At 47.3% G+C, this 288358-nt stretch overlaps 1 protein-coding gene and 1 long non-coding RNA gene across 2 annotated transcripts; one reads left to right on the plus strand and one right to left on the minus strand.

Annotated features, from left to right (window-relative positions):
* Nucleotides 1–18345: 18345 nt before the first annotated feature.
* On the minus strand, nucleotides 18346–163848 carry SHB (SH2 domain containing adaptor protein B). The gene is made up of 6 exons (XM_038401820.2): nucleotides 163180–163848; nucleotides 121770–121887; nucleotides 73035–73250; nucleotides 59896–60067; nucleotides 54599–54718; nucleotides 18346–22295 (listed from the first exon to the last, which is right to left on the minus strand). Exons 1-6 carry the CDS (start codon nucleotides 163708–163710, stop codon nucleotides 22112–22114), a joined length of 1341 nt encoding a protein of 446 aa, XP_038257748.1. The 5' UTR covers nucleotides 163711–163848; the 3' UTR covers nucleotides 18346–22111.
* LOC119855555 lies at nucleotides 62753–111901 on the plus strand. Its single transcript, XR_005292939.1, has 6 exons — nucleotides 62753–63184; nucleotides 103564–103646; nucleotides 104764–104922; nucleotides 107124–107241; nucleotides 108542–108578; nucleotides 110534–111901. It is a non-coding gene; the product is annotated as an uncharacterized LOC119855555 (long non-coding RNA).
* Nucleotides 163849–288358: the final 124510 nt, after the last annotated feature.

Here is a 288358-nt window from a genome sequence, read left to right on the forward strand (position 1 = left end):
GCAAGTGGCCTGCAGGCTGAGAACCACTGATCCTTCTAGGCCCATACCCTGGCATGTCCTCACCCAGACAAGGAATGTGTAACTATTGATGCAACATAGAATATTAGGGTTGGAAGGAACTTCAGGAGATCATCTAATCCAACCCCCTGCTCAAAGCAGGACTAATCCCCAATTTTTGCCCCAGATCCCTAAATGGGCCCCTCAAGGACTGAACTCACAATCCTGGGTTTAGCAGGCCAATGCTCAAACCACTGAGCTATCCCTCCCCCCATCCTGTTCTCCTCCCCTGCTGCTGCTGGAGAAGCCACAGTTGTAGCCACAACATTGGCTCTGTGGCTGAAGGAAGCTACCTTGTGCCAAGTGCTCATATAAAGTCCAGCCAGCTTCTGCGCATTCGCAGCTGCCAGCACAACGGTGCCGAGCTCTCTTACACCCTGGCTGGCTGACAGCAGCTCCAAAGAGGTGCTAGCCCACCCAGAGAGGAAGCATGGGTTGGAGAGAGCAGAATCCTAGGATTTTTGGAGTTTGACCCTGTCAAGGCTGATTCCCCACTCTGGCACTTCAAGTGCAGAAGGTGAAGCCCCGCAAGGATTCTAAAAATTAATACCGACCACTCTAGGCTTGTATTAAACTCCCAAGGTTACAGCTTCTCTCTGACCTTGGATGGGTAGATCCTGCCACCACCGAAATGCAAAAAACCCCTTTGAAACCAGAAAGGCACACTTAGGAATTCCTTTCTGTGGGTACCCTCAAGCCCTTTCACCCTCCCTCCAGGGAAGAACTGAGAAAGAAAATAAAGGAAATGAGCTGTTGCTACCAGGTAATTTAACAACATGTGCACAAACCTCTTAGGACATCAAAACTCCAATCCTGTTCTTTAAAAAGGTACATTTTCTTAAAAACAAAAAGAAAATAAATACATCTGGAACTTCAGCTTTTGCTAGATTTTAAAAACCCATTTACAAAATGTAAACATCAAGATTAACCTTCTTGAGGTCCAGCGTAAAATAAATTACAAATAAAATAAAAAGCATTTGGGGTTAGCACAGAGGAGTGCTCAAACCAATAAGAAATAAACAGAAATAAACCTAATCGCATCTTTCTAGACATTCCCTAATTTACTTACATTTCTGGGGTTTCAGATAAGCAATCTCTAGGTATGATCTGATGATTTTTCATATCTGGCTTAAGCTTCTCATAGCATAACTGTTCCCCTCTTTCCTGGAGAACCACAACACACAGAGAAAGGGAAGTTTTTTCCCAATTTTAAAAAGTTCTAGCCCTCCCATTGGCTCTTTTAGTCAAGTGCCCACTCATTTCCTTTTACCCGTTAACCCTTGTTAACCCTTTACAGGTAAAGCAAGTAGAGAACAACCACCAAGAGGGACACCATAGCCAACTGGCTGGCTGGGTGCCCCCTCTTATTTATCACCAACTCCAAATCCTAGAATTCCACTGGCTTCTGCTAGGCATCCCACAATGCACAGCAAGGGAAATCCCAGCATGCACACAGCTCAGCAGCAAAGCTAAGGACTATGGGATACCCACCCAAAATGCCATGTGTTTAGTGCACACCAAGCCCCGCCCACATGTACACAGTGCAAAAGGTTCAGGTGTCCCCCATGCATGCTATTACTGCATATTGCACGCTAGTTCGTGGGAGTGAACTCAGTGCAAGCTAACCCCTCTGTATAGACAAGCCTGAGAGCGAGAGACCTGCTTGTCCAAACTAGTTCTGCAACTAGCAGGCAGAGTCTTCAAAGCGAACAGTTCACATATTGTCTCAGAACAACCCTGCAACATTTACTGGGGTGTGGTTTAGCTTGGGCTACTATTTCACTTCCGGCTTGTTTTTCCGGACAGCTCCCCCTGTTCAACTAACCCAACATAGTCATACAGCAAACATCCCAATAACCAGGTCACTGGAGTGTTCCTCAGTTATCACAGAGCATCTCCACCTCCATCACAATGCGCTAAGATCGCTAGGAATAAAACAGCCTCCATTTGTCCCTGACACCTTTTATCCCAAAGGATCGCGAACGCTCCACACATTAATAGCAACCTAATGAATGATCATACCACCAAAGCGTGAGATGCACCAAGGGCAGCAGGACATAGCAACTGTCCCCAGTGCCCAGATGGGGAAGCTTGTGGAGAGCTGGGAAAATCCAGCTCTTGCAGAAAAGGGGAGAAAGAAAATCTCCATTCAAACAAGAACATAAGAACAGCCATACTAGGTCAGACCAAAGGTCCATCTAGCCCAATATCCTGTCTTCAACAGTGGCCAATGCCAGGTGCTCCAGAGGGAATGAACAGAACAGGGAATCATCAAGTGATCCATCCTTTGCCCATTCCCGGCTTCTGGGATAAATCTGGATGAACAAAGGTCTACAAAGAAATTCTAGCTCCCTCTGGTTTTGTCACTTTAACTCAAGCCTTTGTGAATCAGGACACTTAACTGCTGTTACTTGTGGGGCTAGATTGAGGCCATATTTCTAGCCCTCTAAGTGCACGACTGAGCTGTCCCTGGAGCAGCCAAGGGGAGAACTGTGGTCTGCCCACCCACTTGCCAGTGGACGCTGTGGATTGGTCTGCAGAATCTGCTTTGTCCCCCCCATCCCAGGAGCAGTGGGGTGGTAAGGGTCTTGCATCCTGAGAGCAGGTGTCACTGACAGCCCTGGCTGTGCTGCTCACACGCACCTGGTGTGAGGTGATGACCCTCACGTGCTCCTCCCCAGCTCACGTGGACTTTTCCTTTTCTTTGGCATGTTGCATGTTACAAATCCCTGCAGTCTCTAGGCCAGGCTGAAAGCTCAGTGCCATCAATCGATGTACTGGCCATGGGCAGATCTGCGGTGCTTCAGTGCTACACCCAATCTTCTTCCTGGCTGATTCCTTTCCAGGGCTGCTGAGGCATGTCCAGCCACTGTTAAACAGAACAGAGTTTAATTAGTGGTTTTAGATTGGATTTCAGACCCTCTCCAATGCAGATTGACAGGCAGATACCTCCACTGCACTGCTCCCCGATGCACCCTTTCCACCCTGTCTGCTCTTGCCAGGCGGCAGTTGTGGTATTTGCCCCAGTAGTCTTTCTCCCACAACACTCGAGCAATGGTGGTGGCCCTCTGGTCATGTGTGGGATATGCCTGCGCATACCATGTAAAATGGTCAGTCACGACTAAAATGTTCCCAACATTCCTCCTGTCCACTTCTAAAGTCAAGAAATCAATGCAGGTTTGCTGCTGGTGATATTCTTCAGATGTGCAGCTCTAGTGGGCAGAGTTTTCCTTTGAACACACCGAGCACATTTCTTGCGTATATCATTGGCCATCCAGGGCCAATAGAACCTACTATGAATAAGTTCCAGGATTCTCTCAATTCCCAAATGTCCAAAGCCATCCTGCAGAGCCCTCATGGCCAGGGCTCTGTACTCTTTTGGTAGCACTAGTTGTGTTCGTTGTTTTTGTAAAGGATCTAATGTGATCTGGTGCAGCACTCCCTGTATCAGTTTTAGCTTGCTTCATTCTCTCAATAGTAGTCTACCCTCAGGGGTACATGGAATAATTGCAGCAGGGTTTCGCCCCTCTCTTTTTGCAAGTCGTGTGTCACAAATGTCAGTATCTTGCAGTTGGGCTTTTTCAATCAGCAGCATTGAGCATGGACAACGGAGATTGGTCCAACACAATATAGTTCATGGAGGCAGATGACACGCTTTCAGGGGGCAGACCCAGAGTTTCTGCAACACAACCATGAAGACTCTCACTGGCCTCTGACTCTTGATCACTCCCATTGCAAATAGCTCTCACTCCATCCATAAGAATCACAGCAATTTCCGATGGCTGCAGATGCTGGGACAGTGCATCTGCATCTACGTTGCTTCTCCTTGATCAGTACTGAATGCTGAACTCGTAGCTCACCAAAGCGGCCACCCATTTCTTCCCTGTAGCATCCAGTTTAGCACTTGTCAACACATAAGTCAGCGGATTGTTGTCTGTCCACAGTTGAAACCTAGCACCATACAAGTAGTCACAAAACTTCTCAGTGATGGCTCATTTCAAGGCCAAGAAAAGACAGTTACCTTTTCCGTAACTGGTGTTCTTTGAGATGTCCATTCCACAATAGGTGTGCATGCTCGCCATGTTCACCAGTGCTGGAAGTTTTTCCCCTAGTGGTACCCATAGGAGGGAGCACCCCAGCGATCCCTGGAGTGGCGCCTGTATGGCGTCGTATAAGGGGAGCTGTGCGCTCCCCCCCCCTCAGTTCCTTCTTGCTGGACAACTCCAACAGAGGGGATGGAGGGCAGGGTGTGGAATAGACATGAGCAACACATCTCGAAGAACACCAGTTATGGAAAAGGTAACTGTCTTTTCTTCTTCGAGTGATTGCTCATGTGCATTCCACAATAGGTGATTCCAAGCTACATCTGTTGGAGGTGGGTAGGAGTCCACAGACACTCGGGACAGAGTACAGCCCTGCCAAATCCAGCATCCTCCCTGGTTTGGGAGACAATCACATAATGCGAGGTGAACATGTGAACCGATGACTATGTGGCAGCCCTACAGATGTCCTGAATAGGGACATGGGCCAGAAAGGCAGCCGACGAGGCTTGTTCCCTGGTTGAGTGTGCCATAATCGGCGGCAGGGGGACTCCCGCCAGGTCGTAACAAGTACGGATACGCGAGGTGATCCAGTTGGAGAGCTGCTGAGTGGAGATTGGCTGACCTCTCATGCGTTCGGCCGAGGACTTCCTGAATGGCTTTGTACATTTCAGGTAAACAGCCAGAGCCTGTCTCACATCCAGCATGTGGAGGCAGCGCTCCTCACTGGACTCGTGAGGCTTGGAACAGAGCAATGGCAGGAAAATGTCCTGACCCATATGGTAGGCAGAGACCACCTTGGGGAGGAATGAAGGATGTGGTCAGAGTTGGACCTTATCCTTATGGAACACCATGTACGGGGGTTTGGAGGTCAGGGCCCGGAACACCGAGACCCATCTAGCAGACGTGATCGCTACCAGGAAGGCTACCTTCCACAAGAGGTGCGACCAGGAGCATGTAGCTAGCGGTTCTAATGGAGGTCCAGTTAACCTGGCCAGCACTGAGCTCAGCTCCCACTGTGGGACCAGGGGCCTAACACACAGGAAGAGGCAATGCAAACCCTTAAGGAATCGGCCAGTCATGGCATGAGAGAATATCGTGTGACCCTGCACTGGTGGGTGGAAGGCCGACATGGCGCCAAGTGCACCTTGACGGACGAGGGAGCTAGGCCCTGGGCTCTAAGATGAAGGAGGTAGTCTAATATAAGCTGGATCAGAGCAGCCAGAGGCCAGACGCCCCGACTAGCAGCCTACCAGGAAAACCAAGACCATTTTGCCAGGTAGGCCTGATGCGTGGAGGGTCACCTGCTCTCCAGGAGGACGCGCTGAACCCCTTCCCAGGAAGTCCTCTCCTCCCGACCTAACCATTGAGCAGCCACGCTGTGAGGTGAAGTGCCGCTAGGTTGGGGTGGAGGAGACGACCTTGGTCCTGGGAGAGCAGGTCCCAGCAGGACGGCAACAGCCACGGTGGGGTGACTGCCAAGCTTGTGAGAGTCCCGTACCAATGTTGCCTGGGCCATGCTGGGGCAATCAGGAGGACCCGGGCCCTGTCCGTTTTTATCTTTTCCAAGACCTTGCCGATCAGTGGAATCGGGGGAAAGGCATAGAGAAGTTGGCCTAACCACGGCAGAGGGAAGGCGTCAGAGATCGCGCCCATGCCCAACCCTCCCCTTGAGCAGAAGCGGGGACACTGGCAGTTCTGCCGGGTCATGAACAGGTCCACTTGGGGAGTCCCCCACATTTGGAAAATCCTGTGCACCACCTCTGGGTGCAGTGACCACTCATGCTGAGAGGAGAAGTCCCAGCTCAACCGGTCCACCCAAGAGTTCTGGATGCCCAGTAAGTGGTGGGCTTCCAGGTAAATGTTGTGGGCTATGCAGGGCTTCCTGGCAGAGGGCTGAGGAATGGGCCCCACCTTGCCCGTTGATGTAGAACATCGAGGTCATGTTGTCCATGAAAACCCTGCCTGCCAGGTGCGAGCGGAAGGCCCTGTACGCCAGACGGACCTCCCTGAGCTACTTGACATTTATGTGCAGGGCAAGGTCCTGTGAAGACCACAGATCTTGGGTCTGGAGGTTTCCAACATGGCCTCCCCACCCCACATCCGACGCATTGGACACCAGTTCCACAGACAGGGGTCGGCCGCTGAATGGGACCCCTTGGAGCATGTTCCCCGGGGAGGACCACCATTGTAGGGAGGCGATCACTGGTTCGGGCACAGTGAGGACTTTGTCCATCCTGTCTCTGTACTGGGAGAACACTGAGGCCAACCAGAGCTGGAGGGACCACATCCTGAGTCTGGCATGATGAACCACGTATATGCACACCGACATATGACCCAAGAGTTGAAGACACGCTCTGTCTGTGGTCACGGGGAACCTTGTGACTGAGCTGCTGAGCTCCTTTAGGGTTTCAAATCTGGCCGGTGGGAGGGAGGCTCTGGCTGATGTCGCATCCAGAGTCGCCCCAAAGAACTCTATGCGCTGCACCGGAACTAATGTGGACTTGGTGTCGTTTACCCAACAGGCCCCGTGTGGTGCATGCGGACAGGAGGAGTGATACGTGATCCTGTATCTGTGACCTGGACCTTGACCAGCCAATCATTGAGGTAGGGAAAGATCTGGACCACCTTACGTCTGAGGTAGGCCGCTACCACAGACATACACTTTGTGAATACCCTGGGAGCCGTGGAAAGGCCAAATGGGAGGACAGTGAACTGGTAGTGCTCCTGCCCAACCGTGAAATGAAGGAAACGCCCATGTCCCTCAAATATATGAAGGTGGAAGTACAGGTCCTGCAGATCGAGGACGGTGTACCAGTCCCCGGGATCCAGGGAGGGGAGGATGGAGGCCAGAGAGACCATGCAAAACTTGAGCTTTGCCATGTACTGGTTCAGGCCTCATGGGTCCAGGATGGGCCTGAGCCCCCCTTTGGCCTTCAGGATATGGAAATAGCAGGAGTAGAACCTCTTGTATCTGAACTTGGCCAACACCTCCTCCACCGCTCCTAAGTCACCGCCTCACCTTCTGCTCGAGCAGGCTCTCGTGAGAGGGCTCCCTGAAAAGGGATGAGGATGAAGAGTAGGTGGATAGGGTAGAGGTAAACTGGCAGGTGTAGCCCGGGAGTCGGTCTAGGGTCAGCTGCGATCTCTCTGCGAGAAAAGCACACAATCAGGTTGGAGAAGGAAAGTTTTATTGTGGGTGGAACTGGTAAGTCGCCCCCAGGCGTCCCATCAAAACTGGCGCTTTCCCACCTGTTTATCCTTAGAGGACCCAGGCTGGGACGCAGGCCGGGATTACCTCTGCAAGTGCTTTTGATGGTCCCTTGACTTTTTATAAGGGGGCTCATATCTGGAGTGGGTGGCCTGACTGGGAGCCTGCTGCAGTTTGAACCTGATCCTGGCCGGGGCTGGGACATAGAGACCAAGGGTCTTTAATGTCGTGCGGGAGTCCTTCAGACAGTGTAACTTCACATCCGTTTGTTCCGCAAACAGGGCCTTGCCATCAAACGGAAGATCCTGTCAGGAGGTCTGTACCTCGCTGGACAACCCAGACAGCAGGAGCCATGACGCTCTCCTCATGGACACCATGGAGGCCATAGACCTTGTAGCCATATCCACAGCATCCGAGGCTGCCTGCAGGGCCACCCTGGTGGCAGCCATGCTCTCCTCAACCAGAGCCTTGAACCCTTTCTTATCACGCTCCTGGAGAGAGTCTGCAAATTTGGTCAGGGAGCCCCACAAATTGCAATCCTATCTGCCCAGCAGGGCTTGGTGATTCACCACCTTCAGATGGAAGCTTGAGGATGAATAAACCTTTCTACCAAATAGATCTAGTCTCCTTGAGTCCTTATTCTTAGGAGTAGGAGCTGGTTGGCCTTACCTCTCCCTGTGGTTGACTGACTCGACCACTAGGGGGTTGGGGGCAGGGGGGTGTACAGGTATTCATGCCCCTTGGCAGGCATGAAATACTTCTGTTCAGCCCTTTTAGAAATGAGGGCAGGGAAGCCGGGGTTTGCAACAAGGCGTTCGGGATCTTTTCCACCCCTTCATGGAGTGGGAGAGCCACCCAGGCTGGTGCCAAAGCTGAGAGGACATTGAAGAGGGAGTCCAAGGGTTCCTCCACCTCTTTGGCTTGTAGGTTGAGGCTTGATGCCACCCTTTTCAACAGCTCTTGGTGGACGTTCGTGTCCTCCTGCGGGAAAGAAGGAGGAGGGGCCGTGAGGATGGGGGTGGGGTACTCTGCATTCCCATCAGCGCTGCAGGCCCCACCACTTGGTCCCCTTCTGAGCACGGGAACGGAGATGAATGCTCCACTGACTCCTTTCTGGGAGGCTGAGAAAGGGAGGCCAATGGTCTTTCCAAGGCGCTGGCCACCGACTGAGCCACCACCGGGGGCTGCTTCGGGGGCCACAGGGCCCACTGGTACCATGGTGCTGGCCAAGGGGTCCAGTGCCACTGCACCTGCTGTGGCACCAGCGAAGCAGGCTGTCCAGCCTGACTTGCCTGGCCCATCGACTGGCGACTTCGAAGGGAGGCCGGGCTGGCATACAATCAGCCGCTATCCCAGGACTGGGATGAGTGGCGGTGTTGGGAGCAGTGCCGACCGCGAGTCCATGGTCCCGGGGTGGAGGAGCAGGAGTACCGCCAGTGACGGCTGCTCCGCAACCAGCTCCGACGGGCGGATCCGCGATGGTGGGGTGGTGGCGATCGACGGCTGGGGCTGCGGGAGCGGTGCCATGGCAGGGACCTTGAGCGAGACGAAGAAGAGTGGGAACGGCGTTGGTGCCCATACTGCGAGGGGCTACGGTAGCTTCTCAGAGCCAACAACCTCCGGTGCCATCTGTCCCGGTCTCAACAGGACATGTTCTCCTCGTGAGGTCTACGGTCCCTGGAGGCAGAGCGGTGCCTGTAACCCCTGCTAGTCTGTACCCAGCCAGACAACCTTGTGGGGGTCAACAGGGACTGGCATGGACTGCTCACGGGCGGTCGCTGAGTGGGGAACGGTGTTGGGAACCTTCTCTCGACCGTGAGAGGTACCGTCCAGGCGGCGACTGCAGGGGTCCAAACGGTGGCTTGCCTCTGGACCGGGAGCTGACAACGGCGGTGCTACTGGTACCGGCAGAGACATAACGTCTCAAGCCACTTGCAGGGCCTCCAGTGTGGAGGGCACCCAAATGTGGCCACTGGTGTCCGGGGAGGCGGGCTCGGAGTGGGCTGGGCTACTCCGCTCAACTTGAGTCATGGGCCGTGAGGCCGATGGGGACCGAGAGCTGCCCAACACAGGTCTAGACTCTCCCTCAGTCTTGCTCCGGTGCCTTGGCAGAGAAGACCTCTTCTTCGCCTTTCTGGAGTGTCCTGTGAACGGGGAGCGGCGCCGACTGGGGGAGGAACCGATGGGTCGCCGCACACTGATGCTGCGGTGCTTGATGCCGACTTGCAGCGGTGCAGTGGCGTCAGGGTTAGGGCCGACTCCATCAAAATGGCTTGGAGCCGAATGTCCCGCTCCTCCTTGGTCTGAGGTGTGAAGGTTCTGCAAATCTTGCAGTGATCGCTGAGATGGGTTTCCCCCAGACAGCATAAACAGTCCGGGGGATTCCCCCAGACAGCATCAACTCATGGGCATAGGCCATTTGCAAGTGTCGCACGACTTAAAGCCCGGGGCATGCCCCGACCTGGATGCACTTAACTAATTCTAACTAAAGCTACTTTTTACTTCTTCTTTCCCCGCCCCCCCCACTTTTTTTTTTAGACTACAGGCACTACTAACTGTGAGCTAACAGAGTCCAAGAGGGAAGCTACAGCAGAGCTGGAGCAGAGCAGTTCTGAAGCACCTTCCCTGGTGGCAAGAAGGAATGGGGGGGAGAGGAAGGGGGGAGCGTGCAGCGCCCCTTATACCATGCCATGGCAGTGCCACTCCAGGGGTGGCTAGTGGCACTCCCCTATGGGTACTGCTAAGGGGAAAACTTCCGGCACCGGTGCACATGGCGAGCATGCACACCCTATTGTGAAATGCACACGACCAATCACTCACAGAAGAACTCCAGCTTGTGGATGGGGTAGGGAGCTTCCCTATCAGACAGCCCTCGGCTGGCAAAGGCCACAGGTTTACATTTGCCTTCAACCTCTTGGCATAGGACTGCTCCTAAACCCTCCAAACTGGCATCTGTATGCAGTGATGAGCTGCAAAAATCTGAAGAACCGGTTCCTTCACTCGCTCCGGGTCTTCGGCGGCACTGAGGGACCCACCGCCGAAGTGCCGCCGAAGACCCAGAGCGCCCCTAGGTGCGTAAAAAGGGATTCTCAAGGGGAGCCTCCCCAGCCGGGAGCTCAACAGTCCTGTAAGCCAGATGTGGCTTGCAGGCCGGAGTTTGCCCAACCCTTTAACAACCGGTTCTAAACCGGCTTCTGAATTTAACAACCGGTTCACGCGAACCAGTGTGAACCGGCTCCAGCTCACCACTGTCTGTATGTAGGATAAATGGCACCTGGTAGCTTGAGGGTTTGGGTTTAGCACACAGCTTCAGGCCAGCGCAGAGGAAAAGCAAATAGCAGGGATTTCTGTGCACAGTTTGGCCTCAGCCTTGGGCTGCAGAGACCCTTTGCTGTGATCTGGAATTCCCCCACGTGGTGGCAGCAATAGCCCACCACTGCTCGCCTGCCACCTCCAATGGCAGCTGACCCTTGACTCTCCCTTGTGCTTCTCACCCCTCCCCAGGAGCGGTTCTGGCTGAACTCAGGGGCATTTCTGCTGCCCCTAGCCCTCCCGCTCACTGCTGACCGTTCTCTTAGGAGCCAACACTCCACAGCCACGCACAGGGCTGGGCCACGCATCAGGGCTCCTCGCCCAGATCACACAGCAGCAGGGTGAGACCTGGGGCAGAGCTGAGGGTTAAAGGCATCCCAGGGGATTTGGAAGCCCAGTTCCCATGAAACTGAAGTGGGAATTGCATGCCCAAATCACTTGGGTAGCTCTCAGGCTGGACCCCCATGGCGCTTGGGCGTCTGAGGGCAGGGAAATGGCTGGGCCTGATTGGAGGAGGTGGAGAACAGCTGCTCGGGTTGTCTAGCTTCTGATCCTGCAGCTCTGGCTGCCAGTGCAATGAGCGGCCCCCGCAGCTGCGTTGGCTGTGACTACCCGAGACTGGCCAGACCTGCCGCGGATCTCACTGACGCCGGTACAAATCTGGACCGTCTCCATTGGGCTCAAGGGGGTTAGCTGAGTGGAAATCGGTGACGGATCACCTGCCCTCACAGCGGGGAGAGGTACGGTGAGGCGGGGGGCAGAGCTTGAAATGTCTGAGACCCTGAGAGCGGCCACCATCTCCCGCTTCAGGCACGCTTCCATGAAATCAGCCAGACACAGACATCAGTGGGGGGGGGGGGGTGCCTGCAGCTCCGAGACAGTGCACAGGAACTGCAGTGCTCATTGAGACCCCTTGAGCCTACCCCAACTTGGGGTAAAAGCAGAGAGACCTTGAGGGGACAGGGAGTGCCCCCAGCTCCCTTCAGCTCTACCTGGGGAGATCAGTACCGTGGCTGCTCAGACCTGGGCCCTTTGGGAGTGTACTAGACAGCAAGTTAGCATTAGTGATGTGCCTGATCCCAAACAGGCAGCTGGGTGCTGTCCTTAAAAGAGTTGGAAAAAAACACCACAGCAAGCTGAATGGGAGGGCAGGAGATCCTGACAGAGTGGTGTGGACTTGTTCCTGGACAGAACAGCAGCAGATGCTTTAATAACTCCTATGACAATGAGTTATTGTCGGGAATGCCTTGGGCGTGGGTGTCAGCTGTTGTCCACCCAGGCGCGTGGCTTGTGATTCTGGGTGGTTATTTCCCCATGATAGGAACAGCTGACAAATTCTCCAGTCCTAGTTCCTGCCCACCTAGGAGTTCTACCCGCTAGGACTGCCCAAGCAGATCCCAGGAGAAACTTGACCCTTAATTTCTGGGTCCGTAACTAATAATGCTGGCGTTGAAAAATCGATCCTGGAGTAAAAGTCAGTATAGACAAAATCTCCGACCCACACCCTCAGCAGCAGGATTCACTTCCAACCCACGAGCCTCAAGGCACATCAGCTGTTGGACACATCAGTGCAACTTGGGAAGTTGCTGGGCTGAGCCCTGTGCCAGGGAGAGCAGCGCTGCGTTCACACCCTGTTTATAGGGTAACCTGGGGTGTGACAGCTGTTCCTGAACACAGGCCTCCAACGAGCACCCTGCAAATGTGGGCGTCACATGGGGATACAGGAGACCTGAAGGATTATGGCCCAGATCCTCAAAGGTATATAGACACCTAACTCCCAGGGGGCCTATCTGCCTCCCATTTCTTGTGTTCAGGGGAAGGTGACTGAACAGATCCCAAACCACTCGCTATCCAGGGAATTTAGATATGATCCCTTGTAACAAGGAAATAAACATTGCAGTGAGTACGTTTCATTTCCAATCTCCTCAGCTGACCGCAGATGCTGTAAGTCAGTGGTTCTCAAGGAGTGGGGGTGGCAAGCAGGTTTCAGGGTATCCGCCAAAATCTACTGGCTGTGCAGAAAAACAGTGGTTGGGGCACAGGTGGGCCGTGGAGTTTTTATAGCATGGGGTGGGGGGGAAGAGAAGGGAGGCTAAGAAAGAAAAAGGTTGAGAACCTCTGTGGTAAGAGAAACAAGTACAAATTAAACACAGGAAATTTCACATCATGAATATTACTAGTTTCAGGTAACATGCATCACAGCCCTGCACTGGGTCTCTCGGGTGTGAATCCAGGAGAACGTTCCATGTGTGAAAAACAATGTTCTCTAAATCCAGCAGAAGATAAACCAGCACATCTGATTTAACTCTGTGAGGACAGCACATGCTGGGACCCAGTCGCCAGTGGGGTAAGGCTGGCCTACTCCAGTGCAATCAATAGCATTGCGTCTACATAGGACTGCTATGAAATTGGCCCCTTCCGCCACCTGTGTATATTTCATGCAACTCTGATCCCAGTTTGTGAAGAGGCCAGAGGGCCTCCACCGATCCTGATAGGCTGAGCTAACTGAAAAGCTAGCAGTGTTTAACCCTATGTTTTGGGGCTGTATTAAAAGCTGAAGGAAGAGCCCCAGGTGTGGACACACACATGGATTGATTTGGGTATGCAGACACAGAAGCCAGCATCTGAAAAGCTGGGGTTATAGGTACAGAGACCCGGTACTTGAAATAATCTCTGTCTTTCTGTTGGTAACTAGAACTCAAAGGCTTTATCTAAACACTGGGTCCAATTAAACCCAGGCAAACAGGTGCATCTTTGATGTGTGGATCTCTGTTGGTTTAAGGCTGGTCATAGCTGTTTAGCTTGTGCCTGTGAGTTTGAAGGCAAGTTAAACCAAAATAACCTGCTTTAAACCAATCAGAGCATCCATGCCCCAAGGGGGACCGGTTTGGCTAAACCGGTACAGAATCAGACCTTCAGAAACAGGAGCACCACACCATGGGCAGACGAGGCCTTAATAAAATGTTCGTGGTTGGTCAGTTGTTTTAATAGACTTTTAAGGCCAGAAGGAACCATTGTGATCATCTGTCTGACCTCCAGTATAGCACAGGCCAGGGACCTCACCCAGGGATTCCTGCATCCGGCCCAGAACTTCTGGGTGTGCTACAGCTGATCCCTTAGAAAGAAAGAACCAATCTGGAGTTCAAATGATGATTCTTCCACTGGCCACTTCCCTTCCCTGTTACAAATCTGCCCCCATCTCCAGTCGAAATGAGAACTGTGCTCTCCTTTGCTCTTTCATCTCCCCCACCCCGCCCCGAACTCATTGCAAACATTCACTTTCAACAGACAGCAGCCCCCAGCCGAATCCTCAGGACCCACTTTCCTTCTAGCCAGTGTCCAGCCCTTCGTGCTCATGCTTCGGGAAGGCTCCCAGCTGAAAAGCAGGTGCACTAAGCAGAGGTGTTTCCCCACACTCGGGGCAGTGAGTGGGCCAGTTCTGGGTGTACCAGCCGCAGGGTTCACAGAGCGCGGGTGCTAAAGATCTCCAGCGCAGGGTAGATTTCACAGCCATTTCCAGGATGAATCAGCCTGCCAAGGGCAGTTGACACAAACGTTGCTCAGGGTCGTCACATAATACCGCCCAGACCTCTCCCCTTCTCCGAAAGAGTGGCAGGCCTGCTCCATGGCTGCTCGGGGACGTGCTCGCTCCAGATAGCAGGGCACCGCTCCACAGGGGCAGGAAAGGTCCGTGCTGGGTCAGCGTCTGAGCTGTGCTCACACCGTGCAGCATCGGAGAGTTGGGATGGTTTTCAGGCACTTTTGCCTTCCCCCAGTTCTGGGGCTCCCCCAGGTTTCCCCACAACAGCCTTAACCATTAACCCCCCATCCTTTTCCACGTCCCATGCCAGCGTCTCATGAGGGGGTTACCTCCCTGCAGGTTGGCGCAGTAGAGGCAATGCTGGTACAATGTAGGCTCCTAACGATAGGTTGTGTGCCCTTTAAAATACAAACCGTGCAGGACAACATGAGCTCAGTGGCTGTATTGCCCTGGGAGGCAGGGACAGAGCTAGGCTGGCTCCAATTCAGGCTGGAGGAAGTTGTTTCCATTAAAAGGTGGGTTTTGGGTCAAAAAAAAGTTTAATCAAAAGTGAAAGTTTGTGGGAATTTTTTTAAATAATTGGCAGCAAAAAATTTCTAATAAACTCAAAATGCTTCATTTTTTAAATAGGAGAATTGGCACTTCCTCGCCAATTTTTTTTTTTTACTGTTCTCCCTTTCATCCTTACTAGAAAAAGATTCCCCTTCCCCCTCACTGCTCCCACTTTACCAATGGAAAAAAAACAACAATGGTTTAAAAATCACACTTTTCTAGTGGAAGACAAAAAAGCAAGAGGGCAGAGGAGGGGGAGTGAACAATTTTGAATGAAAACAAAACTCTTAGTCCTTCTTCTGAAAACGTTCCCACCTACCACCACCTCCACCTCCCCAAATAACGGTCAGCCAGCCCTTGTTATGTGAGGTCTCTCGGTCAGTTACAGACAGTGCATGATGACGGTGGTCCAGGTGTGTGTGTTATACCTGCTGCCCGGAAGAGAGGGGTGATGCTCAGAATCCCCACCCCTTGAACTAGTCCTGGGCCGGGAGGAGCATCCCCCGCCGGGACGCCGGCTGGCAAACCCGCAGCGTGTCTGAGGACTGTACACTTCCTCCAGCTCCACCCCCGACAGCCATTGCTGGGCTGATCTGCAGCGCAGGGCTCACCTGTCACTGAGCAGGGGCAGCTCCGTGGCCAAAGCGGAAGGGTGCGATTGCCGTGTGGAGAAGGCAAAGACAGGCACACACTGGGGCTCCAGTAACCCATGCTGGAGCCATGGGGGTGAGGCAATGGAACCCTGCCCCTCCCCAACACAGTGGTTAGTCACATGCCAAGGGGCTGGTGGCACCGGGTAACCTCCTGCTGTCCATCACCGGCTGGCTGAGAACTGCCAGCAGCTGGGCACGTTCGGGTGAGGTACCAGAGCCCCAATCCCTGCCCTAAGAGCTCTAGGCCACCTGTGAGAAGCAAAGCGGGGATGGCCCAAGAGACAGGAGGAGGAGGAGGGTAGCGAAGATCAGGCACCCTTGTCATGTGCCCAAGGAGACTCCAATGCCCACTGTCCCCTCCTTCCCCGTCCAGTCCCAATCCGATGGACAGCAACAGCTCTTCCACTGAGCTCTGGGAGCTTGTCTGGGTCCTTCTCCTGCCGTTTGGTAGATGTCTTCTTAAACCACTAAAATCCCGTACCCACCAAACTGCCTCTGCCTGCCCCAGCCGCCAGCTTGGGGGGCACTTCACAGGCTGTTCCTTCTCTCCCTCTCATCGCAGCCAAGACCCTCCGCCTGATTTACACCCCTGTGCAAGAGAGAATGCTGGGAGTGTGAAGAACTGCCTAACCTGCACCATCATGTGCTTTAACCAGCCAATGGTGGCCTCTTTTTCTATCCTCTATCCAGAACACTCCCCTACAAGGAGCAATTCCCATCCACAGACCAGGCTCCCGACAGCGTGTTCACCTATAGGAAAAAAAAAAGTGAATTTTTAAAAGTGAAGGTGTGATATGTTAATTAGTGATAATTATGGGTGAAATCCTGGCCCCACTGAAGTCAATGGCAGAACTCCCACAGACTGTAACGCTGCCAAGAGTTTACCCCATCATCAAGCCTCATGTCTGGAATTTGATTTAGAACGTGCTAAGAAAGTTACAATCTGCTGTTCTCTAACGGGACTTGCTGCCGTCTGGCCCACTCGTTCTCCTCGCTGCATTAAGGAGAACCTCCAGTTCAGGCGGTGCAGACAGCCGGGATGGGCCGTTTCACTTCAAGCCCATTTTCATGGTGGGTTCCCGTGCGCGAAAGGAAGCTACAGTGGGGAAATGGCAGCCTGCATTAAGAACCCCTAAGATCTGCATCTAGCTTGGTGGGGCCATGTCCCTGGCAGCGACATCGGGGCCCATGAAAGGCATCACAGGCAGCACAGAAGGGGATGACCCGATTCTCCCCCACTAGAGCCATTGTTTGTGCCTGCATACAGGGACAGTCACACACCACCCACTGTGAGCTCCCCCTTTGCTCAGCAGTGGGCTTCTGCTCCAGCCCCTGGGAAGTCAATGGAGTGGCCATTGGACCAGTCTCCAAGGCATGCCCAAGGCACTGAGAATCTCTCAGTTAGCCCCCGTGGGCTTGCAGGCTCCTCACACGGCCCTGCCATAAGCCTTGCCCCTTATTCTGCTGAGAAAGAGAAGTCGAGGTGCCAAAGCCCCATTTCGGAACTGCTCTCTTATTTTGGGTGGCCCACTTTAAACCATTGCCAAGTTCCCGCAGCCCCAACCACAGTCGCTGGGAGCTGGTGTGCTCAGCACCTCTGAAAGCAGCCACCCGTGGTCTAGATTGGGCAGCCAAAGTCACAGACAATTGCTGGAAACTTGGGGCCATTCAGAACCTGCACCTTCTGGGACTGATTTCAGCAAAGGGGCCACAGTTACTGAGGTTCTTGGCATGGCTGGGCAGAGCCACAGCGAAAGCACCACCTCATGTGACACAGAAAGTCCCACTAGCCGCCAGATGGCAAGAACCTGCCTGAGTTCAGATTGAAATGAAGAACAACAACAAACAGGTTTATTTTTTGAATATTAATTGACTGAATTCAATGCAGTTTCTTTTCTTTATATTAATACCCAGCAGGGGTCTGCTTTGGCAATTGATTCTGCTTTTGGTTCCTTCCAGAAGAACAAGCCTATCCATCCTTCCGCCCCAGAGATATTTGATAATCATTTATTTTCATGTTAATAAGATGCAAACTAAGGCAAACGCTGCACAATGTGGAAAAACCCTTCAGTAGCAGCAGAGAGTGCAGGTTCTACAACCACAACCATCAAGTCCACGCTAGCTGCATCACAACGGTCCGGAGTTCAATCACTTTTAACTGACTGCTTTATACATCAGAGAGTAACAGTGCTGAAGGGCAACAACACAGGGAAGACAGTGTAACGAGAGAGAAGAGTGGGTCTCCCAACCACACACACACACTTACAGGGCATGTGTCTCCTTGCATGTACAGCATGGGGTTAAAGTGATGCCTTGAGGAATCGAAATGATGCCCTAGACCGGTGGTCCCCAAACCGTGAGGCACAACCTCCTGGGGGGGCATGAAGGAATGTTGGAGGGGTGCATGGCAGGATCTGGGCCAGCCCCCATAGGGGGCAAGGAGGGAGCCCCAACCAGCCCCGCTTAGACCCCAGCTGCAGCTCCACTCTGCCCCCTGCTCCACCCTCCTTTCCTCTAGCCCCAGCTCCTCCCCTGCCCCAATTCTGCCCCCAGCTCAAGCTCCTCTGCTGAGCCAACTGTGCAGTAATGGGGGAAAGGGGGGCACGGGCAGATTCCACTACTGATAAGGGGGTGGGGGAGCGCACCATGAAAAGTTTGGGCACCACTACCCTAGACCTTGTGCTGTACCCTCTGCAGAGGGGGGAATTTCTGGGGGCAATGAAACAACTGAAGATAGTTGGCAAGGCAGAATATTGAATAGGGCTGAGATGCCTGGCAGAATGTGGACTAAATAGAATATGAGATAATTATTTTCACTGCACACTGCTGACACGCCAGCCTTACAAAACCCAAGAAACCTGAATGCAAGTGGCTTTCCAAGAGAAGAATAGCTTCAATTGTTCGCTGTTCATGAAAATCTGAATACATGCTGACAAAGAGGAAACCTCCACAATTAGAGGAAGAAAAGGGAGAGGTTTATAATTTTTTAAAATAAACTTTTAATGGACTTTACAGGCATGATTGCTACTTGTTCTCTCAGCCATAAGCAATATCACAAACTGCAACAGACCACATTTTCACTGTACGTTACAAAGGGTTTCTTTCTTTCTTTTTTTTTTTAAACTGGAAAAATATCACACAATCACTTAAATAAACAAAGACAACATTACAGTGCAAACAAACTCCTGGTTTTATTTATGCCGCAGTTACTGAGCAATTTATTTTTTCAAAAGTCCTCCCCCCCTCCCCCGCCATTAGAAACCATTGGTTGGAGAGACTCTTTCCTTTCCCAAACTCAGGGCTTGTCTACACCTACATGCTCCAGGAGCACTTCAGTACAGCAATACCTAGGCCAAGGGGAGGGGCTCTCCCAGCCGTGTAGGTGACCCACCTCTCAGAGCTGGCAGCGAGGTCAACCTAGCACTGCCTACATGGGGACTAAGGTCAGCCTAACCATGCCGCTCTGGGGGGTGGTTTACTCACACCCCTGGCTAATGTAGTTAAACCAACCTAATTTTCTAAGGTAGCTCCGGCCTCAGGTTGTTCCTCAGAGTTGTATTACGTGCTACACACATGGCTGTAGGGGTTTGATCTGACTGCCTTAATCACATCGGCCCAGACCCACAGGTCATGGACGTCACTCCCACCGACGTCAATGGCATTTGGATCTGGCCCTTGTACAAAACCCTATTTGACAATTCCTCCCCCCCCCCCCGCCCCCCAGCTCATAAAAGCCTGGCTAGGCTCTCCGTTAACTGACTCCTGGTCTTTGCACTTCATCGTGGTGAAGACGTAGAGATCTAAAATGATTATTCCACCACAAAACCACGGAGAGACAAGTTACAGAATAAAAACAAAATGCACTTGAAGATGCGGAAAGGGCAGCTTGGAAGTTTGGATCACCAGGGAAGGCTAGGCTAAGGTTATGCCTTGGGGCTGGGGCAAGGGGGACTCGGACACACCCTTCCCAGGGTTCCTCCTTGCTCTGGAGGAACAGGGAGTGGGGGGTTAGGAATTCGCCTCTGGCCTGCTCCAGGGAGGAAGGAAGCGTCCTTATTTATATGCGCTGGGAACCATGTAGCCCAAGTCACAAGCTCTCTCCACTCCCACCTGCCCCAATGTTAAAGCAAAAGTGGCCCCCCACATCCCCATATCTGAGAATTAACATCTGGGATCTCACTGCCTGCCTATGTCCTGGGGGAGTCACTGAGGAGCAGATAAACAGGGAACCTGTAGGGTAAGTTCAGCCATTTGTAAAGACCACCACACAACCCTCACTTCAAGGTAAGGAAACCATAGCCACCCTCCTGCAATGCAGATTCAGCTGGAACATCCATGAGCTGACCACGGTATTATACAGAGCTATCCCTGGTATTAACAACTAGCTCACAGACTTGTTCTAACTAATGCTGGAATTCCCTATACCCAATTCTCATCTGGAACAGACAGGGTTAAAAAAAACCAGGCAGCGAAATGCTTACTATCAATCTGGAAACATCATTATGGAACATCCTGGAGGTTCTTTTCACATTATACAGTACAATGAAGCAGTATTTTACAGGCATTAGAGTAATGATTATCCCATTACACTTCTCAATCAGCACTTATTTCTAAGCATGTATGAGGGGGAGAGAGGTGGAGAGAAAGGTGAATTAAATAACAGACATTTTCACAGCCTTATTGCAGTCTGTAAAGTCTGTAAACTGCAAGTAACCAAATCTCTGCTCCAGTCACTGACATATAAATACACAGTGTTCTAGACGGCAAGGTGATGACAGACCAGGATCAGGACTACCTGGCTACTGGATTTCACCAGTTCCAGCATTCACGTGCAAACACAGTTTGTCAGTTATCCTATTCAGCAGGTGTACAAAGAGCGTGCCAGTTTGAGTTGGGGAGGCCGCTGCGTTTGCACTGTGGAGGTAGTACAGCTTCTGCATCTGACAGTAATGAGATACAGCTACGCACAGATGTGGTACGACAGGGTTGCTTGTGATGGCAGAGGTCAGGGCTCAACAGCCCTTGGGCTCACTTTCATCTTATATCCCTAAAGCTCATACTTCAGGGCTTCAGCTGGCCACCTGCAGCGGTCAGGAAGGGATTCCTCCCCCCACAATGTATTTGGGATTAGGGGAGGTTTTTGGATCTCCTTCCTCTGAAGCATCAGGGATGGCCATGGCTGGAGATGGGACATTAGACCAGGCTTGGAGGTGGCATCAAGCAATCTCTCTCTCAGGAGCTCAGCTGGCTGGTTCTTGCCCATGTGCTCAGGGTATAACTGATCGCCATGTGGGGGCTCGGGCAGGAATTTCCCCCAGGTCAGATTGGCAGTGACTTTGGAGGGATTTTGCCTTCCTCTGCAGCGCGTGGGTGGGGGTCACGCGCCAGGCTTGTTTGGGTATCTCTCACTTAATTTCCCTGCCAGGAAACCGGTGCCCTTTGTTCTCTCCTGCACTGTGCCTGTAGCACGTAATAGTCTCATTTCTGGGGGGCTGCAAGACCTTGGGCTCATTTCCATCTCTGGGTTTAGTGTGTAGGCGACCTGTGATGTACAGAAGCTTAGACAGAATGATCTAGTGGTCACTTCTGGCCTCAGACTCCGTGACTGGATATTCTGCTGGGGGAGGAAATATCAGTGACCATATTTTCAGATGCAGGGGCACCAGGCTCTTCGCACAAAAGTTTCGAGAATTCCCTGTAACATGCAGTGCCGCATTCTCCTACACTGTGCATCTCTCTTGGAGAGCTGGAAAACCCATTCATCACATGCTCTTCCATGCCGGAGGTGGAAAGGATGTTGGATGCCGTGGGTCAGTTGCCCCAGTGGGACTATTATTTGCCCAGATAAAATGTACACAAGAAGCGTGGCCTCTGACAGCCTTTTAAGGTCTGAGACCCAGCACATGGTCACATTCAGATGACGTACTCCCACTGCTGACACGTCAGCGCACACTGCACTGGCACAGCAGACAATGAGAATCAACTGCCTGCCTTGATCTCGGAATGACACTTGCAAAATGAACACAGTAACCCTCAGAGATTTATTAATGTACCAAAAAAGGATAAAAAATATATATTAAACCACTATTTTAATTACATACCCTATTCATAAATAATCAAGCACATTTTGCTATTGTAAAATTACTCATTAAGATCTCCTAGTCACACTGAGCGAGACAAAAGATTCCTGTGTTTGGATCACCCTGACAAACAGAGCATGAAGAGACACACTAACATGGGGTGAGTGGGCAGAGCTGTAAGGACTTGCATGTTAAGCCGGTCATGGGCAGATTTCTCCTTGAGCCCTGAAAGAATCTGCATCCATTTCAGTGTCTGTTAAGGACAGCATGTCACCGGTGGAAGATTATTTGATCATACATTGGTATTAAGTCAGAAGAGTGAAAGAACAAATATCCTTGGAGTTTCCTGACCAAAGGAAGATGTTTGCTTTATTTACCCTTGACAGCAGTTCTTTGGATTTGGAAACAATTTTTCATTCACAGAAACATCCCCCAGGAAGGCTATTTGTTCTCATCACATGGAAATAGAAACACAGTAGTGCAAAGTACCATACACATAGGACTGTCTAACAGTTTTCAGACAGCCAGCACGTATCAGAAATGAAAGGCAGGACATCTCCATTTCAACCTCGAGTTTCTGAGTTCTGGTCATCGATGCAGCAGTAATTCCTGCTTCATTGCTTGCCCGGCACCTCCCATCCACAGGAAGGAGTGAGATTGGAGTGTTATAGGGTCCGGACAGCTACAGGGTAAAGCAGGGACAAGTGTTCTGCACCCTTAATGGGCAGTTTTTTGGTGGTATAGTAGTGGATGACTTCTGGAACGCTGTCAAACGGGGGGCTGTTCTGACCCAGGATGTATTTCTCTTTGGTTTTTGTCAGTTTCATGTGCATAAAACCTTGACTGCTCCTGCGAAGGAAGCAAAGGAGAGGGTGTTAGTACCTGCACAACCCCCCCCCCGACACAATTAAAGGGTCGGCATCCAAATGCGGCTCCTCTTTGCTGGCGACGTGCCGCTGCTGCGTAAGAACAGCGAGACAAAAGTCCACCCGCACAGAACGTTCAGACCAGCCTTTTGTCTTGTGCTAGCAGCTCACAGCAGCGAGCAAGGTCTTCCCTGCACCAGCACAGACAGCCGGTCCTTGCCAGAGGGGAACCCTGGCTCTGTGCTGACGCTCGCCCACATGGAGCTATGCCCAGCAGGCCCCAGAGATAACGGGCCCTTTCAATGGCTTTGAGCCTTCATTCCCAGAAACTTCTGGGGTTTCAGCCCTTTCCTTCCCCAGGGATCCCAGCAAGGCCATGGTCTGGTCTTTGGGGGGCCGAAGCTGCACTGGGGCGGGGCAGCCTGAGAACAGCTGGTGGCCCCTTCCAAGTCAGCTAAGCATCGCCAGCTCCCTGCTGTGACTAGCTAGGGACTCGGGCCGGGAAAAGCCAAGGGCCCTGGCCTGGAGAGGTGACACATTTCAGCCTTTTAAATGAACGCCTGCTCAGTCAGCCCCTGCAAGAGGGCTGGGGAGGTTGCCGAACTCTCCCCGGGGCAGCCTGGGGGTCTCAGGTGCTGCAGAGGAGTTGGGCTGCAGCTTTCCGGCTCCCAACCCCATGCAGCGCCCACCCCCACTAGCAGGTAACAGGCACCTGTGCGAAACCCCTTCCGAGAGGGGTCCAGCAATATCCTTCGAATCAGCAGGCGGCTGGATTCCTGCTGCCGAGGGCCCCAAGCCCCGCGGAGTCCAACCCTTGGAGCACCTGCAGACAGAGCAAGGCCCTCCTCTCCCGAGCTCAGCTGGACCCTCCCAGAACAGCAGGGCCCTGCCTTTCCCTCGGCCTTGACAAAGACAGAGGTGAGTTATGGGCTGGGTCAGGGCTTTCTGGCCACAGCCTTGCACAGGGGGTAGTGTGGGGCTGCCCTGTCCCACCAGGTGACTGTGTCTCCGGTAGCTAATGTGGCAATGGGGTTAGGACAAGGAGCCAGAATTTTGCCAGTGCAGCTCCTTGGGCACGGTCGGGGGATGGGAACAGCACCCCCACTCGTGTGCCAGCCAGGATGGGGCGGTGCTGCTGTGGCCCTGCATCTCCTGGCCCTCTCTTCACGCCTGGCTCCTGGGAGGGGCAGCAGTGAGTCCTGGCAGCGGTGCATGGGCAAGCGGCTTCTTCTGTGCCCCTGCGCTCCTGCCCAAAGCCATCTCGCCACCCAGCCCTGAGCGAGCCCAAGAGTGCACGGATTTGGTTTGAAGGTGCCGTATAAAGTATTTTCTGGCCCTGGCTTTCTCCTCAGGCTCCCAGCTGTATCAATGAGCCTTAATTCCCCCTTCTTGAGGGGGAGGGGCATGGTGGCGGGGGGAGGAATCAAACTGCAACATTCCCTCTGGTGAATAGCACGGGGGGCACATCTCAGAGCTGCCCTGGCTAGTCTGCCTGGCGCATTGTCCCACAAGGGCAGGCGTTGCCTAACTGCACAGGATACAGTGGCTGTATGTAGCGAGCCGCGTCCCTCGTTTCCATGGGCATCAAACTACAGGCAAATGCAATGACCCGGAGGCTGTCCACGCAAGAGGCAAGTCAGTTCCATGGCAACTGCTCGAGCTGCTAAGCATCAAGAGCATCCTCCAACCCACACCCCATTCGCCTGGTGCAGAGCTCCTGGAGGAGCCACCCCTGGACTCCAGGCCCTGGGCACCACAGGGCTCTGTTCTGCTCTGTACAGCAGTAAGGGCAGGGCTGGGCCACAGGCCTCACCACCTGGCACACAGGGCAGCGGCTGTCATCACCACCTGTGGGCTCTAGTACTGAGAACAAAGCACTGCACATGCCCAAATCTTGGATCCCTGCAGGGTGTGGGGGTCGGGGATGACATAAAAACAGCAGGCACTGGCTGCTAGACATGGTGCAAAAGGAATCAAGTGGTAGCGTGGCTAGCATTGCTTCCTTAGGACCATCTTGCCACAGTGGCTTCCACTAGGATGCAGCATTACTTTACAAGTAAGATCAACATTTAATTTCTAGCAAAAAACAACCTGTCACCCTTCTGTGAAAACAGCATTTGGAAAAGCTCTCTTTCCATGTGCTAGAAACAACATCTCCTAGGGAAGAGACGAAAGCTCAGTTTTTCCTGATTTGTTGAGGCAATTCTCTGATTAAATGACCCTTCTCTGTTGAGCAGAAATCACTGCAGGCCTTGTAATTACAGCTTTGCAAGCTTTAAATCTTGATTTAAATTTCAATTTTTTACAGGAATGATTCTCTTTTGAAACTTAATTGCTCTCTAAATGATTTCCTGCAAGCCAAGGGTAACATCTCTAAATACGTTCTTATGAGGAGATATATTGTTCCCTTCCCTTCAGCTCATTGTGGATTTCCTTTGCTGGTAAATGGCTTATGAGTCTGCCATTAAATTAGCAGGATCAGAGAAATCGGTGCATATGAATTGAAAGAATCTGGCCTGAACTGGAGAGCAGGTTGTTAAATGTCTTCAGGTCTATTGCTCAGGCAAGAAGAGTGGAGTCATGTGCTACTTTTCATAATATTAAGGAAGAAAGAAGTGTTAACATTATTCTTCATGTTCCCAGCAGAATGCTCAATACTATGAAGTCACCCCAGAACAGTTAGTGTCCTCAAAGCAACCAGCTGCCCCTATTCACAAGACAATTTGCTTCTGCACTAGGACAACACATTACCGCATTTTCAAAATCCCAGGCTGGGACACTTCTGGGGGACATTTTTGAGGTTAGCAGGGTACTCCTAAGACAGCCAATAATTGTTCTCTTTCTCAGCGTGCTGGTGTCTGCAGCCGGCATGTGGCTCACAGGGACATGGCTGGACTGCTCGGAGCGAAGGGTTTATCCAGTTCCTTAGCACCCGCATGAGTTGATGGTGACACACTGAACAAGTGTCCTTAACATTCGCTCAGAGCAAAGGAGCGGCCCAACAGCGACACTCCTTTCCCCTCCACACCCTGCCCAGCGATCACTCCACCGGACGCTGAGCAAGTGCTACGCCACGCAGCAATGCACTGGGGATAAGGCAGATAAACAGGCAGAGAGCTCTCCACACCCATCCCACGGGAGAGGGAGCAGCGGGGAAAGCGCTATCCTCCCTCCCCATTTTCTTGACATTTCACCTTGAATGAACATTGTCATTATAAGGGACCCAATGCTGCGACTGGTGAAACAAAGCCAGGTCCTTTCAGAGAGCCCGAGAGATGGGAGACGCCGAGGCTGTATGAAACATGCTGCCTAGACAATTCACTGCCCAGCTCCAAGCACCCAGCCACGCATTTGGTGTGATGGAGCCTGCTCCACCCACACGGCACCACAGCCTGTCCTCTGGCACGCACAGACTCTTCTCCGTGCCCTGCTCCAGCAGCGCGATCCTGCCCGAGCCAGTTCAGACCAGGGGCCAGAAAGTCACAAGAGGAGTGTAATGAACCAAGTAGCTCAATGGAGCTGGCTGCCAGATTGCTAACTGGCAGCACTGGTCTCCATTAACCCGGAAGCTGCACACTACCCTCAGCTGTGCTGCACCCAGCTCTGGCACCGCACCCAGCGACGGAAGGGCAATGGCCCTGCAGAGCCATTCAGGGAGGGCGACGCTGGGCAGGGGGCAGCGCAGGGACCTCTGCAGGTGGAGGGTCTGGGACGCATGTTCTTGGCGGACTGGAGATGGGAGTTATGCCATGGGATACTGTGGCAGGAGCAGAGCTGGGAGAGCCTTAAAAGCCAGAACAAAGACTGGGTGTGAGGTACTGAGCTAATGGAGGGCTTCCAAGAGGAACTGACGTGGTCAGAGCACCCCTAAGAGCAGCATTTAAAGTGGAGCGGAGAGGGGGCCTGCCATGGCAGAGGGGGTACGAACCGGCCAGCAGTAAATACAGGCTGGAAATGAGAAGCAGGTGTCTAACCACCAGAGCGGCGAAGCTCTGGAACCATGGGGAGCAGGCAATCTGACTAGCTTTAACATGGAGCTGGATATGTTTCTTGCGGGGATTATACGAGGGGCTGCCTGTGAAAGCAGGGATTGGACCCGATGACCCAGGAGATCTTGTCCAGTCCTATGTCCCTATGGAGTCGGTGGGAGATGGGAAAACCCTGGATGCGTGTGAACTCTCGCATTGGGGGGAGGCAGCAGCAGTGGGTTTGAGTTGTGTGGGTCGAGGGAGGAGACAGGCCCCAGCCTGTGCGTGTCCGTGACAGGGTGGCTCTGGAGGAGGACAGAGAACAGAAAGGGCTGGGCCAAACACACGACAGGGTGTTGGCCAAGTGGCCATGCGATAGCCACAGGGGTCAGGAAATACAGGACTTGGATTGACAATTTCCCTTACTGCTTCCACTTCCAGCCCTCCAGGGCCTCAGCACAGCACAGTGGGGTCCAAGGCACAGGCTGGAGAGTCTGGCAATGAACTCGCTTTTCGTCCTGTGCGAAAGGAGGAAGAATGTCCACGAACTGCCGAGTGTGCATCCACTCCAAAGGAGCAGGCCCCCAAGCAGCCTCTCGCGGCGCCTGTGCTTAAGGCCCAGCCTGACCCCAAAGACCATCCTCAACAAAGGACCACATCTGCTTCGGGCTCATTGCTTCTGGCCGCCGTACACACAGGCATATACCCCCCACCCCGATCTGTCCTGCCAACATCCCCCAGCCCAGCTGGAGGGGTGAGGGCCACTCATGCCAGGAACCAGAGAACGTGACCCTAAGGCTTGGAGAATCCTGCTACAGCTGGACACCCCAGCCCTTCTGCTGATTTTTCACGGTTGTTACATTTCCTGCCAACTACAGCCCAGCCGGTCAGACCAGGCCTGGACCAGCAGGGTCTGACTGGCTGGGGATTGGGACAGAAGGGCTGGGAGAGGGCTACCAGGCAGTCAGCAGCAGAGGTGAGCTGTGCCACGGGCCATGGCGTCAGAAAGATTTACTTCTGACTGGCACCTGCTGCCAATCGTTTGTTCAGAAGGAGACCGAATGTGGTATAACCACCCTACATACCAGGGACCCTCACTTGAGGGCAAAGTCAGATATCTGCAGCTGGTTTTTCCCTTGATTACAAGCCCATGGAAATGTAGCTTCTGTTAACAGCAGTGTAATGACACCATCAGTTTACAACGATGCTAAAGAAGCCAGAAACAGCAGCCCTGTTTCTCCAAAAGAGCAGAGTGCTTAGGTCATTTTCTTCTTCTTTGATAAAACAAGCTGAAGGAGCAAGCCATAAATACACTGCCCTCCCAGCAGGTGAACTTGCCTAATTAATGCACCAAAGCTTTCAAATAATACAGAACGCCATTCATATCTATGCTAACACTGTTCATTAGCATAACAAAAAGCAATTTCAGATCTAGAGGATTATTAAATACTGTTGCCTAGACAGACCCTAATAATAGGAACGGTCCCCCTCCTAATAATCAAGGTATTTAATAATACATTACATGTCTTTGCAGCTGCTGGGACACATTGCCTGCAGCAAGTATGCCTGCCCTATCCCTCTTCCTTTCAGCTGTAATTGCTTAATGCATATTTCATGAAGAATGCAGAGTAACTTATGTTAAATAGCTCCTCTTCAGGATAAAATGACTTAAAAACACTTGCATACAGTACGTGTGTGATGTTAGGTGGAGCAGCTGCCCGCGTGTGTTGGTGATTGTGACCCTATTACAGGAATCCCGGCACTGTTAGCCTCTGCTCCTCAGACCAAGAGAACAGGGAGAATCAGCACCACCAATTTCCAAGCCAAGTGGAATAAAACAGATTTCTGCATCAAATCATGGCTCCCAGGCCTCTGCTGAACACATGCCTTTCCTCAGTTTGTACCGTAATTCTGAGGAGCCTGGTCCTGCAATCAGTGACAGACCTTACCGACGGCAGAATCGGGCTCTGAAGGCTCAATCATTGCCCTCATCACATCCTCACTGGATGGCCCCTCCTCCTTGCAACAGGTAGCATGTACAAATCCGTTCTAGTGGGAGGGAAACACAGCCCACACTCACCACTGGCTCCATCGAATTGCCCACAGATGGCTGCCTGTGTGAGATTAATGCAGAGTTTGTGAATCCTTGACTCCACCATGCCTAGCGAATTACAAACAGTCCTGAAATTGTCCACAGAGCACCCCATGTTACTAGGCAGAGAGACAGGACCAAATGATTTTCATTACCAACAGGCTACCCAGGTGAGGAATTGCTTCCGGGCCACCTTTGCTCTCACTGGTATCAGCGTGATTGTTCCGAGACACCCCATCACCAGAACATCTGGCTACCTTCACAATAGACAATAGACTTCAAAACAATAGACTTCAATCTTGGGAAAAGTGCTGGAAATCAGCAACTCTCCTAACCCATTTCCCACCTGTCTCCACTTTGACACTTCCATCTGCTCAATCCATTTACTACCCTGAATTTACATTTCTTCAGCAACGCTGTGCTTAGCATAAGGACACAGCGAAGGCCCTGAAAAGAACGGCCTTCAATTAGCTGAAAGAAGAGAGACCGTCCTGACTTAAATGTGCTATTGTTTGTTTTACTGCTGGTTTATGAAGAGTATCGGAGCAGAGTGGCGGGAGATACACTTCATCACACAGCTCTGCCAGTGACCCTCAACCCTGGTCTGCACCCCCCCCTTGCCATGTCTGTCCCCAGTTTCCTGTGAAGATCCTGACACATGTACAAAGCTGCATGGTGATATGCAACATGGAGACAGATTTACTAGGAATTCTGATGAAATCGCTGAACACCCACTCCACCCGAGAGCCCAAGTTGTAACTTAAATCCAGGACTTTGTAGCTGGAAGGCAACTACATTAACTCATTGCGCCATTGAGCAACCGCTGGGGAATATTTAAGAGTGGGCAGCACTTTGTTAGCTCCATTTCACCGACTATTTGTAGCCAACTGCAGTGACCGCACCGTTACAGCTGGGTTCAACATTCCATTCCAGCCCACTTTTTTCACTTGTTCATAATTCTCTCCAATTTTTTGGGTCTGGATGTTGTTTTGGGCTCAAATGCAGCCACAAGGCAAACGGTTTTGGAAAGCTGGAGATAAGTTGGTTTAAGCATCTTTTCCCTGTAACGTCAGCATGACAGCCTGACTCCTGCCCAGCACCTTCCCCCTCTGCCTGTGTTCCAGTCACAATAACTGTGCTCATGCTGGCTGCAACTAGAAATACTGGATGACGTTTTTCACCATCCTGCATAAGGGTGAGAAAACAATCAGTGTAGTACAGGGATTGGCAATCTTTGGCACGCGGCCCGCCAGGGTAAGCCCCCTAGCGGGCCGGGCCAGTTTGTTTACCTGCTACGTCCACAGGTTCGGCTAATCGCAGCTCCCACAGGCTGCAGTTTGCCGCTCCAGGCCAATGGGGGCTGCAGGAAGTGGCGCGGGCTGAGGGATGTGCTGGCTGCCAGGGGGCTTACCCTGGCAGGCAGCGTGCCAAAGGCTGCCAATCCCTGGTGTAGTAGTTTGAAAGCTATGGCTGTTTAAATGAAGCACCCTCAAGCACGTTTGATGGGAGTTTGTTCCCCTTCCCAGCCCCATAATGTTCAGGGCCTCTTGACACATTTGTTACCGAGGTCTCTGCTAAGTAGCTACAGATCCCGAGCCTGCTCCTGCTAGGCCGTGTGGTTTTACTGTCACTTTTTAAGTTTCTCTTCCCCATGTTGCTGTGCCCGAAAATCAAAGAGGGGCAAGTTACTAAGATCCAGATCCTCAGCAGGTTTTCATGCACTTAACTCCCAACAAAATCAGTGACAATTAGGCAGATAACAACAGAGGTGGGCAGAATGCATGTAGTCAGTTGTGCACAGTGCTGTTATCCGTTGCCAGCAGATCGAGGGACGTGATCATTCCCCTCTATTTGGCATTGGTGAGGCCTCATCTGTAGTATTGTGTTCAGTTTTGGGTCCCATACCATAAGAAGGATGTGGAAAAATTGGAGAGAGTCCAGCAGAGGGCAACAAAAATGATTAGGGGGCTGGAGCACATGACTTATGAGGAGAGGCTGAAGGAACTGGGATTATTTAGTCTGCAGAAGAGAAGAGGGAGGGGGTATTTGAAAGCAGCCTTCAACTACCTGAAAGGGGGTTCCAAAGAGGATGGATCTAGACTGTTCTCAGTGGTGGCAGATGACCGAACAAGGAGCAATAGTCTCAAGTTGCAGTAGGGGAGATCTAGGATATTAGGAAACACTATTGCATTAGGAGGGTGGTGAAGCACTGGAATGGGTTACCTCAGGAAGTGATGGAATCTCCATCCTTAGAGGTTTTTAAGGCCCGGCTTGACCAAGCCCTGGCTGGGATGATTTAGTTGGGGTTGGTCCTGCTTTGAGCAAGGGGTTGGACTGGATGACCTCCGGGGGGTGGGGTCCAACATGCCCAGAGTAGAGCACGGGGTGCAGCCCACGCAACCCCACCACGGCTGCTGCAGGAGCAGTTACAGCTCACGGCAGCACAGCTTTCAGCCAGTGGATCCACGCAGCAGCAGCTGCTGTGGAGCTGTATGTTACGGTTTACAGTGTGTGCGCATGGACTCTCTGCCCCATGCCCACCCCCCACAACAATGGTACCATTACATAGGCGTCCTCGTGCTGGTCTTGCACTCATGGAGCATTTGTAGAATACATATAGGCTATATAATGTGGCTGCAATAACCTGGGCCCCATGTCCTGCTTTGGGTTACTCAGGTGCCATTGGACCAAACAGGAATTCATAGATGCTAAGGCCAGAAGGGACTATTGTGACCATCTAGTTTGATCTCCTGCATTGCACAGGCCAGAGACCTGCCCCACAATAACTCCTAGAGCAGAGCTTTTAGAAAAACATCCCACCTTGATTTAAAAAATGGTCAGGGATGGAGAATCCGCCACAACCCTTCGTAAATTGTTCCAAGGGTTAATTACTCTCATTCTTAAAAAATGATGCCTTATTTCCATTCTGAATTTATCAAGCTTCAACTTCCAACCATTGGTTCGTGTTAGACCTTTCTCTGCCAGATTGAAGAGTCCAGCTTGATGATGATTCCACTTTTACAGTTACATTTCAAGACTTATCAGTTAGCCAGTTTTTAATCCATGTAATGTGTGCCAATTTTACATTGTTCTAGTTTTTTTTTTTAAATCAAAATATTGTGCAGTACCAAATCAAATGCCTTACGCAAGTCTAAGTATATTACAGAGGTAGCCAAACTTACTGACCCTCTGAGCCACATACAATAATCTTCAGAAGTTTGGGAGCCGCAAGACACGAACAACCTTTACACATGCATTTTTAAAAATATTAGCATCCTACTTACTGTATCATGGCTAATTACTGCTAGAGCTAGAGGCTTTGTGGGTCTCCATCCTCGTCATAAATCTTTGGAAATCTGGTTGATATGTTGTGAAGGCAGTATGAAGGAGTTCAGTCAGATATTGATTTGTAAGGACTGCACGACATTTCGATTTTACAAATTTTATCACGGACTACAGTGATTCACAGCAGTATGTTGTGCCAAAAATGGAAATAAGTCGCATGCTAGTCTTTTTGAGTTGAGGATACTTCATTCCTGGCATTTGCTTCCAGAACTTGATTATAGACTGTGATTTATGCATCATCTTTAGAGCCTGATCCTCCTAGAGTTCCAATAGTTCCATTTCTACAATAGATGTTTCTGTAACCACAGTTTTGGGAATTGGAAAGCCATCACTGGTCACATCAACTATGAATGGGTTTACAAGAAAGTGAAGGAGGATCTCAGTTTCTACAAAATCTTCAAACCTGGCCTGAAAGTCATCAATCAGTCCTTATAATTTACCTCTGTATTCTTCACGTTAGTGATCTTCTACTTAGATTTCAGGGAATGTGTTTACCCTACTCTTGAGATGAGAAAAGCGGTTGAAGTCTCTTGACACAATGCCTCTTTGCAGAAGCTTTAACTTGTTCTGGAAGCTGAAGGCTATCTAAGTAAGGACAGAAATAATCTTACTTTGGAGTGCCAAGTTGAGAGTTTGAAGATGCTGCATAATATCAGTGAAAAACATCAGATCCAGCATCCATTGCTCATCTTTAGTTGTGGATAGGACTTTTCCTTTTCTTCAAGGAAAGCATTGATAAGCTCCAACAGTTCCACAAACCTACTTAAGACATTGCTGGTTGAGAACTGCCTCACAATACAGTAGAAAGAGACGTCGTTACATTTGGCTACAAGATCCAGCTCTTCAATGAAATTTTTGAACTGTCGATGAGTCTTCCCATTCAAGCGGATGAAATTGACAATTTCCAGGACTGTTTTCATAACATTTTCCATACTTGAAGTATCTGCCTGTGAGATACTCACGATGGATGATGCAGTGAACAGCGAGAAACTCCTGAAATTTGGGATCACTTTTGAAAAGTTCGATAAGGCCTACTTCCCCCCCACCATTGCAGGTGCTCCATCCGTTGCAACACTGACAAGTTTATCCAATGATACATCGGCATTTGTCAATGCTTTGTCATGTACGTTCTTCACGTCAACACCACGGGTTTTTTTTTTAGTGCCACTAAGTCCAACATTTCTTCTTTCACAATTACATCCACGGAAACATAGCAAACAAATATTGCTAGTTGTGGCTTATCTTGTATATCTGTGGATTTGTTGACAGCTTAGGCTGAAAGCTAGAGAATTCTCTAGATCATTTTGCATCTTGCTTGCAACATCAGCATTGATCTGCGAAATCTACCTCTCTGTAGTGTGGCGTGAAATTAGAATTTTCTGTATTAGTTGTTGAAGTTTTGTGATATTTGGATCTAAAATGGCAACCACTTCCACAATAGTCTTCTTAACAAATTCACCATCACAGTATGGACATTTTGCATGAGCGATATTCCATGCCATAAAAAACGAGCTTCACTTGTTGTGTCAGCTTCCTTACTGAACACCAAAAGTAATGTCTGTTGACTGTTGAGGTGTAATTTTAATATGGTTAGCTTGTTTTTCCTTAATTCTGATGCAGGAGGGTACTGTAGCGGGACAATGCCAAATGGCTTCAATAAAGTAATGGGAGACAGATATATTAGCCACAGGCTAAACAAATCTCTGTTACCAGAATAAGCAAATGGCAGCTGCTCCAGGTCAATTAAGACACCTGGGGCCAATTAAGATCTTTCCAGAAGGCAGGGAGGATGCTCGGTTGATTGGGACACCTGAAGCCAATCAGGGGCTGGCTGAAACTAGTTAAAAGCCTCCCAGTTAGTCAGGTAGGCGTGCATGTCAGGAGCTGTACAAGGAAGTTGTGCTGTTGGAGAGACTGAGCAGTACACACCATATTAGGCACAAGGAAGGAGGCCCTGAGGTAAGGGTAAAGTGGATCTTGAGGAAGTGGGGGCTGCTGTGGGGAAGTAGCCCAGGGAATTGTACACATCCTGTTTCTAAAAAGTCAGCTACCATAGCTGATACTATTAGGATCCCTGGGCTGGAGCCCAGAGTAGAGGGCCGGCCCGGGCTCCTCCCTCCCCCCCCCCCGATTAATCACTGAGACTGGGAGACAACAGAGACTGTGCAAGGGAGGATAGCTTTTCCTCACCTCCTTCGCTGTCTTATGATGAAAATGGCTCAGTAGGTGGTGACCCTTGCCTCTAGAGAGAGAAGGGCTACGTGGAGGGTCACAGTGAGCCTCTGAGGCTAGTAAAATCCACCTGGAAATGCGGGACCCACGGAGACAAGGACAGGGCTTTGTCAGAGTATGTAGAGGAAAAGTTACTGTGATTCGTTTTGTAGTGACGTTTCAAGCTGCTCGCTTTGTAGTGAGAGTGTGATGCATTGCAGATAAGGCACAGGGGTTTGCCATCTTTACTAGTGAATGCAAAATCTTCCTCCCATTCTGGCTGAAAACTTCAGTTTTCTTCTTCATACTTGCATTTCTTACATCTTCTTGAAGATGTCACCGTCATCCACAAAATTAATGTAGGGTTAACATTTAAATCTAAAACTATTCAAATGTGACTTATGAACAGTAAACACCGCCCGTAGTGTGCAGCATGCAAGGAGATCACAGCACTAAAGTGACTCAATTTCCTATTATAATGAGGATGTGCTGCTGAAGCTCCGAGCGCCAGCTCACCCTCTCCTGTGTGGGTGAAGCAGTGAGCCACGGCGCCCCCTCTGCGGGGCTGGAGCTGTGACCACCAGCTCGCTTCCTCTCTCCCACCCCCGGGGGTGAAGCCCCAAGCTCCACAAGCAGCAGTTGACCCCTTGAAGAGACGCACGTGGCTCGCAAGCCACGGCTTGGCCCCGCCTGGTATATTACATCAATACTATTACCTTTATCAACCAACATTGCAATCACATAAAAAAAAAAAATCAAGTTAGTTTGACTTGCAAAGCAAGAGCAGAATTTATCCCCAAGTCTTAGTATGTTTTTAGTATTTTTAATATTTCTGGATTTTTCATTCCCAATATTGCTACTTGCCAAGTTGATATCCGCTATACCTAAGAAATTCAAAAACAGGGCCAGGGCTTAATCTCTTAAAACCACACTTCTGAAAATCAGACCATCTGCCTAAGTGTTGAATGCCCAGCAATGCCTACTGAACCACAGAAGTTGCTGGGACTTTGTGAAAATCTTGGCCTAGTACAATAAGCGACTTCTAAAAATACAATCACATTTTGCTGACTGTCTATTAGCACAATTATTCTTCGCCAAGGTCCTGTTTTACTGAAGCAAATCAAAAGCTTCGCTGAATACAGCATTTACCTCTTTTTCCTTTTCTTACTTCATTCATCTCCCTGGGCTTTGAATGCAGAACGTGAATATCTGTAGACACTAATCATTGCCATAAACGCCTTTTAAACACTTTCAGACCCAAACTGTTTACATTGATGTAATGGTTTTTGTGACACAGTAACTGAGGGAAATATGTTGCAACAAAACTACTGTCATGAAACTGAACCTTTGAATTAAAAGTTCCCTAGGCATTTTTCTTAGACTGAGTTAACTAATTGTGGGGAGAGGGTGGCTGTGTGTGTGGCAGTAGTTGGGGGGGAGGATTCTTTATAGGCAACTTCTCAAACTACACTTCATCTTACTTTGCTTTGGCATTGCTTAAAGTGGCAGCACGTGACAGATGCAGAGTTTTTTTTTTTCTTTCTTTCTCTCTCTCTCGCTTTTTTTTTTTAAAAGGAAAAAAATAATTTAAAAAACTCTTATTCAAGTTATGGTGACTGGTCAAAAGAGCTGGTCAAAAATTCTGTCCATTTATTTTTAAATCAGAAGATACCATTTAAACAAAATTGGAACTTTCCATGGAATGTGCTGATTTTGATGAAGTCTCATTTAAAAAATGAAGTGTTCAATTATGTCAAAACATTCCATTTCAGCATTTAAGGACTATTTCCATTTTGAAAAAACTTTCCGCATATTATACAGACAACTGAAATAAAACCTTTTTTTTTTAAAAAACAAACAAACAAACAAACACTTTGTTTCATGGGAAATTTCAAAATTGCAGAATTTCCTGAGAAACTGAAATTCCAGTCCACGGATGGTTCTAGCAACTGGTGTGCCGAATCCTCAAATAGAAGTGTATAGAAATCAACCTTCTGGTATGTGGAGTGGTTTTTTTGTTTTTGGCTCAGCTGTGTTCTCCAAGAAGACACGACACAGTGATAGATCATTCTGTACCTGACAGTGACTATCTCCACAGAGCAATTAACAACATCTCTTCTAGCACTGGCTGATAATATGTCCCTCAGCAACATTATCAAACAGGTGGGAAAGCTATAGCAGTGTCAGCCTCAGTTCTCCATAAAGGATTTCCATTAGCTGCTTTGAAAGAGGGGCCAGATTGTTAGCCTGTTGGATAACTTCAAATGACAGGGTACTCTGAGGAAAGCCAGTCTGCAAACAGCAGGGGCCCTGTCACTTCTGTTTAGATCATAAGTGGAGTAGGAATACATTAAGAAACCACTTTGGATAAAATGTTTATTTGAAGAACCATAAAAAATGCCCTAGCTCTTCCCAAAATGTACAGGGAAAAGGACCTAAGATTTTCTTTTGCTAGCCAAGTTACATTGCAAGGGCTTAGGAAATGTTTTAATGAGATTTAAGATTTCCAAAACCCAGCACTGGTCTCACTGATACACATAAGGTTTCTGGATTCCAAAAATCTGGGCTCTTCTATCCTACAAACCCAGTCCTGAAAACTCTTAAGCATGTGTGTAACTCAGTTCACATTGATCGTCTCAGCCTACTTGCGCCCAGGGAGTTACATGCATGCTTCTTTCAGAGTAGCAGCCGTGTTAGTCTGTATCGCAAAAAGAAAAGGAGTACTTGTGGCACCTTAGAGACTAACAAATTTATTAGAGCATAAGCTTTCGTGAGCTACAGCTCACTCCACCAAATGCATCCGATGAAGTGAGCTGTAGTTCACGAAAGTTTATGCTCTAATAAATTTGTTAGTCTCTAAGGTGCCACAAGTACTTCTTTTCTTTATGCATGCTTCTGAGAGTGCATGACCAGGCCCTCAGTAAATATTTTTCTACACGTTGGTAGAAGATGCCAGAGGTATCTTCTGTTCTCACCCAGGCTTACATGGATGTGACTCACGACTTCAAGTGGAATTACTCCCCGTGTACACCAGTCAGAGCAGTCTGGCCCTGGTTTGACACGTTTTTGCAATGTTTAGACAACTTGTAAAGTAATCTCCAGCTAAAATAAGCGCATTGCTATAAGCCTGAAATCCAAACGAGCCAGAAAGCTTGGGACAAAGGCTGATTTCTCTATGCTTGACCAAGGCCAGTGCAGCGTCTCGGGGAGGGTGGAAGGTGGGGAGGCCCCAACTGCAACTGCTTGAAAGGCATATCAGCCTAAACCGTGAATAGCCTGGCTTCTGACAGGTTATCAAAGCTTATACCGACTCCAGGGTGAATATGGATTTAGGGCTGGGTGTTACCAAGGGATTCCCACTCCCAAGACTGTCAGAAACAGACCACTGAGCAAGCAAGGAATATAGATACAATAGTTATGGATCTGAATATGGACTTTTAGATCAAGCTGAAGTTTGGAGAAGCAAGTGCGTGGACGAGGATAAGGCCTGGTTGGGCTGCCACTCTCTTCTGGGCGTCAGGCTGGAAAGCTGTAGAACACTAGATGAGCATGCGTTTTGGCATGATACTAATTCTGAAAATACCTCCCATCCACCCCAGGGACGTGGAGCCATCTATCAAGCAAGCATATAATTTAGGCACTTGCACAAGAGATTTTCTTTTTTACAGACTTACTGAGCATCTTGATATGCGAGTCTGAGTTCATGGATTAGCGCCCCGCTAGATGGTAATTGCTCCCGTCATGTAAACCTGATTGCTGCTCAGACACGCACTAAATTCCACAGGCTGAAGGACTTTGCATTAGAGCCTGTACATATGGACAGATAACTGTGGCTCTGACTAAAATAGAACTTGTAGGCTGGTTGTTAAGAGATCTCCTACGCACTCCGAATAGTCACTTCTCATCTATATTGTGGACTAAACCGCCTGAACCATTTCTTTGAAGTTCATACTCATTGTGGGCCAGGTCCTCTCTTGGAAATCGTACGTAAGTGTTACCACCATGCAAAACATAACAGCATTCAACAGAGTTTTAAAGGCTTATTCTCTAATTAGAAGTGTGGTATTGCTCTCCTCCTTCGGCCACGACATTACGACTTGGCTCAAATGTAAATATAGACCATTCATCGAGATGCTGTTCTGCTACTGGATTCAGGAGATGGAGCCCGGATGAGCCAGATGCATAAAGGAGTCAAACCTAAGCAACTTCATCTGGATATATTTCATGAACCTGTGTGTTAACAAATGAAAGACCCTGTCACAAGGGTCTTACAAATCGAGCTGTATGTACAGCACCTTTGCATGGTGCGGACCTGGCCTGGTAGGTGCTGTCACAGTGTAACGAACTGGAGCGCGAGTCCCCCCTGACCTCATGGAGTCTGCAATCTGTGCTTCAGGAGGGAGTGCAACAGGTGTTCTCCCTGCATTATTCCCTCCCACCACTCTACCAGGAGCTTGCTGCTGAGTGCCAAGCGCTGGAGGGGTTACCAACCGGGGAGTGGAGCCCCCTTTCACTGCTGGCCCCAGCAGCATCAGTGAGGCCAGAGCTGGATGAGTGGGCCCTGGGGCTGCTTGAGAAGCACTGATGGCTCTGACGGATCCCCTGAGATGTCTGTCCTGGGCAGTGGATCCCGTTCCTTTGAATTCCTCCCCACTTCAAACACTGGTGAGAGCTGCAAAGGGATTCCTCGTCTTTGCTACTCCCCCCGCCCCTGCGTGCCAGCAGGACTGGCCCATCTAGTCTTGTGCATTTGTCACTGACCAGACCAGTTCTTGTTTCAAATGGGTCAGTCAATAAATAGCAAAGCGCTCGATGAGAGCGGAGACCCTTACTCAAGCATTAGCCTACAGTGAACTGAAAGTGCAAATAATGCTGGAGATCAAAGGGGCTGACCTGATTATGTGAGCTGCCTTGACGTGTCCTTGCACCTGGAGAAGGCGTGTTTTATGGTGCTGCCCTGTGCAAGGGCCCTAGTCCTGTCTGTGTTTGAGTGAGTGTTCTTGGCTGCCCTGTCGAGCTTCACTTGCTGCTGTAGATGTGGAGAGAAGGAAGCCAGGACAGCGACATGATTCTGCTTTATTTCACTCTGCTGAGGAAAACCCAGAAGGGCGGGTTCTCTGCTGTATCCCCGGGGGCAAGGACAGACATTGGGGAGCTGGTGTCTAGGCAGCTCTAATGCACACCTGCTGGCTATGGCTCCCAAAGAGCCAACCGCCATTCAGGGACCTGCAATGCATTCCAGGCCCAGCCCCCACTGGGCCGGGAGCTGCTGGCAGCATGGTGAAGGAACTGGCTCGAAGCTTGCTACGGACTCCTCTCCCAAGAGGAAGGACAATAAAAAGTCCAAATCCCCCCCAACACCGGCTAAATATCCTCCCCCACAAAAGAGAGACACTGGGGGTGGAGGGCAGTTTATGGTGTCATTACTCAATGACATTTGAGTGAAGTTAGGTGACAAGACTGGTTTTCATCACATTTAATGTTCACTTGGCAACTACAGGGAGAGTAGTTTGCAAATTGTTCTTGCCAAAGATGGAAACAGTACAGTACACTCAATGCAATTTTAAAATTCAATAAAATAAAAATGAGATGTTGTGAAATAAACAAAATCACCACACACAACTAGCTTCAGAACCCCATGTCAATGTTTAATTAAAAAACCCAACCCGACATTAGCCCTTAAAAAAGCAGCCATGTGACATTAAAGAATAGACCTCTCAATCCTAGACACCTAATCTTGATGTATAATCTGGGTGTCATTTTTCCTTTTTCCTGGAATCTGAACACAGTGCACCAAACAGAGAAAATAAATGCAAACACATTGGGGAAGGTCTCAGAATGGCACAAATTAAAACCCCGCCAAGCCTCACAGACAGTGGTGCATGTTTCATTGAATAGGAAATGCTCAGGAATCTAGGCAACATTAAGATGAAAATGAACACTGTTTTTAAATGCATACGGTTGCGCAATTACTAACTGTTACTTCACCTTCAAAATTCCCCTTGCCCCTTTGAGAGTTCCAATTGCAGGATGACCTAAAGATCAGCATTTCTCTCTTCCGTAACTATGTATGAGACATTTGTGCCAAAGCAATATAAATGCTAGTCACAAACAGTGTGATGCAACAGCTGGGGACAAAAGCAACTCATTACACTTCAATCCCAATTTAAACAGACAGAAGAAGCACCATTTTAATGAACAAAAATGGAAAAGGTAGCACTCCTAAATGTATTAATATGCAAAGCACCTTCAGCTTCAGCAACACTTAAGACTTGGAAATGCAATTTAGAAAGGTCAGTTTCATCTCTTTGTAATTTGGACTTTGGATAGCAAATCCACTCCTGGCTGGTATTCTATCAATTTCTTGACAACCTATTTCCACAAGGTGAAAAATTTTCTCTAAATTAAATCTCCATCTCTGTGCCCTCTAATGCAATTGATTTATGCACTGATACACAACAAAGATTCCGTTTTATTCTTTGGCCCAGAATGTGCCTACATTAATTACAGGATTTTGCAGCATGACTGCTAGTAATACAGTTCCAAAAATTTACTTAATCTCAGAGCTGATTGCCTTTTTTTTTTTAATTCAACACACACATACATCAACACAAATCATCAACATTTATAGAGAGAGTTCATTCACTAGAGTGCATTTGTGAGGAGCTGAATTTTTTAAATTGTGCAATACCTATGAAACTGGAGGGGGGGGGATACGGTGGGGGGAAATCCATTTTTATGAAGATTATCTGCCTTTGGATGCCACGGCTTTCCCAGTATCTCCTCTACAGGTTTTGTACCACAATGCAGTCACATCCATAACTACAACAGAACCCTTCAAATAAGCCATTAGCTGACAACTGCCCCTGGAAGAGCTGAAGGGAACAGCTGCTCCTAGGAGTTCTGGGCAGGAGGCCTGCCAAGTCTGCGGGCAACAGTCTCCTGCTCTTAAGACACTCACTGGTCCACCCCCCCACCTCAGGTCCTGAAAACATTATGCTCTTTGGGGCCACTTGTATGGGTCTCAGGTGTTCCTCACTGCCCCTAAGCCCCCCTCCCACTGGCTTTAGCAGACTTCTCAGCCCCTGATCAGCCAGAACAGGCAGCTGGAGGCCAACAAGCCTTCTACGGTTCCAGGGGGTCATGGGTGGCTCTTAATGAGCCTTTCTGGCTCAGGGGCTGTCACTCTGGAGTGGCCAGAGAGTAGTCTAGCAACCAGGACACGAGATTGAAAGTCAGAACGCTTGGGTTCTATTCCTGACCCACTATGTGACCTCCAGCAGGTCACACGTGTAAAAAGCCCTCTGCTTTGTACAGAGCTCCGGGATGGCTGCAGGAAAGCACTGAGCATTACAATGGCTACCACATCGGACGGACAAAGCAAAAGGAGCCATGGGAAATCCACTACCGAGTTTGGAAAAGGGACACTTCTAAAAAATCCTCCTTCCATTAATAAATAAAAGATGAACCCTCCTAGTGAGAAGTGTGTCCATTAACGGCCTGTAAAAGTGTAAATATTAATTCCAGTCCAAACTGACTATAATTACACAAGTGAATTAAATACGTATATTATGGCAATACCCAGAGGCCTAGAGCAGGTTTTCGGACGCACCGGGTGAGCGCAAGATAACCCGCATCAGGTGTCTGACAGACTCCTCTATGTTCAACGAGATCACAGAAGGAGGAAAATGCTACTGATAAACAGCTTAGTGCTATACAGAGCATAGTAATTAAAAAATGAAAAGGAATTACAGCAATTTAAAAACCGTTTCATTAACAGCATCTCCATACAGCTGTGTTCATTATGGATATTTCTATCTGGAGAAGCAATTGCTTCTCAAATCTATTACACTTAGAAGAAATAACAGTGAAGTGTGACACGCAATTAGATAACAGAGAAAAAATTCAATAACTGCCCCCTTGAGAGCTTATTCTAACGCACTGCCAGAGAGAGCCTGTCTGGGCTGCGACTGTAGCCTGGCCTCAAGGGGCTTCAGCCCTGGGTTACTTTTAGAATCACAAGGAAACTCTGAAGTTGCATCAAAGGCATGCAGTCACTGATCATAGGGCATACAAATCTGGAAAGAGAGTGGCAGAACGCTGCTAATAACTCAGCGTTAGCATCAAGAGGATAATTAACCAAAGAGGAAATGGAATAACCACAAATGTTGGCGTGGAAGAGTCATTCTCGTTAGCTTGGCGTCAAACTAAAGCTGTGCCTTGGGGAGTGCGCAGGGGGGATGCTAGGAGCCTTTCAGAGCCTGTTGTGCGTGGGGCTGTAATCTCTTTGGGGAGTTGGCTTACTGCTTCACGCCTTCCCAAGCATGCAAGGCACCATCTAAAGAGGGGCCGAGCTACCTCCTCAGTGTGCCTGGAAATTCTGCTGCGGCACCCAGAACCAGGGCTGCACTCTCAGGGTGACGATCCTGCCTGTTGTTCATTTTAATCTCAGACTGACCTAGCAGCCTGTGTATGACCACACCGTATACATTCTTTTGGACAGATTCCATCACTTGTGCATGGGCTATTAGCAGAAACCACCACTTAGTGATGCTGCACCTGGCTGTTTATGCACATCAGTGGCCCTTGGTGCTTCCCATCTTTATAGTTTCAGTACTGACTACTAGTTGCAGACTTTGTCTAAAAATAATGGAGGAACAAGAAAGAACAAGCTATATACAGCAGCTAAAGCTGCTACCTTAGAACAAAGGCCTATGAAGATGAGATGTAAGGCCAGAAATATTTGTGGGATGTTATGTTACAAAGACTGAACGGATCTTTCCATCTCAGCTCTCACCTTGGAAAATATTCACTTGTGCATTCTCTTATTCCATTGCAGGAATGCGGTGAGGAAACGTACGCCTACTCATCGAAGGTGATTTACGAGTCATGGAGGTTTCCTTGTCTTTAGAGCCTGGATGGGCCGTCTTAACTCAAGGCTACAGTGGAACAGCAGCAGCAGCACTAAATCACAGCCATTTCCTCCTGCTTTAAATGGAAGTTGGCAAAAGACTCTGGATCTGCAGGTTTTTTTATTTTACTTTTATCTATTAAAATCTCAAGCTGTGGCTGAACATGCATGGTTCAGTATCCATTACCATCTTAGTTACCTTCACCAAGGGGCTTCCAGCACCCTGATAAATGGTCCGGAAAACTGATGGCCTAGACTGGTGTCTCTGCCAGTGCCTTTGGGGAAGTGTTGTTTTGTAACTCTGTATAGCAAACCTGGGGAGGAATAAATATAAATAAGTTACCAAAAGGGTTTCTGTTGCTGCCCAACTGGAGCATGGGAGGGAAGCACACTCCCCGCTGTGAAAGTACCCAGGAATCAGCCAGCACAGAATTACAGCCACTCTGACACTAGCTACCCTGTCTCCAGGAGAGGAGAGGAGAGGAGAGGAGAGGAGAGGAGATGTTTCTGCAGCCGACCCTGTTTTCTGACATGAACACCAGTGCCTGGCAGGGAACGTTGTGGCCCGACACAGTGCTGGAGTCTCTCACCGGTCTGTGATTGCCTATCAACTTTGCTGCCCCATATTCATGCAGCTGGGACTCACTCAGAGCGTGTTGGCACTTGAGAGCTTCCCTGGCCTCTCCCCACCAGCTGACAAACACAGGCTATTTGCATCATAGAAACAAACCCAGAGGTGTTCAACAGGGCTTGCTGCTGTGGCAGTCAGGCAGAGCAGCTCTCCCCACAGCTCCTCCTCCTTCTTCACTGTGCCCCACTGGGGACAGTGATCATAAGCCCCACTGTTTATGCTCAGGCCAGCACCTAAAGGTTGTGTCCCAACACCCCTGGACAAGTCAGCCAACAGTGATTAGCCTCAAGCCAAGCTGTCCATCACAGAAGCAGATCTGAGTGACAAATCACAGCACTAAGACAAGAACCGATGAAAAACCCATTCTCTGGGTCAAGTCTGAGAGGCAGCTTTGCTAGGGAAGCCTAAGTATTAATAATATTCCTCAGAACTCTTACATGACAGGAAAAAGCCCTTCCCTCCACCAGCCTGTCAGCCACACAGCCCTCCCAGAAGCATCCGGGTTAGGCCCTAGAGAGCACCTCCTTCCCTGGGGTGTGAAGAGAAGGCTTCGCAGCTCACTGCACCGAAGTGGGATGACACCGTAGAGTGACTAGGAACAATGATACCATGCGTTTCTTTCTGGCACACAGCTACCTGGCTGCGATTGGCTTTCCTAGCTCTATGGGAATGGATTTTCTTCCTTACCGCTTATTGGTTTAACCTCAAATTCTCATCACTCCTTGTTTTAAGTGTTAAATACCCAAAATCCCATTGGTTTCATTGCTCAGCACCTCTGACAATCAGGTCCTACCCATTTCCATGCTATTAGTGAATCCTGGATTGCATTTAAATGTATAGAAGTGTTTCCCTGACTTTCAGCATATCGTTTGAAGTGTTCATTTGCAGGATGTTTGCATTTACTCATTAGCCCTGTCGACTGTTAACAGCTTTGGAGACATTACCATGCTAACTGATTTCAGAGTGGTAGCCGTGTTAGTCTATATCAGCAAAAAGAACGAGGAGTACTTGAGGCACCTTAGAGACTAACAAATTTATTTGAGCATAATCTTTCGTAGACTAAAACCCACTTCATCAGATGCATGCAGTGGAAAATACAGTAGGAAGATGTACACACACACACACGCACATGCAGAACATGAAAAAATGGGTGTTGCCATACACAGTACAACGAGAGTGACCAATTTAAGGTGAGCTATTATCAGCAGTAGAAAAAAACCTTTTTTTCTAACTGAGAAAGTGCCTTCACGGGTAGTCTCTAGCAACATCCGTTCCACGAAGCCCAACCGGGAGGCACCACAGTGAAGGTGGCTAGTATTATCACAGGAGGTACCAACCCTGCCAGACGGGCTGGCGACACTGTCACAGATGCGATACAATACATCAGTGATGCAGTGTTAAAATCACACTAATGATGGAGCATATTTATGAATCAGCACTTGACTTAGCTGCTCTCGTGGCTCATGCTTTACTGGAAAGGGCAAACACCCAACCAACCCAGAGGCTGCAACAGGAGGATGTTCTGGAACACCCCAAGCAGTGGAACAGCCGTTGCTCCCCTCAGCACTGGGGGAAGGAAACCCCAGCACTGGGCTGCTGAGAGCAGAAAAGCTCAGGGTCTGCTCTCCTACTGCAATCACTGGCAGGTAAAAGGAGGAAACAGAGGGCAAGGAGCAGAGCACCCAGTGGCAAGGAGGCAGACAGTATGCTGTGGGAAAGGGAGCTGGGGGGGCAAGAACCTGCAGTTGAGGCATGGAGAGAGCCCCCAGGAGAACAAGGAACTGCACCAAGAAGAAGTGAAAGCTGGGAATGATCACAGGAAGTCCGTACCACGATATCCCATCTCCTTTCTTATAGCCACTGCTGTGTGCATGCGTAGGCTGAGCTACTGCGGAGCTGCCTATGAGGAAGGCAGAAAGCGTCACCCTGCTCCCACAGGAATCGGGGGTAGAATCATCTGTGCCGCCAGCTCGCTGAATGAGACATTGCAACAGGTGCAAACACCCCATCCCACCAGAGAATATAAATACAGCCACATTCCCAGCACCAGGGTAGCGGGGGCAGACATGCAGTCTGGCTGGAAACAGCTTTCCCCTAACTTTCACAACTTCAGACAATGCTCTGGAATCAGCCAGTGTGGACGTGTCACATGCTAGCTTTCTGCATATCTCAGCAAACACTTGGTAATGCCATCGAAGGACGCTGTCATCTGCACTGCTTTTTTAATGCTGTTTAGAAGAGTTAATCCTTTCAGCCTTGGAGATGTATACACATTTTCAAGCTAATCTTTGTGGTTATGTACTGAATTATGGCTTATTTCTGAATCTATTGTGAACATGTTCCCCCTCCGCACGCTGAACAAAACAACAGAGAGTCCTAACAGAGCCATCTTTGTATCAACACCCAAAGTGAACTGTTTCAGCAAGCAAGCGTGCTAGAATAAGGGAGGGCTCTTCACACGCACAGCAAAGGCACCATTTTTGTCTTTATGACTCCGTGTAAAATGGCGTTGGCCTAATACTGAATTCGGTTTCATACCCATTGCACACCTATGTCAGACTGCAAAGAGAGAAGTCCCAGTGGAAGCACTGCCTCCCACCGCGAACTCTAGAAGATGTTCGAAAACCCTGCCACTAAGCCACAGACAACAGATCCTCTGGGGGATTTCCTGCCCCTGGCATTCCAAAGACACCACCATGTGCCTGTTCCCACTAAGGGACCCCTGGAGAAAGTAATGGGGAGACAGGCCCTGGTATGCTGCCCTGGCCGAGGAGTGCACCATTCCTTCCCCACTCATGGGCCGACTACCAACAGCCCAGTGTAACTGCTAGTGAACAGCGGAGGGCAGAGAAGCCTTGGGCATGACCCCTCTCCCTTCCCGTGCCCCCTTCTGGCAGCAGAAAGAGGTGCACAAGTGGAGTTCCAAGGTACTTCCTTTGATCACTCCACATTTGGGTGACCCTCCTGCGCCTGGATACAGGGGTGCACAGCAGTGGCAAACGATACCAGCTGTAATATTAATTCTCAGGTGCTGTTCCAAGGGGGCCTCTCGCTCTGGGTGCTCCTCCTTCTGCCCGCCTGACTTTCAGAATGGCTGAGCCCGCCCCCCGCAGCTCCTCCTGAAGTAAGTGGGAGCTTTGAGACTGGGGTGCCCCAACTTATGCAACAAATAGAGCACCGAAGCCAACTGCCACTTCTGCAAACACTGACCAGAGCCCTGGGATCCAGGCGTCCCCCAATCGCTACAACAGGATATCGCATTTCTACAGGGTCACGGCGGGAAGATTTAGAAATCCCCATATGGAGACTGGGTAAATAACAGCAACCTGACATGAGTCAAGTGCTTTTCCCAAGTTGCGAGCAGTTCTGGGGGCATTTAGGGAAGGGTGCCATGCTGACTTGCTAGATAGCCTCCAGCTTCATACTTGCACTAGACTGGCTCACCCAGAGACTGTTTAAAATCACGATTTATCCCCCTCCACCATTTTATGAGACGAGACCCGTGCTAGGCTCTCTCAAAGCGTCAGATACCACTTTGTAATACCTGGTACTTGCACAGCACCTTCTGACAGACGATCTCAAAGCACTTTGCCAACATTAACGGAGTAAGCCTCTTAGGAGCTCCAGGAGATAGCGATGTATCAATGTCCCATTTTACAGATGAGGAAACTGAAGCAAGAAGAAGTTACGTGCGTTGCCCAAGGTCACACAGAAGTTTGTAGCAGAACCAGAAATAAACATTTATCACCTGATTCCCAGTCATGTAGTTTGAAATACGAGACTGTCATTGTCCTCTTAACAAAAGTGTCCATCTCTCCACAATCTCACAGAACCCTGTCAAACACTCTCCCTACTTGGGCACAGCTGCTTTCTCAAGTTGTTTTCCAACAATTTACCCTTATTCCTGACCACCACCTAGCCACTGGCTCTGACTGCACACGAGTAAGACAAGTGATGCAGACGGGCAGAGGGAAGCACTCGGAAGAGTTCGCAGCCATGGTGCAGTCTCCTGTCACATCCACTATTGGTCAATTCAGGCCCCTGGCTCAGGAGAGCTGCTCATGGATTCGTCACTGATCCTGAGCTTGGAACATGCCTACTGTACCCCTTGGAAAATTGTCTTGTCACTGCATAAATCAATGAGGAAGCCATTGCTGGACTACCTTTGAAATTCCTGTTGTTGCTCTTTTCTCCCTGAAGCCATACAGCAAATTAGTGAACAGGTGGTGGGGTGGGGATGGGTGGGAAAGGTATCCGAAGATGTCCTTCTGGCATTCCATTGCAATTAAATTGTGAGGTATCAGTAATGAAAAGCATACCTAAGACTAAGACTGACCAGTCTGAAAACCCTTGTGCCTTGAAAGAGATTTCTTTTTTTTAAATCTTATTTGAAAGGAGTCACGTCATATTCTTTGTCAAAGTGGAGTATTTCTTGGGGCCAATATTTTAAGCCGATAACACCAAAGGCAAAACTAGCTTGTTGAAATTAAAGAGACATGTCTAAATGGCAGTGAAACTATGATGGAGATGTTTGTTTACTGTCAGTTTCACAGTTTGTTACCAATTTAGTATAAAATTATGCTCACGACTGACAGACGCACACCAAGTCTGCTTTCTTTGATCCTTCCAGGCCAGTAAAATCACTCCCCCTGTAATTCCTGTTCTCTCGCAGTGAGAATCAGGCTCTTCCTAGCTATTCTGTGAACTAACAGACAAGAACTTCACCCCACCTCTGAAAGCAGATGGGTGGCCAAGTGTGAACCTGTAACTGTCTACTCTCTGAAGGCAAGACACTGTGGTTCCCAGTTTAAAAAAAACAAAAAAACAAAAAAAACACAACACGGGCTCCAGACAGCTCAAAGGAGGTCTTTGTAAAATAACGTTTAAATTCACAAACTAATACTTTGCAAGCAGAGCTATGACGTGTCTCAGGAGACCTTCCCAAGGACATCCTGATAAGAATTACATGTGCAACATGTGCCAAAGTAGTGAGCAGGGATGGGGCTCAGTTTAGCTGGAAGCCAGAATACAGTCTTAAAACAGAGACTCTGAGCACAGGTACACTCTAATTACTCTGACAGTAAGCTACTCCCTGATCAGAGTCTCTCTCTTTACCAGCTAACTATGACCTACTGCAGAGTTGGGCAAACTATGACCCAAGGGCCACATCCGGCCCACAGGACCGTCCTGCCCAGCCCTTGAACTCCCTGCCAGGGACGTTAGTCCCTGGCCCCTCCCCGATGTCCCCCTTCCCTCGCAGCCTTACCTTGCCGCTCCTGCTGGGCAACACGGCAGGCTCTCGCTGGGTGGGGGGGCTGCGAGCTCCTGCTGCTCTGAGGGGTTCTGAGGGGGCAGAGGCCAGGCTGTTTGGGGAGGCACAGCCTTCCGTACCCAGCCCTCCATACAGTTTCAAACCACGATGTAGCCCTTGGGCCAAAAAGTTTGCCCACCCCTGACCTACCGGGTCAACAAACACGGAGCAAGGGCTACACTCGGATGCAACTAATGTACAGAAGAGCTTTTTATTAATTATTATTATTATTATAAGTTAATTCAAACTATTTTGGAGGGTACATCTCAGTAATGACAGCAATAAATTAGGCATGGCTTTTGGGAACTAATAACGTGCGCTGAAGTTGTTTTTCATAAATGGAATATCATCACTAATTACTATGTTTGTTTATACTAGGCTACCAAATGCGCTAAAACAAAACACGGTAGTAGCTGACAGTTCCTAATTTAGATCTTTATAATTGCAACATTAAAATAATTTACAAAGTGGAGAGGCTCAGCATTGAATCTTATTTGTATATTGTACACATTTAACATTTATTTTACAGTAGCATTCAAGAGCCTCAAACAGTGTATTCTGTTTTATCTTATTTTACAACTCCTCACCCCCACCCCACACACCTCCGAGAATGCCTGTGTCTGTCTACCAGGGGGAAATTGAGCATCCTTCCGAATCCAGGGCTGGTTTCTGCAATGGTTGTCCTTATGCTGTAACTGTTGATTGCACTCCTGAGGGTCAGCGGGGTATTGAAGTTGTGCAGTGAAGCACCCTGAAACTTTTGGTTTGTATGTGTGGGGTGGGGTGGGGGATGGAGGGGAATGAGCAGCAGGCTGAACTTTATGAAGAAAGGTCTGGCCCAGTTGGGGTCAGGGAATGTCCATATGGAGGGTCACTGTGACCACCAGCCAGGAGCCAGATGGCTGCACTTCATTTACATGTCTTAGAAAAGGAAGGGGACAGAGAAAACTCTGATATGATCTTGGTCTTTTATGGTCTCTGACTGAGAAAACAGCTTGTTGATGGTGCTAAGGGCGGCCCCTTCTAGACCAGCTGTCAATTAATTCTGAACTCACCACAGGCCCCAGTCTACAAATATTTCTACATGTGACTAAACTTTACTCACAGGAGAAACCCTCCATAACTGTGAGTTGCGTTACTTGCGCATGTAAGGATATGCAGGATTGGGGCCCACACCGTTCAAGGGAGAAGATGGCTGGGACTGGGTTTTAGCAGCCTAGCTCCTTCACCCTTCTTTGAACACCCAGGTATAAAATGTTAGAACCTATAAAAGAGATAATGAGGCAGGAAAATCAATGGGGTCTAGTATTTCATCTTCTTTACATCAGTCTCAGGGTCCAGATAATTGCACTAAGAGCCACACAGGTGGGCCCCTGCACTCATGCAGTGCCCCACTGAAGTCAATGGGGCTCTAAGTGAGTTCATGGGTGTGATCATGTGATTCACAATACTGGATCAGGGGCTAAGAGTAACAGCAAAAGTCTATTGGCGGACACTGGACAAGGAAGGCAAGGCAGTTATGCTAGATGCATGCTACACATCAAACCCATGTGAAAAACAACAACCTATTCCAGGAACACATAGCAACAAAGTCACCAGGACTCGTACTCCCCAGGGATTGTAAACTACTCAGATATTTATCCTACTCAGAAAGTAGGAACTGGAAGGCACACAGGATAGCCACACAAAAATTACACACCCAGAACTACAACAGATGAGCGTGCAATTGCAGTGAAGCTTGGTAGGAGTAAAACTGAAAGAAAGCTGCCAAATGAAGCTAAAAATGACAAAACTAAAAGCATAGAATTAGTGTGAGGTTTTAAAATCTGCATCAGGGACAACAACAAATACTAAAGAGAAATACAGAGCTACTGCCAAATACAGAGGAAGTTCAATAATAGAGATGGAAAAGGGCGAAATACTCAGAACACATGCACTTTGTTTCATTCTCTAACAAAAAGAATGAAGGAAGCAGGCAGCACCACAAGATAAACATTAATGAGGATCTGGGAAGGAGCAGCAGTGAAGTCAATCAGGCTGGTAGGAGATTACTCACTGAATTTGAAGCTAGTGGGCTGCCTAGGTGTAAGTGATCCTGATGACCTGGTTACATCTGTTTTGGGCACACAGAATTAAACCAGAAAGCAATATATGTTTGGCACCTGAAAAGGGCCAATTTCCAAAAGCTAAAAATAATTATGGGAAAAACTCATTGGGAGGAAATAATTAAACAGAGACACGTGACTAATGCCTGGGAACGGTCCAGAAGAACATCTTACTTCAGGCCCAAAGAGAGACAGTTCCTCAGCCGCCAAAGGGCTATTTTGTTAAACAGCCCTCTTCATTAGGAGGGGATATGAAAGCAGCAATACTATACAATGAAAGAATACATTAATACATGGAAAAACAGGGAGGCAGCTGGCAGCAAATAGGAATCAGATGTTAAAGAAATGCAGGCAATTTATTTCAGAAGCTAAAAGGTATCAAACTTTTCCATGGCTAACAGGGCTAAGGACAAAAAGAAGGAATGTTTCTAAATACAGTACATCAGGAACAAAAGGAACCCATTCAAATGTATAGGTCCACTCCTAGATGGAGATGTGAAAAGTGACAACAATGAGGACAAGGCAGAAGCAGTGTTCAATAAAGATTTCTGTTCTGTATTTGGGAAGAAGCTGGATGATGCAGTCTCACCATATAATGATGATGAAATACTTTCCAGTCCAACAGTAGCCAAGGAGGATGTTAAAACCGTGTCTGCTAATGACAAACATTTTTAAAACCAGTTTTTTGCACCCAAGAATTTTAAAGGAGCATTCCAAAGCACTGATGTTAATCTTGGGGAACTAGAGATATTCCAAAGGCCTGGAAGAAGATTGGTGCTTTGCCAATATTTAGAAAGGGGAATTGGTATGAACCAGGTAACCTCCAGTATGCTTACATTGCATTTAGACACCTGTGACTGGCCCCTGGCAGCTGACTGGGGCTCACAGGGCTGTTTAATTGAGGTGTAGACATTTGGGCTTGGGGCAGCACAAGCTCTGGGACCCTCCTACCTTGCAGGATCGTAGAGCCAGGGCTCCAGCCTGAGCCTGAATGTCTATACTGCAATTAAACAGCCCCTTAGCCTGAGCCCTGCCAGCCACGGGTTTTCAATTGCTCTGTAGACATAACCTAAAGGCCTGTTTGCCCAGGATCCAATATCAGGCTAAGTCATGGAATGGAAGCTACAGGGTTGCCATGGAAGAGTTGAAAGGATGATAATATAATTAACAACCACTAACGTGGGTTCCTGGAAAAAACATAGTTCTGTTAAAAGAATGTTATTGTTCTCTGACACGAGTACAAGTGAGGCTGACAACAGGACCCGTGCTGAGGGAATATCCTGGGACAGCTGACTTAACACCATGCAACATCTCCTTGAAAAGGGAGAACTATCTAAAAATCAGTGCGACTCAGATTAAAGGGATTTACAAGGGTTAACTGATTAGCCTCATACCGCAGTTGTTAATGGGGAACTATGTCTAGAGGGGGCCAGTTCTCAGCCTAACGCTATTGTGAAGGACTAGGGAGGTGGTATTATCTTGCTAGAGTGTATATTGCACTAGTGAGACTATTGCTGTATTCCCATGTTGGGAAGGGTCTGGAGAACAGTTACAAAAATGACCCGTGGTCTGGCAAACGTACTTTATCATTACAGATTAAAGAAACTCAAGCTATTTAGTTTATCAAAGAGTAGGTTATGGGGCGATTTAAAACACAGACTAAGTACTCACAAGAGAATTACTCATAATAGACAGCTCACTAATGTAGCAAACGAAGGCATAGCAAGATCCAACGACTGGAAGTTCAGTCAGCAAAATTCGAACTGGAAATAAAAATGCAAAATTTTAACAGTGAGAGTAATTAATCTCTGGAACAGTTTCCCAGGGGACATGGTGGATTCTCCATCATCTGGAGGCTAACACGGGATTAGTTGTCTTTCTAAAAGATATGCTCTAGTTCGACCACAAATCGTTGGGCTGAAATTCTCTGTCCTGTGTCATACAGGAAAACAGACTAGATGATCCTGGTGTTCCCTTCTGGCCTTAAAATCTATTAAATGTATAATTTAAATGTACTTAAATCAGCAGAGCCAGGTGTCATTCATTCCAAGGTTCTCTGAGAACCAGAGGAATTGTTACAGCTGACAACCCACAGAAGACAAGTGAGGATTAGAGAAGGACATCATCTACACAGAAACTGCATTCCAGCTATTCTGGGTGGGTCTCTGCACACGACAGCACAAAGCCACAGTGCAAGCCTGTGTGTGACAGGAGTGTTGACACACATACAAATTGGAATTTGGATTTTAATATTCTTGTACAGCATATTTTTAACCTGTAGGGCAGACCCTCGGCCTGTACACATTTGCACACATCTGCTGAAGGCAATGAAAGTATAAAACCAAATCTAAGAACATGAAGTCAATGGACTATGCTGAGTATTTGGCCTGTAGCTTTAAGGGTAGGAGGTTTGAAATGGGGCTAACTGCTAGAGTGGTGTATAAGTGTGGAGTCCTTGTGACACTTTAGGTGCCCCTCCCCCCAATGGAGTAAGAATGGGCCTACTGCACCATCCCAGAACTTGCCCTAGGAAGCATCACAAATCGAGGTATGTCTACACTGCACTTAAACCCCTGTGGCTGGCACGGGCTTGTGGGGCTTGGGCTAAGGGACTGATTGAGGCTAGAGACAGGGTCGGGCTAAAGCCTGAGCTCTGGGACCCTGCAAGGTGGGAGGATCCCAAAGCCCAGGCTGCAGCCAGACCCTGAACACCTAGAGCACAGTCAAACAGCCCCTTGCCCGAGCGCCGTGACCCCCAGTCAGCTGGCACAGGCCAGCCGCGGGGGTCTCACTGCAGTGCTGACGTATCCTCCGACAGAGGCATAGTCATTTACAACCTGCCCGTATCACAGACCCGTTTCCCACCGCACCCGTCCCAAGGAGGGCATAAATAAGCCTCCTTACGCCTGCGTGCCCAGACCCAAGGGCTGAGTAGCCCATGCAGGGGCTTCTTCCTGCCGTACGCAGGCATGGAGGGTTTGGTTGTGACTTCGGCTAACACAGCATTTCCTTAGCTGCTGGAACAGTGACATGAACGCTCAAGCCAGGTGAGCGGATATGAGTGGATATGCACAACACGAGCATGCTCTGAGGGAGCCAAGCCAGGAAGGAAAGAATTGTTAAGTGGAAGTATGGAAGAGACCAGCACAAAAGATAATTACTTAATCTGGGAGTTCCATGGGCCTTGAGTGTGACCCTTTAGCTGTTAGGAATCTCCTCCAATCTCTCACTCAGCACTGCAATCTACACATCAGCTTCCCCCAACTGTACATTTCACAAGAACACAAGACTGGCCCTACTGGGTCAGACCAAAGGTCCATCTAGCCCAGTATCCTGTCTGCCGACTGTGGCCAGTGTCCTTCCATCCAGAAAGACAGTCTTTGTGAAAGCGGAAAACAAGCAAGAAAAGCTTTAAAAAGCTGAAACAAAACAGAAAGACCATGAACGTTTTAATCAGAAGCTGGAAAAGATCAAGTGTATTTTGTTAAGAGCACGCCAAGCAAAGACTAAAAATCCCTTAACACCCCAGAAGCGCAATGCCAAATCTAGGAACTGTCACTGACACAACACAAGCTGACAGTCAGCATTCTACGGTGTCTTTGGGTACATTATCCAGCCTTACTAGCACCACAAAAGTGACTGAATTCTATTGCACCAAAGGAAACCCTGTTTATAAGTTTGTGCCCATCACGTTTTACAGAACTGTACTTACTTTAAGGAAAGAGAATAGTCATGCTTGCTTGTTTGACTATTCCTTACAAGGTAGCTACATTCTTTACACAACCGTAACAGGTTTTCTGCATCTGTCCGACTGATTGCGCCATGATACCATCTAGGAAAAAGGAAAAGCAATTAAGACATAAGTAAACAAATATTCAACTAACAGAACATTTAGCCACATAAGTGCTTTAATTTGAATTAGTGGTTAACAGCTTGAGGATCACTCCAATAAAATACATTGGTTATGTTCTAAAAGGCTGTCATTACAATTTGAGAGAGACGGGGGAGTGAAGTCATATCTTTTATTGGACCAGCTTCTGTTGGTGAAAAGGACAGGGCTCCCTGTCAGCTTGAAAGCCGGTCTCTCACCAAAAGAAGTTGGTCCAATAAAAGATGTTAGCTCATACACCCTGTCTCTCCATTATCCTGGGATCAAGCTGGCCAAAACAACACTGCAAGTTACAATTTAAAATGATGCTTCCCGGGAGCGTCAGAGAAGGCTGAAACATATACATACGTACATACATACATACACACACACACACCCTAGTAGAGTCTATATGAACCTTTCCATGCAATGTTTGGTAACAATCTGAGGACACTGTAAGAAAATGATGGTATATCTGCCACAATCATAGGATAGGAGAGAACTGTGAAAATCTCTGATCTCCAACCCACACAAGCTTCCTGCCGCCCACAGAAGGGAGCGTATCAGCAGTTTAAATAATTGAAATTATCCAATTGTATAAATCTAACTGGGGGGTAAAAACTGAACAAAAATGGAACATCAAGATTGCTATATGTGAGAAATGCTATATATGAAATATGAGAAAGCATGAAAGAATAAGAGAAATGAGAAATAGGTGTGCCTGTTTCCTTAACAGAAGAGCTAAATCAAAGGCACTCTTTCTAAATGCACCTGTGAACAATGCAGAATGTTTTTATTTAACCCCCTGGATAAGTCTATTGGGCTAGTTCCTTTAAGGAGAGATTAAGTAGTCAGGCATTCTGAAAGCTCGTCAATTACATCACGAAGGAGGGGGAGGGAGAAATTAGCCCTTCCTCATCTGCAAGCATGTCTGCAAATTAAAGGTTGTGGAGGCATGGTTTCCCTAGGATTTGCCATACAGGATCAGGTTGTACTAGTCCCATAATTCACAAGCTAAGGTGCTAGAAGAAAGCAGACCTCCCCTCTTGCACCAGACACATGATATGCGTGGTCAGTGGTGCAATGATGTGCATGCATGGGGAGAATCTCTTCCTTATTTCTGCAGTGCGCAGCTGACACCCTGATGAAGAAAATTTGATCCCTCCCTCCATCCCCCCACCCTTATCAAGCATAACTACAAAATATTACTGGCCTTGAATGCCATGAATTGCTGCATGCTGTGTGGAAAAGAATTTCCTTTTATTTGTTTTAAATTTACTTCCCCAATAACTTCCTCGGAGAAGGGAGTAGCACTCACTACCATTGAACAAAGTCATTGCCGGAGAGATTCCCTGGAGGACAATCCATTATGCTCCTCAACATCTATGTGGTAACGTTAGCCCTATGAAAAATCCTGCTAGTGAAATCTGGTGCAAGGCACTAAACCAAGCTTGGTGCTAGTATTAAAATATTCATCACGTCACCCTCTCTTGTTACATCCAGAGTCTCCACCAGAAATGAAATATCTCAACCGATGGAGGGATTAGGACATAGAGCAGAGTAAAGACCCTGAATAGCCTATATTAACCGTGAAATGAAGTCACGAGAAGTATTGAGAAAGGAGTATGAAAATTAGCTGACAAGGCTTTTTCCATCAGATATTTACAGGTAGGGAATATTTCTCAATAAGAATTTTAGAGGTTATCCTGATAGGGTTCTTAGAACTGAATTGAAAGAAGTGTTATCAAATGGATGAGGTGATCTGAGCATGGAAGAAAACACTAACATTATTAGATTTCACAAAGCGACAGAACAATTGAATTGGGAAGGGTGATCTGAAAAAATATCATTGCCATTCATGCAAAAAAAATGAATAATCCTCAAAAACAAAACAAAACATCTAAGCCAACAACAGGACAATGCCCATTAAGATGAGATTGAAAGCAACACACTTCAGCTATACCCACAGGGCTTAATGCATGCCTCCCGGCCCAGGGCAGCTGCATTAGATGTGTGTGAATGTGCAAGCCAGAGTGTGCACGCAAGCGAGCAATGTTTGTGCTACGACTTCATGTGTGGATTGCAACAGAGAATTTGGGCTTAAAATGTGATGGGAGAAAACAGCACCCTGAGACAACATGGGGCAACTGCTGATGGTGATTATGTTTCTGTATCAGAAATAAATATTGCTAATGGGGTTTTGGGGAGTCAGTGACTCTTTACTGGTATACAGAAGTGTATTACTTTGCATAGCATAGCCATATAAACTAGACACCCAATACCGCAGAGATTTCCAAAGCCAACTACAGGCTTAGACTTTAGCATGGCAGTGTGTCCTTAGGCAGCATTAGAATCTCAATGGATAGGTTTATTTTGTTTGCACTGGGGCCGTCTATTATTCAAATGTCTAACACACCATGTCCCCCAACCGCCTCACACACGTCAAGACTCAGCTGTCAATGACATGACCAAGAAGCAGTGAAATAGCCCCAGCAAGTATGCTTGCATAAACACGTAAAACAGAAGATGCTCTGGAGTTCCAAGTCTCATAAGGATGCTAATAAGAGACCCAGCAAAAATGTATGGCAAAACACTAAAACTTGTCCGCACCATTCAAATATGATCATGTATTTCTACCCGAGGAGGGCCTGTTCCAGCTCCCAGTGAAGTCAATACAGATACTCCCGTTGATTGCAAAGTGCAGTAGATCAGGCCCTTAATGCTATGTCCTTTCACTTTGCACAATTGAATCTGCTTGTCTGCACATGGCGTGGTTCCTGATTAATGTAGCTAAACGGTTATTAGCTAATCAGGATCAAAGAACTCTAGTTCTGGAATAACAGCATCCAGTTAAATCGGGACCACCACCATATGTAAACATGCCCGTAGAGTGAGGGCCAAATTCAGCCCTCGGGTAAGCAGCTATAACACCACTGAATCCCAGGTAGTTGCATCACTTACTCATCCTGTCATGTCAATGTATTGCAGCTCACCTGCTATGCAGCATTACATTCCTCACAGTTCTGAGCTTGGCACTGGAGGACTAGAGTAGCTGCAATGGACCTTATTTACAGGGACGGTGGGAGGGGGGGAAGGAAGATCTCATCTCCAGTGAGAGGCAGGAAGTACAGAAGAAACATCATCATCTTCACTGTCTCGTTTTTTGCCTTGTATATGGGGGAAGCGGAGCAGTTCCACTCAATTTCTTCAGGTCTCTGACTTGCCAGGTACATGTGCTTAGAGGTTTGTTTTTCCCTTAACCCCAGGCATCTAAAAGTAATTTCCCGATTCTTAGCTAGATCGGACATTTGTGTCTTGCCAACCCTGCACTAATCCACTCAATTTATAATCTGCGCGCACGTGCGCACACACACCCCGTCTCTCTCCACTTCTCAGCAAAGATTTAGTAGCAGATGCTGCAGAAAGGTGTCATATTTACTAAGACTCAATTTAAACCAATCATTTATGCTTGTATTTCAAGATGTACTGCAGCATATTTTGTAAAAAATAAACTACCTGCTCACCCATTTTGTTATACGTTACTGTTGTTTTTAAAAAATGATTTGTTCATTTCAGGCTTGATCCTGGAGATGCAGTTATGGGAACTGAGGTTTCTCAGCACTTCACAGCTTCAGACCTTTACATTTGCCAATTCAGAAAATCGCAAAGGGTCTCCCAGATATTGGTGCAAATTAGCAAGGTGCTACTATATTCCCAAAGTCAGAAGCTGCTCCTTTGCAGGGATTCAATCTTGGATTTCACGTCAAGCTGATGAACCAAGAGTCTGGTGTAAATATCTGACCACCACCCAATGAACTGACTAGATGATCTCCTGAGGTCCCTTCCAACCCTGATATTCTATGATTCTATGAACTGAAGACAGAAGTACAGCCAGATCTCTGGTTTTTACTTTCTATTTTAACACAGTTGTTGCATTTCAAATTATCCACAAAATCTTGACCTCAAATCATGTCCTGTTTTACTCGCCCACCAAACGTTCTGACTTACACTACCATCCCCACCCTACTAAATTTCGTATTCTTTAAAGAGTCCAAACTACTTAACTGATTCTTATCAAACTTTGTCATATGAAATTGATGGTCGTTTCTTGGCTAAAACCATTTAAATCCCAGAGGGAATTTTTATAGCCAAAGTTATAGTCCTGGAAAAGCCAGGGGTTTATAGCAGAGGTGTTGACTGACCCTTGACGGTTGCAGTTTCCTAGATTAGAGATTTCTGCATTTTCAACGTGAAGCCACTTGAAAGCTTTGGGTGACACCAAAGGGGTAACATGACTGTGCGGATGGGAATATTGCCTATTGGAGAACTTGAGATGCAAACCCCACTTGCAGAACGTGCTGCCACATGGCTGAGCAGTATCTGCAGCAATAGGTATGGTACCAGATCACTCTACCACTCATAACCACACATGCAGCTCTGCTCAGTCATCTGCTGGGTGACATGGAAGCACAGGGAATGCAAGAGGCAGCCCCATAGTGGGGAGAGAGAGAGAGATTCTGGAGACTCTTCCCAGAGTGCCCTAGGAACAGGTGTGGAGATAATAAACCCATAGCTGATTATCACCATTGCTCTGATGACCTCTCCTTATTGTGGTATTGTAACAGGCCCAGCCAGGTTAACCCAGAGATGGCTCTCACCGACAGGTGGAAGGGGATGAATATCTGAAACAGTACGACTACTTTCTATATAAACAAGATCTTCAATTAGAGAGATTTTAAAGGCGGGCTTTTATTATTGTATTTCAAGCCTATCAATATGATCAACACAGATAAAAATTTAAATACAAAAATGAGCCACTCACAATTCACACAGGTCATGAAGATTACAGCTCTAGAGCATCATTCAGACAGACTTCTATTGTTTCCCCCCTCCCCGGCACCTATCAGCATAATATATACACATTGTGCAACAATTAGAGATAACCTGAAGTGAACCCTCAGTGGTGGTGACATTCTTGTTCCTTGTGTGCATGCTTAGGGGTTTGTAACAGCATGAAACACCGGGAAGTACAGGGGACAACAGGACCAGAATGTTAACAGGCCTCATTCCCTCCAGCCGCCTGCCACTCACTTAGGCAGATACAGAGCTGTGTACACACAGTGTTTTCCATGTTAACTCACATTTGTTTTTCCAGTGGCACAGTTGGATCTACTCTCTCTCCCAGGATCCCACAGAATTCTGGGCTGCCATGCTTGATAGGTTTGAAACCACCTCCTGGCGCTCGGAGCTGTCGACGCCTGTCGCTCAAAGGTGAAGGAGAAGATTGCCTTTTCTCATTCCCATTAAACTGGGCTGCAAGAAATTTGTAAGAGAAAACAGTTACCTCTCCAGAATCTACTGACAAAAGAATTCTAACAATGACGACCAGAACTGCAGCATTTTAGAGGGCTTTATGCTTTAGAATGAGGATAAATATGCATCTCTGACATGGGAGTTAGTGGTTTACCCAAGATGCTTAACTTAATATGGGCCTTTCTGATAGTTCACATTACGGTCCTAAAATACTGCATCAGATAACTTAGTCCAGTTGTTAGACAACCATCAACAGTGCTTGTTTTCAACATTTGACTTGCATCTCCATCACAACATTAAATTGCTCAGTGTGGAACAATTTGCATTATACTGAAGAGACTTAATTTTGCTTGTTTTAGGGATGTGATTCAAACATAAATCAGGTTAGAGAAGATGCAAGAACCCAGTTCCTCCGAACACATATGGAATTGCTTAGACAATGATCCAGGCGAAAACATGGACATTACATAGTTATATGAATATATCAAATGCATTGACTGATCAGCAATAATTTAAAAATGCAGCCAACCAGGCAATGTTTGGCAAGACTGTCTTGAAATAATGGGATAAAATGAGTGACAAAACCAAAAACGTTATCCGCCAGTCTCTCCAGCCAAAGCAGAGTGTCCGTTCTAGAAACCTGTGATTCTCACAGCACTGCAACATAAGTAACAGAAACCACACTGAAATAAGTGCTCATAAAAATCTACACTTAAGAGGCTTATTAGGGAGCACCATACCGTCGTAATTTTTATCCAACCCCACGTATTGATAGCTGTGGTCCTCCAAGGAAGAGGGCACGGATGTGGTCACAGAGGGTTTAATATCTACATTCCCTGCTCTAAGTTTCTGGGTCACCTTCCCTGGGTCATCCTCCCCATAAAAAAAAAAAAAAAAAAAAAAAAGAGCGCTGACTGCAGCTCCAGCAGCATGAAGCTGACATGTTTCGCTGCCGCCAACAGCTTTCTGAATAGCAGCTGCAAAATGGTCCCGTCTTGACAGGCTCATGCTGCTGTTGCTGGACAACAGGCTGAGCAGCAGCAGAGGCACTGGAGCTGCCTGGCTACAGATTCAGGATGACCGCACTGCACTGGTTTACAATTTAGCTCACATTTTTTGATTTTCTCCTGGCAACAAAATGGGTTAAAAAGCTTAATTAAAAAGCACACCTCAAGTGCAATACAAATTGATGTCATAGGGCTCCATGTTTGCCAGAGAGCTGCCCACTCACCTCTGGAAGAGGATTTTTCCTTCTCTACTGAAGATCATAAATTATTGATTCTCAGCAGATCTGTGGATCCAGTGCAACACAAACCAGTCTTTCCAAGGATTTGGAATAGGCAACCATTGTAAATTAAGAGGCAAGGATTGCAAATGAAGATCAATGGTTACCTGCTGAGAATTTCAACAGCAACCATAGGGAAACAGTCATATCAAGAATGTTCCTGGACATGCTTGGTCGGTGCCAGATGCTAAAACACCCATCCAGTGCTCCAGGGCAATGGTATTACCATGGCATAAGTTTGCAGTGACTAACAGAGAGTTTGGAATGGTTTGTTCACACCCTGTAGCTTTGCATCCAGGACCCTTTGTTAAAGCCAGCCTGGATGACCAGCTTAGTCACCATTTAATTGACAGGACAGGAATCAGCGTGACCCAGCACAGCCAGAATTCAGCTCACTAGGATACATAGCATGCCAGACGTATATTTGGTACAAATCACTATTGCTGATCTGATACAAACCATTTACATATTCCGGGCTTAGGGGCTCTAGTCAAAGCATCCTCGGTGTTATGCAAATCTCAAAAGATTGCACTTAATGAAACACAATGAATGTGGGAAAAGGGAAACAAACTTTTTTTTTTAATTTAATTTGCAATTTTAAAAGGTTTGTCTCGTCAGTTGTAAGATCAATTCCCAAGAGCCCCTCTACCTCAGCATTATAAATTAGAGGCAGAAGTGGGTCAAACATATCCATACATATTCCATGACCTATACAACAGGAAGATCTATTTCCTTCTCACACTGGAAAATGTACCATAGTTACTGAAGAATGAGTTACTCTCCAAACCAAAATGAAATAGCGTATGCACATATGCCACAGAGAGCCAACACATAATCAGTTATTATTTCCACTAGGAAAGAAACAAAACACACTAAGCTTCTGTAAGATGGATATTCCAGCCAACGAGAAATATCCTTAAATAAATATTTTATTTATCCTAGCCAAAAAGAGAGACAATCTACCACTAAACAGTAATATTTTATAGTAATGCGGTATTTAAAATCAGTGTCTATATACATTCCTTGTGCAAAAATCCTGTTTAAATTCCAGAGGTACTTGCATATTCTGTTTCTGGCTGGAGGCCTTAGGCATTTGATTCGGGCACCTGGCCAGCGTGCGTCTGTGTGCGTGGAGGCAGTACAAGCTTCCCAACTAGAGCGGCTTGAGAGTTTTACTTTCTGTTTCGCAGGAAATTTGGGGGGTGGAGGGGAAGGAGAGCATTAATGGATGTGTTAATACGTAAGACTATTCTAACCTATACAGTAAGTGTAGATTCATAGATATTAAGGTCAGAAGGGACCATTGTGATCATCTAATCTGACCTCCTGCACAACGCAGGCCACAGAATCTCACCCACCCGCTCCTGCGAAAAACCTCTCATCTACGTCTGAGCTACTGAAGTCCTCAAATCGTGGTTTAAAGACTTCAAGTAGCAGAGAATCCTCCAGCAAGTGAGCTGTGCCCCATGCTACAGAGGAAGGCAAAAAACCGCCAGGGCCTCTTCCAATCTGCCCTGGAGGAAAAGACTTATCAGGATGGGGAAATAAGATTTGTGCATGGAAGTTTGGGCACTGATATGAATACTCAGGATAGTGCCATGACCCTATAAGAGGGCGAACCACCATGTGGAGAGGATTCTTTTTCCTTTACCCTTAAGGCCTCTCTTGTTTTGGCGATCAGCTCAGCTTTTGCAATACAGTTTAACGACTAAACACCCGATCCTGATAGCCACCATCTCAGGAGTGGAGGAACCTGGACCATCGAATGCATTGAGCATGCCAGAGACCAGGCTGATCCTTCGTCTCCCACTACCAGGTCCCCAAGGAAGGGCGTGAGTATACTAGTTTAAGTGGCTTTGTAAAGGGATGATATCACAAGGATCTATAGTACTGTACTACTACTTTGTGGCTCTGTGGTTTGGAGTGTTGATAACTCTTTCCTTTATTTTCATAAAAATCTCTAAAGCCTGGCTTTGTCTATAGTCTGATGTCTTTGCCACATACCCCGTGGGTCCAGACACAGTATTGAACTCTTTACATTCTCTCATTCTGTAGCCTGATTTTGGGACAAGAACCTAAATATCTTCTGGTCAGGTCATTGGTGAGCCTATAATAAATCAGCCCTACAAAAATCAGCTATTTGTAACAACGAATAGCTAGGCTTCTAGGCTCCTCGCTTTCTGCTAAGGCTGATGGGGCGCAGGACCGGAGATTGAGCCGGGAGCCTCGGAGGTTGGACTTCCAGGCTCAAGTTCATTTTAAATGTTAAAAGTGAAACATTTTGATTATTTCAAACTATTTTCTCCCTCGTCTCTGCTGGGGTAGGGAACAAGAGAGGAGGCTGGATGATTTTGCTTCCTAGTAGCTCCTTCTCCCCTCTCCTTCACAAATAGAAGGGAGACAACAGAGGTCAGTTTAAAGTGAGTTGCACGGGAAGACAAGTTGAGCTTGAAATCTTTTTGCAGTTTTTTGAAGTATCAGGCTAGTAAACCAAACATTTCCTTAAAAACACATCTGCCTTCGTTTTCAAATTTCAAAATGTTGTTGATGTTTTGAAAGTTTCAGCCAGTTCTGTTGCTGACACTTTTAAGATGAAGAGAAAACTCACCTAAGCGTTCTTTGTGCAGCACAAAGCAGCAATAAAAGGGCAGAAATATATTTAAAAAAAAATAATTTGCAAGTCACTGTTCCAGGCTAGCTGCACCTGTCGCCTCTCTGGTTTGTCTGAGCACACCCTCGGGTACTGGGGCTCACGCTCCCCCCTCTCCTATAGATAGTGTGAGAGAGAGAGAGAATTCTCCACTCTTAGAGCTCTGTTTACCTCTTAGGAAACTAACCACTGCTTAAAACGAAACAAAATCCCATATACCATTCATTCAATAACTGCGCAGACTTCTGTAATTGACAAAGTGCTCTAGTTCAAACAGGAATTCATTGGGGCGAGTCCTATTGTCTGCGTTCTGCAGGAGGGCAAACTATTTGTATTATTTATACGACCATAGAGCCTAGACACCCCAAACATGGACCAGGGCCCAACAGTGTTGGGTGCTGACCCCCTGTGGAAGAAAAAGATGGGCCCCAGCCCCAAAGAGTGATAGTCTAAGCAGATGATCACAATGCCCCTCTGGGCTTACCCTCTGTGAATGACTGCTTGAAGGAGATTTTCTATCCCAATGAAGTGGACAGAACAGTTACGCTATGGGCCATCTTTACAGAGTTACAGTTGAGAGCTCCTGTTTTTAGATCACCTATATAAATATTTATTCCTCACAGAAACTAAATGTGGTACAATATAAGGAAAGCGTGTTAGACAACAGCTTGAAGCTACGCTCAATGACAATACTGACACATTCACTTGCAACAAATAATCATAACCATATATTTTAAAGACAGCAAGTGGCAGTGACTGACAAGTATAATTACAGAAATCTCATTCACCTAAATAAAAGAACTCCCATTCATAACACTATAATTCAGAAGTAAAGATGCTGATAGGAACCAACAAAAGATTCAAATGTATCATAATACTTTTTAATTAAATTTCTTTTTGTAGTATGTAATTTTAAACTGACAATATTTTTAATTTAGTGGATCTTCATAAAAGATAACTATTGTAATCCCTTAAAAGAATATTTACATTTAGACAAATCATAAAACCAAACAGTAGTGGCTGAATGTAATTAATTTACAGCCACATGCAGCAAATTAAAAATTAATCTTAATCTAACACATTACAGAACAAAGTAATAATTGGTGCAAAACAAAAGCTGTGTTTTTTTAAAAAAAAATTATTCAAGGTTCAAACAGTTAATACAATATCAGAGAGCACCAAAGAATGCATTAAAAGCATCAATATTACTCAAGAACCAGTCTTCCCATGAGTGTGCGAGGGGCCTGAGGGGAAAGAGGTAATATGTTAAAGAGACCAACTATTAGTTGTTTTTGGTCAAATACAAGTCATTCATCTTATTCTATATGCATAGAATATAAAGAGCATTGTCTAGTTTCACACACACACACACACACACACACACACACACACACACACACACACACACACACACACAAACTCAAGATTATTTTTGAATAAAGCCAGGGATATTGTATTTTCTAGGTATTTTGTAGTCCTAGTTCAAAAAGGTTTCGGTTTGTCCAAGTGTACTCAGGTGTGATCTCACTTTACATGGAAGTGGTGCAGTACTGTACACTCACACAGTATTTGATTTGCATTCTCAGTGTTGGACAAACAATGAAGCCTCCGTTTTAACATTTCACAGACTGCCTCAAAGGAAAACAGTGTTTGGGCAGCACACAAACAGCACCCTTGTGTGGGAAGCTCACAATAACTGATATTATTCTTTCTGGTTGGAAAATGATCAAAACTACTATGCGAGGAATGACAAGAACTTAACTCCCAATGAGAAACGTGTGCACTACGCTGCACAAGTACTACAGAAAAGCTGGAAAGGGATAAGTGTCCCAAAAGAATTCAGTCTTTAAATGAAAAGAAAAGGAGGACTTGTGGCAGCTTAGAGACTAACAAATTTATTTGAGCATAAGCTTTCGTGAGCGACTGCTCACGAAAGCTTATGCTCAAATAAATTTGTTCGTCTCTAAGGTGCCACAAGTCCTCCTTTTCTTTTTGCGAATACAGACTAACACGGCTGCCACTCTGAAACCAGTCTTTAAATGTTGGTTATGTAAGTGTATCTGTCATTTACTTGACACTAACACCATCTTTTCACACCATCATAGCATTTCCTTTGTTTAGAAAGGACGTTAGCACGTACAACACCTCACACAGGCAGAGGAGCATGTCCAGCCCTGCCTATGGCTTGGGTACAGCAGAAGGTCTGACCGGATGATTCCATTTGGCCTTAAAAACCTATGTCCACGGAATTTTGCGACTCAGCTCTCACCTCTGCTAAGCTCCTGTGTTGCCCTGCAGAACTTCATCCGAAGTCTCCTAGCTAAATGAACGCTAACTCACGAAAATGGGTCACCCTCGTGATCCTCGCTCAGCTGACTCCTCTGTACTCCAGTTCTTGCTCACCCCTGGATTAACTGCCACTGGCATAACCCAGGGCACAAGCGGGTCAAGTCTGCCAAGAGAGGGGCTGCAGCAGCTCCAGGCTCCTGGAGCCCTTTCTCCACCAGAGGCACACAGCAGGCCAGCACTGACCCAAGTACGAGCAAGGCTGGAATGGCTGGGCAATACGGGCTCCCTCCAGGAGCACTGAGGAGAGACTCCCAAATGAGAATTAGAACTGCCCTCTCCATCCAGCCAGACCCCTAGAGTTGGGGTCTATGGTGCGAATGCCACCAACCTTTTGTACCAGCAGGAGTGGCTCAAACCCTGCTAGTGCTAGCAGTGTTGGGTGAATTGACACACAAGCTCAGTGGGGCAATACTGCTCCAACTCCCTGCCACTCCCCCATGGAGGGGGTATGTCTGGGTAACTGGTTGGAACTAACTGAGGGCTTGTCTACACTTACATTTTATAGCGCTCTAACTTGCTGGCTCAGGGGGGGTGAAAAATCACCACCCCTGAGCACAGCAAGTCTGAGCGCTTTAAAGCGCTAGTGTGGACAGACTCAAGTCTTTGGAAGGTGGCGGATGCATTCTGCAGCCCGAAAGGAAGCACATTACATTTATACAGCCCGACATGTGTGATGAAGGCTGACCTTTCCTTGGCAGATTCATCTAGTGGTACCTGCCAGTACCCCTTGGTTAAGTCCAAGGTAGAGATGAACTGGGCCCATCCCAGTTTCTCCAATAGTTCATCTGTGAGTGGCATTGGATAGTTGTCTGGGCGAGTTACAGCATTTAGCTTATGGTAGTCCACGCAAAAACGTATCTCCCCATCTGGTTTGGGAACTAGAACCACTGGAGATGCCCAGGCACTGCCAGAGGGGCGGATTACACCCATCTGTAGCATATCCAGGATCTCCTGTTCTATAGCAGTTTTAGCTTGAGGAGACACCTGGTAAGGTTGGGCTCTAATTGGGTGAGCATTACCTGTGTCAATGGAGTGGTATGTGGAGGTGGATTACCGGGAGCGCTCTCTCCCAGCGCTCACACGTGACCACACTCACACTTCAAAGGGCTGCCGTGGGAGCGTTCACGCGGCAGCGCTTTGAAGTTTCTAGGGTAGACGAGCCTTACTGCTCACAATGTGCACACGAGTAACAGCAGAACAATGAGTCTCTAGAGCGTCAGGAAGCTGCATGACAACTCACTGATTTGCGGTCTCCTTCTTCCTAGTTAATCTTTAACACCTCTTAGGGAGTAATGCCACACCTACTATGTCTGTTATGGAAATGTGCTCACCTCGCCTACAGTGCAATAAAACCAATGAACCTGCCATTCAGTAATGCGTGGCAGAGAGTCCAGATCCCAGCAAGGATCCTGAAGCCAGCCACTCTGTTGGCATCACAAAATCCTGCAACTGTTTTATCAGGCCAAGTGAAAACAACTCTTCTGATCTTCTAGCATGAACGATAGCCTGCTTAAAACATTAGCAAAGCAAAACCAGTACCTAGGTCCCACCTAATCAAAGACCTGCTGAAGCAGACACTGTAAATTACAACCATTTGGTAGATTCTACATAAGCCTGTTTGTCGCGTTTGATATTTTAATCCATATATTATCTTAGAACGAGACTGTAAGCTCCTGGGGCAGGGACCATCTGTGTGTTCTTCGTTCGTACAGCGCCTGGCAGAAACAGGTCCATTACCGGGGCCCCTACATGCTACCGCAATAATAATAAACAACAGAAGTAGAGTTCAATGAAACCAGGGTAGGATGACCAGATGTCCCGATTTTATATGGACAGTCCTGATATTCGGGGCTTTTTCTTATATGGGCACCTATTACCCACCACACACTGTCCCGATTTTTCATACTTGCTGTCTGGTAACCCTAAACCAGGGTCTAAGCCACATCCCACTGAAGTCAATGGAAAGACTCCTCGAGATTTCAAAGGGCTTTGGATCAGGCCCTAAATAAAAAGCTTGCCCTAGTCCAGGACATTCCTTAAAGCGGAATAATGAAGAAGCCACTACAAACAACCAAGCAACTCCCTGGCTACTTATTTATTTGCTCTCAATGACTCCAATCTAATTTAGTCTATTGACACGTTAAAAAATTCCCAACCCCACCCCAGCAACGCACAATCTGGCCTGTAAAAATCAGGAGCTGTTCATGCCTCTTATCTCACCCCTGAGATAGAGCCTGCCATCAGAACTGTTCTGACAATTCTATTAATAGCATACGCACCAGACCACAACCCGGCTTGCTCTCCAACAGCCACGCTGACTCCACACTGCTAACGAGGGGGAAACAGTAGTTCCTCTCCTCCCCGCTCCGTGTGGCAGAAGAACAAATGCATTGGAGGAGCAGCTTGGTTTTTAAAGCCATCTTTGTGTTTGTGTGAGCCAGACAGACGGATGCACGCACATTTCCGAGGTTGTACACTACAACTGAGGGTACACATTACAGCCAGTCATTAGGCTTGAAAAACACAGACCAGATAGAAAATCAACTAAGTACAGAAAGGCAGCAAAGAGGCAGAAGCGTGGTGTCTGCTCACCTAACCTGGTGCTGACAATCCCAGACAGCCAAACAGCACCATGCTATGACACAGGACAGCACATGCCGTGTGCTTCTCCATGTATTCATTACAATGCAAGTGTGATGTCTGACGTACCCTTCCACCATCCTGTTACACACGGAAGAGGGGCAGTCATGATCTTTTTAGGGAAAGGTACTGAAGTAACAGCCCCTGGAGGCTGAATGTCTATTAAGCCACAGAAAAAATTCCTCAAGATTGAGACACTTGGTGGAGGTGATGTGGGGGATTGTCAGTTGCTTCTTTAAAATTCATCTAGCCTTTACTAGTGCCCAGCTGAATGGTCATGGTCCTCCTCCTACAGAGCACAGGATGGTTCTCACAGGTCGAACTGCATTCCACGCCTTGGCTGGCTCTGCAATGTGAATAGCAAGCACATTGCAGAACCCACCTGGTGATGCAAGTCTGGACAGACCGTACCGTCGACAGACCTCGACTTTGTGAGTTTTACAGTCTGGTAGGAATGGAGGTGGAAATGGCTGACATGCAAGACCCCTGCTGATTGGAGCCAAGGTGGCCCGTGAGGCTGATTAAACCCACAATATCCTTCTGTTCCTATTGAGATGCTATGTCATTTCACTTCACGAGCAATGAAGGCTGCAGCTCTGTGAAATCAGACCCTTAGGGTCTGCTCTCTGCTGCTGATACTCACCAAAAGCCAAATGCTCCTAATCTTTTATGGCATCCTGGGAATATAAACAAGTGACTGCACTCGCATAACCATCCAGGGAATTACACCGATGGTCAAGGTTACTGGAGAGACTGGAGAGCCTTTCATAAACCCAACACCCTCCTGCCCAGCCGCCAAATGAACAACATGTCAAAAGAAAAGGAGTGAGTCAACACACCAAGCGTACCACTGAGCAGCCGCACAAAGTGATATAAATAGCACAGATTGCAGGGAATGCCAATTATATGTTTAGATCCTGAAAGCACTTATTGCCACGTACTGTGCAACTGAAGCTAACGGAGCTACACCTGGTCAGAAGCATTAACCCCAAGAGTGTTGGCAGAATATTACCCTCAATTTGGACAGCTATGTCAATGTATTCTTACGAAGCAGTTCATATAAAGCGAAGATTCCCTTACAGAGGCCAGAAGGTTTATTCCAGAGCCTTAGTACAATGTTACTCTAGCAATGCATCTGATTAACAAGGAACTTTCTTGATGAACTCCTGTTGCCAGGTACTTCGAAAGCTTTCCCAAAGTAGAACTCTTTGGTCTTCCCTCTCTCAGGATTGTTCCAAGCTCAGAGGGAACTTTGATTTGGGAAGCTGAATAAAGTTCCCCTTGGTCACTGGTGTGTTACTCAAACATGAAATAAAAATGGAGACACTTGCACCATGGTAACACCAATGCTTGATCATGTGAGTTTGCATTCACACATATGCGTCAGTTTCACACAAGAGGGAAGCTGAACACAAACTTTCTTGTATGTTTAAGTGTCAACAGAGCCAAAGAGCAAGTCATCATTTCCCCACTAGCTTTTACATTTTTCAGCTCCTAGTATACAGTAGACATGGTCTAGGAAGAGCATGCGCAGAGATGAAGCGCAATCCCAGAGTGATCATCATACATGATACAGATAAAAACTACATTTTAAAGAGCTGAAACACATCGTCCGCTAGTCAATAGTGGTCTCTGGTTTGGCAGAGCCGCTGTCACTCCTACACTCCTGCCACTGCGATGCCTAGCGCAATCTGACCTGCGAGTACATAACTCACATAACTACACTTACAAAAACTGACCTGTCGGGCAGTCTCTAGGGCCCCCAACAGACTCTTTTCAGGTACGTATAAAGGGGACTCCAAGCAGCCATCCAAACACACTTCTTTGAACTTCAGACTTGTCCTGGCTTAAAACCCCAGTGGGGGCCAGCAGTGCCTTTGACAGCTTGGACAATATTGGGCTGGGAAATAACGAGGCGACGGTCCTTTGCCAATGAAGATAAGCTGCTTCTGTACTGGGCAGTGCACTCACTGCCCATCTCCTTCATGCACTGCCTACTTTGTAATGGCCTGAAAAGAAAAAGGTTATCAAGAGCTCTCTCCCAACCCTGAGGGCTGGCTAGAAGCTACACAGTGGTGATGCACTGAACCCTATGGAAGGATTCAAAGACCCTGGCTGTGGGGGACACCTCCATAGATAAACAGGTATGCCAGATGCCAATATTTCAAATGCCACATCAAGTCTCTCGTTGATGGTCCCTCAGCGCATTTTCAGTTCCATTTCAGAAAGATGGAAAACCTTTGGGACAGGTCACAACCATGGGGCTAAGTGAGTAAATTCACCACTAGAAAGGAAGAGAGGACGGAGCCGCATGTGTGTGTACTAGGTCTTGATCTGCTCACCAGCCTTTCCAAATGGCTGATGCAAGGATCATGTGACTGATTGTACAAAGTCACAGAAAGAGGGAACCAATGCTCCTCATGCCTCCTTTGTTTTAAAAAAAAAAATCATATTTGTTTACGTATAAGGTGCGTGAGAAGTAGTTCTCTCTTTTCGTACATTAAAGCAACTATTAACAAATTTAGCTCAATATCACCTCCTCCCGCCCCATATACTGCTATTAGCTTGGTCAAATAGCAGAACAATAGTTTTCTCACTGCATATTTCAACTCCTACCCTAAGCTAGAATATTGTTGCCGTTCTGCTGAGCAGAGGTTGGTGTTTTGCAGGGGCGTTTCCCATTGGAGGAAAAGTCACCGATGGGGAGGAGGGGTTTAAGTGTAACTTGTTTTATTTTCACCACTCTTCTCAAAGCGAGGTAGTCACAAACAGCAAGCAGGCAAGTCCCTCTTCTCAGAAATCTCAGCCCCAGCACCAATGGTGACTCCTCAGGAAGCTGCTCTGCCTCAAGAATGGGCACTCAGAGAGATTAAAGCAAAGAGCAAAAATTCTCCATGTTTGCAACAGCTCTCCCAAAAAGAAACAGCATCACAAAACACACAGCATTTATTCAAAGACTGTACCCTGCCTACATGAGAAAAAACATGAATGACTAAGTAGCAGAGTCACCTGATAATTCTCACTACAGTACATACAGCCGTGAATAATCACTACCTCGTCAACCCCCAATTCCTATTCTAGCTCCACTGTGTCCGTTTAACCTCAACAGAAAAAATTGGATTTTTGTGGATATATATTATTCTAGAGAATCAGCAATGCTATAGCCGGTATTACGATACTCAAAACAGGTGCTGGAAACTCACCTTACTCCAGAACAGTAAGAGCTTCCTTAAATGAGTCAGATCTTCAAACGCTAATTTCTCCCCAACTCAGAACCCTCCACCACCTTTCCGTTTGGATGTGGAGGCTCAAGAGACCTCAGCAGAAAGGATTAACGCATTATTCCATGTTAGCAGCATTGTGGCCCATCCCCGACCCTGTGAGCAGTGAGACGGTGGCAGTTTGCCTGTCTGAAGCAGAATACGCCCACTGGCTCTGGGTGGATACCAAGACTAGAGCACTGGAAATGGACATACAGGTGTGACTGTCTGGATACAGTGAGTTTTGAGGTGGGCTAATTTAATAGCGCAAGGGGGTGAATTTAAGACCAACTATGCAGGTTACTCATGTGCACATCAACAGGCTTGACTCAAATGAACACATTTATTCACTGTAACAACTACTGAAAAGTTGTTTTAATACAATGTATTAGGGAAGGCGTGAGCTTTTCCGCTTGCAATGCACATCTAAGTAGCTAGCTTTATGGACCCATCCAAAGGGTATCTTAAAGAACACTATGTCTCAGCAGTTCCCTAGTGCTGCAGGAAGTGCAATGTGTTATTCACCTCGAGCATCTGAGACGATTAGTATACCAGAGATGGACGCATCGTGGAGTTTCTTTGCAAGATCTATGCTGGAATACTGACAAATGTCTATTGTTTCTTATACTGATGGAAGGAAAAATCTCAAAATGACTTAACTTTTTCTTTAAAAAGCCCTCAAAAATGGACAAAAAACTCAGGGCACTGAGCCCTCCTCACTCTGGGCACGAGCGCTGCCCATGCAGGAGACACATTGGTGTGGACCAGATCCAGGATTCCTACCTGCCAAGGCTGGGATTGTGACTTTGTTCCACTCCCAGGGCTGATCGTATTCATCTGCGGGCCTGTCGTCATCCTGTGGCAGCTTGCTCTCTCGCAAGCGCTGGTTCACCAAGCTGTCAGTGTCTGACTCCACACCATTGCCTTCTGGTTCATAGGGCGTGTCATAGAGCTGAATGCCTTTCTGCTGGGACTTCACGCTTTCTTGCCTTTGAAATTCTGTAGCAAAGAGAGAAAATAATTGTGTTAGGCTGACCACTGACTATACCTATATATTGAACAATTATATAGCATTAAACACAGGTGAAAACGTGGTTGCAGACAGCATGCTGTTTAAAAGCTTCCAAAATTTCTCTCTCTATTAGGTAACTGATATGAAACAGACCTAAGTCTCTGTCATCAATATTTTGCATGAACTAAAGATAGCCACAACGTGAATGATTTCTCCTATTGCCCAGATGACAAAAATACTGGAGGGGAGATAAGTGGCGACTAGATCGCAGGAACTATGCAGCACTTTGATGAGCAGCACTTCAAATGGGTCTGGTTGTATCAGCACATTTGAGCTCGCCATTATTCCCAATGTCATTATGATATATGGCAGCACCCATAAGCAGTGATAGAAACAGAGAGAGGTCTTCATGATCACAGAAAGATATAGAGAGAGGCATTTGGGAGGCTACGTCAGATGGATGCCAAAGTGTCTGTTTTATTTGTTGGATCACTACCAAAAAAAGAAACATGCCAATACTACACAGAAAAATAGTCATGCTGACATAAACAGTGGGCCTGGGTCTCTATTGCACTAGTCCAGTTTCAGCAAGGTATAATCCAGGAGTTAACACCGCGATGGACCTGGAGTAACAGTGGTGAATCACACCCCTAATGTTATAATACCTCGCTTCCACATTGCACTTTCCATCAGTAGGTCTCCAAGCACTCTACAAAGGAGATCAGGTATCATTAATTCCATTTTACAGCTGAGGAAATGGAACGACAGGAAAGGAAAGTGTCTTGTCTCCAGTCCCCCCGCAGCAGCAGAGCCAGGGTCAGAACCCAGTCCAGGTTCTATCCATTGGGCCACACTGCCAAGATACAGTCTACAAGTTACATACGTTACTACTTAGCAGCAGCATTACAATAGTATTTCTTTAAACGAGGAAACATCAATTGAAGTACTCAAATACACAAAGCCCACCCCTGCCTATTACTCTTCAGAACATTCCCAGACGAAATTGATGGCTGCTGTTTTCCATCAGGGCCGCCATTATATTCAAGAGATGAAATCCGGGACAGACCAGGATGGCTACACTATTTCCTCTCTCTGAGGAAAAAGCATATCAACGCCATGCAGCAGTAGTTCAAAGGGAGAGCTTTTAAGGCTCCAATGGGAATTTGGTACCTTACTCCCCTGGAAAGCCAATGAGAGTTGGACACATGACACCCATTTCTGCCTGTCAAGGTCTCCCCCGAAGTCCTTCTGTGAGATTCATTTTAAAGGGAAAAAACCTCTCCAGAGAAGTCTGACTAGGGCAAACAGTACCGTCAATTACAGTGCATGGCTTCACAGCAGAAAGCAGCGTGGGCCAAGGGACGTGCTGGCCGCCCATCCCGCAGACCCCATTAGCCTGGAGCAGCGAACCGTGGGCAGTAAGAGCAGTGATCGGCCGCACTTGCAGACGTGGCAGGTAAACAAACCGGCCCAGCCCGCCAGGGGTTTTCCCTGAACAAGCGGCGGACCGGCTTTGAGAACCACTGGCTTACAGAACCCACTGGCTAGGCTTCTTGCAAAGGGCACCCTTCGGCCATCTGAGCATTCGCAGCATGGGCTGTGGGAGCACGCAGTGTGCCTCAGATCTTCCAAATGTAAAATAACTGACCGTCTTTACATTTGGCTTTTCCTGTAGTACATGGACATCAACAGTCAGCTCTACTGCAGTGAAAAGAAAGGGCACATTGGGAAACAGTTTTTGGAAATGGAAAAACCAATCTCACACCAAAATCCCCTCCTGCCTGAGTACAAAGACGGCTTGCAGGTGAAGTATTCTGATCTGGGTATTTTATTGCACATACCCTTTAAAATGTCCATATGGCCCCCACCACATCTGGCTCCCAGCTTGCCAAGGCTCTGATCTAAAGCTATGTGTACTGCAGGGAGAGCAGGGTCCTGCACGGAGGCGAGGAGGGGGTCTCCTCTGCCCTGCCTGGGATTCATGAGTTTAACTGCAGCTGTGGCCCCATCTCTGCTGGGCCAGACATCACTGGAAAAGGGAAAGGTCAGACTGGAGGCCCCAAGAAGCTCTGCAGAGCCAGCTCCTGTACAGCAGCAGTAGCCATCAGGTTCAAAGCCGGACATTCACTTTCCTACTAGACCACACAGATCTCAAGTACTTCATAAAGGTCACAATACCCTGAGCAGGAATCACAACAAGCAACATGGCAACAAACAGAAGAGCCCTGTAGAGTTACTCATTTGGAAAAGAGAAAAGGAGTACTTGTGGCACCTTAGAGACTAACAAATTTATTAGAGCATAAGCTTTCGTGAGCTACAGCTCACTTCATCGGATGCATTTGGTGGAAAAAACAGAGGAGAGATTTATATACACACACACAGAGAACATGAAACAATGGGTTTATCATACACACTGTAAGGAGAGTGATCACTTAAGATAAGCCATCACCCACAGCAGGGGGGGGGAAAGGAGGAAAACCTTCCATGGTGACAAGCAGGTAGGCTAATTCCAGCAGTTAACAAGAATATCAGAGGAACAGTGGGGGGTGGGGTGGATAGACCAGTCCTTGCTTACAGACAGGCCCCCAATCTGAAGCAAATACTCACCAGCAACCACACACCACACAACAGAACCACTAACCCAGGAACCTATCCTTGCAACAAAGCCCATTGCCAACTCTGTCCACATATCTATTCAGGGGATACCATCATAGGGCCTAATCACATCAGCCACACTATCAGAGGCTCCTTCACCTGCGCATCTACCAATGTGATATATGCCATCATGTGCCAGCAATGCCCCTCTGCCATGTACATTGGCCAAACTGGACAGTCTCTACGTAAAAGAATGAATGGACACAAATCAGACGTCAAGAATTATAACATTCAAAAACCAGTTGGAGAACACTTCAATCTCTCTGGTCACTCGATCACAGACCTAAGAGTGGCTATCCTTCAACAAAAAAGCTTCAAAACAGACTCCAACGAGAGACTGCTGAATTGGAATTAATTTGCAAACTGGATACAATTAACTTAGGCTTGAATAGAGACTGGGAATGGATGAGTCATTACACAAAGTAAAACTATTTCCCCATGGTATTTCTCCCTCCCACCCCACCCCCCACTGTTCCTCTGATATTCTTGTTAACTGCTGGAATTAGCCTACCTGCTTGTCACCATGGAAGGTTTTCCTCCTTTCCCCCCCCTCTGTGGGTGATGGCTTATCTTAAGTGATCACTCTCCTTACAGTGTGTATGATAAACCCATTGTTTCATGTTCTCTGTGTGTGTGTGTATATAAATCTCTCCTCTGTTTTTTCCACCAAATGCATCCGATGAAGTGAGCTGTAGCTCACGAAAGCTTATGCTCTAATAAATTTGTTAGTCTCTAAGGTGCCACAAGTACTCCTTTTCTTTTTGCGAATACAGACTAACACGGCTGCTACTCTGAAACCTGTCATTTGGAAAAGGTTAACCTGGCCTCTGCAAGACAGCCTAACAGTGAGAGGAATGAACTGCTGGAACAATTTACCCAAAGTGATGGTAGATTCTCCATGACTGGCAAGTTGTAAATCAAGGTGGGATGTTTTTCTAGAAGATCTCCTCTGGGAACGATTGTGGGGCAGGTCTCTGGCCTGTGTTATACAGGAGGTCAGACTAACTCAGGGGTTCTCAACCTTTTTCTTTGAGGGCCCCCATGCAACATGCTACAACAACTCCATGGCCCAATTGTACCACAACAACTAGTTTTCTGCATATAAAAGCCAGGACTGGCATTAGGGGGTAGCAAGCAGAGCAACGGCTTGGGGCCCCATGCTACAGGGGCCTCCACAAAGCTAAGTCGCTCAGGCTTCAACTTCAGTCCCAGGTGGCAGGTCTCGGGGCCCCAGGCTTCAGCCCCACACAGCGGGGCTTCAGCTTTCTGCCCTGGGCCCCAGTGAGTCCAACACTGGCCCTGCCTGGCGGACCCCTGAAACCTGCTTGTGGCCTCCCAGGGGCCCCGGACCCCTGGTTGAGAACCACTGGACTAACTGATCACAATGGTGCCTTCTGGCCTTGGAATCCATGGACACATAAAATACAATTATGAACCCACATTAATCACAATCCGGCGTCACAGAATTCCATTTTTATTTATTATCTGTAAAAATCTACATATAATGGATGCTTATTTCAAAGCATTTTTCTCAGTTGCAGAACATTACATGGGCAGGGCTGGTCAGACAATTATTTAATGACAGGGGATGTTGAGATTCAAAAAGTTAAAGCTTTCTAATTGTAAAACACAAGTTATTAACATTGGATCAAAATAGAGAGTATAAATATCCTTACATCAAACTCTCAAACAGCAGTTTTCTGACTTTGCCTATCTGTAAATTATAATGGTTATTCATGGAAGCGTGTGTGTGTGTGTGTGTGTGTGTGTGTGTGAACAAAGACTTGCAAACATAAACACCACAACTGCATAATCCAACTTTCCTCCATACAAAAAGAAAACTGATTAAGAGTTTATTGTTAAAAACAATACTTCAAAATAAATAATCAGAACTACCTATGGAAGAACAACTTCACTGCTGGGCAGAAGCATTTCCAATGTTAACTCATACGTTCAAGATGCAAATAAACGCGAAGAAAATCATACTGAAACCCAGTGATGCATCTAAACTACACAGTTCCAGATAATGCACAGCTGTGGATTTCAGACTATACTCCCACCTTTGTAACAGTAACAAAGCCGAGAAAACAGTTATCTGACTAGTTCTTCTACAGCATCTTAAGCGTATGAGAAAAGTGTTGTTCCACATCATTAGCACTTTCACATAGTGAAATATAGAGAGACTCTTCAGTGCCTATATTGAAAAAGTCTTTGTAAAAGACTTTTGCTCAAGGGCAGAATTCTACATTAAGAAAACTCTCCCTGTCAAAGATCATATAGGCTGCACTCAACTATACACTATTAATACACTCCTGACCCTTGCTGGATCAGAACCACAAGCGTTTCATCCCCTTTAAAATCACAGCCATATTTAGCGTCTCTGGCAGGGAGGGATAGCTCAGTGGTTTGAGCATTGGCCTGATAAACCCAGGGTTGTGAGTTCAATCCTTGAGGGGGCCATTTAGGGATCTGGGGCAAAAATTGGGGATTGGTCCTACTTTGAGCAGGGGGTTGGACTAGATGACCTCCTGAGGTCCCTTCCAACCATGGTATTCTATGAAATACAAAAGACAAATCTTCCTAAAACCAAAAGTCCAGAGCTAACAATGATCTGTACCTGCATTTGCGCTGCAGACACCATTAACCCCATAGGAACCCATGAAAGGCAGCAGCCAGCAATCATATGTTTTAAGTCACAAGTTATTTTTACAAAGCATCAGCAAATTCATAGAAAAATGACCTTATTAAAGGATTTGGCAGGTTGCTATTTCATGCCTTCTAGCCAGAGAACATGAGCATTAAACAGACATGTGTCTGAACCCTGAAGTAGAAAGGTTTTCCATGTGAAGCCAGGCACTAACGCAAGCAGAGAAATATTAAGATCCCTTTGATTTGTTTGAATTTCAGTCTTAATTAACATGTCAAATGACTATTTACACAAGAATGTAATTTGTCTCAAAGTTAAATCACACGCACTTTCCCCGTTGGAGAAGCTGCTGCACAAGCAGTGACAGTGTGATGCATGCTGACAGCACAGCCAGGACCAGAATACTTAAGTATTAGCTATTTGTAGGAGACAGAACATTTGTGCTGGGGCACTTTTTATGGATTTTCATGAAAGCTGTAATCACTACAGCTCTAAGCGCTAAAATAATTCTTGGAATGACCAAGGAATCTGAAAGTGTGTTAACTCTGCTTTCTTGAAGTCTGGCTTTGAGGATTACAAGGCCATGGGTCTTTTCATTCAAATAGAAGCAAGAGCAATCAAGAATGCATTGAACAAAAGGCTGCTAAAGCTTTATATGGACTATTTTCTGCTTTCTTTGAAGACCAAATTTTAATGCCCTGATTTTCTCATTTATTAATTTTATCCTTTGATCTCAATACTGAAGTGCATTTTTCTAGAATTATGCTTATTAAGCTAATAAAATTCAACAGCAGTACAGGGAATTGAAGTTTCAATGGAAGAAATTTACTGTCACTTTTGTTGCTAGCAGGTTGAAAGTCACCACAATGGGAAGAATAAACTTACCTGCAATTCTTATTCTCTGCTGTTAGTGGTTCTAACAGAGCCGTGTTCCAGGTTTTCAGGCTCCTGTGTGAAATTCAGAGGCTGACTAGCAAGCTAAAAGAATTCAGAACTTTCAGGAGTGTCAGATTATGTGACCTAAAGGCTGAGCTAAAATGGTTATGGCTTCCAACTGCCAAACTCCTCTTTGACAAAGAAACATGCATACAATACAGAGAGCTACGACTATCAACAGGATGCAGATAACTGCTGTAACAGTTACATTAGCACTAAGTTGCTCTTAAACTTTTCAAAAAGAAAAGGAGTACTTGTGGCACTTTAGCGACTAACAAATTTATTTGAGCATAAGCTTTCGTGAGCTACATCTCACTTCATCGGATGCATTCAGTAGCCTAAATTACTAAACAACTTAAGTATTTGCAGCATTCCCATGGTACCCTCTTACTTGAGGGAATATCTTTGGAGTTAAATGGGGAAGCAGCAAAAACCCTGCAAACAGAGAAGTAACATTATCTAAAGAAAACCGGAAAGTGTTGTTTGTTTTGGAGACTGGCACTGTGCCTTCCGAGAACAAGACTGATTGACTAACATTTTCTCCTCCTCTAAAGTAAATGGAGTAGATAACAAAGCTATTTTTCCAGAATCTATACAGCTCCTTACAAACACTGAAAATAAGAGATCTGGAAATTGAAAGTGATCAGATCAAAAAATGTAGCCCCGTCCATAACCTAAACACATTCGTTTCCGGTTGGGGGAGAAGGGAAGTTGTTTCCTCTATGCATGAGCCAAATATTTCCATGATGTAACTACTAAATAGTTATAGCTCAATCTAGCCTGATACACTGCTGAAAAACATTAATTAAAACCCTTGGAAATATTCCAAGTTTACGTCTGATTGAAACACAAGTCCAGGAAACTTTTCTTTTTATATATCTAACACAATGAAATACAGATTAAGGCACAATTCAGTATTTTATGTAAATATTTGTACTGGGCACAATATATAAAGTACCCTGAAGTCAAGGAAATGCTTATCAGCATTTAACTGGCAAAAGAAGAACAACTGTCTCCAAGTACCAGCATCTGCACTGAGTGGTACTATGCAATAAACATCCTGTCGTATCTTTAATGAATCTTGATGTCTTAAAAATATCACATCTGGACTAAGGTTGCAGCAAAGGTCTCAGATCTGCCACGATTAAGAACTGTCTGATCCATGGTGCACACTGTGCCACATTTAGACTGAAGCTGTATCTCCATGCACAACATGTTGATGTCCTGATGTTACGGCACCTATGCCACAACGGCCTATTATACTGGTGCTTCAATGTTATTCCCATTGGTCACAACAGACATTGACAGCATTCTGACACATCACCCTGTTGGGTCTCAGAATACCCTGAAGGCCCCAAAGTGAAACTGATGTTATAGTCAGTCTGGCAGGTCCAGTACTGTGATTTGTGTTTCAGAGTGAACACACTTACTCAATGAGGATTGGGGAGGAGGGGAAGAAGAGGAGGGAACGTACGCATACCCAATGGGGGGTGGGAAGGAAGGGGGAAAACAACAACCACCACCACCAAGTGGTTAGGTGTCTCGCCACCTTTGGCACAGCTGACTAATGGGGAACATACAAAAACCACCAAGCATTTCCGCTACTGAACAGCTTTAGCAGGCGCTCCGCCAGCCCCACAGTGAGATACAGCCACAACAGCACCGTCAACCAAAGAGCTGCACCAAAGACCATATTTAGAACTCTGAACCGCTGAGGCAGCTGCTCTCTTCTGGGCCCATGCAAATCCTACAACCCTGAGCGAAGCATGGAAGAGCTGGGGACAAAGAGGCATTCTCAGCCAAGAGGATCCCAGACTAGAACAAGCTTCCAGAGGAGATAAAAGCAGACTCTGGCTGCCCCTAGGAAACACTGCAGATCTTTCCTCTTCGCAAAAGGCCTTTCCAAACTAGGAAAAGCACAGAGTTACACGGGCTCTCCTTCTGCCAAAAAAGCCCAGCCAACCTAGCCCTCAGAACAAGTCAACCCCAAAAGCTCAACACAATCAAATACAATTTAAAGAAAACCGCACACACCCTATCCCACGAAGAGTTTTACTGCAAAAAGGGAGACATGCCAGACACTCCATGGAGTCCACTAGGGACTTCGCTATTACTCCTGATTTTACACAGAAAGGGCTTAGATACTGTGGTGATGGGCAGCAGCAGCAAACCCCTTGGCCGGTTAGAAACATTCTCCAGCTCAGACAGGGCTACTCAGATACCTACTGGGCTACCCCAAAGGCCGCGCTCTCCCCCTATCCCTGCCTTCCGTGTGCTTACATTACAGCCTTTCAGCCAGCTCAGGATAGGAGTATGTCCGCTGGTGCTGTGCCCGTTAGCTAAAGGCTTTGCATAGCTCTTTTCCAGTTTGGGTGAAAAGAGGCCACGGCCCAGAGGTGGAACCCTCCCTCCGACCTTACCTTACTTACACTGCCCAGCAGGCTGGCAGGCTCTGCCAGAGGGAATGGGGGGCGGGAAACATCTAATATATTTAAGCAGACACTTGGTCGTGCCACCTAAGGAGGCTACAAACTAATGAACTGGTTTGAGATGCTTCTATTTCCTCAAGAAAATGCTTTCACTGGAGCACAGTACCGGATTGGCAAGTGCTCTACAGTGTTAGCTGATCAGCCAAGTACTCCTCAATGAAAGCTTCAACAAACATATTCCACGACACTAAATGTTTATTTAAGAGAGAGGCTAATTGCTCCATCAAAGCTGTTAGGGTTTGCGAGGTAAAAAACTCTTCCCCCTCTCTGTGTATTTATTTTGCAGCGATCATTACAAGAAAAGAAGATAAGATGCTTCAGGCAAAAGCTGTGTTACATCCAACAGCAAGCAAAGGAGCAGTCTTTACAAGGGGTGTGGCAAGGCATGAGTGCTGCAGAGCCTACTGGGCTCTATTCTACCTTCAGTGCCCGTGCACCACATCAACAGTAAAGGGCCCACGCACAGTGCGGGAGGAAAGACACTGGAGCGTTTCGCTTCAAATGCCAAACGTTGGGAAGTATAAACACGGCGAATTAAAATATATTTAAACAATCACCAAACCACAAGTGCAAGCGGTTCGACTTCAGGCTAAAGAATGCCCTGGAACTTTGCATCCAGAATTCTCCCCAGGGCCAAGATTGCCATGGGGAAAAGGCGGGGGGGGGGGGGCAGTGAGGGCAGACTGCCGCAGAGCCGGTGATGCCTCCCTGACGGTCTGGGTCAACCTGCACCAGGCCTGACAGCAGACTCCAGGGGAGTGCTGGAGTGCACCAGGCTTCAGCCACGGCACATTTCTAAACCAGAGGTGCTGGTGGGAGGGGTGGGGAGTGTCTGCTGTGGCGATTTAAACCTGCCAGGGACCCCTACATACACGGGGCAATGAATCCCCTGTTGAGGAGACGTGGATGCTTCTCACTCCCTTTGCACTGTAGATGCCCCAGAGTTTGTCTGTGTGTTTCCAAAGCTGTTGGAGCTGTGTCAGTCCCAGGTATTAGAGGGACAAAAGTGGATGAGGTAATGCCTTTTATTGGACCAACTTCTGCTGGTGAAAGAGACAAGCTTTCAGGCCACACACAGAGCTCTTCTTCAGCTCCTACATGTCCAGGCTTCTGCCACAGCCTCAGCGTTAAGTATGTTTGTAATCTGTGTAAAAAAGTAATCAATCATGTGGCTAGCTCACCTGCTAACCCACGTTGCTATAATGTGTTTTTCAACATTTTGAGACTGAGGCTGAGACTCCCCAACATCTGTGATGGAAATGCCTGTCTAAGACACTGCTTTATCAATCAGGCAGCACACAGTCACTTTTTCATGCATCACTGAGAAATTAGAGATAGAGGGTAATGAAACACAGACACATTAACCGGCAGACTAATCAGCTGTGGCATGACAAATCTGCTCTGACTCAACAGTTGTGTCAGATTCTAAAGGGTACTGACCCAAATAGATCAGCTGTAAGCAAGACAAATAGACCCATCCACTTCCTGTCACAGATTCCCGCATTAGTGCATAGTTTAAAGCCCAACCTTATCTGTTCTATTGCAATTATTCAGCTGGTTTCCCAAAAACCCTGGTTAGCCAGCTTTTGTTCAACTAGATCAGACAGTGCAGATAACACATTGGAAATGAAACTGCTACAAAGTACAAGTTCCTGAACAGCTAACCTCGGAAATAATTTCCTAAATAAAGCAGGACTGACTGCTATTTACGGTTTTGTTGCTGCTAATAAACAAGAGAAACAAAAGCTCTAGATAAAAGAAAAGGAGTACTTGTGGCACCTTAGAGACTAACAAATTTATTAGAGCATAAGCTTTCGTGAGCTACAGCTCACTTCATCGGATGCATTCGATGAAGCTCTAGCTTTTTGAGCTTGAAGCTCAAAAGCTCTAGATGAATATGAAAAATACATATCAAGAATTACATTATAAGGATCAACAAATTTATTAGAGCATAAGCTTTCGTGAGTTACAGCTCACTTCATCGGAAGTGAGCTGTAACTCACGAAAGCTTATGCTCTAATAAATTTGTTAGTCTCTAAGGTGCCACAAGTACTCCTTTTCTTTTTGCGAATACAGACTAACACGGCTGCTACTCTGAAACCTGTCATTATGAGGATAAAATCTAATACTGCTTTATAAATATTAGTTATCCCCAGGAATGGCAATGAACTACCACGTCCCAAACACAAGTGACAGGTTCATGGCCTGAGCATTTTGTGAGGTGGCTGGAGTGAAGCAGTTAGTTTAAACTAACTACATCCCGTTTATTGAGCTGCTTGCTGAAAATACTTTGCAATGATTTTATGGTTCTTTCCAGGTGAAGACTGCTACCAGTGCCTCTTAAGCGAGAGCTAAGGGCCGGATCCAGCAAAGTACTTATACATGTGCCTAACTTTAAGCACCTGAAAAGACTTCAAGAGGGGACTGCAACGAAAGTATTCACCATATGCTTGACTAAAAGCACTCTGCTGGATCAGTCCCACAGAGAGCAGTGATTAGAATTCAGGAAGTCTTGTCTCCCAGTTCCGAGTTCAGAATACACCACTCCTCTAGACTGTGGACCTATATGAAGAACGAACAGAAAGAAAGGCGGTCCTGTGGAGAACTGAAGGCCACTTACCAAAACGCTATCCTTAACAGAATTTCCTCCCAGGAGAACTGTATCGAGCTTTTTTGCTTTCTGGGTATTTATTAGTAGGAAGCGGGAAATCTGCCTGTATCTGCTGCATAATATGTAAAACCTTATCCATCCGAGACTGAATACTAATGTGATACTGTCCTCACCAGTTAAACATGCATATTTAAGTACCTCTAGCTGCAGGATTCTCGGCATCAAAGACAAAGCAAGACAGCTTTATCATCCAAAACTCAGACGTATTTCTGTGAGCCAATTTTCAAAGCAGACAGATGAACTATATATAAAGATGTTTACTATTGGAAGTCTCTGAATGATTAAGGGTTAATTAAATAGGCAATGAGTGACCAATAATAAACTGCAATAGATATGAACTTGTTCTCTAGCCCTGCTGGTCATCTGGATCCACCGTCACGTCAATAAACCCCATGTTAAAATCATGTTCCTGAACAAGGGGAGGCCCATGGCCCCCTGGAGAGCAGTTGTTGGGGAAGGGGCTCGTCTTCAGTAGGACATGCAGAAGAGTGCAGCTGATGCATTCATTGTGACAGTGCAGCTTTTGAAATGTGCATTCACATTTCAAATGAATAAGCCCCAGAAGAAGAGTCTAAACAGCAGCAGACACTGGACAAGATGTTGCTCCACTAAAGCAACATAGTGACAAAGAACAGTGCGGCCTCTGCCTCTACTTCAAATTTGTGTTGGTCCATCTCAACTCTCTTGAGCCCCACCTACCAGAGACAAGTCTCCCAAAGGCAGCTGGGATCACGATCCTGTTTCAGAAAGGTGGTTGCTCAGATAATTGAGGACACCCACTTACAGACAAGGGGTCAATCCAGTTCTCACTGAAATACTCAATGGGGGTCAGTGGGAGCTGGATCAGGCCCAGGAAGAGGGGTTCTTTGCTCCTGTGGACTCAGGCCTTGTCTACCTGGGGAATCTGCCCAGACTCAGCAGCCAATGACCAGCCACTGATATAGCTGCACTGGCATGGACAAAGAAAGCCAAGATTTACACCCCTGTTTGAAACCAGATTCTGGCACACTGGTGCAAGTCACAACATTTCTTGTATATGCTTGAGATTTGGCAACTTTCGTGACCAGCCATCAACTGCTGGCACTGGTGCAGTTTCCCACTCCTGATAGCAGAGACTGTTGCTGTTTTTTGTGTACCTTAGTGCACATTCATGAAACTTACGCCCAGCCCGGACTAGATTTAAACCAGTAACTTAGAGGTGAAACTTTCTATGTCGCATCACTCATCACCTGAGCCTTACAGCCCAACCTCACATATAAAAACCTATTTCTAACCCCATATATAAAAGCTTGCTTCACCTGTGTGGTGCAGCCATCTGCTCAGTGGATGGACGGACGGACGCATTTCCAAAATACAGACAGCAATGGAGAGCTCTACCCAATAGGTAGGTTTTAATCTAAGCAAAGCAAATGGCTTTCCAATCCATGCAGAATGCCTAGGACTGGAGGGAAAGACATATGGGAATGCAGCCTCTCTTCCTTCTTATTAGTGAGCCATATTCCAAAAGAGAAAGCACTGGGAAGCATAACAAAGTTCTGAAGGGATGATCGGTGGGTACCTCAGGATTTAACAGGGAGCTCAACCAAAAATAAACAAACAACCAAACCAACCTACAGCACCCTACCAAAGCATACCCAGACCCCAACAGTGTCTTTATAGCCCCCCAAAGAGGGAGGAAAAGCCAGAGGCTTCATGTGACTTTGTTATTGCTATTGATTTTTCATGGAAGGCACTCAGATACTGTGATGATGGTTAGCGGCATAAAACCTTACGAGATAAGAACGCAAGAATGGCCACAGTGGGTCAGACAATTGATCCATCTAGACCCAGTAACCTGACTTCCAACAGTGGCCAATGCCAGGTGTTTCAAAGGGAACAGAACAGGGCAATTATCAAGTGACCAATCCCATCATCCAGTCCTAGCATCTGGCAGTCTGAAGCTCAGGTACACCCAGAGCATGGGGTTGTGTCCCTGACCATTTTGGCTAATACTCATTGATGGACCTATCCTCCAGGAACTTCTCTCATTCTTTTCTGAACCCAGCTATCCTTTTGGCCTTCAGAACATCCCCTGGCAACAAGTTCCACAGATTGACTGTGTGAAGAAATACTTCCTTTTTTGTTTGTTTTAATTCTGCAGCCTATTAATGTCATTGAGTGACCCCCTAGTTCTTGTGTGATATGAAGGGGTAAACAACACTTCCCTCTTCACTTTCTCCACACCAGGCATGTCCCCCCTTAGTCGTCTCTTTTCCAAGCTGAACAGTCCCGATGTGCATTACTTGGCATTTATCAATATTGAATTTCATCTGCCATTTTGTTGCCCAGTCACCGTTTTGTGAGATCCCTTTGAAACTCAAGTATCTTGAGTAATTTTCTCATATCTGCAAACTTTGCCACCTCACAGTCTACTCCTTTTCCCAGATCATGTATGACTATGTTGAACAGCACTGGGCCCAATACAGACCCCTGGGGAAACCTTCTATTTACCTTCTCTCCAGTGTAAAAGTGGACCATTTATTCCTACCCCTTGGTTCCCATCTTTTAACCAGTTACTGATCCATGAGAGGACCTTCCTTTTTACTCCATGACAGCTTACTTTGCTTAAAAGCCTTTAATGAGGACCTTGTCAAAGACTTCCTGAAGGTCCAAGTACACTATATCCACTGGATCACTGTTATACATGTTTGTTGATTCCCTCAAATAATTTAACAAATTAGTAAGGCATGATTTCCCTTTACAAAAGCCACATAGAGTCTTCTCCAACAAATCGTGTTCATCTGTGAGTCCCGCACCTCGGTCTGGGATAGTTCCTCAGATCGGTCACCTAAAAAGAATGGCTCAGGTTTGGGAATCTCCCTCACATCCCCTGAAGCATAGACTGATGCAAAGAATTCGTTTAGCTTTTTCACAATGGTTTTGTCTTCCTTGAGCGCTCCTTTAGCACCTCAATCGTCCAGTGGCCCCACTGGTTGATTAGCAGGCTTCCTGCTTCTGATGCACTTAAAATTATTTTGCTATTAATTTTTGAGCCTTTGGCTAGTAGTTCTTCAAATTATTTCTTGGCCTAATTATAGTTTTACATTTGACTTGCCAGAGTGTATGTTCCTTTCTTTTTTCCTCACTAAGGGTTGACTTCCAATTTTTAAAGAATGCCTTTGTCTCTATCTGCCTCTTTTACTCTGTTGGTTAGCCATGGAGAATTTTTTTGGTCTTTTTTTTTATTTTGGGGGTATACATATAGTTTGATCCTCTATTATGATGTTTTTAAAAAGTTTCCATGCAGTTGGCAGGCATTTCGCTTGTGACTGTTCCTTTTAATTTCTGTTTAACTAGTTTCCTCATTTTTGTGTAGTTCCTCTTTCTGAAGTTAAATGCTACTGTGGTGGGCATCTTCAGTATTTCCTACCCACTCATCTTCAAAATGTTAAACTTAATTATATTATGGTTGCTATTACCGAGTGGTTCAGCTATATTCACCTCTTCGACCAGACTCTGTGCTCTGCTGAGGATTAAATCAAGAATTGCCTCCCCTTGTGGGTTCTAGGACTAGCTGCTCCAAGAAGCAGTCATTAATGGTATCTAGATTACTTGGGGGAAGCTGAAAGCACTGAGGAAAGAGGATATTTTCCAAGCACAAAGGGCAGCTAGAAGTAGGGAATCTAACTCCCATTTGTGCCTTTGAGAGCCTCCTCCAAACCTACTAGTGCATGGGCAATCTATAATGTCACAGACTGTCAGCAACCGCAACGAAGCCCACGGGTCCTGTCCAGATTTTTCTTTAACTGTATGCCAGTTGTCACTGATTCTTCTATCAAATCCTTCAATTATAAGCCTCCCTCTTAGTACCTTCTTCTCCCATCCCCCTCCTCTTTCTTTACTGCAACATCACATTGACAAGACCCTCCTCCCCCCGCAGTGCTTCAAGAGTTGATTCGCACCAGAGTCAAAGGAACAGGAGAGAGCACAGACATTTGGAAGGCTCAGCTGGCCTCAGCCCTTTTCGGTAGGCCTCTACAACCACTGTCCCCTGCCTGCTCACCCTCAAGTGCAATTCCTGACCCTTATCACCCCAATGCACAGGGCCAACCTATGGGCGTAGAGAACGTTAAGAGGAGGATTCTTTAGGAGACACCCCAAATATAAAGAATTGGGGTCCAGGGAAGGGAAGTGTTTAGGTCTCTCCTGCTGGAGAAGGGGAACGTAACTGCTTGGTTCTCCCAAACTTAGCCTGGAAAGGAGCCTTAGGACTATCTTCACAAGATGAAAGGTTAGCCACTCTGCAGGGACCAAAGACCAGGTTCTGCTCCAAGTGGCATCACTCATTCTAACTCAGCCCACCCAAATGAGCTGCTTCCTGCTCTGGTATTGGCTTGAGCCAGCCATCTGTGTCTGCTGTGAAGCGTGTGTCAAGACAGCACAACACTCAGGCAAAGTGCTCAGAGTGGAGTGATGGTGATGCCCAGTGACTGCTACCCAGGAGAATTCCTTTCGCGGGGGGGGGGGGGAAGCTGGGGGCAAAGGGTTTTTTACTGAATTCTTTTGCCTCCCAAGCTCCTAGTTTTGAAAGCAAAATGGGAATTCCTTTAGTTTTTGCAGTGATCTGAAGGCAGACATTTATTTCATATTCTCCCTCCTCCCCCCCCCATATCCTCTTTTCTATTAGATGAGTGCTGGATCAGAAGTTTTAATTGCCACCATAAAACTGGTATAATCTCTGCAGACTTCCCCTCTTCAGAATGAATTAATGCCAGTCAATTAGGCAGCTACTCCAGACAGGTCTCCTATCCATTCCCCGAGTGAGGAAAAGGAGAGGAACAGGAACCCTTCCTTCATGTGAAGTGTCTGGTTTAAGAACGTCTGGTGATGCTTGGCCAGCGACCAGCTCTCTGGACTCTGTGGTAGCCTGTTGCATCATTACAGTACCAAACCCAGTTTGTCCCTAGACTCGCTTGTACTTTATTGTCTGGAGCCATGCAAGATAATAAACTAATGCTTCCTGTGGATACCCCACATCAGGGATAGGATGATGCAGTAATTTCACTGACAATGTCATGCAACCAACAACAGAGTACATCCATCTACACTGCAAATAAAAACACAACAAAAGCAAAAACCAAAACCAAGGCAGCAAATCTCAGAGCCCAGGTCAAGTGACTCAGACTCACTCCATGGGGCTAAAAATAGCAGCATAGATGTTCCCACCTGGGCTGGCGCCCAGGCTCTAAAATCCTGGTGAGAGAGTAGGTCTCAGAGCCAGAGCAGAACATCTACTCTGCTATTTTTAGCTGCGTAACACATGCCCAAGTCAGTTGGGCTCAGACTTGTTACCATGGGGGGTTGGGTTTTCCCCCCCTTGCAGCGTAGACCTATCCTGTAAGGACCCAGGATCAATCTATACTTTGGTTTCCATTCCCAAACTCAAGTCTAGTTTATTGAAAAGCTCAGCCTCTGCAAAACTCATTCTTTACCAGATCAGAGGAGCAGCAACTCGGGTGTTGGATCAAAGCTTGTCTCCCCCACGATGTGGGCGATGGAACTAATTTTTGATTTACTGAATGTGTTTTCAGATACCTGCTAATAGTTTAACATTTCATATATGTCTCCATAACCCATCCTGGAGCTGAGCTGTGTGTGTCCTTTTAAGCAATGAACTCTGTTCCAGAAACTCCTCTAGGATTGGCACAGTCAGGCATCCAGACTAAAATTGGGCCTTCTTTAAAACAGGTGTTGAAAAATGCAAATTCCCCTCAAGAAGTTGAGAAGTGTGTGGTGTATGCAGGAGCTACTCAAACCCAACCATTTGCTTTCCTCTGCTTTCCCCAACAGCAGCAATTACTCAAAATACTGAGAGCTGGACTAATACTGATTGCATATAAACAAAAAGGAAAAGTCATGTTTTCACATTTGGCCTCCTTTGGAACACAGAACAACACCTTTGCCAAATGGACATAATATCAAATGGAAACAGAAAGAGGAACAGTGACAGGATTCCATATATCAAGCAAAAGGAGATTTTGAAAATAAATGCAGTTTTGTCAGTTCATGTGAGGGACATTATTTTGTTTAACCGTTTACTTTTCAGCATCTTGTGCCTTTTTTCCCCATTTTTACTCAAAAGCTTCGCACAAATCTAGGACAGACTGCCCGCAAATCTATTTTAAAGAACAAGTCAAAATAATTATCTACCCATGGCCATATGAATAAAGGCAGGGCAAGAAACAGCTGAATGTGAGTGATGATCATTTTACAACAATCCAGAAAGAGGGCTATATCATTTTTCACTAGAGCCAGAGTTTGACTTCTGTAGGAATTACTGAGGAGAAAACGCTAATCCTCTTTTAGTCGCAAGGAAGCTGCCCTTGAACAATCTGTACAAGGCGTGCTGGTGGTCACAGTACTTCGGTGGTCATGGTAACATTGACAACTGTGTTATAACAATTCCCATCTCGAGTTTAACAAGCTAAATTGTGAGATGAACTCTTATGTCATGATTCTATACAGCATTCACAGAGGGAGAGACTTTGATAGTCAAGAGACAGGTGCTGCTCAAGAATATTTTCAAGTGACTCTTTCCTGTAAACACCATTAATGAGCTGCACTCCATGACAACATACCAACGTGTATAAGGTATTAGAAGGAAACATCCAGCGAATCAACGCATGATAAAAACGCCTTCAAATATGAACTTCCAGTGGGTAGCAGCTACAGGGGAACTCTGCCCAGTTGAACAGCCCTGAATGTCACTTCTCCTTTATCCCCCAATTAAAAAAAACCTATTATGTATAATTTCTTTAATTACTTGATCTTAGAAAAAATTATTATGTACTTATCAAATTAATGGAAAATCAGATCAATCTGTGTCACCGCTTTGGAATTTACCATTTTAATTTAGTTCACATCAAAGCCAGGATGCAATTGACAAGAGGTTTCTCTCTGAGCACCACATTCTTCGTCCTTCAGGGATCCCTTTTGCTTTATTTACAAGGCCTAATGCAAAAAGCAGCCACATCTGAACATACGTTCACAGCTTAGTGGACACTTGAGTTTCTTGTTCAGAGGTGCAGACCAAGTGTCAGAGCATGCGGGTTCAAAAGGAGTTTTTCTGTAAAGCCTCAAGGCCATGTACCAGATGGGGTGGGTATAGGGTCACTTTCAGCTCTCTGGGTTTATCCATTTACTGTATTTTTAACTTTGTTCATGTCCCTGGAAGCAAACAAACTCCCCCTTCCTGCCCCCTCACATTTGTGTGTCAGTACAAGGAATGCAACAAACAACCAGGCCAAATTCTCTTCAGGTGGCATATGAAGAGGTGAGGAAAAGAGGGCTTTTTAAATTTCAAAAAAACCCATGGCTGGAAAATGAACCCAGCCAAATTCCAATTAGAAATCAGGCACACATTTTCAACAGATTTCAGAGTAGCAGCCGTGTTAGTCTGTATTCGCAAAAAGAAAAGGAGTACTTGTGGCACCTTAGAGACTAACAAATTTATTAGAGCATAAGCTTTCGTGAGCTACAGCTCACTTCATCGGATGCATTTTTCCACCAAATGCATCCGATGAAGTGAGCTGTAGCTCACGAAAGCTTATGCTCTAATAAATTTGTTAGTCTCTAAGATGCCACAAGTACTCCTTTTCTATTTTCAACAGAGAGGGTGATTAACCTCTGAACAAACTACCAAACGGTGAGGGGGGGCCCTCCATCTCTTGTCTTCAAATCAAGATCAGTTGTCTTTCTGGAAGATCTCCTTTAGCCACACACACAAGTGGGCTCGATACAAGGGTAACGGGGTAAAATTCTACCGCCTGCATTCCACAGGAGGCCAGACTACAGGTGCACACTGGTCCCTCCTAGCTTTAAAAAGCTATGGCCCTTATACAGACAGCTTGGAACCAGGTGCACCGAGCTTGTCGAGTTGGGGTCCTTGAGGAAAGTTGACTTGTTTATGACTTTTCCACCCTGGGATTCTGAGGCTGTTGTCCAAATCCAGGCCCCTTGTGCAGTGAAGCAGCCACTGCAAAAAGTGAAACTTCCCCCAGGAGCGAGTGCTGAGACACCAGCTCTAGCACGGTGGCTCTCCAACTTTTTTGGACCAGGACCCATTTGTAAACATCGACAGCCAGTCCCGACCCAGAAAATAGCTGAAGTGAAAACACACAAGTATTTTGGTCCCAAAATACTTATTAGCCACCACGCAACACCATCATCCCCTTTGTGCCCGGAGGCGTGGCCCCGTCACGGACTCTGCCAGCGTTGTAGCCTCCCCATTTACTTCCTCGCCCACCGCTTGGCGCTCCGTACAGCCTCCCCAGGAGCGTGGTACCAGCCCGCAGCGGGGCGCAGTCCCAGAGCATCTGCCTTTGCCCCCTATCGCCCCCGCACTCTGCAGGGCACTGCGCCCGGCTGCCCAGCTCTGCCAACTTATCGGGAAATTCCAAACGTGCATGCCCGGCCCCTGGCACTGAAGTGAGCCTCGTGGCACTACCAGCAGGGATGGCAGGGCCACAGTGTGTACAGCCAGCCCTGGCCCCACCACGAGCGCCCAGCACGCCGGGCGAAGCATGGGCACATGCGGGGCTCTGTGAGGCCCAGCTGCTTGTGGAGCGCCAGGTGCACTGACTGCAAAGGTGTCTCACAGGGACTCTCCCCTTCCCACCGCTCCTCTGGGACTCCATCCCCTGCAATTCTGGTATCCCGCACTGCTTTGCGAGGCAGGAATAATCCCACTTCCTGCCCCTCAGTGCTCACCAGCTGCGCCAGGTGGAAAGGGGCTGCTACAGCCCAAGGCAGGGGGATGAACCCAGGGTGCTGAAAGTTGCCCGGTTTTCACCCAGGGACTGTGCTGGGGCTGGGTGGGAGTTTCTGCTGGGCTGCACTTGCTTTCTTCTCCTACTCTCTCAACCTGCCTCCCCCTCCCAGGGCTGCCACACGTCCGCCAAGCAGCGCGGTGGGCCGCTTGCGAGGCAGCTGGGTGCCAGCAGAGGCTGCCACACACAAGGTGGAAATAGGCAGGCGGGCCAATAGTTCCCATCACGTCCCTTCCCGAGGCAGCCAGCAGGGTGGGCTGGGACATGAGACCCCCAGGCCCCAGAGCAGTCTTTCCCATAACCCTTCATGCATTGCATTAAATTGGTTAATGGGTGGCACCTACATGTTCAAATAACTTTATGGGTATGCAAAGTATTAAACACACAGGGAAGCACAAGCAGCATCTATTTAAACCCACTTTTGGGTTGCGACCTCTGGGTTGATACGCTGCTCGAGCAGACTTGCTATACAGCCCAGACTGCATTGCACCTGGATGCAGTTAGGGTAATTAATGCCAGCTTCCTCCCTCCCCCTCAGTATGGGAATACTGGAGCAAACTACTTTGTTTTGACCACGCAGATGGTCTGCAGGGAGAATTCCCTCATACCTTGCCAATAACAGTAAGGAGAAGGACTCTGACACAATCTCTACTTGACCTTTCCCCAGCTCTCGCGAGGGAATTGTCTATGTCTGGCAGAAGGTGGCCGTCCCCTTGTAGAAGACAGGCTGTGATTTTAGTAATGGGAAAGCGTTCCCAACCATTCCCCGGCCTATGACTTTCCTGTTCACTTGGGGAGCTTGGCAGAGAATCTATTGGTGTGGAGGGTTGGCATGCCGAATCTCAGAAAACACCACCTGCAAGGGGTCAAAACAAGAGGTACTCTGCAAACCTGAAGTTTAAACACTCCATACGGCATTTGTTTACAAGGCTTTTTTGTTGTTTGTCGTCTGCACATCCAAACTTCATGGGTTTCTTACTTCGAAACCCAGCTTCAATTCAAGACCATTTCAGTGACTGCCTGACCGCTGTTGGCTCAAGTACAGCAGCACTTTATAATAATATGGCTATTAGCAACATATTGGGCTATTTAGACAGGTGTACTACTCACTTCTATACAGAATATTTGTCTACATCAAGCAAGATTTGAATACAAGTATTTTTTGTTTTTAATATTCTTGAGTAAAACTAATTCCGATTGTTTCCGTATTTAATGTGACAAATCAACCAAGCTCTTGTTTTTTGTCCTTCAGAGAGCAACCGCATTAGAACAAAAGCCAACAACAATTCAACATCCATAATAGCTCTAGGCTATAAAACAGATTTGCCTCTTTCAAAGTCCTTCTTTTTAATAGCCATATCTTCTTAGATATTGTTTGTGGGTTAAACATGGATATTTTTCCTTTTATGCTAATCAGATAGGTCACATCATAAAAATTAATTCCGGTCAGGATCTTGCTGAGTCAGCACTTCTTGGCAGCATTTCCAGACAGCACCTTTGTTTTCCAATCCCCTCCTCTCAAATCACCAGAGCAGAGGGATCACATACTTTTTCACAGCATGAACCACATCTAAAAGGTGATTGCAAAAGAGTTTTTATTTTCTTTAGCATTTCTACAGGGAACCTAAAAGAGGTGGGTGACCGGGTGGTTTCTTGTTTTCTTTCAGTTTGTTTTATCGGCTCTTGTTTTGTATGTTCCAGTTCTCAGGCACGTCAAGTGGGGGTCTGCCCATGTTTTGCTGGAAGACTTCTGAGAGGAGCTCAGGAAGGTTGACTGAGAGCCCCAATATATTACTGGAACTACTGAATCTTTAATGAAGGCATTTTTCTCCAAAGTGTCGGACAAACGTTTGTTCTTGTAAACTAAAACAGTTACACATTCCGAGTAAAAACCCTCCCACCCTCCCCTTGAGGGGGATGTTTAGGGATCCGAGGCAAAAATTGGGGATTGGTCCTGCTTTGAGCAGGGGTTTGGACTAGATGACCTCCTGAGGTCCCTTCCAACCCTGATATTCTATGAAATACGGGGAAGGCACAAGTCCCACCATCACGGCTGCCATCCTCAGCATTTCCTGCCAGCCAGGATTTACTGTGGTACCATTGGGCCTTCCCTGAAAGATGTCCAGATCAGACTTGGCCAGAGAGCAGGACCCAGCTGGCTCCGTCACCTCCGCCGACTTCAGCTAACTCCCAACCACCACCTGGGACATGAGACTTTGCCATCAACCCTGTGTGTCCTTTTCCTTCCCTCGCCTTATTTATTTCTTTCCTGTCTCTCTTCCTTTGTCTAGTAAGAGTCTGGCTTAGTCAGCCAACGCTTTTATTTTGCAATCAAGCTGTCTTCCTGTGACCAGGAAGAAGCAGCTGAAAGCAGTGCCCTAAACAGCCTGGCGCTGGTACAAAAGTTTGCCCTGTCTCAGAGCAGCTAATAAGAGCACTTGCTCTGCCTGTATTTATCCAGCAACGAGGCTGCAAGTCAAAGTCAACATCAGAGACAGAAGCTACAATTTCTCCCTTTGCTGTTCTTCACTCTTCCCTCGTGTCTCTGTCTTTGTTGTGTCCATTAGGAAACGGAACTGGACGTCAACAAGTCCAGCCCATCTCAGCAAACTTCTCTTTTCTCTGTATACCAAACCATGTTTAAACACTGTGAGGTTGGACAGTTTCAGAGTCATGGTAATGCCTTTGACCCTCTGGACCTGTATATTCCATTTCAATTCACAAGTCTCCTCCCACCCCCCAAAAACAGCTACTTCAAGCAGCTTTTTTTGAACTATCCTAGCCAGATACTAGAGAAAGGCATAAGAGTGCATGGTGATCCTGTTTTGCTAGGTGGGAGATGCTCAGATAATATGGTGATGAGCGCTCAAGATTGAAAACCTGAAGGTTGGCAGAAATGAGGAGTAAGCTGGACATTGAGGCAGATGGTCTGACTAAGACACTGCTGCTACTTCCCATTTCCAGGGAGGGGACATGAAGTGTAGCTACTAATCTTTCAGAGGTTTTTTTTGTTTTGTTTTGTTTTTTAAAGTACAGTAAAAAAATTTTGGTTTTAGGCTATTCCAGCAATCTAGAAGCTAAATGAACTGATGCTGGTTGACAGCTCAGCCAGTATCTCTAGGACAGCTCACTGGTTTAAAAAAAAAAACAAACAAAACCGGGGAGCAGCAGCTGTCAAATTACAGCTGATATTAAAAAACCATGAGGCATTCGCTTCAGATTTCACTCCCGTCTCCCTGCCAGAGGCTTCTGGCGTTTGGATGCAAAACGAAAGGAAATATTAACCACATTCAACATCAATTCAGCATGACAAAAATGTCATAACTAATATAAAGATCTTTTTACCTCTATGCAGCATTTTTAGTTTGTTTTATCACAACTAATATATTGTTCTAAATATCACTTTGATAAACCATTTCTAAGCAGCAGTTTAATTATTCTATATCCACAGCATACATATTTCATTCTGTTAAATGGTGGCAGACTTTTTAATTAGCTAATCATCGTATTTGATTTAGAGTCTCCTTGAAAGCCTTCTGTGCTCAGTTACCTAAAGGTGTGGCTTTTTCCAGATTTGTCTAGATCTATTTAAGAGAGAGAATTCAAATAATGCAATATTAATGAGAAAAAGAGCAATCATAAGATTACAATAGATAAATACAGGTAAGCCATACATCCACATGGAGGTGGGTAAGAGAAATTGCCATTGGACAACTGGTAACCTGCTATAAAATATTTTAATCTTAACTTAAGTTGAATGGAGGAGGGAGAGAGTTGAATCTGGTTTCATGATAGGAGGCATCATATTCGGTCATTTATGACCATGTTGGACTGGAATATTTTTTGGAAAGAGGGATGTTTAAAAATTATAGAGTAGTACATGTTTATGCAACCAGCCAGCAGCAAAAAGTTAAAGTTTAACTAAAATACTGCTCTCAAACATTTTAAGTCATGCTTCATAGATCAGGATGCTACCACATTTCCCTTTGTTGAAAGCCTTCACCTAAAGGAGTAAAAAAATCAAGGGTGAGTAAGAAGAACACAAAACTAATCTGAGGGAGGGGAGAGGAAAGAAGATGGATAGAAAAACAAATAGGGAGATAAAACAGCAGGAGTGATGGGGCAGAATCAGGGATGAAAGCTAAATACTGAAAACTTTAAAGGCTTTTTAGCACAGCAGTACAGAGTAATTTTTCCTCTCCCCACCAGCTACCAGTACCTTGGGCTGAGAGCCTCAGATCGCATTAGAGCTCACCAGCGGAGCAGGCTGGGGCTGGTTAGTTGTTGGAAATGAGACTGAGCACTTTGGGTGAGATACCATCTACTTTGTTCTGAATCCAAACAGCATCCATCTGCACAGGCATTTGTGCCATTATTTTAACTGACAATCATTACAGTTGCCTTACATTTTCCCTGAAATTTCAGCTGAACAGTATCACTCGTCACTTCCTGTCCCAAACTGCTGTGCACGATTCAGCTGCTGCTGCCTTCATCACAGAAGTCCTTCCATTTCAGAGTGGCCAAATTCTGCCCTCATTTACAACTGTGCAACCCTTAAAGGAAAAGGCCATTTGACATCCTTGGAAGAGGCCTTTAAATAAACACTCCATTTTGCCCACATGCACGGTTCGCATGACTGAAACTGCCTGAAATATTAATGTTAATTTAAAACAATACATTTCAAACTTTAACTTTTTTTTAAAAACCTAAGTGTGAAAGAAGGTTCATCCTACCGACCATGCAGGAGATCTACCTTCCCATGCCAGAGTCTTAAATGGCTGACAGTGTCCCCTTAGATCAACAGAGATGGGAGTAATTTCTCACGATTTACAATGCTGATTGTGAAGCATTAATGTGAAGCTCTCAATATCAAGCACTCTTGAATGTATTGTGCCTTTGGAATGTTTGAGATCTCCTTGCGCACAAGTTTATTTTTAAGGGCACCTCTCTCAGCAGGAGAGCCATGCACATCTACCAGTGAGATTTCTGTATGTGCCTGTAAGTACAATATGGTTTTGGTACCTCTCACCGAGAAAGCTGAAGTTTACTCATTTGCATAACACACGGTGGGGGGGCCATGAAGTGGGGAAGGAGACGAAAACCACATCACGGTTACCCGATTTTGCCTGGAATTCAGTGATAAAAGTAGCATTCTTTCTTGTACTTCTTTGCTGTGTTGCTCCAAGAAAGATATGAAGTAAAGCGGAAATGATTCGTTGCATTATCCACCTACTCCAGTTATTTGGAGTCATTCAAAGCTCTTGTCTGTACTAGGGACCAGCTCCGATTCAGCTGCTGGGGTAGCTACCCAGTGCAAGCCCCAGGTGAAGACAAGGAAAGCTGCAGTTTGCATATGTGAGGCTTTTCTGGGTTCAGGTAGGACAAACTGTATCTTCCTTGTCCGTACTTGGGGCAGGAGTTGCTACTGCCAGTGCCTGGCCACCGATGGCTGAACACCCAAAGTCTACAGTAGAATCAAAGATGGCTCATGCATCTGGAAATTCAGTAAATAAGCTGAATGTCTAGAATAATGTTCTCTCCCCTGGATGGCATCCCATGTCAACACAGAGATCTCTTCCCCGTCAGCGCCCTCAAGGGCATCACATTGGGCATCCCTTCAGACGCCATACAGCCAGCTACATAGCAATGCAAGCTGCTCTCCCCTTCCCTTCTGGGTCATGCTTTCAGCCCCTGCTGACTGAAAAACAAGAGACCAAGTTATAAGTTGAAGATCTACTCCAGAACCCTGGGGACTTCGAAAGGACAAGCAGATACGCCTTAGCTAGTTCTGGAAACAAATCCATTTAATCAATTATCAGCTGTATAGAAAAATCAAACCTAGAGCATGTTATAACAATGTGTAGCCCTTGAGTTCTAAGTATTGAAACCAACATTTCTCAGCTTCTGATTTTAGCATGTATGTTTCTTTCATCAGAGATGTAAGAAAATCCCTCTCTCTGTCCCCAGTGTTTCTGTGGCCCACTGCCTGCAAAGTGTCCTACTCGCTTCAGTTCCTGATAGGTCTGCAGCCTTCCCGACACATGGTCTCTGAATGAGGGGAGTGCTGTATTTGCTAAGGCAATTGTGACAGCTAGCAACCTACACACCTTGTGCTCCAACCTCACAATTTATTAGCTCTTAAGTGCTTTGCTAATCTTTAGCTCTTATCCAGGACTTTTTAATCAGCAGATTTTAAAGCACTTTACAAAGGAGGTGAGTATCATTATCCCCATTGTACAGATGGGGAAACTGAGGCACAGGGACAGGTAGTCACTTCCTCAAGGTACCACAGTAGGTCAGTGGCAGAGATGCGGATAGACCCCAGGTCTGTCAAGTCTCACACCAGTGCCCTATCCATTAGGCCAGCCAGTGGCTTTAGAGGAACTATTCACAAGTTTAAGTGTTTGTACCATTGTACCAATTGCATCCGTATGACTGTTGCAGCTGATACATTGTTAGCATCTATACAATTTCTTCTCTTACTTCAAGATATTGTTAGATTCTTGGAAGTAGCCTGTACTCTTAAAAAAACACAGGTAAAGTGACCTTGGATGGGAGCTGGCAAGTTTTTTAATCCCCCAAGACACAAGCATCAGAACAGGAAACTAAGCAGCTATTTTGTCTCTGTCTCTGAAGATTTTCAAGATCCACAACTATAGTGCATTACACTCCTCCTACTGTAGAGCTGGCAGATAAATCTGACTCCTCAGTGCCTAGCACGGAAGCATCAAAGGGTCAGATGCTGTTGTACTACAGTCACTTGTTGTACAGACCCCTGTAGTAGGATCTCACACAGCCACCAGCAAGGTCCTTGTTATATGAAATAAAGGGAAAAGGGGGGGGAACAACAAAAGGATTGTTACACTATTGTTTAGGAGAAGCCAAATAGAAAGTGCAATTCTTTTTTTCAGTGTAAATAAAATCAATCAGCTGTCACAGACCTGAACATATACCAAATTAAAGAAGTGTTACTTAAAGTAAGGTACAAAAATAAAGAACCAGTAAGTTCACAGCACTATGTTTGACCAGCCAATACTGTACAATCAGTAGGGGTTTTTTTAATTATTTTAAATATTTTGTTTTGCATTATTATTTCAATGAAAAAGTGATTTAGTGTTAAAGGTTTTTAAATCTGCCTCATGTAAGACGACTCTCCCAATCTGCAAAGGTTATTTTAACTACACGTATATTGAGCTCTACAATATTATACAGTTATTCAAAAATACAAATATTTCCTCCTCCTTTTCAAGATGTTGTATGAACATTGGGCCAGATGCTGCAGACACCAACAGTCTCCTAACTATTCTCACACGAGTTGAGTTACCTGCATGTGTATTTGCAGGACTGGCCTATTAAGCCCCAATCTGCACATGCTGGGTGGGATTTTTCAAAGTTCTGGATACCCTGTTCCTATTCATTTGAATGAGAATTTCCAGATCCCTTAGGTGGCTTTGAAAAAAATCTCTGCAACTACAGAGATGCTCAATTTAAAGCGCAGTCACACTGAGGTCAACAAGACTGCTCAGATCCTTAAAGTGCTTACAAGAGAGTCATTGTGCTTTGTTATTTAAGTTTGGTTTGACTGCAGGATCAGGGCCTAAAGGGCAAGGAAAAAAAGTTTTGAACCAAGTGATACATGAGACACAAAGGACCACTGGTGGTTCACTACTCTGCCTCATCGACTTTTGTCAGGTCTGGCCCACTCACTACACCTAGCGCTGTCATAATCTGTATCTGTACAGTGTCATGCAAGATATTATACTAACTGGTAACATGCTGGTTCTGAAACTCATGTAGTATACGTGCAGGGTGTACAGGAAAAATTACAAAAAGAAAAGGAGTACTTGTGGCACCTTAGAGACTAACAAATTTGTAGCTGACGAAAGGTTATGCTCAAATAAATTTGTTAGTCTCTAAGGTGCCACAAGTCCTCTTTCTTTTTGCGAATACAGACTAACACGGCTCCTACTCTGAAACCTGTCAGGAAGAATTACAAATGTGTGCTACAATTATGTTCTTAAAACGGGGTTTGGCAATGCGTGAGCCAGTCTGCCCTAGACAAAGGAATGTGTATTTACTTGTCTGATCGGCCTGGTCATCAGGCAGAGACAAAGAAGATATGTTTACATGCAAGGTAAACAAAGCCATCAGGAGAGCAAGTGAGGAAAGATGACCAATCCATGGAGAGATGGAGACTGTGCCCCAGGAAGCCTTCCTGCCTCTTGAAGCAGGGTCAATGCACTTTTTGGGAAGATACAAGGAGAGAAGAAAAAGCCATTTTGGCATCTTTCACCTGAAAGGACAAAGGATTGGAGCACTTTGAGATCAGTGAAGGGTCCTGGCCAGACAGTCTGGTTAGCCAGGCTGGAAAAGAGATGTGCTGAGAAATTCTTTGAAGAAGAAACTCTAGTTTGTTAAATCATCAGGTTTTCGCTTTAGAAGCATAATTTTACTTTTGTTTGCTCCTTTCCATCTTTACTCCTTATCCTCGGTATCACTTACTCCTATCACTTATGTACTTTTGTTTTACTTTTACTATGAACCAGTTCATTGCACTGATTGAAGGGAAGGAGCTGTTAACCCCAGTTAAGCTAACAGGCTGCCACGTATTGTCTCTTTAAAGGAGCAACAAGCTTAATAACTTCTTTAAGTGTTCAATGATAGGGCTAAACACTGCAGGGAGATGGGGAACTTGGGTGTTGCGGTTCACGGTTACCTGCAAGGTAAGGTTTGGACTGGCAGAGTCCTGAAGAGTTTGCTGGCCAGGCAGACAGGCTGGTGCGTTAAGGGATTATCACACAGTTTAGCATAGTAAAAAACTCATTTGCTGAGGCTGAAAGGGGTTACACAGTAACTCACAATTCTGGGAACCCCAGCAGATTGTCACAACATCAAAGTACGCCAAAATATTTTGTAAACTAGAATTAGCTACCCAAAAATGGGTTTATTTTAGGACCCTGGAACAAGTGTAATATGATCAAGGATCTGAGTATCTTCTCTCAAGTTTAATTTATAGCCTCATTTCAGCAAACTGACTAACATGTGTTTAAGTCCCACTGACTTCAGAGCTGAGTACACATAAAAGTGCTTTGCTAAATCGGGTTTATCAGGCCATGAGTTAAAAAGCAGAACTGGGCATATAGGAAAGCTTTCACTGGAGCAAGAAACTTAGTTTTTAAACAAGCCTTAGCAAAAATGAAAGTTAATTCCAAGCTTCTAGAGCAAGTAGACAAACTGCATTCTTAAAATAAGAACCATTTTTAACCTCTAGTGAGCTGTATGGACGTAATTATGAAAATAAAAAGAACACTGAAAACATTTTATCTAAAATAAACAAACTGGCAAGTGTCAACCAAAGCAGCAGCAATATCTGAAAGCATTAGAAGAGAAAGTTACTGACCTGTAACTGAAGCTTCTTCATTGGTGTGGTCTTCTCTGTATTCCACTGGGGATTCTGCATGCGCACCACGTGCTCAAAGCAGGGAATTTTGAAAGTAGCGTCTATTGATCTGCGCCCATGCCCTGACTGACTCATGCATCCATCCAAGGGGATAAAGGGCAGGGCAGACTGACCACCTTTCCAGTTCCTTCTCCACTGCGAATCAGAGATGCTCCAAAGGCGAATGAGGGTGGGTAGCAGAATACAGAGAGGGACCACGCTGCTCAGAGCACCTCCAGTTACAGGTCAATAACCTTCTTTTCTTCTCCCAGAGATGGTCCCTATTGTATTCCTGTGGGTGACTAACAAGTAGCACTGAAGTAGGAAATGGGTGCGAGGATTTAGAGTCGAGCGGAGGCACCAACGGAGGAGTCCTGCACCTAAGCTTCCTGCCTCTCAAAAGTGTGAGGAACTCCACATGGACTCTACAGATATCCAGGAGGGGAAGCTCCTGAAGGGATGCCGTATTTCTCGCGCTCTTGTGGAATGAGCTCTCACTCCATGGGAGGGTGGCAGGGTTGATAGAGTTGATAGAGTAGAATGCAGCCAGACACCCATTTGGAGATTCTCCGAGTGGAGATGGCATGCCCCCTAACTCTTTCTGCTATAGCAACCAGTCGTCTCAGGGATTCCTTGACTGATTTTGTTCTTTGTAGGTAAAGGGTCAAGGCCTGTCAAACGTCAAGGAAGAGGAGTCTTCTTTCTCCTGCGGAAGTGTGAGGTTTTGGGAAGAACACAGGTAAGTGAATCGATTGGTTATAGTGAAATTCTGAAACTACTCTGGGGATGAATTTGAGGTGTAGACACAAAGAAATTATATCCTTATGAAATATAGGATAAGAAGGATCTGCCATAATCGTTTCATGATCACCAACCCATCAAGCTGAAGTGATGGCTATGAGAAAAGTTACCTTCATGGGATTGGGGGGGGGGGGGGCGGGAAGAGACATGGAGCAAGAAACTAAAGGTTCAAAGGGGGGGGGGGCACTGTGAGCACTGAGAGAACAAGATTCAGGCCCCACTGGGGAGTAGCGGGAAGGCTTTCCAGAATCAGATTCTCACAGTGGATGCATGAAATCTAAGGAGCCCTGAGAAGGTGGATGGTATGCACTGATTACCAGCAAGTGGACTCGCAAGGAGCTGATGGACAGGCTTGGATGTCTTCAGAGAGAGGATATAGTCCAACATGAAAGGAATATCTGCAATTTCTTGGAGAATGCTCCTTTCTGTGCCTAAGAAAAGCACTTCTATTTAGCTACTATTAGAAAGGATGTCTCGCATGGTCCCGGAGCGTCAATGCTCTAAGGACGATGCCCATAAATACCAAACCCTAAGGTGAAACAGATGTGGATTGGGGTGCTTGATCTTACCATTTCACGGGTCAGGAGATCAGAAAATGTTGGGAGGATGATTGGTAGTCAGGGATATCATGCATAGGAGGTTGGGAAACCAAAACGGTCTAGGCCAGCAGAGGGTGATCAGGGAGGATCAATGCCCCGTCCTGGTGGATTTTGCATAGAACTTGTGGCAGGAGCGGAGGGAAGGCATAGCTGAATTGGTCTGACCAAGGAAGAAGCAGAGAGCGTCACCCTAGAAATGTGACCTAACGCTCGTCTAGAGTAACGTGGGATGCATTTCCTGTTCATTTGAGAGGTGAACAGATCCCTGATTGAGGTTCCCCAGAGAGTGAAGATATAGCACAGTACCAAGTTGTGGAGCTCCCATGCGTGGTTGATTGTGAAATGTCTGCTGAGGAAGTCTGCAAGCACATTTTGCTTCCTCGGAAGTTAGGCTGCCAATAGAGTGTTTTGATTGCTGACACACCAGTTCCAAAGGCTGACTGTTTCTGCACACAGGGAAGCAGATCTCGCTCCTTCCTGATCATTGATGTAGAAGAGACAGTTGTAACGTTGTCTGACATTATAAGGACCCTGGTGAGAAAGGCCTCGCATGTCTTCTGGACTGCTAGCAACTCCAGGATATCGATGTGCATCCTGGACTCTCAAGACATCCAGGTACCTTGTGCTGTGCGGCTGTTCACGTGGGTTCCACAACCGAATAGGTATGCTTCTGTAATAATGGTCCTATCTCGTGAGGAAGGGGATGCCTATGCATACGTGACGAGGTTTTGCCTACCATAGCAGGGAAGGCACTACCTTGGCGGGAACTCTTACCAGGAGTTTCATGGGATGGTGGTTTAGAGAATAGAGTGATTGCAGCCACTTTTGAAGGCAAACAAGGTGGAGTCTTGGGAGTGGGGTGATATAGGTGTATGAAGCCCTATGACCTATGAGAGACAGGCATGTCCTGCCCTGCCCTGGAGATTGTCTGTGATCAGACTACGATATTGTTCATGGCCTACATCTGCCCTTGGGTAAATATACTCTTGTGGTGATAATATTCAAGGTGGCTTCAATGAGTCCAGAGATTGCATGGGGGTGAGAACAGATTATTTTTCAGCATTTATGCCAACTCCCAGTGAGGAGAGGAGGTGCAGCATCACAGAAGTTGACACACAGGTTTTCTGGAGGGACTTGGAGACAGGGAACCAGTTGCGGAGGTAGGGGAAGACAATGAGACTGACATCTGATGTGAGCTGCTACTATCAGGAGTACCTTGGTAAAGACTCTGGAGGAAGTCACTATGCCAGAAGGGATCACCCTGTACTGAAAACAGTCGGAGCCCACTGTGAATCTGAGGAAGCATCTGTGACTGGGATGAATGTCTATGTAAAAGTAGGCCCCCTTCATATCAAGAGCCATAAACTATGTGCCCTTTTCTAAAGACGGGATTATGGATATCCATGAGAAATCTGAGCTTGCAATGGAAGCAGTTGAGATGGTGGAGGTCGAAGATTGGTCTCCAGAACTCTTCTTTTTGGGCACCAGAAAGTCAAATAAACCTGCTCCCCTGGTATTGAGGGGGGATGTGTTCTATCACTCCTTACTCCAGTAGGGAGTCCACCTCTTGTCTGAGACCACACATTTTTTGGAAGAAATAGGAATGCAATCTGTCATAAGGAAGGTGGATGACGTTCAGTACCCACTTGTCCATCATTATTGCACTCCAGGTGTGGAAGAAGTGCTCAATGATCCCCAAACAGCGTGTGGGAGTTAGGAGAGGTTGGGTTAATTAATTTTTGATGAGCGCTCGAGAGCCGCAAATAACATCAAGCCAGTGACTGAGATGCAGAGCCCGTTGCAGAGTGTGTGAGGAAGAGGATCTTTGAACCCTCTGCTTCCTGCACGGTGCTTCATAGGGCCTCTGGTGGAAAAGCTGTGAGCCATATGTCTAGATCTAAACAATGGGCAGTGCAACATCCTCTTAGGCGCAGGCGTGTATATCCCCAGTAAGCGGAGGGTAGCCATAGAGTCCTCCAGGGTAGGGAGGGACTCATCCGTCTTTTGGTTGAAGAGCTGTGATTCATCCAAGGGGAGGTCCTCACTGATATCAGGGATCCCTAGTGAGGTCCAGTGTGCGTGGAGCCAGGACTCCCCCGCAGACGATGACCGCCGTAGCCATAGCTCTAGAAAAGGTATCAGTGGCATCGACCACAGATTGGAGAGGAATCTTGGCCATCAGTCTGCCTTCATCTACCAGAGCTTGGAAACTAGCTCTGCCCTGTTGTGGAAGGCTGTCAGTAAACTCCACAAATCTGGCATAATTCAGGAAGTCTTATTTAACCAGTAGTGTCTGATAACTAGGTATCCTGAACTGGAGGCTATATGATGAAAAGATCTCTCCCCCCAACAGCTCCAGGCATTTGCTCTCTTTATTGATAGAAGCAGACCGGGGATGTTGCTATCTAGTCCTTTAAGATGCAGCCTCAACCACCTGCGAGTTGGGAGTGAGGTGTTCCCCTGCTTGGGTCCGATGAGGCCTCATGGACTTCTCCATGAGGAATTTGCACAAAATTCCCACCCTTCTCAGTGTGGCTGGGGAATGATTGGCAGATACCGCACCTCGCCTTGCTGTGGGCTTCCCCAAGGCAGTACAGCCAGTGCTGAGGGTTCTGCTCATTGAAAAGCGTGATGGGCAGGAAGTGCAGAGTTTGAAGCCCAGAGTCCTGAGCATAGTCCGGTACCTAAACAGGGTATGGGGGGGCCCTGGGGCTTCCCCCAAAAAGACTAACTCTAAACACTAAGATCTATAAATCACTAAATTGTAAAAACTGCTAGAACTATTTACAAAGTGAAATCTAATTCTTATTTTGTAGGCCGAAGCTGAAGCTATGGACCGTGTAGGTTCCGACCTGGACCTTGTGGTGGTGAGAAGGAACTGGAGACACAGTCAGTCTGCCCTACACTTTTCGTCTCCTCATACAGAGGCATGAGGTGAGCCTGGACACATGTCCAGACCAAAAGACACTAGTTTAAATTCTCTGGCTCACCCCTCATTTTGACCCTGCCTACACGGGAAAGTTATAGGGTTAGAACTCATGTTAACTCACATGATGTTAAGCACTCAGCATAGACAGAGGCACCATTTTGTCAGCTGCCTGTAATTTCACATCAGACACAAGGTCTTTGTAGCTATAGTTAAAGAGAAGAAGAGCAGGGTTTGCTTCGATGCAGCCCTGGAATCCTTTCAGTCATGTCTTACCTTGCATGCATATGAGATAATAAAAAGGAAGGGATCCTTTTTGTTAGCCTTCCCGTTCTATTTCAGAACAGTGGGGGACTAGTGTAGTAAGGCCTGATTTCTCCAGCACACTTTTTCCCCCTTTTTCAAAGCATTTCCAAATGAAAGCTGTAGCCAGAGTTCTAAAATGGAGCAAGGACCAACAAAAAAGCAGGGTCAGAAGGACTTTGTCCAATAGTTTTGAGCTGCTGTCTCTCCTCCATCAATCCAAGTCCCCAAACATGTAACTGCTGAACGTGTGCATCAGAGCAGACATCTCCATGACATCTCTGTCGACATCTTTGAATGGCTTTCCAGACCTCACATAGCCAGCAGGCTGTGTAGTAGTAATATTTACATTGGCTATGTAATTGCTGTCCTATAGGCAATTCATGCTAGTCAGGAATATTAGCTATCCAAAATGTCCAAATATTAGATATCCAAATGTCACACATCACCATTATCTCCCAGGGCTTGATCCTTCCCATTGATTTCTGTGGGCTCTGGATCTGGCCCCAAAATGCTCTTGAAATCTGGCCTCTATTCTAAAGGCTAGCATCTGAATTGAAGAAGTTTGAAATGTGCCCCAAAATTTTGCTGCTTCTTCCCACAATAAAGGGTCAATCCTGCAGTCCTTACTCAGAACAGAGTCCCACTGGACTGATTAGCCCAAGTAAGAATTACAAGATTGGGCCAAAAATGTTTAAGATGTAGTGCCTGCTATCCAAACTTTAAGGGGCAACGTGGCTCTTCATTCTCCACCCCGGGCAGCTATTTCCCTCTTCTCACAGAAGATTCAGCTAGCAAGCATACCTCAAACGGATCCACTTCTAGCCACAGATAGCTGCTAATGTGAAGTGTCTATAGATTACAGATTTGTTTTGCTAGATCCACTATCCTCATTTCTGAATGTGTCTTCACAAAACAGATCCGGTCACAAACCACCACCAGTAAGGACTGAGACCTAATAAATAGGAAAGCAATTACACCCTATCATTTCTTCTTTACCAACAGCAGCAGAGATGTGCCAGAAACCACCTGCCTAAAAGGAGTAAGTATTTTGCAAGAACTGACTCACCGTGATCTGAAATGCCTACAGTCGCTGCACTGCATGAAGTTACATGCTCAAACAAAAAACGTCCTCTAGAGTTACAAGAGGAACTGGCATCCATGGGTTGGTTTCGAGCAGGTACAGGTCCATGGGAATGCTGCTTTCCCAGCACTTTCAAGCTAATCTTGCAGAGTGATGCTGCTAGTACTCCTAGCACTTCTCCATAGGGAGAGGAGACAGTAGCAGCACCAGTCCAAAAACTACTGTAATCTCAGTTAGCTTCATGATGTTGCGCCTGGTAGGTGGATGGCAGGGCATTTGGTGCTAGTGTGACATGCTTCTGCAGATAATACAAGGGAATGGGGAAGGGCAAAGGGAAATACAGTAGAACCTTGGAGTTATGAACAACTTGGAAACGGGGCTGTTCATAACTGAACAAAAATATTACGGTTGTTCTTTAAAGGTTTACAACTAAACGTTGGCTTAATACAGCTCTGAAACTTTACTATGCAGAAGAAAAATGCTGCTTTTAACCTTCTTAATTTAAATGAAGGTCTCCTTACCTTGTCAAATCTTTATCTTTCCCTATATTTTTCGGTAGTTTATGTTTAACACAGTATTGTACTGTATTTGCTTTTTGGGGGGGCGGGGGTCTTGCTGCTGCCTGCTTGCATACTTCCCGTTCCAAATGAGGTGTGTGGTTGTCTGGTCAGTTCGTAACTCTGGTGTTCATAATTCTGAGGTTCTACTGTAGGGAAAAAAGAAAAAAAAAAAAAAAAAAAAAAAAAAAAAAGACAACCCCACCTTCTGCCCCTGGACACACAACTTCCTTCAGCCCAGCCACCAAGATCGGAGCTGAACAATCCCTCCCAGAACTGAGCTACTTTAACTCTCCTACTGCTCTCCTTGCTCAGGGAAGCAGCGGGTACAGGGCTAGGGGGAAGAGGACCAGACTCTGAAGGAAAGGGGAAATGCATACAGAAGGGAGAGAGAAAGGACAACTGAGGAAACATGGAGGGAGTTTCACTGCTGATCAGGAGTCAGGACATTCGTCGGGGGGGGGGGGGGAATAGAAGGCTGCAGTCTGCACTGGGGGGGGGAGGGCAGCGCTGCACACTTCTCTTTAAGGACTCCCTAAAGAGTCACAGCAAGCACGGGCTGCAAAAGGAGTCGCGCCCCACCACCTGCGGCTAGAGGGGATGTGAAGGAGGCACTAGAGAGCAGAGGAGAGAGCTGAGAGAAAACCCCCTACCATAACAAGAAGTGAGGTCTCACACAGACCTACCTACAGGACAAACAGACAAAGGGAAGAGCAACAGTGAGAATAGGGAGGGGGAGGCAGCACACCTGGCAAGAAGGAGGATGCGAATGAGACCCATCGAAGAGGAGGTCCAGGAAAGGAAGAAATGAAAGGGAATTGCTTCATGTTAATAAGCCTAGGGGAGCAGTTCTTGGAGGGCGGTTTTAGCTCTGAGAATAATTCTTAGGAACCAAAAGGCACTCGGCAATCCCTTGAAAGTATCTTTGTGATGGGGAGTGGGGGGGGGGGGGGAAGGCAAACCGCACCCTACACAGCAATTACATTCTCCACTCCATTACACAGAGCCACAAAGTGCTTAAAATATTACATACCAAAATCACTCCACCCTCCAAACGGCAGCCTTGAGTGAGGTGTGCCAGCTCATCTGCGCCAGCCACACCGGGCAGGGCAAGAGCAGAACAACATATGGCAACAAAGCCAGAAATGGGAAGAAAATACTAATTTCCTAGGGTTTCATTGAGGCCGGTCACTTGGGCTAAGCTTTCCCCACTATCCCAAACAGCCCCCTGAATGCCAAGTACCCCCAAGTGCTCAGGGTTGCATTCAGCGAGCTCCAGGGCCCTGCTGGGGCATCCCGTGGGTCCAGACTCAGAGGGAAGTGTGCCTCCAGCTGAATCAGCCCCTCTTCCTGCAGGTGCTGCCGAGATCCAATCCTGCTTAGCTGGAAGATCCAAGAGCAGCCAAGCGCAAGGACCTGACTTTGGGCACCCTGCTTGACTGATGTGTTGGGAGGTAGATTTGGACACTGGATGGACTTCCTGCCTTGCTGAACTTTGACTCCCTGCCTAACCCGGTCCTCCCAGAACCGTTCCTAGGCTAGCAAGTTTCTCACTGGCAACAGGGCCAAGCTTTTCCTGAGCTGAAGAGAGACGTATGGTAGAAGTTGTACTAGGACATCTATTTTGAGTCGCCTAAGCTGGAAGTGCCTGTCACAGTACTGCACTTCCCAATCCAGGCAAATAATGTTACAGGCCACAGTATGGGAAGACATTGGCTATGCCAAGACTCTCCCATCCACAAGGAATTTTGCAGAAGGTTGAAACAAAGGAATCGCTTTTCTAGAAGCCCACTCTGTGTTGTGGCCATGTTTAGGAGCTCTGGTCATGGACCAGGACCCAGTGTGCTAGGAGCTGTACAAACCTGGCAGCAGCACAGATCACAGAATGCTATATGTGCATCCAGAGCACAGTGCAATGCAAAACCCGCCATTAGCTTCCCTGTCCACACAGTCACTGGCCACTATGCCCACTGTACTAATGGCAAATCTCTCATTCCCGGTGGCAAGGGTGGCCCCCAGGATTAGCACTGTCCTGCCCCTGCTCGGACTTTAATGCCCTGAATTCCAGGGGGAAACGGAAGCTCCCCAGGAGGCAGCTCTCCGTTCATATGTCTTCCAATTTCTAGTTTGGAGGAGAAAATTAGTGGAAAGGCTAAATGAAAAGCTGCCAGCCCTCAGGACGAACAGCAATTCAAACGAGCACCCTGAATCGCTGCCTCACATCTCCTCCATGCGCCCAGGCTCCTGCTTTGCCAATCTTCCCCGGCAACACCTACTTGCAGGGAATGCTGGCTGCCCAGCCAGACAGGCCGCTGGCTGATCACACAAACAGCAAGGGCAGACACACCGGAGAAGTGCAGAGCATATGAAGGGAATCCCTGGCTGTCAGAGTTTTGAAGGAGATGACAGAGTGGGTGCGGAATGGAAAAGGTTCGGGTCTGGCCTGACAGGTAAGGGCAAAGCCCAGCATGTCCTGCCACAGGAGAGGGGTGGGTTGCAGAACCACCATAGCAAAACACAATGCGTTTCAGTGTTGCAGGAGGGGACAGTCGGAACAGTACTCGACAGACTGGCAAATGGGAAGTCAGCAGCCTGCCAAAGGGTTTATTGAGCTCTTTGGGGCTGAGAGTATCCTAGCATCATAGACTATCAGGGTTGGAAGGGACCTCAGGAGGTCATCTAGTCCAACCCCCTGCTTAAAGCAGGACCTAATCCCCAACTAAATCATCCCAGCTAGGGCTTTGTCAAGCCCGACCTTAAAAACCTCAAAGGAAGGAGATTCCACCACCTCCCTAGGTAACGCATTCCAGTGTTTCTCCACCCTCCTAGTGAAAAAGTTTTTCCTAATATACAACCTAAACCTCCCCCATTGAGACCTTTACTCCTTGTTCTGTTATCTGCCACCACTGAGAACAGTCTAGATCCATCCTCTTTGGAACCCCCTTTCAGGTAGTTGAAAGCAGCCATCAAATCCCCCCTCGTTCTTCTCTTCCACAGACTAAACAATCCCAGTTCCCTCAGCCTCTCATAAGTCATGTGTTGAAGTCCCCTAATCATTTTTGTTGCCCTCTGTTGGACTCTCCAATTTTTCCACATCCTTCTTGTAGTGTGGGACCCAAAACTGGATACAGTTCTCCAGATGAGGCCTCACCAATGTCAAATAGAGGGGAACCATTACGTCCCTCGATCTGCTGGCAATGTCCCTACTTATACATCCCAAAATGCCATTAGCCTTCTTGGCACCAAGGACACACTGTTGACTCATATGCAGCTTCTCGCCGACTGTAACCCCTAGGTCCTTTTCTGCAGAACTGCTGCCGAGCCATTCGGTCCTTAGTCTGTAGAGGTACACGAGATCCTTCTGTCCCTTTGCTCTGTGTCTAAGCTCCTGGCAGAATGGGGCCCAGGCCGATGACCGGGGCTCCGCAGCACCATGGTAATACATGTGACAAAAGTATCACGCTTCCTGAGTACTGGGGAGGAGGGTGGGAACAGCGTGGAAGAGATCCTGTTGTACCTCAAAGGGTTAATCCTCCCCCCCCCTTGCACTTCTATTGAGGGCATGCATCAGCGGGAGAGAAGAACGATTATCTGGTTTGTCCCCATGCCCCTCCCCCATCACACACACCACCATCCCACACAATATCCCCATTGCTCAGCTCCCCTGTGGCCCAGGCTTTGGAAGAGATGAATGCGTGGACATGGGTGTAAGTTTAGTACTAAGAGACGTCCTTTGCTTATTAAACAATCCTAGATCTTAAGGCAAGAAGGACCATCAGGATCACCTGGTCTGGCCTCTGGCATAGCACAGGCCAGCCACCAGAGAAATTCCCCGCGTGCTTCCTGCATCAAGCCCAGAATGTCAGGCTGCGCTAGCTCTTCTCTTTCAGAAAGTCGTCCACTTCTGATGTAAAGGCTCCTTGGTGCTGGAGAACTCACCCCATGACCTGGGAAGCCGTGTCGATGGTTAATTACCATCTCACTGATTAAAAAAATTGCACCTTAGTTCCAGTTTGAATTAATCTAGCAAACAGATGACATGTGGAAAAAGCGTGATACATTCTGGGTACACTGAATGCATCCGATGAAGTGAGCTGTAGCTCATGAAAGCTTATGCTCAAATAAATTTGTTAGTCTCTAAGGTGCCGCAAGTACTCCTTTTCATTCTGGGTACAGCTCACACCACGCTCATTAGCATTCCAAGGGCTGACAGAACACGCTTTGGAAATGAAGCAACATCAGAAAGATTGTGTGTAGTTAAAAACAAAAGCATTTTTATTAACTACGGTTTTACATATTCTTAAAGATGGACCACAGCTGTATTAAGAGATATTGAGAGGAATGGGAAAGTACATGGCTTAACTAGGAAAGGCTGAATGGTAGAGTGAAACCTACGCAGAAGCAGACTGAAACCTTTCTAGAGAAGGAATGCATCTGGGCATAGGACAGGGCTGCATTTTACATACAGCCAAATGGGAATTTTTTTAAAGAACACATGCAGCACGTGAAAAATGACTGCAACTTGGCCTCTGTGCAACCTTCAGACACGCATTCTGCGTATTGGAGTCATTCTGCAATTTGAAAGCCACACAGACTATATTAATGGCATAGCAGAGAGCTCAGCTTGTGTAATGTGAAATGGGCTTTGGGGGAGGTGGAGAATACTCTTCCCACAGTCGTGTTTGAAAATAGTCAACTCCCAGCACAATCTGATCCATTCCAAAGGCCAAAACATTTGCTTTTCAGCGCTAGATTCTGGGGATAAGTCATCTCTGGCAGGGATGTTGATTACCCAGCCTCTGGAGAGGGGGTGAAGTACACTGCCGACAGAAGTCACCCCAAGCCTTGCTTCACTTGGCGGGCTGAATTTTAACAAGGAGACCCGGACAGCGCTGGATCAGACACAGATTTGTGGGATGGTGCGATGTGCAAACACCAGTAATGGCACACCTGCCCAACAGTGCACGGTCCAGGGACAGAGAAGACTCAAGCCCCAGCACCCTCTGCTTTGCCAGCTGATGTTGGAGGGATGTGAATTAAATTTTTGTTTTCAGGATAGCATGAATTTTACAGACATTTTGCAGAGTAGTTTGGTTTGGGACATGTAATCTTTGATTGGGTCTAATTTTATCATCTTTCAGACTGATCTTTGTTTAATCAATTGTGTCATCTTGAGTCCCTGCTAATTGAAATCAGAAGTTGAAATAGAGACTAATTTAATTTGGTGCTCAAAAAAAACAAAAAAAACACACTGTCACAACAGACATAACTGGACTGAATCTCAGAGTGGATTAGATTAACGTTGTAATTAGTGTTCACTTATCCCTCTGATAAAGTGAGACATACACACGCTCCTCTGCATGCTGTCCTTGTATAACTGCATTCGCGAGCTGTCCGAGTCATGGTCCATACTTGGACCCTCTCCGCTGGGCTCTGTAAGAGTCCTGCTTTGTAGAGTGCAGTGGAGCAGTCTGCAGAGTACATTGTTTCACTCAGCTGCTAGAGATGGGTCACCCCGCCCAAAGGCTCAGCTCACTGCTCCAGAGGGCACAGCTGCACAGAAGGAGATGCACTGCCTCGGAAGAGTCATCAGGAGGCACGGCACTGGTCAGCTGCCTGCGAAGCGCTGGGTAGGAGGAGGAGGAGGGAACAGCACAGAATAGGCCTTGCTGCAGTTTTCAGAAAAAGCATGGTCCTGCCAAGCACAGCCATCTCCAGCTGCAGGGGGACAGCAGCCCCCCCCCAAACCCTTCCCCACCTCCCACCCGGCCCAGAGCACCCACCCCAAGTCGGGTGATACTCAGTGCTAAGAGCCCAGGTGCAGACACTAGGTGTACAGTTATAAAAGCATGTTAGCACTCGATCTCTTCAACAACGATACCCAGGCCCGACAGATCCATTCAGCCACTTGCCCTTGCAAGGGCACACAAGCCTCAGCCCCCAATTCCTGCCGCCGGGTAGCCCTTCAGGATAGGCACAGACCCTGGTGGAGGAGACGCGAGGCTGCCCTCACACAGCCCCAGCACAGATCAGTGAAACCACCAAAACGGGGGCAAGTGTCTCTGCGGCTACCCAGACCGACAGCAATCATTTCCGTTTCACTCTGCTGCCTCTTGGCAAAGCTCTGAGCAGCAGCAGGCGCTGGGCCGACGTGTGGGAGAAGAGTGAGGCAGGGAGAGGTAAAGCAGTAGAGATGCCCCACTTGCAACAGCTAGAAGAGCAGGCCAGGGGCCCTGCAGCAGGGAGGGCCCCTTTCCGTGCCAAGAAGAGCACAGATCCTTCCCCCCTCCACCTCTCCCCAGCCAGAAAGGAGGTCCTTAGATGGTTGTGGGGTGAGGGAGGACAGAGGTGGCGTTCTGCCTTCTAGCAGTCAGTGGTTACATGGGGATTGGGGGGAAAGCTTCAGCACGCACCAGACATCTACTACCCAGAATCAGACATGACCCATGGAGCCCCTGAGCAGCACCTGGGGACAGCAGCCTAGCAGCAATCCCAGTAGCTGCCTCTTTTCTGAACAGCAGGGGCCAGACATCAGGTTTCCCACTCGCATTCCTCCCCCAAGTCCTTCCTACTGGGCTCTGGCTAGGGAGTGTCCTGCAGCCGTGACAATACTGTGACCCTGAACTCTCCTTTATAAAGCTGCCTTCCAGCCCTCTGCTATGGACCGAATGGGACACGCTGACCGAGCAACTTTTGCCAACGTGTTCTGCCAGAAACTGGATCCCCCCCTTCTTTAACTAATTGTTTAGCCCCGATCCTGCAAAATCTGATGCACCCAGCAGGGTCATGGCTTCAAGCAAGTCACTGGCAGGATTTGAGCCTTTCAAACACTTATTGCATTGTGAAGTTTTCCATTTTGAGCCATTAACAGTCCTATCCAAGTTCAGACCCAGACTGTGCCCGGCCCTTATATAGGAGCACAGGGAACTCCCCCCCCCCATCCCTTGCATGCCCTGCTAAGAGTCAGGCACAACTGCAGTCCCTAATCAAGAGAGTGCAAGGGCTGGTCCCTGTGTACTGGCATGAGGATGCCTAGCACCTCAAAAAGGGGTTGAGAGGCAGCCATCCTTCTCTCTTTCCCTCCCTCCATCTTTCTTCCCACCAGCCTGAAGGGCAGATCTGCCCCTGGAAGAGTGCGCTGTACCCCAGGAAGGAATGTAGAGCAGATGCACTCCCTCCTATACATCAAAGAGCTTCATAGAGCAGACCAGATCCCACTGCTCCTCTGGACTGCTGCACCTGACAGTGATCCCAGCACACAGCTGGCTGGCCCTTCATTTCTGAGGACTGCATTGTGCCTTTATGGATCTTCTCTTTAGAAACTGTCCACCGACACTAATACCATGTCATAGCTGCCACGGACCAAACACACTCCAACCACCAACCACTAACAACAGACATTATAATCTGACGTCTGGACTTTTAGTAACTGCATTGTAATTCTTCCCTTTTATGAAGCTATCTTCCCCAAAGTATTTGACAGAGACCCCATGACACTGCCTGACCCAACATCTTATTGCAAGTGTCCATGAAATGCATTAGAAGGGCCTTCAAAGTAAAGCACTGTATCCATTAAACTGCACATCCCTGGGGAAGTGAAAGCAAATCTAGAGTAAGTAAAGGGCATAATGCAGAACGAGCAGGATCACTGAATGCATTTAGGGCTTTGCTGCCCAAGAAGGTCTTTGTTCAGTCTTAACCACAGCTCTGACCATAAGACAACAAATGAAGAATCAATTATATAGTTCTGTCCTGCTGTTTAACACGTTAAATGATGCTATCAAGGCTATTGCCTACTCACTTGTGACATAATTAAAACAGCAGGCTCATTCCACAAGAATAAAGGAAGACAATGTTGGGGTTTTATTAAACCTTGCTTTTATCCCTGGCTATGGAAAGGAATACAAGTATGCCTTGGATAACAAATCTAGCCAATTTGTCATGCAGTACCTACAGCTTTAATGGCTAAAGGCTGAATATTTGGTTGAAATCTCAGGCGAACATTAACAGGAAATGTTTTTCAAATAGAGCCAAAATTAATCATATGACACTAACAGAGAAAACGGTGATTTTCCAACAAGAAAAGTAGCTAACGCCACGAGCACGCCCACAGCTAATCTTTGCACGGCTCAGGACAGCAATTCTGAACAATGGCAGTACCTCAGTTTCCTTTTAAAGTCTGACAAGTGGCTTATGTTCAAGGTATTATCAGAAAGAACAGTAGTTTGGAGTGGAAGAACCACGGTGGTGTAGCTATCGGAAGCCCAAACTCCAAGGCAAACAGGGCAATACTTCAACAAGGGAATATTTTAAAAAGCTTTACTCTAAAAACTAATAAATGCTTTTTATGGAAAATATCAGTTATCCCTTTTGCCAAATTTCAACACTAAATTCAGTCACTGAAGTGTGAAAACAGATCTCAATGCAACTGGAACTGTGGAGTCACCTCCAACACCTCCTCACCTTATTATTCATTTTACAGTGGTTCCGGGAGGCCCCAGTCAGGACCAGCACCTCCTAGTGCTAGGTGCTGAAAGAAACCTCTTATAATATAAAGATTAGCGAGGCCGCCACAAGGAACGGAGCCCAAAGAGTGGCTTAGGTTTTCTGAGGAACTGGGTAGCCAAGGTCCCACCCTAGAAAATGGAAGAGAGACCACGATTAGACTAAGAGTTCACAGGGCCCCGAGTCAGAAGAACATTTCACTGAAGACAGCCCATAACCATTTCTCTCCGATCCGAATGGCTGGGAAAGAACATCAGTTGCTGCCAGGAGAACAAACAAATTTGCTCCATAACAGGAACATTTTGTTTTCCCCAGCATCAGTCTTAAAACTCAGGCCACAAAGGGATTTTCTCCCCATCTACAGACGTTAGCATGAAGACTGAGCTAAACAGCAAGCTTGGCAAAGAATGTGCTTTTTGGGACACCATCTGGAAAGCAAATGTTGAACCAGATGAGAGCTGCGTCTACACTAGACAGCGTGTTGGATCGGGCAAACTAGCAACTGCTAAGGTTCACTGTCTTATCTCGCTGCTGTTGCAGACTAAGTGCTTGGAGGACTACGCAGTACAGTAAGGAAAATTTGATTGTCTACAACCAAGCTATGTTTGTCAGGTACACTATCAAAGTTATTGTCACTAAAGAACAATCATTCTCCTGCTTGAGCTCTGGCGCTACTTAATACAATTAAAGCAGTTAGCTTATTTCTGACAGAAGGCTGGGACTCTGGGGGAAAACTTATTTCTCCAGGTAATCTGTCTTTCTTTCAGTCTATTAAAGAACTGGGGCTCCATTCCGAGAAGCTAAGGTTACAAGAAGTCTCTGCTCATTACTAACCCACGTGTCTTCTCTTCCCTATCTTGAGCAGCATGAAACCCAAAGATTTTAGGTCCCTGCCTGGCAAGGTGCTCTGCATGGATAGACCTGTGTGCCCACAAAGAGCCTTCCTTAACTACAGCCAGAGTCCATACAGGACTGGTACCTTGGTTAACAGTAGTTAGATGCACTCAGTTGGTCACACACCTATCACTCATGGACATGGGAAACACACATAACATTAAGATTTCCACTTCACCTGTTTTACATTGTTCAGAATCTTTTTATCCATGAATTTCCTTCCATCTTTTGTTTGTGGTTTTTTTTTTAAGCAAGTAGTTCTGAAATATCTTTAAAGCCTGGGAATGTAACTCGGATACTTGGGAGAAGTCAACGTGTTTGGGAGAGGTAAAGGAAATAAATGGCAGGTTTTGCCTCAGTTTGCAGACTTCCGCAATCTGGGATCAAGCAGCGCTTGAAACAAATCAGAGTACTTTTCTTTTTAAGCCAGTTCTCCGTATCAGCCGAAATCTCATTCATCTCTGTCAATTGTAACATGCTCTTTCACCTGTCAGTTACCACAGCCAACCTAACAACTTCACGGAGGAATTCAACACTGAACATTTCACATATGACAACAAAGACTGGAGTAAGAACGTGCTCTTTAACACGATACATTAGAGCAGTTGCATAGTATCAGTAACAGATCCTTGCATGCTGACACAGGACTCCAAAGTGAAATCTTTGAAAGCTTCCAACAAATAAGCCTTCTGGTTTTCCTCTAGCAATAAAGCATCAAGAAGCATGATGCTTAGATATTAAAGGGAATTAATCCAACTGCAGTCAAAAGTCAGTGGAAAGGCTCCCACTGGCTTTCATAGGAGTTGAACCATGCCCTTAGGTAGCAAACAAATCAATGGTCCAATCCTGAAAGGTGCTGGGCAAGTCCTGTGAGATGCTGAGCATCCGCTACTCCCACTGAATTTAATGGGAGCAGAGAGAGCTCAGCATTCACTTTGCTTGATTGGACTCCTGATTTGCAAGTATTTTTAACATCCTTGCAGTGTTCTAAACATCAACCTTATATACACACACACCTCTACCCAGATATAATGCGCGTTCGCATACAACATGGTAAAGCTCTGATACACTGCTCTCAGCAGTGTATTAAGGGTGCCGGGCCAGGGCCAAGGGGTTGGATAAGGGGCAGAGGGTCTCGGGGGTGGTCAGGGGCTCCCCCCAGGTCTGGGAGGCTGGAGATGTGGGGGGCATTTTTGGGGGTCCCGCAGTCCCAGAGTGACCTGGGGGATTAGCAAGGGGCCAGGAGCAGCCCGCTCCACTTCCCTCGCCCCGGCCCCAGCCATGTTGCTCGTGGGAGGGGGTTTGGGGGAAGGGGTCCCCCCCGCACTCACTGGCGGCGAGAAGCAGAGCGCCGCAGCTAGGAGGTGGCGGAGTGGAGCAGGCTGGGGCCGCGTTGCTCCGCTTCCCGCCACTGTCGGTGAGTGCCTGTCAGGGGGCGAGGGGTGTGGATAGGGGGCAGGGCAGTCAGGGTACAGGGAGCAGGGGGGGGTTGGATAGAGGGTGGGGTCTTTGGGGTGATTAGGGACGGGGGTCTCTGGAGGGGGCGGTCAGGGAACAAGGAACGGGGGGGCCAAAGTAAGTTCAATATAACACTGTCTCACCTATAATGCGGTGAGATTTTTGGTCTCCCAAGGACTGCGTTATATCGGGGTAGAGGTGTATATGAACAGAATTGGCCTGCCAGTGCATCCACTACATCAGATGCTATTTGGACCAAGACTACTGTAACACACACACACACACACACTCTCTCTCTCTCTCTCTCTCTCATGAATTAGTAGCACATCCACACAAACTCATTACCTGTTATCTCAGCTAATGCGCTCTGTAACACTGATGTAACAGTCTTGTCTTTTTCATGGATTTAAAACACAAAAAGGGCAAACATTTATATTTGTGAAGTGAAAGCACTGTAAACATGAAAGGGGAAAAAAAAATTTACAAAACCCCCATGATATTTACACTGAAACTAAAAGACACAATTTATTCAATAGCAGGGAAAGCAAGAATGCTTTCAACCCAATTCATCTAAAAAGCCTCTTAAGAAGATGGCTGAATAGATTTACAACAAAAACAAGGAAGGCCCATGACACCTTGATAGGACACTGAAAGCATTCTGCTTATAAACAATGCAATCACAAGTGATTTTCTGCACCTTTCTTCAAGTGTGCTATTTAAAAAAAATAGAGTATGTGCATTTATATGAAAACAAGACGGCTGCTTCATATGGCTTTGGCTTCTCCTGCTGCTTCATTTCCCCAGGTGTTATAATCCTGCTTGGACCTCATCCAATGCCCACTGCAGAAATGAGAAGATCCCCACTGATTGCACTGGCATTGGATAGGGCCCTTTGTGACATTTCTTTAATGTACCGGTGAACTTACTGTACAAGACAGTATCTTAGCAACATGACATAGGTCCCCATGCAAAAAACCACAGAGATCAGAACTAAAGCTTCACCAGCCGGAGCCCAAGGATTATCTGTCCGTCTGTGCTTTTATACTAAACTCATTGCCATGGTATCATGGTGGCATCCCAACACCCACCAGGCATACGGGCCACCCACCAAAGTCTCAGGCAGACAGCAGATTGTGAATTCAGGTGGTCATTCATCTGTGTGTGCTTCAGATTATCCAAATATCCCAGGGGACAAGGATTTTATTCAGATAATGAGGAATTTAGGTAATCTAGAGGCACCAAGCAGCAGCGTGCCTCCCCTCCCCCGCAGTGGCCAGGGCTTGCCTATACGCAGAATTTGCGCTCGTTAACCTAAAGTCGCTTTAGTTAAACAAGTTATGAAACTTGTGCAATTTCATATCGGGATAGTTAGACTAAGACAACCTTGTGTGTGGACACCTACGTGTAAATCTACTGATCCAAGCCAACCTGATCTAAGCCCATTTTAAATCACCACAAGAGCACCCCACACAAAGTTGCATTGGCCTTGTCCGAGTTCTCTCTTGCAGGAAGCGCTGCAAGTTGCAACCTTCCTTCACTCACTTTATTCCTGAAGGTCTTAAATGCAGTTTCAAATACCTACGCAAGACTCAGTTTGATCTTCATACTTGCTCCAATGTGTTACGCAGCTGAAGGACCTTGGCTCAGCTAGGTTGAAGACCAGAGTAGTCATGTGTCAGACACCCCACATCAAATATCGATCTCACTGACACCTGCCTAGTGCCCATGTTCTTACCGCTCATTATTCTCTGGGCTTCGTAAGGTTCCATATAGCCAGTGTTTTCTCCTTTCACCGCTTTGTTCAGCTCACTCTTGGCATCAAACGGATCCGAGTAGTCATCTGCTATCAAGACCTGAAATGAAGAAAATTATACTTTATTGGAGGAGGGTTTTTTGTTTTGTTTTGTTTTTTAATCTGGGACTCACAAGCTAAAACTAAGTGAAACTAAATCAGCAGCAAGTGCTGGAAAAGGTGATATCTGCACAGTGAAAGTGAGCACAAAAGCTTCACAAGAGGCCTTAGCCAACCCCTTTTGGCATTGGAAGTAAGGTCCCGATTCAGCAAAGCTCTTAAACATCTGATTAACAGAAAGCACATTTTAAGTGCTCTCCTCAAATCAAAGTGTCAGCGCTTGCATCTCTTCATTCAGCCATGGACCTCTCACAAAAGCGGCTCTCCTTGGAGGAATCTGACTCTCATATTGCCACACAAGGAATAATGGGACAGTAGCAAATTAATGAGATCTGAACGTTTAGCACAACTGAATCCACCGCTGGGCTCCAATTTATCACAATACCTTCTCGGATTTTCCAGAACACCTCTCTCCTTGTCACACATTTTCAATACTTAAGATCATTTTTATGTGTTTTGTTAACTCATGTGTATATTTACTTAGCTGTAAACCACAAAACTGGTAAAGTACCTTATAATACTGTCAAGCTACTTCCTAGGAAAAACACGCACATCTTCTTCTCATCACATTAAATAAAACCTAAGCATGGTCCAAGTCTTTGTTTCTAATTTGCCATTAAAAAAAATAAAATAAAAGACCATGAGACCAAGCCCCTTCCTTGAGGCTGAGTTTCTTCACCTAACCCATACTTTTTATTCTTTATAAATACTGTAGAAGACCACTCAATTTCTGCCATAAATGCATGCAAAATTAGATGGCAAGAAAGTAAACTGAAATTAAGCAAACGCAAGCATCACCTATTTCTTCCTTGATGGATGGGTGCAGGTGTAATTGGGTACTGCGTTACCTGGGTCCTGCTGCCTTTCCACCCATTCCCACCCCTTGCGGGCTGCCTGCAACATAGCCATCTGCTAAACGGGGGCTGGAGGCCACATCAGCCATTCAGTGGCAGACAGCTGGTAGCCACAGGGAGAGGGCAGGAGCCCACGGATGAATTAAAAAGTCTACAGTGCTGTAATTTTGCACAGTGCTTTACAGAGACAAGGAAAAAGGCCCATGCTGCCCCGAAGAGCTTCCCATCTACATCAGCCTGATGCTGACAAGGGAGGTAGTGGACAAGGCAGGCATAGGGAAGGAAAGTCCAAGGATGAAGAAGGCAAGCTGCATTGTACTGCAGACACACTTGCATTCCCCAGTAGCTTGGACACTGGGAACAAGGTGGGGCGGAGCAGACAGGGCATAGAAAAACGGCAGAGATTGAAGTGAGGATGAAGCCAGCGATGAGTGGAAATGAATGCACCTGGCACCAGGTGAGCTGGATTTAAAGTTCCAGGCTTCAGACGCCACCTGGGTGAAACCACCCAGACAAGGGCAGAGTCAGAGACAGCAGTCACCACAGCAAGGGGACTGATGGGCAGGGAATGAGCCACACGCAGGCCCAGAGGGTGAGGGTGAGGGGGCTGAAGGGAGGGAGCGTGGACTTGGCAAAAAGACCAATTTTAGTTCCTACCCAGACTGGGCAGGGGCTGAGGAGGAGATGGTTACATACAGTACTCCATGCAAGAGCGCCATTGCGAACGGCTACGTGAACTTCCCCATTTAACGTAAGGAGCCCCATTATGGTCAACGGGGCACCGCATCTGCTTAAGCACTTTGCCAGATCAGGACCTGCCACGAATCCAGCACAAGCACCAACACTCCCGTCTCTCCATGCGAGAGGTGGCCGATGGCAACTGGGTCACCATCGTTTTTTCCAGTTAGTCTTTGAGCATACGAGGGCAGGATTCAATGAGCTTGAGGAACCCCAACGAATTCTCTGACAGATCCTACCAAAAGCCCTACAGCCTAGCAATCGTATGGGTTTGTTTTGTGTGTGTCTATGTGCACACGCAGGGGGGGATTCACAATGCATTAATGCATAGCACTCCCATTGTCAAGAATCATGGCCTGATTCCCTGCATGTCACACGGGAGAGAGAGAGTCGCTTACAATAAAGGAGAGTAGTCGCTATCTGACAGCACACACTATAAGCCAGGGTATTTGCAACTTGTACTTTAAAAAAAAAAAAAAATAGATCATTTGCCTGGTGTCATCCCTCCAGGCACAAAGTTAATTATTGCAATTCTAAATTACTTCTCTTGGCTGTTTTAAGTATAAACCTATGGTGCCCGCTTTCCACCTATAATTTAAAGATATTTGAGGGTCTGGGTAAACTGGAAACCACTAAGATGACACGGCAAATCAGGAGGGAGAAAGAGCAATCTTTTGTTTCACCTAACAATGAAATGAACGGCTTGTTATTGCAGATATAGTTAACTTGATGAAAAATGCTACATCTACAGTAATGCATGCATGAGCTGTAATCAGCAGGGCTGTCAGAGCAGTGTCAGCGGCTGCGTGCGCTCAACACAAAGACAACAATGTGCATCATGCAGCAGTAATTCCTCCCGGTAACAAGGGCATATTTATCTGTAAAAGCCCTACAGCTGAAACACCATCCATTTACTTTCCCTGACACCACTTTGTCAAGAGTTGATTGATAGTATCTCGGGCTCCCTGCTGTCCCCCTATTCCAGATACTGACACTGTAATAGCTGCCTTTCTTTAAAATAACTGAACTAAAATGACATGAAACAGAAAAATAGCCTCACAAGGACAATGTGCTTTATTTGCTATTTCTTCTTCTCTATTTGCTGAAAAGCATTAAGGGAAAAATTAGACATACAATGCTGTCCAACAGGAGAATGTCAAATGTTGATTTAGTTTAAAAGCACGACGGTAACATATTCAAGTGCTCCAGGTACTAGACACCACCATAGGGACTGAAATGATGAACCTGCTTTATAGGAGGAGGAGACCTGAGCCTTATTTCCATCTTTCAGAGTAGCAGCCGTGTTAGTCTGTATTCACAAAAAGAAAAGGAGTACTTGTGGCACCTTAGAGACTAACAAATTTATTGGAGCATAAGCTTTCGTGAGCTACAGCTCACAAGTTTATGCTCAAATAAATTTGTTAGTCTCTAAGGTGCCACAAGTACTCCTTTTCTTTTTATTCCCATGTGTATCCTTGCAGAGATTCACACAGGCACATGGAACCGTGTATGTGGATTTGTCTGCAGGATCAAGCTCATGATTTGTTAACAGTTCTGTCTCCAGCATTCTGCAAGCGGAGGAAAACCCTGTAAAAGATCCGTGGACTTTTCCCTCTCAAGCGGAAAAATGATTATGTCATCTGGATGATGGAAGTGCTGGGCTATTCATCATAATCTAGAAATCAATATGTGAAATAAAACATGGCGTATAAAATGCGTAAACGCAGAGGGCTGCAGAAGTAACAAGCTAATGCAGTGTTCACTTGGACAGACACAGGGACCAGCTCTTTCTAAAACACTATCTGTATTTTCTAATTAAAATTAGATCTCTAGCTCCATGCTGTCAGAGAGCCCCCAGCTGGCTGCATTGCTATTTCAGTTTAAATTAGAATTTACAAATTCTCAGCCTAGATAAAGCAGCTGGCCTATGCTGACATATGGTTTCTTTTATACTTGCTGACAGTTGCAAATCCTCAGTTTAAGAAGTTTGGAGTTTTTTTTTTTTTTAAAGCAGTTTGTTAAAGCCTTAAATTGCTTGTACTTGGAACCTTTTCCAGATTAAGGCCAAAAGGAGAAGAATTCTCTAACTCTTCCAAATGCTTAATTATTTTTGCATAAATGCATTTAAGTAGTTTACATAGCACACCTATCCGACCCTCCCCAGTGCCATAGTAATGAAATAACATCGACAACAGGAGTGGTTTGCATTGGGATAGCATCCAGCAGCCCCAGCTGGTTGCTGGCCCCTCACCGTACTAGCCACTGTGCACACAATGGCCACTGTTGAAAGACAGGATACTGCAATAGATGGACCTTTGGTCTGACCCAATGTGGCCGTTCTCATGATCTAAAAAATGCTTCTTGCCGTAGGCAGTGCAAGTAACTTTCCCTCCCTGCCCATCACACACCTCCAGCCCTCCTGAGAGGCAGCCCAAGAGGGTAAGCTCTGTAGCATGGCCAACCAGATACCAGAGAGTCAGCATCCCGCCCTGCCAGTTGTCTGACACAAAAATCTAGGGGGCCCCAATCAGCTCTAACATCCAAGCAGATCTCCACTAAGAGAAGGCAGGCTCAGCTACAAGGCCACCCCTTCCATTTATAGGCTGAACCCAGCAGCAGCTAAGCATTGCTATCTGAAGCGAACTGGAAGCCAGTGCAGACTGCAGGACACAGGTGTTAGATATTGCACGCATAAACCACTAAGAAAGCAAACAGCACCACTCAGGACTAGCTGCGGTTTCCCTCCAATCTTCACGCAGCTCCGACCACGTGCACGGCACTAGTCCAACCTAGAAACGGCAAAGGTATAGGGGAGCTGGACACAACCCTTGCCACAGTAGCAATCACAGTCCCCTGACTAAACCACTGCCATCTGAACCTCCAGAGGTAGCCGGGGGGGTCAACAGACGCCTGAACTGGAAGCCTTAACAAAAGGGACAGACCAGGCTTCTGCCTTCTGGGGACAGTCTGGTTCCTCTCACAGAAGATACTCTGAAAACTGTAAACTGAAAGTAGCAGCCGTGTTAGTCTGTATTCGCAAAAAGAAAAAAGGAGGACTTGTGGCACCTTAGAGACTAACAAATTTATTTGAGCATAAGCTTTCGTGAGCTACAGCTCACTTCATTGGATGCACTCGGTGGAAAATACAGTGGGGAGACGCATGCGCACACACACACACACACACACACACACACACACACACACACACAGAGAACACGAACATGAAACAATGGGTTTTATCATACACACTGTAAGGAGAGTGATCACTTAAGATAAGCTATTACCAGCAGGAAGGGGGGAGGGGGTAGTGGGAGAGGAGGAAAACCTTCTATGGTGATAATCAAGGTGGGCCATTTCCAGCAGTTAACAAGAACATCTGAGGAACAGTGGTGGGTGGGGTGGGGGGGAAAGCTTATGCTCCAAAAAATTTGTTAGTCTCTAAGGTGCCACAAGTACTCCTTTTCTTTTTGCGAATACAGACTAACACGGCTGCTACTCTGAAACCTGTCATTATGCAAGGCACTGAATTTAGCCGTATATAGAGTGGAAATCTGTCAACTTCATGAAAAAACTCGCACAGATACAGACAGACATCTTCCTCTCCAAATGCAAACAGATGGACATCATAACGAAAGGACTGAAGGTAAAAAATCCATTACAATCTACATACCACACAGACTATGCTGACAGCTTGTGCCACACTCTCAAAGAAACTGCGGAACCACCTGATCAACATCCTTTACAGCAAACAGGGAAAGATTAAGAATGAGCTCTCAAAACTGGATACTCTCCAAGAACCAACCTTCCACACAAACTTCCTAGTGGCTGGACTTTACAAAAAGTTGACAAGCCATTTACAAAACACACTTTGCTTCTCTACAAAAGAAAAAGGACACTAAGCTATCTAAACTACTATATGCCACAAGGGGCCACAACAATGGTTCCGGTAACCCACCCAGCAATATTGTTAATCTATCCAACTATACTCTTAGCCCAGAAGAAGAATCTGTCCTATCTCGGGGCCTCTCCTTTTGCCCCTCCACCCCCACGAACATGATCTAGGTCACCACAGAACTGTAATCCTATTTTCGACGTCTCAGACTCAAGGAATATTTCCAACACACCTCTGACCAACATATTAACCCACAGAGACCTTCCTGCCAACACTACAAAAAGAAGGATTCTGGGTGGACTCCTCCTGAAGGTAGAAACAGCAGCCTGGATTTCTACATAGAGTGCTTCCGCTGACGTGCACGAGCTGAAATTGTGGAAAAGCAGCATCGCTTATCCCATAACCTCAGCCATGCAGAACACAGTGCCATCCACAGCCTCAGAAACAACTCTGACATCATAATCACATGCCCTGATTCTCATGGGTGACTTTAATTTTCCTGATATCTGCTGGGAGAGCAATACAGCTGTGCATAGACAATCCAGGAAGTTTTTGGAAAGCGTAGGGGACAATTTCCTGGTGCAAGTGCTAGGGGAGCCAACTAGGGGGAGCGCTTTTCTTGACCTGCTGCTCACAAACCGGGTAGAATTAGTGGGGGAAGCAAAAGTGGATGGGAATCTGGGAGGCAGTGACCATGAGTTGGTTGAGTTCAGGATCCTGACGCAGGGAAGAAAGGTAAGCAGCAGGATACGGACCCTGGACTTCAGGAAAGCAGACTTTGACTCCCTCAGGGAACAGATGGCCAGGATCCCCTGGGGGACTAACATGAAAGGGAAGGGAGTCCAGGAGAGCTGGCTGTATTTCAAGGAATCCCTGTTGAGGTTACAGGGACAAACCATCCCGATGAGTCGAAAGAATAGTAAATATGGCAGGCGACCAGCTTGGCTTAATGGTGAAATCCTAGCGGATCTTAAACATAAAAAAGACGCTTACAAGAAGTGGAAGGTTGGACATATGACCAGGGAAGAGTATAAAAATATTGCTCGGGCATGTAGGAAAGATATCAGGAGGGCCAAATCGCACCTGGAGCTGCAGCTAGCAAGAGATGTCAAGAGTAACAAGAAGGGTTTCTTCAGGTATGTTGGCAACAAGAAGAAAGCCAAGGAAAGTGTGGGCCCCTTACTGAATGAGGGAGGCAAGCTAGTGACAGAGGATGTGGAAAAAGCTAATGTACTCAATGCTTTTTTTGCCTCTGTTTTCACTAACAAGGTCAGCTCCCAGACTGCTGTGCTGGGCAACACAAAATGGGGAAGAGATGGCCAGCCCTCTGTAGAGATAGAGGTGGTTAGGGACTATTTAGAAAAGCTGGACGTGCACAAGTCCATGGGGCCGGACGAATTGCATCCGAGAGTGCTGAGGGAATTGGCGGCTGTGATTGCAGAGCCCTTGGCCATTATCTTTGAAAACTCGTGGCGAACGGGGGAAGTCCCGGATGACTGGAAAAAGGCTAATGTAGTGCCCATCTTTAAAAAAGGGAAGGAGGATCCTGGGAACTACAGGCCGGTCAGCCTCACCTCAGTCCCTGGAAAAATCATGGAGCAGGTCCTCAAAGAATCAATCCTGAAGCACTTAGAGGAGAGGAAAGTGATCAGGAACAGTCAGCATGGATTCACCAAGGGAAGGTCATGCCTGACTAATCTAATCGCCTTTTATGATGAGATTACTGGTTCTGTGGATGAAGGGAAAGCAGTGGATGTATTGTTTCTTGACTTTAGCAAAGCTTTTGACACGGTCTCCCACAGCATTCTTGTCAGCAAGTTAAGGAAGTATGGGCTGGATGAATGCACTATAAGGTGGGTAGAAAGCTGGCTAGATTGTCGGGCTCAACGGGTAGTGATCAATGGCTCCATGTCTAGTTGGCAGCCGGTGTCAAGTGGAGTGCCCCAGGGGTCGGTCCTGGGGCCCGTTTTGTTCAATATCTTCATAAATGATCTGGAGGATGGTGTGGATTGCACTCTCAGCAAATTTGCGGATGATACTAAACTGGGAGGAGTGGTAGATACGCTGGAGGGGAGGGATAGGATACAGAAGGACCTAGACAAATTGGAGGATTGGGCCAAAAGAAGTCTAATGAGGTTCAATAAGGATAAGTGCAGGGTCCTGCACTTAGGATGGAAGAATCCAATGCACCGCTACAGACTAGGGACCGAATGGCTCGGCAGCAGTTCTGCGGAAAAGGACCTAGGGGTGACAGTGGACGAGAAGCTGGATATGAGTCAGCAGTGTGCCCTTGTTGCCAAGAAGGCCAATGGCATTTTGGGATGTATAAGTAGGGGCATAGCGAGCAGATCGAGGGACGTGATCGTTCCCCTCTATTCGACACTGGTGAGGCCTCATCTGGAGTACTGTGTCCAGTTTTGGGCCCCACACTACAGGAAGGATGTGGATAAATTGGAAAGAGTACAACGAAGGGCAACGAAAATGATTAGGGGTCTAGAGCACATGACTTATGAGGAGAGGCTGAGGGAGCTGGGATTGTTTAGTCTGCAGAAGAGAAGAATGAGGGGGGATTTGATAGCTGCTTTCAACTACCTGAAAGGGGGTTTCAAAGAGGATGGCTCTAGACTGTTCTCAATGGTAGCAGATGACAGAACGAGGAGTAATGGTCTCAAGTTGCAATGGGGGAGGTTTAGATTGGATATTAGGAAAAACTTTTTCACTAAGAGGGTGGTGAAACACTGGAATGCGTTACCTAGGGAGGTGGTAGAATCTCCTTCCTTAGAGGTTTTTAAGGTCAGGCTTGACAAAGCCCTGGCTGGGATGATTTAACTGGGACTTGGTCCTGCTTTGAGCAGGGGGTTGGACTAGATGACCTTCTGGGGTCCCTTCCAACCCTGATATTCTATGATTCTATGATAATCAAAAAGGCTGACAAAGGAAGTGCTGTCGTCATCATGAATAGGTCGGAGTATGAACAAGAGGCTACTAGGCAGCTCTCCAACACCACTTTCTACAAGCCATTACCCTCTGATCCCACTGAGAGTTACCAAAAGAAACTACAGCATTTGCTCAAGAAACTCCCTGAAAAAGCACAAGAACAAATCCGCACAGACACACCCCTGGAGCCCCGACCTGGGGTATTCTATCTGCTCCCCAAGACCCATAAACCTGGAAATCCTGGACGCCCCATCATCTCAGGCATTGGCACCCTGACAGCAGGATTGTCTGGCTATGTAGACTCCCTCCTCAGGCCCTTCGTTAACAGCACTCCCAGTTATCTTCGAGACACCACCGACTTCCTGAGGAAACTACAATCCATTGGTGATCTTCCTAAAAACACCATCCTAGCCACTATGGATGTAGAAGCCCTCTACACCAACATTCCACACAAAGATGGACTACAAGCCGTCAGGAACAGTATCCCCGATACTGTCACGGCTAACCTGGTGGCAGAACTTTGTGACTTTGTCCTGACCCATAACTATTTCACATTTGGGGACAATGTATACCTTCAAATCAGCAGCACTGCGATGGGTACCCGCATGGCCCCACAGTATGCCAACATTTTTATGGCTGACTTAGAACAACGCTTCCTCAGCTCTCGTCCCCTAATGCCCCTACTCTACTTGCGCTACATTGATGACATCTTCATCATCTGGACCCATGGAAAAGAAGCCCTTGAGGAATTCCACCATGATTTCAACAATTTCCATCCCACCATCAACCTCAGCCTGGACCAGTCCACACAAGAGATCCACTTCCTGGACACTACGGTGCTAGTAAGCGATGGTCACATAAACACCACCCTATATCGGAAACCTACTGACCGCTATTCCTACCTACATGCCTCTAGCTTTCATCCAGATCATACCACTCGATCCATTGTCTACAGCCAAGCGCTACGATATAACCGCATTTGCTCCAACCCCTCAGACAGAGACAAACACCTACAAGATCTCTATCATGCATTCCTACAACTACAGTACCCACCTGCTGAAGTGAAGAAACAGATTGACAGAGCCAGAAGAGTACCCAGAAGTCACCTACTACAGGACAGGCCCAACAAAGAAAACAACAGAACGCCACTAGCCATCACCTTCAGCCCCCAACTAAAACCCCTCCAACGCATCATCAAGGATCTACAACCTATCCTGAAGGACGAGCCATCGCTCTCTCAGATCTTGGGAGACAGACCAGTCCTTGCTTACAGACAGCCCCCCAATCTGAAGCAAATACTCACCAGCAACCACACACCACACAACAGAACCACTAACCCAGGAACCTATCCTTGCAACAAAGCCCGTTGCCAACTCTGTCCACATATCTATTCAGGGGACACCATCATAGGGCCTAATCACATCAGCCACACTATCAGAGGCTCGTTCACCTGCGCATCTACCAATGTGATATATGCCATCATGTGCCAGCAATGCCCCTCTGCCATGTACATTGGCCAAACTGGACAGTCTCTACGTAAAAGAATGAATGGACACAAATCAGACGTCAAGAATTATAACATTCAAAAACCAGTTGGAGAACACTTCAATCTCTCTGGTCACTCGATCACAGACCTAAGAGTGGCTATCCTTCAACAAAAAAGCTTCAAAAACAGACTCCAACGAGAGACTGCTGAATTGGAATTAATTTGCAAACTGGATACAATTAACTTAGGCTTGAATAGAGACTGGGAATGGATGAGTCATTACACAAAGTAAAACTATTTCCCCCTGGTATTTCTCCCTCCCACCCCACCCCCCACTGTTCCTCTGATATTCTTGTTAACTGCTGGAATTAGCCTACCTTGCTTGTCACCATGAAAGGTTTTCCTCCTTCCCCCCCCCCCCCCGTTGCTGGTGATGGCTTATCTTAAGTGATCACTCTCCTTACAGTGGGTATGATAAACCCATTGTTTCATGTTCTCTCTGTGTGTGTGTGTGTGTGTGTGTGTGTGTGTGTGTGTGTGTATATATAAAAATCTCCCCTCTGTTTTTTCCACCAAATGCATCCGATGAAGTGAGCTGTAGCTCACGAAAGCTTATGCTCTAATAAATTTGTTAGTCTCTAAGGTGCCACAAGTACTCCTTTTCTTTTTGCGAATACAGACCAACACGGCTGTACTCTGAAACCTGACACTAGAGTGAGTGGGTCAGAAGTATCTGAGACCGACATTTTACACGGTTACAGAATAGTTCCGAGCACAAAGAAAGCAGCTTGAGACCAGAGATTTCCGCAATGCTACGAAAACAAAGATGTAAACTTATGTCCCCTGCACACTAAGGACAAGTCATCCTCACTAAGAAAGCGTGGCAAATCGGCTATTTCCACTGTTTCTTGTTGCTGCATTTTCTTTCCAAGGATTTAATTTCAGTGGGGTGATCAGCATTTCATGCACATTAATTGGAGTCTTCTGCATTTCAAGCAGTGCCTAGTTCACATACAAGCCTTGTAGGTGTGAATGCTTTCCTGTGCTATATGGCCAAAAACTCCACACATGCCCTGTCACATTGTTACCTTACAAAGCTCTTTATTTATGGAATAACATACCCAATCACTTTGTTCGGGTGGAGGAGGATAGCTACTATCATGTTTTCCAGGTGTGTCGCCTGGTCAAGAGAAGCAAGACTCTCATTCCGAGTGCCTCCAAGAGTTCTGAGAGCCAGCCTGGACCTGAGACATTTTCTGAAGTTCCACAAAATACCTTTTCTCTTTAAAACTCTAGCAGGAGATCTGCATGTTACAGAGCTCACTAACCAATGCCTCTCCCTCCTCCCCCCACACGTGTCAAACTTCTAACAGATGCTTGCTTGATTCTGGTGCTCTCAGTAAGACAACAGGGCCTCAGTTTCCACAAACTGGTAAAATGTATCCTCTCTCCCTTCCAAATAACTGAATTTTGTTGATTACACCATTATCCCAAATTTTACTGAGAACCCACTTTAAATGGTTTTACAGGCATTTTTGTGAGGAATACAAGCAAAGCAACATCTAAAAATATCTGAAAAAAATACGTAGGCCACTGAGCAATTTAGGAGAGTCAAATATAGATTTCTAATTTTAAAGAAATTTACTGTACTATAGATTTTAGAAAAATATGAAACTTGTAGTAAGCGTTTCTATTTTGGATAATATAGTTTAAGAGAGGTTTCAGAGTATCAAAAAGAAAAAGGAGTACTTGTGGCACCTTAGAGAGACTAAAATTTATTTGAGCATAAGCTTTCCACTTCATCGGATGCAGTAAATCAATTTCTATCATGTGTGAAATTCAGCCAGCCAATCTGCCTCCAATTAACAGCATTTACACTGAAAAGCAATACACTCATTACACTTACATAGAAGTTAAAAAAAATGCCAAATTTTGTTTTGCTTTCATTTGAATCCACTGAGTTGGCAGCAGAAGCTTTTGTGGGCTTTTTTGGTTTGGCAAGGCCCTCAGAGTCAAAACCAAAATTAAACCCAGTTGTTTCCAGCTGTGTTTCAACTGCTTCTCCAGCCACTGCAAAAGAGAGCATGTTCCTAACGCAGTTTCTCATTGAAAGTCAAGATGTCCAAGGTAAGTCCAGCTGCAGTGGACAACTGCAGTAGCTGTGGTACCCTGCACAGTACTCTGCAGTGAAGCAAGGAACTACATGGTCGTTTAGATGGTCATATATTTAAGCATGATGCATAAGGAGCATTGACACCTCTCTGCTCTCAGTTTGTCTGGCTGCAAACTCAACAGGACAGAAGTACATTGGATTATCACAGCCATCTTCATTGACAGAAAGGCTAGAAACTTTAGAATGTATGCATGCATGCATCAGAGATTACAGCAAACTCAGCAGGATAAACCCAATCCTGTGGGTTCTTCAGAAGTTTTATGCTTGTGGATTCCTCTTCTCTGGCAGAGAGGGAACTAACCAGAGGTCTGAGAGAAGGGAAGGGGAGTTTGAAATTGTCAGTCTGGTGGCTTATCCCCACAGCAGCTACCAATATTACAACCAGATATTCTGCTTTCCAACCAGCGGTTGTTTACACCCACTTTCCATGCAACTTCTTTGGTCCTGTCCACATGAGCCGTGCCTTTGTTCAGAAATAGATTTTAAATGGTTTCTGTAAACACGGTTATGATAGCCAGTGCCGATGGGGTTCTCGTCAAAATCAATTTTTAGGAACTGTTCCATGCTAGGTCACTATCTAGCCTTGAGAATGGATTTTTCAAGCATTATGCCCTAAGCAACCCAGACCAGCATCAGGAGAGCTTGCAGAAATCGTTTTTAAGAGCTACGTTTAAAAGTTTGCAAACGCAGGGGGAAACTGCAACATAAGACGAGCCTTGTTTTCTTCCAAGAATATACTGAATCCATTTTGTACAGAATTGTATTTCTAGTTATGCTACCTTTTCCTTATGGCGGTTTGTTTTATTGATAGATTTTTTTTTTTTTGCTATCAGAAGCCATGGCACACTTGTTTCATCAGGTGGTGTTTATTCACATGGCTGACAAATACAAAAGACCTTGCTTGAAGTCTATTCATGAAAACTGATGACTGATTGCTGTGTGGCCAATACAGGCTTTAATCCAGACGCCGCCGAGAAAGTACATTTAACTTACAGGGAACAGGTTTTCTGACTGTATACTAGCCTTCCCCCATCTTCAAATTCTTGTTTACTAATACTCCAGTTGTAACTTTTGTAAACTAGGGATGGGGCCAAATCTCTTCATACCTTCAATTGTAAAGAGAACAATAAAAATGATTTGAAAAGAAGGAGGAGGAGAAAATAATAATGGCTACTAAAAACCAAACAAACATGGCCCAACGTTCAAAGCAAGATGCCTTCAACCATTTACAGTCTTTTGATTAGCAAAGCAAACATCCCACCCAATCTATATTAATAAGTCTGGCCTCACATTTACTGCTTAATGGAAAGAAGCTGAATTTGCAAGCCATCACAGAAGTTGGAGTACTAGACAGTGAAAGTTTAAAGGATGATTTAATTCAACAGAATTCATTTAAATTTAGTTTATATACAAGTGATTCACGTTCTCTTTTAATTATTAATCTTGTCATCTGCCAGAGGTAGTTTTAACAAGAAGCTCCTAGGTCTTAGTGCTAATCATGAAAGAATCTGAAAGATTCAATATAGTCAATAATCCGTAAGGAATAGGGTGACCAGATGTCCCGATTTTATAGGGACAGTCCCGATATTTGAGGCTCTCTTTTTTGTAGGTACCCATTACTCCCAACCCTCTGTACCGATTTTTCCACACTTTCTATCCGGTCACCCTAGTAAGGAAGCAATTCCACATCCCTCTCACCCAGTATAGCCAGTGCAGGAACTTCTACCTCTTTCTCACAGCAACGGGAGACTTTGCTGAGATGTACAAAATAATTCCTGGGCTGTTGACTCTTGCTGACCTAGTTTTTCCAATTCAAAACCTTCATCTTATATTTTCTTAAAATAATGTATTTACAAGTCTAGTTTGCCGTTAAGGGCAAGTCAAATATAGTACTAATGGAGTGGAATTTGGCCCAGTGTTGGTGAAAGTATACCAGGCTTTTTTCATAAACCGAGGTTACAATGCTTAATAAGGTAGCAGTCCATGAGCAACAGCAACTCTACATCTTTGCATTATTATTTATAGGGCCTAACCCTGCAACCACTGAAATCAGTGGCAAAATTCCCATTCACTTCTATAGTGCAGGATCAGTGCTTTAGTGAAGTTCAAGTTGACAGAAAAACAAGAGGACACAATGCATAACAATTTGAATGCAAGTCTAAAATTATGGGTCTAATAGTCAGTGCTCCATTACCATGGAGCTCTCTTACTGGTAAGTGGGGAAGGATTTTTCACAAAGGCCCATTCTGGCCACTTATTAAAAAAAACAAAAAAAACAAAAAACACACATTATACAATCTCTAGGATGACCAAAATGGAAAATTATTCTAGGAGTTCTTAGCAAGTGGGTCTTACTCTAAAATTATCCATTTTTTCTGAAAGCCACAAAATCTATCCATTTGGCTCGCTAACGTTTCATCCAGCATATTTTATTAAGGAAAGAGCACAAAACGTTCAGCCCTTCAAGTGTATCTGATTGCTTTGCTTCGCAATGAGGAAATTTACAAGAGGTACAGAAAGTAGCATCCTAACAATAACAGGAATTGTTTACAGCAGCTCTAATGCACAGCTGAGCTTTTCCTTTTTCTGAATCCAAAGACCATCAAGGTCAGAAACCTGGAGGAGTTTCCTACCGATGCAGTTTCCTCGAACTGAAGTTTATCACAGTGCCCTGCATAAAAAAAAAAAAAAAAAAAAAAAAAAAAAAAAAAAAAAAGACACGTCACATGCAATGCCAGCTTCTGCCCCAGTCACAGGAGCATAAACAGGCAGCAAAAGAGGGCATGGCTGTGGATTTTGCTGCATTCTGCAGAATCTAAATTTTTAAAGAGATGTTTGTAGCCATATTATGGAAGTGAAAAAAAGCAATGAAGTGTTTTGTTGCCTTCACAGAGGCTAAGAGACCCACCAAGATCCATGTGGCACTTAGTGCAGAGTCCTACAGATCACAGCCTGTCCTGCAGACAACTTGCCGGAGAAGCTGTGTTGCCAACGGCTCTCCTCCCTTTGCCATCCCTGGTGACGGTGGCAGAGGAAGAAGCAGAGACATTACTACTGTTCCATGCACCAGTAACTCCGAAAGGGATTGCCACTGGAAATCCAAGCTGCTTGAAGAGGTGGCCTGGGGAAAACCAGAGCAGAGCCCTGTTTTCCCATTTCAAGAGTCTCTGAATCCCAATGCATCTTCTTAAGAGGACTCTCTCTTGGAAACCTACTGAAAATACCTCTTCATCCTTCTCAGAAGCAAAGGCAAACAAGCCAGATGAGATCCCAACCTTTCAGAAGACAGAAAAATCTAACAGCTTAGCAAGAAAACTAGAGAAGGTACTTGCACCCACCTCTGAAAGCTTTGCCTTCCTAGGGTCTCCAAACACAATTTCTGTTGCCTTGTATTTAAATGAATCCATGCACACAGGGAAGGACAGTGCCAACTCAGCATGACTCTGCCTTAGGACTGGTGTTCCTTGTCGATGGCATATTGGTATACAGCAATCAGGGCAGAGCCATTTTTCATTTTGGTGAGTCACCTCAAGAGCAGCCCATTTTAAGGAAGAGTGTGAGGTGTTCCCAGCAAAGCATAGCTTCTTACTTCAATGGAACATCCCATGTGCTCAAAGTTAAGTATGCCTGCAAGTGTTTTATTGGACCAGGGCCTTGAGGCCAATAAGAAATGGAAAACAGAAAAACAATCGCCTCAGGTCTGTCCCTTCTCTGCAGCCCAAGGGGAGTAAGGCACTTCCTCTCCTGGCGTTCTCAAGAGAGGAACCACCAAATTCTGACTCCGGCTTTACTGCCCACCACGTTACCTTGGAATTTCTCTGTCTCAGCAAGTTACCCTCATCTATGAAATAGGAACAAGACTTGCTTTGCCTCCTTACAGGGGGGCTGAGAGAGTACGCTACAGGGTGCGGGGCATTCCCCTGCTGCTAGGTCTGGTTCTGCCCCCAAACTGCAAGCAGGATAACGTACCCACTGTAACCGATCTTTCGACGTTAGCAAGATGAGGACAAGTCACATTTAGTCACATGAATGAACACTCTGTTTCTTTCCTTACAAAACCTGGGGGAGCTTTCCATTCTAGATTACAGCAAGTGGATTAGTTTTAGCATGCAAGTCATTTAGACTAGTGTTTCAGATATCCTATCAGATTAGATCTGGAATAATCCTATCATCATTAATTACTGGATATCAAGTGGATTACAAAGGTTTATTACAGACTACGCTTCACATAATCCACCCTTCTGGTAAACTATGCCAAAAAATGGCATTTGCTTTCAATCATTCACATAGAGTATTTTTTCCACTAAATACTGTTCCCATGTAACCTATCTAAATGCATTTATTCACTTGCAATAAAGCTCCCTTTTCAGGAGTCTATAAACAAAAATCAATTAGTCTTGGCTGTAGCAGAACACCACGTGGAAAAACCCACTGAATACGAGATTTAAAAAAGTGAAACTACCTATAAATTCAACAACCAGTTTTGACTCAATAGTAGTTTGCTACTATGATTTAATGTTCCCTTTATAGTAATTTTAAGTGATAATTCATATGTTCAAAGTATTTCTACAAGAAATCATAATTTGTTATTACATAGTCAATCAAAGAATGAAAACTCCAGAAAACATACAGTAGAACCTCAGCGTTACACACACCAGAGTTACAAACTGACCCGGTCAACCACACAGCTCATTTGAAACTGGAAGTGCGCAATCAGGCAGCAGAGAAAACGAAAATATTGAACAGTACTGTGTTAAACTACTAAAAAAAAATAAAGGGAAAGTTTAAAAGAAGATCCGACAAGGCAAGGAAACTGTTTGTGTGCTGGTTTCTTTTAAAATTAAGAAGGTTAAAATCAGCATTTTTCTTCTGCACAGTGAAGTTTCAAAGCTGTATTAAGTCAATGTTCAGTTGTAAACTTTTGAAACCATAATGTTTTGTTCAGTTATGAACAGTTACAGACAAACCTCCATTCCCAAGCGGTTCATAACTTAGGTCCTACCATATGTATGTAAATCAGTCTGAGAATATTTTTTAAAAAAAAAAAACCTACTAACATGCACTAACACACCTCAAGAGACCCATAAAAATAATGTTTTGCATACGAAGGGGAGATACACCAACCAAGTACTTGTAGTGTATATGGTAACCCCCACTGTTTCATCGTTATAGTGTGTATATAACATTGTCCCACTGTATTTTCCACTGCACGCATCCGATGAAGTAGGCTGTAGCCCATGAAAGCTTATGCTCAAATAAACGTATTCGTCTCTAAGGTGCCACAAGTCCTCCCATTCTTTTTGCGGATACAGACTAAACACGGCTGCTACTCTGAAACCTGTCATTATGTAAGGCACTGAATTTAGCCGTATGGAGTGGAAATCCATCAACTTCATGAAAAAACTATGTACAGATACAAACAGGCATCATACCAAAAGGACTGAAAGTAAAACAAATCCATTACAATCAACTTACCACACAGAGTATGCTGACAGCTTGTGCCACACACACTCTCAAAGAAACTGCAGAACCACCTGATCAACATCCTCTACAGCAAACAGGGAAAGATTAAGAATGAGCTCAAAACTGGATACTCATCAAAAACCAACTTTCCACATAAACTTCCTCATGGCTGGACTTTACAAAAAGTAGAAAAGCCATTTACAAACACACTTTGCTTTTCTACAAAAGAAAAAACACTAAACTATCTAAACTACTACATGCCACAAGGGGCCACAACAGTGGTTCCCGTAACCCACCCAGCAATATTGTTAATCTATCCAACTATACTCTTAGCCCAGAAGAAGAATCTGTCCTATCTCGGGGCCTCTCCTTTTGCCCTTCCACCCCCACGAACATGATGCAGTTCTATGGTGACCTAGAATCCTATTTTCGACGTCTCCGACTCAAGGAGTATTTCCAACACACCTCTGACCAACATACTAACCCACAGAGACCTTCCTACCAACACTACAAAAGAGAAGGATTCTGGGTGGACTCCTCTTGAAGGTCAAAACAGCAGCCTGGACTTCTGCATAGAGTGCTTCCGCCGACGTGCACGAGCTGAAATTGTGGAAAAGCAGCATCGCTTGCCCCATAACCTCAGCCATGCAGAACACAATGCAATCCACAGCCTCAGAAACAACTCTGACATCATAATCAAAAAGGCTGACAAAGGAGGTGCTGTCGTCATCATGACTAGGTCGGAATATGAACAAGAGACTGCTAGGCAGCTCTCCAACACCACTTTCTGCAAGCCATTACCCTCTGATCCCACTGAGAGTTACCAAAAGAAACTACACCATCTGCCCAAGAAACTCCCTGAAAAAGCACAATAACAAATCCGCACAGACATACCCTTGGAACCCCAACCTGGGGTATTCTATCTGCTACCCAAAATCCATAAACCTGGAAATCCTGGATGCCCCATCATCTCAGGCATTGGCACCCTGACAGCAGGATTGTCTGGCTATGTAGAAGAATGACCCATCACTCTCACAGATCGTGGGAGACAGGCCAGTCCTTGCTTACAGACAGCCCCCGCAAATACTCACCAGCAACCACACACCACACAACAGAACCACTAACCCAGGAACCTGTCCTTGCAACAAAGCCCATTGCCAACTGTGTCCACATATCTATTCAGGGGACACCATCATAGGGCCTTATCACATCAGCCACACTATCAGAGGCTCGTTCACCTGCACATCTATCAATGTGATATATGCCATCATGTGCCAGCAATGCCTCTCTGCCCTGTACATTGGCCAAACTGGACAGACTCTACATAAAAGAATAAGTGGACACAAATCAGACGTCAAGAATTATAACACATTCAAAAACCAGTCGGAGAACACTTCAATCTCTCCAGTCACTCAATTACAGACCTAAAAGTCACAATATTACAACAACAAAAAAACTTCAAAAACAGACTCCAATGAGAGACTGCTGAATTGGAATTCATTTGCAAACTGGACACCATTAATTTAGGCTTGAATAAAGACTGGGAGTGGATGGGTCTTTACACAAAGTAAAATGATTTCCCCATGTTTATTCCTTCCCCCCCCCGCACCCACCACTGTTCCTCAGATGTTCTTGTCAACTGCTGAAAATGGCCCACCTTGATCATCACTACAAAAGGTTTTTTTTCCCCTCTCCTGCTGGTAATAGCTCACGTTACCCAATCACTCTCGTTACAGTGTGTATGGTAACACCCATTGTTTCATGTTCTCTGTGTATATAAAATCATCCTACTATATTTTCCACTGCATGCATCCAATGAAGTGAGCTGTAACCCACGAAAGCTTATGCTCAAATAAATTTGTTAGTCTCCAAGTTGCCACAACTACTCCTGTTCTTTTTATTAAAAACTAAGACCGACTACAAGGCGGGAAATTTTCAGCATATCTAGAGCAAAGTAACTAATCTACTATAATGAAGATAGAGACAGGAACAACTCTGCCTGGAGCGGTGCTTATGAGATGGCAGAGAGGCAAGCGAAGGTGTTAAACCCTCTGACGTCACTGAAGATGCATAAGGTGCGTCAGTGGCACCCTTATACAATTCCGCCCTGTAACGGTAAAGCAGCAGGTAGGGATCAGTGAAGGCAGAGGAGAGATTCTTCTTTTAAAAAGGAGAAATATCTGAACATAAGCTAGCTTTGAAGAAGTGTATGTTAAACAAACTCTGATTTTCCACAACGTAATGTGAATTCCTCATTTTTCCAGACGTGTACGCTTACAATGAAGCGGTCACAAGTCACAGTGGAAATCAGTGTTTGTAAAATGCCCATCTATGCACCAACATTTATTGCCTACTTTTTACAATGATGCAAAATTTTAACAAGTACCAAATTTCCCTCCTCAACACCCCAGGGGTCTTCCTGTCACGCTTCCTTCTCGGCCTTTTGGCTAAGATCAAGTGTACTACAGGCAGCCGTTTCCTTTAAAACGGACTGTCAATGTAACGCCATTAGCTCAGGTGCCTATGTAAAAATGCATCAGAAAGGTCTCCAGAATACAAGCATTGTTTTTCCAGCTTATAAAGGGGCCGTCAAGTTTTTAATTTAAGTGCTAAACTCAAAATCCTCATTTAGGCCAACCACCACATTGCCCCAGTAGTGTTTTTCAAAACCAGTACTTCCCCCAACTGCGAGACGGGAGACAAAGTGGATTCTAGATCTCAAAAACTAAAGCAATGGGCCAATACAACCCCCATTCAAGTCAATGGAAAGACTCCCATTAAGGGCGGTGGGATTATGACTGGACCCTCTGATTGCAGATGCAGGCTATTTGGTTAAAGAATCATACATGGGCTAAATGTTGCAAGCACTCTACATTGGCATATCCAAATGGAGGCTCCAAGCTAAGCCCAAGTAATGATCCCCCGCTTCATGAGGGTTACATGGGTTCTGCCAGAGCAGTGCTGCTGGCAGGGTTGAAAACTCTGTTGTTTGTAAGGGGCAGGAGATACGTTTCCATTTGCTAGGCCATGTGAAATAGAAGCACCTTGAGGGAATCTGGAAATTAAACTCCCCATGAAAAATTCTTCTTGGAGTTCTTCAGCAGCCTCTGAAGCTTGCTACGCAGCTGCTGATTGACAGAACCACAGTCGTACCAGTTTCACTGTATGGCAGTGAAGTGGGAGCACTGAGGAAGGTTGAAGAATATCAGATTTTCGATCATCAGCTGCTCAATAATAAAAAAGTGTCAGGACAAGACTAACAGGGAGGATATTCACAGCCAAACTCAGCAGCCACTTCCATGAGCAATGGTTCAGGTGCAGCGGCTTTCTTGACATGGACATATTATTAACGTGGAAGACCAACCACCTATGAAATGTGTCCAACAAGGAATGCCACTACATGACTGGGGACCACATGGTTGCCAAAAGCTTTGGTGGCCAATCAGATAACCAATGATGAACAAACCGAATATCCAGCCAAACCACCCTTAATGCCATAGCTAGAAATTGATCCAGATGGGGCTCTGTCTCCAAGGAGATTACATCCCTTTGACATTTGCACTTATTTTTATAATCAAGTACAGGGATTTAAATGATAGTAAGGGTTTGGGATAGGAAATCTTGACGGGAAACTTACAACAATAACTTTACTCTAAACTTAAGAATTTCAGAGGCTATCTACTGGACAAGGTTTAATTCTAAAGGAAGAGCTGGATTCATGTTTGTAGACTCCCAAGATTTAAGTGAACCCAACAGGTTATATTAAATTTTACCATCTAGAATAGTAGACTCACGCAACTCTATTTTATATTATATATCCTTATATTCCCTGCTTTACAATATGATGTCTGCCACCACCCTACTGTCTGTAGAAGCCACATCATATGCAAGTTTCCATAAATTTCATAAAATAAACTCCAGTGATCCAGACCATGGAAACCGTGATTTGGCCCCAATGCTTTGGAGTGTATTCTTCTTCCCATTCTACCACCAAAATGGGTCTCTTGATACCAGGTTCTGCAGCTGGAGCTGTCAGCTTTATGCTACCCTGGTCAATTACACACCAGTAACTGGCATCAGGTTGACAGCCAAGGTCCTGTATTTCAGAAGCTGAACAAATACCCACATATAATTGCCAAAAACCTGACAGAATGTGGAACTGCAGTGTTGGTTTGTCTAGAGAAGAAAAAACAAAACTGAAGCCAGAAAGCCCAAGGAAAGTAGAATGTGAAACAAAATGAAAGTTAGCTCATCTATTCATTCCCTTTAAGATGTGCAATTTTGGTTGCAATTTAAATGAATTTGTTGCAAAAGAAATAGGTTAATAAAGTGTTATTAAAACTTCAAAAGGTCTGGCAACTATGGGTTTGATCCCCTGAGATGCCCAGCACCCTCCACTCCTGTTAATTCCAGAGGAAGTGGAGACCACTCAGGACCATTGTCCTTTATCAGGTGTGATGCCCTTTTGTTTAGGCACGCAGCTGACTAAATTTTAGTAACCTTACAGAATGGGATGCTTTAGTGAGCAGGAGGCTTTCATTTTAATTTGCAATTAACCTCTTGTTGATGTCAGACTCCCAGCTGCTTTGGCAATGTTCACCAACAACCATTTCTAACACAAGTCCGTATTGTGTGCGAAAATGTGCATTTTAGTAAACATGTGCAATGTAGTCAAATTACAGCTATTACAGGGATAATAATTTAAAATATCCTGAAATAAGAAAAAGGAAAGGAATCTGGATGCTAACAAAAAAGGAGATATACAAGTCAAGTACTGTTTCCAGCATCCCAACAATTAAGTGTCAACATCCTTTACACCTCCATTCCCATCTGAACTAACTACACCAAACAATGCAGGCAACCAATAACCCAGGAAAAGCACGGGTGTGAACAGCGCATTTTTTTTTTTGAGGGCGGGGAGGCGGCTAGAGAGAGGATTTTTTTTTTTTTTTTTGGATCAACAGGAGAGCTCTTTCCAGCCAACAAAGAGCAGCACGCTGTAGTGGCACAACTGTCGCTAAAAGGTGCATAGTGTAGACATAGCCTAAATAAAATCCCTCTCCACACACTACTGTCAGCCCTGCAGACTCAGCCTGGATGCTGCAAAAATCAAGCAGGGTTCTTTTCTGTTTGATCACCAAACGCCAATATTAGAGGATCTGCAGCCCAAGTCAGACCCGCAACACCACGTGTACAGTCCCACTTTCTTCAGTGGATTTCCACAAGTGTACTCAACTGGAACTTGGCGAGTAAATCTGCTGATGTTGCACACACATGAATCAGAAAATCCCACTCACTCCCTCTCAAACCTGCAGAGCCAACAGAGCTAAAGGGTGTAAAAAGCAATTGACATTTTATTTGTGTCACTGAAGTCAGATGATGTGGCTCTAAATGCATGAAGCAAGAAGATCCAGGGATACACTGAAAAAACAGTAGATGAGAACTGCACTTCAAAGAATTGTAGGTACAATCCCAAATGACAATGCCTTAACTCTGTACTGCACTTTCTATCAAGCCCACTGGCAATGTCAGTGCTTCTTGTTAGCTGCAAGACAAGAGGAAAAAAAAAAAAAAAGTTCAGAAGCTACACTGAAGCATCACAAATAAAAACATTATATAATGCTGTATGTGCGGAAGTTATTTCAGCAAGACTTCAATGTCATCAGTAATAGGAAATAACCCTAGAATTTAGCAACTAACCTACTACCAAAGTAAAACTACAGCACCAATTACACTGTAGCAGAGGGATAATATGTAGCAATATTCTTAAAGATCAAAAGCCATCAAAAAGTCATCCTTTCTAGAAGTCTGGCTACACAAGGTGCATGATGTGAAAATACATGCACGCACCCACACTTGCTTTCTTTGCAATATTTTTTACTCTCAAATAGCTTGATCAAGTGCACCTGAAGGCTTAAATTTCCAGCGTAAGAGCGATTATATTTCTTATTTCAACATGCTCCTCTCTGTGATGCCTATTACATTAAACAAGGGAAGTGCAGTTACCCCTGTGCTTTCTTCTTAGACAGGGCACAGTGCAAGTTAGTGAACATAAAATGCGTCCAATGGTTTTTAAATAGCGTTTGGACTTTTCCTCCAGCTACAACATATGAAGACAAGCACACCGCATTTTTGCCTCAACCTGCTTTTGCACATTCCCTGGGAAAATTTCAGCATTCAATTTACTTCACCTGGATCCCCGTTTGCTTGAACTTCTGAACTCCGTAACAAGTGTTTCTAACTGCACGCACATGGCACTATTGCAATTTGGACTGAAATGCTGTCATTTCTGTCTCTCAATTTTCTTCGTGCCTGAGCTGGCTTATGAAGTTAAATAGACAGGTTGGCCCCACACAAAGCAGCATGGCATAAAGTCTTTAAGCCATGGAGGTACATCTCAGTATTATTAGACATTCTTTAAAATATCCCTGGCCAGCTTACAGCTGTCCCTCAGTGCAGGCTCTGCCCCAGGCTTCCAGCGTCAGTGACGGTTAAATGACTGGGGAACGAGCCAGCAGGGATTATGTCTGTGGTGTGCAGCACGCTTTTCCTGCGCGAGGCTAGCGAGCGAAACGGGGCCGGGGCCAGAGCCAACACTACTGGGTCAGTGTAACATAGCACAGTGGCCGATTTCACTCTCTCCTCTCCATGCTGGATGCTCCTCTTGGAGGATTCCTGGAGTCAGAAACTGACCATTACAAAGCAGAGACAAAGATCAGGAAAAAACCAGGGGTGTGTACAACAGCAGCAACGAGAGCTCCAGTAAGCTGCCATCCGGAGATACCAGCACCATTGCCAGCAGCAAGGCAGCCAGCCGAAGCCATCCCAGCACCACAAGCCAGGCTATCACAGCCCACATGCCCTGGGATCAAGGAGTGGCACTGAGAACTACCGAGCTAACAGCATAGCTCATAGCACTGTCGAGATCATCCCAGTCCTGAGCAATTCTACATCTACTGGGGGCTTCGGCAAGGGAAAGTAACAGCGGGGGGCCTGGGGGGCAGAGCTTCTCTAGTGTTGCCTGCACAAAGGTGAACGGGTTCCTGGTTCTCTTCGGGCCTGGAGGAACATACACAACACCTCTTAGCCTAAAGACCGAGCCTCCCTGCCAGCCCAGAACACACCAGCCTTCCAGCCTCACTCCCAGTGCCCCGGCCCGAGGACCCTGGTGTTTTGCAGGCTGAGCTCTGTGCCTCAGCGTCAGCCCCACACACCAATCAATTAATGCCCCACTGCTCTCCTCCCTACATTGCCCCCCCCCCGGGCTGCTGCCCTCCTCCCCATGTGCCCCTGTGGGCCGCCGCCCTCTACACCCAGACAGATAGCTGGCCCTACACACAGGCCTCTGCAGGGAAGGTGGAGCGCTCCCTTTTCCTGGGGCCGACCCCAGCCCTCCCAGAAAACAGGGAGCAGCCAGCTGAGGAGCTGTGGGGCCCCAGCCAGCTGGAAGACTAGCACCAGCAGCCCCCTGCCTGTCACCCTAGCTGAGGGCCCACATATGGGGGTCTCCCCTGCTGACACAACCCAAGCATGTAGAGACCCTCTTACAAGACCGAGAGGGCCCAGCGTGCGTTGCCCCTCCTGCCATCTTACTAAAGGGCTGTGGGAGAGGAAGGGAGCAGCACCATGATCCCACTGCCTTGTCAGGGGCTCTCACACCCTTCCCCCCAGGGTCAGGATGGCAACCCCACTTGGGCACCCTAACAGCGCCAGGCTCGTTCTCACCTCACAGCAGCAGCTGCTCTGCCCCACCCCACCCGGCAGAGGTACCGCTCCAGTCACACATCACAGCAGCCACAGGTGGAAGGCCAATTTCACAACCTAGAGATTTCACAAAAGCCCTGTATCAGAGGGGTAGCCGTGTTAGTCTGTATCCACAGAAACAATGAGGAGTCCAGTGGAACCTTAAAGAGTTAGATTGGATCATAAACTTTTGTGGGTTAAAAAAAAAACCCAACAAACCACCACAACCCACTTCTTCAGATGCATGGAGTGAAAATTACAGATACAGGCATAAATATACTGGCACATGAAGAGAAGTGAATTACCGCACAAGTGGAGAGCCAGTGTTGACAGGGCCAATTCAGTCAGGGTGGATGTGGTCCACTCCCAATAATTGAGGAGGAGGTGTCAATACCAAGAGAGGGAAAATTGCTTCTTGTTGTGAGCCAGCTACTCCCAGTCCCTATTCAAGCCCAAACTAATGGTGTTAAGTTTGCAAATGAATTGTAGCTCTGCAGTTTCTCTTTGAGGTCTGATTTTGACTTTTTTTGGTTCCAGGATGGCTACTTTTAAATCCGTTACTGAATGTCCAGGGAGATTGAAGTGTTCTCCTACTGGCTTTTATATGTTACCATTCCTGATGTCTGATTTGTTACCATTTATTTTTATGTAGAGACTGTCCGGTTTGGCCAATGTATATGGCAGAGGGGCATTGCTGGCACATATCACATTAGAAGATGTGCAGGTGAATGAGCCCCTGATGGTGTGGCTGATGTGGTTGGGTCCTATGATGGTGTCGCTAGAGTAGATATGGGGACAGAGTAGGCAACAGGGTTTGTTGCAAGGATAGGTTCCTGGGTTAGTGTTTCTGTGGTGTGGTGTGTAGTTGCTGGTGAGTATTTGCTTCAGGTTGGGGGGGCTGTCTGTAAGCAAGGACTGGCCTGTCTCCCAAGATCTGTGAGAGTGAGGGATCGTTTTCAAGGATAGGTTGTAAATCGTTGATGTGCTGGAGAGGTTTTAGCGGGGGCTGTATGTGATGCCAGTGTTGTTGTTCTGTTATTTTCCTTGTGGGGCCTGTCCTGTAGTAGGTAACTTCTGGGTACCCGACTCGCTCTGTCAATCTGTTTCCTCACTTCCCCAGGTTGGTAATATAGTTTTAAGAATGCTTGATAAAGATCTTGTAGGGATTTATCTTTGTCTGAGGGACTGGAGCAAATGCGGTTGTATCTTAGGGCTTGGCTGTAGACAATGTGGTGTGGTCTGGATGAAAGCTGGAGGCATGTAGGTAAGTACAGCGGTCAGTAGATTTCCGGTATAGGGTGGTGTTTATGTGACCATCGCTTATTAGCACCGTAGTGTGGATTGGTCCAGGCTGAGGTTGATGGTGGGGTGGAAACTGTTGAAATCAAAAGCCTTGATTCTCCAGCAGCTCAGGGCAAGTCCCCTCCCTCCCCCCCCCCCCAGTTATCCCCCACACTTCTGCCCCCTTCACACAGCTGCAGCTCCTGCTACGGCAGGAGGAGCAGCTCCTGGACGGCTGACTCAGGCAGATTGATTATTTCTTTAGGAGAGCACACCAGGCCTAGGTCAGGTTTGGGACAGTGAAACAGTGCTAGCAGGAGCAGATCCTGGGCAAACTTACCCACGCAGCTCAGACCAGGAACTTGGGTTCTGACCCGCAAAACCCTGCTGTTTCAGTCCATGGCCCCTGGAGCAGGCACTAGCAATCATGTGAAGTTGCGTGACAGTTTCCCAGCGTACGAGCAAAGGTTTGCTAGGGAATAAGACTAGTGCACCTACCTCATTTTCATGGGTGAGCCAAGGAAGAATTTGTACCGAGATCTCCTAAAGTGCAGTGGCGGCACCTAGTCCCCTATGCAACTTTGCCTCTGGCAACATCTTAACGAGCAAACTGTCTCTTACTTGACTTCTTTAAGGGTGGGAGTTGAAAAGGACATTTCACTGTATTGCTCAGCCTCAGCAGCTCAGAGCTTAGCTCGCTGTTCTGGCTTAGTGGAAAGGCTCCACTAGGACTCCCCAGTTTGACTCTTCACTCTGAAACCCACTCCTGCACCCTGCTAACGGGCCTGGGTGGCGGGTATCGTAGCCCGGGGGAGGCTCTGCCTCCCCAAACAGCCTGGTGTGGCCCTGCCCATGCTCCACCCCCAGACCTCCTCCTGCAGTTCCCGGCGCTCTGCCCTGGTGCAGGCTGGTTGGGGCTGGCCTCCTGCAGGGACTCTGGGTGGCTGGCACTGGGGCTGCAGGCCGCGATAGAGGTGCTGTGGGCTCCTGCACGGGAGGGGACAAGGGCTAGTCTCCCACCCAACAGCCAGGTCACCGGCTGCCCATGCTAATGGGATTTCTTTCCACTGTGCCGGGCCAGATGGGACTCTCTCTCTTTTAGTTCTTGGGGAGGTGGGGGTGGGAAGTCACAAGATGGCCTCATCCCGTGCTAACCCAGGGCCCTCAGCAAAGAGCTTGGGACACAAACTCAGATCACACACACCTTCATTTCTTCATTGCTCATCGTGTCCCTAGTCTGTTTGCCAGAAGCTGGGAATGGGTGACAGGGAATGGATCATTTGAGGACAGCCTGTTCTGTTCATTCCCGCTGCGGAACCTGGCATTGGCCACGGTCGGCAGACAGGATACTCGGCTAGATGGGCCTTTGGTCTGATCTAGTATGGCTGTTCCTAGGTTCTTATGGATGGACCAGTGGTCAGGGCACTAGCCTAGACTTAGAAGACCTGGATCCAGGTCCCTGCTCTGCCACCGACTTCCAGCGTCACCCTGGGCAAGTTGCTTGGCCTCTCTATGCCTCAGGTCCCAGCTGTCCAATGTAGATGTCGGCCCTGCCCTGCTCCTAGGGTGCTGCGAGGAGAAATACAATAAAGATCCTGCGGCTCCACGATACTGCAGTGATGTGGGGCAGATGAGTACCAGAGATAAACAGATCTCTTCCTGAAGCAGAGCTCTGCAGGCCCAGAGCCAGTCTCAGAAACTTTTTGCTAAGATGCTATAGAAGAATAGTCTCCAGCAGGTTCCAGCCACTAATTTGGATCCTTCATTTCATCTTCTCCACAGAGAAGAATCAGTCTCAGTTATTTGAACTTCACATACTTTTTAAAGCAGTTTCCTTTGGCAGTTCCGGGGAGAAGGGATTAGAAAGGCCTGCAAGGATCCGCTAATTTATTTTCTTTGTTACTACTGAGAACTCAGTAAACCTAGCGGTTCATACATAGCTGCCAGCTGCAGAAAATCCCCATAGAGGAGATTTAGGATTTAAACTGCCTGCAAAGTGACTATTTCTTAGAGATCTGCTGCAGGAGATCTCTGGCTCAACTCCAGCTCATCTGCCAAGCATCAGCTATAGCCAAGTCCCTCCTTTGCACCGAGGCTTGGAAAGGAGATAGGAGCACAGACGGTGTGGCAAACTTTCACTTACCATCATCCCCTCTTCACTGTATCTGATCTCCGGTTGCCTCCCACTGGCACAGAGATTTACTGAGTGGCCACAAGGTATGAAAGCCATGTCAGCACACCAAGGTGCCCCCACCACACTGCTGAGCTACAGCTCAGCTCACGAAAGCTTATGCTCAAATAAATTTGTTAGTCTAAGGTGCCACAAGTACTCCTTTTCTTTTTGCAAGAGAAGTTACATTTTCACCTACAGCTATACCACTGTGGGCTGTGATCTTGTCAGATCTCACAAGCTTGGCAAGGTCAGGCCTGGTTAGTCCTCAGATCAGAGAATTGCTACAGTAGCATTGTAAGCTCGCTAGCGAGTGCTCTTCCTGCCAAGCCAGAGTTACACACCAGTACCTCCAGCATGACTGGGGTGTGTTAGGCTTTGGGTTATTGGTAGTACTGTATTTTCAATGAGAATCAGATCTTAAGATCTTGTATAGACAGGAACTAATACATTAGGGCACTTCTTGCAAGAGCCAGCAGTTACCTATTTTGAACCCGAATAATATATTATGTCTACACACATTCTCCCTTCACTTTTCCCCATCAGAAACTCCGTCATGGTGCTGTGAGCGGTTACACATCAGAGGTGATGGAATACAGCAGGGGGCAACATGACTCCTGTATATGTAGTTAGTGACATGCTTTGCATCCTTAAGTTTAGAGGCACCATATCTTTTCATAAAAAGTCACCCTGACAAAATTTCAGAGTGCAAGTGAATGCAACTTAGAGACGCAAGGAAAATGTATCTGAAAGCAAGAGAAGTCTTGAGCTGAAAACGTGCTGTCACCAACCAAACGTTGCACTTCCTGACAGCTATATCAAGGGACAATGGTTTTCTGTTATTTCTGACTACAAATATTCAGAAAAACCCAAGAGTGACTCATAATAGTAATTTAAAAAGAAATTAAGATGAAAATCCGCAAAAACCCATTTGAAGCACTCGGAGCCCAACTGTGGCTCTTGGCAATTTAATTGTTGGGCAATAGTGGTTTGTTGGCTTTCCAGCTAAAATTTAAAGGGCTATTCTAAAAACCTGCTGTCAGCAAGCTCCCTGTTGTGGAGGCTAAACTGCTGGCTGCAGTTTTCATCATTACTGAATTCCTTCGAGGACTCTTTCAGAATGTGGCTCTGTTAGAGGTAGAAGGAAAGAAACAAAAGCCAGTCAGTAACAAGGCCAAATTGATTTTACTCCAAACCTATATCTGAAGCCTGCTTAGGGCATAAGATACATTTTGAGCATTTAACACAGTCAGAGACTGCTGAAAACATAAGTTACTGAATAGCCTAGACACAGAACACTGCATATTAAGGCAGTGTTAATCTACCTACAAGTAGAACTGCAGCCGCATAAGGATTATAGTATTGCTGTCCGGGAAGAAGCACCAGGAATGAAAATGGGGTAGATTTTGTCCTTCCTCCCAAACTTCAAACAATGTTGTCACCTGCACCCATTAGCCTGAGTGTGCAGAATTTCATCAGGACTTACCCATTAACACTGTAGAGCGCACCTCTGTATTCATTCTTTAGTCCTGAGAGAATGGGTACTACCTAGCACAAATCAATCCAAGAGTGAGCAAGAAGTGCCCAAGTGCGTCAGAATGCACAAACTGAGCTGCAAGTAGCAATAAGGAGCTATTTGTTCTCTGCGGTCAGAGCCTGCTCGTTAACCCATTGCCAGCTAATGAATTTCAGCTGTGCTACCAAATAGACAAATCCTAGGGCAGAGCAAAGGTTGTGTGGAGGAGACTGAACGAGAATGAGGATACAAAGAAATGGTGGCCGATACCCGATATTACAGAGCACATTTATCTGGGCCAGTAAGTTTGGTTCCTTAATGCTAGGTAAATAAGCAGAAGAGCGCATTACTAGCCTTTCCTTGTGACAACTCCCTGGGAAGGAGAGTCACTAAGGATAGAAGTTTATCATTATATGGGATATTCAGAGCCAGTCCCCACCCCCCGACCTCAGATCTGAGAAACTAGAAGACACACGTAGAGAGTTTTGGAAGAATTCTATACCAAACTATGGCTGTAGAGGCAGGACCACAGGCTGCTGCATTCTCCCTACCAGCCCAATGCTCTGCTAAGCCACCTCCGGGATCCCTGGTCACAGAGAGGGGCAGCTCCATAGCCTGATACACACAATGGTCTAGTGGGCAAGCACAGGAGAGATCCAAGCCATTATCAAATAAATCAGTTAAAACAATAACTAGGGCAGGCTACGCACACATTCACTGTGTGATAAGGACAGGCCAGCACAGCTTCCAGGGGCAAACTGACCCGCTGCAACCCATTCCAATGGAGGGAGGTCCTCAGCATGAAGGATCCAGGAGACCGACACAGCAGATAGTAATGAGCACCACATATCTACTCTTGGCTGAACAGTATCATCTTCAACTGCCCACTGTCATCCCAAGAGCTCTGAAGGACTTACACCCTGCTCCTGAAATACAGCATTTGTGGGGAAACCTTACTGCCGAACGAGGGGAGCAGTCTGGCAGTAGAAACAGGAAACACACAGTCACATACGGTACCCTTATCACAACAGCTAGCATCCACAAGCAAAGCACTCACACCAGACCCTTGAGAGAATCACTCAAAAGGGGCTAGTCACAGACCGGTTTGCAGTACGCAAGATAGCATTAAAAGCTATGGGTCAAGCAATCTCCAGCAACACGTACGCTCCGTGAGCACAAGTCTAAATGATCTCCTCCAATGGCCCACAACATCACCATTCAGATTGCAGCCAGTTCACCACCATGTGACCCAACATTCCCCCTCTGCCCCCATTGCATTCTTTAATCTCACGTCGCAGAAATGGTTTTGGGCTGCTTCATCCTTTTCACTTGTGACAAAACATCACCCATGAAAGAAAAAAGCACCTCTGTTTGGAGATGGAACCTGGTCACATTCTCTGCAAACACAGATTAGTTCACACACACACACACCAAAAGGTCCTTTTCTCCTCCACAAGCTGCAGCTCAGACTTACTGGTTGTTCTGAATCCATCAGACATAGCTTAGGGCACAAACAAGGCTCCACCAATGCTGTCTGGCCTGTGTCACTCTCCATGTTGTTGAAGCCCAAAACTTTTCCCTCTCTAAGTACTGTTTGGTGGACTCCTTGTCCATGTTTCTCCAGCTGCCCAATGGCATGCCTGCTATAGCAGATGCCTCATTCTTAACACCTGTCTTCATCTTCTTTTCTGCACAACTTTGGAGATAAGTAGTTGTTAAATGCTAACAAATCTCAGTATCTGTTACAAATTCATTCCATTTAATAGCTAGCATTTTACATAGCTGTTTGCTTTGTAAAATTAACAGTCCAGCCAGCTCCTCAGTCAGTTTTTAAAATTCTTGGATGCAAGTTATCTGTACTTGCTTATTTAAAAATTTTAAAAAGTTTTGTAGCTGCTGTTTAACATGCTCCCGACACACTGCTAAAATAGCAGATTGTCTGTACACCCAATCTTGTGTAAGATGGGGAATGCAGTTGCCATATTGCCAATTCATGACATTATTCCCTTCCAGATATTCCCATTGGCTTACACATTACCACCAGAGTACATGAAGATTCCCCTCTACTATTCCTTTGCCTTCTCAAGTAAAGCTTGAATGGGGAGTTGCTGGGGTTCTCATTAGGTATATTTTTTCATAACTAATTAACCCCATTGTTTTTGCGATGCAGCATGCACAGAAAGTACACACAGGCTTGAGGGAATGGTTCAACCTAGACACTGGTGCCAAACTAGAATATAATCTCACCTCTCCTGTTTGACATCGCCACTGACTTCATCATAAGAAAAAGCACAGATAGATACAACACAGGTATTGTACGGCTCAACAAGAGCACGAGAAGAACTAGATTTTGCTCACCACATAGCTCTAAGTGACAACTCAACCAACTGTGGTTGAATCAAGTTTATTTTTGGAGGTTTTTCTGTAACACTTATCACTGCATGATCGGAGCACGTCACAAACATTAATGCATTACGTTCACCACCATGGGCTGGTGTGCACTACAGACCTATGTCGGTACAACTACATCACTCAGCAGTGTGAAAAATCCACATCCCTGAGCAATACCAACCTAGCCCCCCGCATAGACAGCGCTATGTTGAAGGGAGAGCTTCTCCCATCCAGACAGCTACCGCCTCTCAGGGAGGTGGGTTAACTATGCCAACGGGAGAGCTCTCTCCTGTTGGTGTAGAGCATCTTCATTAAAGTGCTACAGCGCTGGAGCTGTGCCGATGCAGTGTTTTAAGTGTAAACGTGCCCTAAGTAGTGAACAAAAAATAGAATCACCCTTTTAGGGGGGGGTTAGGAGGTTGGCCGGTGTCTTACTGCCAGGGAAGGGTGGACACACCTAGGTTCAGCTCAGTATTTTTGATAGAAAAAGCACCACCTTACAATAGGGAGACCAGATAGCAACTGTGAAAAAACAGGACCTGGGGTAAGGAGTAATAGGTGCCTATATAAGAAAGTCCCCAAAAAAGGGAACTATACCTTTAAAAACAGGACATCTGGTCACCCGACCTTACAAGAATACTTCAGTGGTGCCCAAAAAACAAGAAGCACTCAGGAGAAGTTGGTCCTCTTCCCAATCTGACCTTGACTTCTGACCTCTCTGCAGCTCTGTTCCCAGCCTGGAAAAATAGAGATAATATTTCCATACCACACAAGCTGTTGTGAGATGCTCAGATACTGCGGTGATGAAATGTGCAATGCTCAAGCCACAAACTTTCCAGTTTTACCCTTCACTGCTAAGGAAACTGCTTCAGACCTAAACAGCTGTTCTGGTTTTAAAACAGCAGTCAAGAGACCGTCAAAAGTTATTTCCAAAAAAACCCCAGCTTTATGATGACCCACAGTACAAGAGCTCTTGATCAAAAGAGCCGAGCAACTGATTTTCAAGTCATGCTCACCAATGGGAAAGTCACCGTTTCTTGAGACAAAATAGGTGCAGACAGAATGAGGGACCGGGAAGAGGAAAAGATGCATGATGTGAAATAATCTAATCTATTCTTATAATTATTAAGAAGGAAGGAAGGAAGGAAGGAAGGTAGGTGGGGGAAGGAAATCATTGTCACAAGACATCAAATACAAGCAGTTAGAAGTAATTAACAGGCCTGGTGGTCAGGGACACTGAAGAGGCACTATCCATGGCATTTGTTACTCTAATTTCTCAAGTAATTCATTTGATTCTCAGGTTACAGGTACCCTCAATTATGTGCGGAAGAGAGTTTGCTCATATGCGCAGGACTATATTGAAGATATTTGACTGGAAAGTTTCCATGAGTAGTGAGTGCTTACAACATGGTATTTTGTAATCGGAGAAAAACGGAGGATACTGGAATGCTGAAGGAAAACAGATGTATGCCAACCTACAAATTCTCCTCTTCCTTTCCTATGCTAGCCTCCCCTGACTACTGTCCACCGACCTTACCCTCCTGGCTGTAATCTGGACAGATCTCACAAGCCAAGCAGTCAGGGTGGGCCAATGCTTGGAGGGAAGATCTCAGAGGACTAGCTAGATGATGGTTATTTCATGGGTGGCATTTTACTGAATCAGCATTGAACAGGGGTTCCATGATGGTCCAGCATGCAGTCTGTCAATACAATTTATAGTATAACCCCTCAACATCACATCCTATGGCATAGCACTTCTTCCCAGGGAAAATCCACGGCAGGTACTTACATTCTGCCTATCGATAGCCCCTTACCATTCTAAGTGGAGATACTTCTCACTTGGACTGTTGTAGGATTGCTGACCAATGCTAGACAGTTGCTGTACTTGACTTGCCACTAGAATAAACACACCTGTGTGTGTGTGTGTGTGCGTGCGTGCGTGCGTGCGTGCATGTTCAAACACGTGTTGCAATTTAACATTTGTGAAGTACTTAGAGATCTTCAGATAAGAGCCACTGTAGAACATACTCTTATTTTGTCCTTCAAAATCTAAATGCCTCTTGTGCACAGCAATCCTACAACTTTCAAGCCTGTTTAAATGCTAGTATCAATTACAACACTTCATCACCATGTACATTAGACCCATTTTGGTTGTTTGAATTTCTTATGTGCAATGAGTCCATAAAAGACCGACTGATACTTTGCACAGCAAGGAAGAAACCGGAAATATTTAAGAATGTGTCAAAGAAATCTCAATTAAAAAATATCACCACTCTGAACAGGAATGTTACATTAGGATCACTAATTTCAGATTAAAGGCTCAGACAGAATATTCCCATCTTGCTTGAAATATATGAAACTGTCCTGGTCAAAACAAAGCCATCTTGCACATAACTTTTAGCCTGTGCGTCCGGTGTAATTTAGAACTCAATAAAACGTTTTTCTTTGTGCTGCAATATGTTGTTGGCCACATGACAACAGAACAGACATACCTTCCTCAAAACTTGGGAGAGAATGCAGCCAACTGTGCCAGTGAGGCTCTGGCATTCTGATACAGAGTCCGGCCACCCAGCAGCTGCCATGTGGTGTTTGTGTGTCCCGCCTGCATTTCTGCTCTGCCCCCTCAGACTAAGAATATTTATTATGCCATCAAATACACCCACTTCTTTGGCAGCAAGTCTTGCACCTGCTATGTGTCACTGCATTCCATGGCTAATGCAGAGGAGACAGTACAGGAAGTTATTTGTTACGAAACGAGAACAGTGATTAAAACAAACAAACACTTTTTCCACAGTCTGAAACCTGAGATGATCTTAGGGAGGAAAACTACTCAGACCTTTAAAAGGAAGAGGAGAGCTTTTGGCTTAGTTGCTTTAAACAATCTGTACTCAAAGTTTAATTAATGCAACCAAACATAAGCTTTTAACAAAAGCCCGTCTTAAACAGCAGCAGACATTCTGGACCTGATTCTCTCTTGCATGGTACCTTGCGCTGTCATTCACACGTGTGGAAGAGGGTGAAGGCAGCGGTGTGTGCAAGTTCCCACCAGGGGAGGATGCTACTGAAATGCTTCATCCCCATTTTGCACACATCTACCTGAACACACAAAGTGCAAGATGGAGATGAATCAGGCCTTCTCAATTCCACCTCAAAGAGTTCTAGGAAACAAGTACCATGGCAACTACCGCTTTGAGCAAAAAAGCCCAGTACGTACACTAAGCTCTTTGGGCCCAGTTTTGTCCTGAAATACCTAGATGGAATCCCCACAGAAGTAACTAGATATGGGAGTCTCTGGAGCAGGCAGGTTTGCATACCCACAATGCATTTACTAGATATTTTACAAGTTGATTCCCACTGTTTCACTTCCATGATGTTTTTCCTTGTAGGTCTCTCTTTCCCCAAATTCACCAGCTTTGATTCTTCAGATACCTCCGAGTCACCAGTCACGACATCCAACATGTGCATGCAACTTTGACAGCCAGTGAGAGATCAGCTTGATTTTGTGTTAACTAAATCATGTCAGATATTCCTGCAGGAACTAATTTTTTGACTGCATCAGTACCTAATGGATTTGCTTTAACAAGCTTTATGTAGGGGAGGAGTCTCAAGTTCAAAAAGAAAAAACCCACCACTATTTCCAAAAGTTACAGTCACAGCCTTCTTAGGTTCCCAAGTACCTTTCCATCTGCGGTGCAGCTCTGGAGTGCAAGACAGATACTGAACAGTTACGAAGCAAACAAGGCACTTCACAGCACAAGAGGCTCCAGCTGACACAACAATATTTAGTTTTCATTTTTGCCCCACCGTTGCTCTGGGCCAGATCAGCAGGTTTTCCACTGGTTTAAAACATATTTCATAAGGCTCACAAACAGGCCATCACACAGTAAGATTTGCCACATGCTGTCAGGGCCGGGACTCCACAATGGCACTGGGTTCCTGGGGTCCGTTTACATTCATTTTAAAGCTCCGATTTATACCCACTGCACAGCTCAATTACTGACGCCTAATGTATGAGACAGTTTAACACATGAGCAGATTTATGACACTGTGTGTTACTGTTAAAGCAGAAAGCGTTAAGTAAAGCCATATGTTTGGTTGGAGCTACGTAGAATGCCCGTTTTTCTTGGTTATCTGGGAATATTGCAAGTTTGTTGGGGCAGAGAATCATGTCTCCTGAGTGCTTGTACTTTAGTGCTTAGCAAATTATTTGTATTACAGTAGCGCTTAGAGACCTCGGCCAAGATCAGACCCCATTGTGCTAGCTGCTGTAAACACATAATGAGAGGCAGTTCCTGCCCCAAAGAGCTGACAATCTAAACAGACAAGACAGACAGAGCAGGTGAGAAAACAAAGGCCCAGAGAGATGAACTAACTGGCCTACGGTCCCACAACAGATCAGTGCCAGAGCTGGGAAGAGAACCTAGGTTTCCCAACTCCCATGGCCCAGTGCCTTACTCACTGAGTAGACCACACTGTCATCCATGTGGCCCCAGCACTGACTGGGATCTTTAGACACTGAAATATAAATATTATTAAAGTCAACCAATACCTACGAGAATCTTGTGCTGAACTTAAGATTCTAAAGAGTATTTCATAGAAAGAGTGACTCCCTGTCCTTTTGACCAACTTTCCAGGCCCTTCCACTGCTTGGTCAGAGTAATGGAAAAGCCAGAGAGTTCTCACTTCCACAACTGAGAGGAAGCAAATAATTCAGCTGGAAAGTTATGTAGTTCCTCTTTGTTCTATAGCTGAGAAAGTCAGTGTTCAGGAAATTAACGCCTCCCACGAAAGTTAACAGAAATATCATCTGATGTTACCAAACAGGAAAGCTTCATTGTTTGGGTTGAGTCCTCAGTCTATAGCTGGATTTCTTGGAACACTGAAAAGTCAGTAATGACCTCCAAATCCTATTATGTGGAATATTCGCCTGGTACCATGTATGTGTATATACCGTCTGAGTACACACTTAAAGTCAGAGGAAGTCAGACAACTTATATCTGGCACTTTTTTCCCCCCCCGTGAGACCAAGTACATTAAATGTTCATGACTGAGATGAGCCATCACAGCAAGAAACAAGACCAACACTAGCTCAGGCAAAAATAGTCAAGTATATATGGCTTTCACACTACAGCCATGGTCTGGTTCCAGTTTTGTTTTTCAAAATGTAAGCAGGGTTTGAGTTCTCTGTCTCTCTCACACACACTTATATAAAGCAGAAAAGTGATAATGGAGATTTGGGAAGAGTACATCCAACAATCAAGTCACTTTTGGCATTATGCTACTTTAAGAGCCTTCAACTGTTTATCCAAACTATTTTTAACCAATGATAGTTGGGTTTTTGTTTTGTTTAACAAAGCATGTAGCCTCAAAACAAGTAGAGACCTGAAAAGAGCAGTTCCCTGAGTTGTTCCAATCTAATGGGTAAATATTGTACATGTTTTCTAACAGGCTGCCATGGCTGAAGATTTAGAAGCTGCTATTTAAAAAAAAAAATTTGCTCCAGTAAGGTTTAAAATTGAGTTTAAAAATGATTTTGCTTGTGACAGTCACATGATTTTTAGAAATTCATGCCCAATGAGCAACTTTTATGCATTGCGTATGCCCTACTAGGCAGGTACTTTCTGAATATACATGCCCCAGGGGAGGAGATGCCTGGGGCATGCCACTTTCAAATACAGTTCTCAAGCCATGCAGCCTATGGAGAACTTTAAATCACTCACTTCCTTGAAAAGAAGTGTTTCCAGTCAGTGACTACATATTGACAATACAATAAATATCTTGTAGTTTTAATCTTATTTTATCCTGACAACTTGATTTATTTGGAATTAGGTTAGGAAGAATATCATTTATTCATTTAAATCATGCAAATGTGTTACTATTCAATTCAACCATGTTATATGCCTAAACATGCACACACTTACCCAATTGATAATATCCAGCAAATATTTAGATTATATGAACCTACTGTTACATTATTCTCTCCTGTACACTCCAGACTATGCCACCGTTGAATTAAAAACTAGTCACTACTGCGCTAAGGGAAAACTAGACTATGGTCATCAGGATAATAAAAGCGGGGATACCTGCTTCACTTTTAAATGATTAATACTATTTCCTTGTACAAAGGCCACCATGATTTCTCCATAGATAGTCTAGTGTTTGCAGTGCATGGTACATACCTGTAAGCAGTGGGTCCAAAACTGGGGTTCGTGAAATGTTAGAGGGTTCTCGGGAAAAAATTCCCTAATGACGGACAGAGCTTTCCCTAGGGATGGGCAGCCCGGAGCCCCTGGACTTTCAAGAGCTAAGCAGATCAAAGCAAGCCTATCTATCACACTGAGGAGATTTAAACTTCAAGACTCCTTATAAGAAATGGAAAGGGAGTGGATATGTTTTGCTGTTTTTAAAATTAAATAGGCAGCTAGTATTGTTTTTAAAGTTGTTATGAAAAACAAGTTTAAGCTTCGTTGTAACGTGCGTTGTTTGCCTGGACTGCTCAAGACCCGAATGCTTGTGTAGGAGGAACTCTCTGAGTTGGCTTCTTAAATACCTGGATGCCGTTTCACACCCGATACTCCTTGATGAAACATAGGAGCATTGTCTTATAACAGGCTTAACTCAAAAGGATACAAACTACGAAAGTGAGATCTTGGAAGAGAGTGTTGCCATTTTCACAATGTAATAAAAATACTGTAATGATAAAAGAAAAGGAGTACTTGTGGCACCTTAGAGACTAACCAATTTATCTGAGCATAAGCTTTCGTGAGCTACAGCTCACTTCATCAGATGAAGTGAGCTGTAGCTCACGAAAGCTTATGCTCAAATAAATTGGTTAGTCTCTAAGGTGCCACAAGTACTCCTTTTCTTTTTGCGAATACAGACTAACACGGCTGCTACTCTGAAACCTGTAACGATAAACAATTAGTCAAAAACAAGTTTTATATTTCCAAGATCACTGCTTTTATCATTTATACTCAGGTAAAAGAGAAAATCCCTGGAAATATTCATTTTTAGGAGGGGGTTCGCGAGACTTGACATTTTAGTGAAAGGAGTTCAGAGGTTGTCAAAGTTTGGGAACCACTGCTGTAGAGAAATACTACCCGAAGAAAGCAAACTATTTACAGTTGAGCCTCAAGCACTGAAGTCTGTTTCAGTATTGTGCCGTCTATTGCACAAACCACCAATAGATATGGCGTAATCAATGGGACTTTACTCAATCTTAATCTCTGCTTCACCTTTGCCACTGAACTTCCCTCCCCCCCCCCATTCATTTACTGGTACTTCTATGGTGCTCATCACCATAGTCAGTGTCTATTTACATTTCGACATAAGTGACTAAAAGCAGCCCTTCCATAAAGTTCATCTCAGTCAGTGACAGACATATGGAGCTAACCTCATGTGCTGAATCACATCGTGGTCAGGTATTCTTATATTCTAGAACCTATGCCAGAAGTCAGTCGTGACCAGCAAAATAATTCAGTTGTCTGGAAGAGAATGTATATTTTTAAAAAGCCTCTCTAAACACTGGGCACAAGTTTCCATTAAATATATAGTCTCTAAAGCAATCTCACTACCATTTGCCTTACTCTTAAAATCAACTTTTGTAATTTGTTCAGTAGGACTGCCTACAGAAAGCTCAGCATGCATGCAGAAGGAAGCAGGTGATGTATACTGCTTTCCCTATGAACAGATGCCAAAAAGTTATGTAGTAAGCACCCATAACTTAAATCACAAAATTATTTCCAGAGCGCATCTTCAGGGAAAATGCAAGTGACTGAACCCAAGAAATCTCCTGCTTCTAGAGCATCAATCACTTTTCATATTTGAAGCCAAAATAATGAAATGGATTGAATATCAGGAAAAGTAGGTCACAGCCAAGCCTGTAAAAAGCTTCATTAGCTTTCTGATATTTGGTGCACTGGTGACATAAAAATCACAGACCGTAAGGGAACAGGTGGTGATGTGCCCTCAGCATTCCTAGCAATCTGGCCAACACCGCCAGCTCCGAGTGCCAGCATCAAGTCGCTGGTGTTACACGCCTTTGGCTACTCTGGTTATTGTAGTGCCTGACCCACAGTTCCTTTTCTCTTTTCCAAATCTTATTTCCCACGATGTTGAGTTTAAAATGCTCCCCCTTCACTGACCCGGACACCGCTCCTTTCTCTTTTCCTTCCCCCCGTCGGACACATGATGGCATCCGATCTTGTTCTTTGATTTGGTCAGAGAAAGCAGTTGAGCCACCCTTTACACACAGCAAGCCGGAGCCTAGCGGTGCCCAGGGAGGCCGGGCCCCCGGCCCAGGGACAACCTGCCCCCCACACCCACCCACCCACCCACCCCCAGCTGGTCTCCCCTCAAGCACTTCGCACCCTGCGTCTCCGGCAGGTGCGTGCAGACCCGGTGTCACTCCAGCTCCCGCAGACAGGGCGGCTGGGTGCCCGCTGCACGCTGCCCAGCACCGGCGCGGGGCACAGCCCTGCCAAGCCGCGGGCTTCGGGACCCGCTGGCCTTTCTGCCCCGAGACCCAGCTGCCCGCTCCCGCCCGCCCGGGGCTGCCGAGTCCCCGCCCACGCCCGGCGACTCGCTCACCTTCTCCGGCTTGGCGGAGGGCGCGCTGCTCTCCGGCGGCTCCGGGCCCTTGCCCGCCTTCGTGCCGGCGCCGCCGGGCGGGCTCCAGGTGATGGCCGGGGCGGCGCCGCCCTCGATCTTGATGAGCCGGTGCTTGGGGGAGAGGTAGCGGCCGTCGGGCGGGGTGGGCGGCCGGCGCTCGCTCTGGCTGCGGAAGAGGTGCGGCGAGCCGGCGGCCGAGGGGGGCTTGGCGGCCGGCTCCTCGGGCGCGCAGGGCTCCGGGCGGCACAGGGCGCGCAGCTTGCGCAGGGACGAGCCGGGCCCGCTGTAGGGGTCCTCGAAGTCGCGCTCCTTCTGGGCGCGGTAGGCGCGCAGCAGCTCGCCGGGGTCGTCGCACAGGTGGCGGGCCGCCAGGCGGGGCGAGGTGTGGCGGTGCGCGGCCAGCAGCTCGGCCCCGGGGCGCCGGTCCCGGTAGTCGGGGCGCGGCGGCTGCGGGGGGCTCTTGGCCTTGTTGTTGCCCAGGCTGAAGTACTTGGTCAGCCACTTGGCCATGGTCCGGCGCTAGGGCGCAGCGCCCATGGGGAGGGCGCACGGGGGGCCGGGCCGGGCCGGGGCGCTGCCCGGCGCTCAGGGGTGCTGCCCACCGCCGCGCCCGGCCCGCGGCAGCCCCTGCCCCGCCATGGGGGCCGCCCGGCCGCCTCCTGCCCCGCGCGCAACTTTCCCGGCGCCGGGGGCTCCCCGCGGGCACCGCCGCGCCGCGCCGCTTCCCCGGCTCGCTTCTCCCGGCTCCCGCTCCGGGCAGCGAGCGAGCGAGCGAGCGAGCGCCCTGCTCCGCTCCGGCTGCTGCCCAGCCGCCCCAGCCCGGCTCTGCTGCGCCGCGCTCCCCGCCCGGCCTGACCTCAGCACGCACCGGGGAGGCGGGGACGCGGCTGTTTGGAGACTCCCCCGCCCCCGGCGAGGGGGCCCCTGCCTATCCCGGGCCGGGGGAGGGGCCGGCCCAGGTGCCGAGGGCGGGGAACTTGCTCCGTGCCCCGGCCCTGGCTCGCCCCGGGGACTAGCTGCGTCTCCTGCCCCAGCCGAGCGCCCTGCGCTCCTGCCGCTCAGCCTCCCCGCGGCGCCGGCTCTCCCCCAGCCCTGGCCGGCTCCCGGGCTCCGCTCCCCGAGCCTGGGCGCTCCCGGGGAGGGACGGGTCCCGGTCCCGATGCTTCCCGTTGGGGAAAGGCTGTGACGGCTCTGATCTACCCCAGCCGCAGCGCACCGCGCCGAGCCCATGGACAATGCGCCCGGCTGCCGCAGGGAGGGCTCCCTGCTGCAACACGTGTCCCAGCGGCTCCGACACGGACCATTGAACGCGTGTCCCGCTTACACGTACTCGGCGCTTTCGTTACTATTCGGGCTGGTCTGTAGGGCTCAGGTCACCCAGGCGCCAGCAGACCCGCTTTCCTACACGCCCCGGACTCTCACGGGCCTCTCCTGCCGGTGAGTGTGCGGAGAAGGACCCGGGGAATCCGCTCCTGGTGATATAAGGACAGTGCCGTGGAGAGTTTTTTATGTATTGAGCTCTGATTGTGCCAAACATAAGGGCAGGCACCGGCCCTGCCCTCAATGCATTCGCAGGCCAAACTCGGACACGAGCACCACACATGGGCTGAAGCAAAATGATGAAAACCAGGAGGAGATGAGCAGTGAGATCTATGGAATAGATCTCCTGAGGGAAATAATAGAAGCCACCTTACGTTGGGACATTTAAAGCAAGACTGGGAAAGGTTCTTCAAAGTGTGCTGTGGGGAGAAAGCTTGCCCTGGCCGCCTGGACCGATGAGCCTCTTCCCTCGGTCTAGCCTGTGGTTGTATTACTCTGACACTGACACATGTAGCTTAAGCAATGCATTGTCCAGGCTGGCCACTGGGCGGGAGCAGATGGCACATTTGGCTCTGCGGGCACTGTCTTGGCAGAGCCAGTTAGTTCTGTTCCTTTCGGGCCCTGTAAGAATTGTACTGATTGTAGATTTGTTTTAAAATGAGAGTCTGTCTTCGGGAAGCATATTTCTAGGGATGTCTTTTACCTGTGTCCCCAGCGCCCTGCTGCTTTTTAAAGATCCGTCCTCAGCAAGAAATGGCAGACAATGTCAACAGAATGTGTTTGCAACACCCCGTTGGTGTGGAGGAGGATTTGGAGACAGTCCCTAAAATCTTTAAGGTCACTGGAGGAGAGGCAACCTCACAGGCCCAAAAGGCCTGTCGCATGGAGGGCTTTGCCTCTGGGAGAGCCACCTTGAACCTATTACAGTAGGGAGCCAGTGCAGAGCCCTGGGGTGTTGTGTTCCTGGTGACCTGTGTTGCTAAGCAGACAGGATATTGTGTTTTGTATCAGTTGAAGTTTTTTCAGGGCATGTGGCTTCATTTATAGATAACAACCGCAATAACTCAGACGTGGAGGGGAGATTTGTGTGAATCAGCGTGGTTGCAGCTGTTCCTGTGAGGAGGGTGAGCAGTCTTTGGTCTCTGGCAGTTGGGACTGGGCAGGTTTGGCTGTCATTGCCGTTTGGGACCTCAGCAGCACTGAGGAGCCTAAAAGGTCCCCATGGTTTCTGAGAGGATAGGCCCTCACTAGGGAAGGTTGTGGTTATATAGGAGGCCAGTTCTTCAGAGTGCTTCCTGCCAGTCTCACCTCAGTCTTACTAGCAGTTCTTCAGCCAGGTGCTGATTTAGGGTAGGCGGGGAGAAAGCTGGGAGATGCCATTACTTATGTGTGATGGAAAGGAGATGTGCATCTGGGTGTCACTGGCATATTGCTGGCAGCAGTCTGCATGGTCTCCCCAGTTCTCCCAACTATATATAGATATAGATATATATCACACCCTCACTGAACAGAGGAGAGGAGTGAGCTCTGTAGGACTGCAGAGGTGGGAGATGCAGAGGTGGAGAGACAATAGCCTATAGTGACTCTCTCAGTTTGATCTCAGAGGAAGGACACGAAGAGTCGTAGTGTTTTTGTTCAGCCCTGCAGCAGGTTGGTTAGAATTCTCTGGCAATGAAGGAATCAACACCCTCCCTTCCATTAAAGACTGAGAGTACTCCCAATCCACATCTGTGGGTCCCTTAGGAAGAGCTCTCCAATGAACCAGAAAAGGCTAGACTTGATGTGTGAAACTCTGCCCTGTTGAAATCAATGACAAAATGCCCATTGACTTCAGTGGGGCCAGGATTTCACCCCAAAACTGATATTTCTAATGTTAAAAAAAAGCAGACTTAACCCTCCCCCTGCCCAAACTTTTGGGCATCTTTCCATCCTATAGACACACAAACAATACAGTCCATCTTTTTTGTCTCCCTCTGCAGGTCACCTTTTCTAAGAGAAAACGCTTCTATTCAGATCAGTTAAAATATGAACAGGAAGGTTTTATATCACTGCTGATTATTGCCCTTATTGTTTTCATTTTAAATCCCTGAACGTTAATAGCTGGATGATATTTTTATCAGTAAGCTCTTTGGGACAGGACTTGTCTTATTTTGTGTTGGTACAACCCTTGCCACCTGGAGTCCCAGTCCTGGTTGGGGCTTAGGGTGCTAATGTAATACAAGTAATAACTACAGAGAGATGTAGAGCCTAGGAAATTCATCAAGGGCAAAGTTGGGCTGAAAGAACAACTGATACTCAACTACATTTTTTAAAGCTCATTGACAATGTCCCACTGCTTTCAGCAAGTGATAAAGATGCCAAGAGCTAATCACTGTGTGCACTGTGATTTTTAATCTCTTGACAGAGAATCCTTTTATCTCCAGTTTTTATTCAGTGTTTCTGTTCAGAAAAGGGGGAAAAAGCCATATCTATACTGCCATTATATGCACATGCTTTGGGGGGGTCTTCTGTGATGCACAAGTTTGTACATACTTTATATCCTGAGGTCACTACCACCTGACCACAGTGAAATGCACACTGTAACTGTCATCCCTTCTTGTGCTCTTCCGTTTGGAACTGTGTTTTTCTTTAAAAGTTAATTACAGATGTGTTATCTTTTTGTATAAAGTCTGCTGCCTGTACGGATAAACTTGGCCTGGCTTTTGGTCACACCTTTTCTCTGGAAAATCATGGCTAGGACATGGTAGGAAAGGTGGTTTTTGTTTTGTTTTTTGTTTTTTCGGTTGTGCAACTGGCACAAGCTGAACCCTTCTTTATGTTGCAATGACCTCATCAGAGCACAGCCTCTCCCTTGTGACCATAGGGTTCAATTATCATTCCTTCCCAAGACAACTTCCGCTGGTGTTCCTTCATCTCTTGTCATCTAGGTAGCACAAAGTGGAATGCTTGCATTTCTGGTTTGAGCAACTGTAGCCAGGTTATATCCATCCTGGAGCCTCTGCACTGTCTGACAAATATAGATCAAGATTCTGCCCACTTATGCATGCTAGCAGCCTCCACTGTCTCCAATCTCAAAATAACCTTCTGAGGAACATGGCAATTGCCAAAATGGATCAGCCCTGGGGTCCATGTAGTCCAGGTTCCTGTCTCAAGAATGGCCAGGGACAGATGCTTTAAAGGAAGATGCAAGGCTCCCAGCACCAGCAGCTATGAGATAACCTTCCCCCAGGGAGAGTCTTCTCCTCACTCCCATAGCCAGAGGTTTGTTTATGCCCTAGAACAGGAGAGTTTAGCTTCTTCCAAAGCCCTGGGGACTTCAGTGTTCTAATAGCTCCCTTGTTCAGCCTTGGCTCCAGTCTGTTCCTTCTCAGAACCTGCTCCATTCTCGGCCTTCCACCTCCACATTGGCCTGTTGCCAGCTGGGGGAGGTGAGGCAGAGAGAGGGGGACTATGTTTTGTGCCCACAGGCCTGTGAGCTGAGTAACAGGGTTGCCACGAGTTTCACGGGAAATGCTGGAGGCTTGGCAGCCTTGATCCCGCCAGCATATCACAGCTGATAGCATTAGAGGTGTTTTTCAAAGATTCATTTAATCCACACAGTTAGTAATTTCAAGGGTCAATGGTTTGGCTGTAGCTAAAGCTTGGTGGTCGATTGGGAGGTGCCAGGGACCGTTTGGGGATTTTTATACAATCCTAGGAAAAAATCCTTGACTCTTGTGAATGCACAGTGGTAGAAGTAATGATTCTTTAAGAATGAGTTGGGAAATGCTGAACAATCTTCTCCTCCTATAACGCAACGACCTGAAAAGCAAGGTCTCTCCACACCTCCTGCAATAGTCAGTCATATTAGGACAGGGTTTGCAACTTGTTAAAACTTAGATAATGCATTACGCAAAAATATTTTATCTGCACTAAGGACAGATAATAGCTGGCAGTTGATGTGTTTCTTAACACACTTGACTACTTGTTGGGTTGTGCTGACTAAGATATGCACAAGTAATTATATCATTAAATTAAATAGCAAAGTTACATAGCAACTTCTTTTGAGTTTGTGGGACATTGTTTCCTCTTGTAGTTCTGGTTTGCATGCTTAATAAGTCTTGCAATAAATTTTAATGGCATTTCTAATTAAGATAATAAGAAAAAGAGTAGATTATATTCCATGGAGACAGTTTTCAGAGTAGCAGCCATGTTAGTCTGTATTCGCAAAAAAGAAAAGGAGCACCTTAGAGACTAACACATTTATTTGAGCATAAGCTTTCGTGAGCTACAGCTCACTTCATCGGATGCATTCGGTGAAAAATACATGGAGACAATGCTATGGATTGATAGTCAGCCAGGGATGCCGCCATTTCCAAACCTGGAGTTGGTCTATTGTATCAGACTGGGGGCTGGGAGGAGGACAGTCCTGTTGGTTTATATGGCCCTGAGCAGGCTGAGCAAAGGATCGTATACATTCTGCATATTAAGAACTGCCATAGACAAATGTTCTATCTTTTCTGATCCCCTTCTCTAAGAGCGGCTAATGCCAAGTACTGCAGAAGGAGGTGTATAATATCCAAATGCATTTAGTTTCATCCTATGGTGGCGTATGAAATCATTTTCTGATCCCAGGCAGTCACCAGTTTGTGACAGTCGGGTTTCACTGTGTGCCTGCAGGTGTTATCGCTAGCAATGCGAATCAGTATGCACCCAGGTGGCATCCCATAGCAATGAGTTCACTCTGCTAATTGTACTTTGTGTAAAAAAAAAAAAAAAAAAAAAATTAATGGTATCCGTTCGGCATCCTTCTGCGTTCTCCTATTATGGGGAAAGGTGCACAGGTGTCTTCACACTCTGCTTTGTATGTAAACCTCTTTCTCCTCTCACATCGGCCGCTGCCCCACCATGGAGTGCTGCTAGTCAGATTTGCTGCCTTTCTGAGGTGTCAGTCTATAGTTGCTGTATTGGCTTGAACATCAAGGATCAGATTTCTAAAGGTATTTAGGTGCCTGAAGGGGCAGGCTGGCAGCCAATAGGATTTTAAAGGCACCTAAGTCTCACTGAAGTCAGTAGGAGTTCAGACCCTAGGCGCTTTTGGAATGTTCACTCGATGCCTGTCTGAACCTTTAGGTGTCTTGTAAAAAACAAGCCCCACATGGCCAAACAGGTCTTAGCCTTGGCTGTACCCAAGCCTGGGCAGCATGCCACTGCCTTGTCCCAAGAGCAGACCAAAAGGCAGAGCGGCTCCGAGTCATGCTCTGCCTCTGGGGTTTTCCCTGCTCTATGTGAGCACATGCCTGGTAAAGCAGCCTCCCCACCACCACATTGGCACCACTAGGCTCCCCCACTCCCATCCCATCCTGCACCTAAGGGCACAAGTGGGGGACAAAGCTCCCCCATGGAGGCTGCTCTCCTCTCTGCACTGCTATCCGCAGTCTGGATAGGGGGTGCAAGGCAGTAAGGCACAATATACACCTCCTACTTCCTTGCGCTATTCTGCAAACTGGGACGTCTCTGCCCCAGGGTGCTCTGCTGGCCAACCATCAAACACGCCAGTCCCCCAGCTGGACCTGGGGCTCTGCGTGGCTCTGCCTGCTCCTAGCCAGTTACAGGATGTGTAATGGTGTTACCACATTGTCCAATTCTCGGTCCTTTTCTTAACGCAGCTTTGTTCCTTATTCACCTAGCCCCTTGTTCGCGGGATTGACTGCACTTCACATTAAGCAGATGCCTTCGCTGAGCTGTCCGTGCTGTTGCCAAGATCTTTTCCTGAGAAGTTACTATTCATTCTAAACCCTGTGGCGTTGATCTAGTTCAAATTGTCTTTCCTTTATATATTATGGTGTGTGTGTGTGTGTGTGTGTCTGGTGTGTGAATTTCTTTTGTCAGTGTCGCCTACTTACCTAGTTTTCTTAGATCCTCTGGAGAGAGCCTCAAAATCTTCCCTCATTTTAACTAACCTAAATAATTTTCTGTCATCAGCATATCTTGCTGGTTCTCTCTTCATCCTGTCTTCCAGGTAATTATTACTGAGCATCAGCAACCCTACTACTGATCCCACAGGCATCTCATTATAAACCTCTTTCCAGGCTCAGAATTGGCCATTTAGTCCTTCCCTTTGCTTCCAATCTCCTAACCGGTTTTAATCCCTCATAGGACTTCAACTCCCACTCCTTAGTTACCTCATTTCCTTAATAGCCTCTTGTGAGGAACTTCATCAAAAGCCTTTTGAAAGTCTAAATAAATTATATCCACCGGTTATTTTTATCGACTGCTTTAACTCTTTCAAAGAATTCTGACCATCAGAGAAGCATGGTTTGCCCTTACAGAAGCTATGCAGATTTATCCTGACCATTGGCTTCATCCAAGTGCTCTATAAACATTTACATTCTACTATATTATTCGATACTTTACATCTCAAAGTGTAATTTAAAACCCTGCTGTTTAGTGGAATTACTAAGGGTGTATCTACATTGCAATTAAACACCCGCGGCTGGCCCGTGCCGGCTGACTCTGGCGAGAGGCTGTTTAACTGCGATGTAGATGTTTGACCTCCGGCTGCAGCCCAAGCCCAGATGTCTGCATTGCAGTTAAACAGCCTCTTACCCTGAGCCCTGAGAGCCCGAATCTGTGGCTGGCTTGTGCCAGCTAGTCTCTAATTGCAGTGTAGACATAGCCTAAGGGTCTGCTGCACTGTCTGTGGAATCTGAGTGCATATGTCTATATGGCAGTGTAAGCCCAGGGGTAGTAGAACTCAGTTAGCAGACCCTGGGTTTGTTAACCTAGGGCTTGAGTGTCTACACTTATTTGTAAACCCAGGTTAGGAACTGTTGAACACTGGCTCTAGCAGGTTGGAACTACACTACATTATATGGGCCCAAGTCCAACTACCCAGGTCACAGACTTCCTATCCCCCTCCCAAAATGTGGCTGTTTTAGCCTTCTGTTTGTGGTGCAGTGTGGGAAAATTTGGCTGTCCGCCAAACTTCATTGTCCAGAGGACAAAGAAAGTTGGCCTGTGGGATACTTTTGGCGGATTCCCAGAGCACGAGTCTGGTGAGGCTGTGTCTACGCTACAAAGCAACAGGGCTTGAATCCTGGGTGCCAGCTTGACTCAGACTCAGACCCTCGACCCCTGTGGGGTCCTGGGACCCTGGGTCTGAGTCCGAAGGTAACGTGATTTGTGTGTAGACAGAAGGAGGGTGAGGCTTGAGCCCGAATTCAAACCCTTGGCTTACATTGCAGTGCAGACATACCCAGTGACAACTGATCTCCCATCGCCACTAGCCGAACAGTGTGATGCCAAGGGAGCTAAAAAGAAAAGAAATATGTTGAGAATAATGTACTGAGTGCCCCTCTCTCTCACACTCCAGGGAGCATGCAGCACAGATCTACAGGGTTAATGCCTCCCAAAACTTTGTAGTCACCTTTAAAGAGAACTCTGGTTTATGTAACGTTTGGGGGAGTTTATACAGAGAATATTTTCATTTGACAGACTAATTCCTTTGACAGGTCATTATTCTTGTGTACTTTGCCTTTTGGTGCACTGGGAGTTTATTCTTTTAATGGAATTTTCTCTGTAATATAAAATGCATGTTGCAATACTGTAACAAATCCCACTCATGGAGGATAGGTCCATCAATGGCTATTAGCCAAGACGGTCAGGGATGTAACTCCATGTTCTGGGTGTCCCTAGCCTCTGACTGCCAGATGCTGGGAATGGAAGATGGGATGGAGCACTCGATAATTGCCTGTTCTGTTTATTCACTCTGAAGCAGCTGGCATTGGCCCCTGTCAGAAGACAGGATACTGGGCTAGATGGACCATTAGTCTGGCGCCGTATAGCAGTTCTTATGCCAGGGTGTCACTGAGTACTGTTCTACCCCAGCCCCTCCCTCCTCCATATCTGGGAGCATGCTCTGGCTACTGCAGACTTGGAGGCAAGTGCTAGCTGCTGCTGACTAGCTCCTGGTGGGCTATCATTGGTACTCTGAGCGAAGGAGGACCCTCTACTAGGGCAATCAGAAAATGAGAGTTCAGGTACCCTGATGCTACTGTAACAGTTGATCAATCCTGTACTTCCTAACTCTTCCCTGCGGGAATAAAGATGAGCAAAGGAATTTCACCTCCTGGGGCCTCTCATTCCTGTCCATTCCTGTACTGGAGGGCCAGGGAGCACTGATCAGTAGGGCCCTTTTACCAGAGAACCGCGTCCCACTGCAATGGTGATAGGGGGGTTACTCTGCATTTTCCTTGTGTCCTCCAGCTCCAGCGGTTGTTTCACTTCCCTGCTTGCCGGCTGCTCCCCCTGCATCCTGCTGCCACTGCTGTGAAAGACATTGTGGCCACACACCGTATTTCTGGGGACCGTATTGTATTCAATTTATTTATGGCCGTTCTGTGGATTGTTACGGTCTACAGATTGGGTTCTGCTCCATGGGGGAGGGTGACCACAGCTCCTCCAGGAATTGCAAACAGTGGGGTGCGATTACAGCCGTCCCTGGGCCTGTAAACCTCTCCAGAGAAGTACCACCCGGGGGGTGGCTCACATAGACTGGTTCAGACAAGTACCAGTGTTCCTAGGAGTCAAAGAAAGAGCTTTGGGTATAAAAGACTGAGCTTAACCTGACAGAGGGGCCTTCTTTTTGATTCAACAGACGCACATGAGCTTTGGTCCAAGGGCACACCCCACCCTGGGGAGGCTTGGAAGGACTTGTATCCACTGTGTGGGTAATGGGCGACTTCGGGGGTGGTTAGTATGTGTATGGATCTTTTTATTGTTTGGTGTGTTTTTCATAAATTGGCATACTCTGCTTTGGAAGAGCTGTTTGGTTCCTGGAAAATCAGAGCCAACATTGTCCCTGGAGAGAGAGCAAAGCATAGGGGCTGGACGCAAGTCAGGCCTGCTTGGGATATTCACAGCAGTTTGCAGGGGAACTGTAGCGTGACTAGAAGCCTGAGCGGGCATTCCTGGAACAGACACTGGAGGGGGGCTAAAGGGGCAATTACCCTGGGACTGTCATAGCCTGTTTCCCAGCTTCTCCATCAGTCCCCTAGCCCCAGCTCTCAAGTCAGCCTTCTGCCTGGCCTTCCTCTCACAGCCAGCTCCAAGGCTATGGCTCCCAGGTTGCCTCCAGCCCCAGCATCTCCCCTGCTCTTTACCTGTGACAATTCCTTGGCAAGTGCAGAATCGGTACCTGGGCCTTGCCTCCTTGCAGTCACCTACAGCTGCTGGCTGCTCCTCAGAGCTCCTCTCTCTCACGGGGCTGAGCCTGGGCCCACCACTGCCCCCATTGCCAACCGGCCTGCAGGGCTATTGTCACGGGCACAGCACTAGAAGGGTTACAGCCCCTGGGATTGACTAGCGCCCTTCTTCCCTGGAGCCCCATCCTTCTGAAGAATCAATAGCCTTTGGAGAGCCCCGGGCCAGGCCCGTGTTGGTCCGGAGAGAAGTGTGGGAGCAGGGAAGGGCAGTGCGGTTGTTCTGCTCATTCCCACATTCTCCAGGAGAACTCTTGGCAAGTGGGGAATGCAGAGGGGGTTGGCCCTGGGCAGTTTTCTAGCTAGGCTCAACCCCAGACCTCCAGGAGAGCAATGTTGATATGATTTATTTTCATATTTAAAGTGTGCTCAGCCTGAGGACACGTACCGATGTTATAATTATAGAACGACTCATCCCTAGTCCCTCCGTAGCCCCGACAAACTTTGTCCCGCCCAACTCTTGTCTCCCTCAACTCTCTCCCACCCTTCCAGGAAAAAAAAAAAAGCTGAGAGAGGAAAAAACCTGAGATTTTCAATTGACCCATGGATAAGAAAAGGAGGGAAGTGAATTCTACATCCCAGGACCCCGCGCTGAGAAAACCCTGACCAGAGCCCCACCACAGTGAAGTGATGGGAGCAGCAGGGATAAGTGTTAGCTAGGACAACTTGGGATATGTCCACTGGCATGGTATCACGCAGAGGGGGGGCAACCCTAGGGAAGCAGTACCCTAATAATGCAATTTGTCATCATTTGCATGGCATTAAATTCTTTCTTGGCGAGAGGTGTTACCAATGGAAATGGATTATTTTATTTCTCTGTAATTTATATTCATTATTATGCCAGTCCAATATCGGCTCTGTCAGAAAAAATATATATATATAATTTTATGAAGTTGGTGAATTTGCATATTCCTGCGTTCAATTTAATGAATAGCGCTGACTCATGACCTCTGGTTTCTGGTGCTTGCAGCTAGTATAGAATTAATATCCAGAGTTGGGTGACATTTTGTCAGCCCCTGAAGGAGAGGAGAGGAGAAGGGTGTCTGCATTGTTGGTGTAAAGCTGGGCTGTCAAACCTATGGCCCACCGGCCAGACCCAGCCCTTGGAGTAGTTTCATCCGGCTGACAGACTTCCCATAAATATCTAGGCTTGTCTACATGACCCTGCAGTCTGCACTGCGGGGGTGTGAACTGTACTGCAGACCAGCATGCTGGACTCTAACTCCCACATCTGGAGTGCTTTGAAGTATTCTGTGTCAAACAGGACTAGATCAATGCACACTAAGAACAGTCAGTGCATACCAGCAGGGTCCACACAGGTGAGTTAGAGAGCAGCATGCTGATGAGATTCTCCAGATCACAGCCCTGCTGTGACTCCAGTACAGCAATCCAGCAATCCCTCATGTACTGGTGTAGAACTGCTTGGCCATGCTCACGAGGTGCTGGAGTGGCAAAGTCTGGTGGAAGCTGGCACATGTCCAGGTGAGGGGAAAGGACACTGAAGAGTGCTAAGAGAAGCTAGGTACTGAGAAACGACGGTAGCAGTCACTAAAATCAAAAGTAAATGAGTCTAATTACCAGCTGGTTAACTTTAGTTATTTCTATTTTAAGGACTTTTGCTGAACTTCGTGGCCTAGGCCAAATGGCCGGGTATTGGCTCAGGGCCACCCGATGAAATGACTTTGACACCCCTGCTCAAAAGCACCAGAGGTGAATAATCCAGCTGGTGAATGAGAGCAATGAAAGGGATCCAGCAGAAGAAACAGGCCAGGAATCCTGGTAGGTGGCTCAAGAAGCTGGTCCAGCTAAAGAAAGCAAGACATCATGCTGCTTCTGCTCAGTGCCAGGGCAAAGCAAAGCACAAGAACAGGGCTGGGAATCCTGACGCATGCCTGGGAATTCCCATGGCCTACAACTCACAGGGGCAGTGGAGAGCCAGCACTGACAGGGAGATTCAATATAATTGACAATGATTTCAGATAATGAAGCAGAGAACAGGTGATCGTCTCTGGAGCCATATTACAAGGTGGTCATAATAACAATCCCGGCTACTATATCAAAGATGGGGAAACTGAGGCACAGATAGGGGCAATGACTTGCCCAAGGTCACTCAGCAGGCCAAGAGCAGGGCCAGGATTAGAATCCAGCCCTCCTGAGTCCCAGTCCAAGACCATACTGCCTCCTTGAATAAGTGTTTACACATATAGAAAGGTTAAAAGAAGTACAAGCGAGACTGCAGACTCCTGAATGAATTAAATGAGGCAAATAAATTAATTACTTGACTGTCTGAGAGATTCAACCTCTTCTAAAAATCTGTCCATAAGGTTAAATGAAAAGGAAAGACATCTGGACAATGAGGAAGTCAAGAAGCCTTGTAACAACAGCTACTTTAGCGATAAGAGCAGGGAGGGATATGTGGAAAACCTGCATGGATAGGGCCAAATGCATTGCTGGTGTAACTCCATTGAAATCAATGATCCAACTTCCATTGAAGTCATTGGGGTTACACAGGGACAAGAAATCTCTCCTACAGGGTATGGTACAATTGCTGAAGTGAAGGAGAGTCTTTCCATGGACTGGGATCAGGCCGGTGCCAATCAGTGAAGGAAGGCAGATGATGCCGTGTTTGCAGGAGTGGGGCCCAATACCGTCCTTGGGAGGAAAAATATTCAGAGCCCGATGTTCAGTGCCCAGGCATGCTGGGAAGCAGAAATGCAGGAAGAGGCTTTGGGGAGGCAGAGGGCAGCAAGCTAGACATGAGTTTGCAATGCTGTCTTCAAAGGCAGGCTGAGCTGTGCTATTGTGGTCGTTCTTTGATGCGAACACCAACGGCAGACTGTGGTCCATTCTCGTGCACCATGCTAACAACTCATGCGATGTTTGGGTTGAAATCTAGCTCCATTGAAGTCAATGGGGTTTTGCAATTGTTGCCTGGGGATGGGGAGTGGGTGGCATTATGACTAGACGCGTCTTCCAGGGGAGATCTGGCGTTGTGGTAGGAGCTGGGCTGAAAATCAGGTGGCTCTGGTCCCTTGTGAGGCACCGCTCCTGTCTCCAGTCAGATGTGAACAGCTGCTCCAGCACAAGTGGGTCGGGGAAGAGTTGGAGAAGTAAGTGGCAGAAAGCAGAGGTGAGTAACCTGGGCAAGGGGGTACCCTGACAGGGAGGGGGGAGCCTCGCGTTAATAGTGTGTTAACCTACTGCTTATTTTTTGGGGCCGGGTGGGAGAGACTGCCTGTGCTCGGGCACCATCTGACCGATGTCTGGTCACCCTGCTAATGATAGAAGGGGTAAGTGAAAACTCCATGAGCCCCCAACTCACCGGGGTAGCATGCCTGGCAGGGCTCATCTGCTGCTATGGTGTACATCTCGTCCAGGGCAGGGCCTGAACCGGGATCAGCAGTCAGGAAAAAAAGCATAAATTAGAATCTGAATCTAAACCTCATGAATACTGCACGTGCTACAGGCTGTCTTCACCTGGAAATGAAGCTGTCAGCTACGATTAACTGCGTCGGAGCAGGAAGCTGGTGAACCCAGCCTAAAAGGGGCCTGTCCAGCTACTAGCACTCCCCTGCCTCGGGACTTCCCCTCCTCCCTGCTTTAGCAATGGACCCTGCCCGATATTGCACAGGGTGGAATGTAAACATGGCCCTTTCTGGCTCAGCAGCTCTGCTCTGCGTGGGTGTGTTCAGGGCTGTCTCTGCCGAGGTTAGTATCTGCAATAAAGCCGTACTGCTGCTGGCCTCCTGCTAGCCTTGCACAGTGGAGAGGGGGAGCGGGGCTCTGTTTCTCCCAGACCAACCGAGCTGAGGTAATGGAATTGCCTAGGTGTGATTGAGAGCATCATTTGAAGATAATGGGGCTGTAGTTGAGGCTAATTTGAAGTGCAGACGTTTAATTCCTGGGGATAATATACAAGAAGGAAGAAATTCAGCTCAACTCTCTCAGTCCCGGAAGCGTTTGCAGGGCGGGCAGTTAGCAAAACTCCCATTCATTTCAGTGGGGCCAGAATTTCACCCACCGTGATTTTACATGTAAATTGAGCGGAATTGATAGAGCCACATGTGAAGGATGCCATTTTTAGGGTCATTCTCCAGAGTAGGGCCAGGAAAATGGATTCTTTTTAAAATAACGTGTCATGTAAAACGATTGGGTCTTTCTCTTCCCTTTCCCCACCTGGTCTGATCCTTGGAGCGCACTCCCTCCTTCCCACAGTCAAGTGCTGTCTTCATTGCAAGTGGTATGTTGTCAACATTTTGGAAATTCAGCCGTTTTGGGTGGGAAATTCAGCCATTGTGTTTCACTACATTTCCCAGGCCTGGGCGTTTGCTCAGAGGCTGGGCTGGGAAGAGAAGGGGCCAGAGATCTAGGTCACTTGCACAGTCTTGGGTTTGTTCATTTTGATACGGATCACAGTCTCCTTTATTAAAGCCACTAAAGGTTCAATACCCTCATTTTTCCCCTGTGCGATTTGTTAAAAGTGTGTCTACGAAGTATTAATATCGTTCACAGCTGCAAATAGAAAAGGGCTAATAAATTATCTGAAGACTCCAGAGTTTTCAACTAAACAGAACGTGCACCCCATCAATACAGACTTCCAGCTATTATAGCCTCGTCTTTCTTTGAGACAACAATTTGATTTTCTTTGTGGCTTGCATGAAGATGTAGCCCTTGGAAACAAAAAGGCTCACATCTGAATAGGAAGATAAAGTGTGAAGTTAGCCATGTGCAAAACAAGATGCTGAATGAGCTATTTTTAAAATTATAGCCCCCCAAAAAGAGACTGCCTCAGACCCCCACAGTTCATCAGTAAAACACTGGCTCGCTACTGTAAGTTGTTTTCCAACTCAGCATTTCCAGAGGAGCAAGGCAGCTGTGATGTAGGCATCTTTTTGAAAAATGCATATTTAAAAGAATTACCTGCCACAGGAAGCATGCTAGAGCTAGATATTGCCTTCTGTGAAACCCTGCGATTAAATCTCTGGAAATAAGAAACAAAATGTCTGGCTTAATTACTGGATTAGTTTTAGCTGAAGGGAGGGAAATATAGGCAGGCACTCTTTACAGAAGGGGAGGGCTCCAGCCCCGTGAAGGAGCCGTCTGGACTACAATTACATTATTTGGTCTGTGCTAGGCAAGAGGTGAGACAAGATACTCATAATGGTCCCGTCTGGCCCTGCAATCTGTGAATGAAATGGGGCTACATGTGGGTACGTGGGTCTGCTTATGCAAAGCAACTTGCAGGACTGGGTCATGTTCAAATCCCATTGAAGTAAATAGAAAAGGAGTACTTGTGGCATCTTAGAGACTAACATTTATTTGAGCATAAGCTTTCATGAGCTACAGCTCACTTCATCGGATCCGTCTACTGGACTACATAGTAGGTACTGGATCTGGGCCTAGCTCAGGGGAAACTTTGGACCTCAATTTTTGCCTTTATCATTGAGTATAATAATTGTATTGATTAAAAAACTCCCTAATTCCCAACCAACCTTATCCCCAGTGACCCAAAAGGTTCTAAATATGGAGTTATATTCACGGAGCCAAGGTTTTAGATGTTTAAAAAGTGTGGAGGGGAGGGGCTGAGAGAATGTCAAGGGGAAGTGAGTGACATAGCTGGCCAATGGCCACAAATTCTGAATGGTCTGTGGCCTCAGACAGAACAGTGGCATCCCTGAGAGGTGTAAAAGATTGACACTGGGGCCGGTCAAAAACTTTCCACGAAAAATGTTTTTTGAGAGAAAATTGGGTTTTCAGTTAAACTCTTTGCCCCAGAAAAGTTGTCTCCTTCCTCAAAAAATTGTGACTTTTTGTCAAAAAACCAGACACCAAATTTGATTTATAAATGCTGGATTACATCCCCTATGGGATGCACCACCTCAATCCATGGGACCCTCAGGATGCACTGCCTCAATCCATGGGACTCTCGGGCTGCCCTGAGGTGGCTCAGCAGGAGGGGAGATCCTGGTGTCTCATGGGAGATGTAGGCCAGTCGGGAGGGGAGAATGGGGAAGGTGAGGGGAGTACAAGGTATTAGAACTACAACTGCCATGATGCACTGTGGTAGCATTTCTGAATCAAAAGTTTTCACCTGGAAATTTTCAGTTTTTCACAGTTAAGTTGTAAATTTCCATGGAAAATGTGGATGGAAATGTTTTGTTCTGTTTGTTGTTGTGGAGATTTTCCACCAGACCCTTCTCCCCATTTTCTGACCACCCGGTTGGGAAATCTGAGCTCTGGATGCCATCCAGTTCAGGACAAAGTTCAAGAAGATGATTTCATGAAGCCAGGGCCTACACCCTTCAACATTTTAAAGCCCATCAGGGACCGGTTAAAGTCATGAGCAACCCATGTAAGGAATGCAGAGTACATGTAATATGAGCACAGTGGCTCAAAGCACTGAGCAAAGGGGGCCATTGCATTCTGAACAAGATGCTAGCAATAAAGAATTTGTGCTGAAAGGGCTGCTAGCTGGAAGTGCAATAAACAACCATCATGGTCTCAGGGACATGTGCTGCTGTCGTGAGGGTGTCAGAAGACACACAAAAACTCAGCCTGAAAAAAATTGTACCACAAAAAATAAACCCCTGCTCTTTTCACGCAATAAGTGGCTTTCTACAGAGCAAAGCATAGTCACAAATGATTACAGCTTGTTGAAAATTTGGAATTTCTGTCCCAGGGGAAATTCCAATATTTTGACATCTTTTTTCACCTAAAGTTGGGAGGAAAAGTTGAAATATCTAAATTTTTCCAGAACCGAAAGTTCCAAAAAATGTCCATTCGGAAACATCGAAACATTTAATTTTACCTCAATTCAGAATTGAACTACATCTATCTGCACTCTGACTTCCCTGATGCACTGTGGCAGTTCAGCCAGAAGGGAGACCAGGGTGCTTCATGGGAGATGTAGTCCAGCCATGGACCCCAGCCCAGGGCGGAGAATGATTGCACTGATTTTGCAGAAACTGCATTTTTGCTGAAAAATCATTTGGATGGAAAATTCCCAGCTAGCTCTACAAACGACACCAAGGTTCTGAGCCAGACTCCCTCCCTCTGATCACATCCCCTACAGTCTGTTAGTGAGCACACAGAGCAAGAGGGAGTCTCCTCTTACCAGTGGACTGCTATGAGATTTCTGTTCTGCTGTGCCTGAAGTAGCTGCTATTCATCCAGCTGGCCATGGCATCCCACATTCTTCCAGGTCCAAGACCAAACTTGCAGGATCACAATCCAAGTGGTGTAATTGTGAAAGCATTAAAATTAAATCTCTGATGTGTCTGACAAAAGTAAAGGAATGAAAAAAACATTCCCCTCGTTCTCATCCTATTTCCAAGTTTTTATGGAACAAACAGCCTGGTTAATGAGGAAACACCGTGGGAAGTAAGGGCCTTATTTTCAGACCTGCAGTCCATGGGGGCTGAGGTTGCTCCGCCTCTGAGAACCAGGTCCAAATTCTGCCCCTAGCAGCACTGAATCCCCACGGTGTGAACCTTTTCTTCTGCAGGGGGAGTGGCATGGAGCCAGGCCAGTGGTTGCCACAAGGCTCCAATAAGCATAAGCCCTCCCTGGCCTGCCCTGCCCCGCAATCCCTACCGCTCATGGAGCTCAGTCTGTCTGCAGCATCGGAGAACCACTGCGCTCACCCGGCAAGCAGGCACACCCCATTCCTCCCCCTGATGAGTCTCTCTGAGCTTCCCACTGGTGGAGTTTTCCCAGCTGACTGTACCCGCACATGAGGGACACGATCTAGCCTTTGGTCTATACTCCAGCTCCAACATAATGAGACTGGTCTGTCTTAAAGTTTCAGCTCTCTGGGGCAGGGCTGCTGTTTTTAGTCTGCGTTCGTACAGCACCTAGCACAGTGGAGTCCTGCTCCATGACTGCAGCTCCTCAGCATGGCCACAATAAAATAAATCCTGCAAATAGAGAAAGAGGTGCCTGCACATGGGCACTGTCCCGTCTGCAAAGAATGTAACTAAAGAGTCACTGTGTCTGGCCACAGTGTTTCAAAGCTGAAATCATTTGATTACCTTGTCCATTTAGAACAACGGGAATTAAAGAAAACCAGATTTCTTCTCTTTTTTAATCTCTTAAAAATCATAGTTTAATTCCAGCTCACCAGCCAGCACATGGGCCTGCAACTATTTCCCGCAAGTACTGTGAAAGCTACAATCGCGTTAGTCTCACAGCAACACCTCCTGCTTACGAAGGCTGGTGTCCCTGCATAGCTAACTTGAATAGAATTGAAAACCTCATACAGCAGCATGGGAGCTTGGAGATGAATCATAGTTAGTTACATATTTCCAGCAAAGACACGTTTTGGTTTGTTGTGACCTGAGAAAACTGGTTATTTCCAAGGTAAAAGCTGATATTTAATTTTGCCGTATACCATGTCGTGCAGCACACATCAAAATCGTTCCTCCAACACGTGCCCTACTAAACAGCAAGCCTGAGTCAGTCATCTGGCTTTGGCTACTGCCTTAATTCCTAGTTTGGTTTAGTTTTAAGAAGCCTGTCAACAAGGCGGCGGTTTGCTTTGCCCACTAGAGCAATGCACAGGGAGATGGTAAGGGCCTAATTCTGTCTCACTCCAGGCTAATGACTCAGTGTAAACTTGGACAAGTCACCTGCCCTCTGCGTGCTGCAGACCTTCCGACCGTTAAATAAAACAAAGGCAGGTCTCCTCTGGAAACCACCCACTGTAGCAGGCCTGAGCTTGCTTAGGTATATAAATTGCAGATTGGGAAATGTAAGGAGCCAAAGTGCCTGCCGATTTACACCTGTACAGCTTCCATTGATTTCAGCATGAGGTGACGTCTGCACATGGTAGCTCGCTGTAGAAGGCAATTCTGGGGGAAGAGTACTGCAGCCAGGAACTGGTGGCTTCCAGGAACCCTGCCTCTACCCTTACCACAATGAGAGCAGGTGTTCTCCGACGTGGGAATGCTACCGAGCAGGTAAATTCTTCAGAGTACTCCCCCTTGCCGAACTGCATCGCCTCGGTCTTTGTGGGCTCAGCTCTAGCCAGCTGTTCTCCATCCGGGCACTGAGCCGGGCACTCTCCGCCGGGCACTGAGCCAGCAGGGAGGTGGTGCTGTTTGTGTTTGAGGGAAAGGGGCTGCTTTTATCTGTGTGTGGCAGGTGTGGCAGTCCAGGTCTTCTCACCAGCTTCCTACAGACATGTGAACAACACTGGGGAGAGGACTGAGCCTTGTGGGCTGCGTAGCGGGAGACGCGGTTACCCAGAGGGTCACTCTAGGGTTGGCCTGAGAAGAAGGAGCTAAGCAATGCCAGGGTCTTTCCGTTCACCTCCGCAGCTCCGGGGAGGCATTTGCTGCGCGGGTTTCCTTCATCGCTCCTCTCCCAGTGGAGAAATTCAATCCAGGCTTTTAAAACTCCCCGTTTGTGAAGTGCCCTGTGCAGGTGGAAGGAGTGTACCCTGCTCCGGAAATGGGCACGGGGCTGGTCTGCAGCGGCTCGGACAGCCTGCGAGGGTTCCCCAGAGAGACATCTGTGTGCTGCACCCAGCCGCCTCACCCCTGGGGTAGACTGTGGATTTGGTGACAGCTGTCATGGCTCTGAGCGTGAGGCAAACCCAGGTCCAAGTCCAGGCTGAGACCTTGAACTTCATGTGGTATCCTAAGGGGCGAGAGCCGGGGGGTGTTGTTAGCAGACGCCAGATCTGATGTGCTTGCAGTCATAGGCCGAGGAGCCAGGGATGGGGGGCACCAGGGATGAGGGCACCAGGCCATGGCCCAACCATTTTAAGTAGCGACCGTGCACATCACAGCTGGGAGCCTGTCATGACTGGTGCCCAGGTCCCGCTCTGTGGCCGCACATTGCAGCGTGCTGGGTCCTCACCTGCCGGCTCCTGAAACCGCGGTGGCTCCTCCAGCGCTGGGGACCGGCCAGGAAGTGGGACAGACCCATCAGCTGAGGGCAAGGCTTGCTAGCAGGGCGGGGTGAGGGAAGGCGTGTGGTGAGGAGGCACCTGGGAGAGGTGGTAGGAGGTCCCTCCAGAGCTGAGGCTCCGGGGAGAAGGCGGGTGTAGGGGCCCATGGTTCAGGATGCTGGTGTGTGAGGGCACCTGAGAGGGGACAAGGAGGACCCTGAAGTGGCCACTTCCTCCTCAGCTCACCTCGGTTCTCAGCTGGGCTGGGCCAGAGAAAGCAGGCAGGAAAGAAATGGGAGCACTGGTGTGGGAGATCATCCTGCTACAGACAGACTCTGCTTTCTCTCCGGTCTCATTCCGCATCCACGTGTGCAGCCAGTCCCCACCTCCATTGCTGTTTGCACTCCGTGTCCAGGACTCGGTTTGGATTGTGTGCGCGTGTGTGTGGCAGGGGGTGTCTCGCCTATTGCCTTCAGCTAGATGACCCCGACGTGCTTCTGACTGTCCTTGCTCAGGAGCCAGCAGGTTTGATACTGGGCAGTAGTTCGTAGGTTCTGTGCTCCAGGAATGGTTTCTTCAGAGTTGGCAGGACAATTGCTTGTTCTAAGGAGAGAGGAAGTGATCAAACTTGCATTCCACCCTATTTCACCAGCACAAAGAAAAGTCAGTGACAAGAAAATCAGGGGCTGGTAAGTGGCTGGGGCTGAGTACGCTACTACTCTCTGACCCCCACCACTGTTCTCCAACCAAGCCACCATTCAGACCAGTCCAATGCTCACTGAAATCAATGGCAAAGCTCTCATTAGCTTCGATGGCAGCAGGAAAGGGCCCATTGTAGAACCTCAGGCAGGAGAACAGGGCTTATTGAAACCAGTTGGAAAACTGGTTATGAAGCGTAGAGTCAGAGATGCACAGAATTTAAGGCCAGAAGGGACCATTATGATTGTCTAGTCTGACCTTCTGCATAGCACAGGTGATAAAATTTCACCAAGCAGTTCCTGCATCAAGCCCATATCTTATGGATGAGCTAGAGCATATAGTTTAACAGATACCAATCTTGATTTAAAGACTCCAAGTGATCAAGAATCCACCACATCCCTAGGTAAGTTGTTCCTGTGGTTAATTCCCCTGATTGTTAAAAATGTCCACCATATTTCTAGTCTGAAACTCATCTAGCTTCCAATTCCAGCCACAGGATTTTGTTCAGCCTTTATCTGCTAGACTAAAGAGCCTCTGTGCTCCCAAAACTCTTCCCCATGTAGGTACTGTAGGCTGATCCAGTCACTCCTAATTCTTCTCTAGGATAAACAAATAGATTGAGCTTCTTTAGTCTCTTGCTGTAAGGCAGCTTTTCCAGAACTCAACTTATTCCTGTTGCTCTTCTCTGAACCCTTCCCAATGTGTCACCCTCTTTTCTGAAGAGTGGATACCATAATTGGACACAGTATCCAGCCGTGGTCTCTCCAATGCTCACCTAAGCAGGATCTCTCGAATAGCCCAATGCTAGAAGTAAGTTGATCTTCCTTGGGCAAACGAACAGCCAACAAGTGAAGGGAAAAGAGAAAACCAGGGGACAGAACATCACAAAGTAATGGGATGTGGGGAAGGTCCATATACAGGCTGCAAAGTGATTCCAGAGCCCTTCTCCACCGTACTAGGAGAGATGATGGGGCCCCTGGTCCGGCCCTTTTGGGCTGATCCCGCACAGCAGGAATGGGAGCTGCCCTCCAAGGGCATATGACGTCAGCATACCCAGCTCTAAGCCGGGCCCACGCTCACTGTGTGAGAAGGCAGAGCCAGACCACACTCTATTCCAGCTAGTCCCTGCCAGCGGAGCCGAGCCAAGGTGACTGTGCTAGCTGGTGTCACTTAGCGCTGCCCTTAGGCACGGCCCCAGTGCGGCTGAGGCTCAGAGCCACCTTTCCCACGCTCCAAATGCAGCTGGGCTGGCCCCAGGGATTTGGGCCAATATGTCAAGGGGCATCTAATCTGAGCATTAGGTAGGAAGAAACTATCAGTTGTCATCATGGAAATGGGAAAATTCTTGACAAGCCTGGTCCCGTGCATGCCGCGAGGCATAGGCAGATAGTATCAGTGCATTCTGCAGGATGCCAGTGCCCGGGCGAGGGCAGCATTCCACACCTCTCTGCACTGGGAAAACAAGCCCGGGGTTGAAAGCAGGGCCTGGGGGTGGAAGGGATGGGGAGAATGTGAGCCCCCATGACTTCACCTTTCCCTGAGCCCGTCAGCACACCCAAGCCCTCCTCTTCTTCCTGGGAATTCCAGACCACTGTTCTCCATCAAACAGGCCTTGCGCCACACCCCTTCTCCCTGGGAAAGGGAGCCACAGTCAGCAAATACATATAAACCCCAAGACAGTTTCCTCCTCGGTTCAGCAGACTTCCCTATTGCATGGCCAGACATGGAAACCCCGGAATGAGGGAATAAGAAGGAAACTAAATGGTAAAGAAAAATGGACTATAGCCAGGCTGTGTCCACCAGAGCCCAAAGATCAAATAAATGAATCCGCAGCTGTATATTGGTGCTGCTCCACTGATTTCAATGGAGCTAGAGCCAATTTACACCCGCTGGGGATCTCGCCCCACAGACTGCAATGGAGAGAAGTAGATTTACACCCGCGGGGGTCTGGCCCCACTGACTGCAATGAAGCGAGGTGGATTTACACCCGCTGCAGATCTGGCCCTGTGTTTTTATATAATCACAAAACAAAAAGGCTCCACTGGGAGTAAAACAGAGCCATGTCTCTGGGCTTTCCTCCTGCCCCCGGTGCACTGGCTCATTGCTGTTCTTTGTTGTCTCCCATGCTATACCAGGGAGCTCCTTCAGTGCACATGCTGACTGAACCCTGCAGCTCCTGCTTGGACGCTCTTTAGCAGGGTGTTAAGGCCTTGCTTGTTGATGCTAGGGTGGGTTTCTTCCCCCACCACAGTAAGAGCCATTTGGCATTTGCTTACCCTTACCAGGAAATGTCTAACATGCAGTACACATGGCAGAAGAAGTGTATGCCTCCAAAGAGTGGAAAGAGATTTCACCCCCAGGCATCAATGGGCCCCCTGCAAAGAAGCAGAGGTGACGGACGTTGTGGATCCAGAAATTCTAGACACCAGTGGAGAAAGAGACACACCAGAATGTCTGTGTGATTTGGTCTGCTGAGGAATTCACAATCCTAGTTTTATTTTATAGGCCATCAGCCTGACACTGAAGTTGCTTCTTGTCCTTAATTAGGCCATTAATACGTCTTGAGACAAAGGTGTACTTTCTGAGTGGACCTTGCTATCAGATGTTTCATTTCATCCAGGTCAATGAGAGGTTCATTGCTCCCCATTTAGGCAAAGTCCACCAGCGTTTAGCAATCGTATCTTTTCAGTGTGGCATGTCCGAACCTGGTCATGTTGGGAGGATTTTGCAATGGGCTGGCCACTATCTTTAGCCTAGGTCCAGGGAAGTTTAAATGAACCTTGACTAGAGGGGATCTAGGTTTGCACATGCTTGGAGCTGATTATAAGCACAGAAGGAACGTATAAACTCAAAACTTGGTGAAAAGGCCAACTTCTCCGAAATGAGATGAAAAGTATGTAACAGATCTGGAAGTCCTAGGTCCCAAGCCTGCAAACACTCACATGCTTAATTTGCATAGTACCACTGGAGCAACTCACGGATGTAAAGTAAAGCCTGGGTGTAATGAGTCTTTGAAGCATCAGAGCGTTAGTGAATCAGCTTCCGTAAAACAAAGCAGTTTAAGATTTGATCTCCCAATACAACATACTCTACGCATTCAAACAGAAGATGGGTTGGCCTGTTAACATATAATAGAACTGTCATAATCCCCAGGATCAGCCTTGACGGTGAATATTAACAGAGAGAGATGAAAGCAAGTCCCTGTGAGACAGAGATATTTAAGGAGGTCATGTACTTTTCCCAGGAAAATGTAAATGCTATCTTTACACAGTACTTTGTTCTTTATCTCAAATCAGCCTGAGTGATGGATCCTGTAATTGACCAAGGCAACAAAGATGATATTGCCAGTCTTCAGGAAGATTTGTATAATGATGCATTAAATATCCTACTCACTTATATTAAAAAATTGCCTGATGAATAATCATTGAAGGTCTAATTTTTCTTTGATAACTTTTGTGATCCAGCTGCACCCCTATCCAAATTCCAGCTGCATGTACTAATACTGTACTCTGCTCAGTCTTGACGAGCCTCACTGTGGTTTGCTTAAAAGGAAAGTTAAAGCATATGCAGATGGGGCTTGTTTTTCCTCCGGTTTGGATGCCCACCTGCTGCAATGGCAACTTCATGAGAGGCTAGGAATATTTACTGCCCAATGACAGGAAGCATGCTGTTCTCCTATTTTTCATCTTTAATTCTTTGCGCCTAGACACCACCTTCCCACTCAAAGTGCTTTGCAGCACATTAAAGGCTTTAGGCTCCCACTGGGGAGACGGTAAGTATAGGCTCTCATTTTCAGAGGTGCTGTATGCCCACCACTCCCCTTGCCTTTTAGGCACCGAACTGTGGGAACTCCTGGGTACTGAGTGCTTTTGAAAATCTGGCCCTACCTAGTGTCAAAAGTTGAATGTTCCCAATGGAGGTACCCAAAGTTAATGGACACTTTTGAAAATTCTGTCTTAACTTCCCAGGTCACGCAAGAAATGTCTGGACTAGCCAGGAACAGAACATGGGTCTCCTGATACCCAGGCCTGGGCCAAAACCATAGGATTGCCCTTCAGTATCTTTAACAGCTTTGTCATGAAAATCAAGGAAGTGGTTACCAATATTATACTACACTAAACTCTTCATGAAAAGCTGCTAGTCTACAAATGGACAGTGACTTAGCCATATTAATTGGCAATAATCTGCCAACTATAAAGGGACAAATCCACCTCTCTTTGCAGGAAACTCAGGGTTGGATCACAAGTTCTCCCCAGATCGACTACGTTAGTGAGTGCTGTGAATGAGGCAGGGCCACACATTGAACAGAAAGAAAAGGAGTACTTGTGGCACCTTAGAGACTAACAAATTTATTAGAGCATAAGCTTTCGTGAGCTATAACTCACTTCATCGGATGCATTTGGTGGAAAAAAAATGTTGTTCCCTGAGCACTGTACAGGCTGCACCCTGAGTGAGGCAGGATGTGATGGGGCAGCTACCCCTCACTGGTTGGCAAAGGGTTAATAGCAGCCGTTAGAGTGGCTATGCAGAACACAGCCAATCAGATGAAGGCTTAGAAGCAGCCAATCAGGGCCAGGCTGGGCCCTATAAGAAGGGCTGCAGGGCAGAGAGGAGCACAGTCTCTCCATGGAGCTTGAGAGACAAGGGTTGGAGCTCCAGCCTGGCTGGCTCCCTCCCAGACTGAGCCCTTGATTCAGGGGCCAAATAGGTGCTGGGGCTATAGGGAAGTGGCTCAGGGAAAGCAGGTAGCAGCAGAGGGGAAGGAGCTATAGGGTCCCTGGGTTGGGCTGGCTAGCTATAGGGTCCCTGGGTTGGGGCTCAGAGTAGTGGGTGGGCCTTGGCCCCCCACTGGCTGCCGAGGGAAGTGGCCAGCCAAAGGGCTGCAGTTTGCCCCTGAGTGAAGGGCTGGACTAGGGGCTGCAGTTTGTCATGGCAGCAAGAGGCTGGGCAAAGGACTGCCGGTTCCCCCAGAAGGGGGGAGACAACTGAGTTGGGGCACAGCTGGAGGGCCATGCCCTGAAGAGGATGCTGTGGTCTGGGAGCGATGGGGGTCCCTGGAGATGGTGGAGAAATAGCGATGGAGAGTGAGATACCACAAGAGGGGGGTGCCCTGCTGATGGACAGAGCTAATCCCCAGAGCAACCAGGAGGAGGCGCCACAGTGGGGCACACCACCCGTTACACAGGGGTTCTGTGGAAAAAATACTAGGTGATCGTCTTTAAAAAGCTGTATCGTAAGGCAGGATCACGAGGGGGCTGACTAAGAGTTGCCCAAGCATTTTCTAAGTTTTTAGTGCTTCACGGAGGAAGCTTAACATTTATTTAAGGCGGGGAGTTTTCATATGGGATTTCCTTCAGAAATGGATAAAATGAAGACATTTCATCATATGCTGTTATTTAAGATGCTCTGCTCTGTAAAATGGGTGCACGTGCCTGTCTCACTGAGTGCACAAAGATCATCAGAGTTTCCTCCAGAAACTGAGAAAGCAGGAAACTCCAAGTACATTAAAAATAGAGTTTGATGCTGTGGAAATGCCTCAGTTTATGACTAGAGCTACCGTTTTGGAGTGGAGGTCACAGTGTTCAGTCATCTTGAATCTGAATAAAGTCCAGGACCCCTGCAGTGGTGGTTCCTTCCCCTGTGGGCATTACGACCTGGCTCATGATCTCCCCTTGGGTTGGGCATGTCTGGCCCTCTTCCTCCATCCGTGGTGGGGTGGATGCTCCAAACCTGAGCAGCACTGCGACAAGGTGGGCTAGGTCACAAGCAGGGAGCCGGGCTGAGGCCTGCAGGACAGCAACTGCTGCTGTGGGGTGAGGGTAGATTGGGCTGGCTCTCCAGTCCTCCCCCCCAGCCTGGGGCAGGCTCCTTAGCCCCTTGCTGGCCCCCTTTGTGAGACATAGCCTTGTTTTCTCACACCTCTGCTCTGAAACGGAGGATGAGTTTTCAGGAAAAAACCTGCAGCTGTGTTGATGAAGCCCAGACTGTGGTTTATTCTAGAGCCCAAAGGGAGTAACCTCATGTGATGATTCTTGCAATGTTGTATGGGCACCCACCCTTTCACCTCAGGCTCACCCTAGTTGCTATAAACCCCCTGCGCTCTCTTTGTTATTGCATGTAGCGCTTCCAGTCACAATGAACAGAACACCCAGGGCTCCCTCCCTGCACTGTCCCCTCACCTAACCCTTCTCATGGCTCTTCCTGGCCACTGTTTGGAGCCGGCAATGTCGGCCCTCTGTCAGCGCAAAGGGGGTGTGCAGTGACTGGGAAATACGCCTATGTTGTCTATGGCTATTAGAGGGCAGGGATTTGCAAAAGAGACAAAAGTGGCCAAAGACGGCCTAGCATTCCCCGGCTGCCATTGGCCAGGGCAATTTCATTTCACTTGAATAGGAGATGAATCTAGCAAGCGCCATCTCTGAGTACAACTGGCCCTTGGCAGCTTCAGCAGTCTTAAGGGAGCTGAGTCCTAAAGGAAAAGGAAGGCCCCAGGAAAGAGCAAAATCTTCCTCTTTTCCTTTGTGTGAGCCCCCTCTGAGCTTTACATTCTCCTCTCTGATCTTTGCCAGAAGCCAAGTAACTGACGCAGACCCAGAAAACATAATGTCTCATTTTTGCTCATCCCTCCCCCTAGTTTGGAACAACTCAGGAAAGCTGCCTTCCCTCCCTCATCTCCACAGCATTTTGCTCAATAGGCAAAAGGTTCTTTCTTCTCTGTTGAAGAGCAAAGATTGTGGTTTTCCTGCCTTTTTGCTTTCCGGGCTTGGGTCTCTCATAGCTCCTGTAATACCACTTCCAGATCCCTGAGAGCTGTGAGTATTTTTCCCAGGCACAAAGTGTCATCCCCAACACTTAGATCTGACAGTTTGACAAGTAAAGTTTTCACAAGTTCAAAACTATCCATCTCTCTCCCCAGCGTAACCCCAGCAAACTCTGTTGTTGCCAGCGGATTGGTTTCTGGAGGAATACTGTGCCCTGTGGGGAGGGTTGTGTTGGAATTGTTCCCTTTCTTGCCTGGGAAGAGAGGGAAGGTGACCTCAGGGTGAAAGCGCTGCAGTGGGACTTAGGAGACCTGGGTTCAGTTCCTGGCTCCATCACAGACCCCATGGGTGAGCTTGGCCGTGTCAGTAAGGGCCAGATTTTCACCGGTCTGTAGCTGCCCAAAGAGGCAGACAGGCACCTAGTGAGATTTACAAAGCGCCTGAGCAGGGTGGGTTTGCTCACGTAGGCACCGCTGAAAATTCCCCTGCGTGAAGCTGGTGGGAGCTGGGGCTGGAGAAGCCGGGGCCTGCGCACGCAAGCCCATCAGAGGTGCGCCAGGCCAGCATAAGACAATCCAGGCAGCTTGGGGCCTGCTGCAAAACTCCCGTTGGCTTTGGCTTGGGGCCTGGAGCCCTGTATACTTGGGCTGTGCAGCAAACCAGGGGTGGCCCTCAGAAGAGCAGCACAGCAATGGAAGGGCTAGCTGTGTCCCACTTGCATGGCTGGGGTGGCCACTGGCCCTTCTACCACCCACAGCGGACAGTGTGTCTAGGACTGCTATCACTGTATAGAAGGCAGGCCGCATTGTGGCCTCACGCCCACACAGCATGGACTGGACCACCCCAGCCTACCTGTGACTATCCTCCACAGAGTTGTTTATATCTCACAAAAGGAGACTTTGCTCCTGCACATCATGCACAAAGCAGAGTGTGTCTGAATCGATTGGCTGTGCTACAGAAAGCCTCTCACATCACTACAAGGTGCTTGGTTGGTCACACAGGCAACATCTGGCTTGGCACAGCCTCACTAGTCCGCCTGGCGAGCAGAGGAGCCCGTGGCTGGGTTGCTGTTACCTAGGCTGGCTGCAGGGGGAAGGCCTGGGGAAGCACAGATTACTGTGGCAATAACCAGGAATCACAATGCAAGAAAGGTTTCAGAGTAGCAGCCGTGTTAGTCTGTATTCGCAAAAAGAAAAGGAGTACTTGTGGCACCTTAGAGACTAACAAATTTATTAGAGCATAAGCTTTCGTGAGCTACAGCTCACTTCATCGGATGCATTTGGTGGAAAAAACAGAGGAGAGATTTATATACACACACACAGAGAACATGAAACAATGGGTTTATCATACACACTGTAAGGAGAGTGATCACTTAAGATAAGCCATCACCAACAGCAGGGGGGGGAAAAGGAGGAAAACCTTTCATGGTGACAAGCAGGTAGGCTAATTCCAGCAGTTAACAAGAATATCAGAGGAACAGTGGGGGGTGGGGTGGGGGGGAGCTGTAGGGGGTTGGGAGGGATTCGTTCCCCTAATGGTGAGAGAATATAGCAGAAAACAGACCAGGGATTATAATAATAACCCCTAGCTCTTGTATAGCACTTTCTAGCTATTGATTTCAAAGTGTGTCACAAAGGCAGTCAGTATCATAGCCCAGTTTTACAGATGGGGAAACTGAGGCACGGAGTGGCAGAGTGACTTGCCTACAGTCACCTGGGATGCCAGTGGCAGTGGCTAGGACCCAGGTCTCCTGAAACCCAGTCCAGTGTACTATTCACTAGGCCCCACTTCTTTCAAGGTGTATAACATGGTAACAGTACTGGGACAAACCCTGCCGGAAGCCCAAACCCCAATAGAAATTGTGGGTGAGTGCGCACTGCAGGCTCTGTCCCATTGGCACACAGCACCTCGCATAGGTTCCTATTGCTGCCGGATGCTTTTATCTGGCATTGCGGTCAGACATTTGCCTACAAAGCAACAAGTGTTTGGTTCACATTGCGGTCATGCTTCTTCCCGGGAGGAAGTGGTGTGAATTCAGATGCGTTCCACATGCTGCAGTTAATGTGCCAATGAATGAGGCATAAAGGGCTCCTCACCACCCTAATGACAATCAAAACCATCCTCGGTCGCAAGTGGTGGAACATGAACAACTCCTTGTGATCCAGCCCTTGAGCTGGCATGTTGAGTTGACAATCTTTTTTCTCCCCAGAGGGCTGATCCAAAACAGACTCAGACCCTAAGGATACCTGGTGGTGTACGTTTGAACTTCTAGCTCAAGGACACATACCCACCCTAGTGCCATCAGAAGTGTAGCACAGCGGGAAGGGTTAGCCACCCCTAGTGTGATGCTAGGCACGTCCTTTAGTGGCTAGCTTCTCCCTCTATGCGTGCCGCTGTGGCTGCATTGCTATTTTTAGTATGCTGGCTTGACCTGGGTTGTGATGATTCTCAGGGCACTCAGGACTGTGAGTCATCCTCCAGCAAGAGGAAAGTAGATAAAGACATTTAAAAAACCCATGTGGGGACATAACGGGGCTGTGCTGGCTTGTACCATCTAGGGATCTGGCCCAGGATTTTTAACTAATCATTAATCTTGCTGAGGTTTTAGAATTCAGCCAGATTATACATCAGCTACTCTTTCTTTATTCGCAAAAAGAAAAGGAGTACTTGTGGCACCTTAGAGACTAGCAAATTTATTAGAGCATAAGCTTTAGTGAGCTACAGCTTACTTCATCGGATGCATTTGGTGGAAAAAACAGAGGAGAGATTTATATACACACACACACAGAGAACATGAAACAATGGGTTTATCATACACACTGTAAGGAGAGTGATCACTTAAGATAAGCCATCACCAGCAGCAGGGGGGGGGAAAGGAGGAAAACCTTTCATGGTGACAAGCAAGGTAGGCTAATTCCAGCAGTTAACAAGAATATCAGAGGAACAGTGGGGGGTGGGGTGGGAGGGAGAAATACCATGGGGAAATAGTTTTACTTTGTGTAATGACTCATCCATTCCCAGTCTCTATTCAAGCCTAAGTTAATTGTATCCAGTTTGCAAATTAATTCCAATTCAGCAGTCTCTCGTTGGAGTCTGTTTTTGAAGCTTTTTTGTTGAAGGATAGCCACTCTTAGGTCTGTGATCGAGTGAGCAGAGAGATTGAAGTGTTCTCCAACTGGTTTTTGAATGTTATAATTCTTGACGTCTGATTTGTGTCCATTCATTCTTTTACATAGAGACTGTCCAGTTTGGCCAATGTACATGGCAGAGGGGCATTGCTGGCACATGATGGCATATATCACATTGGTAGATGCGCAGGTGAAGGAGCCTCTGATAGTGTGGCTGATGTGATTAGGCCCTATGATGGTATCCCCTGAATAGATATGTGGACAGAGTTGGCAACGGGCTTTGTTGCAAGGATAGGTTCCTGGGTTAGTGGTTCTGTTGTGTGGTGTGTGGTTGCTGGTGAGTATTTGCTTCAGATTGGGGGGCTGTCTGTAAGCAAGGACTGGTCTGTCTCCCAAGATCTGTGAGAGTGATGGGTCGTCCTTCAGGATAGGTTGTAGATCCTTGATGATGCGTTGGAGAGGTTTTAGTTGGGGGCTGAAGGTGATGGCTAGTGACCTTCTGTTGTTTTCTTTGTTGGGCCTGTCCTGTAGTAGGTGACTTCTGGGTACTCTTCTGGCTCTGTCAATCTGTTTCTTCACTTCAGCAGGTGGGTATTGTAGTTGTAGGAATGCATGATAGAGATCTTGTAGATGTTTGTCTCTGTCTGAGGGGTTGGAGCAAATGAGGTTATATCGTAGCGCTTGGCTGTAGACAATGGATCGAGTGGTATGATCTGGATGAAAGCTAGAGGCATGTAGGTAGGAATAGCGGTCAGTAGGTTTCCGATATAGGGTGGTGTTTATGTGACCATCGCTTATTAGCACCGTAGTGTCCAGGAAGTGGATCTCTTGTGTGGACTGGTCCAGACTGAGGTTGATGGTGGGATGGAAATTGTTGAAATTAATTTGCAAACTGGATACAATTAACTTAGGCTTGAATAGAGACTGGGAATGGATGAGTCATTACACAAAGTAAAACTATTTCCCCATGGTATTTCTCCCTCCCACCCACCCCCCACTGTTCCTCTGATATTCTTGTTAACTGCTGGAATTAGCCTACCTTGCTTGTCACCATGAAAGGTTTTCCTCCTTTCCCCCCCCTGCTGCTGGTGATGGCTTATCTTAAGTGATCACTCTCCTTACAGTGTGTATGATAAACCCATTGTTTCATGTTCTCTGTGTGTGTGTGTATATAAATCTCTCCTCTGTTTTTTCCACCAAATGCATCCGATGAAGTGAGCTGTAGCTCACGAAAGCTTATGCTCTAATAAATTTGTTAGTCTCTAAGGTGCCACAAGTACTCCTTTTCTTTTTGCGAATACAGACTAACACGGCTGCTACTCTGAAATCTTTCTTTATTGTATTTCAGTGTGGGCTAACAAGGTACTGCAAAAAAGAAAAGGAGGACTTGTGGCACCTTAGAGACTAACAAATTTATTTGAGCATAAGCTTTCGTGAGTTACAGCTCACTTCATCGGATGCATTCGGTGGAAAAAAAGTTTGTAGCTCACAAAAGCTTATGCTCAAATAAATTTGTTAGTCTCTAAGGTGCCACAAGTACTCCTTTTCTTTTTTGCGAATACAGACTAAAACGGCTGCTACTCTGAAACCTGTTATTATGCAAGGTACTGCAGTTTCCCTGATTGCTAATGTAGACATGCATAACAAAGATTAAATTGTGTAACAAGTCTTTAACTAAGTTGTCAATATAATTTCATCTATAAGGAATTATCACAAATCTTCTTGTAAATTGAATCAAGGGCCCCAGGAGGTGCAGAGGTTTTTACTTCTTTCCCAGAGTGGAAATGACAAAACATCGGTGGGAAATTCTTTCCCATTCAATTGGACTGGATCATACGTCATGTGTCAGAAAATCAGGTTAAGTTATAATAGTTCTTATAGGAGCCCATGACGAAGCCCCCTGTGTCCCACAGGTTAGAGATGTGGGGCTGCCAACCACTATACCCACGTGTCAGAGATGATGTTGCACGTTGACGCTACCCCCTACCTCCATTTACTGACTCTTTCTTTAATTTAAGGTAAAGAGTTTTCTTTCTTCCCTCTTAACCTGAGCAGTTTTGCTTTGTATGGGATTTTTACTGGAAATGGCCTGGATCCTGCTAAAATACCCCATGGGAGGTAGTTGCGCTTACTACTATGAGTAAAAAATCTTCTTCTTGTCTCTGGGACTACTCCTGGTAGTAAGCACTACACACAGTAAGGCATGATTGCAGGACTGGGCCCTTGGTAATTGATAACACAGAGTTTCTTCATCTCTTATAGAGGAGTGGATGAGAATCTCTCTGATGTACCCTGGGTCCATTACCTCTGTCTCAGTATTTATCCCCTGCCTGCACTCCTATGGGAACCTGCTTCCAAGCTGGGAACCCTGATCCTTCTTGAGACTCTTGGTCTGGTTCTGAGATCTGCCTACCTGTGTTAGGAGACTGGACACAGAGGAAGGGATCATTGGACACTGACGTGAATGGGAGTGCGGGACCAACCCATTAGGCCTTGATCCTGCTCCCATTATGACGTCAATGTGAGTTTTCCCCTGCGTTCAGTGGAAGTGCCCTTGGGGAAAACCCAGTCCCTAGCCAGGGAGACTGAGCCAGAGCAGTTCCAATGTGTGGCTGGGAGGTGGGACTGGATGCAGAATGACTGCAGAGAGGGTATTCATGCCCAGCAGTGCAGAGCTCAGACCTGTGGGCTGCCACGCGTGCCAGGGCACTGGTGTGGGTAGCGAGAGGGGGGGCACAGAGACAGGGCAGCAGAACTGCTGCTATGCAGATCCGTCCCCTTACTTCTAGAGGGGGAGTGGCTGCACACTGGAGTGACTCCACTGGTGAGCTGCAGCTCGCGGAGTGGGGCAGGATTCCTGCCCTTTGCCAAGGGGCCCAGCACAAAGCCCATTATTTGGGGACACCTCAGAAGTCACTGAGTCAGGGCATTGCTCCACCTTACCGGACCCTCCGGCTTTGCCTCCTGGGGGTGGTTCACAGAGTTGCCTCTTCTCTCTGTGATGGGAACATTTGCATTCAGCCTCCTGAGACCGACTGAAGGTATATGCCGCTGAAATGTGCAGGAAAACATACTGGCACATTTCCCCTTCAATGCAATGGGTCAGGAGACCCGAAGGCCAGAAAGCACATTCCTTTAGGGCCGCTTCATAATTGACTTAATCCTAAAATGCCACTCCATCGAGCGGGGACATGGACCCAGCAGAAGACCATTCCCATCGGTTGGGGCCTATCGTTCCTGTGAACTCCTGATTCTAGTCCCTGGTCTGTGGTCTGAGAATTACAGGTCATGTCCTCTCTAACATTTCTCCCCGAAAAGCATGTTCCATGAAGCTATTGAATCAAAGTATGGAGCTGTCATTATGATGCTTAACTAGCATTGATTTTTCACCAATAACACTGGTGACCAAATATTTATGCTCACATAGAATGCCAATAGCCAGGAGACAATTCTGTCTCTCTCATCAGTTCAGACATGCAGCTGCAGCTTTTCTACCATGAATTATTGACATCCAAAAGGAAAGCGCTCTCTCCAGGGAAGTATTAGATTATGAAATTTTTTTCTTTCACAGAAATTCAGGTATTTTAAAATTACTCTCTGCTCCAAATCATAGTGAACAGTCAAAATATTCCAAGAAGTTTTGAACCGGAATAGAAAATGTCAACATTGTTTGGATGGAACTGAAAGGATTCAAAAGGTCAAAATGAACTTTCTGCTCTCAAATGATCAATTTGAAATGAAATCTTTTGTTTTGAAGTGCCAAGCCAAGCCAAAAATCGATATTCTCCATATCAGAAAATAAATAAATAAAAAGTTAGTCTAAATCAACATTTTCCCATGAAAGGTTTCTATTTTAAAACAATCACATTTTCTGATGGGAAATTTTTTTAGTCAAGAAATTTCTCTCAGCTCTAAAAAGTATCAGTAGTCTCTTTAGATATGTTTCAGAGCAGCAGCCATGTTAGTCTGTATTCGCAAAAAGAAAAGGAGTACTTGTGGCACCTTAGAGACTAACAAATTTATTTGAGCATAAGCTTTCGTGAGCTACAGCTCATCCGATGAAGTGAGCTGTAGATCACGAAAGCTTATGCTCAAATAAATTTGTTAGTCTCTAAGGTGCCACAAGTACTCCTTTTCTTTTGACATGGGGGATTTAAATCTGAACATTTATATGGTGTTACATTTTAAAGGTGCAAAACATTCTTTAGTCCATCCAGCCTTGCTTTTTGGTATTACAGAGGACAGAACAAAACAGGAGGATAGGAATTGCCAGACTGGATCAGACTGTGGTCCATTTAGTCTAGTATCCGACCTCTGCCAGTGGCCAGTACCAACTGCTTCAGAGGAAGGTGCAAAAACTCCTACAATAGGCAATTATGGGCTAACCTGCCCCAGGGACAGTCTCCTCCTCAACCCCGCCAGGTAAAGAGTAGCAGCCATGTTAGTCTGTATTCGCAAAAAAGAAAAGGAGTACTTGTGGCACCTTAGAGACTAACAAATTTATTTGAGCATAAGCTTTCGTGAGCTACAGCTCACTTCATTGGATGCATCCGATGAAGTGAGCTGTAGCTCACGAAAGCTTATGCTCAAATAAATTTGTTAATCTCTAAGGTGCCACAAGTACTCCTTTTCTTTTTTCCTGCCAGGTAGAGGTTGACTGCTGCACTAAATCATGGGGTTTATGTCCATGCCAAGGTAGTTTAATTTCTAAACTTTGCTATTATAATTCTAGACCTGTTTTGTTCATATCAATGTTTGATGCTGCTAAGCTTTTTGACAATGAGAATATCCTGGTGCAATGAGTTCCAAAGGCCAATTTTGCATTGTGTGGAAAAAATATCCCCATGAGTCATATCCATCTTATTTCTCTGTTTCCACTGTATCCTTTCTACAAAAAGAAAAGGAGTACTTGTGGCACCTTAGAGACTAACAAATTTATTTGAGCATAAGCTTGTGAGCTGTAGCTCACGAAAGCTTATGCTCAAATAAATTTGTTAGTCTCTAAGGTGCCACAAATACTCCTTTTCTTTTTGCGAATACAGACTAACACAGCTGCTACTCTGAAATATATCCTTTCTGAGTCCTCTGTGAGCAGAACTGCATTTAGGTGTGTGGCCTCCAGTAGAACTCCAGACTAAGCAATATGGGAAGGATTGAAACCTGTTCTAACACTTATTTAAACTAAGAGCCCCTACAAATAGAAAAGGTGGCGAAAGGTTTTTTACCCCAGGTATTAAAACACAAGAAAGCAGGAGGAGAAGATCTGATTCATGAGACCTTGTGAAAACTAGATAAGATGGTGAGAAGATTGTGTTGACCAAAGACATGAAAGAGGCATGAGTCACAGAAGAGGTGAGAAGCTGTTTGAGTTATACACCCTGCTCCACCATGCAAAAGATAACAGCAGGGTTTGTTAATAGAGCTGATTTATTAGAGATCAGGTCATTTCTTCCCCTCTGCCTCACTGAGATCCATGCCAAGGCTGGGGGTGAAGATTTATGGGTACTATTTGCAGTCTGGTTATATGACCATCTTTATCCCGCACTCCATTTATTGCACCTATTTGTCCATCCTGCTAGCTGAAGGACACTCCTGCCAGAACTGATGGCCAGCCACAACTTTCACTGTTACACAGGGGGTATCTAAAGTTGCTCATAAGGGGTGGGTGTTGGAATACAAAGAAAAAACCTGCAGAATGGGAGAAACCCCTACTAGAATCAGAGTGAGGTAGGTTTAGCTTATGGAAGTCTTTCCTTAGTGGCCCATAGAGAGTGGCCATTTGGTGCATTCCCCTAAACCCGTGGCTATCCTGTGACCCACAAGGGTCTCTGATTATCCACAGACACAGGAGCCTAGATTCATACAGTTCACACTGAAGTCCCAGTTTTAGGCTCCACTATGACTCACAAAACAGCCCCTGAATCTTGCCGATGCCTAAACTCCTGTGGCTCTGACGTTTTTGCAGTAAAATTCCCCAGGTGTTTATGTTTCTGTCTCTGGGCATATGCACCACTGCCTCCCTCTAGGAGCCTGGGGTTCTGCTCCCCCACCTTGGGGCCGGGACAAGGTATGATCCGGGGAGGATAGGCCAATGGCACTCGCGTGCGGGGCACAATCCAGTAGGTATGCTCAGATAGGGACCTGCACATCAGCTCATCCCGAACAGCTGGGGGAGGAGCTCCCTCATAACTTTTTGCCCAGTGGTTAGCCCCCCTTGGGAGGTGGGAGACTCTTGGTTCAAGTCCCCCCTCCTCCTGATGGGAAGGGGATTGAACAGAGATCTGGTCCCTCGCAGGTGAGTGCCTGAGCCCTGGCGCTAGGTCAGGGATCGTTTGCTGGGGGACTCCTTCAGTCTCTCCTGCTGAAGCTGCTGGACGAAGGCTATAGAATTAATGAGTTAGTGGTGCAGAGGGACTGAATCCTGTGTCTGCCAGGTGAGTTCTTTAACCAGCAGACTACAGAGTCCCTCTCTCCCTCAGTCACTCTTTCAATAATTAGTAACAGGGGTGCAGCTTCACCAGGAGAGACTGAGGGGCCCCTGCTCACCAGAATGTCCCACCGTCCAATGGTTAGAGCGCTCACTAGCGAGGTGGAAGACCCCCTAGTCAAATCCCTTTTCCCCCTAAGGTGGGGCTCTTAAACCAGAGGGCTCTCAAGTAAGTACCCTGACCAGTGGACTGAAAGTGAGGAGGGAAGTCCCCCTCTGCCTCCCGCTCCTCCTCAGGTGCCGAGCTCCCACGAGCAGTCATGGCTGAACATCGCCAGCAGAGAAAGGCACCGACCTCTGTGGGAGGCATAGGTGCTGGACCCTGGGGTGCTGCAGGACCCTCTGGCTTGAGGTGGTTTCCATCATGTAGAATCATAGAAGATGAGGGTTGGAAGAAACCTCAGGAGGTCGCCTAGTCCAACCCCCTGCTCAAAGCAGGACCAACCCCAACTAAATCATCCCAGCCAGGGCTTGGTCAAGCCGGGCCTTAAAAACCTCTAAGGATGGAGATTCCACCACCTCCCTAGGTAACCCATTCCAGTGCTTCACCACCCTCCTAGTGAAACGGTGTTTCCTAATATCCAACCGAGACCTCCCCCACGGCAACTTGAGACCATTGCTCCTTGTTCTGTCATCTGCCAACACTGAGAACAGCCGAGCTCCATCCTCTTTGGAACCCCCCTTCAGGTAGTTGAAGGCTGCTATCAAATTCCCCCCCCACCTCCCCATTCTTCTCTTCTGCAGACTAAATAATCCCAGTTCCCTCAGCCTCTCCTCATAAATCATGTGCCCCAGCCCCCTAATCATTTTCATTGCACTCTGCTGGACTCTCTCCAATTTGTCCAAATCCTTTCTGTAGTAGGGGCCCCAAAACTGGACGCAGTACTCCAGATGTGGCCTCACCAGTGCCAAATAGAGGGGAATAATCACTTCCCTCAATCTACTGGCAATGCTCCTACTAATGCAGCCCAATATGCTGTTAGCCTTCTTGGCAATGAGGACACACTGCTGACTCAAATCCAGCTTCTCGTCCACTGTAATCCCCAGGTCCTTTTCTGCAGAACTGCTGCTTAGCCAGTCCCCAGCCTGTAGCGGTGCATGGGATTCTTCCGTCCTAAGTGCAGGACTCTGCACTTGTCCTTGTTGAACCTCATCAGATATCTTTTAGCCCAATCCTCCAATTTGTCTAGGTCACTCTGGACTCTATCCCTACCCTCCCACATATCTACCTCTCCCTGCAACTTAGTGTCATCCGTGAACTCACTGAGGGTGCAATCCATCCCATCATCCACATCATTAATGAAGATGTTGAACAAAACCGTCCCCAGGACTGAGCCCTGGGGCACTCTGCTTGATACGGGCTGTCAACTAGACATTGAGCCATTGATCAACAGCTGGCTTATAGTCCACTTCCCATTTACCTCAGGGCTTAGGTCTCCATCCCCCAGAAAACCTAGTTTAAAGCCCTCCTCACTAGATTAGCAAGCCTGCCTGTGAAGATGCACTACCCTCTCTTTGTTAGGTGGATCCCATCTCTTCCTAGCAATCCTTCTTCCTGGAACAACACCCCATGGTCGAAGAATCCAAAGCCCTCTCTCCGACACCACCTGTGCAACCACGCATTTACCTCCACAATTCGATGATCCCTACCAGGGCCTTTTCCTTCAATGGGGAGGATGGATGAGAACATGGCTTGTGCCTCAAACTCCTTTATCCTTCTTCCCAGAGCCTCGTAGTCTGCAGTGACCTGCTCAAGGTCATTCTTGGCAGTATCACTGGTGCCCACGTGAAGAAGTAGGAAGGGGTAGTGATCTGAGGGCTTGATCAGTCTCGGCAGACACTCCGTCACATCCTGAATTCTAGCTCCAGGCAAGCAGCACACTTTGAGTTACCCGGTCTGGTCTGAAGATGGATGACTGCGTCCCCCTGAGGAGGGAGTCCCCGACCACCACCACCCATCTCCTCCTCTTGGGAGTGGTGATTGTGGAACCCCCATCCCTAGGACAATGCATCCCAGGCCTTCCGGTTGACGGGGTCTCCCTCTGATCCCTTCCCTCAGATAACGCTTCCAAACCATTCTCCATCATAGTACCTGTGCAGAGAGCCCAAAATCGGTTTCTTACCTCTATGTGCATTGGGGATACATGGGCTCTCCTCTTTCTTCTTCTGGAGGTCACATGCTGCCAATTTTCTTCCCCGGTCTGTACGGCTCTCTCTGATTCTTCAGCATGCTGTGCCAGCAGTACCAAATGCTGGCTTCTATCCAGAAAGAATTCATTTTCTCTGATGCAGCACAGGGTTGATACTTAGGTCTCTAGTCCTTTAAGCTTCTCTTCCAATATGGAGACCAGTTTGCACTTAGAGGGTTTACAATTTGGTTCAATGACTCTCAGCATCCCTACTACACAAATTGTTCCAGCACCCCTGGTGGGCCCCCGCGTGACGGCCAGAAGCGGGACCCCAAATGAGAGGCCAGGAGCAGAGCCAGGGAGGCAGCCAGGCCCTGCATGTGGTGCCGGGAGCAGAATCCAGGGCACCACAGGTGCTCCCTGCTGTTTCATGTGCTCCCTGCTGTTACATACCCCCATGCCGCCCTCAAAGAAGAGAATTCCACTGGGATCAGCACAATCTGTTGTGGGCAAGCCTGGCTGCATTGGTGTAGGCCTATCCCAGCCTCGGGCCACCTCCTTCTCTGTCCAAGGAGCCCATATCCCTTGAGACTGCTGCACTATTGGAGGAGCTGGTGAGAAGAAAGTTGGAAGCTCAAAGACCAGTGGGATCCCCTCTCTCTGACAGAGGGAGCTGCTGGGACAAATAGGTTCTGGAGGGGAAATGCATAGGAACAACCACGACCGGCATGCAAGCTGTGTTTAGCTGGGTTTGAGTTACCAGTAAAGCCAGACCCCAGGAAGAGGGGAAGGCAGGTCTCCACAGAAAGTGAACATCATTTATTAGGAGCAGCTATAAAACACTGGCCCTGACACAGCAAGTTCATTTGTTTCAGCTAACAAATCAGATCTTTGAGCTAGAGGAGCCCGGCCTTTACTTCAGATGAGCTCACAATGCGAGGTAGTGGATATTTGGACTGGAAGCTTCACGATTGCTCATGTGAGCTGCCTTTTTGCATTGTACCACCAGTGTGGCTTTTCTTTGCATTAATGCAATTGATATGTCTAAGCATGCAGACAAGCTTTTGAGTTATTAAAGAATGTGGCTTCAAGAACACCCTGAGTAATTGGAGCGGTGAATTATTGGAGTTACTGGATAGGCAAATCCCCGTGTTGCACCTCAGGGAATTCTTTTAAATGTTAATCTGCACCTGCTGCAGGCAGAGGGAAGAGAGGTGATGGATATGCGTGGGAAGAGAATCAATAGGCCATGGAGACCTAGGCAAGAGGCATATTCTGGTTTCATGTCTGTTTGAACCAGGAGCAGCCCAACTAGATCCAACGGACTAATGCTGGTGTATGCGAGAAGAAAATCAAGCCCCTAGTGACATTTCCGTCTAATCCCGCTAGGTATTTATTCCATGTTCATTGCCATGGTATCTAAGTCCCTGTGCAGTATGGGAGTTTGAGGATCCCTTAGGCTGTGTCCAGGTCAGATTGGAGCTGGCTCGGCCCATGTGTGTGAGATTGAGTTCTTCAGATATGTTGGAGAATAACACATACAGTATGGACACAGAGTTGCTCATACATTTCCCTTCAGATTCCCAGCGCTGGTTCGTTTCTTGCTCAGGATATGAGAGAACTCAGGACTGTTCATTTGTCTCTTCTCTCTCTCTTTGCTCCAGTGACGTGTCTGCATAGTAGCACCAAGAGACCTTGCTTTGCAATTTTAGAGCTCGCGCGCAAACGCTGTGTTCCGGCTTTAGAACAAAACCACAAGAATTTGAGGCGTGGAAAAATGTGAGCTGAAATTTCCTTCCCAGTGATGTCACTGTGAAGAGAGTGGAGCCCACATTTTCAAACTGTATTTCTGTTGAGAAAGAGAAGGTTTTAATAAAGGGGAAAGATTGAAAATAACAAGCATAACCCAAATTACGTGTTAGAGACGTCCCGGAGCAAAGCACCCCAAGGGGGTTCCATGCCTGAGCGAAGCACTTGCACCCCAATAGTATGTAGCATTTGGGTTCAAGTAGGTCCCATAGACACCAGCAGAGATCAGGGCCCCACTGGAACAGCAGGAGGCTGGAGCCATTGCAGTTCTGGACTGCATAGGGCGTCATCCCCCACCAGCCAGCCACAGCGGCATGGAACTTTTGCTGGGGTCTGTGTACAGGGTTTTTCTCCAATAGGTTGATTTTTCCATGGGGGCCCAACAGGGAGTCTCTGCAACCCCTCTTGGTTGGGTATGGCCTAGCAGCTTTCCTCCTCTTTTGGCAATAGCCTGTGCTAGCCATGCGGTGGTCTGCCTCTTCCTAAGACTTGGCCCTCTGGCCAGGATACTTTTAGTCTGGCCCCTTCTGGGGACAACTGAGTTCCCACACCACTGGTCTGGCAGTGTCACACCAAAGCTTAGGCCCAACTTCAGGCTTTTGGACCTGCCAGTCCTTGGCCCCGGGGCCTTCACGCCCTGCTGTAGGTGGGCTGGTGGGGTTCCAGCCCAGGTACCCTCTGTGGAATATATGAGAGATCTTTTGCTGTATCCCCAGGCTGCTTCCTACTGGGCCCTCAGAGGCTGTCCCCCAACTGCCTGTCTGGAGGGCCCCAAAAAAAGGAATCAAATTAGTTATGGGGGGCAAAAGAGAAAAGACACAAGCAGATCCAGCACCAGGCCCATGTGCCCAAAGTGGGCTCTGACATCTAGGAGTCTCTGCTTAGGTCCTGTCCCCAGCTGGGCCTTCTTTCACAGTGCTGAGCTGGGCTTTTCCTCTTCTAACCCCTCTTCCAAGCTTGGCTCTTCTCCCGGGTGGGATGACTGGGCCCACAGGCTCTTGTTAACCCCTTCCTGGCCAGTGTGGGGTCTGTACAGCCCATCACACATACCTAGCTGCCATGGCCAGGTCAGGAGGAGCCTTCTGCTTGGATGCAGGCCCTGAGCCTGTGAGTGATGCCCATGTCCCCGCAGGTATAGGTGCCATCTGGAAGCTGGCACTGTGGGCTAAATGGTATATCTTGCTGTGGTGCTTGGGACCTGGGATCTGCACTGCTGCCTCTGGGATTCCAGGGGGAGTTTGAGGAGCTGGGTTTGCCCTTTCAAGCTCCAGGTGGCTTTGGCCCTGCATAACTGCTAGGTGCCTCTCTACCCAGGGACACACCACAGCTGGGATCAGCAGGGGGGCTGCGGCGGGAGCTGCACCGGCAGAATGAGAGGGGGTTGGGGGCTGGCTGGGAGGGCCCTGTGGGGTGGGACTTCACTCCCAGCCCCAATCTGAAATATCCCTGGTCTGACGCCCATTGGGGCTCACTGCCACATTCCTCTTTGCTGCAGCCCTTTGGAAATGGAGGATCATGGGAGGGGGCAGCTGAGGCTTGCTGGTGGGGGTCCCACGGCTGCTGCGCTGTAGTTATGTCGGGGTGTTTGTGAAGTATTAGTTGGTTATGTGCACGGTGCCTGGCTAGCTGCTCGCCGTCAGTGTGTCTACACATCTTGGATAAACACAGGAAAGACACTGTGCTGGGAATGTCCAAACGCAGCTGGCAGCCAGTCAGTCCCTGACCCAAAGAGCATGCAGTCTGGGATCTCCGACCCTGCCATGCTACCCAGTGGGAGGGACCTAGATAGCAGCAAGGCGCTATCTCAGAGTCACTGGGCTGGTGGGTCAGTGTGCATGGCACAGCTACAGGTGGGTCCTGGTGGGTATGGTTCTGCCCAGACATGAAGGAGGCAGGAAATTCCCCTGAGAGGAGGATCAGAGTGGGAGTGCGCTGGCAGGGGAGGGCAGGTGAAAGCACCTTGAAGTCAGCAGCATCAAAGGCAGGACGGGAGCTTCCTCTGTCCCCTCTTACAGTGATTAACACCCGTTCTGTTGCGTACTGAGCTCTGTGTCACTCTGTGTCGTCGCTCTGGGGATGCTGCCTGCTTGTGCTGACCCACCAAGAAGTAGCACACAAGGTCACGTAACCGGACAGTGAGTGGGTGTAGGGGGGAGCACGGGTCAGGTCTAGGAACATGCAGTTGCTATATTACCTACTTGTAAAAATGAGAGGTCTCCTGGCTTTGTGAGGCCAGTCAATGCTATTAGAGATGGTATTTGTTTTTGAGAACAGGTCACTTTGGATGTACATGGCCCCCAAAGGTTTTGTACTTCGCTCTCTGGGAAAGCACCTTCATCGCTCCATTGTGTCTAAGGCCCAAAGGGATTATAAGAACATTGAGTTTGACCTCCTCTATTGCACAGGCCAGATAACTTTACCCACTTAGCCCTGTGGTGCTCTCATATCCTCTGGCTTAAAGGGTATCTTCCAGAAAGGGAGACGGACTTGAGGTGCTGACACCAAGAGATGGGGACTCCACCACTTCCCTTGGTGACTTCTCACTGTAAGCAACACTAGCATGGTGGTAGTGAGCAGAAGCACCCTCACTATTGTAGCACGCCCATCACCCAGTATCGAGTATCCAGCACAAATACATACAGACGGAGAATTGAAAAGGAAAGTGGCTGTTGGCAAGGTATTTCCTGTGAGAGATCCTCAGCTTTGGAGCTCACTTCACCCCTGGGTCTGCTAGAGCTTGTTCACCTTCTGGGAAGGCTGTGCCTAGCTTTGTATTTCAGGTGTGCAGGGAGGAAGATGGGCAGAAAGGGATGTAAACGATCAGATGTGGGGCTGTTATTATGATGAGCAAGTATTAATGTCCTGTGGGTGGGCACCTCAATGTGGAACTAGTGTAATGTATAGTTAAATTATTATAAAGCCTGAAGGGCAGGATAGGTGCAAAAGAGATCAGGAGGAGGAGAAGAGGAAGAAGAAGAAGAAGAAACAAATTAAAAGAAACTATGCATTTTCACAACAACTCTGCGGGCTTCTGCTTGGCAACCCAGTGAAACCAGCTCCATGTGGTGTCTGAGTGATAGCTCAGTCTGTATTTACAGAGCCTCATCATATACATTCTGTACATGAACCTCTCCCATCTTCTGTGTAGGGCCAGGCTCTGCTCGGCCTGCACCTGCTGTGGCCTCTAGAGCTATTTTAGAAGTCAGTGATGGAAGAGCGCTCATTGATTCTCCTGGCCCATCTCCTCCCAGTGCAGAATGGCCATTCCTGGGATATTGTCTAGGGTTTGGTTTGTTCTAATGTAAGTTACCAAGCCATGGGCCTGCCACGACTTCCCTAAGGGAGAGTCTTTCCCTAAGACATTTGGGATTTGCAGCAGCAGTGCATAGAACTGTGGACAAGCACCACTTCCACTTCTGTACAAATCCAAAGAATGTAACTAATTTTGCTACCAGGACATGGTCATAGAATCATAGAATATCAGGGTTGGAAGAGACCTCAGGAGGTCATCTAGTCCAACCCCCTGTTCAAAGCAGGACCAATCCCCAACTAAATCATCCCAGCCAGGGCTTTGTCAAGCCTGACTTTAAAAACGTCTGAGGAAGGAGATTCCACCACCTCCCTAGGTAACACATTCTAGTGCTTCACCACCCTCTGATACTCTGACTGTATTTCCCCATCTTAGTTCCATCCCATTTGTTCTAGTTATTACCCAAGTAGCACACTAATTAAGTAATTAGTCAAGTTTGTCACTGCAGTGCCTAAGGGCCACTCAAGAATGGAGTCCCATGGTGCTAGGGGCAGTACAGAGCAGACTGACACAGGGTCAGGGAAGGGTTGGAACACACAAGCAGAGCGAATAGTGTGACGGAGGTAAATGGCATGTTCATGCCAACATTTTGTTTTGTTTTGGTTGGGGTTAGTTTGGTGGGGATCAGCGCAATAGAAAGGGAAGGGATGGAGCATGAGGGATACAGGGCAGGGGGCGAAGAGAGACAGGTGTAAAGTGAAGAGACTGCCAGGGAGTGGGAAGGCTCAAGGTTGGAGCAAACAACCAATCAGCAGCAGGCAGAGAAAGTCCAGTCAAAACTGTAAGAAGTTCCCACCCCACCCCCTACTGTTCCTCAGATGTTCTTGTTAACTGCTGGAAATAGCCTACCTTGCTTGTCACCATGAAAGGTTTTCCTCCTTCCCGCCCCCCCCCACTGCTGGTGATGGCTTATCTTAAGTGATCACTCTCCTTACAGTTTTCAGAGTAGCAGCCGTGTTAGTCTGTATTCGCAAAAAGAAAAGGAGTACTTGTGGCACCTTAGAGACTAACAAATTTATTAGAGCATAAGCTTTCGTGAGCTACAGCTCACTTCATCGGATGCATTGTGTATGATAATACCCATTGTTTCACGTTCTCTGTGTATATAAATCTCCCCACTGTATTTTCCACCAAATGCATCCGATGAAGTGAGCTGTAGCTCACGAAAGCTTATGCTCTAATAAATTTGTTAGTCTCTAAGGTGCCACAAGTACTCCTTTTCTTTTTGCAAATACAGACTAACACGGCTGCTACTCTGAAAGAAGGTCTCTGAAAGTCTAGAGAAGCGGAGGATCCATGGGGGTCCCAGTGCCCCCAGGGTGTGTGTGGGGTCTCCCTTGCTGTCTTCCTTGGCTGTTAACATCCTTCAAATACTGGTACCATGTGGTTGTGTCCCCCCCCCCTCCCCCACACACACCATTGCTCAGCCAAGCTATGCATATTTAGGTGAAAATTAATGAAATCCAGGAGCACAAGGGGCTTTCGCAACCACAGCCACACACGGCTGCCCCCAACACAATTAGCATTGTTAGGATCCACCCATCTCATGAACTGTGCACATTTCTTCTCAGTGGAACACACACTTCTCTGTGAGATATCAGCGGCCTAGTGAGCCGCAATCCTGATGCCCTCTTGGAGTTCCTTGTGAGCTGTATCACTGCAGGAGGCCATCAGCTGGGGGAGTTCTTGGCAATGAAGGTACTTAAAAGACTCACATGTAGAGTAGGCCCCCACCAGGGCTGCTCATTCATGAGTTTCCTTGCGTGATATGTTTCAGAGTAGCAGCCGTGTTAGTCTGTATTCGCAAAAAGAAAAGGAGTACTTGTGGCATCTTAGAGACTAACAAATTTATTAGAGCATAAGCTTTCGTGAGCTACAGCTCACTTCATCGGATGCATTTGGTGGGAAAAAAAAAACAAAACAAAACCGTGATTGCGTGATATGTTTAGCTCACCTTGAATTTTAAGCTCCTAACTCCTTGCATATAAATAAGGGTCCTTTCTTTCTGCTGCACGAACGATACCTACAATGGAAAATACAGATGCGTTTGAGGATATCCTTGCTTGTCCATTAAGCTTTTAATGAAATCTGAAGTATGAGCATGTTTAACCCAACAGGAGAACTATTATGACATCATCTCCAATGTATTTGGTTAGCTTCTGTTATATGTGGGCCAACAGGGCCAACGGCCATGTTTCATTAAATGTTGGCATACTATGTTCTGAGTGGGTTCAACAGCCACGTTTTTTCAAAGGGAGGCCCTATGTCAAAATGAAACAGTTCCATTGGAACCACCATGAATCACTGAATCTCCTAGCAGACTCCAGTGCCCTCTTTGCACAGCATCCATTCTGGTTAGCCAAGAGCTGGATGCCTGGAATGAGAAACCTGGCAGGGCTAGAGAAAAATTAGCCCATTCTGGCATGAAGTGGCATGAAGTGATGTGGCTAAACTGTCCAAGGATGTTACACAAAGATGATGTAACCAAAGTGCAGCTAGGCAGGCACTTGGAGGACACTAAAAGCATCTGCAATTGCTTTGGTGCGTCTCAGATGGCGGCTGTATATGTGCTATTATTGTCTAAACTGGCACTCTCTCAGAAAAGACCACAACACAACCCTATTGGAATTAGACGTGGTTACTCATAAACAAGCTGGGTCCAATGTCCTCTTTGCAGATGGAATGAATTGCACACTTTGCTAAATCCATCTTGTCTTTTCCCCCACATCGTGTTCTTTCTCATCTAAAGGTGTTTACTGCTGATTGGAGACAAGAGGAGCAGGCTGTCCACCAGGACCTCATGGGCCATTTGCATCACTGCCATGTGCACACACAGAGTTCTAGTCAAGAAGAGACATTTCAGAACTAGCATCTTCGGATTCATTTCCACAAGTGGGCTTTTCAGGCAGAGACTCAGGGTGTTGCTAATTGAATACCCTGCTGCCTCTCATGATTTTATTGCAAGTTGGGTGCTATTTCTGAAGTTCCAGCTCCTGGAGGCGCGTGATTAGGTAAGGGGCCCAGATTTTGTTTTTAAAAGGAACTTTCTAGCCCACTTTCTAGTGGTTCCAGAGAAACATTTGAAAATGCGACTCAAGTGTACCCGAAAGACTCAGAAACCAGAAGGCAAATATAAAGCACACCAAGTATACTCCTTTTTTAAAGATTGTATGATTTTTAAACCCTCTCATGATTTTGCTGAGGCCTGATTCACGAGCCTTGAGCTCTTGGCATTGGTGACACTGCCAAGGCTTTCTCCTCCACCCTGCCAGTTCCAATCCATCTTAGGCTGGATGCCTGTGCTCGACCTGATCAAACATTTTTTGTGGAAAAAACTCACAATATTTCATGCAAAAATGTAAATTTTTCACAGCAAAAATGATCCGCATTCAAAGAGTTAGTTCTGTCCAGCCAGCACATTTTAAACATGGTAGTCCCTGTCCACACTAAGAACACAGTCGTGCTTAACATCATGCAAGTTACAACATGGTATTAACATCGTTTGTCCCATGATGCACTTCCTGGCGTCGCTCGGAATGGAGGAGGCAAATGGGGGAGAATCCCTTGTTCTGTAAATCACTGGAGAACTTCTAGGTTCTGAGCCATCAGCCTGGTGCCAAATCCACAATGAGAGTTCAAAAAGAAAGAAGTGGGATTTTATAAGAATGAACGGATAATGTTGGGACAGTTGGATCAGCCTCTCTGTGCTGGAGCTGTCCTTCACACAGAGCCAAGTGGATTAAGAAGGAAGTAACTAGCTCTCCCAGACCATCATGCTCCACCAGGCTGCTTAGCAAATAACAGCTCTCATAGCCTGGTCAAGGGAAAAACACCTGCCAAAGATCACAGCCTTGCAGAATACAATAAATAAGTAGCTGTTCCCAGGAGATAAGTGCCTAGAGGATGTCAGAGTGAGGGATCTGACCCCTGTCATCTTATGTTTCTCTGTCATGGACTATACCAAAATAATTACTTTTCCTGGAATAAGAAAAGGAGTACTTGTGGCACCTTATAGACTAACAAATTTATTTGAGCATAAGCTTTTGTGAGCTACAGCTCACTTCATCGGATGCATGATGTAGCTCACGAAAGCTTATGCTCAAATAAATTTGTTAGTCTCTAAGGTGCCACAAGTACTCCTTTTCTTTTTGCGAATACAGACTAACACGGCTGCTACTCTGAAACTTTTCCTGGAATGTTACAAAAATTGCATGCACACATTTTAATTGTAGTCACCTGTGCATTATAGAGACAACTGTGCTCAATAAAAGTTAAATGTCTAATGCATTAGTTTAGAGACCATTTGTTTGGCTGCTGTTGGAGCTCATGTAACTTCCTTTTATACAACTTGAAAGATTTAGGAAGAAACCTGGCAACGGCGTCAAATTAAGCAAAGGGGCTAATAAGTATATATGTGTTTGCTAGTGGGATTGAGGTACCCATGGAGTGCTTGACATAAGCAAGCAGGTGGTGTTATTAACATATGATTGAGCTTCCACAATTCTAGTGTCTGGCCAGTGTATTTTATGATGCCTGTTTGTATCTGTCTGACCATATAGGAGAAGACTATTCAGACAGCGGATGGTGCTAATGTTGTCTTTGAATGGGGCAGAGGAAGTTGCTGTCAGTTGTAGCTTACTGTATAATCAAAGTGAGATACTGTATGTTTTAAAATAGTGTACGAAAGACAACGTATAATATGATCCCAAACAAAATAATGACTCCCACTCTCTAGCAGCTGGCTCTTCTCTATTCCATCCCCAGCTTTAATGACACCCAGAAGTATATTTTGTTAACATTCAAAGTAATCAAAATAATTTCTAATATGAAAATCATTATCCAGAATTGCTGCTATCCCTTAATTGCCCAATACGCTGTATAACTCTACCTCCATCTAATGTGTGAGATGTTCTTGTCTGTCAAATCTCAAAATACGAAATTCAAAACTAGAACTCCCTTGACAAAAGCAGTGCAGAACATTCTACTTCCGCCCACCCTTTGTATTCTCTGCAACTCGGCCCCCACCATCTGCTTTATGAATGTGCATGACTTTGGTGACAGTTTCTCAGTATGTAGATGAAGGAACAGAGGATTTTACATTCAAATAATGGAAGTTGGTCTCATTTAAATTCAGAGAAACAAAGCAATCAGTACATCTGTACACTACCCTGTTGCATAACTCAGAGTTCTCCTTCATTGCTTTGAATACCTCGCTGTACACCCGATCCACTGTTATTGGCCCCAGCTGAAATCAGGGCCTCATTGGGTTATGCACATAAATAATAAGAACTTATCCCCGCCCCAAAGAGCTTATGATCTACACAGACAAGACAGACGAGTGTAGGGAAAGGGAAAATCAATTATTCACTTTGTATGGATGGGGGAAGGAGAGATCAAGCAGTTTGCCCAAAGTCACACAAGAAGTCACAAGACTGGGAACTGGCCCCAGGTCTCCTGATTCCTGGCCCAGTGCCTTCATGACAAGAGTTCTTCATGTGTTTTTCTGCCCACAGCCTCGTCACTCATGGATAAGGCTGCGAGTCTGTCAGGGGGGCCCGGAAGTCATGGATACCATGACTTTCCGCGACCTCCGTGACTTCTGCAGCGGCCAATGCGGCTGACACGAGGGCCACCTAACCAGATGGCCCCGAGACCGAGACCGTCCACTGCTGGAGTGGCCCCAGAGCTAGCCGCACTAGGCACTGCTCGGTGGCCCCCGGCTGCTGGCCCCAGGAACCGCCCGAGCAGCAGCTGGTGCTGCTGGCTGCGCAGATGGCCTAAACAGCGGCTAGTGCTGCTGGCCCCATGGTGGCCTGAGCAGCAGCCAGAGGGACTGTTCCTTGGGGCCTCCCAGAGCAGCGGCGCCCCGGAGACCCCCCCAGCTAAGATTTAGTCAGGGATATTTATAGTAAAGGTCATGGACAGGTCACGGACCATGAATTTTTGTTTATTGCCCGTGACTTGTCCATGACTTTTACTAAAAATACCCGTGACTAAATTGTAGTCTTAGTCATGGATTGATCTATACCAGAGTGATCTTCAATCTAGCAAAGAGATAACTGTATCTATGGGCTGGAAGCTCAAGTAAAAAGAATTCAAAATGAGATCAAATGTCTACCAATGAGGTGATCAACTGGAGCAGATTCCTGAGGCATGTGGTACATTCTCCATCATTTGCAGTTTTTAAATCGAGATTTGGAGTCTTTCTGAACAACCTGCTCTGTCACGACCATTAGTTCTGGCTCTGATGCCAGAATCACTGGGTAAAATTCCCTGGCCTGTGCTATGCAGGAGGTCAGACTAGATGATCACAATAGTCCCTTATGGCCTTAAAATCTATGCATACATGTAAGTCAGATATGCTTCTAATATTCCCCTAGAATGAATATTCCATATGTGTCAGCAACTGCCATTTCTTCTGTCAAGTTCTGGAGTGGCTCATGACCATGATTGCACAGGGCAGACTGTCAAGTAGCAGGCAGAGACCCCAAATTCGTGCTCTATGAATGAGCATGCTCTATGATTAGATTTCACCAACCCAATACCAAATGTAAACGCCTAAAGAACTATAACAGTCTTATCATGGAGTCCCAGACAGCCCCTCTGGGCATTCCAGTCTGTCTTGCCACCCAGGCAAGCTGGTCTTAGTGACAGTTGATTGCTATACAGCAAAGACCACTAAATATTCAGATTGCTTCCAGTCCCAAGAGACCAGTCACTTAACTCAGATCAATGTATACCTTAGGTCTCTCACTCAAGACTATGCTTATAGCCAATCCTGTAGTAAACTAACTAAAGGTTTATTAACTAGGAAAAAGAAATGAGAGTTATTCCAAGGTTAAAGTAGGCAAACATATACACACAAATGAGTTGCAGTGTATAGTTTTAAAAGGTGACAAAGCTGTAGCAATCTGAATTGTGTCAGCTCTGAATGTCTTTGAGGGCTAACCCAGGTTGACCCTGGGGATCCCTGCTTCTGGTTCGTAGCTCTGGCCCTGTGAGAGTCCAAACAGCAAAAGAGGTTTGTTTGGTTTTTTTGGTCAGCTATCTTTAGTTCCTTCTTCCAGAATTCAAGCTGATGGGATGAGCCCTTTTGCACGTAGCCTCTTCATGGATGCAGGGGGGGCAATTAGCAACATATTTGTATTGTGAAGTCCCACAACGGCCCATTTCATTTGATGGGCTTCTTGATGGGCAGGAGATGATCCCTCCTGACTGGGTTCACAGTTTCAGAGCAAACACTTTCCACAATCATAAAGCAAAATCTTCAATATAACTTTATAACCTGTGATACAAATGCTATAAGCGAGATTAATGCATGCAGTGACTTACAAGCATTTCATAAAGTCTAAACACTAAATACACTATTACAAGTTCAATACCCGTCTTAGCCAGACTAACACACAGGGGACACAGACTAGACCAGCAATCAATTTGTGAGTGCTTGGCAAGAGCTGGTACCTGATCTGCCGGCCAAGCACTGATCCTTTTAGATTGCACTGCTAACCTGAAAAGTGACCTAGTATCAATAGAATGACATGGTCCATATTAACTGAGTCAAATTCACGGAGTTAGAAAGTGAGCAGATACATTTTCCTAGCTGCCAGTCCTGTAAAGTCACCCACACTGGCCAGCGAAGCTGGGTTCTTCTCATCTCAAAAGGCCTAACCAGCGCTAACGTTTATACAGGCCAAATTATGCTCTGGGTGACACCTAAACTACCCACCCCCATCTTCCAATAATGTCTTCGGTGATGCCTATGAAATGCCCGGGTTACATATGTGAAGGCTAATGAGGGTAGCACCGGTGTCAGTGCAGGCATAACATGGCCTGGAGAACCTTTATTGCCAGTTAAGATGCGTGAGGTGGGATGAACCAGCTGGACTGTCTGAGCCCAGGGTGAGCTCCTCAGAATAACATCAGGCGCACCAGTTCACGGACCTTCCCCTCCCAGCCCACACCCTGTCGGTCTGTTTCAGCCACGAGGAGCAGCCTGCCCTCATTCTAGACTGGGAGCTCTCTGTGGCAGGGGCCTTCCCTGGTGTGCACAGTGCCCAGCACAACGCGGGCCGGATCCACGACAGGGCCTCTCGGCGCTACTACAATACACTTGGTAGACAACAGCCAGAAAGCGATGCTCCGATTCTTGAAAGCCTGATGCAGTAGGTATTTCAGGGATATCGATTTAACCTCATCCTAGCAAAATCTCTGGGTGTACAACTACCTACAGCCCCCAAATTCCTCTTGCTGGGATGTGGGAATATTCTGATTTACAGCAATTAAAGAACCTGGGTTAGGGCCTGTGTGGCTTGCAGCCAGGAACGACTTTTAGCCCTACAGCTGCAAAACCAAATATTTTTCTATTTTAAAGAAAGCTGTTGATCCCAAGTTCTGGTATAAACACGGATAACTCAGTTTTATCACCTACCTGCCAGAGGACAAGGCCTTCCATTAGAACAGCCACACAAAATATATTCTGCTCATAAACCCCCAATGGCCCAGTGCTTCAGAGCATGGCATTTTAGTGTGGAAGAGGGAAATACGTTATTAAGACCGTTACCCACGTGGCAAGTACTCTTAGAAATTCAGCTGCTGCTAGAGGTATTATCGCAGGACTCTGCTGGCTTCTGCTTCCTAACCAGAGCCACCACTCTCCTGTTTTCAGCCCAGCAAAACACTTAGGGTGAAAAGCTGGCACAAGCAAAGTCAATGACAAAACTCCCAGCGACGTCAATAGGAGCAAGATTTCAGCCGTAGGGGCTGACCCGGCACGCTGGGCTGTCTGTAGAAATTTGACCACTGCCATCTCTCCCTTGTCTGTTTTCAGGTATCTACTTCAATCACATCTACATGAAAGAAGGGAAGTGGGTTTCTGCCTTGACTCTGAATGTTCCTGGTGCCTTAGTTTTAAATTCGATATTTAACAATACTAGCTGGTCGGAGGGCTGAAGTCAGGGATTTCAGCCCAGGTGTGGAAGATCTAGAGTCCTTAGAAAAACAGCTTCCAATCCCTGGAGTGGTTTGTCAGCTCTTTTCAGGAAAGAGGATACATTGAGGGTTATGCACCTTAGCATGAGGAGCTCTCTTTTATAAGCTTCTGCAAAACTCTTAAAGATCCCCTGGCATTTTTTGCTAAATTAAGGCATTTGACCCAACTTACTTTGCCAACTCCTCACCCCTCCAGTCCAGTGGGGATTAGATATTGCAAGTTGAAATTGTGTCCTCTCAAAGAACTCCCTGGTTTCTACAGTCACAGGCAGTTTGGGTGGAATCTGAATGATTTTCTCCACAACACACCTAAAATTCGAATCAACTATCGAGTGGAGACAGTTAGATTAATTTGGCTGTCCACCACGCAGAACAAATCTGCTGATTTCAGATTGCATGGATGATATGGCAAGCCAGAAACCCTGCTCTTTGTCTCCCGCAAATCGCAGCATAGGAGCTCAGAAACAGAAGTGACCAACTGCAGGTGGAGACTTGCACCCCACATGCTCCAGCTATCTCCTCTCTCACATCACCCATCACAGGTCACCTGGCAACCAATCCCAGGAATGGGACTTCTGGTATCTATAAGAAAGAACAAAGGACTGTGGTAGAAACCTTCTGAACTATGGACAGACTGGCCTCCCAGAGTAATAGTCCTCTTCCTCAGAAACATTCCCGTTCTCCTAGATAGACCATGCAAGAAGGAAAGATTTGCCTGACCTCCATCCACAGGAGGAAACACCCAGATATCCAGCTCATATAATGGCCTGCTTGCCCCTCTACCAGCTCCATCTCAAATGCTAGATCAACAGTATGGCCAACTGTATCTGTTCAGCGTTATAGACTGTGAGGCCAGAAGGGACCATTCTGACCTCCTGCATAACACAGCCCAGAGAACCTCACCCAGATTCTTGAATCAAACCCACAGCTTCTTGCTGAGCTGGCGCAGATCTTCAATACCAGTAGCCAGTGGTCCCACGGCAGCCATGAAATCCTGAACTAACTTAGAAGAGTTGTCATCAATATGCAGGTTTTAGTCACCAAATACTATGAGCCTCAACTCTCCAACTTCATCAGCCGAGCAGGGACATTGCAGTGCTTCATGCAACTTTATCCACTCTGAGCAGTCCCATATTCACTCTATATGGGACTTACACAGACACACGGTATTCAGTCCAGTTTTGAGATGAGAAACTACCTGAGAACAGCTAAAGAAGAGAGACAGCCAAACAATCAAACACAGAAGAACAGGAAGTTTTCTTTGGGAGGTCTGGAAGTGAAAATTCTGGCCATATGCTATGGAAAATGTGCTTGGTGAAATACATTCAGGGAGTATGAGAGATCCAGGGAGTATGAGAAGATTTTCACAGTTTGAAGGACAGACAATGACCAGCGGTTCGTATTTGCAGGGTGGGTGGGTTGAGAGAAGAACCAAGTTGCAGAATCCTCTTTCCTGTTCCATGCTGGGAACTTTACAAAACGCCAGCAGGCTTTGTGGGAGCAGAGTGAGCTCTGAGCAATTTCTCCCCTGACACTCAGAATGGGTGTTCACTGAATGATTTACGGAAGCTGACAACACAATGCTGCAGGACTTCTTGGCTGTAGAACTTTTGAAGGTGATTAAGCTCTCACCTTCAGACAAGCAAGTCTGGTTTAATACAATTGTGATAAGCAGAACATGGTGTAATTTGATTCATCTCACTTCTGATTATATGAGTTTCTGCTTAAATGACTAATGAACATCGATAGCATAGGGGGAAATGTATTAAATAACAAAGGTCTAGTCAATTAGAGAGGAAGAATGGCCTTGTGCTTAATCACGGAATCATAAAAATGTAGGGCTGCAGGGGACCTCAAGAAGTCATCGAGTCCAGCCCCTGCGCTGAGGCAGCAACAAGTAACCCTAGACCATCCCTGACAAGGATTTGCCCAATTTGTTTTTAAAAGCTTCCAGTGATGGGGACTCCACAACTGCCCCTGGAAGCCTGTTCCAGAGCTTAACTACCCTGAGAGATAGAAAGTTTTCCTAATATCTAAGCTAAATCTCCCTGCTGCAGATTAAGCCCATGACTTCTTGTCCTACTTTCAGTGGACACAGAGAACAGTTGGTCACAGTTCTCTTTCGAACAGCCCTGAACATATTGGAAGACTTTTGTCAGATCCCCTCTCAATCCTCTTTTCTCAAGGCAAAATCAGCCCAGTTTTGTTACCCTTTCCTTGTAGGTCAGGTTTTCTAAACTTTTGATCATTTTTGCTGCTTGCCTCTGCACTCTCCAATGTATCTATATCTTTCCTCAAGTGTGGTGCCCAGGATTGGACACAGTATTCCAAATCTATCTTGCCCATCTTTAAATAAGGGAAGAAGGAGAATCCGGGGAACTACAGACCGGTCAGCTTCACCTCAGTCCCTAGGAAAGCATGGAGCAGTCCTCAAGGAATCCATTTTGAAGCACTTGGAGGAGAGGAAGGTGATCAGGAACAGTCAACATGGATTCACCAAGGGCAAGTCATGCCTGACCAACCTGATCGCCTGCTATGACGAGATAACTGGCTCTGTGGATGTGGGGAAAGCAGTGGACGTGATATATCTTGACTTTAGCCAGGGGTGAAAGTAAGTCAAGTGACTTATGGGTACACTGGGGCCAGCTCTGGCCTCCGGAAGGGGTGGGGCCTAGGGTGTAAGGGACGGGGCTGAGGGGGTCAGAGCCAGCCCCAGCTCACCCTGTAAGGTAAGTGCCCCCCTTCTCCTCCTCCATCTCCTCCCCCACCGGGGTAGCAGCAGAAGCCCAGGGCTCGGGGGCTATTTAAAGGGCCTGGGACTCCCCTGCTTCTACTGCCTCGGTCCTTTAATTAGCCGCCAGAGCCCTGCGGAAGTGGCGGGGCTCCAGTGGCTATTTAAAGGACTGGGCAGCAGAGGCAGCTGGAGCCCCGGCTCTTTAAATAGCCCCTGGAGCCCCCACCTCCCCAGGGCTCTGGGGGCTATTTAAACGTCCTGTGGCTCCCCTGCTTCTACCGCCCCAGTCCTTTAAATAGCCGCCGGAGCCCTGGAGTAGTGGTGGTGGGGCTCCAGTGTCTATGTAAAGGGCTGGGGCGGTAGAAGCAGGGGAGTCCTGTGCCCTTTAAATAGCCGCTGGAGCCCCGCAGCTGCTACCCCAGGGCTCCAGCAGTGGGGCTCTGGAGGCAATTTAAAGGGCCTGGGGCTCCAGCCACTGCTGGGAGCCCCAGGCCCTTTAAATTGCCCCCTGGGGAAGCCGGGCTGCCCCAGTACAGTGCACCGGCTCTTGCTGGTAGGCCGTACCAGGGCGTACTGGCTTACTTTCACCTCTGACTTTAGCAAAGCTTTAATAACGTCTCCCACAGTATTCTTGCCAGCAAGTTAAAGAAGTATGGATTGAACGAATGGACTATAAGGTGGATAGAAAGCTGGCTAGACCAGTTCTCCAATTCAACAAGGTCATTTTGAATTTGAAACTGTCCTCCCAAGTGCTTGCAACCCCTCCCAGGTTGGTGTCATCCACACATTTTATTAGCATACTCGCCATTCCATTATCCAAGTCATTAATGAAAATATTGAATCTTATTGAATGTTCTAAACTGGGACTAACGATACCTGGGTGCCGTGCCTGGCTCTGGTGCAGATTCCCCAAATGACCTTAATCAAGTCATTTAATCTCTGTGGGCCTCAGTTTGCCATCTATAAAATGGAGATAATTATACTTTGTAAGTTCACAACTGTGCAACACCAGCTCTTGAAGACCAGGGCTGTACAGCGCCTAGCACAATGGGGCCATGTTCTTGCTTGGAGCCTGCAGGTGCTATTGTCATATCAATAATCGTAAGTCGGGGGCTTTTCATGAAGTAGAAAAAAAGAATAGTGGGGAAGGAGCCTGTCCCTTTTTGCAGGGATAGTAAACCTCCTGCTTCAGGGTTCAACCCAATTTCTAACTATTAGAGACTAGGATGAGACCTAATGTGCAGGCAGATTATCCACATGTGTGTTACAGAGTTCTTACACCTTTCTCTGAACCAGCTGGCACTGGCCACTGCCAGAGACAGCCCTGGCTCTGATCCACTCTAGTGACTCCTATGTGCCCAACTGCTTTCATATAAGAAACTCATCTCAGCTAGATTACACCAATTCTTCCACCAACGGTAACAGACTTCGGTCTCAGTTGTATAGTCCTTACTTGGGCAAAATTCCCATTTGAAATCAATTGGAGATTTACCTGAGTAAGAATTGCAAAAATGAGTCTATGGTCTGACTCACAGTTTTAAACAACTTTGAATTAGTGTTTATAATCATGTAACATAAGAACAGAAGAATGGCCCTACTGGGTCAGACCAAAGGTCCATCTAGCCCAGTATCCTGTCTTCTGACAGTGGCCAGTGCCAGGTGCCCCAGAGGGAATGAACAGAACAGGTGATCATCAAGTGATCCATTCCATCGCTCATTCCCAGCTTCTGGCAAACAGAGGTTAGGGACACCATTCCTACCCACCCTGGCTAATAGCCATTGATGGACCTAGCCTCCATGAATTTGTCCAGTTCTTTTTTGAACCCTGTTATGGTCTTGGCTTTCACAACATCTTCTGACAAGGAGTTCCACAGGTTGACTGTGCCTTGTGTGAAGAAATACTTCCTTTTGTTTGTTTTAAACCTGCTGCCTATTAATTTCATTTGGTTACCCGTGGTTCTTGTGTTATGAGAAGTAGTAAACAACACTTCTTTATCTACTTTCTCTACACCAGTCATGTAGAAAAGGAACGCTGTATCACTGGCTAAGATAAGGAATTGCCAAAACAAAGCAAACCAGCTAGTCTAGCATCCCATCTCTGACACTAGCGCTATATCCATCAGAGGAATGTGAAAAATCCCCTGCACCTGGACAATTGTGCAATTCTGTCCCACCCGGTATACTTCTCCTTTGCCTCAGCTGGCAAAGACATTGTGCCCTGAGGCAGGAAGTCTTGTCATATTTATTACTACTCTTGTAACTGCTGCCATATAAGACCATCTTTTGACTACAGTGGAGAAAAATCTAACCCATTAGGCATTGCAGTAGGGTATTTTACAATGTCTTGTCTGGGCTTAGAATAATGCATACAATGGGAACTGATAGGGTAGGCACTCACTGAGGCCCTCTAAAATACTGTTCCTGTATATTCTATACAAGTATTATTTTAGTATTCAAATCTCATTTTATATGAGATAAAAAATATAATTCTAAAAAATGTAATAAACCCCTCTGAGGTTCAGTGGAGAGCAGAACTACAAGAAGGGATCAAATAAAGCTTTTTCTTAGCAGGGTTATGAACATTCCTTGAAAAAATAGTGTTAATTCTTTCCATTGTAAGCTCCTCAGGGCAGTGAGCTTTTCTGCCAATGTATTTGTACAGCACCTACCACCGCGGGGCCCTTATCCTGAATTGGGTGCTTCCACACTGCAGATAATAAATAATGAATACAATAGTAAGTTTTGAAAAATCAGGCTCTACCATGATAGAACTAAGGATGAAAGCTCAGCCTTCAATCTCCTCCCTTCTGCAAATGCCTTAAAATATCTCTCTTTATAAGATGTCAGTAAGTAATAGAATACAAACAGGAATTTCTTATACAGCCTTCCACACAGCAAGTTACTGTACATGATGTACTGTAAGAGCTCAGTGAGATCGTGACCACACCTTTGCATCTGTGCAAATGCACGCCGGTGTTGCATTACTAGGTATGTGCATGCCAATCCCTGGTATCGCACGTGCACAAGGCTAGCTAGACAGGTGCTGACAGTCCTTGACAAAGTCAGGCCACAGACTGGACTCGCTATATGAGTTTCCATCCCATTGCCAAGTAAAGCCAAGACTGAAGAAAACCAATTGAAGCATTTTAAAGGTACAAGCTGCGAAAGCTGAAGAGGCCCATGCTGGAGAATAGATCTCCAGGTCAGCATGAGCTCTGCGCAATCTGGGATGCCCCGGCAGCTGTGACGGCACATCATCCTCAGCCACGGGGGCTCTGAACCCATTCACAAAGCGGCGGAAAGTTTCCACGTGCAGTCAAAGGTTTGCTTGGTTATAACTATGGACCCAATTGCCTTAGAGCCGTAGTGCTGCCCAGCGCCGGGGCCGGTAGGTAGCTACACTGCTGCAGAAGGAGCGTGGCTTAGAGATGCACAGTTCTGTCCTGCTACCCTCTCATCCCCGGGGCCAGTCATTTCCTGCAGCCTTGAAAGGGGGCCAGCTTATCACCCTTTTTGTGCCCAGCCTGCTGCACTGGGGGGAGCTGCCTGCTATGGGGATGGGGCCCTGGCTCCTCTCACACCCTCACTCAGGAGACCCAGAGCTGGATTATAATGACTCCAATGGGGCAGGGCCTTACCTCCCTTCACAGTTGTCAGTGCTAGAGACAATCCCGCCAGTAGCTGGGAGAGGCGCCTTAACATGGAGGTGTCCCCCGAGGCATTGCAAGCAGTTCCCAGTATGGTGACTCGAGATGGACCATATTCCCATGGGCTAGGTAAGGATGAGCCCCCCTCCTTTACAGATGGCAGAACTGAGTCACAGATGGGTCAAGTTACTTGACCGAGGCCATGTAGACAAGCTTCTGCCAGCCCCAGGATCAGAACCCCAGTTCTGCGCTTTAACCACAGTCTCATTCTTAGCTGCCACAGAAAGAAGCCCAATCTCTAGCTACTCCAGCCATGCTGCTTCCCAGTCTGCCCCCCTCACCTTTCAGGAATCCCATGCAGCCTCACAGCTCACAGCACCCACTGAACAACCTGCCTTCTGTGCATGCTTGGCCAATCTTTCCACTCAAGTCCTATTCAGTGACAGCTCATGCTGACCCTCCTCATAGGGCGGGTATGCTTTGCAATTGAATACTACCAGACCCCATCATCAATCTGAGTCTCTCTCAGCATTCGGCAGTAATTCTGCTAGGGGGTTGGAGTCCCAGAATATGAACTGTTGAATTCAAAATTTCACTGGCAACAATAAAGGCCCATCCATGTATCTGCATCCCTCTTGGAGAAATCTTGTTTCACTGCCCAGAAAGCCTGTCTCTCTGTGCTTGTTTATTAGGACCAGAATAGGGAACTGTTCAGTGTAAACTTATGAAATTCGCCCCCTCCCTCAATGTGGAGAGGAATATGCAACAGCCTTTTGCCCCTGAGCTGAGATTCCCACACACTTCATTTGAACTCACTGGTTTAGATAAAGCAAAAACAAGTTTATTAACTACAGAAAGATAGATTTTAAGTGATTATAAGTGATAGCAAACAGAACAAAGTGGATTACCTAGCAAATAAACAAAAAATGCAAACTAAGCATAATATACTAAATAAATTGGATATGAATTAGCAGATTCTCACCCTAAGAGATGATACAAACAGGCTGCAGATTCTTAAGGGGCAAGCTGCATTTGCTTTACACCAGGGCCTGATGAAATGCATCCTAGAATACTCAAGGAGCTGACTGAGGAGATATCTGAGCCATTAGCAATTATCTTTAAAAAGTCATGGAGACATTCCAGAAGACTGGAAAAGGGCAATTATAGTGCCTATGTATAAAAAGGGAAATAAGGACAACCCGTGGAATTACAGACCAGTCAGCTTAGCTGGATAATCATATTCAGCAAATCATAACTTTTCCCATGACACCTCACATGACTTATCTTGCATAAAATACATCATTATTGTGTCAATCATATCATAATAATATCACAGTGAAGAATATGGGGTCTGGTGTCACACACTTCCTGTGCCACATACATTTTTTCACCTGGCTCCTGTAATGCTGTATGTAGGTGCATCAGCTGGAATGCAAACATTTTTTTGTAGTGTTTGCACGGCCTGGGTTCTGACTGCATCTCTGCAAGTACATTTTACTTACCGACAGAATTGTTTTTATTACTGACAGAATTGCTGGCAGTTCAATTTATTTTCTGGCATGGGTATTCAAAGAGAGTGATAGATATAAAAGATCAGGAATAGTTACTGCAGAATGCAGGCTATGAATTAAGGCGAATTTGCATACTGCTATTATAGTAAGTTATAGCAATGATTTTATTTAATCATTTCATCTCATTCGACCCATCTTTCCTCAACTAGTTCAGCTGTTAATCCAGCACATGAGGTCATTTCATTTCCCTGCCTGCTTTTATTCTAGGCAACTATATTTTTATAGTGCTATTTGTTTTTGCAGCCTTCCTGACGAAACCCAGACCTTGACAGCAGGCCTAGTGATTCAAAGCAGGACTCGATATTTGTCTAATTGCAGCAGAGGGAAAAGGGAAGTCTTGTTTGCTTTTACCAACAACGGTTAAGAAAATGAAGATACAATATCTTATACTCACCCTCGGGTAGCAAAGCTCTACAAATGCTGAGAGAAAATACAGCAGTGCAGCTCTGGTGGAGAACCAGCTGTCTCTGCCAAGCAGGTAGATCTGACTGGTCATTACATTAGAGGCAATGAGAAGAGAGTGAAATTAACCGTGTGGGTGACTGCAGGCTTTAAGGGGCCAATGGCTTAGCACGGTGCTTAGGGCAGCTCTGATCTCCGAGCCAGACCTGAGAGCAGGGCTTTGTCCCTCAGGCACCCTCCCCCTGCACTCCTCCTTTAACACATTTAATAAAGCTGTCACTCAACACTGGCTCCAGCAACTTCCCTTCCTCGAAGAGAGAGCCAAGGTCACATCTTCATTTAAACAGGCTGCATGGCCGACCAGAGGAGACTGCCCAGGCAGGGGAACACCCCACGATCAGTCAATGAACACTTCAGCCGCACCTCTGCTCTGCAGAGCTGTTCAGGGCATGTTTCATGCTCGGCTTCGGCCTTGGGGAAGTAGCCTTCCCTCCATCGGTAGAGGTGTCTTACCATCGACTGTGCAGGAATCAGAGAAACTGCCATTCTGGATCAGCTGCACAGTCCATCCAGCTCAGTGCCCTGTCATGGACAGTGGCGGTACCAGCTGCTGCAGAGAAAAATCCAAGGAGTCCTGCAGCAGGCACTTATGGCCTAATCTGCCCATATGGGAACTTTCTTCCTATTCTCTTTTGTTAGGACATGAAACTGGAAGACAGGAGACTTGTGTTCTCAGGGCAGCTGTGCCACTGACCCACTGTGCTACTTTAGTCAAGTTACTTACTGCTCCCTGCCTCAATTTCCCCACCTTTGAAATAGGGATAACAACACTCACCTGTTTTTACTGAGTGCTTTGAGACCTGTGGCTGAAAAGGACTAAATATGCTGGACTATTTCTTCCATTGTTCCTCCCTGTAGCACAGTAAAGCCATACATAGACTACTCCCTCTCCAGGGTGTCTTTCAAAGAGAGGAATGACAGACGCTTTCCTTTCCCTCCTGGGAATTTTAGCTGCTTGCCCTGGCATGAATATTTACACACATTGGCAAGGGAAGCCTGAATGCCTTTCTTCATAGAGTCTAAGGCCAGAAGGGATATTGTGACCATCTAGTCTGATCTCTTATTTAACACAGGCCAGAAAACTGCCCCAAAATAATTCCTACAGCAGATCTCTTAGAAAAACTTCCAATCTTGATTTAAAAATTGTCACTCATGGAGAACCCACCATGACCCTTAGTAAGTTGTTCCTATGGTTAATTACACTCACTGTTAAAAATGTATACCTTATTTCTTGTCTGAATTTGTCTAGCTTCAACTTCCAGTCTTTGGATTGTGTTAGACCTTTCTCTGCTAGAATGAGGAGCCCATGATTAAATAATTGTTCCCCATGTAGGTAACTATAGACTGTGATCAAGTCACCCCTTAAACTTCTCTTTGTTAAGCTAAATAGATTGAGCTCCATGAGTCTCTCACTGTAAGACGTGTCTTCTAATCCTTTAATCATTCTCATGGCTTTTCTCTGACCCCTCTCCAATTTATCAGCATCCTTCTTGAATTGTGGGCCCCAGAACTGGACACGATATAGCAGTGGTTGCACCAGTGCCAAATACAGAGGTAAAATAACCTCTCTGCTCCTACTCGCGATTCCTCTGTTGATTCATTCAATGATCGCATTACCTGTTTTGGCCACAGCGTCCTACTGGGAGCTCATGTTCAACTGATTATGCACCACAACCCCCAAATCTTTTTCAGAGTCACCGCTTCCCAGGACAGAGTCCCCCAGCCTGTAACTACGGCCTGCATTCTTTGTTCCTAGAGGTGTACGTTGACATTTAATCTTATTAAAATATATATTGTTTGCTTATACCAACTTCCCATGTGACCCAGATTGCTCTTTATCAGTGATTTGTGCTCTTCATTATTTACCCCTCACCCATTTTTTGAGTCATCTGAAAATTTCATCAGTGATGATTTTATTTTTTCTTCCAGGTCTTTGATAAAAATATAAAATAGTGCAGGGCCAAGAGCTGATGAGAAACACATCTATTCAATGAGGAGTCCTCATTTAGTTACATTTTGATGATTATCAGCTTTTAATTCATTTAATGTGTGCTATCTTAATTTTATATTGTTCTATTTTTTAAATCAAAATGTCATATGGTAATTCAGCCAAACCAAATGGTACAGAAATCTAAATATATTACATCAACTCTATTACCTTTATCAACCAAACTTGTAAACTCAACAAAAAAAAATATCATGTTGGTTTGACAGGGCCTACATTCTTTAAATCCATGTTGATTGGTAGTAAGTATATTACCCTCTTTTAATTCTTTATTAACTGAGTCCTGTATCAGCCCATATTGTTATCTTGCCTAGGCCTATTTCTACCTGGGTCATCCACTTATCCTTTTTGAATATTGGCCCAACATTAGCTTTCAGCCAGTCTTCTGGAACTTCCCCAGTGTTTCAAGACTTAGTGAGAATCAACAATAATGGGCCAGTGAGCTTCTCAGCCAGCTCTTTTAAAACTCTTGGTTGTACATTACCTTCCTCACTTGGGTGTTTGAGCTGAGGCCTCAGTGAATGCAGAGCAGGCCCATCTCAGCTCCCTTTGTAGTGTCTGGGCTTGTGCTTGCTCTTCCTGAAGCAAAAACAAATAAGCAAAAATGTAATGGCCCTTTTCCCCTCGAGCTGCTGGGGCTTCCCTAGATCATCCAGGCCTTGGCTAGAGTGACCCAATGGTCCCATACTCCTTCAGCCATTGTTGATAGTTGGTGGGAACATTTGTTCCCTGTTTTTCTGTTTCTCTGTTTTTTAGACCCATTACCTATTAAACACAGGCTGGAGCAGTGTCCAAATGATTTGGATGAGAGGAGCAGGAAGAAGGTGATACATGGAATAGTCCAACGCTTTGTTTCCTTAGACATAGATCATGGATGTGCCGACTGGCCTCAGCAGCCCCCAAGGAACCGTAGGGGAGTTGCTGAGCTGATGCTGAAGCGTAATTACTGGGGACATTAATGGGGGGTGTTCATTTCCAGAGTCACATCACAGGCCAAATTCAGCCCTGATGCAATGAGGGAGGACTCCATTGAAGTCACTGGACCTGAGCTGCTTAAACCAGGGCTAAATTTGTCCCAGTGCCTTTAAAGGCTGCCTATGGGTGCCTTCGAGGTATTGAACCATGAAGCTGGGACAGGCCGCCGAGCCAGAAGGAACATGAATGAGCTACGTGCATCATCTAAGCTGAGGAGAGAACTGGCACTAAAAGCTTGTTAAAGACAGAAACCCTGTGTGCAGCAGAACCCAGAAGTCACTTAATGATGCCTGCAGGGCTGTGGATGCTGCTCACCTGACAGAGAGATTAGGCTACAGCACTGGGATAGCACCTAGCAATGGGGGCTTTGAGCTGGTGCAGTAACCCAACGGGTATTTGTTTCTCTGTCTAAGTCCACTACGGTCCCCACACCCTTCCTACCTGGGCTGCCAGGAGCTCTCCTCTGGGTTATATTTCCCACCTTGTCCCCACACTGACTGCCATCTCCCCATATCTCCTCTCAGGCATTTTCATTCTGAGCCCTATGGTCCTGTCCATGGCACCATCCAGATTTCAGCTCCTCAAAGGGTTGATCATTTTCTCATGCATGGCATCATTCAGGCCCCACTGTGGGCCAACACTAGTGCTGGTTTAGTTATTCCCCTCTGGGAAGGGGAAAAGAAACGTGTTCAATATTCTCCCTCTGAAAAAAAAGGAGTATTTGTGGTACCTTAGAGACTAACAAATTTATTAGAGCATAAGCTTTCGTGAGCTACAGCTCACTTCATCGGATGCATTTGGTGGAAAAAACAGAGGAGAGATTTATATACACACACAGAGAACATGAAACAATGGGTTTATCATACACACTGTAAGGAGAGTGATCACTTAAGATAAGCCATCACCAGCAGCAGGGGGGGGAAAGGAGGAAACAGATTGACAGAGCCAGAAGAGTACCCAGAAGTCACCTACTACAGGACAGGCCCAACAAAGAAAATAACAGAACGCCACTAGCCATCACCTTCAGCCCCCAACTAAAACCTCTCCAACGCATCATCAAGGATCTACAACCTATCCTGAAGGACGACCCATCACTCTCACACATCTTGGGAGACAGGCCAGTCCTTGCTTACAGACAACCCCCCAATCTGAAGCAAATACTCACCAGCAACCACACACCACACAACAGAACCACTAACCCAGGAACCTATCCTTGCAACAAAGCCCGTTGCCAACTCTGTCCACATATCTATTCAGGGGATACCATCATAGGGCCTAATCACATCAGCCACACTATCAGAGGCTCCTTCACCTGCGCATCTACCAATGTGATATATGCCATCATGTGCCAGCAATGCCCCTCTGCCATGTACATTGGCCAAACTGGACAGTCTCTACGTAAAAGAATGAATGGACACAAATCAGACGTCAAGAATTATAACATTCAAAACCAGTTGGAGAACACTTCAATCTCTCTGGTCACTCGATTACAGACCTAAGAGTGGCTATACTTCAACAAAAAGCTTCAAAAACAGACTCCAACGAGAGACTGCTGAATTGGAATTAATTTGCAAACTGGATACAATTAACTTAGGCTTGAATAGAGACTGGGAATGGATGAGTCATTACACAAAGTAAAACTATTTCCCCATGGTATTTCTCCCTCCCACCCCACCCCCCACTGTTCCTCTGATATTCTTGTTAACTGCTGGAATTAGCCTACCTTGCTTGTCACCATGAAAGGTTTTCCTCCTTTCCCCCCCCCCTGCTGCTAGTGATGGCTTATCTTAAGTGATCACTCTCCTTACAGTGTGTATGATAAACCCATTGTTTCATGTTCTCTGTGTGTGTATATAAATCTCTCCTCTGTTTTTTCCACCAAATGCATCCGATGAAGTGAGCTGTAGCTCACGAAAGCTTATGCTCTAATAAATTTGTTAGTCTCTAAGGTGCCACAAGTACTCCTTTTCTTTTTGCGAATACAGACTAACACGGCTGCTACTCTGAAACCATTCTCCCTCTGGTAAGCAGGAGGTTCGCTCATGTCCCATCCATTATCACTAACAGGAGCGCTTTGTGGAAACCTTTACACGCCCATGGCATTTCGCTGTGAATCTGGGATGGAAAGGCCATTCAAGGAACCAAATGCATTTGAGGCTACAGCCCACTGCTTAGTGCAATGCAGACATTTCACCTACTGGCAGACATTTCACCTACCAAATGAAATTAATGGGCAGCAGGTTTAAAACAAATAAAAGGAAGTTCTTCTTCACACAGTGCACAGTCAACCTGTAGAACTCCTTGCTTGAGGAGGTTGTGAAGGCTAGGGCTATAACAGGGTTTAAAAGAGAACTAGATAAATTCATGGAGGTTTACGTCCATTAATGGCTGTTAGCCAGGATGGGTAAGGAATGGTGTCCCTAGCCTCAGTTTGTCAGAGGGTGGAGATGGATGGCAGAAGAGAGATCACTTGATCATTACCCATTAGGTTCACTCCCTCTGGGGCACCTGGCATTGGCCACTGTCGGTAGACAGGATACTGGGCTGGATGGACCTTTGGTCTGACCCAGTATGGCCATTCTTATGTTCTTATGGCTATGCCTGAATTCTGACTATGACCAACCACCTTACTAAGGTCAGAAGTCATCTGGGCTCCAGCTGTATGTGGAGACATAGCCAGATCTGTGGTCAAAGCAGGCACACTTCTGATGGCTTGAGTCTGAAGATAGCTACAGAGTGACTATAATATCCAGCCTCACTACAGACCCATGGTTAGGCAGCTAAGGAAAGGGCTTGATTTGTCAACAGGAGCTGCAGGGTGCTCAGTATGTTGGAAAATCAGGCCACTTACTTTTAATTCCTACCTTTAGGCACCTGTGTTTGAAAATCTTGTCTGAATGCGTATGGTACATTGCAACTGGAGCTCAGATGTCACAGCCATGGGTGACAGGAAGAGCCGGAGAGGATGGAGAGCTAAACACTTGTTTTTCAGAAGCTTGGCTTAGGTCCCTGTTATAATTCTTTCTCCCTGAAAACCGGCTCCATCGATAGCTTGTCATGTACCCTTTGGACAGGCACCAAAGACACGTCCACACTCTCCCTGTAATCAAGGGATGCTACTATTTTCCCCCTCTCACCTTCTGCATACACTACACAAACCAGCTTGTCCCGAGCTTGGCTGCAGGGCAGCTGGCAGCCAGGGATTCCCGGCCCGGCCCACTCCACAAATCACCTGGATTGCTATTACCCTGCTATTAGGCACAGACTCAGGATCATGTCACACAGAGAATGGCACCAGGCAGGGGAGAATCAGCGGTGCCAGAATGGGGTGTGGGATGGAAGCAGAGTGAAGGGTGCCTAGCAAACTTTAGTTGTGCATTTTCACACTTGCATACATGTGGGAATTTTAAGTGCCCTGAGCTTGGCATTCCCTGGCCAGCATTTGGTGGTGTACACGCACACTGAGCCTGGAAAGGAGCCAGATCCTGAGGGTGCTATGTACACGAGGGTGGGGGTACCTGAGACTTGCAGGAGCTCTGCACCTCCCACATTAGGCTCAAGCACTCACTTCCATGTAAATTACAGATCAGGCTCATAACCTTAACTCCTTCTTCCTGGTGCTTTTTGTCTGCAGACATTGCTGCGTGCAGGAGGTGCATCGCAGGAGATAAGGCCCCGGAGAAACTAAACACAATACATGAGTGTTTGGGCTGCCTCTGGCACGTACAGCAAAAACGATCAATATCATTTCACGGCAGCAATTTCACATCAAATAGCCTATTGACAGCTCAGAGGAAGCCGGGAGAAAAATGAATCCATAAAATTGCCCCATCCCCTGCCTTGCTCCTAGGACAGATTTCCCCTTGAACACATTTATTCAGAAGGAGGAAATTCCATTTTGATGATCAGAGAGTGATTGGAAGGACAGTCTCTGAAAAGCAATGCCTCTGCATTACTTTCGCATCAGGAGTTACTTATGTTGGAGGGTAGCCACACTACACTGCCCCCCTCTGCAATCCACACTCCAATCGCCCCTATTCATTCTTACTCTTCTGCTCTGTCAGGCAGAGAGGGGGCTCTGTGGGATGGATTTAGACACTTGAACTTCGGCACTGCATTCAAAACACTGGCAGTATTTAGACAGCCAGCCAGCCAGCCAAGGACTTTGGGTGTGGGAAGGAAGTGCACAAAAGCTGCAACAGACAGACTAACGCTGCTCAAGCAATGCTCCACGGCTGGTTCGGTTGTGCTTTTGAATGGGTTTTAACAGTCTAATAAATAAACAGCACCAGTGACGCATAAGCAGATGTGTTGTCTGTCCTCTCCGGTATTGGCACAGGTAAGAGGTGTAATAGGCCAGAAAGAAATCAATATTCATCAAATGAAAAAAACCACAACAACAGCTCATGGCAAATGTTCCAGATGTTCAATTATTTTGAAGAGGGCTCAGGCAGGGCGCACTGTGTTCTGTGCTGGCAAATGGGACAGCTCCAGCAGCAAATAACAGCAACAGGAACGCCCAGCAGAGATGGGCACACAGTACCCCATGCTACCAGAGAGAGACCAGGAGGCTGCACATACAAGGTCTCCTGAGTGAGTACCCCAGGGGGCTCTTTGCTGAAGAAAGTGCCCTTCTGTGTGAGTCAGGGCATGTGTTTTTTGCTGTCTTACGATTTTGAGAGGGCTCAGCAGTCTAACACAACTGTTCCTGTCATCATCCTGGCCCGCTTAGCTTTGCACTAACAGATAGTAGCTGAGACACTGATCCTGGAGGGTGTGTTATCGCAGCTGTTCCAATAGGCTGTGCTGAAGAACGGGGGTTTGTCACCAACGTTCCTTTGGCTCTTTAAGAACGGCCATACTAGGTCAGACCAATGGTCCATCTAGCCCAGTATCCTGTCTGCCAACAGTGGCCAATGCCAGGTGCCCCAGAGGGAATGAACAGAACTGGGCAATTATCAAGTGATCCATCCCCTGTCACCCAGTCCCAGCTTCAGGCAGTCAGAGGGTTAGGGACACCCAGAGCATGAGTTTGCATCCCTAATCATCTTGGCTAATAGCCATTGAAGGACGTGTCTGCCACAAATGCAGGGTCTCTTTTCATTGTTACTGGAGTCTTATTCAAGATAAAAAGTTAGCAGAGAAAAGGCTTGATCCAAAGCCCAGAGAAGTCAATGGAAGAACTCCTGCTGTCTTTCATGGGCTCGACACAACCCTTTGGTTAGAGGGTGAATTCCCAGAGCCTCTGATTGTGGGGCATCGTTAGTAGAGTTTTGTTGTGGAAGGACTGGGGAGACTGAATTGGGGTTTAGTTCACTATTTACTTTCAACTGTAGTAGTAAGTATCTCTGTCCAGGGCTGCTCGAAAGCTATGGAAAAGTTGACTACATTCTGCTGAATTTTTCTTCTCTCATTGTAGGAAGTCAGATGGGAGGGGCTGGGGAGGGCTAGGCAGAAGCTCTACAGTGAAGTAGTGTGTGTGCGCGTGGGAGAGAGTAGTTCTAGGGACAATACTTTTTCCTTATTCTAATAAAGTTCCTTGTTCAGTGTTAGAGGGAGTGACTATTTCTGTAATTCTGTGCATGACAATGACACTGTACAAAACTTTCTCAGGAATTTTATTTAAAGCAAATTCACCGTGAATACAAACATGTATAAATTGGGCTCAGTTCTGCAACCCTTACTCATATGGCTAATCCATAGCCCCATTAGTAGATTAATAACCTTTAAAGTCAGAAGGGACCATTCTGACCATCTAGCCTGACCGCCTGTATAACACAGGCCAGGGAATTCCACCCAGTGAATCTAATCTTCTGCCTGAGCTAGAGCGCATCTGTTAGAGACGTCCAGTCTTGGTTCAAAGACTTTTCATGATAGAGAATCCACCTCATCCCTTGGTGAGTAGTTTCAATGATTAATTCCTTTCACTGTTAAAAATGTGCACCTTTCTTCTAGTCTGAATAGTCTAGCTTCAGCTTCCAGCCTTTGGTCCTGCTTCTGCCTTTTTCTGCTAGATAAAACAGCCCTCTGCTATCAGAAACCTATTTCTGTGTAGGTACTTATAGACCACGATCAAGCCACTTCTTAACTTCTCTTGGCTAAACAAATAGATTGAGTTCCTAAACTCTCTCACTTGAAGGCAGGTTTTCCAGACCTTGAATATTGTTGTAGTTGCTCTCTGAACCCTTTTCCAATTTGTCAACATCCTTTATGAAGTGTGGACACTTACAGCTGGGCACAGAAGCCATCAATGGTCTCACTGATGCTATATACAGAGGTGATATTCTACTTGATATTCCCCTATTTATACACCCAAGGATCCCATTAGCTCTCTTAGCCATTGCATTGCCTTGGATAATTATGGTTAGTGCTGGTGAAATGTTTCACATCAATGTCCTCCAAAAAATGCAGCAATTGGGTCAATTTATGACTTTGGATTGATTTTGGCAAATGGTTTCAGTCATAAAAAGAAAAAGAACATTTCAGAAATGTCTAAATGCTTTGTTTTGGCATTTCCAAAATGAAATATCTTGACTCTTTGTTTTGGATGGATGTTTGGTTTTGGAATTTCCCTACATTTTATTTTAAAAACCCACTAAAAATGTTTTAAGAACCTAAAAACTAAACAAAACATGCATTCCATCAGAAATGGAATGTTCTGTCCTTTTTTGTTTCACTGAGAAATGTTAGTTCCTGGCTCAATCCAAAATGGTTTTTTTATTTATTTTTTTGGTTTGTTGGCTGAACTGAAAAACCAGTGACTCACCAGCTCTGTTGGCATTCAGCTGATTGCCCTGTGACCACTCGTGCTTGGTTGTAGGGAAGGGCCCTAGTACAATAAGGGCACATCTACACTGGCAGAGTTACAGCACCGGCAGCTACAGTGCTGCTCAGAGAGTGCTGATGGAAAACCGCTGTTGTGTGTTCACACTGACAGCTGCCTGCACAATAGCGTGTTCACATTTGCGGCACTTGCGGCACTATTCGGAGCGGTGCACTCTGGGCAGCTATCCCACAGAGCACCTCTTTCTCTTTTGCTGCTAAGACTTGTGCGAAGGTGGAGAGGGTCATGGGGCATCCTGGGTCCTGTCCCAATGGCCCCTGATGCATTGCTTCGCATCCCAGCAATCCCTGTGCTTCGGTCCGCATTTGGCGCCATCTTTGAACGGTTTGTGTACTGTGCGCTCTGCTCCTTACAGCCTGCAGGAATGGATCCGAGTTGCTGACCAGTATGCTGCTCGCTCTCACTAACATGTCACGAGTGGCTGTGGAGTTATTCCTGAAAGGCAGAAGGAGTGTGACATTAATCTCGCCACGCATAGTAGCTACGACACGAGATTGCTTGTGCCATTCACTGAGGTCCTGACCACAGTGGAACACTGCTTTTGAGCTCGGGAAACAAGCACTGAGTGGTGGGATCACATCGTGATGCACATCTGGGATGATGAGCAGTGGCTGCAGAACTTTCACATGAGGAAAGCTACTTTCATGGGACTGTGTGATGAGCTCACCCCAGCCCTGCGGCGCAAGGACACAAGAATGAGAGCTGCCCTGTTGCTGGAGAAGCGCGTGGCAATTGCACTGTGGAAGCTGGCTACTCCAGACTGCTACCAATCTGTTGCTAACCAGTTCAGAATAGGGGAGTCAACCATTGGAGTCATGTTGATGGAAGTGTGCAGGGCCATTAATCGCATCCTGCTCCGAAACGCTGTGACTCTTGGCAACGTGCATGACATTGTGGATGGCTTTGCACAAATGGGCTTCCCTAACTGCGGAGGGGCAATAGATGGCACGCACCTTCCACTTCTGGCACCAGACCACCTAGCCACCAAGTACATTAATCAGAAGGGGTATTTCTCAATGGTTCTCCAGGCACTTGTGGATCACCATGGGTGTTTCAGACATTAACGCAGGCTGATCTGGAAAGGTGCATGACACAGGCACCTTTCGGAACGCTGGCCTGTTCAAGAAGCTGCAAGCAGGGACTTTCTTCCTGGCACAGAATATCACTGTAGTTGAAACGGGAAGTTGAAATGCCCATTGTGATTCTGAGAGACCTCACCTACCCCTTAATGCCGTGGCTTATGAAGCCATACCTGGGGCAACTTGACAGCAGCAAGAAGCGGTTCAACAACAGGCTGAGCAAGTGCAGAATGACTGTGGAGTGTTGACTGTTTAAAAGCCTGCTGGTGATGCCTGTATGGGAAGCTGGACATGGTCGATGACAATATTCCTATTCTTATAGCCGAGTGCTGTACGCTCCGTAATATTTGCGAAGGGAAGGGTGAAAGCTTCACTCAGGACTGGACCACTGAGGCTCAGCGCCTGGAGGCTGAGTTTGAACAGCCAGAGACCAGGGCGATTCGAGGGGCACAGCGCGGGGCCATAAGGATCAGGGATGCCTTGAGGAGGCAATTTGAAGCTGAAAGCCACTAATATTTGTTGCTATGCTCGGAAGTGCAGTGCTTGTAATGCTAGGAGATGCTTGGTGCACATGAAAAAGAAGGGCCCTTAACATAACTGTATGTTGCATTTGCAGGGCTCTTTTTGCTTTCACTTAATAGAATAAAGATTGCTGTCAAACAAACACAATTCTTTTATTAAAAGACAACACCGGAGGAGAGAGTCAAATGAAAAAATTCATCAGCAGGGAGGGAGATGGGGGGGTGGGGGGAAGGGAAAGTCTCAAGAGGAGGAGGGGTCCCGGGATGGCTATGGATTTGTGTATGTCTAGGGATCATATCCAACCTTCTCCCTTGGAGAACGATGCAGCGGGTGCTGTACTTCAGCAGGGCCAAACTGCAGAGGGACAGGTGTTGAGTGCAGTGGGTAGTGTGGGTACAGACTGGAGCCAGGAGGTTGATAACAGTGTGTTGGTTGTGTTGGGAGAGGCACATGGGAAAGAGTTTTGTGACAGCAGCTGCAGGGGAGGGCGGGCACAGAGCTGCTCGGTTTGCAGAGCTAGTATCGCCTGGAGCAGGTCCACCTGGTGCTCCATAATGTTTAAGAGCCGCTCCATGGCTTCTTTCTGGTGTGCCACGTTCTCCTTTTGGTCCCTTTTCTCACTGTCCCACCAATCCTTCAATTCCTGTTTCTTGGCGGTCGAGTGCATCATAACATCACAGAGAAAGCCCTTCTTAGTTCTTCGTGGCCACTTTCTAATTCTGTGCAGCTGTTCTGCCACCAATAACAAAGAGGGAGGCTGGGCTCCCAAAGCATCTCTGTGAAGTTTAAAAGCAACATTTTACAGAAGCAGTATTGTTTGCAACACAGGCAACACTGATCAGTGCTTTAAAACACAGCCAGTACTCACATACCTGTCACTAACTGGCTGACCCCAGGCAAGCACACAAGACCCCCCCAATTGGTGAATAGCCACAGGGACAGGGTAAATCACTCTTCCCGGAGCCTGCTGTACACTGGGCACTTGGCTCTTGGGGAGAGCCAGCACTGTAGGGTGGGCCTGATAATCATTCCTGTCCCCACACTTTCCACAGGAGGTATCATTATGGAAGATATCTCACTGCTGAGGGTGAGCAGGGAATCAAGGGAAGTTCTTCTCCAAGCCTGCGGCTTCCACCCTAGCCCCTGTGCGGCTTCCTGTGTGCAGCATTGCTTCACCCCACCCACCCCATGACAGCAACGTGGCACGGAAAAGTTGCTGTTAATGGGGCAAGAAACAAAGCAGCTCTGCTGAAGAACCTGCTGGAGCAGATTGCCCAGTATCTCCATGAGAGTTTCCTGGAGATCTCGGAGGGAGAGTCCCATGAAGTGAGGGAGTCAATCAACAGCCTGTTCCGCTGCTCAGACTAGGCATGCGGTGGGAGACAAGCTTGCTTTCTGCAACCCTCCTGCCCCCAACAACTCACTTCAGCAATTCCCCAAATCAGATCCACTTACCAGAAGCCTGCTCTCCTGTTTGCGCTTTGCCAAGATCCAACTGCTGTGACTGGCTAGGCTCCTCCAGGGCCGAAAAGAGCTCCTGGCTGCATGCATCTCTGACCTCCGAGTCATCCTCTGCCTCTGGGTCCCCCTCCCCCTCCCCCTCCCAATCTTCGTCCAAGATTGCCTCTTCCTGGCTCGGTCCGCTCTCGACTGGCATGCGAGCCACCGAAGTATCCACAGGGGCCTTCGCAGCGGAGATGGGGTCACCACCAAGTATCGTGTCCAGCTCATTGTAGAACTGGCAGCTCATGGGCACAGCACCAGAGCAGTGGTTTGCCTCCTGCACCTTGGGGTAGGCGTTCTGCAGCTGCTTCACTTTGACCCTGCACTGCAGTGTGTCCCGGTCATAGCCCCTTTCTGTCACGCATTGTGAAACCTGTCTGTAGGTACCATAATTCCTATGGCTGGAGCGCAGCCTCCTCTCCCCAAATGCTGATGAGGTCCAGCAGCTCGGCATTGCTCCAAGTGGGGGATCGCCGGGTGCATGGAGCGGGCATGGCCACCTGGAAAGACGGGCTGAGACCACTGCACGCATCACCGAGCAAACAGGAAGGGGATTTTCAAAATTCCAAAGGAATTTATGGGGTTGGGCTCATGGTTGTCACCTGAGGGCAGGGCAGTAGAGTTCAAACCGATGGCCAGAGAGGCGAGAACAGGCATTGTGGGACACCTCCTGGAGACCAGTCGCAGCGCTGTAATCGACTAGGGTGTCTACACTGGCACCGCGGCGCTGTAGCACCGGTGCAGAAAGCTCCATGCCTCTCGTCGGGGTGGGTTTTTACAGCACTGCAACTGCTCAGTTTCTGTGCCCTAAGTGGCTTGGCTGCGTGTGCACCTCGGGAGTTACCGCGCAGAAAGCTGCTTTACTGCGCAGAAACTTGCCAGTGTAGACAGGGCCTTACTCTAACACCCAGGGGAAGTTAGTTTTCACTCAAATTCTCATCGGATTTCACCCAGTCTTGTTTTAAAAGACACCATCGGCAACTCCCTGGGACCTTAATGTCCTCTCTTCAGATCTTCGTCCCCAAACCTCCCCAGACCTGTCTCCTCCCCCTCCCCCTGCACTGCCCAGCACTCTTACAATTTCCTTGAGTGCTCTTGCCCTCCCGCCTCCAGCGTTCTAGGATAAGGGCTGAATACCAATGCAATGTGATAGCTCCTAGCTTTAACCCTGGCAGACGTGTCCCCTTTTGCTCTGGAGGCCCGGCCCTGTGCGGGAGCCCAAGCAGACGGGATAAAACTGGCTGTTTTTGAGAAGCCCAATAAGGGCAGGAAAAGTTACAAATGCGGAAACAATTATTATTGGGTTTCCCAAGTCACCCCCACAAAGGACCGCATTCGACCTCTGACTGCGCTGTCCCACAGGGAGCTTGGAAAATGCAGGTGCCCCAGGGCGGCATAATCCCTCCTTGGGAGGCTCAGGTGGATGGGGACTGCACAGGTGGTGGCGCTCTGGTTGATTGGCAGGTAGGGCATCTCTGACATGGCTGCCCTGCTCCGTGAGCCAAGGACATGGGACTGCCTCCTCCCACCCCCTTGGTGGCCCCATTCGCAGAACAGGCTGCTCCATGTGGGTCCAAGTCACAGCCCAGCCCTACCTGGGGCAGTTTCTGTCGCTCAGGGCACTGGCCCACAGACTCAGGCAGGCAGCCTTGCTCGGATTCCCAGGCCCCAGGAGGAGCGTGACGTTGTTTCTTTAAAGGGAAGGACCTATGAAAACAGCCAAACGCCACGCTCTAATATGGCTGCATGGGGTCACAGTGGTCCCTCTTTTAGGGGCTGCATCTCACTCCTAGGGAGCCAATTGAGTTTTGCCCAGACTTTAACTGGGGCAGAAGTGAGGCCTGGTTAGAAGACAGGACAGCGTGCCCTTTGCGTGCTTTCCCCGGGCAATTAACTTCCCCACAACCACGTGGGCCAGATGGCAAGCGAACGGACTGGCATTGCCCATGCTGTCATCCTGGCGTGCTCCTTCACAGGGCCTCTGAGCCTGCTTGGACTTGAGTTGCTCCTCATCGGGTTGTCGGGTTTCAGGGCCCCCAGGCAGACCCCATGAGCCAAGGTGAGTGCAGTGCATGATGCGGGATCCCTGGGGGGTTAACTTCTCACAACACTTCTCCCAATGCAAGCCGAGGTGGGATCCTTGCCACACATCCCCAGGAGGGAAGGGGCAGCGGGTACCTTTCAGTGCAGGCAGATGCTCAGTGGGGATACAAAGGAAGCTGTTTCTTTTTAAGCAGACCCGATGTTCTGCCTGGGCAGGTGATGGCTCACTAGTTGATTGGCAGGCAGGACATCTTCTTCCCTGCAGGCCCCACAGCCTGACTCTTTGTTAAAATCATTTCTCCAAGTTGCCTTGATTCTTCCCGGAGGCTGGAAGCACTTGGATCACTTACGGCTGCTGCATTTCACGGTCTGCTCCTTGTGCGAACTCTGACCAGGGTTGGCCTGTGGGTGGGTGTTAGCAAAACCTGGCTTCTATCCCCGTATCCCTGCTTAGCGCGTTCCCACCAGCTATTTGCTTCTCTCTGTTAACTTGTTTCTCCTCATCCGCCAAGACAGAAGATGAGATCTCTAGCCAGGGAAAGGACTGCAGTCAGATCCTGCAAGCCTGAAAAGAGGCTGAAATGCAACAATTGGCCAGAGTGCAACAAGCTGCTATGCGAATTACTGGGTGGAAATCATTTGAATGATTTGTTTCATTTCTGTGAATTGGAATGGATGGGCGGGTGTTTCCTTCAGTGTTACGGTTCCAGCCCTGGACGGGATTCTCAAATGGACAGACCCTAGGGCACCGCAGCTCCACCAGTGATCAGGATAATGAATGGCCCCTGGAAGCCAGACTCCCTTCCTCGGACACAGCAGTAACTGATACTAGCCGTGGAAAGACCAGCAGCCCATTCAGCTTCTCTTTCCTTTGCTGGACAGGAGCCACTGTGCAACTGGACAGCCTCCCTTGAACCCAAAGAGCCTCTTCCTCAGTCCAATAGCATACCCAGGGCAGCCTAGATCTCACCATCAGAGCAGGGGTTTCCTTTGTGTTTTTCCCTGTTTCTCATGACCAGCCCCCCCCCACCCCGAATTAAGGTGATTGATTTTAAAAACAGGATCCAATTCCCAAGGACTGGGGCTGCCGAGAATCTCTGAGCAGGTCTCAACACACCAGTCTCCCTCACACCTCACAGCAGGGCATGAAGGGAAAAACCCAGCCACTCCTGTTAATGAGCCCGAGTCTCCTCTTTCACTACAGGAACTACATTCTGTCTCGGACCATCTCGTCTCTTAGGTATCCGGCGTGTGGAAAGCCCAGAACTGTAATAGCCAAAGGGGAAGGGCGAGCTGTGTGAGGGGAGCCCAGGGTGGGAATATTGGATAGAGGTGTGGGGGAGGGCTGCAGGTCAGGAGTGAGGGGCCCCAGCAGAGCTCGGGAGGGGGGAGCCCAGGACTGGACTAGCAGTGGGCACTGTGGTTCAGTATTAAGGGGCATCAACAGAGATTTGTGCTGGGTTCCCAGGGCTGGAATAGCAATGGGGGATGCTGGTGTGTGAGGGAACCCAGAACTGCAATGGGAACGGAGACTGTGGGCCAGCACTGAGAGACAGCAGCAGGGTTTGGAGCAGAGGGCTAAGGGGTGAAGTAGTGGGAGGGTAGGGGACTATCGGCCAAGACTGAGGTGCAGCAGGAGGATAGTGGTGGGGGGGCAGGACTGGAATAGTAATTTTCAGATCTAGGGCTTGCTTCTGCTCTCACTGAAGAATGGTGTGAATTACATGGGCCGTTCCACTGAAATAAATGCAGTTACACCACTTTACAACAAGTGAAAGACAGGCCAGAATCATGCCCTCAGCATCAGGGTTAGCCTCTTACAGCAATACAGTTAAACTAGGAACTCAGCTCCTAACATAGTTCCACAGGAGAGTAGGTTTAGTTTCAAGATCAGGTTTCTCCTAAAATCTCAGGGAGTTTTGTCTTTCAGCAGATACCCCCACCCCATGCCACCTTCGTCTGCATTCATCATCCATAAAATAGAGTTGTTCAAAGGTACCCAGGGCTCAATCCCCACCCTGGGCTGGATCGTCACAATGGCTGGAAGATGCCTAGTGACTCTGGTGGACTTTGATCAGGATCCAAGTTACAATTGAATCACTCCCTTCCCCCCGCAGTGTGTGGAGACCTGAATTCCATCCACCAGCATCGCTCATGAAAGCTGCAAGCCCCACACCTGAGTGGCTGAGTTCATACCTCCATCGGGCCTCAATTCTCTCTCCTAATGGAACCAGAGCTATTGTTCTGATGGTCCCATGGACAACACGGCCAGGGTGCTGATCATCTCACCAAGTGGGGAGGCTATGGCAAGCCTGGATTATCTTGAGTGGAGGATTACTCACCTGGAGATGGTCATTCTATACCTGAGCCATGGGGTAACCAAGCACAACTAACAGCGAGCGTAACAGATGCCACAGAAACAGGGCTTGGAAAGATGCAAATAATGGGCCCAGTTGCTCCTTGGTGAACTCCGCTGCCATCAGTGGCCTTACACCAGGGGTTTCTGTGTCCCATGAAGCGAGGGACTAGTTTAGCTTTCTGCAGGTAATACCCATAGGCGACTCGGCAGCCTCATCAAAAGTGAATCCTTCCACCTAGCAAGTGGGCTGGATGATGAAAACAGCCTTATCCGCCTCTGCCCTCTGTAGCCTTCAATACCTCTGTAGGAGAGCTGTCAAAGCCTGTTAGCCAAGGTTGCTTCTGTGTGTGTGTGCTCTCCAAGGGCACCGGGCTGGCTGGCTGCCGTGGGTTTAATTAACCCCCAGAATGACGCAAGTGCCTCAGCACAGATGGTTTTTAATATTTGTATAGCTGCTCAAAACAGGCAAGAGACCAGCGGTTCTAGCTGGAGCCAGGCCAGTGCAGGCTGGTGGTGGGCAAGCTTCCCCACATAGCCTGGACAATGCTCCCTACCAGGGAGCTGCAAAGGGGTGTGCTCAGGGCTTGGTTCCTTCTGATATAAACAAATCACAAGCTAGGAAGCAGAACTGGTCCGGAACAAAGCCCTGCTGGATTCCTGCCAGCTCAGCTTGAGAGCTACTGGGCTTTCAGTGCATGTGGCTGCTATGTGGTCTGCCTCAGGGCCAGGGCACCCAAAGCGTCTACCCTCCTCGCTGTACAGCTAGGAGTTGGGAGCTCCAGCTGGGCTCTCAGGATTTCCAGACTCTCTGCCATGGGAGTTGGGAGCCAGGAAGTCCTGGCCCCAGGGTCCACAGCTCTGGGGCAGTCCCACCATGCAGACTGCCGTGGGTTGGAGATCCCACCATCCCAGGGATCCCTGGGCTGCCCAGCTCCCACAACCCAGGAATTCTGCAATTCAACCAGCTCTGCTGCGCTACTGTATTACAGTCAGTGACAGAAATGGCACCATCTCTCCCTACGACGTCCTGCACAAGAAGAATGAATTGCTCTCGATGGGGAATGAATAGTTACCGTTTTTCCACCAACACGGCATGTGACAGAGCAAATAGATGAGGTGCTCAGAGCGTCAGTGATTGCCAGTGGTCACCCAGCAAGCAAATGATCGATCTGTTAGACCTGTGACTCCCAGGGCCTTGCACTAACCCCTAGGCATTGCTGCCTGCACTACCACTTGTAAGGCTGGGCTAGTTCTATCAGAACTCAGTGAAAAAGAAGCAAGCCAAGGAAACTGAAATAACATGAAGTGAGCTGTAGCTCACGAAAGCTTATGCTCAAATAAATTTGTTAGTCTCTAAGATGCCACTAGTACTCCTTTTCTTTTTGCGGATACAGACTAACACGGCTGCTACTCTGAAACCTGCCATTGACTTTAGGGAACCAGGACCTGGCTCCTTCTGCCTGGATAGCCAGAGGCACAAACACAGGCCTGAAGAGAAAACTCTGGCATGGCGTTGGATCATCCAAATCTCCTTGCTTCTCCCTGCGCAGCCCAACACATATCAATAAAATGCAACAAGCAAAGAGATAACCAGTTCCTGAACAACAGTCTATCCCAGCAGCGCCTGCCCAAAGACACAGGCAAGTGTGCTTTCCAGCTTTGCTATGTTGCATCCTGATTAAAACACAAGACACATAGTCAAAGTGTCAGAGCTGTCTATTTTTGATGCACAAGGAGAGGATTCGTAGAAACATCCTGAACAATTTCACCTTTCTGAGGCTAGACTAAAATGGCTATCGGCTAATTACAGCTGCAGTATGGCAAATGCTTTCAAGGGACTGTAACCCTTGCCTAAAAAAAAGGTTACTTTCAGAGGTTACAGAGACTTAAAGAGTCAAGAGACACTGCTTTCAGCAGCTAAATCAGATGAAAATTAGCCTTGGAGCTAACCCCTGGCCATGTGTGGGATGCAGTGTGTAAAAAACAAGCTCCTAGTATGGAGATTTTATTATTTGACTATACGTAGGGTTACCAGAGAGCAATTGTGAAAAAACGGGACCGGGGGGTAATAGGCGCATATATAAGAAAAAGTCCCCCAAACTGGGACTGTCCTTTTAAAAATGGGACATCTAGTCACCCCAGCTATAGGTAGGCTGTGTGTTTGGTGCTGCATGAGGCACATGACAATTACTGGTGCAGGCGACAGCCCAAATGGAAAAGGGAATGGAAAACAGATTGCATTTCTTTAAGTGCATATAATATTTTTGATAACTTCAGTGTCATGTCTCTGCTTTGCATTTCTGCGGTGAGTTATTTGCACAAATAAAAAATAAAAAAATCCCTAGCTCTGAGATGGTCTTTTCCATCAGTAGGTCTCAAAGCACTTTACAGAGTAAGTCGAGATCATTATTTCCATTTTACAGATGGGGAAACTGAGGTACAGCGCAGTGACGTGACCTGCCCATGGTCACATATCCCTAGTGCTCTAACCAATTGGCCACATTATCTCCCTAGTGAGAGAATAGTGAGCAAATGCCAGATTTCCATAGGACACAGGTATGGGTTCAATTGAGGCCCAGCTTTAAGGAGGAAGGAGAGATAAGAAGTATGCATCCACCCTTTTCCCATCAGTGGTGCACAGCGGCATACCCTGTAATGCCTGCCGTTATTCCCTGGCATTCGCAGTTCTTGCTTTCTTTGCACAGTCCATTGTAATGTTCTGCTGCCACCTTTCCAAATCAGGCAGTTTCCTTGAAGCCAATGGAACCTGTCGGGGAAGGTTCTGAATGACCAGAGGGGTTCTGGCCAGTGATTCCTCGCAGAGGGGAACTCCTCCCCTGGTGTCAGTCAGTGCAGCTCCAATGATGTCAATGGGGCTATGCGGAGTTACAGCACATGAGGGGCTGGCCCCATATCCTGGTCTGATTGATGGGTGTAGCCATAGGTCTTGGTGCCTGGCCCTCAAACCTGCTCAGCTATTGTGTGACTAGCGCTGCAGAACCCTACTAAACCAGGGCAGCACCCACCTCCCCTGCCTCTGCTGTGCCAGGGACCCCACTCTGGAGAGTTCTCTTCAGAGTGCTGGTTTGCTCCCGGGCTCTGCCAGCTGAACCCTCCCCCCCGCCCCGAGTGCTAACAGCCATGGTTACAGTCAGCCAGGGGACAGAGTGAGGCAGCGTTAGACAAACTGCTCCCGTTATTTGACCTGGTCCCTTCAGGAACTGGATCTAGCTCCATGTGGCTGTGTGCTGCCTGGGTGTGTCTCTAGACCCCATCCAGCATCCCCAGCCATTGCTTACCCATGCTGGCACCAGCAGCCTTCAACTTTTAACTCTTCCATAATTCTGGAGCTTGCAACCAGTGTCTTCCCTGGCAAGTGAGTGCCCTGTCGGTACAGCCATCATACCTGCCATGCCCGGTCTCCATAGGCCTCCTCGCTCACCATCCCCAGAATGAAGGTCTGAAATATGCAGGTATAGAGTCTACAGGGAACCTTAACCTGCCCCCTTCCCAGGAACAATGATGCCGTCACAGAACTGAGAGCAGTGTATTACGGACCTGTAGTGCCGGACTCAGCCATTCCTTCTGTCTCCTGGGTTCTCTTCCCTCACAGCTCAGTCCCGCCAGGGAATCGGCAATAGCTGCATATGGCCGTGCAGCTGGGAAAGCCACTGCTAGCTTGTCTGTGCACGGCCATGCGAATGCACCATTTGCTTCCAGCACCTTCTAGTTTTACGCACCAAAGGCAAAGCAGTTGCATGGTTTTCAGACAGCCAGGCTGCACCGCCGTGCAGACGGGGGGTGCCGCGAAGCTAGTGAGATTTCGCAGATGCTCATTTACGAGCCATCTGCTTCGCTTCCCGTCTGCAGAGCCAGACTGAGTTGCACAATGAGAGCCACATTTCAGACGAGGAGAGAGCAGTTTTCCAGCACCCTTCAAAGGCTCCGTAGATTCTGCTGTGTTCAGCCTGCTCTGGGGACGAGCGGCAAGCGCTGAGTCCCAGGGGGTAGAAGCATGTGCTGAGATGCTAGAAAGCCTGGGTAAAGTGACAGTGCATCTTCTCCTGACTGCCCTCAGCACCACTGGCTCATTACGAGCATCCACCTTTTAGCGGGGCACACTTCATAGCACCCAAGGCCATACGTGCTGTATTGGAAAGGGCACCTCTGCTCAGCACATGCATTCTTGTCCCCCACAGAGAGGCAAGCAGGACTGCCTCCTCCCCCCGACCCAGCAGTCCTTGCTTCCCCCTTACTTGTATTCCACAGCGGAGATGATCCCCTTTGGGCGAGGTGCGGAGCATTCACAGAGAGAGACGGGCCCAGAAGAGATTCTCATTTAAATGGACAAGCCAGAGGACACTTTATTATCCTCATTTTGCAGATGGAATCGGAGCGACTCAGGCCCAGATCCCAACAGCCGCTTGAGGCTCCTAAGTCCACCGTTTAGGGGCCAGGGACATTTTCAAAACAGCCGCTCGGCTGCTGCCTAGCCCTGGAAGTGCCTAAGTCCCCGCTGAGCAGCATTTGCACAGTCCTTGCTCAGGCTGAGGCCCCGGGGTCTCAAACTCTGCTGGAGGACGCCTATCTTGCCAGCAGGGCCCGATCCTGTCGGCAGGCTCTGGGCACAGCTCACCCTTGGCAGCTGTCAGGCAGGCCTCCAATGGGGGGGCACAGCCCAGGGCAACAGGGCAAGCAGCCAGGCACGAGTTAGCCAGCTGCTGACCTGGCTCAGGCGCCTAACTCCAGGAGAGGGTCTGTGGCTGCAGATCGCAAGCAGAGGGAGGCACGTATCCAGCCAGTGCTGCATTGTGTGGGGAGCCTGGGCACCTCACTCCCAGCTGGAGATCCCAAGAGGCCTGGGATCACAGGCCAGCCTGAGTCTCCTCAAGGCAATGCACGGCGCTAGCCTAGCCTAGGGCTGTTTTAACCTGTGCCCTGGCACTGAATTCTTTGCAGCTGGGAGCGGGGATTTCCCCAGCCGCTGGGGCAGTGCAGAAGGCACCTCCTCCTCGTGCGTGGCTGGCTGCGGCTTGCCCAGGATAGAAGGGGCTGCTGGGAGCGAGCAGAATCCTGTTGGTGGTTTGGAGCAACTTCCAGCAGGCTGGGGGCTCTTTGTCGGTTGCCTAACTAGAAAACGTCAGGAGCAAGTCAGAAGAAGCTTGTTCATTAGAGTCAAATTCTTTGGCAGAGGCCTGCCTGCTGGTCGAATTAGGGCACTTCAGTTGTTGTTACATGTTCCCTCTATCTCATCTCACCGCCTGGAGATGCTTAGTTCTCCTTGAAGCAGGATCCTCCAGTCCCTGGATTAAGGCATAAACAATGACTGCTTCCCTCCCCCTCTGAACCAAGTCTCCTCCTCCACTGGTTCCTGTTGTGCCAGGGTGCTGGTAGCTAGCTTCTGCAAGGCAGGGAGCCAGGAACTGTTTAGGAGACACCGAGGAGGCAATGCCCATCCGCCCTGCAGCTTTCTCCTGAGTCTGTAGCCAAGGTATGATGCGGTTGGCTCCTGCCCTGGCGCAGCCCCAGAACTGAGCTCTGCAGAAGGCAGCCCCTGCGCTGAACCCTGGGGGCAGGGGTGAGGGGGATCCATGTGATGTAGTGTGTTTCAAGACTGCTTGTGAGCAGTATGCCAGCCAGGGTAGAGGGGCCCTGGCTCACACCCCTCTGTCCAGTCACCAGGAGTTGCGGTAGGATGGGATGGCTGCAAGGTGGCACTGGTGAAACCAGACCCCTTCCCACGCCCAGGGCCCAAGAAGCTGCATGGGTGACTGTGTTAGAGCTGTTGGGAGATTTGTTCTGATATTCAGTCTCACGTTCACTATAGCAGGGTCTAGTGGACCTGGGTTCTGTCCCTAGCTCTGCCGGACACCTTGGCAAGTCTCTTCATCTCTGTGCCTCAGTTTCCATGCTGAGGATAGGAGCTCTCTTCTCACTCGCTATGTAAACAGCTCCCAGCACAATGGGGTACAGATCTCAGTGGGGCCTCTAAGTTCCACTATAATATAAATGATCAAATACCGACGGCCCTGGGCTCGATTCAGATGGATCACTCATGTAAACAGGTAGCCAGCAGCTTTCCTCATTCCTCAGACATCAATTGGCCAAATTCATTCCTGGTGTAATTCCTCATAAACCAATGGAGCTATCCCTAGAGAAGGATCTGGCCCAGTATCTACAGTCCTTTAATAATTGCTGGCTTTCTTCCTAAATTTCCTCAGTACCTTAATCCAAGTAACAACTGGCACCTCAGGCTTGGAGGAGGTGGAAACAACACCTGACAATTAATCCTGAGAGAAAAACCGTTGTCCCTTAGAAAATCTATTCCCATACAGTACGTACAGTGTGTGTACACACACACCCCACTAGCATATTCTCTTTTCTCGTAATTTCGGCTGTATGAGATCAGGGCCCATCCTCTTCAGAAGTGACTCGTGGTGGGGTGCTGACCTATGATGGGCCTGGCTTTTGGAGAGTGCCCTCAGAGAAGACATGCCCTTCTAGGTGTCTCAAATTGGGTTTCCAAAAATCACTGGTCACCCTTGAAAATCTTTGCTATGCTGATTAAAAAGTTCCCACTTGGAGGCGGAAAGCCTGATTGCGTAACCCAGTGGTGTATGTGTTTTATAGGGTCTCCCTCTCTACCTGCGGCCAAAGGATACAAATCTGTTACAGTCCTAACTGCAGCAGCTCATGCTTTAACTCCGGAGGTCCCCAAGTCAGTCAAGACAGCAGCCAGCCCAATTGCTTGTCCTCCCTCTCCCTTTTCAGGCTGTTCTGGTTCTGATCCCGGCCTGAGATGTGGAAGGGCTTTTATAGTAGCAGTAAAATGTTATTGCATCACTGCTGAGAGATGCTGACTGACAAGTTGGTGCAATGTATTCTAAACATTTAAGAGCAAATGGTAACACACATTATTTCATGTTCTCTGTGTATATAAAATCTCCCCACTGTATTTTCCACTGCATGCATCCAATGAAGTGAGCTGTAGCTCACGAAAGCTTATGCTCTAATAAATTTGTTAATCTCTAAGATGCCACAAGTATTCCTTTTCTTTTTGCAGATACAGACTAACACGGCTGCTACTCTGAAAAAAGATCCCTACGGTGATTTTCAGAGCCTTTGAAAAGGCCAGATAAACCTCCTTGTGATAAAAACCCTCCAAGGTGTTTGCCTGTCTCTCATTGCTCCTAGCTGGAGGATGGTTTGCCATGAGAACATCTTGTGTAGAGAAGCTGCAAAGTGTGATTTGCATTTATTGACCAAATTGCATACCACACATTTCACAGGCAGTTAAAAACAATTATTTGCCTCTTCATAAATTAGCCTTTAACAAGAGTGTCAGGAGTTAAGTGAATTACCAGGTTCCTTTCACTGAATTACATGGAGTTTCTTCTTATCTTGAATTGCTCTGATAATGGCATCAATTTTGTTGTTTCTCTTCACCTAAATTGATACAAGCCCTAGTGAAGCACCCGAGACATTCAATTAAATGCTGCACAATAGATCACATTACCTGAAGGTTATAGGTCCTTCTTTGCCAAAGAGGAGACATGAACTTTGGTCACCTTTGAATGAAGGAGGTCACCCATTCATCCCCTGCTGAAAACAGGTCTCAGCCCACTGTCAATCCTTGCTGTTGAAATGCTTGTGCCAGAGACAAAAAGTATCTGACCTTTGCAAAAGTTTTCATAAGCTCCTGGACAAGTTACAGTCAATTTGCATTGAGCCATCAACAATTGCCTGTGGCTTTAAGCAAATAAAGACTTTCTCCAAATACGACAGAGGTCAGTCCTTTGCTTCCTGGCTCTCAGGAGGGTTATTCTGCAGTAGCTTGTCTAGTTAACATTCAATTTTGCCCTTTTATTTTTAATGTGATTTTACAAAATAACACTTTTGGTTTTAAAACATTCATGATTAATTTGAAACTAAAAAGGTGTGTAGAGAGGAGAAAGAAACTTATGAAAGTCATCCTCCCCTTTTCATTGTTTTTTAAAAAGTGAATTTCAGCATATAAGTAGGGAGTCCACCTGCTGGGTGCGGGAGATTTAAGTCCTGTATTGGAAAGGAGGGAGTGTGGTCTAGTGGTTAGAATGAGCCCTTGGACTCAAGTCTCCTGGTTTCTGTTCCCATATTTGCTACTAAATTGTGTGCTCTGGGACATGCTCTCTAACTTCTCTTTGTTTCAGTTTACTCAGCTGTAAAAGGGGTTATCTTTTCTCAGAAGAGCATTGTGTGGTTTACAGTCCTGATCCTACAAACACTTATGCATGGTCTGTAGCAATCAGCCTACAATTGTCTATCACCATTGAACTGTAACACTTGAGTCAGTGCAGTCCAGTGGATAGAGAACTGGGCTGAGTCCCACTGGCCTGTGCGGTGATCTCGGGTAAGTCATGTCACCGCTCTGTGCTCAGTTTCCCCATCTGTGAAATGGGGATAAGAAGACCTCCTTTGTAAAGTGAATTGAGATCTACTGATGAGAAGTGCTACATAGGAGCTAGGGATTAATACTCAGAGGATTCTGTATTCCAAATCTGAGCTTCTTTAATGGGACACACAGGCCTGTGGCTTCCTGCTCCAATGAGCCTCATCTTGTAATCAGGCATCTGGCGCAATTACAAAGCTGACATTTGCTTTCCATGCAACGTCCAGATATGCCTCTCTACTGAAGATCAGCCCTACAAGAGTGAATTATACCTCAAGGGCTCTCTCAGCCCCCCCTCCAGACACAACCACCCCATCCTGCATGTGCAGTGGTGCCAGTCCTAGGAGTTGGCTGGCACTGCTGGGGGGAAAGGGCAGAGCTGCTTTACTTGAGCAGTGTGGAAGCTGGCTTAACGCTGAGATAACCGCCTGCAAGGAGTGACTGGCAGTGCGCTGTAGCACCGCCCTGGAGCAGCTGGGCTCTGGTGCTGCTCTGGGGAGAGAGTAAATTGTGCCAGGCTTATACCCAGTACAGCTGCATAGGCTAGAGCCACCTGTACTGGAAGGGAGTAGCTGCAACGCAGAGTCTGCTTCCACTCCTGCCCTGCAATATGCATCACAAATAGCCAGAGCAGATGCTTATAGGGGGCACCGTGCATACCCCTACTCCCCTGTGCCCCCACACTCCCTGGCCCTTACTGCCTGGAATCTCTTTTGCTACTATCTCCATGGGATGCATCTGAGCCCAGCCAAAGGATTTAAAGAGCAGAAAGAATATGTGTGGGCGATTGGTTCCACATTCACCCAGATCTAGTATTTGAGTCCGTTGCCCTACTGTAGTGGCTAGTTACGATGCGGCAAGCAAACATCACACTGTGTAATTCTACCCTACAGAGCCGCCCGGGACCCACCCACAGAGAAGCACTAAAGGACTGTAGCTGCCCAGCCTTACAGCTGTAACTAAAGCCAGTCATTCTGGATGCACTTGAGGTTTTTTGGGTTTTTTTCCCTTTTCTTTTCACGGTTTGGCTTTTCTCCTGTCACACTCTGCGGATTTGACCAGGAGTCCCTGTTAGATTTCAACACCAAGTCCCCTGCCTCTGTTTGTACTGGCCTTTCCTTAATCTGTCCTGATCTGCGAAGCACTCAGAGATACCACGTCAGGCCTGGGGCCTACGGAAATGCCAGGGACTGAGCAATGAATAGCCTTAATGACGACTCTCACCCTCACTGGTGTGTTCTCTGGAGGAGTTCACCTCTCTAGAATCACGTCCTTGCTCTGCATAGCTGGTGCAAGGGAGATACAGTATAGAACGATAGTGCAAAAGCCGTGAAATTGCTTCCCGCTCACCCCTTCCTTCAAACACCCTGCGTCTTTAAATGTATCATGCAACCAAGTGTCCATATTGCATTGGGTCAGGTCAGCTACTTTGTCGGGTTTACATATTCTTGGTCACGTGAGCCAGCCTACACTGCTCTCGCTCAGCACGGTGAGTCATGCTGCATCAGAATGAAAGGAAATGAAAGCAGCTCCAAGACTATGATTAACTGGGGAAATAAATATTTTGTCATTGCCTGTTCCCTGAGACATAAACATTGAGCAACCAGGAATTTCATTTATATTCTAGCAGCCTCAGCGGCTACAGCACTCATGTTCCCCTCCACTCACCCCCAGGCACCTATCTGTACATTGCCCCCATCTGTACGTAACCCCCCAGCTGTTCACCCTTTGGCTTGCTTCCAGCAAAGGCTCCTGTAGTTTGTATTTGGTAAGATCTCTTCTCCCACCCCTCCCCCAGCCACTCCAAAGTTTTACCAGTGCCCCCTCGCCCCACGTTTGGTGGCCCGTGACTCCCCCAGAAGTAAAAGCCAGTTGTGTTAGGCCCTGGCTCAACAAGGTACTTAAGCAAGTGCCTAACCGTAAGCTTTTGCGGAAGCCCCACTGAAGACTCACACATACTTAAAGACCTTGCTGAACTGGGGCCTGGGAGAACAGAAGGCCCAGTGGGCAGGAGACAGGTTTTGCAAAAGCCTGCAGGACACCAGTGTTAGAAAGGTAGTGGGGCTCTGCCAGCTAACAGCCAATCCCTGGATTGCAGCATGTCCGAGTGGTACCAGTGCTCCCAGTCTAGCTCACCTCTCTGGAACACGGCAAGGTTCCTAGTCACCAGTGGACACAGAGGTACATAAAGAGGGTGAGATTAGTATAGCCACTGGCCTTGGAGCTGTGTGGTAACTTAACCGAGGGCAATTTCACCGTTTGTAGCCTCTGAGGAGAAGGCAAAGCACAGATCATAGAATCATAGAAGATTAGGGTTGGAAGAGCTCTCAGGAGGTCATCTAGTCCAACCCCCTGCTTAAAGCAGGACCAACCCCAACTAAATCATCCCAGCCAGGGCTTTGTCAAGCCAGGGCTTAAAAACCTCTAAGGATGGAGATTCCACCACCTCCCTAGGTAACCCATTCCAGTGCTTCACCACCCTCCTAGTGAAATAGGAGGGTGGCCTGTTTAGGAGTCTGGCTTGCTGGGGATCTCACAGTGCAGGCAGGGAACTGTGCAGCCTGGAAATACCCTGGTGAAGAAGGAAAGAGTTGTCAGTCTCCATGACAGAGGTGACAGCTGAGGAACCTGGACCCCAGAGTGGGCACCCTGCCTCAGTCGACTGTAGATGGGGACTACAGCTGAACCTTGACCAGGTCCACCAGCCAGAGCCAGCTGTGGGCACTGGGACAGGGAGTTGTGTCTGCTAGGATCTGCACCGAGGCCAGCACACGTTTTAATGGGAAAAACTGAACCATCAGCACTGCCAAGTCCTGCTGGGGCTGGAGTTGCACCAGGCGCTGGGGACACATTGTGTACCAGACTCACCAGCGTGGAGCACCCCCCTCCCAGCCCGACCCAGAACTGCAGCCCTTCCGCTGCCATTTCCCCACAATGAGCTGGAGCCTGCTCTCACTGGAGGGGGGGATTGGGCCTCGGGCCAAGCCACTGTAAAGCCCTCACCCCTTCCAGGACAAGCATAACCACAGGAATCATCACCCCAGCTGGGCCCAGCATCCAGCCCCCGTCCTTACAGGCAGGGCCCAGCTGCAATGGCCTGCCTCAGCACCCACTAACAGGTACCTGGGCTCTGCTCAGCCCAGTGAGCCAGTCTAGACCCACCCTCCTCCCGGGGGCTCTGGCCAGGCTTCCCGCCCCAGGTGGAAGCAGCCTGTCTGCTTTTCCTCCCCAGGAGGCCTTTCCTCTTCAGTGCCAAGTTCCAGCCCAGCCCCAGCCTGTACATGCCTCACCAGCATCCCCCTGAGCCAGGCACCCCAGTGTCTGGCTTTAGCCCCTCTGCACCTTCCTGACCTACAGCAGAACTCTCATTTTCCTCCCCTATCAGCCCTGCAGGGCTGAGCTTTCCTCCTTTTACGTCCTACACCCTGCACAGGTGTCACAGGATGGAGCTAATTGAATAGGGCAGACTGGCCATTAAGGGGCAGACCACAGACCACCCTATTACAGATTTACATTGGCTGAGGGGTGGGCAGTGTCTCTGCAAATCCACCACCTTCCATTGCTTTCTGAGACCTGTAAGCTCTTTCCTCCCACTAGCTCCTTCCTCACATGCCTTGAGGCTGGATCAGCAGGGGCTCCTCGAACTACAGTGGCCGCATCAGAAGGCTCCTTCTCCCTAAACCCTCGTTCCCAGCTCTCTTGCTCACTCCCCAGGGCTGCATGGTGGCCCACCTGCATTTGCAGGGTGAATTTCCAGGAGACACATCAGCATAGATGACGCTGGAGGGATGGGGTCTTTCAGGACTGGCAGGTGCCGAGACTAATGATGAGAGTTTAGAGGGTATTTGGGAGCCAGAGGGTATAGATGGGAGCTTAGGAGGATTTTCCAAAGCATACAGGGCCTCTTAGCACATGTGAGATCCCTCTAGGCACCCATCTGCGCCTTTGGGTGCCTAGGAACTAGGGCTGGGCCGGGCTGGGAAACCAGATTTTCAGTTTGTGAAAAACGTCCAGGGTTCAGCATTTGTTTTTGTTCTGATGCAGAAGAAACCCAGGGCTCTTTGAGATTGTTTGTGAAAAAGCCCCAGTGACCCCGCTGGTGTTGAGGGCTGCCTGTGAGCCAGGTTCAAACCCTGGCTTTCCCTAAGTCAGATCAGAGACTTGAACCTGGATCTGCTAGCTGCTCACAAAGGGCTCTGCACACCAGGGTCTAGGGTTCTAGCTTTGACCTGTTAGACCTGGTTCCATGGGCCTGAAAGAAACTCTATAGCAGTGGTTAGGACACTCTGCTGGGATGTGGTTCGAGTCCCTTGTCTGAGCCAAGCAAAGCAGGGATTTAGATATGGTTCTTTCCCATCCCAGGTGAGTCCCTAAGCAATGAATTGGGCTGGGGACTACTGCCTTCATTCGGATGAAATCAGTGACACAGAGAACACCATTGTAACAATTGGGGCCTAGCTAGATAGTCCAGCCTGGACTGGAGAAACCCACTTCAAAAGTTCTCAGCAGCTCTATACAAGACTACCTGGGGTGCAGTACATCCATCTGAACCATAACCCAGAGCAAATGGGACAGGCCCAGTGAAATGGTACAAAGCTCTGTGATTCCCCCTTCCCATTGTGAGCTTTTCCCCCGGAAGAGCTTCTCACTCATACAAAGCTGTGGCACACACACACACACACACACACACACACACACACACACATCACACTGACTCAGTGATGGCAGGGAGAAAGTGAATGCTTTAAAGGGTTCCTTTCCCTCCCTCATGCGTTGCACACAAGTTATCTCGCTTACACCAGCAGAGAGAAGTGTCATTTGTTCATCTGATTTTAGCATCAGGATAAAACCTCCTCATGTTTCCCCCTTCACATCTTTTGCTAATCACTGAAGCTGTGAGCAACAGCGGCTCCTCATGCCGTGTGTCATGGTTTTTGAGATGGAGATAACCCTTTGCTGGCTCTTACAGTGGAAGTCAATCACCAGGGAGCAAAAGGGCCCATAAGCATTAGAAATCAATGCCCAGCTGATTGATGTGTTTTCTGGAGGAACATTATTAATAGAGCACTGGGAGGTTTGACTTGTAATAACTCTCACAGTCTGAGATACTTTATCACCTGGGTCATACTCCTTTCCCAAGGACCTAGCGCAGCACTGATCATGTGTATTCTGGAGTAGGTTATTTATATATCATGTAACTAAAACTTTCAGTGTTGATTTTATTCTCCTTTCCTGTTTAGAGTTAAATCGTTTTTAAGAGATAGACCCGGAAAGCAGATTCACTACCCCTAGAATGGGGCCTTTCCTCCTCTGGGTTGGTAGCAAATCCACGCAGCTATAGTGAGAGGAATTGGTCAGAAATTTTCAATTAGACATTTTTTCCACCAGATATGCTGACTCTTTGAAACTGAAACGCTTTGAAGGAGTGGGTCAGGTTTGATGAATTTCTTGAGTTTAGAAAACTGTTGGAAAAAAAAAATCTTGAAATTATCTAAAGCTCCTGTTCTGACCTTTTCAAGCTGAAAAGCGTCAGGTTTTTTTCCTAGATGTAACTTAACTGATATTTTAAAAAGGATAAAGGGGGGGAAGAGATCAAAATCAAAGATAAATGTTTTGAAATGATCAAAACATCATGTTTTGATTGACCTGAACCATGGGGTGTGTGTGTGTGTGTGTGTGTGTGTGTGTGTGTGTGTGTGTCCCGGTGTGTTGGCTTGTGAAAATTTTCAAGATTTTGACATTTTGTCCCAATTCAGGACAGGAAATTGTTTTGAAATCTCAAAAATGCTTGTGGGAGGTGAAAACCGTTTCCGACCCAGCCGGAAGTGTTAGCGCACATTGGGACCATCACACAATGAGGAAACGAGTGAGAGCCACACCCGGCTAGACCCGACCTGTGGGCTAGGGTCACTGGGAAAGTCAGCAGGAAAAAGCTTTCAACTTAAGAAAGGTTCAAGCGAGCAGGAGGTGCAACACAGGAAGGAAAAGGATGGCTCATTCCTAATCAACTCTATGGATGAAATACAGCCTTGGGGCCCGATCCTCAGCTGATGTAAATCAACTGACTTCTACAGAGTTACATTGATTTACACCAGCTGAGAATCTGGCCCTTGCCATCTACATTCCCAAATCTTTAAAAAGAAATCTTTAAAATGATGTTCTCAGCCCAAGAAATAACCTATCAATACACAGAACCACGGGATAGGAAAGTGCACATAGACCAACAAGAGGGGCAGAGACCGGGCAAAGCAAGGGATATAAAGGGAGAAAGTATGAAAACAGCCCAGAGTGGCAGCAGACCTGAAGCCGTGGGATAATGCTGTTCTTGGAGCACCCATACCCCCCAGAGCCACTGCATTTTTATGGTCCCTTCCTGCTTGGTGAAGTACTTGGAAACTATAGGGCTGCAAGGAAACGTACCATTGCATAATCCTAGGGTTGGTTTCTTTCCTTGAGTTCAGCCAATGGAGGGTTGTGTGATCTATTACTAAAAGGAAAGGATTCCCCAACAAATAATGTCATAAGGTGGCCCACTTCGCAGCCAGGGCCTCCTTCTCAATGACCGAGTAGGGCATTTCCCAGGGAAAAACAGCTTCCTGCTAAGGTACAGGATGGGGTATTCATCCCCTTTAAAGTCCTATGAAAGTACTACCCCAAGACCTACATCTGAGGCATCAGTGTGCAATATGACTCGTCTAGAAAAGTCTGTGTGTGAGAGAGAACTGGTTTCTGACTTAGCTGTTCGATCAGTGTCTTAAATGCCTTGTTGCAGGTGTGTAACAGTGCGAGACTCACCCCTGCAGAGCCTCCTGCTGGTCTCTCAGGGATTTAGCTCCTCCAGCCTCTGGAGCATCCTTTGCAGGCCAGTGTCCCGCTTGCTGCTGGCCCGTGTCCCTCCCGGACCCCAGTGCCCCTTTTACCTAGGGTGCTGCCCCTTGACAGTACCCCCATAGTGTCTGGGTCTCCCCTCCCCAGGGAACCCCCAACCCCCTATCCCCACCTCACCTCAGTCTTTGGCTACTGCCAGTCACCGTTGAGCCCCCACACACTGGGGCAGACTGCAGTATACAAGCGACTCATCACAGGTAAGGGGTTTTGGACCTGCTGCCTTTACCTACCCGTGGGCTGCCCCCTGCAACCCCAGTACTTATCTGGCCCTACATTAGGCATGCATCCTTGGGGGGTTTCCAGGCCGGAGCTCCCTTGGCCTTCCCCCAGCCCAGCCCTGCTCCACCTCAGGTACTCTGGTACACTCCCCAGCAGCCAGACCCATCTCCCTCCCCAGCTAGAGGAGACTGTCTGCTCCTGGCCCACCATCCTCTTATAAGGGCCAGCTAAGTCCTTATTGGGGTGTGGCCACAGCTGAGCCTGCTTCCCCCAGTCAGCCTGGGAACTGCTTGCTCCCAGCCACAGCCCTCTCCCAGGGCTGATTTCAAGCCCTTCAGGGCAGGAGCGGTGGCCACCCTGCTACAAGGCATCATAGAATCATAGAATATTAGGGCTAGAAGAGACCCCAGAAGGTCATCTAGTCCAATCCCCTTCTCAAAGCAGGACCAACGCCAACTAAATCATCCCAGCCAGGACTTTGTCAAGCCTGACCTTAAAAATCTCTACAGATGGAGATACCACCATCTCCCTAGGTAACGCATTCCAGTGCTTCACCACCCTCCTAGTGAAATAGTGTTTCCTTCAGACCACTGAATTCTTGTTGGGCTTGCGTCATTTATCAGATCTGTTGGGGGCTGCAACGGTGGTGAAACTTGGTACAAAGTGTCTATCTATCATAGCCGGCATGGCCCAGTAAACAACTTATTGGCTTTTATTGTGGTTGGCATGGGGCATTGCTCCAAGGCATGTACTCTACCAATCAACTTCTTCAGACGCCTGCCCCCTACCCTATAGCCGAGGTAAGTCGCCTCCTGGCTGGGCAGCCTACTTTTGTCTGTTAGTCCTGCCTCCTGGAGGGCTTGCAGTACTGCAGTGATGTGTCTCGGGTGATCATTCCACTCCTATCTATAGATGACATTATTGTAGATGTATGGTGATGCATAATGTCCCTGGGGTTGAAGTACACGGTCCATCAGGCATTGGAAGGTGGCTGTGGCTGGGTGAAGGCCGAATGGCATGGTCTTGAATTGGTAGAGACAGATTGGTGTGGAGAATGCGGTCTTCTCTCGTAATTTGGTTCTCAAAGGAATCTGCCAATAACCCTGTTAGGTCAAGAGTGGATATATACTTAAGCCCCAGTTGGTCCAGCAACTCATCTACTCTAGATGTAGGATATGCTTAAATTACAATTTTGCATTCAGTCTCTGGAAATCAATGCAGAAGTGGGTTGATCTGTTGAGTTTTGACACAGGTACAATGGGGTTCCTCCATTCACAACAGGACTCCTCAACCACCACTAAGTCCATCATGACCCGCTGTTCTTGGCGGACTGTCTCCCACATTTTCCATGGAAGAGGTCATAGGCTTTTTCAGACCTTTTTTTCCTGGTTCAGTGTCTACATGATGGTAGGCCAGGTGAGTGTGTCCTGGCAGTGCTGAGAATACTGAGGGAAAGCCTCCAATGAGCGGTAATAATTCTTGATTTTGTTCACACAAGCGTTCTTCCCCCATGGGTAACGGCCCTGCATCGTGGCCTAAGGGTGCCTGTTGGCCATGCTTGTGACTGGGGGGAGAAGGCACTATGAGGAGGCCTTCTTGGTCCCTCCAAGCCTTTAGCAGGTTCATGTGTTTCTTTTCTCTTTTCTGGCTGGCAGATTTCATAACTGACTGTCCCCACCCTTCTTGCCACCTTGAACAGACCCTGCCATCTGGCCAGAAGCTTTGACTCTGAGGTCAGTAGCAACAATAATACCCTGTCCCTCGGCCCAAATTCTCACATCCTGGCCCCTCGGTTGTAGGTCTTCTCCTGGTTCTGTTGAGACTTGAGCAGATTTTCTTTAGCAAAAGCTCCCAGTGTCTCCAAATTCTCCCTCAGGCAGATCACACACAGTACCACATTTGGGACTGCGCTCCTCCTATGTCTCACGGAGGAGGTTTAGGTTGCCTCCCATATAGTAGTTTGAATGGTGAGAACCCTGTCGATGCCCATGGCACCTCCCAGATGGCAAAAAGAAGGGGCAGGACTAACCGATCCCAACAACGGGGGTCCAAGGTCACAAACTTCCCAAGCATCCCTTTCAGTGTTTCATTGAAGTGTTCCGCCAGCCAGTCCAGGTGAGGGAAGTAGATTGACATCTTAAAGGCCTTGATTTTCGAGAGGTCACAAGATTCCCCCATTAATGTGAATGTAAAATTGGCCCCCGGTCAGTCAGTATCTCTTTTGGTATCCCTAACTATGCAAAACCTTCATCACTTAAGTTGTCATGGTTGCTGCAGTGGTCAAGCGAAGGGGGATGGCCTCTGGGCACCGCATGGCATAGCTCATTATCACCAGAATATACTTGTACCTGGACACATGCTTTTCCAATGGCCTCACCAGGTCCACACCGATCTTCTAAAAGAGCACTCTGACCACCACGAGGGGGACTAGTGGAGCTTTTAAGGTCTATTTGGGTCCTGTTCCTTGGCACACCAGGCATGACACGCAATAGTCTTTGACTTCACTATGCACCTTCAGCCAATAAACTCGAAAGCTTACCTTTTCAAGGGTCTTCTCTCACCCTAAGTGTCCTCCACAGGCTACTGCATGTGCCAGCTGTAATACTGGCTGACAGAATTTCTTCGGGCCCAGAAGTTATACCCTTACTTCTCTGGCTTGGGGGTCTTTTGCCACCCAGGATAGTCTCTCCTCTCTGAGTCTCAGCTGGGGTCACTGCTTCATCAGTTGTGGCCTGGCTGGTTTATTTATGGATTTGCTAGTTGCCAGAAAAATAAATTAATCTGCTGGGTTTTTTTACGTGGGTCTAAAGATTTGCATTATTCTCCCAATACATTGGGATGGCGAATGGTGAAAGTTTCTGTGTCCAGCTAGAGACACTGCAGTGTTGCCTCTTCCGCAGGTTAAGCGACAACAGATCAGAACTTGAAAATACAGAGCTGTCTGCCGCCAACATGCCAGTGCCGCACACGTGTGAGAGAGAGAGGGCTTGAGTCACGCAACAGTGAGGAGCTGGATGATGTTATCCATCTCATCTGTCTGGGTTCTCTCTCTCCAGGTCCTATCAGTGGCTGTCGCGGGGGCGGGGGCTTGCGGAGTTGCCTTCTGGTTGGGGTTGCGGCTGCCTTGCCTTGTAGGGGGTCAGGGTGCAGGCTTTTGGGCATTTCCAAGGGGGTAACCCTAGGCAGGAGGTGCCCAGGAGCAGGGCTCAGCTGGCCCACTCTGAGCTCAGCAGGGTTGTTGTAAAAGGTGAAGGAGGCTGGCAGTGGGGTGGAGCCTTAGCGGACACGGTAAGAGCAGCCACCATGCTGCTCCCTGCGGGCCTTAGGGTCCATGTCCCCTTCCCTGCTGCTCCTCCCCTCAGGCCCTGCCTGTCCCCACCCCTGCACCACAAGAGAAGCACCTACGCTGCACTGGAGGTGAGCACCGGAGCAGACCCGCTGGAGAGGGATCCTGGGGAGAGCAGAGGGGGCAGTTGGGTGGGGATTCATTCTCCCCCCTCAATGAACAGATGGATCCAACACATGAATGGTCTCTCCATTTCCAGGCTCTTCTAAATTACTGCCAAAGGCCAGAGGTTGGTATATCTGCCAGGGATGGCCAGGGCAGGGGGTTGGGGGGGTACATCCACAGCCCATTTCCCCTGGTGACTCCCGTTGCACCTGGCAGGCCAGCTCGGAGCCATCAGTCACCCTGTCCCGGGACGATCCTCCCTGGGGCCAATGACAGGGTGGGGCAAAGTGGCGGCTGGGCAGCCCTGGGTCAGGGTCAGTGAGTCAGATCCCTGAGCTGGAGAGAGGCATCACTGCTGCTCTGATCTGCAATCAGCGTCATCTATTATTATCCAGAGTAACAGCTCTTTCTAACCCCAGTTTGCAACTGCTAAGTTACTGCTATGAGATCTCTGCTAGTGATGACCAAAAGGAGTCCAAATTAATGCTCTTTGCTCATTCCCCAAGGCAAGGATCTTGCTCAGCAAATGTTACCCAGCGCCTAATTCAGTGTGATCACTGCAGTAAAGAACTGCCAGAACTGATGCATGCAAGGCCAAACGCATGGCATGTCAAACAGCTCCCAGGGATAAAATTTCTCAGTGTCAAACGAAGACAGAATCATTCTGTGTCTGTAGCTTCAAAATTCATCATCTTTCCAGGTGACAACAGCTTTGGAAAATGACTGCAGTGACTTTAATAAATAATGCTTTAGGCGCAACTACTACTTTCTTCAAGCAAATGAGGGCTGTCTCCCAAGTGACTTTAAAATCTAGCTGGAAATTCTGTCTTGGATCACAACACTTTAGCAACCTATTTCCCAATGAATAGAATTAATTTTTGGTTTTCCAGAAACAAAGTAGCACCACCAGAAAAATCACACATGGTAAGTGCTTTGTGCTACTGTCTGATGTTAACCCAACACAGGAGAGATCACACAATATATTTTTAAAAAAATTGTTTGTTTGTTACAATGGACTATAGCTCTTTTGTTAGATTAGGATGGTACTGGAGAATGTCAACCTTAATTAATAGTAAAGGAGTACTTGTGGCACCTTAGAGACTAACAAATTTATTAGAGCATAAGCTTTCGTGAGCTACAGCTCACTTCATCGGATGCATTTGGTGGAAAAAACAGAGGAGAGATTTATATACACACACACAGAGAACATGAAACAATGGGTTTATCATACACACTGTAAGGAGAGTGATCACTTAAGATAAGCCATCACCAACAGCAGGGGGGGGAAGGAGGAAAACCTTTCATGGTGACAAGCAGGTAGGCTAATTCCAGCAGTTAATCAGCATAGTCTGTGTGGTATGTAGATTGTAATGGATTTTTTACCTTCAGTCCTTTCGGTATGATGTCCATCTGTTTGCATTTGGAGAGGAAGATGATGTCTGTCTGTATCTGTGCGAGTTTTTTCATGAAGTTGACAGATTTCCACTCTATACGGCTAAATTCAGTGCCTTGCATAATCACAGGTTTCAGAGTAGCAGCCGTGTTAGTCTGTATTCTCAAAAAGAAAAGGAGTACTTGTGGCACCTTAGAGACTAACACGACTTTTTGAGAATACAGACTAACACGGCTGCTACTCTGAAACCTGTGATTATGCAAGGCACTGAATTTAGCCGTATAGAGTGGAAATCTGTCAACTTCATGAAAAAACTCGCACAGATACAGACAGACATCATCTTCCTCTCCAAATGCAAACAGATGGACATCATACCGAAAGGACTGAAGGTAAAAAATCCATTACAATCTACATACCACACAGACTATGCTGATTAACTGCTGGAATTAGCCTACCTGCTTGTCACCATGAAAGGTTTTCCTCCTTCCCCCCCCTGCTGTTGGTGATGGCTTATCTTAAGTGATCACTCTCCTTACAGTGTGTATGATAAACCCATTGTTTCATGTTCTCTGTGTGTGTGTATATAAATCTCTCCTCTGTTTTTTCCACCAAATGCATCCGATGAAGTGAGCTGTAGCTCACGAAAGCTTAATTAATAGTGTAAGAGTTATACAGTAAAATGCAACAGAAAGATCATTGGTCCTAATGAAATAATATCCCAATATGTAATATACTAACAATAAATCAGTGATCTTATGCCAGCCACAGATAGGAAACGAATGGAACAAAAACCTGTATAAATAAGGGGTTTGAATGAAAAATTAAAACACTAAAATTTGGGCAGATGAGTGGTTTGGACAACACTTAATAGCAATGAGACCTCGCCTTTATCTAGTGCTGTTCACCCATAGATCTCTAAGTGCTTTACAGAGGAGGTCAGTATCACTACCCCCACTTTATAGATGGGGAAACTGAGGCACAGAGTGGGATGTGACTTGTCCAAGGTCACTCAAAAGGACAGTGGCAGAGCCAGGAATTGAAGCCAGGTCTCCTGAGTCCCAGAACAGTGTGCTAGCCTGTCGTTTCAGTTTAAAGTCAAATGAGCCACATTCTCCTGGCAGTTACACCATTGCAATCTTTGTGAAGTCACTGACTAGACTAGCCCCAGTATGTCTTGAAGGGGCTCAGTTTTGCTCTAAGGCTGTGATCCTCCAAACACAGGTTGGACTTGACTCACATGAGCAGTCATACGGACATTAATAAGTGATGTTCTCAGTTCTCAGAGTGCTGATTGCTCTGAACTGCTCCATCTAGTTTTGAGGACTAAGACTGATCACACAGGCCCCTTCCCGCACTCAGGAGAGTGGTGCCACTGAAGACCTGTGTGAAGAGCACAGGTTCGGTTCCAGCCCCTGGTGAGTGGAAATGCAAAGAACAGTCTAGTGAAGTCATTGTTGAGAGGGCCAGGAAGCTGTGCGGGAGTCCCTGGGAAAAACTGCACCAATACGACTTGCATTGCACATAGAGCAGGCCAGCTGGGCCAGTGCTTTGTGTCCTGCAGTTCCTAGGGAGACCCTGGCTTCTCTCAGTTCTGAGCGAGATGAGTGTGTAAGGTCAGCCAACCACACCTGGCTGTCCCCATAACATCCATTGCTGGTATGGTTCTGAATCGTGGAGAGAGAGGTCTCCAGCTGTACATTGCTCTCACGCCCTTTTCATGGGAGTCCCTGCGAGCGTACGGAGTGGGAGGAGTTTCGTCTGGCCCAGCTTCCTGATCCGATGCATGAAAAAACACAGTTGAGTGAAAAATATTTCCCCAAAGCATCAGAACAAAGCGACAATGGGCTCCAAAGGCTGAGGTGCACACTCACAGAATCTAAGGCCAGAAGGAGCCATCCTGACAATCTAGGCTGATGTCCTGCATTTCTCTCACTGTAAACGTAACACGTTATTTAGTCACCGTTCCTGCAAAGACTTATGCATATGCTTCGCTATATGCATCCGAGCCATCCCATTGAACTCACAGGCCTACGAGGAGTGGACTTGGAGAAAGAGGTTCAGGTTTCCTAATGGACCTCGTTTGGTCTGATACAAGGGGCTTGTTTGGTGTGACACTGGAGCTAGGCAGCTCCTAGATAAACACTGACCTCTCAGCGTGCTCAATAGAGATCCTCTTCCTGCCTGCTGCATCCCTGCTTGATAATTAAACAGTCACGTGTATAACATTAAACACGGGCATCTGTCCTTGAAGGATCAAAGCCTTAGCTTATAAATTCTACTTGGATTGTAATCTTTTGGGACAGGGGCATCCTGCCATTAAGTGTATGTACAGTGCCGAGCACAATGGGGTTCTGATCTACAAGTACTGACAATAATAATAATGAGGCCAAATCCTACTTTGAGTTACCCCAGTCCAGTCCCATGGACATCTATGGGGTGGCACCAGTGCCACAGAGAGAAGAATTTGCCCCCTGATATATAAACCCAAACCATTAACTATAGCTGAGGGATTTTTTGTACCTAGGACGCAAGACATTTGCAGACGTTTGCTCTTTGCCGCAACGCTTTCGCTAGCAGCCCTAGAGGTTAGGTCTCTCCTGCTGTTTGTCAAGCAGAAACACACAACTATTTTGGTGTGAATTAGCTAGTTCTAGCTCAACCAGAATTGATGGGCTTGGAGCAGAAATCATGGGGTGAAATTCTCTGGCCTGTGATACGCAGGAGGTCTGACTGGAGGATCATAACGGTCCCTTCTGGCCCGGGAATGTGCGACTCCGTGCAGCAAGCTATGTGTGAACTACATGAAGCAGAAAGTGGGAATAATTTATTGCTCTGTTTTCACACCCCAATATGACTGGCTGCGATACATAACAGGCCCAATCCTGCAACCATTAGTCCCATGATCACTCCTGATTGACCCAGGCTCACGGATGTGCCCTGGCATGAGGATGGCTAATGTGCAGGTTGCAGGACTGGGACGCCAAACTCTAGAAAAGGAGTGTAACTAGTGTTCACTAGCTGGACTGTAATTTACTAAACAGGAGTATAACTGTAGTATTCCCCCCACACATACACACACCTTCCCAAAGCTGAGTGACCCAATTCTCTGTGTCCTGAAGGATAACAACCAGAGGGGAAGACGACCATGACATTCAAATCTAAACTGCCGCAGTTGGCCTCCCTGGTAGCTAGGAATCACGCTGTTCAGTGCTTTAAAGAGCAAACCCAGCATCCATAACAACATTAACTGGTGTTTTTTATATTGTTGGGGAGGGAGAATGAAAAATTTCAATTCAGAAATGTCAAAATGTTTAGTTGAGAGTCAGCTTCATATTAAACTGCGTCTGCCTATGGTGTTGCAGTACCTCATGCCTTCACTCTTCTCTGGGGCCTGGGTTTCCTGGCTAGACTACATCTTCCATGATGCATTGCAGTCAAATGCCAGACTGTGGTGCATCATGGGAGATGAAGCCTGGTCAAGGCATCTGGCCCACAAGGGAAAAAAGAGCATGAAGCACCTGAACTACAACTCCCATGAAGCACTGCAGCACCCGAGGCAGATGCAGATTAACATCAAACTGACTCAAAACATTTCCATCCAGTTCATCAAACTGAAACGTTTTTAGTCGGTCAGCCTGACCTGAAATGAAATATTTTATTTTAGTTTGCCTGAACTGAAAAATGGAAATGTTTTGATTGTGCAGAAACTGCATTTTTCATTAAAAAATCATTCCGATGGAAAATTCCAATCAACTCTACCTTAAATTAATAAACCAGTGCTGTTCCCATACCATAGCTTGACCTGAAACCCAACTGACAGGAATCCAACAAGCCTGAGGAGTTCAGATGGACCCACAGCTGCCCTCCTACAACTTTCTCCACAGCTTTTCCCAAAGGAGATGATTTGGGGAGGGTGATAATTGGAGAAATCATTAACTTTAAGCCAAATTTTCCCAAGCAAAGGCCTAATGATTGTTTCAGGGTGTGTGAGGAGTTTTGGTATCTTGTCCTTCAGTACAGAGGCACTCAAGAATGAGCCCAAGACTTTCACCAGCCAGCAAGGGTCATACCCCTCAGCACCCTCAGTGGCTCCAGCACCCATCCACTGTCAATCAGGTGTCACTGCGTGTCCAGCCACAGAGCTCTGGCAGAACAGGAGTGTCTCCAGGTTTAGTTCTTTGGGGCTGCACCATGTCCTCTTTCACACTGTGAGACGCCAACACACATCAGGGGATGTAAAACAACAAGTATTAGTAGATTATGTTAACTAGTTGCTCAAAGAACCCTCTAGCTGCTAGTGGTTTAATCTCTCGCAGTTATCAACTATGCTAGCCTCCAGATCAGTAGAACCAGGGACATAGCAGGGGGTTTCACTCGGGCTAATAAATTGTCTATTGACAGTCCTCCAGTGCCTCCCACAATGCCCCCTCTGTGCCCAGAAGGACAGACAAATTCTCCCACAATTCACTGGGAAAGACTCATAGCACAGCACAGCTTAGTGCAGCGCTGAGAACCATGGGATGTGCCCCCAGAACTTCTAGTGACACACAAGTGAGTAAAGCACCAATGAGGACACAGTACATCGGGCAGGGCTTTGCAATGTGGCTGCTCACACCTGGCACCCATCACCTGAGTTAGCTCCGCTGTGACAACATGCCCTTAGACTTTTGCTTAGATACCAGGCTGATGGGTGCAATTAAAGTGCCTAGGGAGACAAACAGGATACGTTTGCTGGTCAGTACAATTTTAAGGCCCAAGAAAACCCTACATGGGTAATCCTAATTTACACAAATAGTGCCATTAACTGCTGGAGGACTATGGCCTGAGTGAGGTCTGTTTATGTAGGTATGCGGTTGCTGGATCCAGTCCACAGTTTGGGCTTTGGAAGGGTGTATGGCTAACGCACTGATGGTCAGGAAACCTGCCTTCTTTTCCCAGCTGTGCCACAGATTGCATTCCTGCTGGGCAACTCGCTCCATTGCTCCGTGGCTCAGTTTCCCAGCTGTAAAATGGGGTAAGAATCCTTCCCTGCCTCACTGGAGTGTTGTGAGGATAAATCAGTTAATGTGTGTACAGGGCTCATATGCTGTCGTGACGTGGGCTGTATCCATTCCTAGACCCTCTTGGCATTACTATTTCAATGTAGGTGTAAGACACTTGGATGTTTACTTTCTTATTTCAAATAAAAGCATCAATTTCCCACGATCTGGTCCAGAAATGTTCAAAATAATGCACGGCTATATTTACACAGAGTAGCTATGGTTACAAATACAACAGAATTACCAAATGCCATCACATCTGTTTCCATTAGTTTGTTCTGGCGCTTATCTTCTTGTTTTCATAGAGAATGAGTAAATAAGGTTTTCATTTCTAGTAATTTTCTTATGAAGATCGTGGGTGTGATTGCCCATATTGTCATCACAGGGGTGTAATATACAATGATACTTCGCTATGCATTTATAGGAAAACATGATTGTCTTTGAATGTATCATCAATCAACATATTAAAAAAAAAAGACACAGCATTTGTCTTTTTCTGAACTTTTCCCCCCACTGCCTAGTTTAAGAAATGGAAATTTAAATATTTTAAATACACTGGGTTACCTGTGGAATATTCCATAGTTTGGATATTTATTTACATTGATTTTCTTGCACATTCTTGCACTGCTAGTCATGCTGTGGGCTAAAATTGCCGTGCCCAAAGGACAGTAAAATTCAAAGCCATCATTTTTTTATATCTGCCTCTGGAAATTTCCACTACTTGCATCTGACGAAGTGGGTATTCACCCACGAAAGCTTATGCTCCAATACGTCTGTTAGTCTATAAGGTGCCACGGGACTCTTTGCCGCCTTTATACATTGAAACAGACATTGCCAAGAGTGGAAGTCACATATTTAAACTAATCTCTCTCCAGTTAAAAATAACCCCTTGGAATATAGAAATGGAGCCAGTTTGTCAATGAAATTTACCTTGGAGTAGAGCGGGGTGAATCTCTGTTCTTTGGTTCATTGGAAACTCAGGAGGAAAAATTGTTTCAGGTCAACTCCAAACGCATTTTTCCCCCCACATTCTTGACACATTTAAAAAGTCAAAAAATGTCATCTGGGCCGTTGGATGAAACATTTTGTTCATCCTGAAACAAAACATTTTGTTCAGATTTCAAGAATTTTCAAAGATTTTTTTCAAAATGTGACTACAATTCAAGGAAATTTCAAAACAAAAAGTTGTTTCGAATTGAAAAGTTGAAAAGTTTTGTGTAGAAAATGTCAGAACGAAAGATCTCCGCTTCTTTAAGGATCAACACTGTCTTCACGTACAAACCAGCAAAACCAGCCTGAACTCACAGTGACACCAAATCTGCATTTTTTGCCAAAAAGAGTTTGGGCTGAAGAATGTCACCCAGCTCTACTCTGGAGTATGTGTGCTGTTTGCAGACTTGCTATCCCCAGCCATTCAAAAATCATGAGTCAGCCCCCCCCACACCCAGTTGCTTTCCAAAATGGGACTTAGGGTCCTAAGTCACTTAGGTACTGTTGAGATTTTGACACCACATCGCTTCCACTCTAGGCCTGGTTTGGAGGGAATCGTGTGCCTGTGCCTGGTGCTGGCTCCCTGGGCGGAGGGAGGTGGATTTCACCCAGCAGGGATTAATCCGAATCAACAGCACATTGGTTTGGTGTAAATGGTCTGTGCATTCACGTCTGCTGCTGCGTGTGAGCCACCATTCATCTCAGCACTCTCCACTTCCTGTGTGTGTGTGTTGCCATGTCCCTAGCGAGCACAATGCTGTCTGGGTGCTATTCATCTGACATCTTGGATCTGCCCTGAACAAAGGCAGCTGCCAGGCCTGGATGGCAGGAACAGCCTTCATCCAGGGATTAAGCTTTACTGCAGACACTGAACCTAGGACATGCTGGACTGGATCAAACTAGGTCCAGCAAGTCTGGTATTCTGCTGTGGCAGCAGCCAATTCCGGCTACTTCAGAGATATGTGAAAGCCACCCAGAATGCACCTGGCCACTTGTGCAATGCTCTGCGGAACTTCCGCTTTGACCCAGCACTCCGTCGTCTCCTATCTCGAAGCGGGGGCTTTGGTTGCTCTTATTATCCCCTTAGCATGCACAGCGGGGTCATAAAATTATCCAGCCTGCTTTACCTCCCCTCACCATTCTGTACTCGGAGCAGTGATCTGCATAGGCTCTGTGCACCGGGGGCAAGCCAGTCAGGGGCTTTGCACTCCCCACACTGCACAGCTGCACAAGGCAGTCCAGGATAGCAGCCCCTGGGCTCCTCCTGGTGTAGGTAGTGCGGGGTGTCCTCTTCCCCACACCCCCAGCCCCCGCCGGAGGGGTTGAGAAGCAAGGGGCATAGCGCTGCCCACCCCTGTGCAGAGTGCGGGTAGCGCACCAGGGAGAGCCGGCGATGCTGCCATGTGCTTACCGCAGACAGCGGGGCGCTGGCTCGGAGCTAGGATCCAGCCCTGCATGGAGCAGATCCTCCCTTTGCTCTAAACCCATTGCACTTTCTTTCCTCTCCTGGTGTCCCCGCCTCCTCCCCTGCTGGGGCAGGCCCCGTTCATTTGCTCTCTGCCTTTCAGTGCTGGGGGGCCCAGTCCGTGTCGCTATCCTGCAGTCAGCACACCTGTGCTGATCTGCACCAGCGGAGGAGCTGGCCCCAGACCTCTGATCCCCGAGTGCCAGGAACACACCCCTGCAGAATGCACATTGATTTGGTCTCACAGGATGCGTGCTGGGCTCGCGGTTGTTCGGCAGGTGCCTGGCCTGTCTTTTACCCTAGACCTGGAGCACAATGGCCATCCCCACAGCCCTCGTGGAGTTGGGGTCGGGACAAGAATCAAGGGGTCCCTTTTTATCCCCATAGCCAGAGGGCAGCGCATCCCCCAGTGATGCAGGCAGCTGCTCCCTCCACTCCTGCCTCCATAGTGTGCCATAAGGCTCAGGCCCAGTGAGCTGGCAGCCCAGATACAGGTCTGGCCTCTCTCTCGGGGCTAGTTGGACCCTAGTCTTGATTTGGGAAGGGGAGACTGCTGGAAAGGGGCTGGCGATGTGGGGAGAGTGAGGTGCAGACTGGAGAGGCAGAAGGGGAAGCCGGGAGACCTGGTTTGACGGGGGAGAGGACCAGGGAGAGACTGACAGCAAAGGCTATGCAGGGTTACAGGAAAAAAGCCCAGGTCCTGGACTCGGAGGACAGAGGGCAGAGACAGAGGAGAAGGGGTCAGCTAGAATGGAGTGGAGGAGATTACAAGCGGGAACCAGGCCTAGGGAACAGGGTACACAGGATAGTGAAGGGCTGGAAAAAGCCCAACTCCTGTCTCCCTTGGAGTCTGGAAGGCTAATCTAGGGTGTCAGTAGTTGTGCTTCGGGGCCTTTCCCCAGATGTCTCTGTCTCTTGGCTTTAGCTGGGTTGTTTAGCAAGGCAAAGACGGAGGGGGAGGAGAGGGGTGACTAAGCAGCCATTGCAAAACCCCGACCTTTACACTGGAAAACAAGTGCTTATCTCTGCTGGAAGCAGTGCATTTTTGGAGAATGATGCTTCAGCTACCCCCCATCTGAGGCAAAGCCACAGCTGCTTCACATTCCCTCGCAAGCTTTCCTGTGCAGCGCTGATGACTCAAACCAGGGGGTAGGCAATCTATGGCAGGCGTGCCAAAGGCAGCACGCAAGCTGATTTTCAGTGGCACTCACACTGCCCGGGTTCTAGCCACCAGTCCGGGGGGGGCTCTGCATTTCAATTTAATTTTAAATGAAGCTTCTTAAACATTTTAAAAAACTTATTTACATTACATACAATAATAGTTTAGTTATATATTATAGACTTATAGAAAGAGACCTTCTGAAAATGTATTACTGGCATGTGAAACCTTAAATTAGAGTGAATAAATGAAGACTCGGCACACCACTTCTGAAAGGTTGCCAACCCCTGATTTAAACCCTCCCTCTCCACCCCAAGGCACAGTGCCGGGCTCCAGGGAACCTAGCACTTGCCTTCAGCTGAGACACTGAGCTCTGGTCATGACATTGCTAATGACTCCAGCTAGCGTGGTGCCGAGGTGAGCTGGACTTTGCTGCCCCCGTAAACTGTATCCAGCGCTGAGGCCCCAGTCTAACCCCTGGAACCAAATGCCCCAGAACTCTGGGGTGGGCTCTAGATTCAGAGCCAGAGCTCAGAGCAGCCGCTGGGGCTCAGTGGGGTTGAGCCATACGCCCACATGCAGACATTTGCAGAAGGTTTGAGTCTGGTCCTGATGCCGCTTCTGCGTGAGATCCAGCTCTAATTCTCACTCTCACAACCGGGGAGCAAAACTTTCTCCCTGGTGGCCCCTGGGGACTGGTAGGGTGCAATGCCAAGAGCTATTTGGGTGTGCCACCCACTCCAACTGTGCCCCCTTAGCTGGACACTTGCTGTTAAACATGACCGGAGCACAGGGCTGTGCAGCTAACTAAGCTACCTTGGGAGAGACAGCAAACTCCTTGCAAGTGAAGGAATTAACTTTTTAGAAGACTGCACTTCCCATGGACCGACGGGTGCCTCCTACAAGGCTGTGAGCTCCACCAGCGGGAGAGGGCTCAGAACAAGTCACAGAGCTTCGCACTGTCAGGTCCCAGTTTTGCACCCATTACTCACATTGAGTAATACACTACTTTGGTAATAGCCTATTGCGACAATGTGACTATACACACATAAATGATGTACTACCCAGCATGAATAAAGGGGGCAGAATCAGGCCCCTGCTCAGCAAATTATAATGCAAACCCCTTATGCATACATAGAGAGAGAGAGGAGGGAAGTCACTCAACTTCAGCTGCCTGGAAAAGCAACTGGTTTACTAGTCTTTGTACCAGGGCAGTGCCTAGAGGCCCCAGCTAAGCCCAGGGCACCATTAGGCCAGGTCAGGTGGGAGAGGCAGTCCTTGCCCCAAGAGCTGGCAATCAGAAGAGAAAAGGCAGACGGAGGAAGTGTTGTCGTCCCTATTGAACAGAGGGGGTCTGTGGTCAAGCTGAGCCCCCAGCCTGGTCTACACCTAAAATGCAGGTCGACACAGCTACGTCACTGGGGGAGGAGTCACACCCCTGAGAGAGAGAGTTAAGCTGACCTAAGCCCCAATGTGGGCACTGTCAGGTCGCCATAAGGATTCTTCCATTGACCTAGCTGCTGCCTCTCGGAGAGGTGGATCACCTGCATTGATGGGGAAACCTTTCCGGCACTGTAGCGAGTGTCCACGCTACGGCACTGCATCATCCGTCGTGCTGACATAGCCCAGTGCATAGCCACAAGCTCTTCCTCTCCTACCAGAAGAGTCTCTCCCCAGCTTCCATCCTTCCCTCCAAATCCACTGCTGGCTAGTTCCAGAAACATATCGCCTGGATTACTTTGTGGCTTCAGTTAAAATGATGGCAGCTGTTTATACTGCCATGGCCCCTGGGGCTGTCCCCTGCTCCCCACGCCAGTCCCCTGCTCCAGGGAGAGTGCCGCCCGGTGCGATGGCGGGGGTGAAGGGAGGCTGAGGAGGCCTGCAAGGAGCCCTCCCAGAGCAGTGAGGTGTGGGAGGCAGGTTTCTGCAGTCTGGGACGTGAGGAGAAGACTAATTAGTAATGCCGCAGCCCTGGGCCGGAGCCGTGAAGATGCCTGAGCTCCCTGGGGCGTTGTGCGGGAGGTGGATAGCTGCACTGCACAGAACCGGCTGACCCGCCGAGAAAGCTTCAGCTAAACAGATAATCAGATGTGACAAGTGGTCTCTGCTCTCTCCAGAGCTGGGCCTTCAGAGGAATGGGAACGAGAGGTGCTGCCAGAGTGGGGTGCCTTGGAAGAGTTCGGCGGTGATATATTTTTAGCCTTGTGCCTGCTCCAGTAGTAGAGCTATCAGGATAATAAATGGGATGAATAACTTATTTAACCCTGCTCCATATGCCAGGACCTTCAAGTAGTTAATCAACTCTTCATTACCTCCAGTGGGGAGCACAGCCTATGTAAGCACCAACAATGGTGACAAATTACAGATAATTGCAGGATCCATCATTGGCTTTTTAAACAGCTACATTACTTGGGCCATAATAACTGCATAATTGAGAGTGCAGTCGGAGGGGTGAACGGCTCGTGGGCTGCAGAAGTCTGTGCACAGGAGGGGTCTTTCTTGCTTGTCTCTGTCGAGTATCTGTTCCCCTCAGGAGACCTCACTGACCAGGCCTCTGGAATTATGAACGGAAACCGACAGGAATCTGGTTGCACAGTGTGAGGAGATGGGGCTGCTTCTTTCAACCTGTGGCAGGAAGCCAGCCTGCAGTGGGGCTGGGACAGATTTTGGGCAGAAGCTCTACAGTGAAGCAGAGCGAGAAAGACAGAGCAGCCTTAGGGATGAGTCTGTCACCCTTATTTTCACCAAGTTCCTTGTTCAGCGTTAGAAGAAAGCGAATCTTTACCATTGTCACATGACAGTGTTCGTACAGAATAACTGGCAATGGTCAGACAACACATGTACAACCAGATTCACCCTGAGTTTGTGCCAGCTACCCCTGGCAAACCACAGCCACAGGGCCCTCCGTGGGAAAGTACATGGGGGGAAAAGGCTAAGGTGGCATGAAGCAGTCACAAGTTCCCCGCAGCCTAGGGGCCAGAGTGAGTGAGCACACCCAGAGGCGTGGAAAGGCACTGGTCGGTAGGGCGCATTGATGCATGGATTCATCACAACAGCAGCCCAGCTGACAACACCTCGACAACGCCTCATCTGCAAAGTGAAGAACCTCCTCCCCACAGAAACCAGCCCCAAGCATTCCAGATACAGAAAATCAGGAAACTGGCTTAAAAATCATGAGATTTTAAAGCAATAATATATGTTGGGGTTCTTTTTCATCCCTTTAAACCTTCTGAGTGGTGAGCTTTTAGGATACACCCTGTGTTTCCTAGCTTTTATCTGCAACCACAAGGTCTAGAAATTTTCTTTAAATGAAAGCTGAGATTCTGATGTATTTCTGGGCCATTAAAGTCCAGTTGCCGGTGCTGCAGAGCTAAGGCAGGCTAGTGCCTACCTGTCCTAGCTCTGCGCTGTGTCCCAGGAGCGGCCAGCAGGTCCGGCTCCTAGGTGTGGGGGCCACGGGGCTCTGCACGGGAACCATGGCCCGTGGGAGTTGCGGGGGCGGTGCCTGTGGACAAGAGCAGTGCGCAGAGCTGCCTGCCATGCCTCCACTTAGGAGCCAGACCTGCTACGGTCCGCTTCCGCGGTGCAGCGCAGAGACAGGACAGGCAGGAAGCCTGCCTTAGAGTCCTCCCCCACCTGCCCGACTGCACTGCTGACCAGGAGGCACAAGAGGTAAGCCCACACTCCAACCCCCTGCCCCAGCCCCTGAGCCCCCCCCAAACCCAGAGCCCCCTCCTGCACTCCAAACCCCTCACCCCCAGTCCCCTGTGCTGACGGATTAACCACCACACCAGTTGCCCTGAGTTCTGGTTTACCTCCCAGTGACAGTCTGGAACATCATCTGGCAGGTCTGGTCTCCCTTTTTTACCTGTCTCTCTCAGGCTGGACAGAGGTGGATGAGCCGTCTTGTTTCACTGTGCTAGTGCCGTGTGGTACCGCTGATCTCACATGGAAAGCTGAGAGAGAGAGAACAGGATGAAGAATAGGAGGCGACAGAAAGAAACACAGAAGGGAAAGGAAGATAAAGCAGCGTCTCTGGGTGAAGTCTCCACAGTGGGGTAGCGATGGCTGGGTGTCCCTGATGATGTGTTGAGGTCTGGGTTCATGATCGTGTGATGACTTTTGAGATCCACGGGCAGAGGACAAAGTCTCTGGAGTGGAGTGGAGGCCTGCCGGCCTGCCCTCTCCTCCAGGAATCCCTCCATTGGCCACCCTTCTCCTCTCCAATGTCCCTTTTTAAGGGCCCCAAAAGAGGGGTGATGGAGAAGGTAGTCCATCCTCTCATTATCTTGCCCATCAGTTAGGCCTAACTTCCAACATGGCAAGTTGGATCCATTAACTTCCAGTGCCACACTCTTTGTGTTCCAGGTAAGGGATGACCACCATTACTGAGTTATAGCAAAAAGAAAAGGAGTACTTGTGGCACCTTAGAGACTAACAAATTTATTAGAGCATAAGCTTTCGTGAGCTACAGCTCACTTCATCGGATGAAGTGAGCTGTAGCTCACGAAAGCTTATGCTCTAATAAATTTGTTAGTCTCTAAGGTGCCACAAGTACTCCTTTTCTTTTTGCAAATACAGACTAACACGGCTGCTACTCTGAAACCTGAGTTATAGCAGGAGAACTTTTTGTTTGGACCAAGTCTTTCTATTTTTTTACTTTTACTGACTTTTAAAAACAATTTTTACGTAACAAGCCGAGTTGCACTTTTGTTACCATTTCCTATCAACATTTGGGATTATAGGTAACGGGACCATTTTGCAATCCCCACCCTTTGCACAGTTCGGCCTACAGCTGGGACACTGCTCCAGGGTCCTCTCTGGACCTGAGACGCCAGGCAACGCTCCTGCTGCACTGTGCCCCACATTCAAGGCTCGAGAAGCCTTGCGCTGAAGGGGTTAAAGGCAGTTTGGAAGTGGGCTGAGTGCATTGCAGCATGTCAGGTTCTGCATGCTTTATAGCCATGTGCATGAAAGATGCTTTTAACACTTTGCAATAACCGATGATTCCAAAATGGCCAGGCTCACCCTCTGCCGCTGAGAGACAGGTCTGGCTGATGAGCTTGACGGCTGGATGGAGAATCAGCAGCTCCTGGATTGTAGTGCTGGCCCTGCACATGGCCATAGAGATTCACTCTTTCTCTGAGTAGAACAGAGATAACAGTACTTAGGAGCTTTGCGAACCTGGGGTTTTAATCTCCCCTCCCTGCATGGCTGGGGTGAGCAGTCATTATCATTAGTTACATTATATTGCACTCATGACCTCCACAGGCCTCAGTGGACATCTGGGCCCTATCGTGCTTAGGGCTGTACATACAAGGAAGAGACAATCCCTGCCCCAAAGAGTCGACAGTCTAACCAAAGAAGGGTGGGGAGAGGATGGATTATTGTCCCCATTTTAAAGGTGGGGAAACTGAGGCACTGAGAGATTAAATGACCTGACTACGGTCATATTTGTGGCAAAGCCAGGATTTGAATCCAGATTACCTGAGTCCCCATCTACTGGGCATCCTTCTGTGATTTGGTAATGTTTGTAAAGTACTTTGAGCAGAAGTGTTTAGCATTATCATTATTTGGTATGCTAGTAAAAACAGTTATTCTATTTGAAAAGGGATATATATGTGTGGAAATCATGTTTTCAGTAAGAATAGATATTATAGATAAGCGCCACTAATTCTAAACGGAACATGATCCACCTGAGTGAGGTTAAATTTCAACTAACTAAAGATGGCAATTAAAACATGTCCTTCAAAGAAAAGACTAGCCTGTCTTAGCTCCGCAGCAGCGCCGACCGGACTTCTAACAGCCCGGTCAGCAGTGCTGACCAGAGCCGCCAGGGTCCCTTTTCGACTGGGTGTTCCTGTCAAAAACTGGCCACCTGGTCACCCTAAGCCCAGAGCATCTGTCTGTGACTGTCCTGCTGCCAGGAACCCAGAGAACATCAACCAAAGCCATATATCCCCTTTACCTTCCGGTCTCTTCTCCCCCTCCTGTTTGTCAAAAGCAGGAGAGTGACCATCTAGCTAACCCTTTCCTTCCCACCTAGAAAGGCTGCTAAATGAAATAAGAGACGAGCTGATAGCCTCTCTTTCAAAAGCCACTTTGACAGGGCTGGGTGAGGTTTGTTTTATATCATCGTTTCAGTTCAGGTTTAAAGTGTTTAAAGTCTAACTTGTTTTTGCTCCTTTTCTCTGGTGTATCCTAACCAATAAATGTCCAGACTTTGGCCTAAGCTTCTTCGCGTGTTTGCCATGAAGCTTAGCAAACCAAGGTGTCCCTGTGTACCAAGCCCCATGCCTGGTGTTTACTGTTGGACAGTGACAGGCCTTTGACTCTTTGGGCCCCTGGAACACAAAGAGTGTGGCACTGGAAGTTAATGGACCCAACTTGCCATGTTGGAAGTTAGGCCTAATTGGTGGGCAAGATAATGAGAGGACCGACTACCTTCTCCATCACCCTCTTTTGGGGCCCTTAAAAAGGGACATTGCAGAAGAGAAGGGTGGCCAATGGAGGGATTCCTGGAGGAGAGGGCAAGCCGGCAGGCCTCCGCTCCACTCCAGAGACTTTATCCTTTGCCCGTGGATCTCAAAAGTCATCACACGATCATGAGCCCAGACCTCAACACATCAGCAGGGACACCCAGCAAAATAAATACAACTCACCCATGAATGGGAGCTCTCCAAAGTCACAGACATTAAACGGTGTCCCATTGTTGTTATTCTGATGAATGAATTTGGTGCTATTGAAAGGACCTGGCTTGGCAGAGCTCATTCCCCTGTTAATCCAGAGCGTGTGTGTGGGGGGACAATTTAAATGTTGTTGGGGGGCACGTGACAGCCCCATGTGTGGCTCTGGCTCTATGGAGGTTTTCAAACAGAGGGGTGTGGAGGAACGTTTGTGGGGGCGAGCAGCAATGCCAGGTAGCTTGGGCCAGCCTGACCCGCATGGCGGGGCTTGGAGAGGGACTGCCACCTCCATTCCCGACTTCCTCATTAAGTACACTGTACTTTAAGTACTACTAACCATCGGTGAATCCGGAAGTTAGACCTATACCTATTATTAACAGTATTAAGCCTCCTGCCCCCCTCTCCCAATATAGAAGTCAAACTAGGCCCATGGCTGTGCCACAGACCAGAACTGCAGGGGAATGGCAAGATAGTTTAGCCTCCAAGGCCCATTGGAGCTGCCTTCCAGTCATAGAGTTTAAGGCCAGAAGGGATTATCAGATCATCTAGCCCAACCTCCTGTATAACACAGGCCACAGCATTTCACCCAGCTACCCATGTACTGAGCCCAGTGACTTGTGTTTGGCTCGAGCATCTTCCTGAAGGCGTCCAGCCTTGATTAGAAGACAGCAAGAGATGGAGAATCCACCACTTCTCTTGGCAGTTAGTTCCCCTCACTGTTAAAAAAAGTGCCTATTTCTCCTTTGAATTTGTCTGGCGTTCAGCTTTCGGACACTATGTTTTTTGCTATGCCTTTCTCCAAAATGTTAAAGAGCCTTTTAGTACCCAGCATTTTCTCAAGCTTCTTTTTGATAAACTAAACAGTCGGAGCTCTTCAAGTCTCTCATTGTAAGGGCTTGTTTGAAACAGCCCTGCATTAAAGCACACTAGGGACTCTTTAGTGCACACCAGCAGGATCTCCCTGGACCAAATCATATGCAACACATTCGTGTGCTTTAGAATCACAGCCCCATTGGAGACCTTCCCACAAGTCTGGTGGCAGCTGCTGGCCAGGGACAGCAAGCTGGCTGGAGGTTTCTTGACCAGGGTCTCTGTTCACATGCGCTGGAAGTGCTGCAGAAACGGAGCAGGCAAATGTGAGGTTTAAACATGATGCAGAAGAAATTACAACCTCAGTGGAATTGTGGGCTAGGACAGGAGGACTAACAGCACCTGGGGTTATTAGCCTTTCTTTTCCCTGCAATGTATGGGGGTTGCCAGCCTGGGCTAATGCAAAACCTGAGCTACCAGCTAAAGCACCCACACACCTGAGCTGGAGGCTCTCCTATGTGAGGGAGGAGGGGTGTTAAGGGCCATGCACAGGATTTACCAGAGGCAGGTTAGAATCTCTAATTCTCCAAATCCCTTCCTTGCCAAGTTTGGTGTCTGTCAAGAGGCAGAAAAGGAGGAAGTTTGTAGGCTGGCAGTGAGTGAAAACACCTCTGTGGGCTAAATTGTAGCATCCTTAGTCACACTGAGCAATACTTTCCACCAGGCTAATAGTTCTGTTTCAGCAGTACTTCTGGCAGGGCCAGGTGAGTAATGATGGCAATGCAGCCATTCATTAGCAGTAGCAATTAGCAAAGCACAATGAATCATTACTCATCACTCATATTGTATTGCGGTAAGACCAAGAGACCCACTCATAGACCAAGGCCCGTGCTTGGCCTTGTATACACACACAACAAAAACACATTCCTTCTGGACTCCCACAATGCCCTGTGTTAGGGGAGAACAGTCCCCTAGCCAAAGTTATCAGTATTTATGCAGTTAAGTATTTGTGCTGTGGTAGCACCTAGGAGCCTCAGTCATGGACCAGAATCCTATTGCTCTAGGCACTGGCCAGATACAGAACAAAGAGCTGCCAATCTCTGTTACAGCATTTGTGTCTTCAGCCTTTGTTTCAGTTTTGAACTTTTTGCATGCAGCCTGATTGTCCTGGTTCTTACCCTGCTTTCCGCCCCGAACCTGAAATGACTTTTTGAGTTCCTTCAGGCTGGGTTTGTAACAGTGCCACTGGAGAGATTTCAGAGTAGCAGCCGTGTTAGTCTGTATTCGCAAAAAGAAAAGGAGAACTTGTGGCACCTTAGAGACTAACAAATTTTAAGGTGCCACAAGTTCTCCTTTTCTTTTTGCGAATACAGACTAACACGGCTGCTACTCTGAAACCTGTGATTATGCAAGGCACTGAATTTAGCCGTATAGACTGGAGAGATTGAATCTCAGCCAGTCGCCCTTAGTGTAGTGTGAGGATTTAGGCAATTTTCAGAGCAGCCCCGTGTAGTCCCCAAAAGGTTGCAAATGCAGGAGCTGTGAGGGGGAGCACTTTAAAGCACCTGGGAAATTATCCCGAACACCATAAAGCAACAGGATTGTCTGGAGACCTGTCATGAGAAACACCACCTGGTTTGTGTTGCCTTTCACATTCACAGTGCTTATTTTCACATCCTACTGTTAGAATGCAGTGCCTCCCGGTTACTGCCATGGCACACAGCTGGTTTATGGCCCAGATTTGCATTAGAAAGGGGACCCTGGGCAGTTAAATCTCCAGAATCTGGGGGAATTGCTTTGGGCTTTTCAGATGCAAACAGCATTTTCTTGATTAGTTGCTGGTGATTGTTGGGTTAAATTCCTGGAGAATCTTGTCTCCCCTAAACAAGCAGCCCTCTCCAATAGCTATGCAGGAATAGATACAAGCACAGTCAGGAGAGTTCCAGGAATGCTTGTAGCATTGAAGGTTAAGTGGGGGGCTGCACATTTCTGCAGCCCAGTATTCAGCTAAGCATCCCCAGCCACAGTCACCTGCTCTTAGTACAGGACCAGCACAAGGCGACCCCACTATTCCTGCAGCTCCTGTTATCTACAGTACTGTTGTTAGCACACGAGCTCAGTGGGAGCTGGCCTAAGTATGTCTGTGCAAGCTGGGAACCACATTCCTAGCACAGCCCCAGTGCACAAGGGCTCAGACCCTACGCCGATGGGGCCACAGAGAGATTATTGATCAGTAACCCACACCTACCTGGGAAGGCAGGCAGGAGTCTCCTCTGCAGCAGACAGCATGAATGGAGTCTGAATGCTGCTAATAATAATTCATGAATGTGACAGTCCCTTTAAATGACACAAGCCCTTTAAAGGCGTGGCGCCATTTTCAGTTTCTTACCCTTGTTTTAAAAGAATCTCACACCATGGGGATCGCTCTTGGCTTTGGCTTACACTGAAACCCCCCATTCATTATTATGAAATAGGGCCCTCCTGAGGTAGGCAATCTTCCCTTGGAGCAGAATGGTCCTAACTGTCCCACATATTGCAGCTGGGGTTCTAGACCAGGCTCTCTTCCCCAGTGCTGGCAAGGGGCTGGGTTGAGAACTGTGTGATAATAAAACAGGGCTATGGGGCTAGCTGGAGGGGAGGGGCATAGCCTAAAGCCTAGGTTAACTAGCTACCTTTTCTGAAGACAATATCCCAGACTACACAGAGCCCAGCTACCAACAACTGTACTGGTTGTGTGAGCATAGCAACATGGTTCTGACCCTAATGTGGACAGGGCTGGTGTGTGTGCATAGCTAGCATGGTTCTGAACCCAATGTGGACAGGGCTGATGCTGTGTGACTTAACTACCATTTGTAAAGCACTGGAGATGATTGGGCGAAAATGCCAGATAAGTCACATTATTTGTACCCCCAAACAGGGGGTTCGAGTGGCACGTACTCAAGTCAGCCATAAAAATGTTGGTATATTGTGGGGCCATGAGGGTACCCATCGCAGTGCCGCTGATTTGAAGGTATACATTGTCCCCAAATGTGAAATAGTTATGGTTGAGGACAAAGTCACAAAGTTCAGCCACCAGGTTTGCCATGACATTATCGGGGATACTGTTCCTGACGGCTTGTAGTCCATCTTTGTGAGGAATGTTGGTGTAGAGGCTTCTACATTCATAGCGGCCAGGATGGTGTTTTCAGGAAGATCACCAATGGACTGTAGTTTCCTCAGGAAGTCAGTGATGTCTCAAAGATAGCTGTGAGTGATGGTAGCGTAGGGCAAAGGAGGGAGTCTACATAGCGACACAATCCTGCTGTCAGGGTGCCAGTGCCTGAGATGATGGGGCGTCCAGGATTTCCAGGTTTATGGATCTTGGGTAGCAGATAGAATACCCCAGGTCAGGGTTCCAGGGGTGTGTCTGTGCGGATTTGTTCTTGTGCTTTTTCAGGGAGTTTCTTGAGCAAATGCTGTAGTTTCTTTTGGTAACCCTCAGTGGGATCAGAGGGTAATGGCTTGTAGAAAGTGGTGTTCGAGAGCTACCTAGCAGCCTCTTGTTCATATTCCAACCTATTCATGATGATGACAGCACCTCTTTTGTCAGCCTTTTTGATTATGATGTCAGAGTTGTTTCTGAGGCTGTGGATGGCATTGTGTTCTGCATGGTTGAGGTTATGGGGCAAGTGATGCTGCTTTTCCACAATTTCAGCCCGTGCACCTCGGCGGAAGCACTCTATGTAGAAGTTCAGTCTGTTGTTTTGACCTTCAGGAGGAGTCCACCCAGAATCCTTCTTTTTGTAGTGTTGGTAGGAAGGTCTCTGTGGGTTAGTATATTGTTCAGAGGTGTGTTGGAAATATTCCTTGAGTTGGAGACGTCGAAAATAGGATTCTAGGTCACCACAGAACTGTATCATGTTTGTGGGGGTGGAGGGGCAGAAGGAGAGGCCCCGAGATAGGACAGATTCTTCTGCTGGGCTGAATATAGTTGGATAGATTAACAATATTGCTGAGTGGGTTAAGGGAACCACTGTTGTGGCCCCTTGTGGCATGTAGTAGTTTAGATAGTTTAGTGTCCTTTTTCTTTTGTAGAGAAACAAAGTGTGTGTTGTAAATGTCCTACTACAGGACAGCCCCAACAAAGAAAATAACAGACAAACTAACAAAATAACGCCACTACCCATCACCTTCAGCCCCCAACTAAAACCTCTCCAATGCATCATCAACCTATCCTGAAGGATGATCCATCACTCTCACAGATCTTGGGAGACAGGCCAGTCCTTGCTTACAGACAGCCGCCCAACCTGAAGCAAATACTCACCAGCAACCACACACCACACAACAGAACCACTAACCACTATCCTTGCAACAAAGCCTGTTGCCAACTGTGTCCACATATCTATTCAGGGGATACCATCATAGGACCTAATCACATCAGCCACACTATCAGAGGCTCGTTCACCTGCGCATCTACCAATGTGATATATGCCATCATGTGCTAGCAATGCCTCTCTGCCATGTACATTGGTCAAACTGGACAGTCTCTACGTAAAAGAATAAATGGACACAAATCAGACGTCAAGAATTATAACATTCAAATACCAGTCCGAGAACACTTCAATCTCTCTGGTCACTCGATTACAGACCTAAAGTGGCTATTCTTCAACAAAAAAACTCCAGAAACAGACTCCAATGAGAGACTGCTGAACTGGAATTAATTTGCAAACTGGATACAATTAACTTAGGCTTGAATAGAGACTGGGAGTGGATGGGTCATTACCAAAGTAAAACTATTTCCCCATGTTTATTTCCCCAACCCCCTCCCCACTGTTCCTCAGACGTTCTTGTCAACTGCTGGAAATGGCCCACCTTGATTATCACTACAAAATGTTTTACAAAAGGTTAAATTTGTTAGTCTCTAAGGTGCCACAAGTACTCCTTTTCTTTTTGTTCCAGAATAGCATGCAGTCTTGGTCTGAAGACACCAAGAGATGGAGAACCCCCCAATTCCCCTGGTGGAGAAACGTCCTGTGTGTTTTCAGTTTGGTGTCGCAGCATGTCGGGCCAAGATTTCCGCAAGTGACGAGTGATTTGGGGTATCTGTTTGTGCAGGCCCAATTTAAGACAACTTAGATGATCCTTTAGAAAGTGTTGAGCACCTGCCCTTGCAAAATCAGGACCCTTTGAGGAATCATTCATCACTTTTGAAACTCTTGGCTTATAGTTACCAGAGCGTTCAAATGAACTAAACCAATAGATATCTACAAGTACACCCAAGCCAGGCAATTCAAATACCTAAAATAGGTAGATCAGGTAATCTCAAAAAAGTCATATACCTCAATGTATTACATTAAGAATTGTTTCCCTCTAGCTGGCATTTCTAAGTGCGATACATAATTAGATTCCCCAACAAACATAAATTGTTCATAGTCATTAACAGAGGGATGATTGGATAGGTATGTCAGGTAGAATTATATTATTGTCTACAATAATGTTAAGAATTACTTCCAAGACATTTCAGCCCATTACCTCAGTTGATGAGAGCTGAAGGTATGAGCTCAGCCACCCTAGAAGTAATTGCTAGCATTAGTGAAGAGATAAGAGTAGAACTGACAGGGGTAATCTTGTGGGCTACTATGTTAATCTTTATTCAGACGAAATCCAAGGAGCCTGGGTTTCTGGACGGGAGTCCAGCTACACAAGATCTCTCTCTCCTCCTTCCTCTTCTGGGGTTAGCAGGCATCCCAGGGGAGCTTTGCCCTGGACTTTTCATGTCTTGTCACTTCTGTCAAAGTGATATGTATAAGAATTTTTGTTCAATGAGAGATTTCTTCTCCCCCACCCCTCTCAGCCTACCCAAACACTGGCAGTGACTAGCTACAACAAATCCATTGGCTTATTTAAATTAGGGGCCTGCCATCTAGCAATGGGCGAGCTCATCCCCTGGGGTAAATTATCATAGCTCCAATGAAAACAATGGAATGATGCCAGTTTACACCAACTGTGGAACTGCTCTAATGCTGGCAGAAATTAAGGGGATTACCAGGAACCTGGAAAAAAAAAAAGATCTGTACTTTCCACACACATTCTTCATAGAAAAGTATGTGGATGGTCCCATGAAATACAATTAAAATGTTAAGATAAGGATAAGATAAGTTCCTCTGGGAGGGGGGAAAGGGAGTCAATTTACATATCAGAATATTAGCAAAACCAAAACTCACTTACGATTAAGGGTAGCATAAAGATGAAATACTAACTGTGTACATTAAGTTAATGAAGTTATCCAGGAGTTGCTCCCCATAATGAAATTACTGACCCAGCTCTCGATAATCAGAGGTCATCACTGTACACCTCAAAAAAGCACCTGGATCTCAATAAAAATGCCACTGATGATGGAACACAAAACTACCCCTGCAATATATTGAGAGTGCAAACTCGGCCCGGTTTATACCAACAAAGGAAGCTATCAGTCAGGCTAAATTTCTGAAATGGAGCATTGATGAGGGTTTTTTTAATTAGTCATCCTCCAGATAAAAACTGTAATTATTACAAATGCACAGCTGGTAATTACACGTGCATGGGGGAGGGGGGTCATTTAGCCCATAAGCTATCTATTCAGCAGGATCTCTGTTTGAAAGTACAAAGTGCTCTGCTTAGCTTTAAAGGTCTGCTGGGAAACCTGTAATTCCTACTTCTGAAAGGTGACCTTTAAAGGCCAAAAAATATTGTGTTTGTGCTTTTATTTTGTTTTATTTTATTGGCATTAAGAAAGTCTGAAAGGTTGTTTGTTCCACCCAGGAAAAGATTTTCCCCCTCTTTTGACATTAGAAAAAGTAGGTCTTGTCTATCTGGATTTTGCTTGAGGTCTCTGTGGCTGACTGAAGAACTAGTGATGTCACCTTACAGGTGATAAGAGACCAACACCTGGTTCACTTTGGGAGGTCTGCTGCAAGGACCCCTGCTTCTGTGCACTTTGGGAGGCATGCAGAAAACTGTTCCTCTCCTGCAAACCATAGAAAATCAGCAGCTGGGCTAGGTGCAGTATTCCTTACCCAGCTTCTAAGGACTTGTTTCCACTGCCGAGTTAACTGGAGTTAGAGTTTGGATGTTGTCCCAAACTCAAGTCTGTCCATGCACAAAACCCTTCACTGGAATTTGGTGGTGCTTTTAACTTGAGTTAGCCTTCATGACAAGGAGCTATAGGTTAAAGTTCAAGGTAGCACAACTCATCAGCTGCTAACACTACCACTCTGAAGGAGGACGCAGACTAGTTCCACTCGAGTGTTGCTAGTCCTCCAGGGCCTTCCTGCAGTTCTCCCAGATGCCCAGGAAGGACAGACCAGTTCTCCACAATCCACTGGGAACAAATTCATGGGGCAGCTCACCTACCAAGTTCTTAGTGTTGCAACTGTAGGGCTGTTAAAAAAAATTGCCCGGAATGGATTTATTTTCTTAATGTGAGAAATGTATTTCCCTCCCAACTTGTTCTCTGAAATGGCTGGACTGTTTTCACTTAAACTTTCCAAACAAGTTCATCTGTGACTTTAGAACAAAAAACCTCCAAGGTGAGATGGAAGTTCTAGAAATTTATGATAGATTGAAAATGGAGGGCAGGGGAGGTGGAATGGAAACGGTTAGTGAACCTTAACTAAAGAAGGCCCTGTTACTCTGGGGGAGAATAGCCAGTAGCAGAAACCCGAGTGTTTTGCATCCAGCCGTCTGCAGACTCAAGCCAATGTCCCTGCATGGCTGTATGTCTAGTTCGCTTTTTCAAGGTTATCTTCCCAGTCATAAGAGCTAGAGGATTAATATATTCTTTTTTTACGTGACAGCTCACAATTTGAATGCAGCAAAATCAAAAAGACAATTATATGGCAATTCCCGCAGCCACATAATCGTGTTAGACATGGTTATGGAGCACAGTTGCAGACACACCTGCCAACAGCAATAGTGAAATTTGAATTTTGTAACGTTCTTCTGATGCAGGGTCTGATTCTCACTGGTGAAGTCCAGGGAAGGGGCATGACAGCAGTCAGAGAACCTTCTCCATGCTGTCACTCTGATGTGAGCTTCAGCACTGCTCTGGAGAGCCAGAAGGGAAGTTCAGTCTCCAGAGCCCAGCAGCTCCAGGGGTAAGAAGGATGGTGCAGTGTCTAGGGCACTAGCCCTCAATTCCCTGCCCTGTCACAGATTCTCTGTGTGACCTTGGCCAAGTCATTTAGCCTCTCTGAGTCTCCCTCTCCCATCTGTACCATAGGGATAACAGCTCTGTCCTGCCTCACAGAGAGGTGTGGGGCGCTCAGACACTGTGGTCATGGGGGCCATCAGACAAATGGTGAAGAAAGCCACCAGTGTGAGCAACCTGCAGGCTTAAAGGATTGCTGTAACCTGCACATCAAGCACTTACCAATGACTCCTGCCATCACTGAAAGGGGGTGCTGCCAGGGTTCTGAATGAAAACAGTTTAAAGCGGCATTTGCTGTGTTTCGGAGGACCTGCAGGAACTCTGGAGAGAGAGATGAAGAAGGGAGCAGCGATCCACAGGGGTGGGAAGACAACTTGGTTCGAAATGGAGACAGCACCCTGACCAGGTTTGATCTTTTCATGCAGCACGTTAACTAGGGCTATGAATCAGAAAGCAATGGGGTGCTGGAAACATTAAAGAATATGGCCCCATGGCGACATGCAGCAGAAAGGCTGTCCAATAAAGCAGCAAGACCCAGCTTGGAGGGGCTGAAAAATGCCAAGACTTATTTTAAAGAAATGAATAAATATTAAAACCAGCAAGAAGAAGAAGGAATACCGCCCATATCATAACTCCAACAGGGCCGGGTTCCTCCAGGGAATCCTCTCCCCTGCAACTCTAACTCTCAGCTGGAAGCCCCAGGAAATTTTATAGAGGGCTCCCTACCCAGAACCCTTTGTGGAGAAGGGAATTCCCAACCCTAGCTGACTGGGTGATTGGCAGCCCATCCAGCCAATCAGCTCTGTTTCTCTGTCCTGGCTTTGAGAAGAATTTCACCCCATCACAGGCCCTAAAGAATAAAAGTTGTCCAATCTTAGTAAAGCTGCAACATGTAGGCAATGCTGCCATTCTACGTGGATCTTTGGTCGCTGCCCTTACATTGCACAGAGAGTT

The sequence above is a fragment of the Dermochelys coriacea genome, chromosome 5, assembly GCF_009764565.3.
Source record: "Dermochelys coriacea isolate rDerCor1 chromosome 5, rDerCor1.pri.v4, whole genome shotgun sequence".
NCBI lineage: Eukaryota > Metazoa > Chordata > Testudines > Dermochelyidae > Dermochelys > Dermochelys coriacea.

Bases quoted from the DNA above. Each gene is read 5' to 3' on its own strand.
- SHB (XM_038401820.2), bottom strand. From the start codon at position 163,710: ATGGCCAAGTGGCTGACCAAGTACTTCAGCCTGGGCAACAACAAGGCC. The intron at 121,888-163,179 runs GTGAGCGAGTCG...TCTTCATTTCAG, and splicing joins CCTCCGCCAAGCCGGAGAAG to GTCTTGATAGCAGATGACTA. The intron at 54,719-59,895 runs GTGAGTTAACAT...CCTTTTTCCTAG, and splicing joins GTGCCACTGGAAAAACAAAT to ATGGTATCATGGCGCAATCA.